General features: G+C 35.5%; 5 protein-coding genes and 1 long non-coding RNA gene across 8 annotated transcripts; 2 read left to right on the top strand and 4 right to left on the bottom strand.

The window, feature by feature from the left end:
* Positions 1-22,022: 22,022 nt before the first annotated feature.
* Positions 22,023-38,801, bottom strand: LOC127863301 (collagen alpha-3(VI) chain-like). Its single transcript, XM_052402722.1, has 9 exons — positions 38,697-38,801; positions 38,240-38,303; positions 36,838-36,993; positions 30,758-30,837; positions 28,435-28,503; positions 28,027-28,213; positions 27,373-27,533; positions 24,678-24,951; positions 22,023-22,179 (listed from the first exon to the last, which is right to left on the bottom strand). Exons 1-9 carry the CDS (start codon positions 38,784-38,786, stop codon positions 22,058-22,060), a joined length of 1,203 nt encoding a protein of 400 aa, XP_052258682.1. The 5' UTR covers positions 38,787-38,801; the 3' UTR covers positions 22,023-22,057.
* Positions 38,802-39,081: 280 nt separating this feature from the next.
* LOC127863296 (uncharacterized) lies at positions 39,082-119,689 on the top strand. Its single transcript, XM_052402715.1, has 60 exons — positions 39,082-39,327; positions 41,835-41,868; positions 43,387-43,468; positions 43,697-43,791; positions 44,575-44,817; positions 45,355-45,450; positions 46,660-46,787; positions 47,011-47,221; positions 47,510-47,770; positions 48,994-49,148; positions 53,939-54,134; positions 55,243-55,415; positions 57,141-57,297; positions 58,766-58,957; positions 59,226-59,399; positions 61,090-61,272; positions 61,600-61,767; positions 62,626-62,754; positions 63,658-63,849; positions 64,243-64,437; positions 65,952-66,134; positions 66,885-67,088; positions 72,675-72,899; positions 75,478-75,711; positions 76,766-77,014; positions 77,901-78,092; positions 78,392-78,618; positions 78,898-79,153; positions 79,977-80,132; positions 81,273-81,428; positions 84,109-84,276; positions 84,544-84,630; positions 85,371-85,484; positions 85,794-85,932; positions 86,863-86,996; positions 88,430-88,648; positions 89,127-89,378; positions 90,671-90,798; positions 91,414-91,613; positions 91,923-92,056; positions 92,485-92,601; positions 95,384-95,524; positions 95,818-95,995; positions 96,426-96,674; positions 99,087-99,243; positions 101,865-101,961; positions 105,057-105,194; positions 105,805-105,903; positions 106,533-106,739; positions 107,200-107,449; positions 108,127-108,217; positions 109,014-109,098; positions 109,381-109,554; positions 110,113-110,274; positions 111,170-111,208; positions 114,167-114,289; positions 115,864-115,930; positions 117,075-117,248; positions 117,495-117,789; positions 118,124-119,689. The coding sequence occupies exons 1-60, from the start codon at positions 39,271-39,273 to the stop codon at positions 118,328-118,330; spliced, it is 9,828 nt and encodes a 3,275-aa protein (XP_052258675.1). The 5' UTR covers positions 39,082-39,270; the 3' UTR covers positions 118,331-119,689.
* A 452-nt stretch (positions 119,690-120,141) lies between these two features.
* Positions 120,142-133,693, bottom strand: LOC127863299 (cilia- and flagella-associated protein 45-like). 2 transcript variants are annotated; one of them, XM_052402721.1, is made up of 11 exons: positions 133,560-133,693; positions 132,542-132,831; positions 131,137-131,281; positions 130,520-130,690; positions 130,004-130,184; positions 128,437-128,603; positions 127,562-127,669; positions 126,279-126,586; positions 125,334-125,558; positions 124,182-124,253; positions 120,142-121,386 (listed from the first exon to the last, which is right to left on the bottom strand). In XM_052402721.1, exons 1-10 carry the CDS (start codon positions 133,560-133,562, stop codon positions 124,190-124,192), a joined length of 1,662 nt encoding a protein of 553 aa, XP_052258681.1. In that variant the 5' UTR covers positions 133,563-133,693; the 3' UTR covers positions 120,142-121,386; positions 124,182-124,189. The 2 variants fall into 2 exon arrangements, with proteins under 2 accessions (XP_052258681.1, XP_052258680.1); XM_052402720.1 differs by lacking the exon at positions 124,182-124,253.
* Positions 133,694-133,698: 5 nt separating this feature from the next.
* On the top strand, positions 133,699-178,455 carry LOC127863305 (39S ribosomal protein L39, mitochondrial-like). The gene is made up of 12 exons (XM_052402726.1): positions 133,699-133,723; positions 157,530-157,648; positions 163,698-163,898; positions 164,266-164,405; positions 166,965-167,064; positions 170,319-170,380; positions 170,741-170,853; positions 173,091-173,235; positions 175,670-175,744; positions 176,841-176,888; positions 177,643-178,121; positions 178,171-178,455. Exons 2-11 carry the CDS (start codon positions 157,579-157,581, stop codon positions 177,733-177,735), a joined length of 1,047 nt encoding a protein of 348 aa, XP_052258686.1. The 5' UTR covers positions 133,699-133,723; positions 157,530-157,578; the 3' UTR covers positions 177,736-178,121; positions 178,171-178,455.
* LOC127863307 (uncharacterized) lies at positions 150,728-157,515 on the bottom strand. Its single transcript, XR_008041021.1, has 2 exons — positions 157,279-157,515; positions 150,728-153,026 (listed from the first exon to the last, which is right to left on the bottom strand). It is a non-coding gene; the product is annotated as an uncharacterized LOC127863307 (long non-coding RNA).
* Positions 178,456-181,045: 2,590 nt separating the features above from the next.
* LOC127863281 (ubiquitin carboxyl-terminal hydrolase 1-like) lies at positions 181,046-207,163 on the bottom strand. 2 transcript variants are annotated; one of them, XM_052402691.1, is made up of 11 exons: positions 207,080-207,163; positions 201,086-201,228; positions 198,690-199,033; positions 197,661-197,794; positions 196,232-196,300; positions 194,073-194,176; positions 189,897-191,583; positions 188,218-188,335; positions 187,311-187,509; positions 185,280-185,384; positions 181,046-182,342 (listed from the first exon to the last, which is right to left on the bottom strand). In XM_052402691.1, the coding sequence occupies exons 2-11, from the start codon at positions 201,214-201,216 to the stop codon at positions 181,859-181,861; spliced, it is 3,375 nt and encodes a 1,124-aa protein (XP_052258651.1). In that variant the 5' UTR covers positions 201,217-201,228; positions 207,080-207,163; the 3' UTR covers positions 181,046-181,858. The 2 variants fall into 2 exon arrangements, with proteins under 2 accessions (XP_052258651.1, XP_052258652.1); XM_052402692.1 differs by having other exon boundaries at positions 207,031-207,138.
* Between the last annotated feature and the right edge of the window lie 5,337 nt (positions 207,164-212,500).

Genomic DNA, 212,500 nt, shown 5'->3' with positions numbered 1-212,500 from the left:
GTACGGCATTCACACCATGTGGAGTGAACGGCAGGTACAACGTGTGGAGTATATGGCATGTACACCATGTGGATATACGGTATATACACCATGTGGAGTGTACGGCATGTACACCACGTGCAGTGTAAGGCATGTACGGCATGTTCGCCAAGTGCAGTGTACGGCATATACACAATGTGCAGTGTACGGTATTTACACCATGTTGAGTGTACGGCATTTGCAACGTGTTCAGTGTACGGCATGTACACCATGTGAAGTGTTCGGCATGTGGACCGTGTAGAGTGTACGGCATATACACCATAAGGATTTTACGGTATGTACATCATGAAGAGTGTACGGCATATACACAATGTGGAGTGAACGGTATGTACACCATGTGGAGTGTTCGGAATGTTTACAAAGTGAAGTGAACATGCCCGGCATGTACACCACGTAGAATGTACAGCATATACACCATGTGCAATGTACGGCATGAACACCATGTGGAGTGTACGGCATGTACACCATGTGCAATGTACGGTATGTACACCATATGGAGTGAACGGTATGTACACCATGTGGAGTGTACGGCATGTCCATTATAAAGAGTGTACAGCATATACACCATATGTAGTGTACGGTTTCTACCCCTTTTGAAGTGTACGGTATGTACACCATGTAATGTGTTCAGAATGTATACCATGTGAAGTGTGCGGCATGTAAACCACGTTGAGGTTACAGCATGTACACCATGTGCAATGTACTGCATGAACACCACGGGGAGTGTACGGCATGTACACCATGTGGACTGTACGGAATGTACACCAATCGGAGTGCACGGCATGTACACCATATGAAGCGTACGCATGTATATCATATGGAGTGTATGGCATGTCCATTATGTGGAGTGTTCGGCATAAACAACATGTGGAATGTACGGCATGTACACCATATGGAGTGTACGGCATATACACCACGATGAGTGTACGGTATGTACACCATGTGGACTGTACGGCATGTACACCATGTGGAGTGCACGGCGTGTACACCATATGAAGTGTACGGCATGTACATCATATGAAGTGTATGGCATGTACATAATGTGGAGTGTTCGGCATAAACAACATGTGGAGTATACGACATGTACACCACGTGGAGTTTACGTCATGTAAATCATGTGGAGTGTATGGCATATACACCACGTTGAGTGTACGGTATGTACACCATGTGGAAGGTACGGCATGTTCACCATATGGAGTATACGGCATATACACCATATGGATTGTACGGCATGTACACCATGTGAAGTGTACGGTATATACACCATATGAAGTGGTCGGCATGTATACCATGTAAAGTGTACGGAATGTACACCACGTGGAGTGTACGGCATGTACACCACGTGCAATGTACGGCGTGAACACCACGTGGAGTGTACGGCATGTGCACCATGTGGATTGTACGGCATATACACTATGTGGAGTGCACGGCATGTACACAATATGAAGTGTACGGCATGTACATCATATGGAGTGTATGGAATGTACATTATGTGGAGTATTCGGCATAAACTACATGTGGATTGTACGGCATGTACACCATGTGGAGTGTACGGAATGTTTATTATGCGTAGTAAACGGCATATATATCGTATGTAGTATTCGACATGTATACCACGTGGAGTGTATGGCATGTCATTATGCGGAGAGTACGGCATGTACACCATGTGGAGTGTTCGGCATGTTAACAGAGTGGAGTGTACGGCATGTTCATTATGCGGAGTGTACGGCATGTATACTGTGTAAAGTGTACGGCATGTACATCATGTGGTGTGTACAGCATGTACACCATGTTGATAGTACGGCTTATAAACCATGTGGAGTGTACGGTATGTACACCATGTGGAGTTTACGGTATGTACAGCATGTGGAGTGTATGGCATGTACACCATGTGGAGTGTACGGCATGTACACCATTTGGAGTGTACGGCATGTTCATTATGCGGAGTGTGCGACATGTACACCATATGGAGTGTACGGCATGTTAATTATGCGGAGTGTACGTCTTATACACCATTTGGAGTGTACGGCATGTGCACCATTTGGAGTTTACGGTATGTACACAATGTGGAGTGTATGGCATTTACGCTATGTGGCGTTTACGGTATGTACATCCTGTGGCGTTTACGGGATGTAGACCATGCGGAGTGTACGGCATGTATCCATGTGGAGTGTACGGAATGTACACCATATACAGTGTACGGTATGTACACCATGTGGACTTAACGGTATGTACATCATGTGGAGTTTACGGCATTTTTTCCATGTGGAGTACACAGTATGTACACCATGTGGAGTGTTCGCATGTATACAGTGTCGAGTGTACGGCATCTTCACTATGCGGAGTGTACGATTTGTACTCCACCTGTCATGCACTTGATGTTCACCGTATGGAGTGTTCGAAATGTACATAATGTGGAGAGTTCGGCATGCACACCATGTCGGTGAACGGCATATACACCATGTGAAGTGTACGGCATGTACAGCATGTTGAGTAAACGACATGTAGACCATGTGTATATACGGTATATACACCATGTGGAGTGAACGGCATGTACACCATGTGCAGTGTACGGCATGTACGCCATGTGCAGTGTACGGTATGTACAATATGTGGAGTATACGGCAGATGCACCATGTGGAGTGTACGGCATGTATACCATGTGCAGTGTACGGTATGTACACCATGTGGAGTATACGGCAGATGCATAATGTGGAGTGTACGGCATGTTCACCATGTGCAATGTACGGCATATACACCATGTGTAGTGTACGGTATGTTCACCATGTGCAATGTACGGCATATACACCATGTGCAGTGTACAGTATGTACACCATGTGGAGTATACGACATGAGCACCGTGTGGAGTGTACGGCATATACACGATGTGGAGTATATGGTATGTACACCAAGCGGAGTGTACGGCATATGCACCGTGTGGAGTGTACGGCATATACACAATGTGGAGTTTACGGTATGTACACCAAGCGAAGTGCACGGCACGTGTACCGTGTGGAATGTACGGCATATACACAATGTGGAGTGTACGGCATATACACCATGTGCAGTGTACGGTATGTACACCATGCGGAGTGTACGACATGTGCACCGTGTGGAGTGTACGGCATATACACCATGTACAGTGTACTGTATGTACACCATGCGGATCGTACGGCATGTGCACCGTGTGGAGTGTACGGCATGTGCGCCGTGTGGAGTGTACGGCATGTACATCATGTGGAGTGTACTGCATGAAAATAATGTATAGTGTACGACATGTACACCGTGTGCAGTGTACGACATATACACCATGTGCAGTATACGGTATTTACATCATGTGCAGTGTACGACATATACACCATGTGCAGTGTTATGCATGTACGCTGCGTGCAATGTACGGCATATACACCATGTGCAGTGTACGGCATATACACCATGTGCAGTGCACGGCATATACACCACGTGCAGTGTACGGCATGTACACCATATGGAGTGCACGCCCTGTACACCATATGGAGTGTACGGCCTGTACACCATGTATAGTGTACGGAATATACACCATGTGCAGTGTTCGTACATATACGAACGTATAAATCTTAACGTACATATGTAAACGTTTACAATCTTTTTTTTCTACTGTGGGTATTCTTGCAAACGTGTTTAATGTAATTTCATTAAAACATATCGGTTCTGCTTTTATCAGAACCCGTTAAAGTGATTTTAAGGCAGTTAAAAAATGCATGTTCTGCAAAACCGGTACGGTACAGTTGTATAATTGTATATATGCTCATTTTTCACTATACATGTACATACATATCAATTTGATACACAATCCAAACACGTGCTTTTTCTATTAGGCAGTTCCATTAATTAGATTCGCTTAGCACGCGCACATTTCATGCGGCTGTTCCATGAATTTAATAAACTACGCCAGCACGCGCACATTCAATTAGGCAGCTCCATGAATATCAAACTATTCACAAGCACGTACATTTTCCATTTAGCGTGTCCATGAATATGCTAGACTTCACCAGCACCCTCATCTTTCATGAGGCATTTCCATCAAATGGATACACCAAGCCAGCATACGCAGTTTTCTGTTATGCATTTCACGCATTTGATAAATACGCCAACACGTACGTTTTCCATTAGGCGTTTACATGAATTTAATACATTTTTTTGTTCTTCATTTTCATAGTTGCCTTCGCGTACGCCTTTGTTCAGCTTTTTGACGCTGCTTTTCATATTGTGTTCGATTGTAATTGTAGAGGGTACGAGTACAAGTCTCATCCATTTTCGCCATATTTATGCAGTTTATTTAAATCAAAATTGTAGCGGGTACGAGTACAAGTCTCTTCCATTTTCGCCATAATTATGTAGTTTATTTATATCAAAATTACTATTATCATCGTATTTGTACGGTGGCATAGAGGTGACATTCACTTCTCTTTTTTTAAATTGCTCTCCTCTTTTTTCTAGAAAAAGAGGAGTGCAAAACTAAATAAAAGCGGCGTACAATTAACAAGAAATATCTTTAAAAAAGATATACGGCGTTGATTGTGGTTGAAGTTTATGGAAGGTAAAGATTTAAATGAATGAGATCAAGTTTAGCTAATATCTTTTTCTGTGCAGTTTTTAGCTGCATCAAACGCAGTACGGGATGTTACGCGGAGTTTTCGCGGCTTATTTTACATTATTACATATTGCTGGTCATAAACCTATAGATACAAAAAAGAAAACCAAAGTCAACCGGCCACACGCGAAGTCTCCGTACATATTTTAAATATGTATACGCGCGTTCTTCGAACAAACCTGTTTGAGTGGTTTATCGGGAATTGCTACGTGTATTTGATTCGATTATTAACAGTATCGAGAATCATCGCGCTCATACTTAATACATTAGTCAATATGCTGCAATAATACATTAGTAAATATGATGGAATAATTCTTGTTAATTAATTAAAAATAATATTTATCATGGTATTGTTGAAAACACATTAAGAATCTATTATTGACATGCCATAAAATAATATCGCTGGATATCTTCATTTCACATCTTTCTAGTGGTAAAGAAAATTCCGGTTCACCTAGTTCACGCTATAACGTCTTTATTATATAACTAATATATAACTGACCGCGAACTCCGAACAGCACAGAAGGTCTGACCTGTATATAAACTCTGACATTCAAACACACTAACCGCGAACTGACCCCTTATACCTCGCGGGTTGAAATGCAACACATTTAAGTGAGGCATCGCTTCCACTGCTCTTTATACTTTTACATATAACATGTTGACAGGAATATGGAAGTCAGTACTAAATATGAGAACATGGCCTTTAAGTACACAACGTTCTCGCGCTTAAAAATCCTCTGAAAATAAAAGATGTACGCACAAACTGTATTGATGTCGAGATTGAGTGTAAAACTGTTCTATCTATAAAGCCTTTTTATTAGAGATAAAACTGTTTTATGCTGAACACGCAGTAAAACAGTGTTACAAAGACGCGGACATGTTTCCAATGTTCTAGTGGTATTATCAAATCAGCCAATGCAGTCAATGAAGTGTATTCATCTGTACTTGGCCGCGGGAAGTTTTATTTGAATTCTACTGGACGCTAACAAAGGTCAGGCTAAGGTGAAAAGCTGGCGTATACAGCTGACGCCGAAAAAAAGAACGATGCAGAAAAAAGGCAGAGTGCATTAAATAAAAGAGGAGAGCATTTTCGTCATCTCGAGATCCCGACTTAGCTCAGCCAATCAAATTGTTTGTTATGTCAATTTATCGTTTGTTCTGGATTACCTGTCCCTTTGTATAGGTTACATTACACTAAATCATTGTGTATCCCTCCGTGGTACGTTCGAAAGTAGTGCCTATTTCTAAAGAGTTCCTTTTCTCTTCTTGAATATAAGCCATTTAACAATGTGAGACATGTCTTTTGTGGTTATTTGTAATATCCTGTATGTGTCTGGAGTACTGTGATGCCTTGCATTGGAAGCTAACTTAAAAGATGGACTTTTGAGGGTGTGTTTTCTATTGTGTGGGGCTTTTGTCGAAATTAGGATTCCGAAACACGTTTTTCTACGGTGGGTTCATTCGACAGCGATTTACTTTCTTAGAAGTTGCGAGACGGTATGTTTTTGATTGCAATTATTGGAAGAGGACAGATCCATCTTTAAAATGATACCAGGTTCGGAAAAATTGATACGTCGAAAGGCAAGAAAAATGCTGTGAAAGTTGTCAGTTTTATAATGGGACCCTATGGGAATCGGAATTAGTGTAATATAACCTATACGAAGAGTCAGCAGGTACAGACGAAGCGGCAATCTCTTGCACGACGGTCACATTACATTCACCTCTGTGTTGGGCTCAAAACGGACTATTGTTATGAAAGCGTCTCATTCATGTCATGATCATACCAGGCGTTCGTCATTGAGGTTACAGTATACTAAACAATCTCTTGCACGACGGTTACATTGCATTCACTGCATTAAAGAAAACCATCGTATACCATGATATCTTATATCAGTCTTAATTCATTATTATAAAATTGATATGGTTTCTTGATGTTAAGAAACCAACATACATACACACGTCGAAGCAATTCCTAACGTCACTCAATAAACATTATGTTCAATTGTTAACATTTGTAAAGTGCGTGAAATGATTCCATCTGCGAAAATGGGCAATAAAATAGTTCCAAAGAGTTGCATTAAAACTCGCAAGTTTTTGCACGATTTATCGTACATTTAAAAGTCATATTTCTTAATTTAATGCATGCGATCTTAAATATCCAATCAAATATACATTGAATGCGTTTGTTCGGTTTTAGCTATTCTATAGACAAAGTGGCGTGCTGAGCCTTTCGCAATCTCCACGCAGAGTTGTCGTTCCTTGCTCTCACATACAACTCTGCATAAGGCTCAGCACACCATTTTGTTTGGATGAGACTTGTACTCGTACCCTCTACAATTACAATCGAACACAATATGAAAAGCAGCGTTGTTAAAAAGGGTTGTTAAATTAACAATTTGAAGGCAATTATGCTGAAAAAAATATGAAAAGTTTCAATGCAAATTTTGTCTGTATATCGACAAGTGTCTGCCGATTATTGTCAAACTAGTAATACAAAACTTACCAACAGTATGTAAAAGCACTAAGTACCAGTGATCATTTTTAGTAAGATAGTGTAATTCTAAACAGTAGCAAATAGCTTGTTTAGTAAATGCATAATGCAATTAATATGATTTCCGTTCTATTGTGTAATTAATAAATTGGTTGTTACTTGCTAATCCATGATAAATGTTTTATGGCTAGTGCAAAACCAGCAATGTTAATTTTGTAAAAGGTAATACAATAACACCACTTTGTAATTTCATATACGTAAATATTCTTGAAATGTAGGTTGATGAGTTTTACTTATTTTGTAACTATTATTTTATGTGCAAATAAATGATGTGAAGTGTTTTGTATATCCACACAATACCACATATCCTTTTATATATGTACTGTATTCTGTGTTATTTGAATGTTTAAATAAAAAAATATGGATGATATAACATGATGCATTCTATTATTTGCATTCAAATTGTAACTGTAGAGCTAAGTGTATGCAGTTTAGACTGTGATTTTAGAATTGCTACAAAATGGCTAGTTTTTTAGTGGCGACACAATTTAAACTATTCAACAATAGTTTGCGAAAGAAAATTAGAAACCTGCAAGATACCTGTATTTATTAAATATTTTAATTGCGAAACAAGTATGTTGTTATGCTGTTACACATAATTATACATTGATAATAAATAAGAAGACAATTAGTTGTGTTAACGTTTCCCAACAGCAGAAATCATTCTTCTGATGAAGTCAATGGAATACAGACGAAAGCTCAAGGTATGGCTTTCAATACGTAGTGTGTGTTATTTGGCAGTCTAAAACTTATTGGATTAAAAAAATTCCTGTCAAATTTGTCAATCAAAATTGATTTGACACATCACATGTACTGTATGCTAAATGCAACTGCTTTAGCAAGCTGTCAAGTTGAATTGAGACATTTGATGAAACAAACTGGTTCCTGGGTAGGACCAGTACTTAGTGTCTATATGACGTACCATGACGTCGAAAGTCTACAAGACCTACTAGGTAGAACGAGAAATGTACTTCGACGTACAGTTTTCACGGACCCTTGAGTGTTAGGCAATCAGAAGACACCTTACATCTGTTGCTTTTAGAGATATTTGACATTGAACATAAGTATTATTATTATTTATACCAAATTATGCGACTATCGACCGCTTACTCATAGATATTGTGCGTATTTATTAAACATTATTATTATTATTATTTATACCAAATTATGCGACTATCGACCGCTAACTCATAGATATTGTGCGTATTTATTGACCTGGCGTGGCGAAATTAACCTCTGACTTATGCAAGTTATGGTTATCACAAAATACGACCAACGGAGAGGTTATAATACATTATTTATCCTGTTAATGCTTGGTTACTGTTTGGTTACCGTTGGGAATTTCCTACACAGTAATGCACTGGACGGTCGTGATACTCCGCCCCGCATGATCAATAAATACTCACAATATGCTGAATAATTTTAATTTTAAAAAGGTAACAATTGAATCTTCTTCAAATTTGTATATAATCTATTTCAATGCATTAAATACTTGAAACTTCTATGTGTTGTTTTTTTGCCATTCTGATATTTTTATTCATTTTGTCCTCAATTAAAAAAGAGATTTTAAACATTTATTATGAATAAATCTGAAGGAAAAGCGGCTCAAGAGACTAGTGTTTTGATTGGCTGTTAAAAAAATGTGTACGTCGAAGTACAAACATGTATGTCGAAGTACAAATTGTACTTTGACGTACAAATATATACTTCGAAGTGTATTTTACATTTATGTCGACGTACAATTATTGTACTTTGACGTACATTTCTCTTTTTAACGTGTAGGTCTTCTTGACTTTCAACCCAAATGGTACGCCATAGTATGTCTTTAGGGTTATCTAAAGAATGCTCCAACTTGAGAGATCAATACAGAGACCTCCCAGTGACTAAGCCAGTTAGCAGACACCCCATCCACTATACCACAGACACCGAACCAGCTATAAATTCCTGTGGCTAGAAAACAAAAAAATATAAGATGCTAGATCTTTAAGCTTGGAACATGTAACTTGTTTTAAGATTGATTTTTTTTTGATGCATTACTTAATTATTGCAACAATTATAATATTGTATACACAATCATGTCAATATATTTATTAAAAATACATAGTTATCAAAAAAACTTAAAAAGCTTTTGCCCGTAAATTAGGTAGCACCTATAATCATATTATAATAATTAATTAAGACTGATATAAGATATAATGGTATGAGATGGTTTTCTTTAATGCAGTTAATGCAATGTAACCGTCGTGCAAGAGATTGTTAAGTATACTGTAACCTCAATGATGAACGCTTGGAATGATCATGACATGAATGAGACGCTTTCATAACAATAGTCCGCTCTGAGCCCAACACAGAGGTGAATGTAATGTGACCGTCGTGCAAGAGATTGAGCCTTTCAGCCTTTCGCAGAGTTGTATGTGAGAGCAAGGAACGACAACTCTGCGTGGAGATTGACGAAGCGGAGGCGATGGCAATAGTAAGTTAACTATCAAATTTTAAAAGGTGGTTCGTTGTGCAAATTATTTATCTCTTGATCAGTATTATAATTAAGTATTTCAATGGTATGATTCATTTTCACGGAACGATTGATTTTGTATGAGATTTTTCATTCTTCATAAGTTGAATAGTTTTCGGATGAATAAATGGAAAATGTAATTTCGGATAACATAAATTATATGGAGTAATAGTACCGTCAAAATCCTTATTTTTACCAATGATATGTACATTTTTGGCTTACATAAAACAATTTATTCTGTTTAAAAATCGATAATGTATTTGTACATCCATTTAATTTGATTGTTTTATCACTGCTCATTTATAACAAACAGCTACATAATAAATTTTACAAGCCACTGCTCATTCTAATTGAACTATTTACATTGTCCTATTGTACTTGCAATTTTTGCTATGATGGCTGAGAGAGCTGAGTTAAAATAATTATTATTGTAAATAATCGGTAATTTTTTTAAAATTTTAAATTCAACTACTAAGCAATTTACATAGTCATAGTACACAAGAGAAAGAGATTATGACACATGCAGGACTAAAACCTGTGATGACCATTATTCTAGCATGCCTACCAAGCGAGCTTAAATCCAGATGCTTGTAATTTTCCTTGGTGGGATGATAATCCTGTGTAACCAAGGTCTAATCATTTAAACAAGCCCTTACACTACACTGGTTTCTTCTTTTTTCAGGTTATCTACAGCCAGTCAGTTACAGATGCATTGCGACAGAGACGTTGTTATCTACGTCTCTGATTGCGAACACAGAATTAAACAACATTGGTCATAATTTAAGCATAATTAAGCTCCAATATTAGATATAAAAGCCAACAAAACTATTTGCAGTTTGAGCAATGAGCACAGAATTGAGCATTGAGCACAAACAAGATAATATATAATGAAGTTTTGATCTGCTGATGCAAACAAACTGACCTGAGCTTATACAACTTTATTTTGTGCTTTAAGTTCTAATCTGTTCTCTCAGCTCAAACATGACACAAATAATCCTTTTTTTCTGGAGCTTTTTATTACCTCTTAACAAAGTTTTCCTAAAACTAAAAACAATTTTCCTAATATTTTTAGCAAAATGTACATCTTTATTTATGTATATATATATATATATATATATATATATATATATATATATATATATATATATATATATATATATATATATATATATATATATATATATATATATATATATATACAGTACACACACATTATATTTGCAGCTTACATACAAGAGATCGGCAGAGCAGGAAGAAGCCATGTTAATGCCCTGGCCATTCTCTTCTTTAACAAATCAGTCATTGCATCTGCACATATGACCAGAGAAATGAAGGACTATTGTGGAACTCAACTATCTCCCAAAGAACTTTAGTTAACCAGTATTTTGGTTTTGAAACAAAGGAAGTCTAACAGTTTTCAATTTGTTGTGATTTGTGTAATAATAAACTGGGGATAGAATATGATTTTAGTAAACAGTCACCTAACTTAAAGCATACATATTATTATTACAAGATTCCTTGATTAATTGAATTTTCACATCTTTTTAGGAAAGTCTATCCTCGAATATTTTAAATATCTTAAATATATTTGATTGGATTGATTTATTTATCATTTATGTTTGACGAAAATGTATATTCTATGTTGAATTAATGCATATGTTAGTGTGAGTGTGTGTGTATGTTTGTGTGTTTCTGAGGATAGTGCATATGGGTGAAAATGTGTGAGAATGGTACGGGAGTTGCGTGATTTATGTTTACAAATTAACATTTGTTTGTAACGATATACCATGTAGTATAAGTTACCTAATAAAGTTCTTTTCTGTTCTGTTCTTAATTGTGCTGCTATGCTTATTTTGGTTGAAAAATGATCAAATCTACCTTAAAAAGAACTTACTTATAAATAATATATTTTTGACATATTTAAAGACAGTGTCAATAAAAATAGATTGGGTGGTAATACAAAAAAGAGGGTCAATCTGGTGACCAGAAACAATATTTTTTTGGCCTTATGGGAAACAGTTTAGTAATAAAAATTCATTGTCTATAACAATGTTTTTTAAAATTCAAACATTCTATGTAATTTGAATAAAAAGTTCAGAACTATTAAGCATAATAATGTAACCCTATTTTTTAACGTCCAATCTCATAATAACACTTAATTTGGTTCTGAGAAATCCATGTGTGCAGTTCTTCTGTGTTAATCTTCTTTACCGGATTTTTAGCTCGACTATTATATATATGAAATATATATAGTGGAGCTATCCTACCCACCCCGGCGTCGGCGTTCCCGTTAGTGTGTAAATGTTAAAAGTTTTGCTTACCACCCAAAATATTTTCAATGTCCATTGACATATTGCTTTCATATTTTGCATACTTCTTTGCCAACATGACCCCAACTTATAAACAAGAGCAGACAACTCTATCAAGCATTTTGTTATAATTATGGCCCTTTTTCCACTTCGAATATGCATATTATTGATAAATCTATGTTAAAGTTTGCGTACCAGCTCAAATATTTTCAATGTTCCTTAACATATTGCTTTCATATTTTGCAAACTTCTTTAACAACATGACCACAATCTATAAACAAGAGCAGACAACTGTATCAAGCATTTTGTAAGAATTATGGCCCTTTTTTATCTTAGTAACTGAGTATTTTGTTAAATTTTGTGTTTAGATCCACTTGACTTCTAAAGTATCAAAGCTATTGCTTTCAAATTTCAAATATTTTCTTACTATCATGAGGGTACTGTACCTGCCAAGTTCAATTTGACCTTGACCTTTGAATGACCTTGACTGAGGGTCAAGAGTAAATTTTAGTTAAATTGCCATTACATCTTTATTTATGATCAGATTTTATTAATACTTTGACAAAAAAACACTTACCTGAATACCACAATGGATTCCACCCAAACAATACCCCATGCCCCAACCCAGAATCCCTGCCCCCCCCCCCTCCATTTTTTATTTTTGAAAGATTATCTAATAAATGACCACACCCCACATTATACCCCCCTCTCAACCTCAGCCCAACCCAAAAAAGAATATTTTTTTCTTTGAAACATGGTTAAAAAAATATATAAATATATTTATTTACTTTATTTTTGAAGGACTGTCCAAACTTCCCACCCAAGCAATTGCAATCAAACTTTAAATAAAATCTTATTAGTTTGTTTTATGTCTTTAAAAATGTCCAATAGATTGTGGAAAATATACTTGAACTATTACCTTGACCTTATTGAATAATTTGAGTATTACCCCATGATGGCTTACGTTATACTGTCAAGCACTCGAATAATCGAGGGCGCTGTCCTCAGACAGCTCTTGTTGGGACAGTGCTTAAACCTAAATGAAAGTTAATGTTGTCCCCAACAATTCTGAATTTCTTTCCACTGGCAATGGAATCAATTAATTCAGTATTAAAATGTCCCGATATCTGATCCATTGTATACAACATGCCTGAATGGCTCAGAGTGACACCCAAAGGTTGAAGTCTGTCATACACCTACAATGATCAAACATTTTTGTCTATAATTCATTTGATTTTTTTTTTAATTATTACCTTAAATAAATCAACTAAATGGGTTTGAAAAGCTACACCAAACACATTTAGGTAATACTTCATATATTTCCATTTACCTGAAAGGCATTTTGTTAAGTGAAATTTTATAAGGATACATTATATACAAATGTATATAGTGAATAATTCATAATTTACAACACCTGTTTCAAGTGGGTGCGCTTAACTTACTATAGGAACAATTACTTTAAAGGTTCATAGAAATATCACATTTCAGAAAGTTGTAGAATGAATTAGCCAATGAAAAATCTTTTACTTGGTTTTGCTTCATTTTAGAAAAATTCCATTGTTTTTTCTCTACAATTTGGTCAAAAGGTGATTGTCATTAAATGTAAGTAATAACTTTCAGCTTTAACTTATTCAGTGTGTTTGGTTTTTGAAGTTCTATAATACTTTAAGGATAAATAACAAATAAACAAAACCGAAGTATAAACAAATAACAACAAACTAACAGTCACGAGGTACATTTTTTTTATTTCTTATTTATGACATCTTCTGTGTAGCAGAGCAATTTATCTTTTATAAGGCTGACCTTAAAGGGGCCTTTTCGTTTTGGTAAATTGAAAAAAAAATCTTTTTTTTTTAATATTCGCAAATTTTCGTTTTAGCAATGATATTTGTGAGGAAGTAGTAATACTGAACATTTACCATGCTCTAAAATATTCATTATATGCATCTTTTGACAATTTGAAAACCTTGGAATTATAAAGCGTTGCAACGCGAAACGATTGAATAATTTGGAAAGTTCTGTTGTTGTCGTTATAGTTTGGGAAACTAAGAGGATTGCTTATTTCATTACAAAAATACATCTGCTCATAGCATGAGCATGGTTGTTCGAGTGGTCTAGGCGGGAGACTTTTTACTCCAGGACATCAGAGGTCAGTGGTTCGAGTCCAGTTGAGGCTTACTTTTTTTCCTTTTTTTAATTGTATTCTTGTTGTTTTTTACTGGAGATTTTTAGGTCCAATGTTTAAATTTATATCCAACAACGCAACAGGAATCAGTTGGCCTACCTAAAAGACTTAGGCAACCTCCAAATAGATATGGAGAATGGGTCACGCCAATAATTTACTATGTGTAACTAAATTATACGTAACAAAACCCATATGGGAATGCATTTTAGATTTGAATTCAACAGATTTCATAATATTTTGAAGTGTTTTTAATTATTTTTGCTTTTCCAGGTTCAATTCTTCCATAGTTCAATGGTTTAATAAAATATAAACCTGGTGAATGTTATTGGTTGAATTTTCATCTTGTGTATATTTTCAATTACTCTTAATCACTAAATGTAGTGTATAAAAGTAATACTGTTTCATACAGAAAATTATGTTAACAGTTGTCACTGTATAAATAGCAGTATATATTGATCAATACCTTGATCAGTAAATTAAGACTGTTTTTAGTAAATGTATTATTTAAATCTATAAATTTTTATTTCAATTATTGTATATACTTAGATTCAACATTCTAAGTTTAATAATTTTGCATATTTTCACTGTGCATAATTATATAGCTTTATTCTGTTTACATTGTAAGGTCAGCCATCAGATGATTGAACAGATGTATTTAAATATAGGTCAGGAATTTTCCTACGCACCTTGTAAACACTGTCTACTCTAGTGGAGAGTGTACTACAGTAATTTTCAATTGCTGGTATAGTCAAGGGGTTTACTATGGTAGGATGTTATTTAAATTTTTGTGTTCTATATTTAAAATGTCAGTAGCCATTTTTTCTAACAGAGGGAGTATGTAACAGGGTATTCACTCTGACACTTATCCTTTTAACAATACTAACCCAATCAAGACGTTCAGTGTGAGAGATACTTTGTGATGTATAAGTGAGTTTAATTACTAACAGTGCATGCTTTTATTGTGAGATGATTTAATAGTCATCTATATAATTTTAAATCATAACTCAACATTTGGTCACTTGTTTGTAAAACCTTGTGATAGGTAGTAGGCTTTTTTCCAATTGCCACTTTCTACAATAAGTCTTGAGGTCACTGGTGAGTGCTGTATTCTATGTTTATATAATTGTATTTTCTTGAATTGTATTGTATTGCATATTATTATGTATTACAATGAATTATTTAAATTGTTATTATAATTGTCATTTGTTAATTATAACATGATTTTTATTCATGTTTCAGGCCATCATTTGCATCATTTATACTTTATAGTATTACAAGCTTGGAACGTAAAACCCAGGTTGCGTTATAAATTCAAACCCCGGCTACAGACAGGACCAATTTTTTTTTGCTTCTATATAAGGCTTAAAATTATTTATTAGTTAAGAATTACAAACCCTGAGAATCCTGCTGGGAAATTGAAAAAAAATTGAAACGAAATGGAAATTCACTTTTGACATCAAATTTAACACATTTTTACGTAATATATATTAATGAAATTTAAATGGTGTTCTAATTACATATTGAACTACAATTATTCAAAAATTGAAACGAAATTGAAAAGAAATAAGAATATTTTTTTTGCAAGATTTGTAAACTTATTCCTGATTGTGTTAAAGTTTAAATTAAAACAAAAGGGCCATAATGGCCCTATATCGCTCACCTTAGTACAGGTAGCCAATATTTGTCAATGGCATAGTGACCTAGTTTTTGACCCCTGATGACCCGTCTTTGAACTTGACCTACAATTCCTCCAAACAATCATCCTGACCAAGTTTCTCGATCTATGAGCAGAAAAACAAAACAAAGGGGAGTTAAAAGAAGAAGGACGGACAACAGACATTCATCGATCCTATGAGCTCATCTGAGCTCAGGTGAGCTAAAACATCAAGGACCTTAAGAGCCTGGGTCAGCGCTATTAAATAGATGTTCCAAAAGATTTATTTAATTTCCAAACAAAACATGTGTCATGAACAATAACATAAACATTCAAATGCCCAATTTCACAAACTTGAGGTTAAGAAAATAGTACACAATTTAATGTTTAATACTGTTTTTTTTATCAAATTGCAAGAAACTATACATGTATATTGCTAATTTCTGGCTAAGAAAGATTTTTTTTTTAATACCTGGTATGTTTTTTACTGTATGTGTATTTAGATATTGTGAAATATTTAAAACATATAAAGATATATTTAAAGAACATACATTGAATATTTTATAAAACAAACATTCATTCACAGCTGAGTTTGGCAACTCTTTAATGAAATTTTCTCTTGAGTTACTCATAAAATGATTAAATATAAATTGCACACTTTACAATATTCCATTCTATAAACAAGGTGTTAAGTCATATTTTGTGTTTTTGGGCTTAAACAAAACATTTGAAGAAAAAAAGAAACACAGTTGAAACTAAATGTAATTTTGGGCATGTTTGTTCTTTAGCTAATGTCATTGCAATTATCTTTTGAACTAACGAGTTGTAACGACAACTCCTGGTATCCTGTATTCATCAACATTCCAAACACAGCAGATATGACCAGTATTAGTCTCTGAACAGATTTAGTATTCCCTATCTTAGAGGTTGGTAGAGACACAGCCAAGAGAACATCAGCTAGCAGTCGCTGTTGCTCTAATAGTTCATCAATGAGTTCATGCCATTTAAATTAAGCCAGGTCACAGAAATCCTTTTGGGCTAAAACACTGTCCTTGTTGTAGCATTCTTTTGCTGCATATTCAATTTCATTTAAAAGTTTTACAACGATACTTCCTCTCAATGCAGAAGACAATATATGCCCTGCAACTTCTCTTGGAGAGCTGGAACCTGATTGAAGCAAAAAAAGTAAAATAAAAAAACAAAACAGAAATAATAATATGTGATAATATTGCTTGATAAATCTTTTTTTTCTTTAAAAGAAATGACAATATAATGTTATTTTAGCAAACATTAATAATCTATGTTTCTATATCATAGACTTCTTAAAAAGTGTTTTATACATTATTAGTAGTCATTTCAAAAAATTATTTGTTTAAATTGACTAAAAATTAGTCATATATTTTACAAAAACAAAATACCTGATTGATAGCCGTTTTAGATTTTTTATTTTATAAAATCACCCACCCCTTTACTACATGTATCCTCTCACACTGTTTCTGTTGTGTACATATGTATAGCTTATGACATATGGTAATGATTGTTTTCTAAATTCAATTTAATAAGCATGGTTCATATGACATTGTATCATACCTGAATATAAAATTGAGTGCTCTGCCAGCAAAATAAGGAAAATATACTAATGTTATTACTGTTTAAGAATCATAATGTACCTGTTCTGTTTTTTCCACCAAACATGTTGTTCATGTACAGTTACAAATTTACTCAAACATCCGAAATTACACTATTTGTGTACTTGTCCGAAACATACTCAGGTTATGGAACATTAATTAACTCTAATATGCGGAAGAACTCGAAAAAAAGGAAGAACGTTTACAGAATTAAATATATGCATTTCGATTGAAAAATGAATGATACCCCGACGAGCCACATTTGTAAATATTTGGTTAACTCACCATTATCATCATGACCTTTTCGACATTATTTTAAGGGAGACAACTCTGAGTGGATTAAGTGAGGTCGGGGGGGTACTCGATCATCTTTGCATAGAGTTCTGTGTTGATGCAATTATAATTTCCCAATAATTTGCAGATATCACTTATATGGTATGATTTTTTTGTAATTTGTTATTAGCGTATTATCTTTGATTTAATTGTAGTTCATGTTTATGCTTTATTTTGATTTTATTGTGTTTAAAGTAGGTAAAAACGAAACATGCCAAAAGCGGGTGGGGTATGGAAAAATATATTATTTGTTAAGTTTGGGCAAATTAGAAGTTTGATTACCTTTGGTAAAATACTTTTCTTTGAAAAGAACAATTATTATAAAACAGATAACTATGCTGTCTTTAAATGTTATTGAATGGTTTATTGTTATAACTTATAGAAACCTTTTTTTTTCAGGAACATCACAGTGTCAACAGAAGTCAGAAACTGGAATACTGTATCTCATTCTGCATGAAGCTCAAGAATTCTACACCTGGAATGTTATTAACTCTTGCAATTAATATTATACATCACCACAGTTACATAACTATCTTCTTTGAAAAAAATAAAATAAAGATACTTCAGATGTGTGTCTACTTCATACCCTTACATTAAAAAATATCCTACACATTCAGAAATATAATAAAATAGATGGTGGTTTAAGTTGCTACACATCCAATGTTGTTATGTAGTCATTTAACATAACATGTGATGTGTTGACATGACCATTAACACTGCTTAGAAAACATTTACTTCGAATTAAATAAAGTGTCCTTGGCCAAATGTCCATTGGCTAAATATCCATATTGGTGAAACTTTCAGCAGTATCACAGTCATTCTTAACTGGTTGTTTGTTGGGCTATCCCCATTAACTACCCGTCATGGCAGATTTGTTCAAAACAAGACAAGTATCAATGTTTCAAGAATTTTTATTGCTTTTACAGTCTTTACGCTAACCCCTAGCCCAACAGCCCGGGGCTAGTGAAATGTATTAAATTTGGGCTATTAGAATTTCCTGGTTCATATAGTCGGGCTAGTGGGTATTTTAATCTGTTCTATTAATGCATAAAGATTCAGGCTAGTTGTTTAAAAATGCTTAAGTGAAGACTGCTTGTATATCCTGGTTAGTCTGAGACATTCCAACAAGCAATAACTGTGACAGTCCAAATACTTGCTCATTAAAGTGTGTATAAAATTTACAGGAGCTTGTGTGTGTGTGTTTGGTACAAGCTCATCTCAAAAACTGATTCACTATTTAGTTTTTAACCTAATAGAAGTAAAACCTGACTGTAAAATGAATACTATCATTATAAAAATTTTGTTGTTGAGATGAAATATTATAAATTGTAATCCCTATGATTAACACAGAAAACATGAACCCAACGCTAATTCCTGTTGATGTAGCAGAGCCAAAAGACCTGGAAGTATAGATGGTTAATGGATGATGTTCCTTATGAAAGTACTAGTAGGTACTAGTTGGTTTGTCTGTTTGATACATCTAATAGTATATTTAATTTTTTTCATTAATAATATGGGGTTAACTTAGTTATCCTGCTCAGTGGTTGAATCTTCAGGAAATGTCAACATAAGCACATACATTGTATTTGATACATGTATGTCGGTGACCCTCGACTGCAATTTGGGTTACAGACAGGGTAGCCTTAGGTGTAATTATTTCTAAGAGATGAACCCGAGTTGAGGCTTAAACTTACCAACCCATGAGCGAGTCAGAGATCAGCACTCTACCGGTTAAGCTGGCCGGGGTAAGCTGTCGGTCAAAAGCTATTCATAGCTTAAGTTATAATGTTTGTATACCATACCGATAATAAATAAATATTGATTTGATTTGATTTGGGGGACTTACTTTTGCTTAATAATGATCTTAAATAATATTATAGTTGTCAACAATATGATTTTTATGTATTTTAAAAACACAACAAGTTAGGCTTGCAACAAAACTAATAAAAATATATGGATTATTATACAATTTACAAATCAAACATATTTAACTTAAATTAGGCTTGCAACAGAACTAATAAAAATATATAGATTATTAATTTATTATACAATTTACAAATCAAACATATTTAACAATAAAGTAGTCTTAGGTTAACTGAAATGTGCAAATACAAATTGTTTTTTATTTCTGAAAATTTAGAAAAATGAGCTAATATAAAAAAGGTTTAATTTTAATAAGTGGGTGTGTTAAAATTAACTTGCACTCAAAAATTATAAGAGTCTGGAGTTGTTTTAATTTCTGACAGGTTTCTGCACACCGTACAGTAAGGTATGACCATGTTATTTTTGTCAGTAGTTAATTACGGCGCCGTTAATTACAATGGTACTGAACTATTATCGAGCAGATGGTCGTTGAACGTTGTAATAAAAATAAACATTGCTTTTATTAGTTACAAATCGGCAATTTATCGCTTTTATTTTATTTATAAAGTCAATATAGCGGATAGGTAAGGTGTGTATACTGTAGAGCGAATACTGGCAGAACCCCCCCCCCCCCCCGAACCCTTAATCTCGCGTTATCTCGGCAGTCTCGTTACGCGTGATTTAACAATGTCGAAATCGTGATATATTTTGGTTAACTCACCATTATCATCGCGTCGACCATGATCCCGCCAGTGCCAGGCTTCTATTTGTTTACAGTGGAAGCTGGGAACCAGAATATATTCGTACAGAATATTTACACATGTTACGCACAATTTGATTGACTGACTAACTCGTGGCCACGAGTTAGCTATGTCGGGATCTCGAGATGACGAAAATGCTCTCCTCTTTTATTTAATGCACTCTGCCTTTTTTTCTGCACCGCTCTTTTTTAATTGAACGCCGCTTTTATTTAGTTTTGCACTCCTCTTTTTTCTATCTCGTGGCCACGACATAGCTAACTCGTGGCCACGAGATAGAAAAAAGAGGAGAGCAATTTTAAACAAGAGAAGCACCGCTCTTTTTTTAATTGCACGCCGATTTTATTTAGTTTTGCACTCCTCTTTTTCTAGAAAAAAGAGGAGAGCAATTTAAAAAAAGAGAAGTGAATGTCACCTCTATGCCTCCGTATATTTGTCATCATTTTTGTCATCTTTGGTTTGGAGACAAATAGCCGATTTATGGTTATCATCGCTAGAATAAAAATCTTGATCGCTTTCTTTTTCAACCATTCCATAGTTCTCTCTTCAATATAGCTTTTCAAACTCGTTTTGTACGAACCTATCAAATAAATCATTTTCAAGAAATTCAAATTCAAAAGGACAAACATTGCAAGACCGTCGATGACTGAGACTCCCATCTTCTTTGTCGAACACAAAAAGGAAATGGGGCACAGCTGTCGATGCCTAAGTCTCACATCTCCTTAGTCCATGCTTCAAATGGAAATGTGCGCATGGCAAAACACGCATCGAACGCAATTAAAAATATTGTTGGAGATGATACAAGGGTCGAAGATGAACCGTTAGTTAGCCAGGTATTTTTTGACGCCCCGTAACGTCATGGCCTGTTTTCAAAGGTTTGAAGTCTCTGATCCATATTTCGATATCGAAAATACAAAGACATGTTTGCAAACAAACGTTGTAAGACTCAGTAACGCATTCATCTGCTATTAATACAAACTTTATGTAATGTTGCTTTTGTACTATATATCCATAAAAAACGCCCGGCAAAATTAGCGGGAGGGGGTTGTCTTTTTAAAAACACAATCCCCTTGCTTCAACCCTATAAACATATTCCGGGCATATAATATAGAGCCGCATCACGCCCCAAAATGGACGAAAGCAAAAAGTGGCTGTGGTATACACTTCACCAACACGCACATTTTTAATAACGCTGTCTCTTGAACTTGAAGCCAGCTGGTTGCAGACCAGGAGTAGAATAGGATGCAAGACATAAACGAACATTAATGTTGAGGTAACAATCTGTAAAATGAGTACTTTATTCATCTTATCATAAACCCTTGAAGCTGTTTCAATCAAATTGAATATTTTCAAAACTGGAAACTTTATTTCTAAAGATAAGTTAAAGGAACGAAAGCATTGATTTGTAATAAAAAATACTGCCTTTAACGAAAGGAGGCATAAAGTAATCGCATCGAACATCCTTCTGTCCTTCCTTTCATGACCACGTGACTAAGAAGAATAGAATTGAGCCTGCATAAAAGAGATTGGTGAAGTGACCAAGTATACTTAAAGTTAGATTGGCAATTTTATTGACGCTGTACATACATTTAAGCGTTACAGATAATCTGCATGAGCTGCGGCAAGATCGACTGAAGGCTGTTGTAGCTGTGAACGTCAAACACGTGGTGGCTATCGGTTGCTAAAGCATTCAGTTCGGCGATGTTGATGCCTGTAAAGTGGAATGTATCATATAGCAGCAAAAAATGACCACTTCTTCGTCTGTACTGAATAAAAAACAATGTATCGACTATCGATCGACTCGCTGATCAAGGTAAAATAGTAACCAGGGTGAAGGATCAACGTGGTTTTCAGGGATTTACATACGGGCTGGAAAGAATGTAAACACATCGTTGAAAATGAGATCGAAACACGATCGGACGATCAACTCACGGTTATCGTCCGGCGATCGCCCGACATCGGATTCGTTGTACGTGTATCATGACGAGCTCCGTCCGGCGTCCGTTAGTCATCGTGTGGAGGCCCTCCGGCAATCAGACGGTCGGCGGCCGATGCATATTTCCCTGAGAAATACCTTGACTTTTGCCGATACACGTACAATAAATCCTATGTCGGCCGATCGCCGGGCGATAACCGTGCGTTGGTCGACCGATCCTTTTTTCGATCTAAACTCGATTCCTTCCCGGGCCCGACGTCGGTCAAAATTTTAAGCAAGAGTAAAACTTTATCCGGACGCCGCCCGATGCTTAGAAATGACCCGGTTTCCGTGCGATCATCGGCCGGGCGCCAGCCCAATGGGCGTAAAAAACGTCGTCCGCTGATCGGACGGTGATCGGTCTCTATTTGTGACTGAGGTATTATAATAACGTATTTTTGATGCATTTCACATTGCCAAAAGCAGCATAATAATGTATTTTATGCACTAGCTGAAATTCTTAGAAAAATTGTTGAAAGCAACTTAGATGAAATAAAACACCACTTACTGTTGTGTTTACATCCGTTGCAATTTAATTGGGAACTCTACAAAGTCACGTGATCCTGCATCCTGGTAATGTTACTGTTTGATTGTTGCCGTTTTTTGTCATTGCGAAGGATCTACTATATTTATGAGAACGACGGAAACGTCCGTTGTGTCTGTGATATGTAGTGAAATGTATTGTTATTTTTGACGATGCTGCGAAGCAGCTCGTCTAAGTTATCATACCATGAAAAAATTCTTCCCAATGGCGACCTATGTAAAAGACCGAGCTAGTCCGATTGAGATAGCTCGATTTTTCTAATCGGCATACCTCGCTGATGATTATTGATAAAGGAAAAGGAAGCTCAGCTATAAATAGGACAGCATTTTCTGGGATTTTTTTTATAATAGTTCGAAAACGTTAATTTTAAATCAGTTTTATTTAATCCATTATATGTTTATAGATCAATGAAACAAATATGCATTTTCTGTATTGTATTTGACATTTATCGTGATTCTGTAAATAAATTGCGAATGGAAACGTGTATAATTAGCGTTTAACGTAATCATGATTGTAAAGAAAACGAATTATTTCGAACCTGCCATTTGTAAACGTTATAACGAGTATGGTATATAAACCGCATAATAGCCGTACGACATCTATGAAACTCGCTCTTATGCGTGCTGTCTCATTTTGCATGTTTAATAAACTTTTCAAACAGAAATTACAGAGCCACATCAGTGCACACACTATGTTTGATCATTCATTCGTTTGTTGGATAGTGTTTGCTGTTTTAAACACATATTAGGTCATATCGCGGAGATTTAGTTAACCTTACCATGTGTTCATAGGCGAACTCACGTATTCAAGTCGTATTTGACTTTAATCAAAAGAGAAAATTATATGTTCATGCACATGGCCATGTGAAATCACGTCCGTACACATAACATCAATAACTTAGGAAAGGAAACAACGAAATATAAAGTTTTGTATGATATACATTTGAACTTAAAGCGCATATGGTGTAATTAAAGAGCATGTCAAGTTTTGAATATATCTACTACGTAACGTTATGTTATAACCCACACACGTTTTTCTGTAACTGACCGTTTTTTAAGATAATTGGTACAGAAAATACACGTCGAATATCTTTTTGAAGATATTTTTTGTTATATTTGATTCAGAATGTAACCCGCCTCCCATTTTCGCGTAATGGGTAAAGTTTCCCACTGGTACTACTTCCTCGTACCCAAACATGTTTCGTACATAAGTTTTTTCGTACCCAATTTTGTGTGTTTCGTACCCAAATATTTGTTCGTACCAATTTTTTTTTCGTTTCCATTTTTTTTTCGTACCCAAATTTTTTTCGTTACCAAATTTTTTTTCGTACCAAATTTTTTTTCGTTACCAAATTTTTTTTCGTATCCAATTTTTTTGGCATAATTTTTGTACCCAATTTTGTGTGTTTCGTATCCAAATATTTGTTCGTACCAATTTTTTTTTCGTTTCTATTTTTTTTCGTACCCAAATTTTTTTTCGTCACCAAATTTTTTTTCGTACCCAATTTTTTTGGGGCATAATTTTTGTACCAACATTTTCGTACCCATTTTTTACGTACCCTAATTTTCGCACCCACATACACAATTGTGGTGATGTAGATAAACTTAAATTGATGCTTTTTTATCCATCCTCTTCAAAAGCATCGTCACACCAGTACTATCAGCACTTTGATTTAACTTAGCACTGTTACCTGATCCGATAACAATGCTGATGACGTCATCGCTAACGGTGCGCAGGTTGTTGGCTTCACTAATTGTGTCTTGTTTATCATTGGAATCTCCGTCAGTAAAAACGATGACGACGTTCTTGTTATTGGGGCGGTCGCCATGTTGTGATGTCAGCATGGTAGTACGAGCCAGTTTCAAAGCCTCGTTTGTTCTCGTGATGCCTCCTTGGTACGGTACGGACGACAGGTTAAGCAGCAGTTGTTGTTTAGTCAAAATTTCGTTCAGGTGCCACATCGGCTGATCAATAATGCAATCAACCGATCAATCAATCAATCAATTATTCAATTAATCAAACAAGTAAAACATGAATGGTCATATACAAGGACCCATATTGATTCTTAAAGAATAATTTAAAGTTAAAAAGTGTTTAAGGTCTTGCTAAGGATTTGATATAAAATAAATAAATATGAAGATCCGCTCACGGATATATATTTTATCTTCGTAATATGTTATCAATACCTGCAAGTGACAAGGAATCGTAACTTATTTCTCACTTGAAAAATAATTTTCCGTAAAACAACAAAAATATGTTAAATGCATATGTAAATATGTAATTACACGTAAGAAATGCTTGTTGTAATGATGTAGAAGCTATAGACATCAGCGTTTTTTGAAAGCATTCAAAGGTCCGTGGCTTGAATATGTCCCGAGTTAACAAGTGTAACAAGATAAAGGGCAGGACTTACTACAGGGCTCATTAAACATAATTTGCCTCACCCTTAAAATCCGGATCAGTGGACGTAACATTTGGCATGTTAAGTTCTCTATTAAATTTTACAAACAGAGTCAAAAATAGATATGAGCATAATATAAATAAAGAGCTTGTGTTGTTGCATATGTAGAACGTTGAATTTTTGTTACAGATATTTGATTTAATTTAGGGTAATATGAGATCCTTAATAGATCACTTCACATAAACTTAACCAACATTGCTTAACTGGACATATGTCCATATGACAAGGACTTTTCCGAAATTTACCTACGATGTTAAAGGGATCTTTTCACGGTTTGGTAAATTGACAAAATTGAAAAAAAGTTGTTTCGGATTCGCAAATTTGCGGTTTAGTTATGATATTTGTGAGGAAACAGTATAACTGAACATTTGCCATGGTCTTATATAGCCATTATATGCATCTTTTGACGATTTAAAAACCTAAAAAATATAAAGCGTTGCAAAGTGAAATGATTGAATAATTTGGAGAGTTCTGTTGTTGTCGCTTAAATTTGTGAAACTACGAAGATTGCTCATACAAGGTATAAAATACGCAGTTTATGTATGCTTGGCAGGATAGCTCATTGGCTAATGCGTTTTTACTTCAGGATTCCGGCGGTCACTGGTTCGAGCTCTGCTTTTGGCTTCTTTTTTTTTCCTTTTTTAAATTTTATTTTTGATATTTTACTGGAGCTTTTAAAATTTAATGTTTACATTTATCAATATAAAGCATTTAATGACAAACTTCAAAACATGTCAAAATCTGTGAAAAGGCCCCTTTAATATCGGTTAGTAAGCCCAATGTCTTAAAAAAGCAGCAGGCGTGCAGCAAGAGACCATTTTTCGTTGCTTTTTCTGCTATGAATTCTTTTGCATTATACCGGTGTATTGGATCATCACAGTATAGTACATTTTTAATCACTGTTGATAACCAACCTGAAAAATTCTATACGCAGAAACTAAAGCTCTTCACAATCGCTTTATATACAGAAAATGCTGAGTTTTTACAGATCAGTTCATTTATAAACGCGATAAAACGTATGTCATTGCGCCTACACATACTTTTTTACCTAATCTTTGTCAATAAACATAGAGAATTACTACGATGGAATTTGTACTAAAGATTATTTTTTTACAAATATGTATTGTATCAAAAATTGAAAGCATGATTAAGTAACGAGAAACATTAGTAAAATAAATTATTTCGTAATTTTAAATACAAATATCATTTATAAGCAATAATTAGTAATTTGTCTATAATAGATCTACATATTCTAGAACATAAATATATAACTTACTTTAATCTTAATACTTGGGCGCTAGGAGTGAAGACTTTTGTATGCGATGTAATGGCATACATAAGCGTGGTTGATGGCGGTCATGACTTACATAAGCGAGGTTGATTGAGTACGACTTACATAAGCGTGGTTGATTGAGGTAACGACTTACATAAGCGAGGTTGATTGAGTACGACTTACATAAGCGTGGTTGATTGAGGTTACGACTTGCATAAGCGTGGTTGATGGAGGTTACGACTTACATAAGCATGGTTGATGTAGGTTACGACTTGTAAAAGCGTGGTTGATTGAGGTTACGACTTACATAAGCGTGGTTGATGTAGGCTACGACTAATATAAGCGAGGTTGATGGAGGGTACGACTTACATAGCTTGATTGATGGAGGGTACGACTAACATAGGCGTGTTTGATGTAGACAACAACTGACATAGACGTGGTATATAAAGGTAAGAAATAAAGCCATCGCATTTGTTTGAGGTAAGATTTAATTAAAATAGGCGTTGTTGATGGAGGTAACAATCGCCATAGGCGTGGTTTATGGATCTTACGACTTGCTTATGCATAGATGATGGAGGTAACGGCTAACACAGGCGTGTTAGATGAAAGCAACGACTTATGTAGGCGTGTTTCATTGATGCAACGACTTACGTATGCGTGCGTACTGTAGGCAACGAGCCCCGTCATTGCGTTTGCGGGACCTATGGTCAGTTGTTGGACAATTTCTTTGATGAAGCCCAACCCCTGCAAAAAGTTTGCTCGGCCAACACTTCCAGAGTCATCCAGAACAAACACAATGTCTCGATCGCATCCTAGCATGTTATATATATATACATATACAATTCTATACGATATTTTGTGTTGGTTATTTAACAGCTGTGTGTTCAACACTATGATCAATCTGTACACAGCTAACATACACTATTTGACGAGCCGATTTATGCGAGTCTAATATGAACATGGCATTTGTGTACTCATGCAAATGAATCACATCATTATACACAACGTTGTTGAATAAATATTGTTATTATTTACCTATAACATTGTTTGATTCATTTGCATTGTTCTAAATCAGTACGCATTTCAACGTCAAGTCTGCGAAAGAGCGCCACATATGTCTACATATTATCATCACCTTATCACAATGTGTGACGATAGCTATTAACTATTAATCGTGAAATAAGTCATGAGAAAATATTTAACTTTATAATAAATGATTACTTCTCATTTTTGTATGAATGAGATGATGTTTTTCACGGCTGTGAAACATAAAATTGGAGATGTATATCGGCCGACAACGCTCACCGTGTGGAAACGGTCCTGATGACGTAGGCGGTAGCCTCGTTGTGGTCGTTGTCTTTGTTGTCAGATAGTTGGGAGAGTTGCAGAAGTCCGTGTCGCAGCAGGCGATAGTTACGTCACGACCGTATCGATCCCGCTCAGACTCGCTACCGTCCCGCTTGCCGAACCCGAAACTCAGTCCCAGGCAAATCTGAATGCGGGAATCGTTGTTCTTGAATGCATGCGTAATTGTTCTCTTAATAGTATTTATACATTTCTTTAATCAAAATGAATGTTTTATCGTTATATATTAGAATAACAAGTGTCCTGTAGTGACTACATATATATATACATGTATTTACTTGTTACCCTCTACTGGTTAAATTAGTCAACGACGATGAATATTACAATAATGATCTATAAGATACTTACTGCTTTTAGTTCACATGCCAAGATATACTCATGGTGGCCAGCTGCTGCCAGATGCTTAGTAACACAGGTCTGCAATGCAGGATGGATAAATATTACGTTAACTTGGGCATAAATAGTTGCCCATACATTTGTTCAATTTATCAACGTATGTAACTTACTTAAAAAGTAGTCATCCAGATTAGCATGGTATCTTATTTTGTAGAAATATATTTAGATGTTTGTTTCCAATTACTCGACTGAATTTCTTTGGTGCCGACACAAAACCTTTTGTGTAATTCCAGCCATTCAATTATCATACATTATAATCGCAAAATTTACTTTTCATCATAAAGAAGATATGTTGCAATCGGATTTAGAAGATTTCATTCATTAAACAACCTCACAAAAAAACGAACCACCTGCCTTTTTGGATATAAAATGCGTAGGAACTTTATCACAAATACGAATCCCGTATGAGTTGATACAACCTATCTTTACCCCATACCGTGCACAACAAATTATGAAAGAAAAACATTATTTCGATTTTAACAGGATGTTGTATTTCTTAATTCATATTGTAAAAGCTAATGCACGAGAATTGTTTTCATGTAACATTACGCAACCGTCGTAAACGTGTGTTAACGACATCATTTAATAATAACAAAACAACACGGCGTCAGTTTCATTAATACATTTGAGCGAAAGAAGTAATTTTAATCGATATCAAAGATGGTTAGCGTGTGGCTATGATATTAATAAGTAAAAGCATCATTTTGAATGAAAAATAATCAAATTATAACGAATTATCGCGTAACCTACTCGTCGACGATCTGACCCGATCCCAAGACTGTAATCTTCACGGAGTAAAGGGCATTTTCCCTGCAAAGTTCACGGACCTCGGAACCATCATTCAATAAAACGTATGAAAAAACATTCTTATCGTTCTTGTCGTTACATTATGCATCACAAATAACTGCCTAGCGCCGTTTGAAACCTTTGTTTACATACATTTTAACTGGCCGACATGTTTAGCACACGAGTGATTTCATTGGTCCAATGCGAAGGTGTGCCTTTACTCCCTGAAGATTTCATACTTGAATCGGTTCAGATCGATGACGAGAAGGTTACGCGAGTTGTGTATCGTATTAGTTTTTAAATTTTGATCCAGCATTTGTAAAAAAAGAACATATTTACATTTCCAGAATGAAAATTAATTTCTGCGTTTAATAACCCCCCCCCCCCCCCCGTTCTCACAAAGCTGCGACTTTACGACGATCATCCCGATCAGGCCACGATCTGAAAAAAAAGGATCGAGGCCGATCGGAGTCTAAATCGAGCAATTAGGAACATTATGGTCTTCATTTCGACCGTTCTACGATGCCCCTACGTCAAACGCTTACTGCGTTTACTGCCGCGACATTCAAGATCATACTACGACGCTATGCTGAGCTTTTACTGCGCTTTTACAACGATCATGAAGATCTCTCCACGATGCTTCCGCGCTGCCTGTGCAATTACGGCGCTTCTACTACGCTCTTTTAACGACTTTACACTGATTCTTGATGGCCACGATCCCGCAACGCTTATTTTGAGCATGTTCAAAATAAGCGTGGCAAGAGCGAAGAGCTCTCCGATCACGAAGACTCTACCGCGATCATACTGCGCTTATGAAGACTCCAATACGTTTCTCCTGCGATTTGTCACGATCGGCCACGTTTTCGGCCAAGCTTTGATCGTAGTAGAAGCGGCGTCTATGTGTGAACGGGGGGTTAGACCGAGTTTATTGAAATCGCTGTTCAAATCGATGCACGCTATTGTCGGGCCTTTTTGAGTTGAATACCTATATATAGATGATAGTGAAAAAAAATCAGAGAAATGATGTTTCGATATAATTTAACTATTTTTAAATCAAAATTATGTTTTTAATAATTAATATCATAGCCACACGCTAACAACATGTGATCGATATGACATTGAATGGACGATTCTTAAAAAAATACAGCTACAATAAAATGTTTAATATCGCTTCCTTTTTTGAAAGTGTACTTAAATTGTTTATCACAAAATATTATAGTTTATATATTAATACTTTGTACTAGCATGGTAGGTTCAAACGATGTAATAAGAGCGCGTCTAATTGCGTGCATACACTCTCCTCGAGTTCTTCAGAGCTATTTCCAAAACATTAGGCTCCATCCATAATTATTGCATATTATCCCACACTTGATGTGCTTTGTTTACAATACAAAAACGAGTGTCGTGTTCATAAGGTACATACATAAACATCAATCGAAAAGGATTTAATTAACATAAATCAAGGTGATTAAACGTGACGTCAACCTACCTGGTTAATGGAGCACGTGGTGGTGGTATTGCAGTCCAAGGGGTTTAGCACGGGGGTCGGGCAGGCGTAACATTCCAGAGCTTAAATGAGAGGTGTTACCATTTTCTGTTATTTGCTAACAATAAACACAATTCCCGGGTTGAACATAATATTTCAGGGGGGGGGGGGGGGGGGGGGGGGGGGGGGGCATGCGTATACGGGAGCTTACCGGGTTGAAGTGAGGTTGGATGGCGTCGTTTTCGTGTTTTTCGTGAGGGAGTAGCGGATATTTTCACCCTGTAAGCAACTTTATATTTCTTTTAAATGAATACGAAATTTCGGCTCTACCATGTTTGTGCCTCCCTCTGTTTTTTTTTTGTTTCAAGATCGTAGACGTCGTGATAAAAAAGTTATTGAAAGAACACCGTCCACAAATCTGTTTTCTTCCAACGTTGCGTTCGAGAAATTGGATATACAAATATCATTTGCTCTTATAATACACAGTATTAACGCCAGTGTACAGTAAAAATATAAATAAATAATGATTATTTCATTTTCCCGACTTCGTTTCATCTCTGATAACTTATTTATTGCCAGAACAATGGTTTAACAACCTTTATGGGAACTGACTTCCTTTTAAGTACATTTTCGGACATGACTTCCAAATGACAAACACCATCAGCCTAATCAGTCATCCTAGCAATTTACATCATACTTAATCAATTGAAAAGTGAGGCCGAAGGACCGCTAGCCGAAGAGCGGGCTGGATTCAGACGTGAGCGAAGTACAGTGGAACAGATCGTCAACTGCAGAATCATCATTGAAAAACACCTGCAACACCAACGTGAGCTCTTCCACAACTTCATTGACTTTAAGAAGCTTCGAACGCGTCCAGCATGATGGCTTATGGTATGTTATGAGGGGATTCAACATTCACAACGAATTGGTGTAAGTAATTCAAAAATTATCCGGAAAGGCCAGCAGCGCAGTACTTCTCAACGGAAAGAAGGGGGACTTCTTCAGGACATATGTGGGTGCCCGTGTAGGTTGTCTGCTCTCGCGCGTCCTGTTTAAACTTTTCATTGAGAAGATAATGCAGGAGACTCCCCATGACCACCACACCTCGATCTCCAACGGTGGAAGACCAATCTCAAACTTAAGATTCGTTGATGACATACACCTCATGGGTGGCACCAGTGAACTTCAAGATCTCACGAACAGACTCAATGAAAGAGCAGGAGCATGCGGGATGGAGGTCAGCACGGAGATGTCGAAGGCCATGGTGAACAGCGCGACCAACACCAGTGCAAACATCACCATGAGGTCCGATTAAGAATTGCCATTGCGACCGCAGCGATGGCCAGTCTGAGCAGGCTGTGAACAAGCAGTTCCGTCTGATTCGCCACCAAGTACAGACTCTACAACTCCCTCGTAATCTCCATCCTACCATACGGTTGCGAGACCTGGACCCATCACGCGCACACATAACTTAGGATACAGGCATTTAAACATAAACATCTCCGTAAACTGCTCCGCATCTCATACAAGGAGCACAAGACTAACGATTACGTCGGGAACATGACTGCAACACTTATTTGTCCACAAGAGCACATACTGGCGACCATCAAGCAAAGTAAGCTTGCTTGGTTTTGACACGTCATGACTCATCAGGCACGACTATCTGTGCAAGACTGTTCTCCAGCACGCTCGAGGGAGGTCGACGTCGATACCGTCTGAAGAAAAGCTTGATGGACAATGTAAAAGAGTGGATATCCCTTCCCATGGATGAATTACTCTCAGCAGCACACAACATACTGGACTGGAGGAGGATTTATGTATCGTCGTCCCTCATTCCCCTCCCCAACGGCAAGTCGGTCAAGGAATTGATGGTGATGATGATGATAATTATGATGATAATAATGATGGTGAAGATGATGATGATGATGACGATATGTTGGAACTAACCTCACATAAACCCGGTCAGCTCTCGTATACGTTTGTCCCCCTTATTGAAGTACTGTTTTATTATTAGCGTACCAAAAATGTTTGCTTTTTTGATAAGGAATTGTAGCCATATTAATTAATGTCCATTTATTACATAAAGTTTAATAATTCTTTTCAATAACATTCGTGTTTGTTGTGTATTATAATTATTATATTTAAATAAAACACAGTAACCATCACAGGTTTTGTTCATATTATAGATGTTGACCTAGCTAGCTACACGCCGAATATCATCACACAATTACTCTTTTTTTAATAGTAATAATAATACTATTATAAATTTTGACGCTTATTATAATTTTAACAATAACTTCTTTCTAAACTATCCCGCTTCCACTCTGTGGGTTGTTACAGCTGTCCACATTGCTCCTTTTCTACCGTAAGTTGTTTTCGGTGTTTGCAACAGCTGGGTCCGGTTCAAATGGTATATGCTCCACTAATCATTAAGTTTTATTTGAGGTATTTGAGGGTTATTTGTTGGTATTTTGTGTCGCATTTTCCTGCGGAAACACTGTCCATCAAGAGCTTTGATGACGTATGATCTTTGTAGATAATCGTATTTCTTTACGTTATGTTTTCTATAGATTGAAGAGGTTTGAATTCTTACATGCATATCATGGATTGTCTTTCTATTTTTTTCTTTATAAGATTTTCCGAGTTGGGAGTGAATGTAGCCCAACCTCTTCCCATGCCTTTGAAAGTATAACCGTATTTAATTTCATTAGAACACTGTTCATGCTCGTGATGTTTTCCAACACATTATTCTCTAAATTTGAAACATCACGACGACTGTCCAGTCAATCGTGTATGAACGTATCGTTTAATAAACTTATTCCTATTCATTTTTCTGTTGCATTCTTTTTTCATCGATGAATTGCTCTCATAACATGTCAATACTATCCTGTACCCCAGCTAATGTGTATTCTTTCAACCAAGCCATATTCCCATCGTCTGTTAGGCAACTGTAAACATCATTTCTACTAGTCAAACTTACCAGCATGAATATCTTTCGGAAATCTTTTGACGTTGTTCATATAAAACGTTGTTCATTAAAACTAGAAATGTGTCTGGCCTTAAACTTGTATTTAAGTTTTTATATGAACGATTCTAATGGTAATATTTATTCCTCTCAATCTTTAAACAACACATGAATATGAAAGAGAACAGTTTTATAAAGTAAAACTATCACTGTTGTGTGTGAAATTCCGCCAGCATGGCGCTTTGTCACATGGGATAGACAGCTCAGTTTTATGAACTCGTTTCGAAACAATACATGCTTCATACATGTGCAGTTTCGAATTGAGACATAATATGATGGTCGAGATAAGCCCTGGACAAAAATTCAGCATGTGGAGGCACACGGAAAATTATTGTGAAATTTCTAGAGCTAGCACTGCGGTTCTTATGCAATGAAATTTCCACCATTGAGATATGTTTATCTACTAAATATCAAGTTGATACCAATGAGATATCGTAACCAAAGCCGTTTCAAGTTTATACCTCTTTTGATAGGGAACGTTCTAGATCAAAATACAATCCTAACTATTTTCTTGAAACATAAAATCGCTAACTTTGAGCAAATAAATGCAAGAGTTTTAGTTCTTGCCGAAATGCATATCTCCTTATTTGGTGATGAGATAAACATACCTTTATGTTCTGGACAAACGTTTTAAGTTTATACCTCTTTTTAAAAATGCTACAGAATCTAAGTAACATTAACAAGGGAAAATAAATATACTTATAGAGAATTAAAGAGTTATGCTTCTTACATGTATACACTGCACACCCAATAAATGAGATCTACATAACTCTTAAGGTTTTATTTGATACCACTTTTAATTTTCGAAACATACCGAGAACTAATAAGTACAAAAATAAAAAAGGGCACAACGTCTATAAATATGAAAGCAATAGCCAATGTTTTGTTCACTGCACGTTCCCTCTTGTATCTATACACATGCGAAGTTTAAAGGTGATACCTCTTATAGTTCTCAACATATGCTGCGGCAAAAAGATCCGACAGCCGGACGACGACAACGGCCAGACGGGCAACCTAGAACCAGTAGACCCCCCCCCCTTAAAACTTATTTGTGCGAAGGTAAGCATAATTTACTTCAAAAGATACCATACATCAAATTCTGATTACATCAATGAAATTCATATCAACCATGTTGTTCCAATGAAAATATCGATACCAACAAGTTTATTGGAACTAACTTGCTGATTCAATTTCTTTAAAAGTACCTCAACCTTCTATTGTATCATTTCATCAACACTTTTGATTCAAAGTGTTCAGTTGCTAATTATATTTTTATTAAGGACGTTCCTGCTACTAACATTAAAATGGTCCCAGAATGTATAACAACATATTTTAGAGCGATTGATTGTACATCCGACCATCAAATCACTGTTCATTGCAATCACAGAGTCGAATAGCTTCTTGAGATCGTCACGTCGATCATAAGCAGCGTATCTTATTGCGCTTTGTGCACTTTAAGCGGTTATAAATACAAATTTTATTTCACAATTTGTTATATATATGCAGGAAAATGTCTCAAATCCTGAGTTTTCTTAAATAACCATACCAAGAGTTTTGATTATGTGACTTGACCCTCCTATGTTTATCTATCTAGTATCTCATTGCATTCACGTGTTCTTCTGGTTATAATACTTCTTGTTATGCTTTTAACGTGCTTCTTGGATTCTACTGATGCGTTATTATTTGTCGCTTGGATAGTAAGTTCTTGTTCTCATAGCAAGCGCAATCGGAGATCAGTTTTATTGACACTAAACAAAATTATGTCACGTATTATTGATATGTTTCAGCTGTCCATACTCACATGTGCTATAAAAAAATCTTAAGCTCTGTGTCTTGCTCAAATATATTACTGCATTGTGTATTGAGTATTGAACAAGTGTCTCTCGAACCCCACATTTCTGTTTGGACTGCCGCATTTTTTTAACTTACTTGGAAGTGCATTGATTTTTTTACCCATCTGCAACGATTTCTTTTAAAGGTATTGTGGACTTCTTCACTTACAATGATTTTCAAAAATTTTGAGAAACCCCCCTAATCTCATTTTCATTTAAGTTGCGTTAGAGTATAATTCAAATTGCGTGTTGAGTTGCCAATACATTCCTGTGAACTTTACATCATCCGAAAGCTTATCTGTCGGTGACAAATTTAATTGTATTGTTCGAACATTACATATACAATTAAATAAGAATAATTGCTGCCCAATAGAAGTAGTTTACTACTGCCACCATTTGTTCTTGAATTATTGCAATCAATAAAAAATGCAAACACAATTATCTTGTTAAAGGGGCCTGTTCACGTTTTGGTAAATTAACAAAATTAAAAAAAAAATGTTTCAGAATCGCAAATTTTTGGTTCAGTTATATTTGTGAAGAAAGAGTAATACTGAAAATTTACCATGCTCTAAAATAGCCATTATATGCATCTTTTGACGATTTAAAAACCTGAAAATTATAAAGCGTTGCAACGCAAAGCGATTGAATAATTTTGAGAGTTCTGTTGATGTCGTTATATTTTGTGAACTATGAAACTACGAGGATTGCTTATATAAAGTATAAAATACATCCAGCATGGTATGAGAACGGATGGTCGAGTGGTCTTAGTGGTAGATTTTTTACTCCAGGACTCCAGGGGTCAGTTGTTCGAGCCCTGTTAATGGTTTCTTTTGTTTCTTTTTTTTCAATTTTATTATTGATTTTTTACTGGAGCTTTTTAGATACAATGTTTACATTTATCAATATAAAGCATTTAATGACAAACTTCAATGCATACCAAAATCTTTGAAAAGGCCCCTTTAATATGTATTATAAGTATAAACATATTCCCATGCTATTCCAATAAAACATATTCATATAATCAATCTACGGATTAAATGTGAATGGTCACCCGATGTATAAACTGATAAGATATACAGTACTAGCCAGCCCTAAATGTTCAGCAAGTCCAGTAATAATTATATAATTCGATTCATCGATGATTGTGAGTGACAAATGATCGAAACTTTAGTTTAAAAGTGCACAAACATTGTCTTGTTTTATTTCGTAAAACGTTTACAACTTACGACAGTTTCCACAGAAGCGTCTACACGTTGTTTGTGAGAATGCTGCGTCGTTGCAAAGGTCTGGCTTGGCCATGGAGAACAGAAGGCATGCCTGTGCGTCAAGGTCACGGCAACTGCTCTGTGGGTACTGGGCAACGCATGCGCAGAAAAGTGCAACTAAAAATTAATAATAGATACGGAAACAATAATTACTAATGGGGTGAGATTTTTACAAATGAAAATGAGAGCCTCATAGATATTTACCTGTAACTTTAATAGATTCTTACTATGATAGTGAAGGCCATTGAAGCAGACGGCATAGGGTGTAAAGAAGTTGTAGCGTGTCTTTTCAGTGAAAATACCAAACATTTGATGTTCATAAAAAAGTCATGTGATGCCTGCAGGGACCGCAATTGGGTTTATATTCGTGAATATTGCATGCGGAAATTAATCCACTCGTTTGGGTGCTGATAAAGATCTGCACTTCCTTAAGCCAGGAGCTATCGGGTGGGCGGTTGATGTTTCTGTGCCACTTTTTTGATACCTTGTGTCATTGTAAGCCTGTAAACCTTTAACCAACTGACGCTCTGTATGATTATAAAGGAACCAGTTTCTGATATATACACAGTGTTGCTGTGTTTTTTAAAGCACAAAATGACGTCATTAGTGTGAAAAAATGATGTCATTATACCAGCGGAATTTCCAGTTAAAACTCTTTTACAATGTAAATAAACGGTGAATTAAAGCAAAAAATAAAAAGAAAATGTGTTGGATTCGGTGGAATGTCGATTTTAATTCACTCGTGATCATAGAAAAAATATATAAAATTATTGATGATAATCTAAAAAAGAAAAGTAGTTCCGAAAATGTGTTATTTTCATCGGTGAAAATAACAATTGCGTTATTTTCACTGCTGTTATTTCACTGCAGAAATGTCATATTTTATCATTAGGTATATAAGAAACTATTAACTGCAGATGTTGATGAAGCATTATTTGATTTGGCGTCTTTGTTCAACAATTAGTGCTGCGATGAAACGAGCAAGATTTCATTGAATTAATTGTTCAACAAATAATGTGACTGATCTACAGAAAAAGATAAATCAATGCAATTGGGCTTGTAGTTCAAAACGTGTGTTGACCTGCTGGCTATCATTAATATTTGGTATTAGTATGCTGTATTATATATGTGGGATGGTAAACATTTGACCTAGTACCAGCACCTTACACATCATGTGCTGAAAACATCGAAATATTGAAAGACAGTCATACTGTATACTAATGCTAGTCTAGTTGATACATAAGAATAAGAAAATCATCATTATTATTTCAGTGCTTAGCAGAGGAAAATTAAAAAAAGATATTCTTCATAAAGTGTTTTAAGTACGCTATTTTTAATTAACTACAAAAAAGGAAGCACTTACGAAACCCAACTAGTCGACAGACCACCATTTTGCCATGTCCTACTTTGAGAAGTAAGAGGTCGAGCTGAGATAAGGCAATTTCATCGTCGTGGTAAGGGAATAGATAAATAAGAATGCACGTTTTGGTGGTTGGGATTGTATGTGTAGCGTTTTGACAATCTAAGTGTCCTTAAATTGCCTTAACAGCGACCGGTGTGTTTGTTATTTAGGCACCATTAAAGAAAGCGTACATACGACTTAGTGATGGTCACTTTACAAACATAAGTAAACAGAAGTCATTATAAGACCAGTTTCATGTTTGAATGCTATTACTGTATCATCTAATAAGTATACAATTATAATTATACACGAGTTTTATCAAATAAAAAAATGAAGTATATATATAGCACAATGCTGTTTCAATCTGATTAATAAATAATAAATAAATAGATCTAATAAGTGAAAAACAAAATGTTACCATATAAACATAAACATCGGACCAATTATAAGGATAGTTGATCGCATTTATGTTCAGTCTCATAGGACAACGCCGATTATCTTCGTTCATTGACTATTTTAAGTTTTTTGTCCGATTATTTGGGTAAGCTTACCATTACAAGTATTTCCAATTGTTCAGTTCTTGTTATTTAAGTTTGAAGAGTAAATACGACTGATTAACACACATTACGGTCCAATACCAGAATAAACAAAGGGAGATATTCGATATCGTATTCAACAATTAAAACGGTACGCACAGTGTATGCACGCAATCTAAACAGTGCTCGCCGGTGTATTAAAATGATTTAAATGCTATTCCCATTAATGAAGACTTCATAACGAATATAGTTTGAAGATCATATATAGATTTGTCATCGTAGCAACTGTGGTTCGATGGATTTTGATGTTTTCTTATCAACGATGTTTTAGGTCTGGCATTGCGAGTAACGTAAAAACGGCCATTCGTTGTTGCCGACCCAATACTTATTTTATACACGTACAAATGATTCTTAAACTACGTAAGAAAGTCTGAGATATAATGTTTGTGTGCAAATATGGATTTACATTTAAAGTCAGTGTTACTTATATTGTGGATCCTTACTCCCATTAGTGTAAGTCATATTTATGAATTGTAATGCGCACGAATAATATAGAAAGCAATATTTGTATAAAGAATAATCGGATAGATTTTTCCATGGTCACACACATTTTTTAAAGATAATATTTTCATTTATCTTGAATATGTTGATGCAATTATTACACGTACGTGATAAGTGTTTGTTTAAATAAATGCTGCTTTTATGCATGTACAAGTATTGCAAAAAATAATTTAGATTAAGAGCATAAAGGTTTTATTGTTTTATTGCATAACAAAACAACATAGCTAGAACATTACATGGAAATATATTTTTCTCGTAAAGTAGCATTTCTTGAAAACACTATAACATCTAGTTACGATGTGCTCATACATTAATCAACATTGTATGGGGCATTCTATATGTATGCATTTGTCATGTGAAATACGACAGGACACTTTTATGTAATTGAGCCGAGTCGCGTTAAAGTCTGTATTTAGTGCCTTTGTTAAAACGCTTGCTAAACGCTTTAATACTATGCACGAATGTGGTATAAGCAACGTTTAACAATGACGATGTCCGGTGATCTTTTTTTAAACAAACTATTAACTTTGAAAAATATTAAAATATAACATACAGCTTTAAATTAGTATTCTGTTGTTGTTTTAAATATAAGTTTTGTCGTTGACCGGTCGATTCTTACATGTAGTATTTTTAATTTAAGTGAGCTTATTATAAGATTATCTAAATGTGATTCCGAAATACGACCCCTGATGCCGGTTCATCTTAAACGAACGCGCTTACACGTATCTTAATGAACGGCTCAGGTTAATCAATACTTTAACATGAGTTAATAGTTCATTGTCTTAAATTTATAAAACGTGTTATACTCACTATAGTGGTATACACATTTGTTTACAAATAATATTTTAAGTCAATAAAATTTCACCGATTACGCAGATATAACCATAGCTGCGGCTTCTTGTATTATTTGCAAATGTTTATAAAATAGTTACCCAAATTTAAACAATTAACAATTTTTACTTTATTGAAGTACAATTTAGGTATTTTGTTTGCTGTTTAAAATTAAACCGACTTAGGTTTATTTTTGAAATAAAAACATGTTTACTTTTTAAGGTAATAATTACATTCCGAGTTCTCAAAAATATTTATTGTACCCGATTTAAATAAATGCAAATAGAAGCACTTAATTACATGAAGATTTCTAGCAATACATTGGGCAAATATTGAGCTGTGCGTTCTATCTGATTTGTTCTAGCTAGTTCTAACGTTCTAGCTCAAAAGTACTGCGGTTAATTTATATTGTTTCTTTATAACTGTCGATTAGCGTTAAAAGTATAACTAACTCAATAAGGATCGGTGTCATTTAATTACTGAAAATCTTAATCCTCTTAGGCTCTGCTAGCAGACTTAACTCGGCTGAGTATATTATTGCATAATACCTTTTCAATTTTGAAAGCCAATATACACAGATTATACAAACACTAAATAAATATTTATTTAGTTGAAATGCGAATATGAACGAGAAATGTATTCAAAATAAAAAAATACAAATGGCGCTTAACTACATATACAGATGATTATACACAACCAACAAATGCACGGTGGTCATGAGTTAAATAAAAACACTGCCCGGGGCTGTCATGTTAATGATATGTAGGAGACTATTTGTGAACAACATTATCACCTTCTTCACCGGAGTCAATTCCAAATTTCACAATTTAATGTGACGAACGGGTTAGAATTGTTCGCAGAAGTGAAAAAAAAATATCTGTATTTTTTAAATCCAACCATGTAAAATATTTGGCATTGTATACACTCATTCTTGATAGTTCCAGACGGTTAGACAGATGAACCGATTCAACCGACTGACAAACACGTTGTAAAAAGAGCTTTAGTCAGCCTATTGTTCTAGTCTTTACTCTTGAATAGACCAAGCATGTGCCAGTGTTTAATAGTTTACTAATTTATGAAAATTTTCAAAACCTATGTGCACCGAGGTTTTGTTGAGTATTTAAACGTTAAACGAACAGTGTCAGGTTTCCGCATTCCACCTATAAGCATTGTTCTGTCACCAGATATCCTTCAGAACAAGTCAGTTTATGTTATTAAAGACGCATGTTGACATATTTTTCGTATTTTGAAAAGATATAATTAACTGTACCTGTAACTGCAAATTTATTAAATAACATGGATTTAATCTATTTGATTTGAAATAATCTAAAAGCGCATATGTATTGCTGATTTGCTTTGCCTTCTTCGGATCTCAAACCCGAAATGTTGGGTTAAAAACGCCAATGGCCTAAGACGCAACATGTAATCCATATTGACTTTTATGTATTCGAAATAATCCTCAAACACATATTTGAATCTTACTGCAAAACATAGATATATACCGTTACATACATGATTTAGAATTTAATTCTTTGGAAAAACTGTATCAACAGGTACTTGAATTTCGTTTTAAAACTATTTTGTTACATTTTGTCGTATTCATACACATGCAATTCTTATCATTTCAGAGCGGTCAAACGCTGGTGCTAACATGTTCAAATGGTAAGCTTTACAATCAGTATCTTTCTCGTTCTGTAGGTTATGCCGCTTAACTGTGCATATTGTGTTAAACGTGCAAGTATGTTAAGAAGTATGTCCATGCGAGTTTTTGGGATCACCTTCCGTCGTTTGTCTTGAATTGTGCGTCGTTCGCCTTACACTGTGAACATTCAAAAGTGCACATGTATTATTCAATCTTAATTAAACTGCAGAACAACTGTCCCAATGATATCTTGGATGAGTTCGAAACTGGGTTACGTGATGTCAAAAACTAGGTCACTGGGTCTTATCAACGAAAAGGCTCGTTAAAACAATAGACGTACCGTTTTGCCCAATCTTCATAAAAATTTGGTCGCAAATTGTTCTAATGATATCTAGGTTGAGTTAGCAAGTTGCTCAGGTCCGATGATAAAAATGGCCACCATGGGCGGGCAGTGTTCTATAAAAGGCTAAAGTGAAACCTTTTTTAACACTTTAGAAGTCACATTTTTAAAGCAATCTTCATGGACCTTGGTCAGAACATTTGTGCTTATGACACCTCGACTGAGTATGAAACAGAGTCATGTCAAGTAAAACAACTAGACCACTAGGTCAAATAAAAGAAAACGCTTCAAACGTCACATTTTGGGGCAAAACTTCTTGAAACTTTGTAAGAACATTTGTTTTATTGATATGTAGGCATATGATATATGAAGTTCGAAAATGTTTCAGTCCGTTGAAAAACGAGGAAAAAGTGATAATCATTACATATATAAAATGCTAGTATCATGTTTAAGTTCTTGATGATGATGATGATGATGATGATGATGATGATGATGATGATGATGATGATGATGATGATGATGATGATGACGATGATGATGATGATAATAACAACGACGACGATGATGATGATGATGACGATGATGATGATGATAATAACAACGACGACGATGATGATGATGACGATGATGATAATAACAACGACGACGATGATGATGATTATGACGATGCTGGTGCGGCTGCTGATGATGATTATGACAAGACGTTGATCCAAGATTTAATTATTGTAGTTGAAGTAATGTTATAAAACTTGTGGATAAGAACAGGGCTTTCTCTGTTTCCATAGTTTGATATATTAATGTGCTTAATATTGACAATGTATGTTAAAATAAGAACTTTCATTTTCTGAACCTTCTTAGAATAGTTTAGTTCATGTTGGGTCTCAGACGAGCGCCTTCATTTTTTAAGTAACATTATAAAATATATACATTGTATATATATATAATGCTCGTTTTTCTAATATATTGTATAACATCTATTTCTTAAAATAAACAAATTATTTATTGAATAAAAGAGAATTTTATTTTGAGTTTGATCGTGATGGTTATGCACTGTAACATTATGTTCGTTGTTGATTTTAGTTATATAATTTGTGATATTGCTCTATTAATAGAATTTGACTTTAAGCATACAGTCAAATTTATTTCCGGTTGTCAACATGTGATGCATAATCATATATTTGATATGTTCGTTTTTCAGGCTGGGAGTTGATCTACGGCAAATGTTACTTAGTGGTTCCCTATAATTTCACATGGGACAGGGCACACCAGTTTTGTCGGAAGTGAGTACCTACTTTAAATTAAGTCTCAACAATATTTCATTAATTCACTTAGGTTTCCTAAAAGAAGATTTATGTGTTAAAACGGACTTTGATAATTTTTCATCAAGTAAAAACCAGGGCCGTCATTGGTTTTATACCTTGCGAAAAGCAAACGCGTGGTTCAATATATCCAACTATGAAATAAAGTGATGGTCATTATGTCAAGTAGTAATTACTTGTCTTTGTAAGGTATGGAGCCGTTCTGGTCGAACCCAAGGGCTATACATTGACCGACGCGATATCTCACCTAGCAACCGTTAGAGGGGTTGGCAACTTCTGGACAGGTACGTTGCCAGCGTGTGATAATGGATGGGACGATCGTGTTTATATGGTAAAATATGTACTCAAACAACGCGGTATGCGATTCTTTCATATTTATATCGTATTGAATATATTTATACAGCTCATTGAAAGCCAGAATTAAGGCGTAGGTCGTCAGGTTACTTATGTTTATACTGATGTATGACTTTTAATATAAGGCATTATGAAATTGATTTTGAAGCATACGTTTCGTGTGTTTGTATTAAAGACGTCTACAATACCGTCCAATCAAGTATGAGAGTTACAAAGTAGCTGTCATAATATTTTCTTTCTAGTCTAAGCGCTTTTGTCAGTAAATCTTTTTTTTTACGTTGATTGATGCATTGCCAAGTATTTTGCAGTTTACGAAAAGTAAAACTCGACATTTGTTTTATTAAATGGAATACAGTTTGCATTGTTACATGCGTTTATAAAATAGGTGAATTCATTTCTTAAACGTTTCACCGAAACATCAAACCGCTTTACAAATTTATTCTTACACAAATCAGCTTATAAAATTAAAATGGCATTATTTTATGTAAAAGAAAAACACAAACCAACAACAACTTACATAAAACAAAACTCAGTAGGTTAGCAACAATTAAGTAAATGTATAAAACCTACGTTTCACCTGTGTTTGTTTTCAATTTAATATATTAATTCTGCAGAAATGTTATTTTCCATCGCCATCTTGACATTTACATTATATTATATACGTCTGAAAAAATATATTTTAAAAAAAGTTCAAGAAGATTTCATATTCATAGGTTACAACCGTAGACTTATGGACTCCGCACCTGAGTACAAAGGTCAGTGGAGCGACGGACGCGATGCGGGTGTCGAGGAAGGGGTTTGGGCCCCTGACGAGCCGAACATCACATCCGGTCAATGCGCGTACGTCGGTGATCCCTGGGATCTCTGGGACTCTACGGATACCCAACGGCGGTGGTACATGGCGTCATGCGAAAACGTGATGATGAGCGTTTGTGAACGGACGCCATGCCCGGCAGGTATGCTTGACGGCAAAATATAGCGATACAGATTAAGCGAGTGTTAAATATGTTCATGCACGTGAAATTCAGTAATTGTTATTTGAGCCGCGTCATGCGAAAATGGATCTTATGCCACATGTGGCGAGCGCAACTCCAGACCAGCGTGCGCCATCGAACAGACTGGTCACGAGCTTTTCGCTATCAAGTCATACAAATTGTCGTGGTCTCAAAACACGGACAGGTGAGCTCTTTACCAGATTTCCGGATGCTACTGAAGCTAAGCTGGCCGTATATTCCGTGACACCCATCTTTGCATGCCGCGTCTCATTTATCGCTCATGTATGATCAGTATATGTATATACATATATAATATGATACTTCGTTAAAAAAGCGTTCATACCCTTAATGCTCGTCGATATTTGGCTTTAAGCATTATAAATATATTCATATATTAACTTAAAAATCTAAAGGGCGATTGATGCATTGGAAAAAGTCATAAAATATAATTCTTGAGTGTTTTAAGATTCAGAAATGACAACCGTTTGTCTGTTTCAGACACGTTCATCTGTGGTAATGGTCGATGTGTGGGTTTTCCGACCCTCTGTAACTCGGCCAACGACTGCGGAGACTATAGCGACGAAATGGACTGTCGTTAGTATCCATGGAAACCTTGATAATTTACAAAATATATTAGTAATTGATTATTATATATTATTAAAATGTAGTCTGGTGCTCTGAACCACAATGGCGTTTCCTTTATTGTAACGGCCGCAACGATGCCGTTAGGGTTACGCAAGCCACACCCAAGATGATCAGACTGAAGACGCTGGTTGATATATATATATATTTATTCTTGCATATTTTGTTTCTTCTCACTTCTACAACGTTTGTAATTTAAACTTGCAACTTTGGTACAATGTCTACCAACAATGTCTATTAACAACTTCTACGAACAACGTCTACGTCGAACTGAAACACCATAATGTAAGTGTATTCAAAATGTATCCTTAATGACTTATGATGTATTTACGATAAAAATTAGATAATTCTACGTTCGCGATAAAGACACATTGAGTAATCATTTAAACTAAAGAATAATAACAATATTATAATATTGTACCTCTTTTTGGGGGTATATCCGCAATTCTAATGTAATTAACGCATCGAATCACAAACACGTAGCGTGATCCTGTCGCAACGCAAAAAAACAAAGGTTCTCTATAGCCGGACAGATTTCCGCGAATGAATTCGGGCATGCGCAAACAATCATAGGCCACGCAAACATGGACATTAATTTCACACGCAGTAACACTTATGTCATGTCAAACTTATTCATGGTAGTAGTAAAGCAAATCCTAATGAAAACGAGAAGGGCCGCCTTTCAAAAACTGGCTTCACTTTAATTCAGAGGTTAATTGAAGTGATAATATTGGTAAAAAATCATTTTATGAAAAATAAATTGATTGAATGAAAAATATCTAACCAAGGTAAATATCGCACCGAACACAAATTATTTTTTATAAAAAAAACCCGTAGAAATCTCAACATAAAGGTCTGATTTACAACTGGTTTTCCATTTATATCAATAAAAGATATGTAGCCATAAGTTTTTAGTGAATTCTCTAAACATAGCCAATGTGGTTTTAAAAATTATTCATACGGGTCAACTGCATGGCGGTAAATTTCTCCAACATTCCATTTGGTACATTGGGAAGTCAAAATCAATGTATAATTGAAAGAGGCGAATATCATGAGGTATACGGCACATTATATCAAAAAGGGAACCTTAATCATGGTAAAATACATAATTATTTACATCTCCTGTGTCTTATATAGATTTCCAGTAATGTTTTCCTTCAGCGTCCCTCTGCGCGCGCAGCTACACATCTGCCATCGGGAACGTTTCTGTGGGATCATCTAACTACACCGTCAACGCCACATGTCTATACAGCATACACGTGGATATGGGCAGGAGAATTCGCCTTAAGGTTGAGTACATGGCGTAACCCGTAGATCACATATATGTGTATATTTCATAACGTTAAACATCTACATACATCTATAATGTAAGTGGAATTAATGTCTATTTCATGGTCTATTTTGTATATTGTTTGTCACGGTCAATAGTACAGTTTCTTAAACATGTACAAATTGGCATATGTGTTACTAGATGTATACTGTTTAATGCAATCTACATGCACCTACTTTCAGTTTAATTCTTTCGACACGGAGAAGAACATAGATTTCGTGGAGATTTGGGATGGCGGTCCTACCCTAGCAACCAGCACCCTAATTACCAGGTTGTCAGGCCACTCCCTTGGCGCCTTCAAGTCGTTCAGCAGCAGCACCAATCATCTCATCATTCAGTTCCTAACAGACGCTACGGTTCAGAAATATGGGTTCTCGTTTTCATGGAGTACAGGTGCACTTTGTTGGTTTATCATTATAAAGATATGCATATATGTGTTTGTTATATGACAAACAGCGAAATATGCACTAAAGAAGAATAACAGCAATATTTATTATTTATAAAAAGTTTCTCAAAGTTTAAACCTATCTTAATAGTTTTAAACAGTTATTGTACCCCATTAGGCCTATACCAGTTTGTGCATTCGTCTCTCCCCTTCGAATACCTTGTGCTTTTTGTAAGTCTGAGACAAAAATGTTTCACTGTTTTTCGTGAACATATTTTAAACTAACACTTTTCTAGATTACATCTGCGAAGTTCTTGAACAAACGGGGTTTAAATTCTCCGAACCTACTGATGGCTACACAAAGTCTCTATCAGGCACCCAGACGGTCTCCAGCTGCGTTACTGAATGTGACAGGAACGCCAATTGTTGGGGATTCCGGTTGACTGAGACCGCCACTCAGCGTGCATGCATCATGGTCGAGGAACCCGCGTCTGTCGTTGCTGACACGCAAGGAACAATCTACGTTAAAACTTGTCCAGGGGTTACACGCTCACAAGGTTAGAACACAATAAAGAGGTTCTTTCTTAATGGCTATATTATAATCAAATATGCATCAATATTTAAATTGATTGTAAGGAAACACTATACCTTGTTCAACGATACAAAGGGAGCAGATCTATACCCTATTAAAGTACGTTTTCCTTCTGTCGGTTTGTCCTGGTCCAGACTGCATTCAATGAATCTTTGTGGATAGGTTCATAACCAAGAGGTGGTGCATATATTACCAAGGATATTTTTTGTGAAAGTTCTGCATTAAGTATATAATGCAAAATTGGTTGACTTGCTTGTCTTGCCAATTCAGTAGCAATTTATAGTTGGGAATGTAATTCAACAAGTAATTGGTGGCATTTTTTTCATTATGAAGAGGAATAGCGCATACAAGCAATACATTCTGCTTCAATCATTATTCCAGAGTAATGGAACTTTTTATGCCCCCGGATCGAAAGATCGGGGGTATATTGTTTTTGGCCTGTCTGTCTGTCTGTCATTGTGTCAGTCAGTCATTGTATGTGTGTGTCACAAAACTTTAACCTTGGTTAAAGTTTTATAACTTTTGCAATATTAAAGATAGCAACTTCATATTTGGCATGCATGTGTATCTCATGGAGATGCACATTTTGAGTGGTGAAAAGTCAAGGTCAAGGTCATCCTTTAAGGTCAAAGGTCAAATATTATTGTATTTTTCGTTCCTAAAACTTTAACCTTCGTTAAAGTTTGGTCATAACTTTTTGAATATTGAGGATAGCAACTTGATATTTGGCATGCATGTGTATCTCATGGAGCTGCACATTTTGAATGGCTAAAGGTCAAGGTCATCGTTCAAGGTCAAATGTATGGCTTCAAAGCGGCGCAATAGGGGGCATTGTGTTTATGACAAACACATCTCTTGTTGAAATTGTTAAAAGCTTTATAAACTATAGAACTTTTAAAGATGTATGATCGAGTTAATATTGCATATTTGTCTGTTCTATTTTTTCAGCAAATAATGGCCATGCTCTAAGTTTAAATTTACATAATAAACATTACAGATTTTCTTTAATCATAGAAGATTAAAAAGTAACATATACATGTTTTCAAAACCATTTCATTTCATTCACAAATTTGGTGCTCCTTTGTTTGTTAATTTGCTATTCATCTTAGTACATGACAGGAAAAATATAATAATAGTGTTTGTAATATTGTATTGTGAAAAAAATGCATTTCGAATGTCATGTTTCAGTGATATTACCTGACATACCCACCGTGAGTGCTGATCTGTTGGCGGCAGACCTTCCACAGTACCTGTACTCTCCACGCTTTCCACTGTTCTATATCGGGAACTACCAGCAGGCATTCCATATCAGATCAACAGCCAACAGGCTAATCACCCTTCAGGTACATGTAATTTAGATCGTTTTATTGATCTTCCTGAGTGTGATGAATCTTTTGAATTACCAGCCCGTGTCAGCAGCGATGTCATTGTTAACGGTTTTGGTAATAAATTACTTCAGTGTTGCAAAGAGAATTCAATCTGTATTGTTAATGGTAGATTAGATAATGGGAATTACACGTATCATAATCCTACTGGCAATGGTTCAAGTGTCGTTGATTATGTAATTACAAATGCGAGACTATTTAGTAAAATCAGCTCATTTGTCGTTCACGATTTAACTGAATTTTCCGATCACTGCCCCATTGAATTTGAACTTAATTTAGATATCCATACTTCGATTGTAAACAATGATAAAAATATTGAAAAGATCATTTGGGGTCCTCATAATCCTGGTGCGTTTACCAACATTTTAGAAAATAACAGATGTGAATTTGATTCCATTCAAAACAATGTACTTTCTGGTCAAATTGATATTAATGCTTGTATTGAATCATTGTCGAAGTTAATTTATGATATTTCATTTACAATCCACGGCAAAGTGTATAAAAGTACTAAACAAGCTAAATCAAAAAAATCTCCATGGTTTAATGATGCATGTAAATCGTACAAAAATTCATTCTTGCATGCGAAACGGATTTTTAAAAACAATCCTCAAGAAAACAATAGAATTTATTTCTTACAACAAAGAAGTGAATATGCTAAACAAAAACGTTCTGCTAAATATAATTATTATAATAAAGAAAAACATAAATTATCTAACATGTGTCAACAAAATTCAAAAAAATTCTGGAAATATATAACAAAATTTACTAAAAATAAGAGTGAGGGTATATCGGATGTGTCTTTACAAGATTTCGTAGACCATTTTAAAAATATTTCTAATTCGATTGACATTTCGAGTCTGAATACAGAAAATGTACATGATTCTGATGTAAATATCGATGAACTGGATATGGATTTTACAGTAGATGAAGTGGAAAAAACAATACTATCACTCAAAACAAATAAAAGTTGCGATCTTGATGGAAATGTTTGCGACTTTATTATAGACGCAAAACATTTTATTGCACCTTATCTTGTGGTCATATTTAACTACATTTTTACTAACGGTACCTATCCTGACGCATGGGCCAAGGGTGTAATTGTCCCTATTCACAAAAAGGGCGATACTAAAAATCCTTCGAATTATCGGGGTATAACTTTAATCAATATTACTGCTAAATTGTTTTCTATGCTGCTCAGAAATCGAATTAATAAATGGTGTGAAAATAACAAAAAACTTAATGACTCACAATTTGGCTTCAGGGACAACCATAGTACAACTGACTGCATTTTTATCTTGCATTTAATTATCCAAAAAGTTTTAGCATCCAGAAACAAATTGTTCTGTGCTTTTATAGATTATGAAAAGGCTTTCGATACTGTAAACCACGATATATTATGGGTAAAACTGGTGCAATCAGGCCTGAGCTGTAAGATTATGAACATGATTAAGTCAATCTATTCAAACATAAAAGCATGTGTCCGTTCAAGCTCGACCATGAACTTTTCAGAGTTTTTTGACATATCAATAGGATTAAAACAAGGTGAGCCACTCTCACCTCTTTTATTTTTACTTTTCATTAATGATATCACTGATTATATTGATATGGTAAATCTATCAGACAAAGATATTGAACAGTTATCATTGTATCTTCTATTATTTGCTGACGACATCGCACTGTTTACCACTAATCCGATAAGTCTTCAAGCACAACTTGATAGTATATCGCAATACTCCACATCATGTGGATTAAAAATTAATGTTAACAAAACTAAAGTATGTATCTTTGAAAAACGTAAGAGCCATCATAATTATCAGTGGACTATAAATGAACAAATCATTGAAATTGTTGACAGTTTTTGCTACTTAGGTGTAAAATTGTATTATACAGGTAATATGCGATATGCTGTCAAAGCTCTCTCTGATCAAGCCCTGAAAGCTTATCATAATCTTTTGTGCTTATTTAATAATGTTAAAATGGATGTTAAGACCAAATTATATCTATTTGATTGTATGATTCTACCTATTCTGCTGTACGGCTCAGAAGTATGGGGAATATATAACTTTAAGGAAATTGATGCCTTACATTTTAAATTTTTGAAAATAATTCTTGGTGTAAAACAATCAACACCAAATATGGCTGTACTAGGTGAAACCGGCAAATATCCATTAGCAGTGTTGTGTAAAGAAAGAGCTCTTAAATTTTATATAAAAATAATGAATAAGACAGATTCCATTATGTATAGAGTGTTCACAAATCAAAGAAATATTAATACCTTTTGCTGGTTTAAAGCATGCAAATCCTACTTTGATTATCTGGGGAATGGTGATCATTTTGAAAATTCTAATATCAGCATTAATTTTGCCTCAGTGAGACAACGGATCCGTGACCAGTTTCAACAAACATGGTTAGAATCCATTTCAAATATGCCTAAGTTATCTTACTACTGTAAATTTAAAAGAACTTTTGAATATGAGGACTATTTAGACTATGTATCACACGAAAAATCAAGAATATCACTTACAAGACTTCGTCTGAGCTCTCATAATCTTGAAATCGAAACGGGAAGATACAGAAATGTAGATCGCAATAATAGAGTGTGTAGATTATGTTCACTAAACACTATTGAATCCGAATACCATTTCTTGCTATGTTGTACAACTTTTACTAACATTAGGAAAAAATACCTAGTAAATACTTCCTGGCCGTCTATGAATATGTTTATTAATTTCATGTCATCTAGATCTAAACGAAAAATCAGAAGCGTTGCTAAATATTGTTATAATGCTTCGATTTTACGTGATGCATTGCTTGCTGTGTGAACTCTGAATATACCTATTTGATGTATATATTTTGATGTTTAAAATAGTCATATAATATGTGGGTTTATGTATTTATGTATGTATGACTGTGTGTATATATATGATATTTTTCTGTGTGTCTTGGCCATAATCTTTATATTTTTTGTAAATGGCCCAAGGCAATGCTTTTGCCGTTTTTGCCAATAAACGAAACGTTACGTGTATTGATTAACATGTTATGCTATGATTAAGAATAGACTTTGAAACTATTCCGTATTGTATGTGAAAATGTAATTTTAAGATTGGATGTCAAAATTAAGCTATAATTACATGTAGATAAAAAATATTTAAAAAAAATGAAAAAAAAAATGTAATTTTACCAGGCTATGAACAGTCCCTTTTAATCATTGATAAATAGCCAGTGACAACATTGAATTGTTCGGCTGTTTTGTGTAGCACCTTGGTTTGTAATAGTTTGCTATGCAGCCTGTTATTTCCGTTCTTCGAGATTTTTGGTTTCTGTCATGGTTACCCAACCCTTAGCTCATGATCAATCCTTTGACCCAAGGAGCGAGTGTTACCAGCAATCCACAATCCTGTCTGTGGAAAATGAGGAGTCATAGAAAATATCAAAGCTAAGAGCGGAAGAAAAACACATGAGCACATGAGTCTGTTTACGGAATGAACACTATCATAAATTGCCTGTTCAGAACTAAACAGCCAGACGACAGGTATCATCACTATACCAGACTAGAACAGGTGAATATCTTCCGACAAAGGGGCACAATAGACATTCACAAGAGATCCACCTTGTGCTGCTTCCTAGGTGTCCCTTTCAAGAAGCCCACCCCCAAATGACCCAGGAATGCAGGGACCATTTACCCCTGAGGGATATTGTATGGCTGGAACTAGTGAGCCATTTTATCCCTGCCCCCAGACTCCAAGTTTAGCAGACATTTAGAGCAAGAAATTATTTAAATTTAAATTGGAAACAAAAACATCTATCTGTTCGCTCTGTTGCTTTAGATTTAATTTTGTTATACATGGTATAAGTTGGTGAAACCGCCTACATGTAGTATAGATAATAACCCATTTCAAGAGACTGTTGATTCAAAATAAAACAAGAAACCGTAGGAGACGGGTGATGCTCCCCAAAGTGTTTTTTTGTCACAATATTGCACTATATATTCAGATAAAAGGAAACGTCTTGAGGGGCATAACTTTGGACAAAATAATACGATGGATGGTTTAGCAACTTAAAATTTCAAAGGGCCATAACTCTCTAAAAAAAATCATCTAACCAGAACCCACAAATAACATGCGCTTCTCCTCAAGGTAGTTAAGCTTCCCATAAAGCTTCATTGAATTCCAGTCATTAGTTGCTGAGAAATAGCCTGGACAAGAATTGCACTATATGTACAGTTAATGGAAAATTTCTAAGGGTCATGACTCTGTGAAAAATCATCTGACTAGAACCCGCTGATAATATGCACATGTCCTCTTGGTAGTGAAGCTTCCCATAAAGTTTCATTGAATTCCGGTCATTAGTTGCTGAGAAATAGCCCGGACAAGAATTGCACTATATGTACCGTTAATGGAAAATTTCAAAGGGCCATAACTCTGTGAAAAATCATCCGACCAGAACCGGCTGATAATATGCACATCTCCTCTTGGTAATGAAGCTTCCCATAAAGTTTAATTGTGCACGGACGGACGGACACACGCACTGACAGACGAAGCGGCAACTATATGCTCCCCCAAAAAAAGTTTGGGGGAGCATAAAAATAAAAAATGTAATATGGGTTTCCAACAGTTGCTTTCTATTTACCTCTGTTGCAGATGCTGAAAGGTCGTGAAGCTGCATTTATAAATGTAGTCAAATATGAACTGATTTCATGAATTTATAAAAAAAAAGTATGTTTATGATAGTTCCCATTGTTGTTGCAGATCCTCTCTATTGACCTGTGCTGTATGGACCATGTTGACATCTTTGACGGCGCCAGCCGCTCTGCAGGGCTGCTGGTAACCCTTGAGAGGCACAGCAAGCCCACCACCCTGGTCTCCAGTGGACAGGACCTCTACATACACATGGACCTTATGCATCACTGGAACTGCTCTGGTGTCCTCATGAAATACACAGAGGGTTAGTCTTATATATTAGGAAGCAGTTTCTTACAAATAATTATGTTCATAGTGAGAAAACATTGAACCTCCTACACTTTTTCTCTTTTTCTACAATATTCAACCTTGTATCTATTGTTCCTTATAATATCAAGCTGTGAATATGCAATTTTAATATGTATATTAATATTGATTAAGTTATGCCCTTGTATGATCACTACTTAAGCATAGAAAAATAATTTTACACATGCTTTCCTAATTTTTTTTTGGTTTGTTAATCTACGTGTTGTACCAGAAATAGATACCAGATGCGCACAATATTTTGTGTTACTTTTTATATGAGGCTAACATACAGTAATAATGCAATAGCAATTAAATTTTAGCCTAGTATTGTCTCTGCTAGAAATGCCTTTCCGACAGTCAGTTTTGCTTCAAACTGATACAAAGGTCACAAATGCAAAACACTGAAGACTATAAAACACTCTCATAAGGCTCTTAATTTACTCGCGTTACTTTATTTTATGAAAATACTGAGCCATGACTATTATTTTAATTCATATACTTATCAGTTCTCATAATGTACTTGTTGTAAAACCATATTGAAAAAAAAAAGCAACTCATCCCAAAACCTTTTGTTTCGAAGAGACTTTCTTTTGATGTTTGCGCTGCACAAGCTAATCAGGGACGATACTTTATGCCCATACATTTAAAACCGTTTTCTAAGACACAGGCTTATTTGTACAATTACAACTTCTTTGATCATTTGAAGAGTTGTTTATGCTTTCATCACTCTTTTATTCATTTATGGTCTGTTTGTAGACTAATATGGCAATCATATTATTAACTATAAATGTTATTATTTCATGATAGTCCAATGGACATTGCAGCCACTGGTCCCTTTTCTGTCAATGTTACACTAAGCCACTAACTTGTACATTTTTTATGTGTACTGGTAGATCTATCTCTTATAATGAACTTAAAATATCAATACAATAACAACAATCAAGTAATCCATCTCATTCTTTTGAAAAGTATATCATCAACTATCATATTTATTCTGTGTCAGGTGAACACATGCCACATTAATGTCTCTATTATGTTTATACACATGTCTCGTATCCGCCATCCAGGCTGTGATGTAGTGTTACGTGATGACTCTGGCACAGTGACTTCCCCTGGCTACCCAGCTGCCATGTACCCAGATATCGCCACCTGCTCGTGGAGTATACAGCCAGCCTCAGGCAGGAGTGTCAAGTTGAAGTTCTCTGCTTTTGACACGGAAAAGAACAAGGATTATCTGAAGGTATCTGTATTACATTTTCTATTTTGCGCTGACTAGCTTAGTTGGTAGCGAGCTGGATAACACATCTGAGGATCGTGGGCTTGATTCCTGACCTGTTGTGTTGAGATTGGTTTTGATTTGTCTACAGCCTTTTCCCCCTACCTCTGATTGCAGCAGGGCAGGTTAAAGTTACTTGAGTAAGAAGGTGTAATAACAAAATTAGAAGGTATATACAGGATTCACTACAGACATTAGTCTGTCTGGCAGTCTGTCTGTCCTTTGACTCCTACATTTTTTCCAACAACATTCATACTTGTGACAACTGTTCCTTATGACATGAAGCTGTGCATATGCAATATTTATTATGTATGTTCAAAATTGATTAAGCGATGCCCATTTTATGCCATACAGGCATGTAATGATTGGCTTGTTTATTTGTTGATCCGTCTGTCCGTCCTTCCCTATGTGTTTAACTAAAAAATTCCAGTTTTGTATACCATCAAAACAACTTCATCTAAAGCTTTTATACTGTCTTGCAATGTATTTTTCAAACAGCAATAACGCAACCTACAACGCTTTGATACTTGCATTGATGATGTCTTTGAAAACTGACAACACAACTACATCACCTTACCTCACTTTGACCTTGACACTGACTTTCTTTTGGACTTATTAAACTGGTCTAAATGCTTGGTTAACCGAAAGCAAGTTTCCTCTAGCATCAATAAAGCTATGATACTTGCATGGATGTTATCTATAAACAGTCTCAACAAACCGGCATCAGCTGACCTCATTTGGACCTTGACATTGACCTACTTTTGACTAATGGGTCAGTGAGTCAAGACTGACAAGGCTTCCACCAGGATTATTATTTATAGGATCATAGATTAATCTTCTTTATGTTATATTTTGTATAACATAAATATTTCTATATCCTAAATATTGCGATAATGCAGTATTGTGATGAGGTTAGGGCCTAATAATAACCAAACAAGCAATAAACTGTTTCAGCAAAAACTGTAATTTCAATAAAAATGAGAATTCGTCATTTATTTCATATTATAAAGTTATAAAGTGATAGTGAAAGTGATTATAAAGTGACATTTTAATGAAATTAAAACAATATATACACATTAGCGTAACAAAATCAAAACAGGGAAAAGCACTATGAATAACAAAATATATTATAGTTAAAGTTCAAAATAAGTAGCACCATAAACTCAACAAAATTAGAGTTTTATACAATGCTAAATAATTTTTGATTGCACAGTAGAAAAAACTTCAATTTACAAAAGCAGGTTCACTTTTGGAAAATTGCCAAAGTTTGTTAAAACAAAATTTGATATATCGTTCCATTATAAGACAAGTAATTAACATTCATTGTTGGGATTCTTGTTTTGGTTTAATATTGAGAAATGCAGTAAAAACTTAAATAGCTGCTTTAAATTTGTATTGTTTATACCTGAAAATAATGGTGAAATTTCTGTGTAACATTAGTATACGGTGAATCCTTGTTATAAGAGGTACTCATGACACTCCCTCATGACATTTGTAATTATTGTCCATGCCTTGGGACGATAGAAGTGTAAGGACTTGTCTTGGACTCAAACTCTCACTTACAGAGCTGTTAAGGGCAATATAGTGTAATACATTAACTAGTGACTATACTAATTCACTGAAATCACAGTATATACTAGTTATTGTTTATGGTTCACTTCTCTTAGCTACACTTTGCCCTTGTTGCAGATCTATCAAGGTTCAAACACCAGTGGTCTATATCTGTTCAATGGCTCAGGACCCTCCATTGACCCGGTCACTTTTTTGTCATCGCAAGGCTTCTTCCTGCAGTTTTCCACCAGCGGAGTGGAAGGGCGGGCAGGATTTCATGCAGAATACACTACAGGCAAGTTTTAAGCAATGGTTTGAAAACACTTTTGAAACAACATTCAGGTGTGTGATTTCTTCTCCTTCAGCTGATTTCTGGCATTCAAGGGGTGTGATTTCTCATTCTTTCAGATGATTTCTTTTTGAAACTGGCATTCATGGTGATTTCTCCTTCGTTCAGCAGATATTCTCTTTGAAACTATTAAGAAGTATTTATTCTCTTTATTTTAGATTATTTCCTCCTTGAAGGGGCATTCAGGAGGTGTGATTTCTCATTTGTTCAGCAGATTTCCTCTTTAAAACTGGCATTCAGGTGTATTATTTCTCATTTTTTCAGATGATTTCCTCCTTGAAAATGGCATTCAGGAGGTGTGATTTCTCCTTTAAGCTGATTTCCTCTTTGAAACTGGCATTCAGGTGTATTATTTCTCATTTTTATGCTCCCCCAAAATTTATTTTGGGGGAGCATATAGTTGCCGCATCGTCTGTCCGTGTGTGTGTCTGTCTGTCCGTCCGTGCACAATTTTTGTCCGGGCTGTTTCTCAGCAACTAATGACCGGAATTCAATGAAACTTTATGGGAAGCTTCACTACCAAGAGGACATGTGCATATTACCAGCGGGTTCTGGTCGGATGATTTTTCACAGAGTTATGGCCCTTTGAAATTTTCTATAAAAAAATTCTTGTCCCCCCAACTACGGTGCCCTCAAGACGTTTCCTTTTATCTGAATATATAGTGCAATATTGTGACAAAAAAAACTTTGGGAGCATCACCCGTCTCCGACGGTTTCTTGTTTCAGATGATTTTCTCCTTAAAACTGGCGTTCAGGGGGTGTGATTTCTCCTTCTTTTACAATATATTCCCTCCTTAAAACTGGCATTCAGTGGGTATGATTTCTCCTTTTTTTAACACATTTCCTCCTTAAAACTGGCATTCAGGAGTGTGATTTCTTCTTCTTGCAACAGATTTCTTCCTTGAAATTGGCATTCAGGGATTTACTTTCTTCTTTTTTTCTGCACATTTCACCCTTGAAACAGGCATTAAGGTGTGTGATTTCTTCTTCTTACAGCAGATTTCCTACTTGAAACTGGCACTGTAGGATGTGATTTCTCCTTCTTTCAGATGATTTCCTTCTTGAACATCTGGCATTTAGGGGTGTGATTTATTCTTATTTCATCCCTTGACTTTATTTGAAAACTGGCATTCAGGAGTGGGATTTCTCCTTCTTTCATTTCCCCTTTCTTTAAGATGATTTACTCCTGTTCAGTTTCAAGATTTACCAAAAGTTCTTTTTTTTAAGGGTCTGTTAAAAAAAGAAGAATTTTGGTGAACCCATTAAGGATACAGGGTATTTTTCTCCCCTAAGTGTAAAAAAAATAAATTTCAGCAATTGTACTGTTCTATATTTGTTTTTATTAAATGCATTTGTTGTAAAATTAGTTGTAAAATCTTGACTGTTTACTGCGGTTTGTTTTCCATGTCTCTAGGCTGCCCAATGTTTGATGCCACCTCAGTGAAGGTTCAACCTCAGACGCTAAGCTACCACTATCCAGACATTGTGATAATAACGTGTGCCAAGGGATACTTCTTCGGGGGAAGATATGCAGGGAAGACAAATGTTACCATGAATTGTCAGAGTGACGGGACTTGGGATGTCCAGAACTTACCATTCTGCGAACGTAAGTAATGATCCATAGATAAATGATAAATTGCTTTGAGTTAAAAATATGAGACATTTAATAAATATTCAGTACACTGATTTTTTTTTATCAAATATTTTGCAACAAAATTAACATTGGAGCAATAATTATTTTGTTTTGTTTAATTTCATAGATGAAATAATCATTTAGAACATATCTGTATATTTCACTTTCATATATATATACACAAGGGTGATTTTACTATGTCTATTATTTTACCAAAAATTAACGTAACCATACCCTTCAGGTGCCTATTGTGGCTTTGCACCCTCTGTTGCAAATGGTTACATAGAGCATGGAGATGGTGTGCAGGGAGGCGACTCTGTAGTGTATGGATGTGATCCTGGGTTCTCATTGGTTGGCAATAGCAACATCACTTGCCTGAGTGAGGGGAAATGGAGTGATACACCGAGTTGTGAGGGTAGGAATTTCTTTGGTTTTGATTTTTACCATTTTTATGCCCCCTTTCGAAGAAGAGGGGGTATATTGTTTTGCACATGTCTGTTGGTCCGTCCACCAGATGGTTTCCGGATGATAACTCAAGATAGCTTAGGCCTCATGACTGGCAGATGATCCCTATTGATTTTCAGGTCACTAGGTCAAAGGTCAAGGTCACAGTGACTCATAATAGTAAAATGGTTTCCGGATGATAACTCAAGAATGCTTAGGCCTAGGATCATGAAACTTCATAGGTACATTGATCATGACTGGCAGATGACCCCTATTGATTTTCAGGTCACTAGGTCAAAGGTCAATGTCACAGTGACTCAAAATAGTAAAATGGTTTCCGGATGATAATTCAAGAATGCTTACGCCTAGGATCATGAAACTACATAGGTACATTGATCATGACTGGCAGATGACCCCTATTGATTTTCAGGTCACTAGGTCAAAGGTCAAGGTCACAGTGACTCGAAACAGTAAAATGGTTTCGGGATGATAACTCAAGAATGCTTACGCCAAGGATCATGAAACTTCATAGGAATATTGATAATGACTGGCAGATGGCCCCTATTGATTTTCAGGTCACTAGGTCAAAGGTCAAGGTCAAAGTGACTCGAAACAGTAAAATGGTTTCAGGATGATAATTCAAGAATGTTTACGCCTAGAATCATGAAACTTCATAGGTACATTGATAATGACTGGCAGATGACCCCTATTGATTTTCAGGTCACTAGGTCAAAGGTCAAGGTCACAGTGACTCGAAACCGTAAAATGGTTTCCGAATGATAACTCAAGAATGCTTACGCCTAGGATCATGAAACTTCATAGGAACATTGATAATGACTGGCAGATGACCCCTATTGATTTTCAGGTCACTAGGTCAAAGGTCAAGGTCACAGTGACTCGAAACAGTAAAATGGTTTCAGGATGATAACTCAAGAATGCTTACGCCTAGAATCATGAAACTTCATAGGTACATTGATAATGACTGGCAGATGACTCCTATTGATTTTCAGGTCACTAGGTCAAAGGTCAAGGTCACAGTGACTCTAAATAGTAAAATGGTTTCCGGATGATAACTCAAGAATGCTTACGCTAGGATCATGAAACTTCATAGGTACATTGATCATGACTGGCAGATGACCCCTATTCATTTTCAGGTCACTAGGTCAAAGGTCAAGGTCACAGTGACAAAAAACGTATTCACACAATGGCTGCCACAACAACTGACAGCCCATCTGGGGGGCATGCATGTTTTACAAACAGCCCTTGTCTAATTTTAATGTCCATCTGTTAACCTGCCTATACTTTTGCTGGGTAATCTGCATGGTTTAACAGTTACTATATTACACTACTTTGGTCGGTAACTGACAACTGCTCTAGCCATGAATCAGTGGTTGGGGAGAATGGATTTAGAAAATATTTCATGTCAATTACTGATTGAATTTACCATAGGAGTGGATAAGGGGCGGTCTTTATTAAACACGGTTAAATGAAAGTCATCCTTATATTCATAATTATTGAAATTTATCATAAACGTATATCTTCATGTCCCGGGAAAAAAAGGGAAAAATATAAAGAATACACTGATTATTTGACAATAAACAAAATATATAAATAAACAGTTAATATTCGTAGTAATGCTTTTCAAATTCTTATTGTTGTAGCAACAACATGTGAACGTCTGTCTACCCTAGTACCAGGGGCCAATATTACTCTTGTAAGAGGAGATGGGTTGAGACATGGGTCAGTTGCTATTGTTAAATGTCCACAGTACCAAGAGATCATTGGTCCAGAGACCATGTTTTGTGACCAGGGAACGTGGAATACCTCTGTGCCCAGTTGTAGACGTAAGATTTCACCTTACAGTTTTCCACTACAAAAAACAATCTTGTTTTATCTTAATATTTAATATTGAACAAAAGTCATTCAAAAATTATTTGAAAGATGCATTCTCATTGATCCATTTTCATAGTTGTGACTTAGTTTGAATTCAAGAATGTTCTTAGTAGCAAGAACAGGAAATAAACCAGTAATGTTCGGAGCATAGTGAGCAAACGTGTTGAACGCTGAAGATAACATTTTTCTAGTCTGAAGACTAACACTTGACAGTAATCACATAGGAGTGTTTGAAGTAAAAATAAAGTAAATTTCCATTGAAAGTGTTCTTACTGCAGCCAAGCCTTGTGCAGTGCCAAGGAATGTGAATGCAGACCTGAACTATACTGGTGTGGTCAACATGAGCATGGCCATCAATGTGCAATGTCATCTAGGATATGGACTGGTCAGTAGCGCTTCCTCGGGGACATTTAGGTGCGGAGTTGACACACCTCTTGTTTGCTCCAGTAAGTGTTTCATTGTAGTATGTAAATTTAATTTAGTGTCTAAACATGTTAGGTGTAAGCTAGTATGAATTGTTTATTTAATAATTTTATTGTATGTTCATTTAAAGTGTAAGCACTTCATCTGTATGTCTGTATGTCCAGAAGCGTAAACTTCCTCTTTATAGTTTAAACCTATTTATTTTAGCTGGATTGCATCATAAGCCTCAGGCTTATAGAAACGCTCTTGAGTCCATTTCATGGGCCTATAACCAGCACTTGGTGACTTTGGGGAAGATCTAGAGAACTCTCCCGGAGTGGGGATCGAACCCATGACCTCCCGATCTCTAGGCAGACACCTTATCCATTACGCCACGGTCAACTTAAAGTCCTCTTTAACTACTGGAGGGATCTTGCTCATACTTTCACTCTTGACTGTGACTAGTTTTGGAAGAATTTACAGCCATTTGTCATTTTTTTATAAACAAGTCCAACTATTTTTTGCTTTCAACTTTTATTTACTATTGGATGTATCTCAGTTAAACTTTCACTGGTTAATGACATTAATGTTTTGTTGATGCCAAAGAGATGAATTTCGACTGGGAAAATTTTAGCAGAATTATGGCCCTTTGTTTTGTCCACTATGAATTGTCCGTGTGGAGTCATCAGTGTCTGTTACAAAGTTCTAATTACCCCCCGTTTAGTTTACCATATAACACATACTTAAATTCTAGCTTTTGAAAAGCATTTTAAGCCTAAGATTAGTTTTATGTACGTCCAACTACTTAACTGGATTGGGTGATTTCTTAAAAAGAACTGATATTTAAGAATATATCGGTCATGTTTTATTTTTTCAAATAACAGTTTCGTCTTAAATTTCAGATATAAATGAATGTACACGAAGAACCCACAACTGTACAAATGCCACATGTTCCGATACAGATGGCAGTTACTCATGTACTTGCTTTGCAGGCTACATTCCAGTCAGTGGTAGCCAAACACACTGTCAAGGTAACACTTTACTAACAAATTGCCAAAAATATTAAGTTGTCTCCGCATCTCTGTTTTGCAGAAGGTGGTTGTCCAAGGATTTTTAGTTAATTAATTTGATTATGCAATAATATGTTCTTGTTTACCACAGAAATGAAAAGCTCTGTCCTCACTTTACAGGTCACATCTTGCCCATTATGCAATGAATGTCATTCTCGTAAACATTCTGAATATCATCTTATATCACCTAGAAACATTCTTAATCACAACCTATATCACCTAAAAACATGTTTATTTACAACCTTTTTCATCCATCAATATTCTTAATCACAAGCTACATCAACTACAAACATTCGTAATCACAGAATAATTCACATAAACATTCTAAATCACAGCCTATTTCTCCTCTTAATATTGTTAATAAAAGACTGTATCATCTATAAATATTAGGAATCTCAGCCTATTTCACCTATAAAAATGCATGATATCAAGTTTTTACCATATAACATTCTTATTTACAACCTTATCAACCAATAAATATTCTGGATAACAACCTTACCTTTAATTTTCTTAATTGAAACCTTTTCCATCTGTTAACATTCTTAACAACATATTTAATATTTCACCTAAATATTTCTCTTTAACCAATCATTTTTCTATGAATAACTTTTTAAGTCCATGTGTCTTTGACCATTTAGTATGAATGTCAGGCCATTTACAAAATCAAATTACAAAAAAACAAATTTTTGGGGTGATTGATTTGTTACTTTTTAGTATATTTTGAATGAAAACCAGGCATATTGAGTAAAATAATATCAACCAAGAGCCTCATATCCTTTCAATTATTCCTTAATTAACACTTAACACATTTAATGTTATAACTATCAAGTGAAACATTACATTTTGTGCTCAATGACATTAAAGATGTTGATGAATGTGCCACCACCAATGGCTTGTGTGACCACAACTGTACAAACCAGCCTGGCTCTTACCAGTGCACGTGCAGCGCAGGCTATCTGTTGTACACGTACAGGAACTTCAATGGTTTCCAGTTGCTACCCACAGAGGACGGGACTAAAGCCTGGCACACGTTCCATATTAACCATTCCTGTGTCCGTAAGTTCCGTAATAGTTTCAGCATGAACTGATGTATTATTTTTAAGTGTCAAATTTGTATGCGAGTTATGACCTGGTTGCTAGTGAAAAACATCCATTATTATTTTCATTAAGTTGATGATAATTTTGAGTGTTTTAATTTGTTAACTGTCGTTTGATTACAAAATCCCATTTCATTTTTTGCCAATAACATTGTCAATTTTAAATGATATCACATAAGTAAAGGACTTTAAGATTTAACATACATGGTTTAAAGGTCTTGCTTTTGAAATGCATTTGATGAAAGATCTGAAAGTTATCATATCATATCAAATACTTGATTAAATTGTCCACTGTCCAGGATAAAAAAAATGTTTTAAATACTTCATGCAGCAAATTGTGCACATTTTCCAGCAAGACAATGCAATGCCAGCCAAGTGCTTGCAGTCAGAGAGGGTAAGGCCATGACCTCCCAGACCTTTTTCTACTACCAAGACAGGGTGGAATACATTTGCAACGTAGGATATTTCGTCCAGGGCACCAATGACAGTCTGGGGAACGTCACCTGTGGCGCTGATGGACAGTGGAGCAAAAGGCCAATATGTGAAGGTGAAAGGAAGTTTCAATTGCATGCTGGGAAATGTGTCGTCTGCAAAAATGTTGTCTGCTGAATTTCTAAAATTAGCATTTTCTTCATTTTTTTTTTAAAGAATACTATCAGAATAGCAAACAGTTTGGATCCTGATGAGATGCCACGTTCTGTGGCGTCTCATCTGGATCCAAATTGTTTGCAAAGGCCTTCAAAATTCGGTTCCAGCACTGAAAGGGTTAAGGATGCTTGCTATATTTTGAGATTGTTCATTTATTGTGTGCTTTTATGTAAGATAAGTTTTTAGAATATGTATTATGAAATGCTGTGCATTAAATAAATGTGTTAATTATACCTTAATTTTCTATAGATTAGGTTTGTTTTTCTTAGCTCAACTTCAAGGCTCGTTTTACTCATAGCAGTACCATCTTGTTTTGAATGTTAGCTGATAAAATATGAATAGAGAAAACTATTTATTGCAAGGAACAAATTGCCAAACACTTAGGCACATACAAAAATGCACTACAAAATAGACAAGACAAACAAGCTCTAAACTAACACATGAAAGTGGGAAAAGGAGTAGTTATAGCATTGGAATGGTCAATGCAAAAGGACTCATTCACAGTTGTAAAAGAACTTATTCACAGATTTTTCTTATTTTTGAAATATTTGGAATACTTTTAAATAGTTATAGTAAGAAGGAAAAAAAGTGCCTGCCTTTTTGGATCAAACTCTGGACCTTTATAAATAAAAACCTGACTGGCTGCCACTACACCAAACAGGCTTTTAAATCTGAAACATGAAGTTAAAATCCCATGTTGGTTATAAACATTTTTGCTAAATAATTGATGGAAAGCATTACAAATGATTTATTATGTTTTTAAAATTTTGATTTATTATTAGTAAACAGGACATATTATACAGGATATATTTTTACCATTATTCTTAGTCAGGAATGTTTTTTCTTGGATAAATTTTCCATTCATTTTTTTTTTTTTTAATCTATGACAATTTTTTATATTGTCCCTTTACGGAGATTGAAACCTTACAATATGTGAAAATTATTAATGAAAATTTTCTGAGTAATTATTTACTTTACTTTATGAAAGAAATAAAATAAAGATAAAAGAGAATAGATTTTAATTTTAATGCAATTATCATTTCACTACATGGTTATTTACAGACCAGAGCACCAGATCCGTTACTGTCTGAGGAATAATGAAATTAAACCAAAACAAGCATCATCTACTTCTCATCAATTTATTCATTTAGCTTTTGAGACATAGCATAATATAGTTTGACATTCAGATGACATTTCCATGCAATTTATGAAGAAGATGCAATAGGGTTATGAAAGAACAAATTACAAAGCTTGGTTGTGTATGTCTATTTTGAGCCTTTGATTATGCTGACTCTGATAATTTCAGAGATTAGATTAATTTTAAATATGAGTACATACTTTTTTAATATATAAAGTATCCTTCACAGCACTTCCTTTAAGTAAAAAAACTTCAAATGCATAACATTGTTTCAGATGCATTTTGTATCGAAACTCATGGCCCAAATGTGACGCCAGTCGGCTCGATCCCATATGGCACGATGTACACATTGAGATGCACCCTGCCAAACAAGGCCATCATCCAACGGCAGCGTATCTGTGGCTATGACAAGCAGACAGGCACCTTTAAGACAACTGGGGATGAGCTGGTTTGTCCAGGTTAGTTTCATTTGCATAATACATGGTTATCAAAATTTTCAATGAAATGTTAACATATATTAAGAATGAATGCTTAATTGTATATTTAAAATTTCTCATATTACCGCATACTGTCAATTCATTATTGAATGTCTGAACATACATTTTAATTGGTACTAATATTATACTGTATAAGAAGTTAAATTACTGATTATGAATTGTTTGACAATTTTTATAACAATATAAAATTCTGTTTTGTTCTGATTATGACAGCAAAATTTCAATTGCATCATCATGACTTAAGCCTGTATTTTTTTCTTTTGCACTCTCCATCAGTCTTCTATGCAAAACATGTTCATACATTTGATTACATTTTGTCACTGCATACAATGTATTCTGATATATAACCTGATAATAAATATACATTAAACCAAATAAATTGACATGCAAGTTTTCCATTTTAAAAAATCAACAAAATTGAGTTGTTTTTGTATTTTTATGCCCCGGATCGAATGATCGGGGGCATATTGTTTTTGGTCTGCCTGCCTGCCTGCCTGCCTGCCTGCATGTCTGTCTGTCTGAACATAGCAACTTGATATTTGGCATGCATGTGTATCTCATGGAGCTGCACATTTTGAGTGGTGAAAGGTCAAGGTCATCCTTCAAGGTCAAAGGTAAAAAAAAATCATCAAAGTGGCGCATTAGGGGGCATTGTGTTTCTGACAAACAAATCTCTTGTTGCTTTTGTGCTTATTGCATTGCTTATTTCAGAGGTCGAATGTGGACCTGTTCCGATACCAACTGGAATGAAGGCAGACTTTGTACCAACCTGTACCAATAAGTACAACTGCACGGTGATATTTGAGTGTGAGCAATATTACGAACGTAAAGGACAAAGCGCTCTCAGTAATGGGAATCCATTTGTAATTTGCAACGCAGACGGCTATTGGGACTTTGGTACTCTATTTTGTCAAGGTAAAATACTTTCAGAGCTTTGAAACATTTTTGTTAAACAATTTCAGCTGGTTGAAACAATTACTAATTGTTTGTGTTCTGTAACATATGGCCTTCTTTATAGATATTATATATATACCAGGCACTTGCATGTTTTATGATTATCTCTCTTTCATTTTCATCACATTAGATGCTTTTTTGTATACATTGTTTTTAATTTTCATATTTGAAATGGAAGAACAACTACATATGTGGCACTGTTATTCAGCGTGAACACATTGTCACCATATTATTTAATGACACTGTGATGATACATTGGTCAATAGATAATATTAAAGAAACATGTTAATTAGGCCAAAACAAAATAATATTGTGGTTCAACTAGGTTACGGGCCAAAAAAAATTAGGGTAGGTAGGTAGGAAAAACATTTTATTTTTTTATTTTATTTTGTTGAACGGCTTTTTTTCAATACATACATAGGCAATCTAGAACAAAAACCATTTTAACTGCTGATTAGGATGAATGGTCAATTCATGGCTTCAACTTGGCTGTAGCCATGCATTGACTTTTTATCAAAACAAACTTCAGAAAACTTTTTATATAGAGGAAAATACTGTTAATGTTGATGGATAACAGCCCGAAAATACTTTGAAGAACATAGCTTAATTACTTAGGCTAACACCTTTTTGATAGTCATACCTAAACTGAAGGCTTTAAAAGCTCTGAATTCCGGAGCATGGTCGCACTTATTTTGTAAAACATTATATAAAATTGATGAAGAAGATAATGATTTATCCGTTGCGTCGCAATGTAGTCATATTACTATTGAAGGGATCAAATGAGATGTGCAATGACCGTATTGTAATTCATCAGTGTATTTAAAGCTGAAATTGCAAGCAAGATTTGTCCTATTGAAGGCTCAAACATATTCTTTTCCTCAAAAGAGGGTGGGCCATGAGAGGCAAACATGAGGTGGGCATTTGATCCCTTCAATAGTAATATGACTACATAGAATTCCAACCAAACATCAACTTACAGGTAAGTATTGTTTGTTTGTGAAAATTCTGTTACGTCATACTATTTCTGGAATCAAATGAGATTTCAACACAAAACCAAACCTTGCTTGCAGGATAACAATTTGAGGCAAAACACCAATTTTTTTGCTAAACAAACCTCAACACTGTAATGTAGCGTCTTGAAAAGAACAGCTGCTTTCTTTTTTCAATGGCTTGTCATAGAATCTAGCAAATGTCGTATCTGTTGACCAACCAGTGATTTTCATAATCTCAGGAATTGGAAGGCCACTTTGTTTCGCTTTGGAAGTTACAGCACACCGCGCACTTTGAGCTTTAAGCTTGTCAACATCAATGTCAGAATTTTTCATCACACATTTAATCCATCTACTCACAGTAGTAGAGACTATAGCCTTATGAGGATAAATGTAACTTATTAACAATTTCTTTTCACTATTGCGCAGTGTACTTGTGCGTTTAATATATTCAGTAAGAGTACTATATACACAAACATCATTGTCTGGCACATATTTACACAATCTAAGGATTGGATTAACTTTTCCTCTCCTTGTTTGTTTTAACAACCCACTATAGAACAATACATAAGAGTCATTGTTTTTAACAATGTTTTCCAATGTCAATAATGAAATTGAATGGCTTCTACTTGCTTGAGTCAAAACAATAAGCATAACAAGTTTGTAAGATAATCGAACTACTAAAGGATGACATCCAACTGAATAACCATCCTGTTTTTCACACAAATTAGACAAAGCACTTATAGCTGTGTTAAGTTTTTCCTATCTCAGTCCAGATTCATATAATTCTGTAAGAAATTCAATACAATATTCTATAGGGCTTTGAAATGGATCAATTTTCCTTTTATTGCAGAAGTAAACCCATCTGTTAATGTACGTGGAATACTGCTTCTGCGTAGTTTTTCTCCATGATGCCATGATGATGTCAATAGACTGGCTAGATAGGTTTCGCTTTTCATAGGATTTCCAGATATGCTACATACCATCAGATGTAGTTTGTTGGTGAATGGATGAATCTTCTGTGTTTGTGATATTTTCAATATATAACCTTCAGAATATAAGGATCGTCAGTCAACATCTCCAGGATGCTGGTATAGAAATTCTGTGTTATCCAAAATGGTGCCACCAGTAAAATATCTGCCTTGTCCTGTCTGGCTTTCTGCAGAACTTGTGCAATGCATCTGAAAGGCGGAAATGCATATATGTATTTGTTATGCCAATCAACAGAAAATGCATCTACTGCTTCAGCATCGGGATCTGGTTTCCACGACACAAACCTGCTGATCTGTTTATTTAAACGCGCAGCAAACATAACTATTTCTAGCAAACCAAAGCATTGCACTGCCTTTAAGAAAACAGATTCATCCAATTTCCATTCAAGATTTTCATTAAAATTTCGAGAACTAAAATCTGCTTCATTCATTATACCTGGGATATGTGTAGCTGAAACCCAAATTTGTCTGTTTTTACACCACAGCCAAATCTCTCTAGCAATGTCATTCAGAAGTACAGTTTTTCCGCCCATATTATTTATATAAGCAACTGTTGATGAATTATCTGAACGTATCAGTACATGAATATTGTTTTTTGTTTTACAGAAAGATTTCAAAGCATGACTTGCAGCAAGGAAATTCCAAGACATTTATATGGTTTTGGATTTCAGTTTCATCCCATCTAGCACAAATTTTATCATTAAGACATATAGCACCCCATCCAAAAGCACTTGCATCTGTTGTTATTATTAACTCAGGGTTTTTATGGGTTATTAAGTTTCTCTGTTGCTGTGGTAGACATTCAATCCACCAGCTAAGTTCCTGCTTCATTTTCTCCGAAATGAACATGATTGCTTCATAATCACCAGCAGGATGCTGAAGGGCATGAATTTTTTCATATTCTAGAGTTCTGTAAAAAAGCGGACCATATTCAACAGCTGAGAAAGATGAAACAAGCAAACCCAAATCCCTTGCAACATCTCAAAGTTTTGCCTTTTTCTGTGTGTACAAATCTGCGCATGATGGTACTATTTTTAGAATTTTTTACTTCTGGTAGAGTGACTGACATCTGTTCAGAATCAATAATATTTCCGAGAAATGTTATTTTTTGAGTTAGTACTAATACCGATTTCTTTTCGTGAATCATAAACCCTAAATCAGTCATAAGATTTACTGTATCTTGTATGTTTAATTGACATTCAACATACGTGTTAGCCACAAGTAACAAATCGTCTATGTAACCAGAATTTTTATGCCCAAGCATACGCAGAGATGCATACACTGGCTTCATGAGTTTTGTAAATAACTTTGGGGCAGATGAAACGCCATTCGGTAGTACTTTAAACTGGTAAATTTTTCCTAAATGATTGAATCTGAGCTTTACTTGCTCTTCCTTGAGCAACTGGTACACTGTAATAGCCATGGCGAATATCAATACTTGCAAAATAAATACCAGACTTTACCAATTTTAAAGCTGCTCCAAAGGTGTCCATCTTAAAATGATGGTACTGAATATGATTATTTAATAATTTTAATTTAAAATCATCCTATATTCACCCACAGTTTGTTTTGGAATAATGAAAATTGGAGAAATATATTCATTAGGGTGATGATCAACTTCCTCAATAACACACATTGCCAATAAATTTTGTATTTCTGTATTTATAATTTCTTCTTCTTTTTCTAAGAATCTATTTCTATAACAGTTTGTTTTGATAGGATTTTTGCCTTCAATAAATTCCAAATGGCAATGCTCAACAATGTCTAGGACATTATTATCATTTGTAATTTTTCTCCAATTTTCAATGTGATTCTTTATATTACCAGCAACAAAAGTACCAACCTAATCTACTTCTTCTGTTGGGGTCTCGAGTTTTTTGGAAAGGCTTCAGTCCGAAAAGGGCTATTTCCTCTGCCTCCGCGAAGACCATATGGGTTGAACCCAGCTCGGCGTCCCCGGCTATAGCCCCTCATAGGACCACCACGCCCCACTTTGCCAATACGATTCATGTTGTTGATTTCTCTAACATTGTTATTAACATCTGTGTCGTTCCCATATAACAGGTCTGTGTAGGGTAATGATGCCGAAGCAAGATAATGATATTTATAGTCTAAATCTTGTTTATGGAGCTCTTTTCGCTTTGTATTCATCATTTTATTAGCATGACCCAACAGAGCAATGGCAGTAGTTCCTAACTCGAATGCTCCGACTCATTTGTCCCAAGCTTTTCAACGAGTTTTACCATATTTATGGATGCTTTTAAAACAACTCCTTGAATGGCACAAAGTCTTGCGTCTTCAGCTTGAGTGTAGCTTTTCAACAGGCGCCAAATGCCTTGGTTAACTCTTGTTTTTACTATTGAGGCACAATTTTATGGGCGATGAATTCGCTTACAAATGTCATCAAGATTGTCTTCAGATAAACCATTTCTGAAAGAGTTGTTTACAAGACTTGCCAGATCAGGATGAATATCAACATCAACTTGTTCATGCTGATAAAATTTGTCGGACAGCTGCTTGATAATGGATTTGTGTTCCGACTCAATAGAGGATTATTCGTGTTCTGTTTCAACATCATAACAATCATCATAATTACTGTCATCCTCCATGGGTTTATTACAAGCGGCCATGAATTCATTGAAACGATGTTCTTGTTTTTTTATGCGCTCATTTTGAGCATTGACATTAGAATTTAGCGCGCGCAAAATTTCTATCACTTCATTCATGTGCGCATTCGTGGCGGGTACCTGACGGGAGTTACCTGACTTCACAGATGGAGTCTTTGATGCGTTTGCATTTTCATTTGGAGGTTTAGGCTCTTTCATGCCTGTAACGCCCGAAACCGTGGACTGTTTAGAGTTTTGAACTTCTTTGTCCACCATAACACACGTGCAACGAAGAGAAAAAGACTACCTTACGACAACTGTCGAAAATAACAAAGTCGTAAATTTATATTTAAATCTGCGTGCAGATATATTTAATGTATTAAGTCCGAAAACAATAAAATACAATTAAGCTACCAAGATAGCTATTTCATAGAGACCAATATTCCGAAGAATATAAAAAAACTAGTAAGTCACTAACTGACGAGAAAAAATCGTCACGGTCTAGTTGTTCTCAGCGTAAAACCAAAAACAGGTGTACACTGTCTGAGATACAACAGCGCACTGACAAATTACGATACGGTCATTGCACATCTCATTTGATTCTGGAAATAGTATGACGTTATAGAATTTGAGTAATACATTGTAGGAATTATTTCATAACTTGGTACACTTGTAAAAGTGTCCAGCAGTGTTGATAAAATTACATAATTCAAACATCAGCATTATTTAAAAAAATAATCAAGTAATACTGTATTTTGTTTTGTTTTTAATAAATGACATTTTTTGCCCCCCCCCCCCCCCCCCCCCCCCCCCCGAAATGTGTGTCTTCTGACAAGATATATTTGTAAAGTATCTTAAGTTACAATTTAACATAATCAATACATAAAGTAAAATCATACATCAATGTCTAAACTCAGATGGCTTTTTTAAAGATTATTTTTTAATTATTCTTAATTACAGGCGGACAGTGCGGTCAACCAGTTACTCCGTACAATGGCTACACACAACTATCATCTTGGAGACACGATGTGACCACCGTCCAAACCACAGAGGTCGGAGCCGTGGCAACATTTCACTGCAAGACCCCAGGTTACGAGCCAATGCCGGTCTACAACACAACCTGCATCAAAAATAGCACCACAGGTCAAGCCATCTGGAGCTATGAGAGCCCAGTCACATGTGTTGGTGCGTGTTTTATTAGTATGTTGGATGAATGTTTAATGTGTATTATTGTTGAAGGAAAATTTCTTCAATATGTTTATTTAAATCTATTTATTTTATTTTATTGTATCATATTGTTTTGTACAGATACTGTACAGATAAGTCCGTTTTCAGGGTAAATCCAGCTCTTAAGTAGTGTCATAGGAGAACACTCCCAAAGTATAGAATTAACCAGGTACCTCACCATAAAAAGGAATAAGTCCTCTGCAATCATTTAAATAGCAACTAAATTACAACACAACTGACCTTACAATTTAATATGATTTGAATTGTATATTAATTTGCCATTCCAAAATATTGGTATAAATTCTTTGACAAACGTGTTTTGTTATTTTTTTTGTTTATTGTGGAAGCTGTTTGTCTGGCTTTCCCAAGGGTAACCTTGTCAGAATTCAATTGGTTATCATCAATAGTTGCAGTTTTGTTTCCACATTGCATGCTGAAAAAATATGCTTATACATTTTGTGACATAATTTGTTAATAATATAGTAAATGTTTCTACTTTGTGGTAAAAGTAATATAATGACAGGTTTGTAAAATCAAAAGGGGAAAAAGATTAACCATTAATATATAAAACCGTTATATTAAAATCTATGGCAATATATCATCTCATTTCATCTTCACCTGTGTTCCTGTCTGAAACATAGGCCACCAACCAGCTTCCTCCAGGAGTTTCTAGGCCATCCTCACTTTCTTTTCACTTTCCAGGGGAGAAATTGCCTTGTCATATTGGATGCAGGCTTGGGAAGGGTGTGGCCTATCCACCGTCAACGTATCTGAAGGATATCTTCTTCAACTGGCTGCTGCTTTGTTCTTCTCCATAATTCTTCTTTGGAGATCTTGTCTGGCCAGCGGACCTTGAAGATCTTTCTGAAGCAGGTGTTCATGAAGACCTGTATTTTCTTTATGGTGGTGACATTGGTTCTCCAGGTGTCTGCTCCATAGAGGAGTATTGGTTTCACATTGGTATTGAAGATCCTTATTTTGGTGGTTATGCCAATTTTGCTAGATACCCCAGATGTTCTTCAGCTGATGGAAGGCTGCTCACCTTGAGCTGTGATGGGTGTGTTGTTGGATGCATTTATATTGAACAACTTGCTCTTCACTTTGTTGATGGTGAGGCCCAGTCTAGCTGAGTTGTCCGTCACTATGTTTGTCTTCCTGCATCTGTTGTTGGGTGTGGGAGAGAAAAGTGAGATCATCGGCAAAGTCGAGGTCTTCTAAGTGTTTCCAGAGTGTCCACTGAATTCCATTCCGCTTCTGATCCGCCAAGGTCTTCATTACTCAGTCTATGGCCAGCAGGAACAGGAAAGATGAGAGTAAGCAGCCTGGCCTCACTATATTTCTCACTTCGAAGCTGTCTGCCCTAAACGATTCTGCAGGTCATCCCTTTATAAGACTTCATGATGATGCTGGGGATCTTCCCTTGCAGTCTGTCATGTCTCAGAAGTCTGCAGAGGGACTCCCGGTCAACGCTGTTGAACGCCTTTACATAGTCGAGGAAGTTGACATAAGGTGCAAATTCCACTCCAGGGATTGTTTCCAGAATGATCACCCAGGGTTGCGATCTGATCCGTGCACAATCTCTACTTTTTAAAGGTCAGAGAGATGCTAGTCTACTGCATCTTTCATTCAGTTCACAGGATGCGATTAAACACCTTTCCTGGGATGGACAACAGCGTGATTGCTTGGTAGTTGGAGCAGGAACTAAGGTTGCCTTTCTTGGGGAGCTTGATGAGGTATCCCTCTTTCCACTCTGTTGGAATTTCTTCTTCTTCCCATACATTGCTGAAGAGCAGGTGTAGTAGCTCCACACTGGTCTTGATGTCAGCCTTAAGTGCTTCTGCAGGCATGCTCTTTGGTGCTGCAGATTTACCGTTCTTGAATTGCTTGATGGTGCTGCTGATCTCTTCCTTTGTTGGAGCGCAGCACTTGATTGGCAGGTCACTTGTAGCTGTCAGAATCTCTGGTGGCTTGCAGGAGTTGGCCTGTTGAGTAGCTCCTGAAAGTGCTCAATCCACCTCTTCTTCTGCCCTTCCGTCATCTGTTATTACTCCTCCATTTTTGTCCCTTACTAGCCTCTCTGGCCTGGCAAACTTTCCTGCTAATCTCTTGGTGATGGAGAATAGATCCTTAGTTCTGTTCTGATAGGCTGCCTCTTCCGCCTCTGTTGCAAGTGTCTCTAGGTAGTTCTGCTTGTCTGCTCTTATACTTCCTTTGACACTCTTATTTGCTTCAGTGTACTATTCTTGTGCTTTCACTTTGGCGGCTCGTGTTCTGCTGATTGACACTTGCCCGTTTTCTTCAACTTTCTAAAACATCTCTTCTGATATCCACTCCTTGTGGGTGTAAGACTTTGAGCCCAGTACTTGTTTGCATGTTTAGGTCACTGCTACTTTTACTTTCTGCCACTTCTGTTCTATTGTCTCTTCAACAAGTAGCTCCTTTCAGCGTAGCAGTGTTATAACGTTGGCATTGGCTGGGCCTATAGGAATATATATATATATATATATTCCAAGAGATTTTGATATTGCTTTTTCAGACAAACAACCACCCGTATTTTCATCTTGTCCGTCTAAAGTGCAAGTCGGTTTGCTGCAGCCAGTGAACTTCGCTCCACCAATTGTTACTGATAACACAGCAGTGAAATCCATCTTTTCTACTCCACTGAATGTTCAAACTGGGACAGTCGCAGGGGAGGCTACCTACATATATTTTCATGCTGAAGACTACAGTGGACTTACTGCAACCTGCATGTTCCCTATCACACTACTTGGTAAGTTTAAAAAAAATTGCCCTGTTTGTTAGATTATGCAATCTCTAATGACTCCAGTCTTGTGAACCGGTGGTAGTGAGGAAATAATTATATCCCGCAAGATACGAAGTAATTGAGTGTATACTGGAATCAACAAGGATGTCAGTATGACTGCATATTGGTCCTTCTGTTAGTAGATTGAAATTTGCTAGGAGAAGAGCTCATACCATTTTCTAATAACAACATTCAAACTTGAAATGAAGTTGTCAATGTGCAATTTTTATCATCCTTACTCCCAAATTATAAAAGTTATGTCACGTTTTCAATGTTAAATTTCTGAACATTGTTATTGTTATTATAGACTTTATTAGGAAAAAACATGCATCTTCGCATCTACATAGTCCAATTTTTGGGTATTTTAAATTGTATATGGTCTCTCTTATAAGTATCATCAGATTGTAACCCAGAGGTCAAAACTGATGATACCCAGTAGTTGAAATGGTTGATATAGACTTTTATAGCAAATTAACTTAAAATATTATTTTCTGAAACCCAAAAGCAAAACGGCTCAAGACTTAATTAGTATTTAAACTTGTTGTCTACAAAATGTTTTCAAAATGAATGCCATACAGGTAAAAACTTTGCACACACCAGGGTAAAAAATTTCATTGTTACAACTTGGTACATATTACTACATGTGATGTGGGGGTGTATTCTTCACGTATGTGACAAGATTTAGTTTAGAGCAGTTTGTAAGCTAGCTCATCATTTATAGATACGCAAGAAGGTATTAGTGATTTTTGTATCTCCTTTGGGGAAGGTATGTTAGCATTTTATTGGTTTAAAAAATTACTTAACGGTATTCTTCTTTATATTTCTCTTTTTGATGCATTAATTAACAAATAAAATGCTGCAAACTAAGATAATGCAACAAGATTAATTGAATGAAAAATTGCTGGGATTGTGTATGAAACTGCCTCCATCTAGTCTATTGTTGTATTTCATATGTACATCTGAAAATACATTATGTTGGAATCAATTGTTATTGTGATTGTAATGATCGATTTTTTTACAGACATCGCACCACCAAAAGTGATTTGCCCAACACCACCAGTTATAACAGCTCAAGTGAATGGCAGCAATATCAATCCAAATATATATTTCACAATCTCTAGAGAGCCAGGACAGATATTTACCAACTTCTCTAATCCTGCAGTGATAGGCACAAACTTCGCGTCCATTGGGACTAACCCTATCCTCAGCTTCACAGCAACTGATGGCAGTGGAAACCATGCATCTTGTCGCACCCAGATGAAGATTGAAGGTACAATACCTTGAACCATTGAGCGAATTGTCTATATGAGACGTGCTCTGGGAAAACTCACAGGAGGGAAGCCCATAGTTTTTTTTTGTTTTTTTTTCATATATGCTATAATAGCATATATATATATAAAAAAAAAAAATTAATACTATGGGCTTCCCTCCTGTGGGAAAACTGGGCTTATTCATTATCCTAAAGTATCCTCTGCACAGGCTAATCAGGGAGGACACTTTCAACATAGCCTGGATTTATGTTGAGAAGGTTCTCTGTTTAAACAAAAAAAAATCCTACAAAAGTGTCATCCCTGATTAATGATTAGCATGTGCAAGCTTTTCTTGGAGCTTGTCGCCTATCAGATTACTTTTGCTGGATTCATATGGAAAGAACGTTATATTGTATTATACTTTGTGTTGACTTAAGTTTTGAGCTTGAAATTTTGTCATATTAGGTATTAGAATAAATGCAAACTTTCAACTTAAAATATTTTTGTACATGTATCAATAACATTTAAGTATGTTTAAAAACAAAATATCATGCTGTAAAATAATAATTTTCGGGACCACATTAGAGCTATCTCCTTCTTTTGTTTTTTCTGATAAAATTTTTCATTAATTCTTGCAATAACTTATTACCAGCAGATCTAATATTTATAATTTAAAATGGAGCATTTTAGCACATTATCTTTAAATGCTCTTTAGAAGATATAATTTAGCTAATGACCTGTTATATTTTATGTTATTTTTTCGATTTAAGGATTAGCTCCTACTAATTGCATGAGAAAAGAAACATTTAAATGAACTAGACTAAAAATTGATAAATTGTTTGTTTCTTAAATGAAAGAAATATCATTTAATTAATATCACATCATTAATTCTCAATATTTTCTAAGCTCCCAAGTGCACAATTGGTACTCTAGAAGTGCGCAATGGTGATGTTTCCTGTGTCTTTACTGGCACTGGTCTGACCTGCACGTCCAGTTGCCATGACGGCTACAGTTTCTATGAAAACCCATCCTTGAGTGAGATCAGAATCACATGCAGTTCTGGTGGGGAGTGGAACAGGGCTGTACCTGTGTGCACAGGTAGGTAACATCAATTATAACTGTATATTTTGATAAACCACTTTAAACAAAAAATATGCTGTAAAATTTCCTTTAAAAATCTTTGAAACAAGCACTATTTTAATGGATCAAAACTTTACTGGTTTACTCCAGAGATGTCACTAGTACTGAAGAAATTACAAGGACAATTTTTTTCCAAAATGCTATAATTGCATACATCTTGATGTAGCTGTTTGTATTTGAGCAGGAACTTGTACACTAGTAAACATTCCTACAAAATGTTTTTTATATTTACTTTCAATCTTGCTGACACGTTTCAGTGATGCATGACTCCTATGCCAGGACAACAATGTCGTTGTTCTTCAGCCTGCGGGGGTTCTTGGTGGACCAGAGTTGCACAGCAACGTACCAAATCCAGGCGAGCAACACGCTTGTTGGACTAGGAGTTGAGTTCAAGAAACTCTGCTCTAATGCCTTGAATGGCCTAGACCTTGATATTGTTTCCCCTGCAGATGCCCCGGTGGTGGCCATTCTTGCTCCTGTACCTGTTAGTATTTGTTTTATTGTGTTTTCTAGCTAGCAAGAGTACTTAATCTGATTCTGTAAATGTTTGGTTTAGTATATTATCTTCTTATGTTACCGCCCAGAGGTTTTCTTAAATTAAGTTTATTTCTATAAAACTATAATAAAATATTTCACTATTAGTCGTCAAAGTAATAAAGCAATAAAATAAACACGGTTAATTCAAATGTGGGATTGTTGAAAAACACGTAAAACATATCAGGAGGTCAACAAATTTTGCAAAGAGTTAAAATGTATGTTTCAGTCTTCATTGGCAGTGAATATGACATTTGACATTAGGACTCCTGGCTTGTCAGACGATATATATCAGTCATGCTTCAATGAGATGCGAAATGCACTCAACAACAAGACCCCAAATACTTCTACAATTCACCAGCTTCAAGGTGGCTCAGAGTGCATGACCTTGACCTTGACCTCTGGAAACACCACTGACAAACGGTCATTTGTTTGCTCAGGTCAAGAAACTGCTGTTCAGTTTAACAGCACAATGCATGTTTGCAGTAAGTGTATTTCTGATATTCTTTTTGAAAGTAAATTCTACAAGCAGATATATTATGTGAATCTTAAACAGATAATGGTTTCATAGAACAGAAGGAAACTGAGTCAGAGTTTTAATTGTATTACCTGTATCTGGCTCCATTGTGTGTCATCTGCTGTCAACTTATAGATCATCACCACTCTAGAAGCCGTACTTTCTAATCTTGCTAAAACTTTGTTTTAATGTTAATATCTTGACTATATCTTGGCCAAGTTCAAATCTAGGTCACATGTATCCAAAAAGTTGGTCATCTGGTCAAATCTTTGTTATTTAAATAGCAGCCACATTTATGACTCAATTTTTATGAAACTTAATATGTTTTTTGACAATATCAATGGCAAGTCTTAATAATCTTGATCAGGTGTGTCCAAAAACTAAACCACCAGGTCAAATCTTAAATAAAAATTGTTACCAATTAAGAGGTCACATGTGTGACTCAATTTGGATGAAACATGGTCAGAATGTTCGTCTTGACAATATCAAGGCCATGTTTGTTTGTGGGTTAAGTGGGTTAAAATAAAAAATCATCAGGTCAAGTCTTCAAAGGTTGATGTCACTGAACTCAGGTGAGCCCATAAAGACTTGCAGGGCCTTCTTGTTAAAGAACTTTCCCTGATCTTCAGTTTTTAAACAACAACTTTCCACATCCTTATTAACAGGTAGTATGTGGTTAAGCTAGGGAGTTATTCTCTGCCTTTTAAAAATTTATATTTATTTTTAAATAATATTTTCAAATACAAATATAGAAGATTGTTTTATGTAATTCTTGATTGTGCACATTGCAGTGGTGTGTCCGCCAGGCACATACAGTTCCAATCAAACCTGTATGCCATGTTCTGAGGGTACATACAACGATCAGTTTTCGAGATCACAATGTGTTGGCTGTCCTCCTGAGGCAAATAGCAAGACCATTGGAGCTTCCAGTGTGAAAGGTTGCTATGGTAAGGATATTTAATAGTACAAACAGCTAGATCATAGGAGCCTTAAAATTTGAGTCAAATGTGAATAGTTCAAATAATATATTGCAAGGTCTAGTCTTCAACATGGATGCTTGGTAGTACCCATGGTACAAACAGCAAGACCATTGGAGCCTCACATGTGAAAGGTTGTTATGGTAAGGATATCTTCTTCTATCCATGGTACAAACAGCAAGACAAAAGTCAATTATAGGTCCAAATGTGAAAGGTTATTATGGTAACTATATCTCCTAGTAACTATGGTTCAAACAGCAAGACCATTTGAGCCTTAAATGTGAAAGGTTGTTATGGTAAGGATATCTTCTTGTATCCATGGTACAAACAGCAAGGCAATTATAGGCTCAAGTGTGAACGGTTGTTATGGTAAGGATACAAGTATCTACTAGTAACCAGGGTACAAACAGCAAGACAAGTATAGGATCAAGTGTAAAAGGTTGTTTTGGTAAGAATATCTACTAGTACCCATGGTACAAACATCAAGACCATCATAGCCTCCAGTGTGAAAGGCTGTTATGGTAAGGATATCCACTAGTATCAATGGTACAAACAGAAAGACCATTGTAGAAGTGTGAAAGGTTGTTATAATGGTAAGGATATCTTCTTGTATCCATGGTACAAACATCAAGACAATTATAGGCCCAAATGTGAAAGATTGTTATGGTAAGGATATCTTCTAGTGCCCATGGTACAAACAGCACGACCATAATAGAGCCTTAAGTGTGAAAGGTTGTTAGGGTAAGGATATCTTCATGTGTCCATGGTACAAACAGCAAGACCATTATAGGCTCAGGTGTGAAAGGTTACCATGGTAAACATATCTACAAGTACCCATGGTACAAACAGTAAGACTTTTGGAGCCTTAAATGTGCAATGTTCAAATAATAGATTGCCAGGTCAATTCTTTATAAGGGATTTCTGCCTGTGTCCATTGTACACCTCGTATACAAAAATTAAATATATCTCTTAATCATGTAATTTGGGACTTAGATTTGTGGGATTGTTTGTTTGCGTCACTTAAACTGCCCTTTATGGAGTGCAAAGTTTTCTTCTATATTGTTTGACAAATGTGCCTTCTAAATATCCTCTGTAACTTCATTTTCACAGAGGATTGTGGGATGCGTCTCTACAGCCTATCAGGGAAGCCGCCCTGCTCGGAGTGCCCTGTAAACACTTACTGGAACAGCAGCACCACCTGTCTACCCTGTCCTGCAGGCACTTACACAGACACCAGTGGGGCATACCTTGTGTCAGAGTGCAGAAGCAAGTGACAAACTTTTACTGCTTGCATTGCATATTGTTTTTCAATGAAAGTATATTAGCATAAGTTGAATGTTTAATGGATTTTTCAAGTTTCTGTGTTTTCCAAAGTATGATGAGATTTAAAGAGGATAAATATGTATTGATAATACTGCTATCATTTTGTGTTTTTAGCTCCACTGGCCAAAGGCCAGCGGGGCTTATGTCATGGTCCTGTGTCTGTCGTGTGTGCGTGCGTTAACTTTTCCTTTAAGGTAGCTGACCACGGTAGACACACACTCTCTCGGAGCCGCGGACGCCTTCTTGATCTCCACCACGCTCAATTCAGAAAAACATTCACTGCACACAAGTAGTCTGAAACTTACATTTAAGATAAAAAAAAGAGCATATGGAACCTGTACAGATGATACTATTGCCAAAGTGAAAGAATGGCAAGGCCGCAAACAGGGGCTTTAAAATCGACCTTTTACCATGTACAAAAGTGGCTGGGGACGAAACAAAGGGAAATGATAGCCTGCTTTTGGAATGATATTTTTACACGCAAAACATAGCACAACCCATCAAACCATGAATAAATACCTCCTTACCAGGTGGGGGTTTTCGCGCAATAATTCACAGCGGGACACTACTAGCGATTCCAGCTTAAAAAGAACCCAAAATACAATATGCCTACCGCAGTTGTCCTTCCTGAGTAACAAAGAACACAACAACAACAAGAGGTCATGACCCCACAGTTTTGCATTTGAAAATGGTCATATTCTTTGGATTTTATGCAATTTGGGGGTACAATAAGACCTATTACCCGCAAATTTGACATTGAAACCTACCCTTTCCCAATATTTCACTTTTTGACCGGGGCAAATTCACATATTTCTGCTTCCTACTGTGTACTGCTACTTTAAACATCTTCTTCTCCTAAACTACTGGTCCAATTCTGATGAAATTTCTCAGGAATGTTCCTGGGATGAACCTCTTTCAAATTTGTTCAAATTATGCCCCCGGGGTCAAATTTGACTCTGCTCCGAGGTCACAAAATTGAAAATTTGCTTATATAAGGCCTATTTTGTAAAAAACTTTCAAAATCTTTTGTCCATAACCATTGGGCCTAGGGCTATCAGATTTGGTATGTAGTGACATCTAATAGTCCTCTACCAAATGTGTTCAAATTTTATCCCTGGGGTCAAATTTGACCCTGCCCCGGGGGTCACAAAATTGAACATATGCTTTTATAATGCCTATTTTGTGAAAACTTTAAAAAAAAATCTTGTCCATAACCATTAGGCCTAGGGCTACACAATTTGGTATGTGGTGACATTGTATAGTCCTCTACTTAGTTTGTTCAAATGATGCCCCAGGGGTCAAATTTGACCCTGCCCTTGGGGCCACAAAATCGATTATATGCTTATATAGTGCCTATTTTGTGAAAACTTAAAAAATCTTTGTGTCCTTAACCATAAGGCATAGGGCTACCAAATTTGGTATGTAGTGACACCTAATAGTTCTCTACCAAGTTTGTTCAAATTATGCCCCTTGGGTCAAATTTGACCCTGCCCGGGGGGGAGGGGGGGGGGGGGTCACAAACTGAACATACGCTTATATGGGGCCTATTTTGTGAAAACTTTAAAAATCTTCTTGTCCATAACCATTGGGCCTAGGGCTACCAAATTTGGTATGTAGTGACATCTAATAAACCTCTACCAAATTTGTTCAAATAATGCCTCTGGGGTCAACTTTGACCCTGCCCCGGGGGTCACAAAATTGAATGAACGCTTATTAAGCACCTATTCTTTGAAATCTTTACAAATCTTCTTGTTGAAAACCATTCAAACTATGGCTACCAAATTTGGTATGCAGTAACATCTTATAGTACTCTACCAAGTTTGTTCAAATTTTGCCCTTTGAGTCAAATTTGACCCTGACCCACGGGTCACAAAATTTAACATTATAATTTATAAGCTTATATCTTGCTTATTTTGTGAAAACTTTAAAAATATTCTTGTCCTTAACTCTAGGACCTAGGGCTACCACATTTTGTATGTAGTGAGATATAGTAGTCCTCTACAAAGTTTGCTCAAATTATGCCCCTGGGGTTAAATTTGACCCAGCCCGGGGGTCATAAAAGTGTACATGTGCTTAAATAGGGCCTATATTTAAGTATTTGCACATGCCGAGAATATTTGTTTCGGCCTTTTTTTCAGCAGTGGAGCGATACAGGGCCATCATGGCCCTCTTGTTTTATATTGATAAATATCTGTAGATACAAATGTTATTACTTTGTAGTTTTTTGTGATAAATATCTATAGATAATGCTGTTATTATTTTGTAGTTTGTATATGATAAATATCTATAGATAATACTGTAATTACTTTTATACATATATAAATATCTATAGATGATAATGTATGGTATTTACTTTTTTTATTCATTTTTATCTTTAGATAGTAATATTATTCCTTTATTGTTTTTTTATTAATAAATATTGATAGATAACAATGTAATTACCTTGTGTTTTTTATTGATTAATATCTATAGATAACAGTGTGATAACTTGTATTTTAATTCATGTATTTATGTTTAACAGCATAATGTCAGGTTCTTTACAGACAATCACTCTTGCTGAAGTTTTAATATTGAAGAACATCATTTCAAAGAAAAACTGACTCACATATTGACTGACTTGCAGAGTTATGTCCCCCTGGTTCCTACTCCCATACTGGGCTGGAACCCTGCACACCATGTCCTCGTAACTTCTACCAGAGTTCCCAAGGCAGTAAGACGTGCACTGAATGTCCCTCCGAATCTGTAACCACCAGGGAAAATGGGACTAGCACAACAGATTGCGTGGACGGAGGTTTGTTATAAAAAAAACGCAACAAAATATTATTTAAATAGGTTGAAAATTGATGAAGGCAAATCATCAATAAACTCACTTTGAAGACAGTATTTTTAAATCCAATTAAAACAAAATATTATTTCAGTGCGCCTATGTTGTAAAAAATCTACAATTATACAGAGTTTACTAGGTGGTAATTATAAAAAAAGAAGTTTACATTCATAATAATATGATAATTTCTTTTAAAATAATATTACTGCCATAAATTTGACTGGTTGTTTTCAGCCTCCACTCTCTGCTCAAACTCACGATGTGCAAATAATGGCCATTGTTCTGTCATTCGACATGACTACTACTGCAACTGCACAGTCGGTAAGTAATATATTTAAGGGTTTGAATATATCAACATCAAATTGTTTAATATAAATTGTGTAATACTACCAGTGTAATTTAAATTATGTGATTTTTATTCTTCAATTATTTTCACAAATTGTGTGTTCATTTAGATTCATGCCGACTTAGTAAATTGTTCTTGTTTTTTCTTAAAAATTGTTGTATACGGCTTAAGGAGGTAATACTTTTAGTGTTTTCTGTTGGTCGGTCAGTTAGCCAGTAAATCTGTCAGTCTGTTCTCATTCACTTAAATATCTCATAAGCGATATAGTTAAACTTACAATACGTCATAACCATAGTGTATAGATGTGTAAGACACTTTTCATGCCCAGCTATATTCATTATTTTGTTGCATGCCCTTGAACATAGTCATGAGCATGTCAGTGGCATATTATTTTTTTTTAGTATTTTGAGAACACTAATTGTAGTTTAAGTATATTTTGGAATCATTTGCAAAAGCTATTGCCCTAGTCGAGACAATTCACATTAAATTATTATGGTTCCTCGAAATATACAAAATAACTGATTTGCAAATTTGGATTGTGTCTATAAACAGTGTAGAAAAAGGGAACAATATATTTTGTGCCATGTCCATGCAGGCTAAACAATCTACAGTAGTAAAATATGCATAAGATATACATTACATTCAGAAAATAAAAAGAATTATTATTGTTAAATCATTTTTTTGTTTTATTAAAATAGTTTTTCTCTCAAAATAGGTTTCACCGGTCGCAATTGTGAAAATGAGTTATCTCCATGTGTCTCCTCACCCTGTCTGAATGGAGCCATGTGTACAAAACTGAATGCAACTGCGTATAATTGCACCTGCAAAGGTAAACTTGAAATAAGATGTTTATGATGTTCGGGAGTATATTTGCTACAGAATTCATTAATAGTTATAATCATTTGTGTAATTTTAGGATTCAAACAAGAGTGTAAAATGGCTCTTATTCTCTATCATTAACTCACTACCGGTACTAAATATAATAAAATTATACTATTTAAATTAAAGTAATAACTCAATATTTATAATAAAACAGAAATGTGACAAAACTTCATTATTCAAAATGAATCGTATTAATCCTCATAGTTACATGTGTTAAAAGTATCAGTATAAAGTATATTTACTAAACCTGATGCAGATGGGTATTCTGGAGCCCACTGTGAGAACAACAGAGTTGACTGTGCAGCCAACTCCTGCGTCAACAACGGGACCTGCATAGATGGGGACAATGACTACATATGTGCCTGTTCTTCACACAATGGCTTCTATGGCCCTGGGTGAGTAATGATTATTGTTTATTTAGCAGTATTTCAAGACAGCTTATGCAGTTTGTAATAAAATAGTTTTATGCTCAATGCTTGGTTGTTTAAATACTGCTGATGTTTAAGTCAGTTAATTTGGTCTGTAAAAATTAAGTTAACTTTTTAAATAAAACTATTTGTTTATTTAAAGTCTTCCTCTTTTAATGTTCCTAAAATTTTATAATTTGTAATAACTATAATAACAAGCATTTCTTGCTATTTTTTTGTCAAATTGTATAAAATTCTTGTCAAATAAGGTGTTGTTAATTTTTTATAAATGGAATTTTTACTCTGCTTTTATTTAATGTATCAATTCATTGTCACATCAGCTTTTATTTAATGTATCAATTCATTGTCACATCAGAATTGTTTTCCTTATACATACAATTGCAAAAACCAAACAATGCAACCTTATTTGTAAGTAACGAGTAAAAGAACCTGTTAATGAAAGTAAAAGGTGTGAATAAATGTATAACTTGATACAGAGCCTCTTTTGGATTCGAGATCTTTTACTGTATACTGTTATGTGATTTATTTTTTTGTTATGTCCCCCACCACTATAGTGGGGGACATATTGTTTTTGACCTGTCTGTTGGTTTGTTTGTGTCAAACTTTAACATTTTGCAATAACTTTTGCAATATTGAAGATAGCAACTTTATATTTGGCATGCATGTGTATCTCATGGAGCTGCACATTTTGAGTGGTGAAAGGTCAAGGTCATCCTTCAAGGTCAAAGGTCCAAAAAAAATATACAAGGGAAGTAATAAGCTTTAAAGGGAGATAATCACCTGAACCTGCCAAATTATTATTATTTTTTTTAATAAATCAAAGCGGTGCAGCAGGGGACATAGTGTTTCTGACAAACACATTTATTGTTGGTATTATATTTTCTTATTTATTCTCAGTTGCAACCTCAACCAGAACCCGTGTCTGAGGTTCCCATGTAACAACAGTGGGGTGTGTAAGGCCATGGGCTCATACCATCGTGTGTGTTATTGTCCGGCGGGCTTCTCGGGTCATGACTGCCAGATCAATCTAAGTGAGTCAATTAGTCTTGATAGTTGAGCTGTGTTGTGAGAATTAGGTCTCATGCCATATGCAGCCAGCACAGCTCCAGACAAGTATGCACAGTCTGGCTAGGAGCTACCTTGTCCTCTATAAAACCATGCAAGTATTCATAGTCTCATTTATGGACAGACTGCATAGCTGATGACCTGGCTGGTTTAGAGCTAAGCTGGCTGCATACGCCATAAGAGCGTTTTAGCATGACACAGGTAAGTTATAATTTGGATCTCCAAATATATGGACAAACCTATGTAATGTAGCAGGTCACAAATAAAGCTGACACATTTTATACACGAATTGTAATCTTGATCAGATAATTATAGTTGATATAGTGCGTGATTTTGACAGGATTTAAAATCTGTTAGCTTTGATGTACTCCAAGATGAGTTTTGTTTTTCAAAATGTATCGCATTCTGGGCCATGTATGTTTTTATTTGAATTGTTGAATAGGTTAAGAAATAAATTATATATATATTTTAATGGTAAATTTAATTCTTTTAAAATTGTTTCATTTGTAGAACACCACTTTAATTTAAATACAATACATATTGATCAGGTTGTTTGCTCTTTTATTTGAGTGTAATAAAGCACACGATAATGGTCAGTTTATGTGAAAAAAAGGTGTTTTTTTCAGTACATGCATCAAAAGATAAGATAAGATAAAGATAAGGTTTATTTTGAATCGGCAAGAGTTAAACAACAAACATAAGCTCAGATAGCTTGTACAACCGACTATAAAGTCAAATTTATGGTCCAATCTATATGAAAATTGGTTAGAACATTTGTTCTAATGATAGCTTGGCTAAGTTGAAAAATGGTTATGGTTTGTCAAAAAATATGGCCAACTGGGGGCCAGAAATTGTTCTGTATATTGCTATAGTAAAACCTTGTTAGCACTCTAGAAGTGATATTTTTAGTCCAATCTTCATGTACTTGGTCACAACATTTGTTCTAATGATATCTGGGCTGAGATAGAAAGTGGTTCCCATCCTATGACAAACATGGCTGTCAGGGGGCAGGGCATTTTTCCTTATATGGCCATAGTAAAACATTGTTAACTCTAGAAGAAGTATAATGTTCCAATCTTTTTGTCAGAATAATTTTTTTTCTAATGATATCTAGGATGAGTTCAAAAATGGTTCCCGACTGTTGAAAAACGTGGCCGCCAGGGGGCTGGGCATTTTTCCTTATATGGCTATAGTAAAACCTTGTTAACTCTCAAGTTAATATTTTGGCCATATTTGACAATGGTTTGAGAAACATATGAAAAGTGGCTGAGAGTAGTTCAGATCCCTGAAGTCTAAGGTGAGCGACCTCTGACCCTCTTGTTTCATTTTTATCTCTAGAGATGGACATTCATACTATTGTGAACCATATCAATTTCTAATGCTGTTTTACTATACACAGATGAGTGTGCAGCAAGCCCATGCATGAATGGAGCCAGGTGCCAGGATGGGGACAATCGTGCCATCTGTGTCTGTACGGCAGGCTTCAAGGGAGACTACTGTGAGCAGCGGGACAGTGCCGACATCTGCACCAGCTCTGTGTGCAACCCAGCAAAGTCCTGTATAGATAACTATGTGGCAGATACCCATTACTGTGTCTGTCCTGATGGGTGGTATTTTGGTAAGAAAGTTTTTGTAGTACGACCATTATTACATTACTTTTGCAATATTGAAGATAGCAACTTGATATTTGGCATGCATGTGTATCTCATAGAGCTGCACATTTTGAGTGGTGAAAGGTCAAGGGCATCCTTCAAGGTCAAATATATGGGAGGGACATAGTGTTTCACAAACACATCTTGTTTATTATTGTTTTCATCATGAAAATGACTCTGGAAACTGTTCATGAAAGTATCATTGGATTTTTGTGAAGTGAAACATGTCAAAAGTCTAAATTGATATCTATTTGAATGACTTATCACAAAATTTTCTTTCAATCAAATTGTGATAGCAACAGCTTATACTACATGCTAGTTTAAACAGTATTTAATATGGCTTCTATCCTTGTTTTAGGCTATACCTAAGGTATAGAACATGGCTTCTATCCTTGTTTTAGGCTATACCTAAGGTATACAAAATGGCTACAATCCTTGTTTTAGACTATACCTCTGGTGTGTGTGGGAGTTTTGACAAAGATATCTACTGCCCACCAAGCCAGTGCACAAACGGGGGAGAGTGCACCACCTACGATGGTGGGTACCACGTGTTGTGTCGGTGTGGCGCAGGCTATGGGGGACCACAGTGCCAGCAGGACGTCAATGAGTGCCTCTACCAGCCTTGTCGTAACAATGGGACGTGCACTAATCTTGTCAACAACTACACTTGTGCCTGTCCACTAGCAGCAGCCAATGGTATACTGGTTTCAGTATTTGAAGTTTAAACCAATTTTGTTTTATCTTGATTGCATCAAAATTCTAAGGCTAATTCAAATGCTGTCCAGTCTGTAATGGATGCTAAGTAGTTATTTTGTTTTCCACTTTGTTACATAATCAGGACCAATTGTGAAGTTAAGGCAATCTTAAACCTGTTAAAAAACCCAGTGCTTTGCATTTACCATTTCGAAGTGGTGATCCAAGTTTTATCCATGTGTGTTTTGTGTTATGTATTTTGGCGATGTCCTGTTTTGATTTTGGCTATTAATCTCTAGCCATGAAGAAATAACCTAGAGCTTGAGTTTTGAAAGGGAGTTTCAGCTTGCGATCTGCTGTGTAATGCTAATATTTTAGTTTAATAAAGTTTGCAGGACAATAAAAGAGCCATTTCATGCAAACATGAGTCTTTTGACATATGGCCCCAGGGTAGTTTCAGACCCATCTTTGTTTTTTCCCAGTCTGACCAGGAGCTACTATGTATGCTAATAAGATTAAGAAACCTTGCCAGACTTTGTTGCTGAAAGGTTACCTCCTGACCAAACTGTGCAAAAGTGCAGGCTGGTCTGTAGCTATGCTTGCCAATAAGACCCATTTGCACAGGCATTGGCTCATTATAAAATATATGGTATGTTGGATATACTTACTCAGGTTGTAAATGTAACAACTTCTTATAAATGTGAATTTGATTGATATAAACATTTTGGTTCCATGTGGCATTTTCAAGAGCCTCCAACATAATTAAGGACTTATTATATTCATGAAGATGTCCATGTCCTTCTTTGTTCAGGTACCAAAAACAATGACAACAGGAATTATTGTATCTGCTTTCTGGAAAAACTGGGCTCAGTCTGCGCAGGCTAATCAGGGACGACACTCTCCACATGTATGGAATTTTTCATTTAACCCTTTCAGTGCTGGAACTGAATTTTGAAGGCGTTTGCAAACAGTTTGGATCCAGATGAGACGCCACAGAACGTGGCGTCTCATCAGGATCCAAACTGTTTGCTATTCTGATAGTTTGTTTTTTTTAAATCGAAGAAAATTCTAATTATAGAAATTCAGCAGACGACATTTTAGCAGACGACAAATTTCCCAGCATGCAAAGGGTTAAATGAAGTATCCTCTTAACAAAAATCCAGTTTAAGTAGAAAATGTCATTCCTGATTAGCCTGTGCAGACTCAAAGACTTATTTGAGATCACACTTTACAAACATGCATTAAGCACAGTTTTCCCAGAACTAGGCTTATACACATGTACGCCTCTTCTATAGGTACCAACTGTATTGACAGTGTAAATGGCTGTCAAAACTGTGTGGTGTCCAACACTAAGAACTGCTCAGACTATCTAGATGGATATGTTTGCTACTGCAAAGATGACTTCAGGGGAAACAACTGTCAGGTACTGTTGAAATGCTGATAAATAATTCTAGTAAAAGTTGCCCTGCAATAGAATGTGTAAGCTTTTAGCCCAAACAATAACCTTGTTATAAGTGAAGAAAATGTGCCTTAAAAACACGTGATAAGCATTTACATGACATTGTTATTAATATTAATGTAGTTGAATTTAGTAGCTTTGGATTGTTAGGTTGTTTTTGAAGTAATATGGGATTATAGTTCTTGAGATTCAAGTTTAAAAAAGTCCATTACAGCATTAAAAAATGAATTTGCCATTGATAATATGGCCAGGTGCCAGCCAGGACACATATTTACAGCTCTATCTTAATCATTAAACTGTTAACATGCAACATATTTTAACATATTTTAGCCACATAATTGGAAATTGAGTGATATGCCATATGCAGCATCATAGCACCATACCAGCCGGTGCAGTCGTGTAGTCTGGTCTTATAAGCAGACAAGGCAGCTCCAGATCAGGCTGCCCAGATGCATATTGCCCATGACGCATTGTTGCATGGAACGGGTCATTTTAATTTAAGACTCATTTAGATTAGATTATATTTTGGGGTCATGGGGCAACATTCTCTAGTCTCATTCTCAACATTCTATTATTCAGGAAGTCATTCCCACATGTGAGCAATTGCCATGCCAACATGGTGGCACCTGCACCAATCCCACGTCCCCTGGTGAACACGTGTGTACATGTGCCATGCCATGGACTGGTAGAAACTGTGAGACAGAGATCGACAACTGTAAGGCGGGAAGCTGTCTCAACGGCGCTACTTGTGAGAGTACCAGCAATGGCTTCATTTGTCTGTGAGTCCATGTCTTTTCTACAACAAAATCACACCTTTCTTTTTTTCTTTTTGGTTTGGAAGGTAGCTGAGGGCAGGATGCATATGCTTTATGCTTGTTTTTACCAGTTTAAATTACTGGTCCTTCAGTGGTTTACATTAAAATGAGTGTATAGAAAGAACTGCAGTTCTGAAATTTCATTTATTATATTGAGAAGAATACACAATATACCATCTATTACAATATTATAAATCTTATTTTTTTTATATAAATAATTATTATATTCATTTAAATGTATTTTTTCATGCCAATACAATTTAAATACTGCAGGTGTCCGTTTGGCTATATTGGTGTACGCTGTGAAATCACATATGACTTGTGTGACCGTGCAAGGCCATGTGTTGGTGCCAATAACACCTGTAAGCAGGTGAACAAAGAAAGTGTGACATGCATCTGTCAGGATGGTAAGCAGTTGTAAAATTGGTAAGAAATGGACTTAAAAGTTCATTGGTCTACTGCTGTAATCGGACACCTTTTAGCAAAATAGTAGTCATGTTTATAAAGAATTTTCTTAAAACGTAACTTTTCTAAAAGTTCAATCAATTGAAGTTTGCTTTTTATATGAGTGAGTAAATAAGTATAGTCAAGGGTTACGACCTTATTTCATTAAAAAAAATCTTTGCATTATTATCAAAGATAAGAAAAACAAATTAAACAGTGTGTCAACAATATGTATTTATTTACTTTACATAATTTGTTTGTTTACAAAAGAAGGCTATTTCAGTAATTCAATAGTCTGTAAGCAATACAAAAAGAGCATTGACATTTCTTATAACTGGAAACATAAGATATTATTTCTTTTGTTGTATATCTTGTCTTAATTTCATGCTAGAATACACTGGAGAAAGCTGTGAGTCTCTACTGTGGTACTGCACAGACACCACGTGTAAGAATGGGGGACAGTGCTCTGTCGTCAATGGTTACGGAGTTGTCTGCTCCTGCCTAGATGGTGAGAATGGTTAGCCTACCTGAGTACAATGTGCTAATGGTCAAGATCTCCCAATTGCATTTTTTTTTTAAAGAAATTAATGCACTTTGTTTAAAATTACATATAAAAGCTTCTATGCACAACACCTCCTACATTTTGCATACAATTTGAGCTGAACTTTTACAGAATAATGATCTCCAACTGCTACACTTAATGCATGTATTTTCAAAGATTCAAGAATGTGTTACTGGCATTTTACCAAAATAGCATGATGACAGGGCCTTTTGTTTGCAGCTTTTGCTTTTTCTGCATAAAAGTTCAACTGCAAATTATTATTTTATTCTTTCAATACAATGCAACCGTGGAATGGGATCAACTATCTGTGACAGATTCTTGTTTATGTAGACTTATACTGCAGATCTATCTGTGACAGATTCTTGTTTCTGTAGACTTACACTGCAGATCTATAGATGACAGATTCTTGTTTCTGTAGACTTATACTGCAGGTATATCTGTGACAGATTCTTGTTTCTGTAGACTTATACTGCAGGTCTATCTGTGACAGATTCTTGTTTATGTAGACTTATACTGCAGGTCTATCTGTGACAGATTCTTGTTTCTGTAGACTTATACTGCAGATCTATCTGTGACAGATTCTTGTTTATGTAGACTTATACTGCAGATCTATCTGTGACAGATTCTTGTTTATGTAGACTTATACTGCAGATCTATCTGTGACAGATTCTTGTTTATGTAGACTTATACTGCAGATCTATCTGTGACAGATTCTTGTTTATGTAGACTTATACTGCAGATCTATCTGTGACAGATTCTTGTTTATGTAGACTTATCAACTATCTGTGACAGATTCTTGTTTATGTAGACTTATCAACCATCTGTGACAGATTCTTGTTTATGTAGACTTATCAACCATCTGTGACAGATTCTTGTTTATGTAGACTTATCAACTATCTGTGACAGATTCTTGTTTATGTAGACTTATCAACTATCTGTGACAGATTCTTGTTTATGTAGACTTATACTGCAGATCTATCTGTGTCAGATTCTTGTTTATGTAGACTTAAACTGCAGATCTATAGATGACAGATTCTTGTTTATGTAGACTTATACTGCCGATACATCTGTGACAGATTCTTGTTTATGTAGACTTAAACTGCATATATATCTGTGACAGATTCTTGTTTATGTAGACTTATACTGCAGATCTATCTGTGACAGTTTGTTGTTTATGTAGACTTAAACTGCAGATCTATAGATGACAGATTTTTGTTTATGTAGACTTATACTGCCGATTTGTCTGTGACAGATTCTTGTTTATGTAGACTTATACTGCAGATCTATCTGTGACAGATTCTTGCTTATGTAGACTTAAACTGCAGATCTATAGATGACAGATTCTTGTTTCTGTAGACTTATACTGCAGGTCTATCTGTGACAGATTCTTGTTTATGTAGACTTATACTGCAGATCTATCTGTGACAGATTCTTGTTTATGTTGACTTATCAACTATTTGTGACAGATTCTTGTTTATGTAGACTTATCAACCATCTGTGACAGATTCTTGTTTATGTAGACTTATCAACCATCTGTGACAGATTCTTGTTTATGTAGACTTATCAACTATCTGTGACAGATTCTTGTTTATGTAGACTTATCAACTATCTGTGACAGATTTGTGTTTATGTAGACTTATACTGCAGATCTATCTGTGACGGATTCTTGTTTGTCTAGACTTATACTGCAGGTCTATCTGTGACAGATTCTTGTTTCTGTAGACTTATACTGCAGGTCTATCTGTGACAGATTCTTGTTTATGTAGACTTATACTGCAGATCTATTTGTGACAGATTCTTGTTTCTGTAGACTTATCAACTATCTGTGACAGATTCTTGTGTATGTAGACTAATCAACCATCTATGACAGATTCTTGTTTATGTAGACTTATCAACCATCTGTGACAGATTCTTGTTTATGTAGACTTATCAACTATCTGTGACAGATTCTTGTTTATGTAGACTTATCAACTGTCTGTGACAGATTCTTGTTTATGTAGACTTATACTGCCGATCTATCTGTGACAGATTCTTGTTTATGTAGACTTATCAACTATCTGTGACAGATTCTTGTTTATGTAGACTTATCAACTATCTGTGACATATTCTTGTTTATGTAGACTTATCAACTATCTGTGACATATTCTTGTTTATGTAGACTTATCAACTATCTGTGACAGATTCTTGTTTATGTAGACAGCCCATTTGATGGGGCATGCATGTTTTACAAACAGCCCTTGTTTTCATTATTGTCATCGTACCCCTAGCCACAAAATAACTCTTTTAATTTAGATCTGTCTACTAGCTGATGTAAAGTCTTTAATTGTTTGTCAAAGACATAGACAATATAGCTCTTCAAAACAAAATGTGATAAGAGAAATATAATCCTTTCTTAGTCGCTGTTGTGATTTTTAAATAATACAGACCTTAGTTCAATAGATATGAGCCGTGCTCTGTGAATAGGGGGTTTAATGCATGTGTGTATAGTGTCATCCCAGATTAGCTTCTTTAGTCCGCACAGGCTAATCAGGGACGACACTTTCCGCCTTAACTGGATTTTTGCTAAGAAGAGACTATGTTCATAGGAAAAAAAAAAAAATTGTAAAGTGTTGTCCCTGATAAGCCTGTGCAGTCTGCTTTATGCACATTCATTTAACCCCCTTTTCACAGAGCACTGCCAAAATATTTTTTCAGCTGTCTGAACTGCATACGTTGATTTCCATTTAAGGTTATTCGGGACCATATTGTGAGACAAACATTGATGAATGTTCCAGTCTACGATGTCCTCCTAACTCTGTGTGTGTTGATGGACTGAATTCTGCTAGTTGTGTTTGCAGAAATGGCAAGATTGGTGAAAATTGTGACAAGGGTATGCAAATTTATTTTTAAATTTATCATAGCATTTATAGCTCAACCTTAAAGTTGACCTCAAGACAACTGACAATTTGTTTTCACTAGATGTAATTTACTGTGAGATGTAGCAAACAAATTGTCATTCAACTGACTGTTTATCTTCCAACAGATGAAGCAGTCAGTAAATCTTTCACCAGTTTTAACTGACAATTTATCTTTCAAGAGATGCAATTGACGATTTATCTGTTCCAAGATGTAACTGACATATTATTTTTAACCTTATGTAATTTACAAGTTATCTTTCCCCAGATGTTACTAGCAGTTTTGATATCATCATCAACCCCAATGTCGGAGCATGTGACGAGGATGTTAAGCTCACCAGTTTCCTATCAAACAGCACTACAGCCTTCACCTTGGCCTTCTGGGTCCGCCTCACCACCCTCAACAGCCCAGGGGCTATTGTGACTGTGTATGGCATGCCAAATAGGTGAAGCTCCATAATTTTAGTTTGTATGCTTCTTTCTCCTTATAGCCAAGGTTGCTTACACAAGTCATCTTTATAATTTTAAATATTAAACTTATTCTTTTTTTGCTCTGCCCCCTAGTGAACTATGTATGAAGATCTTAACTCTAAGGGTTAAAGTGAAGGGATTCAAATGATTGATATACTGTTAGAAGCCTTAGAGAGAACGTGCTAGTACACTAACTTTTTTCTGTCAAAACACATCTTTGACTTGAATTAAGCACTAAAATGACTGTTGGTTATTTTTTCTTAAAGGAAAGATGATAATAATATTAAAGGTATTATAAAGCACATTCAAAGATTCAGTTGTCAATGTAAGCTATATCTAATAACAGCCTTGCAAAGAATGAATAATATTGATAACCAAACAAATGTTGATTTTTTTTTTGTACAGGCTGACTAGAGACACATTAAACTGGCAGCATAAATTGTCTGTAACATCGACACACGTGAACTTCAATATCAGCACAGCAGGGTTTAAAGGTTCAACCTCTGTACCAATCCTCAACAATGTCTTACCCAATGGACTCTGGCATCATGTGACAGTAACTTGGAGCAACGCGCAGGGATTTATTTACCTCTACCTTGATGGCATATACAACAACCGCGGTCTGTTTGCCAAGGGCAAAGCAATATCACTATTGTAAGTAAATTTTGCTGTTTTCTGCTCAGCCTCGTTTATTTATTGCATCTAAAGCCTTAGTATATGGAAACATACTTGAGTTAGTTTCCAGGGAAGAAAAAGTGTGTGATGTTTTTAGCTCATCTATTTTTTGAAAAAAAATTATGAGCTATTGTCATCACCTTGGCGTCGGCTTCGGCGTTGGCGTCCGGTTAAGTTTTGCGTTTAGGTCCACTTTTCTCAGAAAGTATCAATGCTATTGCATTCAAACTTGGTACACTTATTAACTATCATGAGGGGACTGGGCAGGCAAAGTTAGATAACTCTGGCATGCATTTTGACAGAATTATGTGCCCTTTTTATACTTAGAAAAGTGAAAATTTTGGTTAAGTTTTGCGTTTAGGTCCACTTTTCTCAGAAAGTATCAATGCTATTGCATTCAAACTTGGTACACTTACTTACTATCATGAGGGGACTGTGCAGGCAAAGTAAGATAACTCTGGCATGCATTTTGACAGAATTATGTGCCCTTTTTATACTTAGAAAATTGAAAATTTGGTTAAGTTTTGTGTTTAGTTCCACTTTATTCCTACAGTATCAAAGCTATTGCTTTCATACTTGCAACACTTATTAACTATCATAAGGGGACTGTGCAGGCAAAGTAATGTAACTCTGACTGGCATTTTGACAGAATTATGTGTCCTTTTTATACTTAGAAAATTGAAAATTTGGTTAAGTTTTGTGTTTTGGTCCACTTTACCCCTAAAGTATTATAGATATTGCTTTCATACTTGGAACACTCGCAAACTATCATAAGGGTACAGTAAAAGGACAAGTTGCATAACTCTGGTTGTCATTATTAAGGGATTATGGCCCTTTTTTGACTTAGTAACTTTGAATATATGGTTAAATTTTGTGTTTCGATCCACTTTTCTTCTTAAATATCAAGGCTATTGCTTTCAAACTTCAAATACTTTCATGCTATCATGACGTTACTGTACCTGGCAAGTTGAATTTTACCTTGACCTTTGAATGACCTTGACTCTCAAGGTCAAATTATTAAATTTTGCTAAAATTGCCATAACTTCTTTATTTATGATTAGATTTGATTGATACTTTGACAAAACTACTCTTACCTGACATACCACAATAGACTCCACCCAAACCATCCCCTGTACCCTCCCCCCCCCCCTCCCCCCCCTCCCCCCCCCCCCCCTCCCCCCTCCAATTTTTTTTTTTTTTTTTTTTTTTTTTTTTACGATCATCTCACAAATGACCACCACACCCTCACACTATATCCCCCCCACCCCACCCCCCCCATTTTTTTTTTGAAATGGTTAAAAAACAAATATTTATTTTTATTATTTTATGTTTGAAATACCGTCCAACCATCGCACCCAAGAATCCCCACCCCCCCCCCCTCCCCCCATCAGAATCTCCTCCCCCTAAAATTTTTATTATTATTTTTTTTTTTAAGATCATCTCACAAATTACCACCACACCCTCACACTTTACCCCCCCCCCCCCACCCCACCCCCCCCCCAATTTTTTTTTTAAACAGTTAAAAAACACAAATATTTATTTTTATTATTTTATGTTTGAAATACCGTCCAACTATCGCACCCAAAAATCCCCCCCCCCCACTCATCCCCACCCCCCCCCCGCCCGAATTTTTTCCTTTTTTTTCGCATTTTTGGAAGATAATGTAATAAATTCCACACCCCCACACTATACACCCCTCTTCACTCCGCCTCTCCCTTCTTTGTGATTGAAAATGAGAGTCCCTTCACCTTTAAAAAGTTTAAAAAGAAAATTGATGAGCGGTCTGCAACCGCAAGGCGGTGCTCTTGTTTAAAGATCTTATGACCAGTTCTTTATGGTCTGTTACCTCCCAGACTCAAGGCATAGTAACTTAGCACGCCATCATGAGAAGTGTTGTTTTGTAGTGCATTTGTTTCTTGCTTGTGTCCAAATTATGTAATTGATTTTAATAAAAGACAATAAAAAATGACAATTGGCTGATGAAAAGATTATGTGAGTAGTAAACCGGTACTTAAAATCTTACCTTTTGTCTGCAATGTTACAGTTTAGCTGAAATAATGATTTAAAGGTAACTGTGGGTATTAGGCTTTATGTTACTTTTGAACAAAAAATATTGTACATTTTTGCTTAATTATTGTAAAACAGACTTTGACAAATTATTAATCTTTTTTTAAATGAATCCATGAAATAAAATATCAAAACATTATTTCAAAACATGTTATGATTGAACCTATTGAAGAATTTGCTTTTTTTCATGGCATCTTAGAAACTTGCATAGTTATCAAAAATATCTGTTTTTTAAAGCCTGTATTGCTTTACAGCTTTCACTTAATATATCTTCAAATCTTTGACAATTTAAGAAATTGTTCAATGGCAAATGTTGTTATTCAGAGGCCTGCTGTACTTGGGGAGCCATTCATCAGAACTGAACAAGTTTGAGGGCCGTTTGAGCCAGCTTAAGGCATACTACACGCAGCTGGATGATGCAAATGTGCTTGACATTTACCAGGGTTCACAGGCAGCTACTAGCCGCATCAGTCTATCTGAGGTATGGATGATTGCAACCTGTCATGTCATTAGTTCAGACCTTTTCTAACTTAATTGTCAGTATTGATCCTAAATTTGAAAACCTACCCAGCTGAGGCAAGCCCAGGTAGGTTCCCTTTAAGTCCCTGTATATATAGGCCTTATTTGAGCTTCCAAATTGGGTCTCATCTGCCACAAGATTTATTTGGGTCCCAATGGGTGAAAACATTGTTTCAACATGGGCTCATGATTGGTCTATTATTGGCATAGAGGGATGGGATGTCATGAGATGCTGATATGGGTTCCATCACCTTAGGTGCAGGATTTTAAAAGGGTTCCATATGGGATACAAAGTGGGTCCACCATGGGACACACACACATGCTCAATTAGGCACACAGAGAATTGATTATTAAGAGACCCCTATATACGTCCCACATCTGGCAGTGCAACACCATTTTAAATGGGTCTCATGGCAGTAAGTGCAACATAATTTTTTCTGGGTCACATATTTGCTGCATGTGGGACATGTGTGGATCTAATATGGTCTGCATGTGGGTCTTTATACATGTTCCACATTCTTTATTTTCAACAATCCAGCAAATAGCTAATAAATATATTTCAAGATTTCCACCTTTATTAAACAGCAGAATTTGATGCAAATGGTGATTGAGGCTGGTCTTATTATCAGACCGCATTTTGTCGTAATTTTGAAATGTGTCTGCCCTTAGAGTATTTAGGGTTATGGTTCTAGAATGCCAATGGCCTTATTAGTTTGCCAATTTCTTGAGACATAATCTTGAAAAAATGCCTTCAGTATTTACGTATTTCATTAAATGTCTACTTTGTCCCGTACAAAATATTTCAACATAGTATCATAAAGGGACTCAAATGAAAAAGTATAATTGTTTAAATACATAACAAATGTTTCAAAAAAGTGAATGCTATCATAAAAAATATTCTATCAACTGTTCAAAATTACTTACCGTTTGTTTTCTTAATTGTTGGTGCTGATGGAAGTTTCAAATTTCAAATTTAATTTTCCGCACTTGTTTGGGAGTATTGATTAACACAAACTGGGCGCATGCGAGTCCCATGTAAGCTGTACATAAATCCCTTATCACTTAAAAGTTGTCTTTAAATGTTTTATGACAAAATTACAACTGCTTTTAACGGTATTATCACAAACAAGCACAAACATAATATAAAAATACAAAATAAATACCTTTGAATTCTGTTTCTTAACAGTGCTACAATATGGGTTCCATAATGGTGATTTCTGGGCATTCGTAATTGGGCTTGCTGTATAGATCCCAGATGGGTGAACTATTGGCAAGCCCATATTGGCATGCTCATTTAAAGATCTTATGGGACCCATATGCACATTTTTGCTGCTCAAGTTTTTTATGCCCCCGGATCGAATGATCAGGGGTATATTGTTTTGGCCTGTCTGTCTGTCTGTCTGTCATTGTATGTGTGTGTCTGTCTGTCTGTCCCAAAACTTTAACCTTGGTCATTACTTTTGCAATATTGAAGATAGCAACTTGATATTTGGCATGCATGTGTATCTCATGGAGGTGCACATTTTGAGTGGTGAAAGGTCAAGGTCATCCTTCAAGGTCAAAGGTCATTTTTTTCTAAAATAGCTGCTGTGCGGCTTCAAAGCGGCACAGTAGGGGATATTGTGTTTCACAAGCATAGCTCTTGTTCTTTAGTAAAATGAAGTTAAACTCTTTCCTTGAAGGAGCAAGCATGATTTCTGTTTTTTTGCTGCCTCACTATGTGAACTCTCCTGTGTTCATATAATTAAAAACAAGTTTGAATCCAACTGTGTACAGAGTTGGTATTGATTGATTGATTTATTTCGGCATGTAATACACATACATGGACATTTAAAACAACATGTATAATACAGAATCGTAGAACACATGATAATAAATAAACCATGACATGCACACCAACACCAAGGATAACACAAAAAAGAGCAACTCCTATTTCCATTGTGGTCCTTTTGTGAATAGGTTACTGAGTGTCTGGGTGTGTATGAATCAACCCATTCTTAGTCTTCAGAACAAAGACTAGACTGAGAACCAAGAAATATACATTCAACGTTTGAATAAATACAGGCCACTACTTGTGATAGTGTCCTTAACAAAATGTTCTGCATGAAGAATGCTGTAGATAGAGGCCATTTAAATAGCAAATTTGACTTAATATTAAAGCAATTGTTAAATATTCCAATTAAAGGGAATAAATAAACAACGTTTTTGTTGTATACAAACCCAGTAGTGCGTTCAGTTACAGCGATTATTCGCCAATGATCTTTCGTTTCTGATTCAGTCGTATTGAACGATTGGTTTTGCTAGCGTACTACCTCTCGAGAGGGTTCGCTTTGGTTTGCAAACGTTTGCGGCAAACCGAGCGTTCAATATCGAACGTTTGCAAGCGTTTGCAAACTATAGTGAATGTTCGCTGTAACTGAACCCACTAGACATTGGTTTTGCTAACGAGCTACCTCCAGAGAGGGTTGGCCTCAGTTCGCGGCAAATCGAGCTTTCAATAGCGAACATTTGCGAACTAAAGCGAACGTTCGCTGAAACTGAACGTTTTACTGTATTGACAATATCAATGACTTGCTATTTCAGGTATCCATGACAACCATGTACACTGTGTACTATGCTAGCCAGCTGACCAACAATGTTTGCAATACCAGTTCCAAATGTCCAGATAGAGCATTTAATGGTGGGTAATTTTGAAATCTGACATGATAGTTGCTGATTTTTTCCCTGCGTATACACACTATATACATGAAAAGTATGCACAATACTTGTTTTTATTTGATCCATTAAGCAACAAATGTCTATGACTGTCTTTTTTCCAGCACCAACACTGCTTGCTGCATTACATGGATTTTTGCACAGTTACCTGCTTATGACCATTCACTATCCGCCAGTTTTTCCCGATCTTACTTTTATCTTGACATAATTCAAACTTCAATTACTTCAAACCATCACATTGTTACAACTTGTTGATACTTACATAGTGTTGGTATTGATTGTTCTTTTCCACCCTATATAACTCAATCTAATTTTGACCTTCACCTTGACCTGATTTAATAGGCTTTTTGTTAACTATATTTTTACCATTTTTTCCATCATAAACACTTGCTTAATCACATGGGTACTTACAGATCTAGCCTATTACCATCCCAGATTCTTTCATTTCAGCCAACCACCATTTGACCTTGAAACAAAAATAGGAATTAAAAAAAAAAAGCTTTTTCTCAATTAAACAGATTTTACATTTTTACTATCATCACCACATAATACTTTCCCTCTTGGATATATAAATTGACATTACTTATAATCGAAATCTGCCCAATTTACCCTAAATCTGTGGCCTATATCTTATAGAGACTTAAATAAATGTTGAAGCTAGCAACAAGTTGTGTTCATTAAACATTTATAAAAACATCCTGTTTCGTGTTTACTCTGCAGGACAAATATTATAAGAAAAACTACAAACAAAAAATATGCAAAACATTTACAGTAAATTGAATTACTGCAGTAGGGTAACTCGCCCTTGAGCCTAACAGGCTTATCAGGGACATTCATTGAAAAATAGTTGAATAACAATACCCACTGCATTCGCCCATGAGTCGGACATGTTCGCCCTTAACACGGACACAGATTTGTTAAGCATTTTGTTAGGTAATCCATTCCCTATATTTATAAAAATGCAAATTGCACAGTAACAGCAATGTGTTGATTTTATAACTTTATTCCTTTGTCAACATGTTGACGAAAATAAGTTATAAAAAGATGAAAAATGACATGGTCTCTTGTAGTGTCTATCTGACCTTTACAACAGCAGAACCATTTGTTGCAGTGGGGGTGACACAGAAAAGTACAGACTTAAAAAGATAAAACATCGTGTGATTCTTGTTGTTTGTGAGCTATGGGATTCTTTATAGATTGAGTCATGCTAATTGGAATAAATATGTGATTTATTCTCACCCGTATGCCTCTGCCATTAAATAAACTCATGTTCGCCATAAGGGCGAATTGCGTTCGCCTCAAGGGCTAATTGAGTTGTAATTAATTGTTTATAAAGTCAATTGTGAATGCTGTCAAAGGTATCTGACCAAAATGCCTATGGTATAAAGATAATCGATAATAAAAAATTCTGAATTTTCCGTCACCAGAAGTAATTAAAACTTAAACGAATCCAAATATATCGTGAGATAATATTTGATAAAATTTCATTTCAAAATTTTATTTATTTTGAGTATGAAGGGTAAACTGTTCGTTATAACTTCACAAATCATGCTTAACACAACTGATCTTTGAAAACTACAAAAATAAAAATGTCCGACTCAAGGGCAAAATCGACTCAAGGGCGAGTTACCCTAGATGGTTTTATTAACATTTATTTATCTGACTTCCTTTGACTTAAGTATTATTTAAGTATCAGTATAAAGTATTTAGATACAAATGGGTATTTTCAACTTCTCAATGGAAACATTTTTGCGCAAGGAAACAAAAGTTAACTTTTGGAACATTAGAAATAGTTCAAAAGAGGCTGCATTCAAAAGAAAAATTTTAACTTTTAAATTATTATTTAAGCATCATTCTTGGAAAACTGGGGTTAATGCATGTGCTTCAAATGTTGTCCCTGATTAGCCTTTGCAGTTTGAACAGGCTTATCAGGGACACTTTTTTTCCACCTAACAGGCTTATCAGGGACACTTTTTTTCCACCTAACAGGCTTATCAGGGACACTATTTCCACCTAACAGGCTTATCAGGGACACTATTTTCCGCCTAACAGGCTTATCAGGGGCACTATTTCCACCTTACAGGCTTATCAGGGACACTATTTCCGCCTAACAGGCTTATCAGGGACACTATTTCTGCCTAACAGGCTTATCAGGGACACTATTTCTGCCTAACAGGCTTATCAGGGACACTATTTCTGCCTAACAGGCTTATCAGGGGCACTATTTCTGCCTAACAGGCTTATCAGGGACACTATTTCTGCCTAACAGGCTTATCAGGGACACTATTTCCGCCTAACAGGCTTATCAGGGACACTATTTCTGCCTAACAGGCTTATCAGGGACACTATTTCCGCCTAACAGGCTTATCAGGGACACTATTTCCGCCTAACAGGCTTATCAGGGTCACTATTTCCACCTAACAGGCTTATCAGGGACACTTTTCTGCCTAACTGGCTTATCAGGGGCACTATTTCCGCCTAACAGGCTTATCAGGGACACTTTTTTCTGCCTAACAGGCTTATCAGGGACACTATTTTCCACCTAACAGGCTTATCAGGGACACTATTTCCGCCTAACAGGCTTATCAGGGACACTATTTCCGCCTAACAGGCTTATCAGGGGCACTATTTCCGCCTAACAGGCTTATCAGGGACACTTTTTTCCGCCTAACAGCCTTATCAGGGACACTATTTTCCACCTAACAGGCTTATCAGGGACACTATTTTCCGCCTAACAGGCTTATCAGGGACACTATTTTCCACCTAACAGGCTTATCAGGGACACTATTTTCCACCTAACAGGCTTATCAGGGACACTATTTTCCACCTAACAGGCTTATCAGGGACACTTTTTTCCACCTAACAGGCTTATCAGGGACACTATTTTCCACCTAACAGGCTTATCAGGGACACTATTTTCCACCTAAACTAGACTTTTGTTAAGAAGATACATACTTTAAAAAATAGAATCCATAAAAGTGGGAAGTGTCTCTGATTAGCTTTTGCGGACATGGCATAAGGCCAGTTTTCCCAGAGTGCGGCTCATTTTATTTCATGCAGAAACTTCATTCCCAAGGGTGGTATCATGTACAGAGGACACCCTTGTCGTCACCCCGCGGGTCTCCTCCATCCAGTGGACACACGCTACATTCTCAGGGACCAGTGCAGCAACGCGACTGAGCACACATATCTCAGGAAGTAAGTAAATCGTAGGTGAATTAATCCCATTATATACTCAATTATAACTAAATAATTAAACTTCTTGTATTTAATTGTGTTTTACTCTGATTGTTTTGGAAGTAAGGACATAGTATCAGAATTAACCTCTATGATACAATCAATCATAATTTTATAATTCAACTTATTTTACGTCATTGAGTTTGACTTATTATTTTTTTACATGCACCAGAGTACCGTGAAGTGCGTGTTATGATTTTCAAAGTATCTATGTATCCATTTTTAAAGCAGAGAAACACTTGTTTGTGACAATGCTTGAATATAAAGGGAAATACATATCATTGTTTACTGTTGGTGCCAAACTTATTCTGCATCATAAATTTAGATTCATAATATTTTTACAAATAAGTGGCAATTTTGAACAATGGCTGTTTGATTTGAAACCAATTCGCTGATTTTATCCTTCTTGATACTAAGGATTTTCATTTTTATTGTTAAGTATTAAGTAAAGTATGGTTTAGCCAATGGTACAACTGCTTTTGCTTAATTAATAACTGTTCATTGTTAGAATTCTATTATTTCTGTTTTTTGCATTGAAATATATCAGACAGTGATATTCTTACATTCACAGAGAGCCAGTTTGTTTGGGGCCTATACAGTATGGGGACTGTTGAGTATACCTCAGACAAGATGGCAGCAGCTGTATGCACTTTCAGACTCTACAATAGACGTGAGTAAAGCACCAAAGTTCAGTGGAACAAAAATTGTGCTTTCCTTTGGTGGCATTCTATTTAGAAATTTACATGGTTATCATTTACCTTGAACAACAGAGAAGACTAGCAATATTCCTAAGACACTTATAGCAGAAACTGGTATTGAGCATGATGGTATTGTTTAAAATGTATACATCTAAAATTGTCTCTTCATGCAAGTTAATATTTGAATAATTCAAAGTTTTGGGCCAATCATACTTATTGGCATTTTGTTAAAAACACCAGCATCAAAGCATTTGTGAAAGCCTCTTTGGTAAAAAACCAACTTGCCAGACAATAAAATTTTCAGGATAATTATTTTCTTGTGTAATATCATATGCTTTTGATTGATAATGCACCTTTACCCTTTTTAATAACAACTTACCAATCAATAAAATCCTAATGTTAACCCTTTCCTACTAAGTAACAAGCAGGCTGTTCAGGTTTTTTTTGCTGTTTGCTGCTCATCAGTACCTGGTTTGAATTGAAGCCTTTACAACTTGAATCAATTAAAAAAGGTCCTCAACTTTACAATTACAAAATGGGTCAAAATGAGCATTTGTGCAGTAAAGTGTTTATGACAATTTTTTTTACATGCTCCCTATAGGTCGAGGTTGCACTCCACCCCTGTTTTACAACGGCAACGCCCCACAGTGCACAGGGCAATTGGAGGATGGTTATGTGTGCAAGCCTGCATGCACCTTGAGCGCTCAGGTTCCAACCATCGAGACTCCCAAGTACTTCACGTGCGGGAAGTATGCCATGTGGGATGATGCCGACAGAGTTGCGGACTTCATGATTCCAACATGTGGCAGTACGTTTTGTTATTTAACACTTTCCCACTTAGAAGCAAAGTGAAAATGGCTATGTGCAAACAGCATAAAACCAGAACAGCCTGCGAGTAACTCGCAGTCTGTTCAGATTTTATGCTGTTTGCTGCTGATCAGTGTCTAAGGTTTGGAAAGGAAGCCACAAACACTTGAATCTAGTAAGATAGGTCTTTTGATAAATTAAATATAACTTTTTAAAGTGACTACAAATGCGTAAAAATATGTATCTAAGTGGTATTATAAAGGGGTTAAATGTGCCTCGCTCTGGGAAAACAGAGTTTTATGCATGTGTGTAAGATTTTGTTCCAGATTAGCCTAAGGTGGTGATTTTGTTTAATTTTGGACACAGTTATCATGGTCTTTTAGTTGCAAATGATCATCATATGTTAATAATGCATGGTAAAATTTAGTTTAAAATTTTGAAGACTTGTTTTAATTGTACAGCTGCACAGAGCCCCCAACATACGGTGTCAGTGACAATTGAATATGGAACGTCGTCTGAATGTGCTGCCTACAAGCCCACTCTGATAACTTTGGTACAGAAGTCGTTAACAGACCTAAATAATGCGACAAACTACGGCTTATGTAAAGTGTCTAATGGTGGAAGTGATGCATTATGTTCCGGCGCAAGCCTTGCGGTTGACTGCACGCCATACAACATGGCCTCAGTCCAGTTTAGCTTGAAGTACTTGAGGTGGGTATTTTATGCGCCACAGCATGCAAAAAAGGGTCTTATGCCATATGTCCTTTGCCATATGCCGCCTGGGTAGCTCAAAGCCAATCTGCTCATCCCTGCAGTCTGATCAGCAGCTACACAGGCCACTATAAAGTCATGAAAGGTTTTATGGTCTCATAAAAGGACCGGGTAGCTTTTGACCAGCCTGTGAAAAATGTGCAGGCGGTTTGAGCTAAGCATGCCCCATACAGTATAATACCCTTTTTGTATGAAGGGTTTTATTTAATATAGTCGGTGTGACATGCTTTGTTGTGACTATTATAAACTGTATATAGTGCTGATGTGTCTGCTGGTATACCAGACTATTGATCAGCTTAATATTTTAATGGCAGACATGAATTTTATGTTAAACAATATTTTACAGGTAATCTCCAATGAATAACTAAACTTGACATTCTTTAAGTCTGACGTACCTTTTTAGACTCCTCATAGATACATAAAGTATCTGATTTACTCTGAAGACAATTTCTTTTGAAAAATCTATGATAGTAAAATGACTGCATTTTTTGTTGACTTATAGCGAATAGTTGACCAATGTCCAACTTTGCACTAAAAAAAGACAAGATTTGAGTGAAGATACTGATGTTCATATTTTATATATTTCTTTCTATAGAATGCAGTCTATACAATTTCAGTGGTGAAGTGACATATGGAGGGCTCCAAATGAGTCCACAAAATGTTCTTAAAATAGCAATGAGGGATCAAGCAACATTCACATATCTCGGGGTGAGTGAATGTATAAAACCACAGGTGTTAAGCGTGTCGCTATGATATTAATTAATAAAAACATCATTTTCAACGAAAAATAATAAAACTACAATGAAGATTTCAGTCTTGGATCGGGTATGGTCGATGACGAGAAGGTTACACGAGTTGTGTATCGTGTTTTTTCTTACAATTTGAACCAGCATTTGTAAAAGCATTGCAAGATATGTACATTTCCAGAGAGGAAATTCATTTCTGCGTTTAATTAGAGTGAGTTCGTGGAAATCGCTGCACAATTGATGGAAGTAATGGCTATTAAAAGCGATGCACCCGGTTCTCGGGTCATTTTAAGTTAAATACCTTGTCATATATATACATTATAAAGTGATTTTCTTTTTACAGAGAAGTTTGTTTTTCATTATAATTTGATTATTTTTTATTCAAAAAGATTTTTTTACCAATTAATATCATAGCCACACGCTAAAGACCTGTGATTAAAATCACAATACAAATATTTGGAGATGATACGTCATGAGTAATACTTCTTCCATAGCTTAAAGATCAAGGACACATAGACAGGTCCAGTGTCAAAGATTGGCATTAAAAATGATTGGGCAGCTTTAAACAATTTAAAAACGCCGTCTCTTTGTTAAACTTGTAGCACAGCCATTGGAAAGTTAAGAAATATTTTCATTTAAACATTGTGTCTGTGTTAAGCTGCATGCTTGCAAGTTGTAATAAAGAAAATCATATTCACACTTACCGGTACCATAAAATGAAATTTGTTTTGCAGAATTTTTTCAAACCAACATTTCAGAATGCTATTCCCTTCTTCCCAAGTCTGAATATTTCCACATCACTGATGTGTTCGACTGGACATCAGCTTATTGGAGACAAATGTGGTATAGAATATATTTACTATTAATTTTGTAATTTAAGATCTTATAAGAATATTTCTTATTTAATTGATTATTTGTTAATTTATACACCTCAAGTTCAAATGAATATGATGGGTTGTTTCTAATTTGAAAATGATTTTTAATTGTAAATTAAACACTTTCAAATGGAAAATAATTATGGCATGTTTCTTGTAATTGAAAAAAAAACAGTAGTAATTTTTGAATTATTGTGAAATTAATTACTAGTATTTTGTAAAGACTTATCACTGTTATTTATAATGCTAGTTCTATGCGGGGACGGATACTACTACAACTCTGGGACATTGAAGTGTTTGGGGTGTGATGTAGGCCAATATAGGACTGTGCAGGTTTACACAAACCCCCTGTCATCCTGCGAGAACTGCTCTGGAAGTGGAACCACAGATAACACTGGAACACCTGCAAGCACCTACTGCCATAGTAATATATCACATGGAATTTGTGCGCATAAATCTTTTGGAAAAAATATTCTAAGACCTCAGCTTGGATTTATAGATGATTAGAGGCCAGAACTCCTTTTGAATTAACATAAAATTCTATTACATGTACATCAGTTCTTTAAAACTTAACATAGGCTAGGCCATTAATCCTTTGAAATATGACATTCTAGGATGCCTGCTCTTTGGAATATAACATTGGTTGAGATCATCGGCTATTTGGAATATAACAAAGGATTCTATGACATAAGTTTTTTAGAATATTACATAGGGTTGTAGGACATCAATTGTAATAAAAATTTTTAGGACATATGTCCATTGGAATATAAAATAAGATTTCAAAACATCAGCTCTTTGCAATATAACATGGGCTTCCAGTACATAAGCTTGTTAGAATATTAAACATATCAGCATTCATTAATAGTATGTAATTGCAACGAAATTGCAAAATTTAAAAATGCAACTGAAATACGAACGCATTTTTCTATTATCAAACCGAATACTGATACTAGTTTCACTTCAAGCTATTCTCTTCCTACAGACAAATGTTACCTGGGCCAGTTCTACAACTCGACGATCAGTGAGTGTATGTCATGTGACTACGGCGAGTACAGCGATTCTATTGGTGCGTCCATCTGCTCACCCTGTGGCATGGACAAAACCACCAATCAGACTGGGTCCATCTATTCTACCAGTTGTATTGGTAAGGATTGTATTTGTTTGTACTGACTCACAATGCTTGTGAGTTTATAGATATGTTATACTATTCATTGCGCATGAATTTGAGTAAAGATTTTTGGTATGTAAATTTAAGGTTATTTCTAACGTCATTTAAGTTATGATTAATAAATATAAAATAACATTTGTTCACTTTATATGTAATTAAATATGAATTTAAAAAGACCTGAAAATTACTAGGGATTGGTAACAAATATGAAATATTCACATATTAAAAAAAATCAAATATTTTTATGCTATTTAAATACCCACTTCTTATAATGTGGGAATTCAAACATGCTTTTTGGCAATTGTCTTTGATCATTTCCAAAAATTTGAAAATGCGCCACAACTTCAATATAAACAATAATTATACAATGAGGATCTTCAATGAAGTAATTGCACAATTAAAAAAATTATCCCACATATAATTTGCTTTCTATTTATTCTCCACTAAATCTCATTTTGTTGTAATGTCCTGGTATGTTTAAAATAAGTTCTGTATTGTTGTGATATTAAATCATATTAAACATGCCTCCTGCACTGTATTCAATATGTATTTATATAATATAATATACATGTACTGTTAATGCATGTATTTTGAAGAATGTTTTTTCTTACAATATATTGGTAGCAACTATGTTAAAAATAAAACACAAACTTTCAGACCTTAATCATACATATGTATTTAAATCACGGCAATTAAATATTTGAATACTTCAATGAACAAAAATTTGAAAACAAATTTTACTTTTTGTTATTAAACCTTATAACTTTAAGAAGTGCAAAATGAATTTCTTTTATAGATAAATGCATGCTTATTTTTCAGTAAAAAAAACTTACTGTCATTAAGTGAGCATTTTTTGTTTTGTGTATTTCAGCAATAGTCACTCCCACACAAGGACCAATCTTGGAGCCAGGTATTGAAATGGGCAGCATCAGTCCAGCTGTCTGTCTGTCATGTCTGTAACCAGTTTGTCCAGTGGCATTCTCCAACTCATTTCAACATACAGCATTGAGACTTGCATGCATTATTTCTTACAATAAGATAAAGTTTAGCATATGCTATATAAAACACCGTACATTAAAAGTCATGTTATGCTCCTTTTTATACGCCCTTTCAAAATGGGACATATTATAAGATTACCCTTGGCGGGTGGCGGACGGGCGGTTGGCGTCCACATTATCTAGATCAAGATCGAATATGGGTAATGCCAGGTCAAAAACTAGGTCAAGGGGACACTTAGTGCATTTCAAGGATTTAGCATGGTGTCAGCTCTCTAATTCAAAAAGTTTTCATCTGATCTTCATCAAACTTATTCAGAAAGTGTATCTAGACAATATCTAGGTCATGATCGAATATGGGTCATGCCAGGTCAAAAACTAGTGCATTTCAAGCATTGAGCATGGTGCCCGCTCTCAAATTGAAGTGGTTTTCATCTGATCTTCACCAAATTCGGTCAAAAGTTGTGTCTAGATTATGTATGGGTCAAGTTTGAATATGGGTCATGCCGGGTCAAAAATTTTGTGAAGGGGTCATTTAGTGCATTTCAAGGATTTAGCATGGTGTCCGCTCTCTAATTGAAGTAGTTTTCAACCCATCTTCACCAAATTTGGTCAGAAGTTGTGTCTAAATGATATCTAGGTCAAGTTCAAATATGGGTCATGCAGGGTAAAAAACTAGGTCACGAGGTCACTAAGTGAAACCGATCTTCACCAAATTTGGTCAGAAGTCGTGTCTTAATGACATAAAAATATATCATTTTGCCACTCAAAAGGTAAAGTTATCAAGTTGTCCAAAACCTTCAAATGGGTGTATCTTGTGACAGTTTGGCACTCTTGTTCAACTTAGAATATCTGTAACTTTATTATTGTTACTTTAAACCTGATTATCAAAAAAATACCTGTATGAAACAACAACATCCAGATTATTATCTTTGTCAATTTAAATATTTTTATGTCCCCGAAGGATGGCATATAGTGATCGGACTGTCCGTCGGTCCGTCTGTCCGTCACACTTAGCGTTTAGGTTTCGAAAAATGCTCATAACTTCTATGTCCCTTGAGATGTAACCTTCATATTTGGTATGCATGTGTATATGGACATGGCCTTTCCATACGCACAAAAAGTTTGACCCCTGTGACCTTGACGTTGAACTTAGGGTCCGCATTTAGGTTTCAAAATCTGCGTTTAGGTTTCGAAAAAAGCTCATAACCTCTATGTCCCTTGAGATATAACCTTCATATTTGGTATGCATGTGTATATGGACAAGGCCTTTCCATACGCACACAAATTTTGACCCCTGTGACGTTGACCTTGAACTTAGGGTCCGCGTTTAGGTTTCAAAATCTGCGTTTAGGTTCCAATAAATGCTCATAACTTCTATCAAAGCGTTTATAGGGGGCATATGTCATCCTATGCTCCTATCCTATCCTTGTACATTTCCTTACAAACATGGCTGGAATACTATTAGAGAGTACAGTACAAGCAGTCATGTTACTATACATACCAAAGTTATAAAAATATTATACAAAAGCACTAATAATTAAGAATTTAAATTATTATTACAAAAAAAATCCACCAATTCCCACAAACTTTTTATAAATTTTTGATAAATATGTAAATTGTATATTTGCCAGCTCTATCAGGTTTGCTAAATCATGAAGCTGGGGTAATAGATTGCCCTATCCAGGGGTTAAAAATAATTCTATTGTAGATATATACATCAAAATAACTTAAACAAATCCTTTGCTCTGAACTCACAATATGCAAAGGTTCAAATTATAAACTTGTATCAGGTTCTTTGCAAACTTTGTTTTAAAAAAGCTTCAGGGATCAAAACTGGCCAATCAAGAGTCAACTTTGTTATTGTGACAACTTTCTATGTACATGTATTACTTGCAATGACAGGGGATATTCAATATAACATCGACATGTTCTAGGTTTTGACTAGATTCAAATGATTATTAGTATTTACAGAAATAATTCACATTAGATTATACTTCTACTATACTTGGTTTTGAGCTTATTGGGTGGTCAGTAAATGGGCAACTTTTCAAATGTGACAAGATTAGTGATAAGAAAAAGGAATTAATACTAATCAATCTTATCCAAATTCCTGTTGTTTTTGTACTTAAAATTTTTGCCTCAGAAAATATTCTGGTATTCCAGTGGTCAATTAAAATGTATAGTAGCCAATGAATTTTCTGGCTGTATTAAGAGAGGTTTGACATAGGCTTATTGCACAGATATATGGAGGCAACAGAAAAGAGAAGAAAGTTTCATCTGTAGACTGTAATGAGGCTGTTTCAGGACCAGTATTCACAAAACACCTGAGATATACTTTAATGAAGATTTCAGATTCTTTTTCTTTATATGAGTCGCGTTCTGAGAAAACTGGGCATGATGCATTTGCGTAAAGTGTTGTCCCAGATTAGCCTGTGCAGTCTGCACAGGCTAATAAGGGATGACACTTTCCGGTTTTATTACATTGTTCGTTTAAATGAAGTCTCTTCTTAGCAAAAATCCATTTTAGGCGGAAAGTATCGTCCCTGATAAGCCTGAGCGGACTGCACAGGCTAATCTGGGAATACACTTTACGCACATGCATTATTTCCAGTTTTCTCAGAACGCGTCTCATATAATCCAATGTTTACTGCTTAAAAATGATCAACTATTAATAAATTGTATAGCACTATTAACTGGTTTTTAATATTTGAACATATATAAATATCATCAGCAGTAAATAGCCAGAGACTTGAGCAATTTTATAAATTTGTTAGTTTTGCCATTGGAGCTTTGTGGACAGGGGTCCACTTTGTGTACAATAGAGCTGTTTTTTCTATGACACGCCTCATGATAATGTTTTGTCTTTCTAGATCCTGGTGCAAGCACATCAGACTCAAAACTCTCTGGCGGAGCCATTGCTGCCATTGTCATCGGGGTGCTCCTAGCAGTGTTCATCATTGTAGGACTGATCATCCTCTGTGTCACTAAGAGATGTGAGTTCTTGATTAAGTTGTTTGCAATTTTAAACCCATTCCCACCTAGAAGCAGAGTAGGAACGGCTATATGCAACCAGCATAGAATCAGAACAGCTTAGTAAGTCTCAGCTTGTTCAGGTTTTATACTGTTTGCTGCTCATCAGTACCTAAGGGTTTGACATGAAGCCTTTGAAACTTGAATCTAGTCAGAAAGGTCTTTAATTTGATTTGATTTTGTATGTGACTAGACATGACCATTATTGTGCATATCTGAGTGGTAATGGGTATAAGAGGGATTTTGAATGTATTTCCTCTAAAACGCGCAGTCATATTAAGACAATATGTCTCCCCTTTTCTGTCATATAATACAAAAAAAAAATTCAATGACAAAAATATTCAAATGAAATAAATTTATATATTGTTCAAACTTTTTTGCATAAAATCAGTTTGTATTTTATTTATATTCAAATGAAAGTGAAATGTTCTATTAAGAAAGGAAGATAATGCATGACGATTGTGTTCATTATATATATTTTATGCTTTCCGGTGGTTTATAGAGAAATATCAGTGAAATAAAACTGGTATTTCACTGTTTTAACCAGTGAAAAATAACAGTGAAAAATATCGATATTTAACCAGGTTTTCCGAAGGAAAAAACTGGTTATTAGATTGGCGAATGCGGGCGGGCTGGCTGGCTGGCGGGCGGGCGGAACAACCTTGTCCGGGCCATAACTATGTCGTTCATTGTCAGATTTTAAAATCATTTGGCACATTTGTTCACCATCATTGGACGGTGTGTCGCGCGAAATAATTACGTCGATATCTCCAAGGTCAAGGTCACACTTTGAGTTCAAAGGTCAGAAATGGCCATAAATGAGCTTGTCCTGGCCATAACTATGTCATTCATTGTGAGATTTTAAAATCATTTGGCACATTTGTTCACCATCATGGGACGGTGTGTCGCACGAAAGAATCACGTCAATATCTCCAATGTCAAGGTCGCCACGACTAAAAATAGATTTTTTTTAAAAACAAACTTACAAAGGGGGTTAATTTTGTTTGTTCATTTCAAAAGTTCACTTTGAGTTTTCTCCCTTTATCATATTTTTTTTTCACAATAAAAACCTGGTTTTGTGACAATTTTGTCCCTTGTTTTCACTGTTTTACTGTAAAATGATGTCATTTTTTAAAAAGAAATGACATAAATCCAGTGAAATTATCCAGTTAAATTCTTTTACAATGTAAATTAACAGTGAAAAAAGCATAAAATAAAATGAAAATTTGTTGGATTCGATGGAATATCCATTTTAATTCACTCGTGCCTTAAAAAATAATATTTTCACTTGTGGCTGTGCCACTGGTGAAAATATTATTTTATATGAACACTCGTGAAATAAAATCGATATTCCATAGAATCCAACAAATATCTTCTATCTATTTAACAGAGACAGGTTGAGAGTAACAATGACCATTTGTTCCTGAATACATAGGTATCAGGTTACATACTTAAATGACAAACACAACATATTTAATATTTATTATATTATTTAATCTAGTAGTAGTAAAACATTTTATCTGCCTTACACATTCAGTACCATGTATGCGAGAGGACATTCGTGTTGAACCAGAGCAGAAAACACCATGGAAAAAAGTCAACAGGTTTGTTATCCATAATGTAGCTGCATGATTATCTTAGCTGGCCATAGTACCTTAATTAACAGATCAGTAAGAACATGCTCATGGTCTTTCTTTTCGTAAATTAAATCACCACCATTTAAAGTTTAAAGTCACATCAAAATATACATTTTCAAAATGTCAGTGTAAGTCTTAATCATGTTGTGTGTTTGTTGGATATTTGCGTCTTGTGTCTTTTGCTTTTGTTTGCTCTTGCACTGTTTTTATGCCCCCGAAGGAGGTCATATAGTGATCGGACCGTCCGTCCGTCAGTCTGTTTGTCTTTCCGTCACACTTTGCGTTTAGGTTTCGAAAAATGCTTATAACTTCTTTGTCCCTTAACATAGCAAATTGATATTTGGCATGCATGTGTATCTCACGGAGCTGCACATTTTGAGTGGTGAAAAGACAAGGTCATCCTTCAAGGTCAAAGGTAAAAAAAACATGTATCAAAGCAGCGCAGTAGGGGGCATTGTGTTGCTGACAAACACATCTCTTGTTCAATGTGTTCTTAGCCATAAATTAACAAATCTAAAAAGGTTTCCTGCTGGGCAGACAAAGTTCCCCGTTTTTACAGTCGAATGGATTTTGTCCCATATAAGCCATTGCAGTCTCCACAGGCTAATGCATGATGCTACTGTCTGTTTTCATGGAATTTTTAGTTTAAAGAAAGTCTCTTTTAAATGAAAATCCAGTCTAGGCGGAAAGTGCCATTCCTGGTTATCTTTTTAGACTTCACAGCCTAATCTGGCACATTTTATGCATATACATTAAACCAATTGTTCCCAGAATGCGGCTCATTTATTTTTCTATTTATGCTGCCACTACAACGTTCTGAGAAAACTGGGCATAATGCATGTGCGTAAAAAGTCTTTCCAGATAAGGCTGTGCAGTCCGCACAGGCTTATCAGGGACGACACTTTCCGCCTAAACTGGATTTTCGTGAGAAGAGACTTCCTTCAAACGAAAAATACCATAAAAGCGGAAACTGTCGTCCCTGATTAGTCTGTGCGGACTTCACAGGCTAATCTGGGATGACACTTTATGCACATGCATTAAGCCCCGTTTTCTCAGAACGCCTCTCATATTAATGATATTAAGTTTGCAACTCATTAAACATTAAATTCAGGTATGGTGAAATGGACCTTAAGTTTGTCAACTACCGCCTGTCTGACATCCGCGAGTCCAAACAGCTGGATAGGTTACCAATTCATTCCGAGGAAAAGACCCCTGATGACACCATCAGCATGCAGTATGATATCAATGTGCACGTACCAGTGTTCTTGGAGAAGTTGGATGGAATGTAAGCTGTTTATATAATTTCTGTTTTATTTCTGTAGTGATTTCTCTATTTGATTACTTTAGTGACTAATCTCACTGAATAATTATGCATCATATCTAAGGAATCAATTAAATATGTATTTGACCTTTTAATTGCAAAAAAGGCATACAATATTACTATAATTTGTTTTATAAGCAAAATGTGTTTCTTGAGTCTGTAAATATAGATTAAAAATGTCTAAAAATATTTATATTGTTTTTTGTTTAGAATAACCAACAAGCGAACATTCATCTCTTCTGGGAAGGCATCAGACTCTGCCTCAGAACTGGACCGGACATTGGAGAGACCGATATCCCAGGGGGCAATTTCCACAGCGAGTCTCAATGGCTCCGCCCGTTTCTCCATCACTGCCCCTCAGGATCACCGCAGCATGTCTGGGCACTCGCGTAGTGAGAGACTCTCTGCCAAGAATGTCAGGCGTAACAAACAAAGTCGTCCTTCTGCGGATTTGTCGCCTCACTTGCCTCAGCGCACCTTGACCCCAATTTCTAGGCATAGAGAGGTTGGTATGGTGAATAAAAAATTTCCTGTTGCTATTGATTAAAAGTGGGAAAGTTAAACTGAAGTTTTCTTCCCCTCTAATTTCAAATAAATATTATTCATATTTTTAGCAAATAATAACAATTTAAAAAGCTCTCAGGCTGGTATTTTTAACGACAAGTCATATTTATAGACCTGCTTGTAAGATGAAAAAGTGCTTTTGCTTCTCAATTACGTCTTGTAATTAAAATGTTACTAAAAAAACACACAAAAGATTTTGAAACAAACAATCTTTATTATAAAAATTATTTCTGTACAATTCATCATCATCTCAATTTTCGTATTTCCATCATCAGTTACCAGAGATGCACTCATCCCAGTACATCCGACCCCTGCCGTTCTTCAAGCGCCCAGAAGTCACCCCCCAGTATTACCAGGAGTTCCTGGAGCCCAGTCCCCGCCCTGTACGGGCCAGGCCCAGTGAGCAAGGTACAACCACGCCTACCACCTCCCAGGTCGGCTCGGACAAGATTCTGCTGGACTCAGATGAAGATCTGCGTTAAAATGATGGAAATTCAGTCTGTTAATTATTTCCTTTTTTTTCCGGATAAATGATTTTTGGAATATACTTGTTTTTATATTGTCACCGAAAACTTTGTATATTGTGCATATTAGTTAATAGTTTACCTTGTCTGGATATTGCTGTGAAACATGACTCATTAATTCATAAGATAAATTATCTATAATTTGATGATTTTTTCATGCTTAATTTGCTTACATTAACTTGAATTCTTAAATTATTATAGCATGCAATTCTTGGGTGCAAATTGACTATCATATAACGGATATGTTTATTATTACTTAAGCTATAAGACTTATCACTGCTATAAGAACATGATAACGTAATGTATATATTTTATTCCTTGTTATGTCCAAACAATGGTAAATCTTGTTAAATTATTGCCATGCCGTCACCATATTTTTAAAGCAAATGTTTTACTTGTTTAAGATAAATTTCTGTCGTCCACCATTTTTAAGAGCTCTTTTATGGAGACTATTTGTTGCTGCAATGACAGTAAAGATCAAATAAAATGTGAAAATTTCACTGGACAATTGATAATTCTTGAAAATTAATATGCTTTGTATTAATAGTATTTTGAAGTATTTAGTACATACATTTGCAGATCTACATGTATATGAGAGAAACTTTTATTTTCTATTATCTTGAGAAATATTTGAGTAAATCAATCATTTCCTTTAATGTTTTCAGAGAAATTATTGCCAACAATGTTGTTCTGTTGAGATAGAAAATGTTGCAGCGATAAATGTTTTTTGTTTGTTTTTTGTACTGTCATTTTCAAAAACAGTATGATATTAAAATGAAATTATTTTTATTAGCAAGTAATTAATTCATCCAAATTCCATATGCAACTCTTATGTATAAAAAAATGTTCTGAACAGTATGTTGTCACATTATATAGTTTATTGTCATGACTATTTTTCATTTTTAACGCTTTCTTTTTAGATTAAATAATTATATTTTTAAATCCACATTCAATAATACAATGTTACAAAGTATGTGATACATTGCGATGTTTTTAAGTGGCGTGTACACATTTACTATTTGATTTGAAGTGTTTTTGTTTTTTAAATGCAGTGAAGTTTTCAAGATGATAATTGCTAAATTTCAATGTTTATCATTCAAATTACACACATGTTAGGCCTACTCTAAACATTTGCTCAATGCAAGTATAATGTTTAAACATTCTTATGTTTATATGTAATATACATCTCCCATTAGTACAATTTTACTACGCATTGACATGATAATTTCACGAATACTTCTATCTTTGCAGTCTTCTAGTTTAGTGTGTTCTAGACTAGTATTCATCATGGAATATGAACATTTTGTCAAATAAATTTGCAACTCTAATTGCTCTTTTGTTGATGTTGATTTTGTTTTGGATTGAACACTGTTCAAATCACCAACTTACACAATCATTTTATGTTGAGTTGTTAAATACGACTTAAATGTGTTTTAGATTTCTGACGGTTAAGAAAGGGCAGGGACCTATACATGTTTGTATAGGTCCCTTGGTAGGAAAACAACATGCAACATGCAGTTCATGATTGTGTAAGCTTGTGGTAAGATATGATAAAACTCCATGATGACTGACAATTTATAGTCCAAAATTCTCCGACAACAATGCTCATACGCAGACTGCGCACACTCACTCAACGATTGAGACTGCTGTATTAAGCTTTCCGCATGAGGGCTCCACAACAAAAACAGACTATTCTTGAAATTAACCATGACTTTGATTTATGATTTAAATGTGCAGCGTGTGAAAAAGAAAATTAACAAAAGAATACACAAATTTGAAAGTTTATTGTTTGCACATAACACTATTCAAATAGAGTCCATTACTCAATGACGCAATAAATGATACATCATGTACAGTTCCATGTACGCATCAAAACATAAAAATATAAATATTCAAGATAATAACATTGTAAACACATAAAATAAAATCACATTCATACAACATGTACATTAAAACTATGCATTATGTATATAAGAAGTAAAATAGAAACATTGTTATTTTAGCAACCTCTTCATTATTCTAATACTGAAACTAGGTTATACAATCTGTACATTACAATAAAACTGGTTTGATAATCCTCTGGAAAAGCAACATAATAGCAACTTAATACCAAAAACATTGTGCATGACTTAACACTAATGCGAATTTAGAGCGAATTTAGAATGTCTTTTGACAAGTTTAATTGGAACTTTAAGAAAATAATGTGTATAAACCTTAAAAACATAGTTCTGACAACAATACAAAGTTCAGATAATGTACATTTAATAAGTTGTGTCTAACCTAAATATAGTAATGTGAAACAGCCTTCTATATTTGTATAACTGGATTGGACACTTCTATCAAAATATTTATACTTCATGGGCCTAGACAACTTCACTAAAAGCATGAATGAGCTTTCAGTTCTCACAAATACACCATATTATTCTCCACAACCTTAAAGACTGTTTTGCTGATTACTAGTCATTCACAAGAAACTATGATTTGATAATCAAAATGAACGAGAACTGTTGTTCCTCTTCCACATATTACAATAAATCATTAAACACTTGAAATACATGTATATGAAGTGAGTAATATGCAAACGTAATATGCAAACAGCTTAATAATGCAGAATATAAATGATGTTTGCATTATTTGTACAACGAAAAGACCACAAAAAAGTGATACACTTCATTTAAGCTAATACATCATACATGTAAAGACAATATATTTTATGTAAAACTTCTTAATTATAGTTCTGAGATTAAGTAAAAGTAAACATTTAAAATTATGTTCCGTACAGAGGTTATTTTCAACTGAATAATGTAAAAACAAGGCTAAAAAATCTAAAGAAAACTCGTGAGAAAGAAATGAAAAAGAACATGCACATATAGTTTATTTATCACAGACAATGTATGAATGCAGAGTTTGTCTAACATGACCATGATGATGAGGAGTTTCATGCAGAAATGTGTTGAGGGGCAGCCACTTTTCTTTCTACCTGACTCAGGTACTTCTCTGGGATACCAGCATGTCTGAAACATCAAGATAACAGACCTGATTGAAATCTTGAAACTTTAAGAAAACAGTATGCCATTGAAATATCTAGAAAACGGTATACTGCCAAAATCGTGAAGTATCAAGACAACAGTATTCCATAGAACTACTGAAACATCAAGAAAACAGTATGCCATTGAAATACTGTGATGTCAGGATTATTTTATTGAAATTCTGCAATCCTCCTTAAGAGGTAAAAAAACTTCACCGTTCATAACATAATACCATACTTAGACTTTCTTTTATAACATAGATATATATAAGATAGGTATCATGTATACTAATATGCCCTCAAGGGGTGTACAATTCACAGATATGTTACTCACACTACAGGCCTAGTGATTGCAAATGCATACTTGCCCTTATGATTATGAATTCAACATTACATATTTCCTCATGTAATGCCATGTACATATAATCATAATGTGTATAATAAAATAAATGTTACATTATTATGTCTACATTTTCATTAATATCAAGCAGTAAAAGATACACAATACTTGAATATGAAAGTGCACACACTTTTTTGGATAGGATAACAAATTTACTTAAGTCTTAAATTTAACAATAAATAAGAGTGCCTGTTTGCACACATGCATTAGTTAACAATTATCAATCTAAAGAAGTTGCTTTCTTTTGCATCTTCTGGAAATGAGTAATGAAAGTACATAAGCTGTGATTGGTTTGAAAATGTCTGCCACATTGTTGCTTGGTTACATCTTAAATAGTTATACATAGATACTCCTGGATTGGTTGATAACATGCATCTTTTAGCATTTCAGAATGTTAAGTCTAAAATTTCCAAGGTTCAAGTCAGTGTTTATTCAAGAACAAAAACAAATCATGTGGAAATGTTAATTGCTAGTGTTATATTATACCTTCACAAATGCTGAATTCTGTCTATATAATAATTATATAATTGCACAAAATGTTGCCTGCTTAAATGGCTAGCATATGATAAGCAGCAAAACTACATGTAGATTAGCACTTACATTCAATGCCAACAATATTGCTATCATATAGTTTAATGATTATATATCAAACCTTAAATAAATCAGTAAACAGTTCTCTTATCAATATTAAAATGGTAAGACCATAAATAAGCCATAACCATATGTCAACTATTTGTATGTATTACACGGTATTATTATTAATAGTAAGTCATTATCTATACAATAATTAAATTGATTTGTTGGCCATATAATTTAAGGGCACTTGCTTTCTAATCACATTTTCTCAACTTTTTTACAATTCAGTAGTAGGAAGCTCAATACCAATAAGTACATGTATTACAAATACCGGTAAGTGGGCCATGCTCAGTGAACAGGGGGTTTAATGCATGTGCATAAATTTTCGTCCCAGATTAGCCTGTGCAGTCTGCACAGGCTAATCAGGGACAACACTTTCTGATTTTATGGTATTTTTCTTTTACAGAAAGTCTCTTCTTAGCAAAAATCCAGTTTAGGCAGAAAGTGTCGCTCCTGATTCTGGGACGACACTTTACGCACATGCATTTAACCCCCTTTTCACAAGTGTTCAATACTCATTCTATATTAGCAGGATTATTGTGGGGGTTTACAGTTCACCTATCAATGATGTTATTTAATTGGATTTCACCTAACATCATTATTAAGTAAGCTAACAGATATATAAATATTGTTTCTATGGATAATCAATATTTGTAATTGATATTAACACATACATTAGTTAAAGCCACACACCTAGAAATGAAATACATGGCGTAGTAAATGTAAGTATAAATAAGAAACAGATTTTATCTATGCCAATTAGAATAAATCTGGTGGTTACAAGGTAGAATTCCGTCTCTTTTGCGCTTTAAAACTTATAAAATAATCGCTTTTGTCGAAATGGACGTATATGTCTAGAAATCCTACTTTCGGTTTGAAATGCGGTACCGTTTGAAAAAAATTAATTACATGCTAACTAGTCTATAGATTTAATTTTATCTATCTCAATTAGAATATATCTGGTGGTTACAAGGTAGAAGCCCCTCTTTTTGCGCTTTAAAACTTTAAAAAAAATCGCGTTTGTCGAAACGGACGTATAAGTATAGAAATCCTACTTTCGGTTTTAAAATTAAAAAAAAATAATAAATTACTTGCTAACTAGGGCTAAGGCTATAGATTTAATTACAATTTTGCACACTTTCAAATTGCATCTATATGTATTGATTAACATGTACTTCATTTCAAGGTGTGTGGCTTTAATGGACATGGAAATTCATTGATTTCAATGCATGAAACAAAATAAAGCTATTTAAATTATGAAACATGCACATACTTATTATTATTATGTGAATTCTGTGAGCAAAGCAAATGAGAAAACACCTTGTATTATGACCCAGCTGCCATTAACAACACCGCCACAAAACACACTTAAAACACACACATAGGGGCCAAGACAACATGGTCAGTTACTTTATTGAGTGAATATGTGTTGTTGTGCATGAAGGTAAGCACTAACAATATCAACTTTATTTTGTTTTCTTTGTACTCTGTGAAAAACATTTATTCGTAAACCTCTGTGCACAGTCAGCAAAACAACAAAATATTTTTTATCAATTAATGTGCCTATTATTTAAAGGTATCAAAGAAATATAGACAACAATCTTTGATGCAAAATCTACATAAAAAAAACACCTGAGCATTGAATAATAAATCCTGGTGAATAAAATGAGCCACAACGCAATTTAAATGTTATTAAAAGCACACACAAAACCACAGGCAGTTATCAGTGCACACACACATGGCACCTTATAGCTCACGCCTTGACGTTCACTTTGTGAGCAACATGTGTTACATAGCGGTCTGGAATACCGGCCGCCCTGAAATAGTGCCACCAGTATGGGTTATTGTCTTTTGCTGTCAGAAGTTGACGACAGACAGATCACCACTTTAGATCAGATCAGCTTTATAATTAAAGCTTCGCCCCCAAAGAATATCCATTAAAGTTGGTGTTACAGAACTTTGAATCCATCAATATTCTTTTTCTAACTTGTTCAATTTAGGTTTATAGGTTTGTTAGTCATACGTTATTTATTTGTCAAACATTTTTGCATGTATATTCACAATTTTACTTCATCTGAACAGAAGTGTAGGCTTCCACTTTTAGTTTCTGGTTGAAATTGTTGAATTTACAAGTATTTTTCATTAATTAAGATACCATTACCCAGAAGTATTAATAAACTCCTAAAGCATTCACAAATTTCAGCCCAGGATCATAACTTTTTATTTTTGAAACTTAGTACATAACATAAACAAAGACCAAAATTATCCAAGTTAAACAACCTATTTACAACAAGAAACCGTCGCTTTTTTGTCACAATATTACACTATATATTCAGATAAAAGGAAAAGTCTAGTAGTTGGGGGGACAAGAATTGCACTATATATATACAGTTAATGGAAAATTTCAAAGGGCCATAAGTCTGTGAAAAATCATTCGACCAGAACCGGCTGATAATATGCACATCTCTTGGTAGTGAAGCTTCCCATAAAGTTTAATTGAATTCCGGTCATTAATTGCTGAGAAATAGCCCGGACAAAAATTGTGCACGGACGGACAGACACATGGATGGACAGACGTAGCGGCGACAATATTCTCCCCCCCAAAAAAAATTTGGGAGAGCATAAAAAAGTATTTTGATCCTTGCAAAACAGTGAAGAATGGTTACATGTCTTCAGTTGAAAAATTACATATCAAATCATGTTAAAAATGGAAATGATTTGTACATTGTATGTTTTTAATAATTCAATAAACAACTTTTTGTCTTCCTCATGCAATGTCATTAAAACCAACTCAGATAACTTCCTTATAGTTCTTACCTTATTCTTTCTTAATTCTTATATTTGAACATATACTATAAAATTCATACACAATCCCTCACACTGCTGCATATACGCACCTTAGAGTCTCCAGCTTCTTCTTCTTCACTTCCTCCAGCTTGGACCTCCTTAGCCGTGCCTCCTCATCCAGTTTCACGCCTTCCTCGAAGAACGCATTACGCTCTGAGATCCGCACCTGCTCCTTCTCGCGGATCTGGGCACGCACCTCGTCTGCGTGGCCCAGTCGCTTCTTACGCGCCTCCAGTTCCTCACGGCGCTCCTTCTCCACTAGCTCTTTCTGTGCCCTGTGGAAAGAAGAGAGAACACAAAAAGGATAAACATTTGTTAGATTGTAAAGTTTTAAAGTTTAAATCTATTAATTAAGCTCAATTGTATCAAAGCCTAAGGCTTAGTGAAATGTTATTGAGTCCGTTTTGTTATTAGAACCAGTACTTCGTGTCTTTGGGGGAGATCTAAAGAACTCTCCAACAGAGGGTATTCAACCCATGCCCTCATGTCCCAAGGGGACATCATATCCACTATGCACTGAAGATCACTAGAATTTTGTAACAATAGTCTGAGACCAGGAATGAGCCATGATTTATCTTACTGTAAAAAACTGCAAATAATTGAAATTAACAAAACAGGAAACATGGCAATTCCATTATACCAGGTTTTACACATAATAGTTAATTTAACTGAACTTGTTCAATCCCAAGCTAGGTCTGCTACCTAAACAAAACATTGGAGCAAAACACCTCCATCAAAACTCAAATCATTGCATGAACACTCCTTTTAAGTAAAAATGACCTTCACTTTCATCCAGCCTGTCCCTAATACAAACTTGAGCTAGTTCTGCATGTAAGCGGCCAACATACAAAATTTCAGAACAATATCCCCATAAAAACTTAAGCTATTGAGAGGGAATAGTTTTTCTAATTTTGGAAAAAGTGACCATGATCTTGACCCAACTATGTGAATTAACATTTACAGTTAAAGATAGACATACACGCAGAAACGCCTACCTAAGCACGCGCTCGAACTCGTTCCTCTCACGCTGAGCCTGCACTGCAAGGTAGTGCTCCTTCTGGTTCATCTGGTTCTTTCGCGCCTCAATGAGCATTCCCTCAATCTCTGCCTTCTTTCGCGCCTCATCAGCTTCCTTTCTGCGCCATTCGCGCTCCGCTTTCTCTTGTGCTCGCTTGGCGCGAAGCGCATCTCGGTCAGCCTGCTCGTCTCTGGCGCGCTCTTGAAGTGCCCGCAATCTTGCTGTTTCCTTCTCTTTCTGTATCCGAATTCTCTGCTGCTCCTCTTCAAAGGCAGCTTCTCTTTCCTGATTTATACATAAGGTGTAATAATATCCATGAATTCGACTTGTTTGCTGTTATGTATAAGATTCTGTGAATATATTAGTATTTTATTGAAGATGAAACCACAAATACTTGAGCTCAGCAAATTTCATGAACTTTCTCTGAATATCTTATTATCCTGTCACATGCCTTTAAATCAGCATGATAACCAGGTAACCTAATAACCCAAAAGATATCAGGCAAGTTGAACACGTGACCTCGAATATCCGTCAGATGCTCTCTGCGCATTCGCATGCCTTTACTATTTTCTATTAATAAAATATACCCTTTTTCTCTATTAAAAAAAACAAATACATGTTAAATACTGTTTGTTTAAATATTATTATTTAAACAGCATACTTTCGTCTTTGTTTATTGAATTAATAACAATTAACTCAATTTCTGTGTTGTTTAACAAGATGGAAGCTAGCCTAAACGCTTTGCATGACGTGACGTCAAAATGTTTTTGTTCTCGCGTGTTTTTTCCCATATTAAATATTTTAACCACAAATACTCGAAAACTAGATATTTTAGAAACATTTCAATGAATGTTGTAAATATGACAGGGTAAATATAATAATAGGTTGGTGGCATGGATGGAGAATGGTTATCTGGCTCGCCGGAGGATCTTATCGGGTTCGCCTTTGGCTCACCCGATAAATTCCTCCGACTTGCCACCAACCTATTATTCTCTATATAACCAGCAAAATTATGTAGGCCAATTCATACTAATAATCATTTTATAATGCCTTGTTTAAAGAATGTATATACAATTTAAAGGTCAACATATTTTTTCCTTCATGGTACATCAAAACATGAAAAATTATTAACTAAGCAAATTTAAATATCTATTAATTATACCATATACAGAATGTGTTTCACATCAAATGTGTATATGTATTGCATGAACAATTTGCACAGAATATTGGGGATTCCCAACAGTGTACAGATATACTTACAGCCTTTTGTTTCATGTATTCAATGACTTTCAACTCCTCTGCCTTCTCCTGGTGTTTCTTGATCTCTCGTCTCGCCAATATCTCCTCATTGGCCTTGTTCAAGTCAGACTGAAAACACACACCAGCTACAATAAGTGACATAATGGAAATCCCATTGCCTATTGAACAATTAACACAGCTTTCCATTGCTTAAGGAAGATTCAATTTTAATTGGTCCAAATGCAGCCAAGAACATTCTTAGGTTGCACTGATATTTTCTTATTGCACCGATATTAGTAAATCATAGTTGGTAATGCATTGTTAAATGTTTTAAAGAACATTTTCCGCAATACTCTGGCAAATCTGCCATTAAAAATGTATTCTGATTACTGCTTAATATTAAAATATTAAATTAAAGTAAAATTATTTGTTGATTGAATGAACAAATACACAAAACACTTTATTGATGACATAACAATAACAAACTTAATTTTAAAAGGTTTGGAAAGAGGCACTAGTTCATTGACATCTTTCAACATAATTATACTTATAAATCCTGAAAACAAGCAGAAAACAAATACTACTTTCCTAAGTTCCCTTTTCTTAGTGCTCAGTTCCTCCAAAGAGAGTTAAAAGTGCATCGATGAAGTTTTCCTACATAATAACGACATATTGCGCCTGAACAAAATGAAAGCATAAACACTCTCAGGGGTGTGATTTAATAACACCCTCACAATGGAGGAAAATGACCTAACCCCCCCCATTACAAGGTTCAACTAAAATTCATTTCTCTCTATATATATCCAGAGAAGTTAATAACTATTTGTAAAATAAATTTGACAGATGTAGGAGGAAAAAATCAAATCCCTGACTCTACTCTACACCAGGTGTCGTACCCTGAGTGCCTCCTGCTCCCTCTTCCTCTTGTCGAGCATGACACGGTCCTCATCCATCATCTTCTCGACCTGCCGCTGCATGTGGATGTTCTCCTGGTCCTTGCGCTCCAGCTCAAACAGACGCTCCTGCTCGTTCTCTGTGATCTGCTCCAGCAGCTTTGAGGCACCTGTGAGAATAGCGAGACAGGTGGTCAGAAAAGCAATCAAGGTTGCCATGGCAAAGTTGATATAGTGTCCTACTAGCGACCAGGAGGTCACTGGTTGGATTCCCACTGTGGAAGCGTTATTTAGATCTCCCCTTAAAACACCAAGTACTGGTTTTACCCAGAAACAAGAGCTGTCACCATAGGATGACTTATGCCCCCTATAAACGCTTGATAGAAGTTATGAGCATTTGTTGAAACCTAAACGCAGAGTTCGAAACCTTAACACGGACCCTAAGTTCAAGGTTAAGGTAACAGGTGTCAAAATGTGTGTGCATATGGAAAGGCCTTGTCCATATACACATGCATGCCAAATATGAAGGATACATCGGAAGCGACATAAAAGTTATGAGCATTTGTCGAAACCTAAACACAGAGTTCGAAACCTAAACGCGACCCTAAGTTCAAGGTCAAGGTCACAGGGGTCAAAATTTGTTTGCGTATGGAAAGGCCTTGTCCATATACACATGCATACCAAATATGAAGGTTATATCTCAAGGGACATAGAAGTTATGAGCATTTTTCGAAACCTCAACACAGATTTTGAAACCTTAATGCGGACCCTAAGTTCAAGGTCAAGGTCACAGGGGTCAAAATTTGTGTGCGTCTGGAAAGGCCTTGTCCATATACACATGCAAACCAAATATTAAGGTTATAGCTCAAGGGACATAGAAGTTATGAGCTTTTTTCGAAACCTAAATGCAGATTTTGAAACCTAAATGCGGACCCTAAGTTCAAGGTCAAGGTCACGGGGGTCAAAATGTGTGTGCGTATGGAAAGGCCTTGTCCATATACATATGCATGCCAAATATGAAATTGCTATCTGAAGCGACATAGAAGTTATGAGCATTTTTCGAAACCTAATCGCAAAGTGTGACAGACAGACGGACAGTCCGATCACTATATGCCCTCCTTCGAGGGCGTAAAAACTAGAAAGCGTTTTAGCAAGCCATAAGCTTTCAACGCAATCTAGCTAAATAAATTGGTTTAAAGTAAACTTAAACTAAAAGCAATGACCAAAATAAGTAAAAGCCCACAAGTCCAGCATTCGTAAATGTCTGTTTTGGCAACAAGCAGATTTAGATCTCATTAATAAATTCAAGAAAATCAAGGATAAGCTTTGAACCAAGAAAATATATCAAGCGTTTTAATATACCAGGCATCTACTTGTGTTTATATCATTAACAAAAATAATCAACATGAAGAAGTATGTAGAAAGAGATGGTAAATATCAAGTATGGCTTAAAATTAAACAGTTTTCTAATATTCCAATTCAAAGAATATACTTTATTCTTAGACTTAGGTCTAAGAATGTTGGTGAATATGGGCCTAAATTTACATCGGACAACAACAAACTCACAGACCTATGAGTCTCTCCTCCTTGCGCTTTTTCTCAATCTCCTCCTGGATCTGGATTGCATTCTGTCGGTCCACCTCCATCATGATGTCGAGCCGCTTCTCCTCCTCATCCATCTCCCGTCGCACCTGGGACTTCTCGAGGATCTGGGCGTCACGGATAGCGTGGCACTTGGCATTCAGGATCAGCTGGGGATGAATAAGAGAAAGAAATGAGGGAGAGAGCACACTGTATCAAAACACTATTCAGAAGGGGTCCATTAAACATTCTTCAGACTTTTAGCTCATAATATTTCATTTGCACAAACATTAAAAAACACACACACACAACCAACAAATCAGTAATTTAACATTGAACTAAAAGTATGAGTCACTTCTGGTATTATTTCTTTTGAATGTCCATCACAGTTTCTTTCCAGATTCAGCATTATGTCAATCTATTTACATTATATGTGAGATCACAATAATCATGAACACAACTCATACAACACAACAAGAAAATCTTGACTAAGTTGAGCACTAACCTCATTCAAGTGTTTTATCTCATCCTCCTGTTCCTGTCTCATCTCGTTGGCCTTGGACAGCAAATGTTCAGCCATCTCCTTGGCCTCTTCTTCAAGGTCATTGAGCTTTTCGTGCTTCCTTCTGTCTAGGTCCAATGCTTTCATCTGGTTCTTTCGAGAGGCACTCTCTTCCTGTGAAACAGAAATAGGGGTAAAGGGTATGTCAGGATTTATTCCATTTATATCAATTGTTAGAAACTATGTATGCAAAAACAGATATAATATACACAAAATAACCGACCGCACGGCTTTTCCTTACCATTTTGGAAATATGACTAATTACTAAGAGATTAGGAATATTAGCATTAATTAACAATTTTGGAGAAAAGTATTATTGCTTGATTCATAACATTAGAATAACGATTGATAAAATGCACATTAGAAAAAAAGAACATGTATTAAGACATCAGTTAAATGAATAAAACAACTTATAACTCTTTAATTCTTTACTTAACAGCTCCATTTCGTAAAATTGGGAATTTGGGGACATGATTTGGAAAAAACACAAACTTTTTGCCATATGATAAAATGGCTAAAATGATATAAACAGCATTCATATAACAGTAGTCATAACTGACCATAGCTTTCTCCTTTTCCTCCTTGATTCTGGCCTCCAAGGCCTCGCGCTCTTCCTTGCTCATAACTTTAGAATTTTGAACTATTCTGTAGAACTCGTGCCTTGGCATGATCATGGACTGGCCAGAAGGGTCTTCTGTTGGAACACTGAAGAAACATACAAATATAGACATGCTATTAATACTTGTAAATTTCATGTGCATTTATAAAAAGAAAATTAGATCCACAATATTTGTTAATGGATCATTAATGAAATATGTCCTAAGATACCGGTAAAATTTTCAGAGGTATTTTACCATTTGCTTACATATATAAAAATATATATGTGGACTGTCGAAAAAACTCTTTCATTGACTCTGATTATAATTTAAACACGAATCAATTTGGGCAAAACAAAATGAAACATGTACTTCTAACTTTTCTAAATAAAATTATCATGGTCGTTAAATCTTTTTTATAGGGAAATGTAAATAACACCACTATAACAACTGGATGTCAATTGTCATCATTCTTTTCTCAGTTTCTCTTTTGAGTTTTTGACATTAATATTACCATATACATTTCTGTTATACAAGTGAACTGGCATGAACTTAAACTAAATTAATATGATGCTAACATTAGATACTTATTGGCAAAATATTAGAAGTTCAATCGTTTTTCTCAAGTCATTTGCTTTTTACATAAAAGAAATAAAGTTTATAGTCAGGAAAACGTGAAATAAGACAAGTTTAGAGAGCAGATTGGACACTCAATATATTTTGTAAACTCTGAAACAACTCCAGTTAAAATATCTCAGCATTAAAAAGTCATTTATAACATGGCAAGTAATTAGTAACATGAATATAAATCCCAATTACTAAATAATGATATGGAGAATAATATTGACAAAACAGGATTGGTACACCCTGAGTGAGACCAAAGACACAAGCGATATGGCAAATTATCAGTGACAGGAGGTTTGAATTACTTTTGGTGTGTATGAACATACATCTTTTTACTTACCTTTTTCATTAAAATTAGGAAACTATTACAAAATAATGACCTTTCATACATTTAACCCGTCAAGTCTTGGTGTACATACCAAGGCATATAAGAATTGAAATTAATTGATCACCATTTTGACAATTTGGAACTCCAACTTGAAAGCTCAGTAGCTATGGACATGCATATGCTTGAAGTACAGTATTTTTCTTTAAATTAATGTTGATCAACTTGTTAAACCTTTTTTATTAGAACAATATTGTTGTTCAAGAAAATGCATAAAATAAAACAAAAGAGCACATAGACAGGAAATAACTTTAGAGAGTGAACATTCATTCTTGCCAGCCTTCATACCGGGGTATTTAAACTTGTTTACCTCATCATGACATTTACTAGGCAAAGACTTCGAGTAAAGAAGACACTTACATTAAATTTCTGATAAGATCTTTTGTTATAACTTGAACTGTTTCTTTGTTATTCTTCTTGTTCTTTTTATTTCTCTTGGCACTTCTTTCACGAGCTAAGTCTTCAAGTTTGTTGTCACCACCCGACCATTTGTTGTCTAGCATCTCCTTTCTCTGTGAAACATGATTGGGTTCACCAAATAAGGACTCATCCACTTGCGATGTGTTACTGACCACTCTGTAGCTCCTTGTCTTTCCTCGTTTTGAAGATGCTGAGGAGTTGCTCCCTGCAGCTGAAATTGCACTGCCAGGCTGAAAGTAAAATAACCAACAGGGGTATCAATAAAAATATCAATCAATTTACAACTGCAGGGAATAAATATTGAAGAATTATCAACATAAATCATAGTTCTGGCTACCATAACTTTAAATGTCGCTTTTTATGATTTTTGACTAGCGCGACTTCAATACTATATAAACTGTACGCTGAAGTTTCTTTAGCTACATAAATCAATGTTAACAATGTCAGGCTGAAAGAAAGTTATCCCCATTAGACAAGCTAATAAGTTTTTTAATAACTTTGCAAATCTACATTTTAGTTGACTTGGACAACCTGTTAATATTGACTGTTTATAATCAGCTATTGTACTATTTACACCACTGGTTATATATTTGAGGTAGATTAAATGACCATGTCAATGATTCAAAACAAAAATAAATGGAATATTGATACAGCAACTTGATGTCCACAGCAAAATTAATTTGTTCTTGACTTCAGACACAGAGTTTAACGAATATATTTGTTTCAGTGCATGTAAAATATTTAAATTACTGTGCGTTATAAACTAGAAGCCTTTAACTGACTAAATATAACGCAAAATAATTGACTAATACAGTGTCTGTATCACTGCATCATTCATGGCTTCATGCATGAGATTCGTGCAAAGACCGAAGTTTTAAAAGGAACAAGTGTATAGTTTTTAACCATACAAACATATACAATATCACACAGCTTAAAACATTCAAATGAAAAGACTTACCATATTACGGATTGGTATCTGCTTTGATTTAAAATTACTTAAAGTTTGTGTGTTTTCTAATTTTTAATCTGGTGCTTAGCTAAAGTTGTTTTTGGTTGTAACTAAGGCATGTGCGCTTGCGCACAAACGATACAACTTCCGTTTCCGGAAAATGTGTTATTATAGGTCGTGTCTATATTGGATCCTTAATAAATTGCTACAATGGATACCAAATCTATATATTTGCAGCATCGTTTACGACAATGTTTTTTTTTGTTAAATAAATTATTTGAAAAGAAAATCGCTGTTGATAAAGACCAAATTTGGATTAAAGGGTGTCAAAGTATCAATAAAACTGTTGATATGCACAATGGCTACAAGTAAAATCTGTCTTTTCAACCGAAGTACCGCTCATCAAAACAAAATTGTATCCATTATAGACGATTTCAAGAATATAGCCAGCTGTATTGATACAGATTTGGATCCATTCTAGACAAAAAATTCAAGAGTCTAGCCAGCTCTTTTGATAGAGTCTAGCCATCTCTATTGATACCGAAATTGGATCCGTTCTAGACGATTTCAAGAGTCTAGTCAGCTCTCTTGATGCTTACCAAAATTGGATCAATTCTAGATGATTTCAATAGTAAACCAGCTATATTGATACTTACCGAAAGTGTATCCATTCTAGACGATTTCAAGAGTTAGCCAGCTCTATTGATAATTGCCAAAAAGGAATCCATACGGCAATTTCAAGAGTCTAGTTCTATTGATACTTACCGAAATTGGATCCATTCTAGACGATTTTAAGAGTCTAGCCAGCTCTATTGATACTTACTAAAATTGGGATCCATTCTAGACGTTTTCAAGAGTTAGCCAGCTCCATTGATACTTACAAAAATGGGATCCATTCTAGACGATTTCAAGAGTATGGCCAGCTCTATTGATACTTACCGAATTTGGGATCCATTCTAGATGATTTCAAGAGTCGAGCCAGCTCTATTTATACTTACCGAAATTGGATCCATTCTAGACGATTTCAAGAGTCTAGCCAGCTCTATTGATACTTACTAAAATTGGGATCCATTCTAGACGCTTTCAAGAGTTAGCCAGCTCCATTGATACTTAACAAAGTGGGATCCATTCTAGACGTTTTCAAGAGTATAGCCAGCTCTATTGATACTTACCGAATTTGGGATCCATTCTAGATGATTTCAAGAGTCGAGCCAGCTCTTTTTATACTTACCAAAATTGGATCCATTCTAGACGATTTCAAGAGTATAGCCAGCTTTATTGATACTTACCCAAATGGGATCCATTCTAGACAATTTCAAAAGTCTAGCCAGCTCTATTGATACTTACCAAAATTGGATCCATTCTAGACGCTTTCAAGAGTTAGCCAGCTCCATTGATACTTAACAAAGTGGGATCCATTCTAGACGTTTTCAAGAGTATAGCCAGCTCTATTGATACTTACCGAATTTGGGATCCATTCTAGATGATTTCAAGAGTCGAGCCAGCTCTATTTATACTTACCAAACTTGGATCCATTCTAGACGATTTCAAGAGTATAGCCAGCTTTATTGATACTTACCCAAATGGGATCCATTCTAGAAAATTTCAAAAGTCTAGCCAGCTCTATTGATACTTACCAAAATTGAATCCATTCTAGACAATTTCAAGAGTATAGCCAGCTCTATTGATACTTACCAAAATTTGATCCATTCTAGACGATTTCAAGAGTCTAGCCAGCTCTATTGATACTTACTAAAATTGAATCCATTCTAGACGTTTTCAGAGTTAGCCAGCTCCATTGATACTTACCAAAATGGGATCCATTATAGACGATTTCAAGAGTATAGCCAGCTCTATTACCGAATTTGGATCCATTCTAGACGATTGCAAGAGTCTAGCTAGCTCTCTTGATGCTTACCAAAATTTGATCCCGTCTAAACGATTTCAATATGTAACCAGCTCTATTGATACTTACCGAATTTGGATCCATTCTATACGATTTCAAGAGTCTAGCCAGCTCTGTCGATGCTTACCAAAATTTGATTCAGTCTAGACGTTTTCAATAGTTAACCTGCTCTATTGATAATAACCGAAATTGTACATTCAAGACGATTTCAAGAGTTAGCCAGCTCTATTTATACTTACCAAAATTAGATCCATTCTAGACGATTTCAAGAGTCTAGCCAGCTCTATTTATACTTACCAAAACTGGATCCATTCTAGACGATTTCAAGAGTATAGCCAGCTATATTGATACCAAAATGGGATCCATTCAAGACAATTTCAAGAGTCTAGCCAGCTCTATTGATACTTACAAAAATTGGATCCATTCTAGACAATTTCAAGAGTCTAGCCAGCTGTTTTGATACTTACCGAATTTGATTCCATTCTAGATGATTTCAAGAGTCGAGCCAGCTCTATTTATACTTACCAAAATTGGATCCATTCTAGACGATTTCAAGAGTATAGCCAGCTTTATTGATACTTACCCAAATGGGATCCATTCTAGAAAATTTCAAAAGTCTAGCCAGCTCTATTGATACTTACCAAAATTGAATCCATTCTAGACAATTTCAAGAGTATAGCCAGCTCTATTGATACTTACCAAAATTTGATCCATTCTAGACGATTTCAAAAGTCTAGCCAGCTCTATTGATACTTACTAAAATTGAATCCATTCTAGACGTTTTCAGAGTTAGCCAGCTCCATTGATACTTACAAAAATGGGATCCATTATAGACGATTTCAAGAGTATAGCCAGCTCTATTACCGAATTTGGATCCATTCTAGACGATTGCAAGAGTCTAGCTAGCTCTCTTGATGCTTACCAAAATTTGATCCCGTCTAAACGATTTCAATATGTAACCAGCTCTATTGATACTTACCGAATTTGGATCCATTCTATACGATTTCAAGAGTCTAGCCAGCTCTGTCGATGCTTACCAAAATTTGATTCAGTCTAGACGTTTTCAATAGTTAACCTGCTCTATTGATAATAACCGAAATTGTACATTCAAGACGATTTCAAGAGTTAGCCAGCTCTATTTATACTTACCAAAATTAGATCCATTCTAGACGATTTCAAGAGTCTAGCCAGCTCTATTTATACTTACCAAAACTGGATCCATTCTAGACGATTTCAAGAGTATAGCCAGCTATATTGATACCAAAATGGGATCCATTCAAGACAATTTCAAGAGTCTAGCCAGCTCTATTGATACTTACAAAAATTGGATCCATTCTAGACAATTTCAAGAGTCTAGCCAGCTGTTTTGATACTTACCGAATTTGATTCCATTCTAGATGATTTCAAGAGTCGAGCCAGCTCTATTTATACTTACCAAAATTGGATCCATTCTAGACGATTTCAAGAGTATAGCCAGCTTTATTGATACTTACCCAAATGGGATCCATTCTAGAAAATTTCAAAAGTCTAGCCAGCTCTATTGATACTTACCAAAATTGAATCCATTCTAGACAATTTCAAGAGTATAGCCAGCTCTATTGATACTTACCAAAATTTGATCCATTCTAGACGATTTCAAAAGTCTAGCCAGCTCTATTGATACTTACTAAAATTGAATCCATTCTAGACGTTTTCAGAGTTAGCCAGCTCCATTGATACTTACAAAAATGGGATCCATTATAGACGATTTCAAGAGTATAGCCAGCTCTATTACCGAATTTAGATCCATTCTAGACGATTGCAAGAGTCTAGCTAGCTCTCTTGATGCTTACCAAAATTTGATCCCGTCTAAACGATTTCAATATGTAACCAGCTCTATTGATACTTACCGAATTTGGATCCATTCTATACGATTTCAAGAGTCTAGCCAGCTCTGTCGATGCTTACCAAAATTTGATTCAGTCTAGACGTTTTCAATAGTTAACCTGCTCTATTGATAATAACCGAGATTGTACATTCAAGACGATTGCAAGAGTTAGCCAGCTCTATTTATACTTACCAAAATTAGATCCATTCTAGACGATTTCAAGAGTCTAGCCAGCTCTATTTATACTTACCAAAACTGGATCCATTCTAGACGATTTCAAGAGTATAGCCAGCTATATTGATACCAAAATGGGATCCATTCAAGACAATTTCAAGAGTCTAGCCAGCTCTATTGATACTTACAAAAATTGGATCCATTCTAGACAATTTCAAGAGTCTAGCCAGCTGTTTTGATACTTACCGAATTTGATTCCATTCTAGATGATTTCAAGAGTCGAGCCAGCTCTATTTATACTTACCAAAATTGGATCCATTCTAGACGATTTCAAGAGTATAGCCAGCTTTATTGATACTTACCCAAATGGGATCCATTCTAGAAAATTTCAAAAGTCTAGCCAGCTCTATTGATACTTACCAAAATTGAATCCATTCTAGACAATTTCAAGAGTATAGCCAGCTCTATTGATACTTACCAAAATTTGATCCATTCTAGACGATTTCAAAAGTCTAGCCAGCTCTATTGATACTTACTAAAATTGAATCCATTCTAGACGTTTTCAGAGTTAGCCAGCTCCATTGATACTTACAAAAATGGGATCCATTATAGACGATTTCAAGAGTATAGCCAGCTCTATTACCGAATTTGGATCCATTCTAGACGATTGCAAGAGTCTAGCTAGCTCTCTTGATGCTTACCAAAATTTGATCCCGTCTAAACGATTTCAATATGTAACCAGCTCTATTGATACTTACCGAATTTGGATCCATTCTATACGATTTCAAGAGTCTAGCCAGCTCTGTCGATGCTTACCAAAATTTGATTCAGTCTAGACGTTTTCAATAGTTAACCTGCTCTATTGATAATAACCGAAATTGTACATTCAAGACGATTTCAAGAGTTAGCCAGCTCTATTTATACTTACCAAAATTAGATCCATTCTAGACGATTTCAAGAGTCTAGCCAGCTCTATTTATACTTACCAAAACTGGATCCATTCTAGACGATTTCAAGAGTATAGCCAGCTATATTGATACCAAAATGGGATCCATTCAAGACAATTTCAAGAGTCTAGCCAGCTCTATTGATACTTACAAAAATTGAATCCATTCTAGACAATTTCAAGAGTCTAGCCAGCTGTTTTGATACTTACCGAATTTGATTCCATTCTAGATGATTTCAAGAGTCGAGCCAGCTCTATTTATACTTACCAAAATTGGATCCATTCTAGACGACTTCAAGAGTATAGCCAGCTTTATTGATACTTACCCAAATGAGATCCATTCTAGACAATTTCAAAAGTCTAGCCAGCTCTATTGATACTTACCAAAATTGGATCCATTCTAGACAATTTCAAGAGTATAGCCAGCTCTATTGATACTTACCAAAATTTGATCCATTCTAGACGATTTCAAGAGTCTAGCCAGCTCTATTGATACTTACTAAAATTGAATCCATTCTAGACGTTTTCAGAGTTAGCCAGCTCCATTGATACTTACCAAAATGGGATCCATTATAGACGATTTCAAGAGTATAGCCAGCTCTATTACCGAATTTGGATCCATTCTAGACGATTGCAAGAGTCTAGCTAGCTCACTTGATGCTTACCAAAATTTGATCCCGTCTAAACGATTTCAATATGTAACCAGCTCTATTGATACTTACCGAATTTGGATCCATTCTATACGATTTCAAGAGTCTAGCCAGCTCTGTCGATGCTTACCAAAATTTGATTCAGTCTAGACGTTTTCAATAGTTAACCTGCTCTATTGATAATAACCGAAATTGTACATTCAAGACGATTTCAAGAGTTAGCCAGCTCTATTTATATTTACCAAAATTAGATCCATTCTAGACGATTTCAAGAGTCTAGCCAGCTCTATTTATACTTACCAAAATTGGATCCATTCTAGACGATTTCAAGAGTATAGCCAGCTATATTGATACCAAAATGGGATCCATTCTAGACAATTTCAAGTCTAGCCAGCTCTATTGATACTTACAAAAATTGGATCCATTCTAGACAATTTCAAGAGTCTAGCCAGCTGTTTTGATACTTACCGAATTTGATTCCATTCTATACGATTTCAAGAGTCTAGCCAGCTCCATTGATACTTACCAAAATGGGATCCATTCTAGACGATTTCAATAGTATAGCCAGCTCTATTGATACTTACCGAATTTGGGATCCATTCTAGACGATGTCAAGAGTTGAGCCAGCTCTATTTATACTTACCGAAAATGGATCCATTCTAGACGATTTCAAGAGTCTAGCAAGCTCTATTTATACTTACCAAAATTGGATCCATTCTAGACGTTTTCAAGAGTATAGCCAGCTGTATTGATACTTACCAAAATGGAATCCATTCTAGACAATTTCAAGAGTCTAGCCAGCTCTATTGATACTTACCAAAATTGGATCCATTCTAGACAATTTCAAGAGTCTAGCCAGCTCTATTGATACTTACCAAAATTGGATCCATTCTAGACAATTTCAAGAGTCTAGCCAGCTCTATTGCTTCTTACGAAAATTTGATCCATTCTAGACGATTACAAGAGTCTAGCTAGCTCTATTGATACTTACTAAAATTGAATCCATTCTAGACGTTTTCAAGAGTTAGCCAGCTCCATTGATACTTACCAAAATGGGATCCATTCTAGACGATTTCAAACGTATAGCCAGCTCTATTGATACTTACCGAATTTGGATCCATTCTAGACGATTTCAGCAATACACTGCGCTGATAAGCCCATCACAGGGCTTATCATATATATATGTGTATATTTACTCTGCAGCTTTATAGTATTTATAGGATGTAACATCTTTCAACAAAAATATGTGTTTTTGAATAGATATTTTCCTTTTTTGTTTAATTTGGCTGAAATGTGATGATAATGTTTAAAGTAAATAAACTACCTAATTGCTTAACATAATCATAATTAATTTGAATACAATTAAGCATGAACTGGGTTTAGCTTTTGAGCCGTTTTGGCGGAAACGCCCTACTGATTGCTAGGATGACATTCAAATCCTGATTTTACGAAATGATGTTCGATCCATTATTTCCATTTTTGATTAATACGGTCAACAGTAATAGCGTTTCAATCACTATTTGTTCCATGGTCGTGACTGCGATTAATTAAACTAATACTGTTGATAATGGGCGATTTCCGAGCCACTTTATCCAAACTGAAACTTCTTACCAGCCGGTATGAAATTTCAAAATAAATATTATCCAATATCAATGGGCAAGCAATCATACTGGAGCAACATGAGTCTCTATATGTATTGTCGACTGTGTTATCTGTAGCATGTGTCTATTGTTAGATTTTGTTGGGTATCCGTTTTATATTATTTAAATGTATTCAAATGCCATTTCTTTTACTGGTTGTGGGCATTTATTCAAGTTGCGTTTGATGAATCCCAGAGTTTGTGAAGCTTTCTTGGTTGCGTTATCGATACGAGTGTTTAATTTCAGATTATCACAAAGATCGACTCCTAAGTAAGGGTGATGTTAAAGATTTTCGATGGTTTCGTTATTCATAGTATAGTTGTAGTCTTTTCTTAGTGGAGTTGGAGATATTCATGATGGCGCATTTTTTAACATTAAACTCCATCTGCCAAGATTTGCTCCAATATAGCTTTATATTTTCCATATTGACAATGAGTTTCATGTAAACCTGATGAATATTATTTTGTGTATGTTCCTCTTGTATATAATTTTTTACCCTGTTAATCACTAGTATTAAATATTAATACTATCTGATACAGAGAGGTTTGTAAATAACTTTCAAATAATCAGAACCGTATATAGTGATATTTATCTTAATTATTAAATAAAGGCTGTTTTTTTTTCGTTATTTTATTATTTAAATATATAAATTTGTATTGCAATTATGGTGTGTAGTTAATTTTAAACTTCTAAGTTGAATAACTGTGCTAAATTTTCCTGTACATGATTCTAAGATCTGTTTACATCTTAGTAATAGGTCAACCCTCAGCAGATTGAACAGCTGTTTTCAGGCATATATACAGCTGTAGGTCATGATCTTACTAATTTTTCCACTCACTTTAACACTCCAGTCCTTGTAAAAATTATCTACTATGGTGGAAAGTGTACGCAGTAATTTTAAATTGCTGGTATAGGTAAAAGTGAAGTATTCTAGTAAGAATATATTAATTTATTTAAATTGTTGTGTTTAGGGTATACAAAAGAAATTAAATCTCAGGAGCAGTTTTTCTCTACAGAGGGAGTATGTAACAGGGTATTCACAAAGACTCATCCTTAATCAAATCACATCAAAACGAATTTATTGTCAGTAGGAAATAACATGTATATAACAAACACTATGTATAGCTGTTTACCAAACTAACAAGCAGTAGCAAATTGCAACACATCAATAATACATGGCATACATAAGAAATATTTATTCTAATAAAGCACAATAAAAACACAATTAAAGCAGTATTCCTATATGACATTATTCAAATGTAAGCAGAAATATAATATCAGTACTATACATTCAAAATTAAGAGCTGTTTAAAAGATTGTTGATGTTGACACAAGGAAGGGGCCTAAGGTACCATAAAAGAAATGGTGTAAAAATGCTTACAGAGAAAATAGAACACAATAGTGCCACAAAATAAAAAGGGCTTAAAGGAAATTATCACCTCAAACCAGATTTGAAGGAAAATGATCAGCAAATTTCATACAATATAAGCAACACAATACAACACTGATGAATAAAAAAATAAAATATAATTATAAAAGCAAAATAATACAATACTAATGCTGAAATGATTATCCTGCATGTGTAACTAGCACTATTTCAGAGCTTCAAAGGCAAATGATGAGCAAAGAAGCATTGATTAATGCTACATACATACAGAACTACAAGTTCTTCAACAAGATATCAAATGAAATGAACGAAATAAGACAACAACAGCAAACTGTTGTAGTGTCACTAGTATTATATATACATACTGTTAAGCTCAAAGAAAGCAAAAGCAAAAAAAGCATCAGAATGCAAACCCAATTAAGCAAATGAAACAAGAGCACCGCCTTTCGGGTGCAGACCGCTCATCTATTTTCTTTTTAAAGTTGAAGGGACTCTCATTTTCAATCACAAAGGAGGGAGGGGTGGAGTGAAGAGGGGTGCATTGTGTGGGGGTGTGGACATTTATTACATTATCTTCCAAAAATGCGAAAACAAGGAAAAACAAAAATTTGGGGGGTGGGGGGGGATTCTTGGGCAGGCCTCGACACTAACGGTGATCCGGGGACCCGAGGCCCCCAGATTTTGGCGAGGACCACCAGTTCCTTCAAGCTTGGTGGTCCTCCGGGAACCCTAAATTTATAAAACCACTTTGTCTTGATTGACCATTTGAATTTTTAAAAGTGCCTCCAATTTTTTAAGAGCGGCGTATAAAAAAACATCGGTAAAATCTTATCCGAAAATGTACTGCGAATCGAAAGCACGCGACTGAGCATTAGCGGCCAGCGTCTGTAAGTTGTAAATATTGATTTTCGACGATGTAAGCGACCTACAGTGCAGAGAGTTATAGGTTACAATACACTAAATGATCGCTTCATGTAGGGCTGTACTCTCTAAAAAAATATCATAGTTGACAGGAAGGCATGTTTTACACTTTTTACCATTATTCGGGTGTTATCTTGCGGAGATAATGGTAGGGCTTGAATAGGTGTTCACTACTGAATCCCTGAAATATGATACACTTGAAGACTATAGTAAACCATTGCACTAGAAAAGGTTACATTCCACTAAGAAACGGCCGAAAAAAAAAGTTGCAAAAACAGTCGATTTTGATTTGTGTCAAGTTCTTTCTTGCATTGTACATGACATATCTTTTTTATTGCATAAATCGATTCCGCTTAGAATGGCCTTTAAGAAAAGGTATGGTTATGGGGGTGTCTATGTGCAAAATTTTGCATTTATTTTCGCTCAAAGTTGTCGCTTTTACATTGAATTATATAGGAAAACTATTTGGTGTATTATGACCTAAACGCAAAACCAGGCCTAGTCACAAAAGAGCTGTATTTACAGAAAATCATCATTTTTTTAGTGGGATATGACGCGTTTTGGCAAATTTCACGGAATAAATGCGTTTGTTTCACGAATTTAAGGAGCATCGTGAGTTTTTAAGAAAAAAATACGTTTTCAGAGGAAAATAAGGAAAAAAAACGTACAAAAAACTCGTCTTGAGCATCTCAAATCGCAACACATTGTGCTGAAAGAGCTCATGAACACGTTTTAATAGTTGTTTACTTCTTTTTCTACATAGCTTGTAACAATATTCCAGTATTTTGACCGATTGTAATTATTTAGGGTAATCGTTTTACGCCTGAACGCCCGTTATAAATCAAAGCTCCGAACGCGAAAGCCACATGGCTTAACAGGCGTTATAATAAAATGCATTTTCAAGCATTTCTACGTGAAAGATCGGTCTGAAAATTGGCATGCACATAGAAAATAGTTTTATAAGTATCGAGAAGTGCTTATTTTCCGCGATGTTAACAGTAAACGTTGTCTTATAGGTTACAATACACTAAATGATCGCTTCATGTAGGGCTGTACTCTCTAAAAAAATATCATAGTTGACAGGAAGGCATGTTTTACACTTTTTACCATTATTCGGGTGTTATCTTGCGGAGATAATGGTAGGGCTTGAATAGGTGTTCACTACTGAATCCCTGAAATATGATACACTTGAAGACTATAGTAAACCATTGCACTAGAAAAGGTTACATTCCACTAAGAAACGGCCGAAAAAAAAAGTTGCAAAAACAGTCGATTTTGATTTGTGTCAAGTTCTTTCTTGCATTGTACATGACATATCTTTTTTATTGCATAAATCGATTCCGCTTAGAATGGCCTTTAAGAAAAGGTATGGTTATGGGGGTGTCTATGTGCAAAATTTTGCATTTATTTTCGCTCAAAGTTGTCGCTTTTACATTGAATTATATAGGAAAACTATTTGGTGTATTATGACCTATATTGAAATCACTGAAGCGTGTAAGTGTTACAAACGGTGTTTTTACTGCTATTGTCAAGTTTTATGGGGGTTATTATCGGATTATCGGATTATTAATGGCTCCTTTCTGATATTGAGCCCCCCAAAAAGTAACATTGGGACAAACTGTCACGACGATCAGTAATTATAATAATTATTAGGGCCTCTATTTCTTTAATCAAAACCATAGGCGATCGGGCTGGCAAAAGCATTTAACTTCTCCACAAAAACACATGCCGGTATACACTTTTTTCTACAGGTATTTGTGAGCATTTCTGTTTAATAGTTCCATTATTATAATGACCTTGGAAGGATATAATTTGATTAAGATACCAACAATTTCTGAAATAAAAAGTATATCGTTCACTTGGTGTACTATATTTCGGATATGTTAAAATTCGGACATTTAAAGATAGTGACATGTATGTGTTTGTTTGTTGTTGATAGTTTGTAAAAAAAATATGCTTTATGTTATTTCAGGCAACAAGAATAGATGGTGGTAATTATCTGGGCCTTACTGTCAGCAAATAGGCGTGAACAACTATAATTTAATTGATCCTGGAAATCATCCACCACTAACAGAAAACGTTTTAATAACAGAAGCTGATGTATGACATGTCCAAATGACCATATATAACTGTTTAACAAATTAAGTGAGATGATTTATTTTCTGATGTTTTATATTTCTTTTTCCCTTTCAAATGATGTAAATTGGTGTGATTCTATGTTTAAATAATTAATTTTGAAACATTTAGGCAGCATACTGTTTAATACATTGAAGTTAACATTGTTATATTATTTTGGTTATCTGTGTTGTTAATCAAGTTGAAAAAAATGGTATTTATATACAAATAAAGCTTATTAAGACTTATGAAGGTATGACTTATGAAGGTACTTATTGTTTTTTATGTAATAATATACTTTTTAAAGTGATAATATAGGCAATCACATTAATGTAGTAAGGTTTCTTTAAATGATTGTTCTTATTAATAAGGTTGGAATAATCGACAGTTTTCACGGCGCGAAAAAGTTGCAACAAGTTTTGTTGAGCCAGTGAAACCCCTGAATGCGCGTAATTACCTTTTATTTCTTAAAAGTTTATAATAAGAACTTCCGAAACGCTAAGTTCTGGCGGCGAAGGGCAATGCTGAAGATGATAATGCTGAAGATGATTATGACACGGATGACGATGCTGATGATATTGATGAAATACATGAAATCAAAAGTTTACAAGACAAAGTTATGAGCTTTTAATGGGTCTGCTTTAAATGGCAACAGAATTGAATATAGGAAATAAAAATGTGTACTAGTATGCTTCTTGTACTTATTTGCCCTTACGCCGAGAGAAGCTGTGTGTTGAAACAAGAGGACTCCCTAGGTTTTGGTGAGGGCCACCAAAAGTTGAAAGTAGGGTTCCCTCCGGGTACCCTGTCAAAAAAGTTAGTGTCAAGGCCTGTTGGGTGCGATGGTTGGACGGTATTTCAAACATAAAATAATAAAAATAAATATTTGTGTTTTTTTAACCGTTTAAAAAAAAAATAGGGGGGGGTGAGGTGGGGGGGGTATAGTGTGAGGGTGTGGTGGTAATTTGTGAGATGATCTTAAAAAAAAAAAAAAATAAAAAAATTAGGGGGGGGGATTCGGGTGGGGGTGGGGGGAGGGGGGCTGTGGGGGATTCTTGGGTGCTATGGTTGGACGGTATTTCAAACATAAAATAATAAAAATAAATATTTGTGTTTTTTCGTTAAAAAAAAAAATGGGGGGGGGGGGGGGTGAGGTGGGGGGGTATAGTGTGAGGGTGTGGTGGTAATTTGTGAGATGATCTTAAAAAAAAAAAAAAAAAAAAAAAAAAAAAATAGGGGGGGGGATTCTGAGGGGGGGGTGGGGGGAGGGGGGCTGGGGGGGATTCTTGGGTGCGATGGTTGGACGGTATTTCAAACATAAAATAATCAAAATAAATAGTTTTGTTTTTTAACCGTTTAAAAAAAAAAAATTGGGGAGGGGGTGGGGTGGGGGGGGTATAGTGTGAGGGTGTGGTGGTCATTTGTGAGATGATCTTAGTATCAATCAAATCTAATCATAAATAAAGAAGTTATGGCAATTTTAGCAAAATTTAATAATTTGACCTTGAGAGTCAAGGTTATTCAAAGGTCAAGGTAAAATTCAACTTGCCAGGTACAGTAACCTCATGATAGCATGAAAGTATTTGAAGTTTGAAAGCAATAGCCTTGATACTTAAGAAGTAAAGTGGATCGAAACACAAAATTTAACCATATATTCAAAGTTACTAAGTCAAAAAAGGGCCATAATTCCGTAAAAATGACATCCAGAGTTATGCGACTTGTCCTTTTACTGTACCCTTATGATAGTTTGCGAGTGTTCCAAGTATGAAAGCAATAGCTTTGATACTGTAGGAATAAAGTGGACCTAAACACAAAACATAACCAAATTTTCAATTTTCTAAGTATAAAAAGGGCACATAATTCTGTCAAAATGCCAGTCAGAGTTACATTACTTTGCCTGCACAGTCCCCTTATGATAGTTAGTGTTTCAAGTATGAAAGCAATAGCTTTGATACTTAAGGAATAAAATGGACCTAAACACAAAACTTAACCAAAATTTTCAATTTTCTAAGTATAAAAAGGGCACATAATTCAGTCAAAATGCACGCCAGAGTTATCTAACTTTGCCTGCCCAGTCCCCTCATGATAGTAAGTAAGTGTACCAAGTTTGAATGCAATAGCATTGATACTTTCTGAGAAAAGTGGACCTAAACGCAAAACTTAACCTGACGCCGACGCCGACGCCAAGGTGATGACAATAGCTCATAATTTTTTTTTCAAAAAATAGATGAGCTAAAAAATCAAGATGCAAATTTCTCAGAGAAAGCAAAAAGGAAACACAATGAAAACAAAACAAAACACCAGTTATATAAATAATTATAACTACTTATCCAATCAAGAGAGATTCAGTGTGATGAATGAGTGAGCTTCCGTATATTAATAATGGAGAATGCTTTTTAGGTGAGCTGATTTCAGATACAATTTATGGTTTTATATATCTGAAACATTTGATTCATTTCGTTACTAAACCTTGCAAGAGGTACAAGCATTTTTCATTTGCTTAAACCTTCTATCTTTAGTTTCTTTCTTCATATGGTTACTGGTGAGTCATTTTATTATTTTAAGTGTATTTACTTGTATACTTGTTAAAATTGTAATCATATTATTTGAATGATATTGTATTTATCAATTATCTGATTTATAATTTATGATAATACTTATAATACTTTATGTTATTATATTTCATACCATTATCAATTATATAATTAAAACTAGGCGAAAGCATTCTTGAGTTATCATCCGGAAACCATTTTACTGTTTCGAGTCACTGTGACCTTGACCTTTGACCGAGTGACCTGAAAATCGAAAGGGTCATTTGCCAGTCATGATCAATGTACATATGAAGTTTCATGATCCTAGGCGTAAGCATTATTGAGTTATCATCCGAAAACCAATTTACTATTTCGAGTCACTGTGCCCATGACCTTTGACTTAGTGACCTGAAAATCAATATGGGTCATCTGCCAGTCATGATCAATGTTCCTATGAAGTTTCATGATCCTAGGCCTAAGTGTTCTCATCCGGAAACCATCTGGTGGACGAACCGACGGACCGACATGTGCAAAACAATATACCCCCTCTTCTTCAAAGGGGGGCTTAATAAAAGTTGGCAACTATAACCCCTTGTGTCAATACACAAACCCCGCTACATAACCAAACTGAAATACCTGTGTATTTAACTTAACAGTTATAAAACACCATTTTTCAAAAGTGTATATTTTACATGAAAAATAAATAAAAATGCTAAGAATATAACAAGAGGGCCATGATGGCCCTGAATCGCTCACCTGACTCATTAAGATCAGATGAAAACTATGACCTCTATTGTCTACACAATGTTTTTCTATGATTTGACCTAGTGACCTAGTTCCTGACTCTAGATGACCCAAATACAATCCCAATCCAGATTTCATCAAGATAAACATTCTGACCACAGTTCATAAATATTGGATGAAAACTGTGACCTCTATTGTCAACACAAGGTTTTTCTATTTATTTGACCTAGATTTTTACCCCAGATGACCCAAATACAATCCCGACCAGATTTCATCAAGAATTCTGACCAAATTTCATAAAGGTTGGATGAAAACTGTGATCTCTAATGTCTACACAAGGTTTTTCTATTATTTGACCTAGTGACCTAGTTTTTGACCCCAGATGACCCAAATAAAATCCCAACCCAGATTTCATCAAGATAAACATTCTGACCAAATTTCATAAAGATTGGATGAAAACTGTGACCTCTATTGTCTAAAGAAGGTTGTTCTATTTTTTGACCTAGTGACCTTGTTTTTGACCCCAGATGACCCAAATACAATCCCAAACCGGATTTCATCAAGATAAACATTTTGACCAAATTTCATCAAGATTGGATGCAAACTGTGACCTCTACTGTCTACACAAACAAATTGTTGATGGACGGACGCACGGACACACGCAGGCACGCACAACGGACGCCGGACATCACACGATCACATAAGCTCACTGTGTCACTTCATGACAGGTGGCCTAAAAATATGTGTCGGAGATAAACATGAACAGTTGTGGTTAAAATCCCATAGAAACAAGGGCTGTTTGTAAAACATGCATGCCCCCCTATATGGGCTATAAGTTGTAGTAGCAGCCATTGTGTGAATACGATTTTTGTCACTGTGAATGGTGGTGGTGGTGGTGGTGGTGGTGGTGGTGGTGGTGGTGGTGTAGTAGTAGTAGTAGTAGTAGTAGTAGTAGTAGTAGTAGTAGTAGTAGTAATAGTAGTTGTAGTAGTAGTAGTAGTAGTAGTAGTAGTAGTAGTACTAGTAGTAGTAAAAGTAGTAGTAGTAGTAGTAGTAGAAGTAGTAGTAGAAGTAGTAGTAGTAGTAGTAGTAGTAGTAGTAGTGGTAGTAGTAGTAGTAGTAGTAGTGGTAAAAGTAGTAGTAGTAGTGGCAGTAGTAGTAGAAGTAGTAATAGTAGACGTGGTGGTGGTGGTTGTGGTGGTGGTGGTAGTAGTACTAGTAGTAGTAGTACTAGTAGTAGTAGTAGTAGTAGTAGTAGTAGTAGTAGTAGTAGTAGTAGTAGTAGTAGTAGTAGTGGTAGTAGTAGTAGAAGTAGTAGTAGTAGTAGTAGTAGTAGTAGAAGTAGTAGTAGTAGTAGTAGTAGTAGTAGCAGTAGCAGTAGCAGTAGCAGCATTACAAGACCAATACTTAAGAATGATCAAATGGGAAAAGGTAACATAGCACCAGCAGTAAATATGGGGCTTATTTACAGGTCAGATTTGGAATCTCTGCTGTAAAATGAGATTTTGAATGAATTAAAGGGAGGCAAATCTGTAATAAAAAGAACATGCATAAAGCGTAGTTGTTTCCCTTGTTTGAACCATGCTAAATCCTTACAAGTTTGGAAAGAATTGGATGAAAAATTTGGACTTTATTGCATAAACACCATTTTCTCAATTCAAGGGGAGGTAATTCTGTACTTCATGGACCAATAATGCTCATTTTTTGTAGGGTTTGTGTCCTCATTGATATAAAGACACTGTGCAAATTTGGAAAGGATCGGACAAAAAATGTGGAAGATTTTTGAAAGTTTTCACAAAATAGGCAAAAACGAATAAACATGCAAAGTTCAACGAGCTCCTGCGGCCATGTTTTTTGACGAATCAAATTTCTTTGAACAACTTTTTCAGGGGAGCCCTCAAAGGTCATCCCTGTGAAATTTTTTGAAAATCTGATGAGCGGTTTCTGACAAGAAGATTTTTTAAGGTTTTTACCATATATGGTCATGGCGGCAATCTTGGTTATGTGATTAATTTTTTTTTAACAATTCTTTTGTCCCATGACCTAGGGATGCTCCACATGAAATTTAGTTGAAATTGACTCAATGGTTTAGTAGAAGATGTTTACAAATTTGTATACGGACGGACGGACGCCGGACGCTGAGTGATCACAATAGCTCACCTCGAGCTATCGCTCAGGTGAGCTAAAAACACATACTTTCTAAAATTTAAAACAGTAACATTACATCATTGTTTCATCATTTAGTAGTAAGTCTGCACATTGGCCTTTAACCAAAAAACAACAACACATTTCCATGGTAATTATGGCAGTACTTATTATTTTCACTAGTCTGTATGTTTCAAGTCAAACCGGAGTATGTACTGAGAAAAATTATAAAAGTTGTTAAAGATGAAAAATGGATCAAGAATGTTTTTTTAAATAGGTCCCAGAGGGCCTGTGTCGTTCAAACAAATACCATACAATATTCAGATGCAACCTCAATTGCAGGCTCCTTATCTTTGTTGTTTAGGTCTAGGATAATAATAATTTTTATAACATGCATATAAGGAAAACGCCATGGTCCCCAGTGTATAACTAGACACAAATTGAAAATCAAATCTTGGTTGAACCCTCAACAGGGATAGAACCTCTGACAACTGGAGTACTGGAGTAAAAGTCTACTGCTTTGACCACTCGGTCATTTGTGGTCATACAATGTGGACGGTATTTTATACTTTATATAAGCAATTCTCGTAGTTTCACAAAATATAACAACGACAACAGAACTTTCCATATTATTCAATCGTTTTGCATTGCAACGATTTATAATTTTATAAACCACTATAGTGGTGGGGGACATAAAAATCTGAAACAATTTTGACAATTTACCAAAACTTGAAAAGGCCCCTTTAATAAAAAGCAAAAAGGTGTGGCTTATTTTCATCCCAGGGACATTATATGATCAATCAAAAATATTTTGACAATTTACAGAATGACCGAATTCGGTCAGTATCAACAAGGCTGACTAAACGCTTGAAAATGTCCAGATTGGATCCAATTTTGTTAAGTATCAATAGTGCACGCTAGACTCTTGAAATTGTATATAATGGATCCAATTTTGGCAAGTAACAATAGTGCTGGGTACACTCTTGAAAATGTCCAGAATGGATCCAAATTCGGTCAATTTCAACAGGACTGGATACACTCTTGCAAATTTCCAGAATTGATCCAGTTTCGGTCAGTATCAATAGAGCTGGCTAGACTCTTGAAATTGTACAGAATGGATCCAATTTTGGAAAGTATCAATAGAGCTGGCTAGACTCTTGAAATTGTCCAGAATGGATCCAATTTTTGTAAGTATCAATAGATCTGGCTATACTCTTGAAATTGTCCAGAATGGATCCAATTTCGGTCAGTATCAATAGAGCTGGCTATACTCTTGAAATTGTCCAAAACGGATCCAATTTTGGTAAGTATCAATAGAGCTGGCTAGACTCTTGAAATTGTTAAGAATGGATCCAATTTTGGAAATTATCAATAGAGCTGGCTAGACTCTTGAAATTGTCCAGAATGGATCCAATTTGGTAAGTATCAAGAGAGCTGGCTTGACTCTTGAAATTGTCTAGATTGGATCCATTTTCGGTAAGTATCAATAGAGCTTGCTAGACTCTTGAAATTGTCCAGAATGGATCCAATTTTGGTAAGTATCAATAGAGCTGGCTAGACTCTTGAATTTGTATAGAATAGATCAAATTTTGGTAAGTATCAAGAGAGCTAGTTAGAGTCTTGAAGTTGTCAAGAATGGATCCAATTTTGGTGAGTACCAATACAGCTGGCTTGACTCTTAAAATTGTCCCGAATGGATCAAATTTTGGTAAGTATCAATAGAGCTAGCTAGAGTCTTGAAAGTGTCTACAATTGATCCAATTTTAGTAAGTAACAATAGAGCTGGCTTCACTCTTGAAAATGTCCAGAATGGATCAAAACTTGGTCAATTTCAACAGGACTGGATACACTCTTGCAAATGTCCAGAATGGATCGAGTTTTGGTCAATATCAATAGAGCTGGCTACACACTTGAAAGTCTCCAGAATGGATCCAATTTTGGTTAGTATCAATAGAGCTGGCTAGACTTTTACAATTTCCAGAATGGATCCAATTTTTACGTATCAATAGAGCTGGCTAGACTCTTGAAGTTGTTCAGAATGGATCCAATTTTGATAAGTATCAATATAGAATTTTATGGTCATTAGTTATTGTTTCTCTCCTTCACTTGCTAATGCTCGTGTGCTATTAGCTACAAGCATGTGAATTAATATTGCATGTTTGACTTCTTGATCCTGATGTTGTTGAGGCATGGTCAAGGTCCTACTTCTTGTATGTTTAAATTTCTATTTGAAGTTTATTTGCCGTTTATTTTCAACTTTCAATCACAATAGTAGATTTTTCTCTTTATCCGTCCATGGTCTGTTGGCGATATTTTATACGCATGTCCACTCTTTGATTTCTACATTCAAGCCTCTGTGTCCACACAAACTTAAAGAAATTGTTTTAATTACTGTCCTCCTGGGCAATATTGGATGTAAACCTTCTGGCATGAACGCCTTGCTCAACAATCTGCAAATTAAAACCAGAAAATCCATTACTAAGTTGCATCACTTTAAAAAACAAACAAAGGGGCTCTTCAACATACATGGTGTCACATGAATAAAATACAATGGAAAGGTCAAAGCTGTTCAAACCTGTTCAACATACATGAAAGTGTGGAGCAATTTTGAAGGATATTTTAATTAAACATGATACTGCTTATTAATCTACATCTCTTGGCCTTGTGGTTTCATTGAAAATGTTTTCAATTGTCACTGTTTGTTTATTTTGGTTAAAATCAAAACAATTGGCTGCTAATTAAGATTTCTGAGCACCAACGTTGTTTCAGGTCAGATAATACATGTATATGATTAAAATAACATTTACAGACACCACAGTGGATAACAAGATGATGTTTTAAGCTAAATATATTAGCTATAAGTCACATTGTTTCAGAGACGATTTTTTGCTGTTATCACTCTGGTTGACTTGCTAACATAACTAATGAATGATATGCAATGCTTTCGCTTTGAAAAAAGAACAGTTCAACACCTGAGCACGGAACATTCCATGAAAGTTTTATCATGGATCGCTTAGTGTTTCAGAAGAAAATGATATCAGTTATTTCAGTTAAAGATGTTAACACACCACCACAGAAAATAACCATTCACAATATCTCATAATGGATCATTAACAGTATTTCTTAAACTACTCCAGATGATGATTAATCTATTTATCAAGGGTGGTGCGGTGGTCGAGTGGAAACACTCTGGTCTACCATTCCAGAGGTCCCCGGTTCAAATCCCGGCCGGGGCACTGGAAATATCAGAAATGCTTCAAGTGTTTCCCACCCAACTAGAGATGTACTGGTATGAAACCCAGGTAATTCTCGCGTGTATCGGTGCTATACACTGAGCACGTAAAAGAACCAAGGTATCTATTCGCAAAGAGCTAGGGTATCGCACCCGGATTCCTTGTATCCCAATACTGTCTCTTCTGCTTGCTGTCTCTTCAGCAAAAACCAAAGGACCCCATTGGAAATAAGTGCTTGCACTTTCATGGGTTATCCTTGACCGCAAGGTCAAAATAAATACATACATACATACATAATGTACAAGTCATTAATTGCAATTAACTTATCTTTGCAGTCTCTTGTCTTTTTTACTTATTATTATTACAAATTCATAAATTAATGTTAGATTACCAAAAGTTATAATAAATGATATGCACATGCTGACTATCACAACAATTCATATATTTGATTATTTTATTAAATTTCAGTACATCTGAGTTCCACAGGTGGTTTTAATTTAGTATTTGTTTTTATCAGAGTTCATGAATCTGCAGTAACAGTATTATTAACTGAATAGATCAATTCAATACAGGGAAAATACTTGTAGATTTAAGGCTAGTAGACCTACTGCCAATGTATACATTTTGGGCCGAATTAACTATGATACCTTATCTGATAACAGTTCATATTAATCTATTTTTTTAACTCTAAAATTCCAAATTTTTGGTGTTAACAACACATCTTCCACAACGTCACTGGAATATTGACTGAAAGCGGTCACCAAGATACTGTTTTTTTCTTATCACCCTACTGAAGTATGATTTCATTTAAAGCCACACACCTTGAAATTAAGCACATGTTGATCAATACATATAGATGCAATTTAAAAGTGTGCAAAATTGTCCTTCAATCTATAGCCTAGTTAGCAAGTAAATTTTTATTCTGTTTAATTTTAAAACCGAAAGTATAATTTCTTTACGTGTACGTCCGTTTCGTCAAACACGATTATTTTTAAGTTTTAAAGCGCAAAAAAGACGGATTTCTACTTTGTAACCAATAGATATATTCTTATTGAGATAGATAAAATTAAATCTATAGCCTAGTTAACAAGTAATTTATTATTTTTCAACTGGTACCGCTTTTAAAACCGAAAGTAGGATTTCTAGACGTATACGTCCATTTTCGACAAACGCGATTATTGTTAAGTTTCAAAGCGCAAAAGAGACGGATTTCTACCGTGTTACCACCAGATATATTCTTATTGGCATAGATAAAATATGTTTCTTATTTATACTTAAATTTACTATGCCATGTATTTCATTTCAAGATGTGTGGCTTTAAAGCACACCTTGAAATGAAATACATGTTAATCAATACATATAGATGCAATTTCAAAGTGTGCAAAATTGTCATTAAATCTATAGCCTAGTTAGCAAGTAATTTATTAATTTTCAAACGATACTGCTTTTAAAACAGAAAGTAGGATTTCTATAGACCAGTTCACGTGTGACGTCACCCGCACCTGCATGTTTACATCCGGACTACATTGGTAGGCAAAAGAAAGACACAATCAATGGGAAGAAATAGAGCATGATCGTTCATATTTACACGATTTTATTTTTGAACATGCCAACAAGTTGTTCTACTTTACTGAAACACAGATTGAAAACAAGCAATAAATAGATCAATTCCAAATAAACAACATATAAAAATTAACTAAAATGGTATTTGTCTGGGAAAACTAACACATTGACACATTAAATAAACATTTAATTAAATTAAATGCCAAATTTTTCATTTCATTGTTTGCATCAATCTTAAAATCATGTAAGCCTTTGTATTACTGTGTTATAGTTCTGCATAAACCTATTATCGCGTTTTTATCAAATATTGTCCAGACTTCACTAACAACATGGTGTAAACCACACTTGGTGGCAGATGACAGTCTGGGCATTCAACACAATTGAGGATACCACCATGTCTTCTCTTTCTGGTAGTATTAAGCAGTCATTTGGTTAAATTATTTACCGCTGAAATACTTAACAGTTGTTTAAATTAGATATGTTACATATTGTACAAATTAAAAGTCATGTCCAATATGGATTATCAGAAATTAAGTAAAGATATTAGCCCGTTTCATTTATAAAAAATAAAGTATTCAATAAGTATATAATTTACGTAGAAAACATTTAACGTATTTAGCGGGTATCAGTTAATTAAAACCACGTCATTCTGAATGATTCTGTATGATGATTTAATGTTACAGCAATGCACGAACGACATCATAAAAACAAGAAATTACGCTTAACACCAACGGGGGTAAATAATGTTTTCAAAAAATAATAATAAAACAACATGTATATAGATATATGTGTGTTAAAATGTTAAATATGTGTCACGCATACTACTAGTAACAAGTTTTCAATATACGTGAATACACAGTTCAATTCGCATCATGTAAAGTTGTGTTTTTCAGCTGTATGTTAATTTTCCTCAATAGTGTCATTCTCTGTACAAAACCCTTCAAATTTAAAATTACATGTAAATACCGTCATGCACTTCGCTTATAATAGGGCTTTGAAGTACATAATTTTCAAAGCACCCCTTACACTTTCTATCACTCATTTTTATCAAACTAGCGTACTCATGCCATTGATAATTATTATTTTATAATTAGATGTATTATTATTGTAATTTATTGAAGCTTTTATGCAAAAAATAATACCGCTAATACATTATAGAGCTCTTTGTTGTGTCAAATTGCCGGTCTTTCAGTCTTCAGACAATCTTTACTTTGATACTTATGACGCATTGTTTTAAGATGCAAATAAATGTATTAATAAATTCTTTTTGCACTAAATATTATATTTTTGAAATATTATTTAGGTGTTGTTTTTTTAGGACCTTCTTTTCGATTCATTTACTAAACAAGTGTCGTTATCCATATGTTTTGCGCTACTTTAATCCATGCTTTTGCCTACCAGTGCATTGCGCATGTGCAAAAATCAAAACAATAACAATGAACTGCTCTATATGTAAATTGTATACGTCCATTTTGACAAATGCGATTATTTTGAAGTTTTTAACCACAAACAAAATAGATTTCTACCTTGTAACCACCATATATATTCTAATTTGCATAGATAAAATATGTTTCTTTTTTATAATTAAATTTACTATGTCAAATAAGTTGTGTGGCTATAAGTAATTAACTGCAGACTCAGTCACTCTGTTTTAATATATTCACGCCAAAATGGGGGTACGCGTGTGACCGTGCAAAACATAGCTTTACCTTTTACCATACAGGCCTTCAGCAAAGAACTTTGACCACAAGGCATCCCTGTGCCTTAATCTTTAATTTATTACATTTTATAACCAATTTGTGTTGCTTTGATTCATCAATATTATGTATTTAAAATGACATGAAAACATTTATATTATAATAGAAAGATCCATCAGCTTTTAAACGACTTTTTATTTTTAGCCTACCTGAATTTTCGCAACAGTTTTAGTTCAAATTCAATTGACGACAATTCGCTTCACTCTTTTAATTTTATTTAGTCTTTAGCCCATTCTGGACCGTCGAGAAACATTCGTTCCCTTCAGCATTCTTTGACAGACTTGACAGACATCTTGGAAATACGACTACTTTGCGGTGAGGCCGCCTTTTTACGGCCAACTTTAGTGGTATCCTATATAGCAAAATAAAAGGATCCATTCTAGACTCCACGGTTATTATAAACACAAGGTTTTGACCTGAACGACTGCTCGAATTTAGTCCCCAAAAGCATGTCTGTTCGAAAATTTTGCACACTGTGCATGCAAAATGCAAGCCAATCTGCTCTTAAATCAGCCAAAAGTAGGTGATATAATGTCAGCAGAACATGTTTACCACAGTATTGTATTGTTTCGTCCCAGTAACATTTCGAACCAAATTGCAGGTTTTTTTCTAGTCCAACTTGTTGCCGCTCTCAAATATTAAGCTAATTTTTATATTGGTAATATTTGGAGAGTACAACCCGGAAGGCGTTCAATATATGGTTGACATTTTTCCTTCTTTGTCTGTATTGCAAGGATTTTGTGCGCAACATTCAAGCCCCGATATCAGACACTTAATATCAACGGATTGCAATAATATTTACATACCTGTGTAGATAATTCATTTCTCGATAATGTTCCATAAAAATTATGTAATGACACTTTGAGTTATGCACGCCTGAGTTATTTAAATCCAACCACTATTCAATTTTTCAATATCTCTCGATTCGCTCGCTGTGTAGATATAAATCGATAACACGACCTCGATGTAAAGCATCTGGTTTAAATGTGGAAGAATTAACGGCGTAAAATACAGTTTGCGTTCGTCTGTTGTGGTGCAGAGCGTTACATAGTAAACCGATGTTATCATACTTTTCTGGATTATTTAAGCATTATTTTTTTTCTAAAGTGACAATTAAAATGTTCTGAAATAAATAACATCTTTTATTTTTATACCGTACATTAATAATATTGATACAGATCGTACAGTATACCATCCCATGTAACGTAGAATGTAAGTACATAAAACAACACAGACAGAGGTGCGAAAAAGACATGCATAAAAAGTTGCTGAAACTAAGAAGAGTGAATAGAAAATGCGCCATATCTGTTTTGAACATATGCTTATTAAATCGACAAAGATGAGCATACTAGATCTAGTTATGTAAAAGTCAGTGTTAAAAGCTCATGTTAAATAAAATAACGCGTACACGTTACACTGTAATGCCTTCTTCTGATTGGTTGATATTTAAATCTGTTTCATAATATGGCAAGAGGTCAGTGATATTGTTGCGATATAAGCAGAAGTTTAACTGAAGAATTTATGCCATTCTAACCAGAGTTTTTTTTGGCCAGATTTTATAGCCAAAATTCGGCTATGTTCCCAATCCCAAAAAGTATACTTTTTCCCCAAAATGTGGCAAAAAATTCCCAATTTCCAAAAAAAAAAAAAAAGAAGTGTCTTAGGCGTATTTTATCTCAATTTTAATTCAATTACATCTAACAAAGTATTTTATGATTTTGTTCTTTGAATTTTAATGATTATAAAGTGTTATATATAATTTAGTATTTCCCTAATTAGTGGACTTTTCGTGTGGAAAAAAAGGCTAATGAATTAATTTTCCCAATTTCATAAAAATGCCGATAAAATTGCCAATTCCAAAGCCATGGGCTATCTTCCCAAAAAGTGGGAAAAAAACCCTGCTAACATCAATTCGACGATATTTGAGGTAAAAATGGACTTCTGAACTAAAACTGAATGAGTTGGTAATGTTATTTTGCAATTTTACGCACATTTATGAAAACTTAAACTTTCAAGTGTCCAACACATAACGGGTCCTTCACCGATGAGACGTTCCAAAGAATTTAGCCCATATAAAAAGTATCTCTAAATTCTTTGCGAGTCTTATAAATGAGACTAGTTTTTTTCTACTTCTAGCCATTTTGCAGGGCCCTGTCTTGCCGCTAGGGGAAGCCACCCACAGCCCTCATGAGGTGGAATTTCGCATCGTTTTGGGCGAAAAGGGGAATTTTAGATCTATTCACCAACCATTCAACACCTAAAATTGCTATATTTTAATGTGATTTACATAAATATACATTTAATCAAAGGTTTGTAGCAGCATACCAGCTGACAACATAGGTATAAAAGTATAAAAAAAAAAAAAAAAAAAAAATTTTTTTTTTGGAGGGGAAATTTTTAGCTGAAAAAGGGGAAAAAAGTATACTTTTTTCATGGGGGAAGCCGCCGATATTCGGCGGTAAAAACGGCCAAACGAGGGCCCTGTTTTGGGAAAAGGAGTCTGGTCAAATTGGGATTTTTTTTATAGATAAAAAGGGCAAATTTGGAATTTATTTATTGACAAAAAGGACTAAATTAAAGTTATATATTTTATAGAATGTTTAAAAAATAAAATTGAGAAATAGAGTCTAGCAATCATAAGTCATAAGAGACTTCTTTCTTAAATAAAATAAAAATTGTGGGAAATTAGGATTTTTACAAATAATTTCGGTTTGGGATCGGGTCCATTTGCTTTTTGATCGAGTTCGTTGAACGGCCTTTTTTACATAGCAGAAAAAAGAAAGAAGTGAATCTCATTTTCGCATGTGCTCAGGTCTTAGACATAGGCCGCAAACCAGCTTCCTCCAGGCGTCTCGGTTTTGGGCGAGTCTCCAGCTGTCCCCATGTTTGGCCCATCTGCTTAGCATCTGCATTCAGGTCACGGCGCCAGGTGTTTCTAAGCCACCCTCTCTTCCTTTTCGCTTGGGAGTTCCCTGTGAGAGAATGTCTTGTCATATTGGATGCAGGCTTGCGAAGTGTGTGGCCTATCCAATGCCAACATCTCTGAAGGATGTCTTTTTCAACTGGCTGATGCTTTGTTGTCCATAATTCTTTGTTTGAGATCTTAGCCAGTGGATCTTGAGGATCTTCCTGAGGCAGGTGTTGATGATGACCTATATTTGCGTTATGGTGGTGACAGCGCTTCTTCAGGTCTCTGCTCCATAGAGGAGTAGTGGCTTCATTATGGTATTGAAGAGCCTAATCTTAGTGGTGATGCCAATTGCGCTGGATCCCCAGATGTTCTTCAGCTGATGGAAGCCTGCTCGTGCTTTACAGATGCGGGTTCTGACATCTGCATCCGTTCCTCCCTGGTTGTCCAGAATTTGTGTGTTTTTGCATGCGTTAGTCTTGAACACCTTGCTCTTCCCTCTGTTTATGGTGGGGCCCAGTCTAGCTGAGCTGTCCGCTACCATGTTTGTCTTTTTCTGCATCTGTTGTTAGGTTATCATCGGCAAAGTCGTGGTCTTCCAACTGTTTCCAGAGTGTCTACTGAATTTCAGGACCATTCAGCTTCTGCTGTATTGATGTCGAAAAGGTGAAAGTAAGCAGCCGTGCCTCACTCAGGTTCTCACTTCGAAGGCGTCCGTGAGCTGTCTGCCATGAACGATTCTGCAGATCATTCTTTCATAAAACTTCCTGATAATGTTTGTGATCTTTCCTGGCACTCTGTAGTGTCTCAGAAGTCCCCAGTGGGAATCCCGGTCAATGCTGTCAAAGGCCTTTTCAAAGTTGATGAAGTTGACATACAGGGGGGGAATTCCACTCATGGTATTGTTCTAGAATGATGTGCAGTGTTGTGATCTGATCCGTGCATGATCTCTCCTTTCCATAGCCTGCTTGTTGGTCACGGAGATGCGGGTCTACTGCATCTTTCATTTAGTTCAGCTGGATGCGATTAAACACTTTTCCTGAGATGGACAACAGCGTGATTTTTCGGTAGTTGGAGCAGGAATTGAGGTAACCTTTCTTGGGGAGCTTGATGAGGTAACCCTCTTTCCACTCTGTTGGAATTTCTTCTTTCCATATCTTGCTAAAGAGTGTGTGTAGTAGCTCCACACTGGTCTCCATGTCAGCCTTAAGTGCTTCTGCAGGTATGCTGTGAGGTTCTGCAGATATTCCGTTCTTCAATTGCTTGATTGTGCAAGCTAATCTCATCCTTCCTGTGAGTACAGCACTTGATTGGCAGATCGCTTGTAGCTTGTGAAATCTCTGGTGGGTTTGCGAAGCTGGCCTGTTGAGTAGCTCCTGGAAATGCTCAATCCACCTCTTGTTCTACCCTTTGTCATCAGTTATTACTCCTCCATTTTTGTCCCTTACTGGCCACTCTGGCTTGGCAAACTTTCCTGCTAATCTCATGGTGATGGTGTACAGATCTTTAGTTCTGTTCTGATAGGCTGCCTCTTCCGCCTCTGTTGTGGGTGTAAGGCTTGGAGCCCAGTACTTCGTGGCATGTTGAAGTCACTGCTACTTTTACTTTCTGCCACTTTTGCTCGATCGTTATTCTTTAAGCCACATCTGCTCCTCGCATGACACATATATCCTGAAGAAAGCGACACAAACTTCCTTGTGATGCACAAGTGGTCAATCTGGTTCTCTGATTACAGGTCTGGTGACACCCAAGTTGCCTTGCGTATCCTTCTGTAAATGAAAACACCTCTGATGACCAGGTTGCGTGTGGCACACATATCTGCGAATTGTATATGGGATGCCATTTGGTGAAATTCCTTTAAATGGTTCCTTAAAACTCAATAACTTTTTAAACATACTTTCTTTCAAATATAGTTTTACGAAAATGTTTTGTTTCGGTCTTTACAGTAAGTACATGTAGCTCAGTGAGAGGACATTGTCAGTCTGTCAAAATGCCATTCATTAAATTGTAATAAGCAAAGCTCAACTTAAAATAAAAACACGAAATGAAAACAATCAATCTTTAACACTTATGCTAACAGTATTTTTGTATAAGCCAAACAAGTAAAATGTTGTCAAGATCACAGACCATTTTTATTATGCCCCCTTTCAAAGAAAAGGGGGTATATAGTTTTCGCACTGTCCGTCAGTCTGTCACACTTTTCGTGTCCGCTCTCTATTTCAAATAGTTTTCATCGGATCTTTATGAAACTTGGTCAGAAGTTGTATCTAGACAATATCTAAGTCAAGGTTGAATATGGGTTATGCTGGGTCAAAAATTAGGTCACGGGGTCGAAAAAACAAATCCATGGGAAGTAATAAGCTTTAAATGGACATAATTTTTCTTACCTGACAAATTATATATTTTTGTTAAATAAATCAAAGCGACGCAGTAGGCGGCGTTGTGTTTCTGACAAACACATTGTGGTAAAAGGTCAAGGTCATCCTTCATGGTCTAAGGTAAAAAATACAAATCCAAGGGAAGTAATAAGCTTTACAGGGAGATAATTATTCAATATTGAACATAGCAACTTGATATTTGGCATGCATGTGTATCTCATGGAGCTGCACATTTTGAGTGGTGAATCTACAGTCACGGAAGTGGCTTTAAATTATTTGCTACTAAAAATAGAGATTTGTTAGAGACAATTATTTTCAAGGGAAGTAATTTATATAATTATCAATCTCACATTATATATTTCCTTACCAAGAATTTAAGTTCTTTTCACAGTTACTGTACAGATTTTTTATTTTGATTATTTAATACTCAAATGATTGATATCATTTGTCAATTTTTTTATTTAAATGATATAATTATCATTTCTTTCCTGTACTAATTTATGAATGGTAGGGTTCATTACATACCTGTGGACTTATGTCCATAGATACATGATGAACTCTGGCTATGATCTCTTTGATAAACCACAGGCCTTGGTTGTCAGTGATGTCTGACTTGGTCATTTTTGACTGTCTACAGACCCCCCCCCCATCCCCCGGTTGGATTTGACAAAATCCAAGGGAAGTAATAAACTTTAAAGGGAGATGATTTCAAAGCAGCGCAGTAGGGGACATTGTGTTTCTGACGAACACATCTCTTGTTTCATATTTTTTCATGATATCTCTGACTGTGTTGAATATAGATGGGTAGGTATTCAATCCAGAGTGAAAAGTGTGTATTTGAACACAAATGTATGCTTTGGACAAAAAATTATAATAGAAAATATATTATTAAAATTCTTACCCGATCTTATATATATCTTAATCTGCATATTGATGTTAAAGCATGAGAACTATATTATTTATACACTGCTCATCTCTTCACTCCATTCACCAGGTCATATACCGGGGCAGATCAGTCATATCCTCTTAACATAACACAACAATATCGTATCAGTTTCAGTCAGACAAATTGAGCAATTGACATAAGGTTCATTGATAAAAATCGAAGATCCAATATGAAGTCATATTGATCAAATTTGTAGTGAATGTGACTTGCTAACGAATATAGATACATCAAATTAATGGGATGAGTAAAATAGTTTAAGTTACTGGTGAGCGTGTGTTCTGCAAATTCCAGTTCAAGTGATCTAAATCTTTCACAAATAATGTGCGTATTTTACAGAGTTTTACAGTTCAAGCACGAAACTGACCAATACTGAGGTACGCAAGAAGAGGAATGCTTTATTTGAAGAAGAAAAGCAAAGACAGAGAGCTGCATATGTGAAACGTGTAGAAAAGATTCTAGTCAACTACAAAGGCCAACCTAAAGATGTAAAACTGTTGATGAACAAGGGAATCTCAACCCCATACAACTGTGCCATGCGTATGTTTGATAGATTGTGTCATTTTCTCATGTTTACCTGTCTCTTACAACACAATATGAAAATATGAGATTTTTGTATTTCTGAATTTAAAATGACCAGTACAACAATACTTTACCAGTAAAGTTAATTATTTACCTTTTGCCTTTATTATTTGAAATAATAGGCATGTACTGGTTTCACTTGATTTATTCTTGCTGTTAGAATATAAGAGTATCTTAAGTGAATCCAATACAAGTTGCATCCCAAATTCTGTATTTAATACTCGCAACTGCCAGAGTTGCAAGCTAGGCATAAGTGTCCAATGTGATAATATTTTGTGCAAATAATACTTATTTATTGTCCTGTAATGACCACTTTCAATTGCAGACATTAATGAGTTCTTGATGAAGCGTTCTATTGTTGCCTTGGTGAATGGAGAACTCTGGGATATACATCGACCCCTGGAAGAACCTTGCGACATTGAATTCAGACACATGCTAGATCAAGATCCTAAACTGCCTAATCAGGTGATGCAATTTGCACATTTCAGTCCAGGGGCCTGTCTTATCAATGATCTACGGTAATGACATGTATGTAAATGTGTATATGAAATCATGAATTAACCCAAGAAAATGAAAAAAAGTAGTAGTACAAAATAATGATTCAAGTACTGAAAATGAATAATCATAGATTTTGATGATTAGCATTATGTATTTATTCTTATTCTGAAACGTCACCATATAAGCCCATGTTTGCAAAACTCAGTATTTTGTCTCAATTGCCTTAACAAAAATCAGACGGTACTAATTCTTCGTTGTTTTTTAGCTCGGCTGTTTTCAGAGAAACTCAAGGTATTGTCATAGCAAGCTCGTCTGTCGTCCGCTTCGTGCTAAAACCTTAACATTGGCTCTAAAATTAAAGTGCTTCAACCTACAATTTTGAAACTTAATATGTAGCTGCACAGTGATGAGTTCTACACGCTATACCCATTTTTGGTTCACTGGGTCAAAGCTCAAGGTCACTGTGACCGCTAAAAAAAACAAACAAAAAAAACACAAACAACACTAACCTTTCTTCCTTTTCTTCTGACAAGCTTTCATTTATTCAAAACTGCACCCAAAGCCGAGCGTTGGCACCCCACTATGCGGTGCTCTTGTTTAAATTTGTTGCAATGCTTACACTCATACTGTAAAAGTTTCTTCAAACTACCAGTGTCCGATTTAACTGTCTTGGTCATTTTTAATTAAATAATGAGAGAATTCATCAAAACATTTCCTTATAAAATATAAATAGAGTAAACTGAAAAATAGTTTAATTTGTCACAATACGGCCAAGAGTTTTAAGAGTAAATGTACTATGTGTGAAATATGAAACTGCATGTCATTGAATATTCCAACTTAGGCCAAAAAAAAAAGGTCCGTTTCGGGTCTCCCGACCGTTTCTCCTGAATTGGCGCTGACCCTCAACTTTTTATTGGGGTCGCCCCCCCCCCCCCCCAAAAAAAACACAAAAAAAACAAACATTTTTGTTCATATAAGATGTAATATCAAGCAAACAAAGCATATATATATATATACATGTATTTCTTATAATAAGCTTTAATAGCCTTCCATTCTAGTACACGAAAGACAAAAAAAACTAGAAATGGCGCGGCAGAGGCCGACGCGTATCCCCACGCCGAATGTTTGACCTAGGTGTGCCCCAGGGTTGGTAATGGGGCCATGCATAGCTGAGATTGACCGTATTGTCATAAGAGAATTTCATCATCAATTAGAAGTGAATTGGTGTAGAAATGAAGAAGTTATAGTAAAAGGCAATTTTGGGTGGGTGTGACAGGGCGCCCCAGGGTTGGTAATTGTGCCATGCATAGTTGAGATTGACCGTATTGTCATAAGAGAAGTTCAGTATCAATTTGAAGTGAATCGGTGTAGAAATGAAGAAATTATAGTAAAAGGCAATTTTGGGCGGGTGTGGTCTATGTGGGCGGGGCCCCAGGGTTGGTAATGGGGCCATGCATATTTGAGATTGACCGTATTGTCATAAGAGAGGTTCAGTATCAATTTGAAGTGAATCGGTGTAGAAATGAAGAAATTATAGTAAAAGGCAATTTTGGGTGGGTGTGGTCTATGTGGGCGGGGCGCCCCAGGGTTGGCAATGGGGCCATGCATAGTTGAGATTGACTGTATTGTCATAAGAGAAGTTCAATATCAATTTGAAGTGAATCGGTGTAGAAATGAAGAAATTATAGTAAAGGCAATTTTGGGTGGGTGTGTTCTATGTAGGCGGGGCCCCAGGGTTGGTTATGGGGCCATGCATAGTTGAGATTGACCCTAATGTCATAAGAGAAGTTCAGTATCAATTTGAAGTGAATCCGTGTAGAAATGAAAAAATTATAGTAAATGGAATTTTTTGGTGGGTGTGGCCTATGTGGGCGGGCGCCCCAGGGTTGCGATTGGGGCCATGCATAGTTGAGATTGACCCTAATGTCATAACAAAAGTTCAGTATCAATTTGAAGTGAATCCGTGTAGAAATGAAAAAATTATAGTAAATGGAAATTTTTGGTGGGTGTGGCCTATGTGGGCGGGGCGCCCCAGGGTTGGGAATGGGGCCATGCATGGTTGAGATTGACCGTATTGTCATAAGAGAGGTCCAGTATCAATTTGAAGTGAATCGGTGTAGAAATAAAGAAGTAAATGTAAAATAACCTAAAAAAATGAGTGATAATTTCTGACGCGGCCCCACCCCAACCGCTATAACTTTTGACCCAGGGGTCAGATCAAAATTCCAAATAGTGCAGGGTCGCACATATGCTCATAGCTACCATGTGTGTAAGTTTCAAGGTTCTAGTGCTTTTAGTGTAGGAGGAGATAGTGGCCAGGACGGACGGACAGACAGACAGACAGACGGACGGACGGACGGACGGCGGAGATAACCACAATATCCCCACCTTTTTTTCAAAAAGCGTGGGGATAATAAAAATAATAAATCCCTACCTACCGACCCAGTTTTTTTTTCAAAGGAGACCCCAAACAGACCTAAAAAATTTTTTGCCTTACAGGATACTCATACCAGATATTTATTGCAGGTATTTTGGAGAACTGGTGCCTTTATCTTGGGTCATGTAATGGAAACAGCTTTCAAAGATAATGTTTATGTGGAATTATGCTCATTCCCTCCAATACCAGGTAATTATAGGACATGGTGATTACAGTTAAAAGATGATAGAACTTGATTTGTTATTCTTCTTCTGAGCTTTCTTTACTTCTCTAAGTTTTAATTTCAAAACCGGTGCAGCAGTTACCTGTCAATGTTGCTTGAAGGACTGAATAATACTTGTAATCACATTTTTATACGCCCGTATAAAATACGGGACGTATTATGTGAAACCCCTTGGCGGCGGGCGGGCGGGCGGGCGGCGGGCGGAAGGCATCACTTTGTCCGGACTCTAATTCAAATTGTATTCATCCGATCTTCACCAAACTTGGTCAGCAGTTGCATCTAGTTGATATCTAGGCCAAGTTCGAATATGGGTCATGCCGGGTCAAAAACTAGGTCATAGGGTCAATAAGTGCATTTTCAAAGGGGCCACTTTGTCCGGACTCTATTTCAAATTGTATTCATCCGATCTTCACCAAACTTGGTCAGCAGTTGTATCTAGTTGATATCTAGGCCAAGTTCGAATATGGGTCATGCCGGGTCAAAAACTAGGTCATAGGGTCAATAAGTGCATTTTCAAAGGGGCCACTTTGTCCGGACTCTATTTCAAATTGTATTCATCCGATCTTCACCAAACTTGGTCAGCAGTTGCATCTAGTTGATATATAGGCCAAGTTCGAATATGGGTCATGCCGGGTCAAAAACTAGGTCATAGGGTCAATTAGTGCATTTTCAACGGCGCCACTTTGTCCGGACTCTAATTCAAATTGTATTCATCCGATCTTCACCAAATTTGGTCAGAAGTTGTGTCTAGATGATATGTAGGTCAAGTTCAAATATGGGTCATGCCGGGTCAAAAACTAGGTCACGAGGTTACTTAGTGCATTTCAAGCATTTAGCATGGTGTCCGCTCTCTAATTGAAGTAGTTTTCATCTGATCTTCACCTAATTTGGTCAGAAGTTGTGTCTAGATGATATGTAGGTCAAGTTCGAACATGGGTCATGCCGGGTCAAAAACGAGGTCACATAGTGCATTTCAAGCATTAAGCATGTTGTCCGCTCTTTAATTGAAGTAGTTTTCATCTGATCTTCACCAAATTTAGTCAGATGTTACATCTAAGTGATATCTAGGTCAAGTTCAAATATGGGTCATGCCGGGTCAATAACTAGGTCTTGAGGACACTTTCAAGCATTGAGCATGGTGTCCAAAACCTTCGAACGGGCGTATCTTGTGACAGTTTGGCACTCTTGTTCTGAAATGTATTATGTTAGGGTCTTGTAAATGTTTTACAAGTGTGATGTGTTTTTTATGTGTTGATATATTCACTTCATTGAAGCCCTAGACTACCCCCCCCCCCCCCCCCCCCCCCCCCCCGAAAAAAATAAAAAATTTGGATCCTAGATTGTCTGTGGTGCGTTTTGGGCCTATTGCCAACCAGTTTTCGTTTGTTTCAAATAACAATATATACAGTATACTATAGATTGTTCATATTTCTTCTTTTCATGGCAACAAGCACATGTCACATATCATAATATACATCACATCACAATATTCATAGTAATAGAGATATTTTCATACAACACATTTTTTAACAACATGATGAATGGCATGTAAAATATAAGCATACATTTCATTCACAAAATGCATTGCAAACAAATCCTGCTATATACAGAGAACAAAGTCATGACATGTCTCATTATTATTTCATTATTATTCTGCGCTGTTTTTTACCAGCCCACAGTTTGTAGATCACTTTAAAGTCAACATCTTTGCAGTCTTTTCCTTCAATTGAGATTTTCATGAGATGTTCCAAATTTTTTACAGTCAAACAATTTCTTAGATCAGTTTTGATTACATTCTGCCTACTGAACCCTCGTTCACAATCAACTGTAGACACTGGGGATACTAACAACCTTTAATTAAACTTTAATTGCAATTAAACCGCGTGTGTTTTTCACGGTTTCAGGTCCTGAGCACAACGTTCTCATGGTAAGCTTTTGTGATTGCCTTTTGTCTGTCGTCCGTTGTCGGTTGTGCCGCATCAACATTTGCCTTGTGAATTCTCTAGAGGCCACATTTATAGCCCAATCTTCATGAAATTTGGTCAGAAGATTGGTCTCAATGATATCTTTGGATGAGTTCGAAAATGGTAGCGTTTGCTTGAATTACATGGCTGCCAAGGGGCGGGGCATTTTTCCTTAAATGGCTATAGTACAATATTGTAAACTCTCTAGAGGCCACATTTATTGTCCAATCTTCATTAAACTTGGTCAGAAGATTCATACCAATAATATCTCAGACGAGTTCGAAAATAATGCCGGTTGGATGAAAAACATGGCCGCCAGGAGGCGGGGCATTTTTCCTTATATGGCTATAGTAAAACCTTGTTAACACTCTAGAGGAAACAATTATTGTCCAATCTTCATGAAATTTGGTCAGAAGATTGGTTTCAATGATATCTTGGATGAGTTCGAAAATGGTAACATTTGCTTGAAAAACATGGCTACCAAGGGACGGGGCATTTTTCCTTATATGGCTATACATTGTACCGGTATATGGCTATAGTAAAATCTTGTTAACTCTCTAGAAGCCACATTTATTGTCCGATCTTCATGAAACTTGGTCAGAAGATTCATCCCAATAATATCTTGGACAACTTCCAAAATGATGCTGGTTGGTTGAAAAACATGACCGCCAGGGGGCGAGGCATTTTTCCTTATATGGCTATAGTAAAACCTTGTTAACACTAGAGGCCACATTTATTTTCCGATATTCATGAAATTTGCTCAGAAGATTTGTCTCAATGATATCTTGATGATTTAAAAAATGGTAACCTTTGCTTGAACAACATGGCTGCCATGGGGCGGGGCATTTTTCCTTATATGGCTTTAGTAAAATCTTGTTAACACTCTAGAGGCCACATTTATTGTCCAATCTTCATGAAACTTGGTCAGAAGATTCATCTCAATAATATCTTGGACGATTTCGAAAATGATGCCAGTTGGTTGAAAAACATGGCCTTAAAATGGGTATGAATCCTTTCTTCTGCCATTTTCTTAATACCTCTGAATATAAAGTAGCCCAGTTGTCAGTTACATGTATGAGCATGTACACATTGTTTTTGTACATTTTTAAATCACATAATCCAGTAAAAGTGTGAACTTGTTAACTGACTTCCATGATTGCTTTTTAAAGTAGTTAAATTGAAACAAAACAGAATCAAATGATACTTTAAATATTCATAATTCATCTGAAAACATTTTAATTGTGAATTTTTTGCAGTGGAGAAGGGCTGCTTTGTGTATGATGTTGACCTGAAGCTTCCAGACTGGAAACCTTCACAGGTAGTATCCTCTAGCCTTTACCTGCCATTATGTACATCATGTATAGAGATATATTGTGGTAATGCTTAATAAATACAGGAGTGAGGACGCTTTTGTCTGACATTTTAATTTACCTTTTGAGCCTCTGACATTTATGTTAAAAAAATGTAATACAAAATTTTGTCTAATTGTTTAATATGCTTGACACCATTATGCCACATGGACTGTATGGACGGCGGTTTAGTTAGTTTTAAATTTTCTGATGATGTGACATAAAAATACAAGTAGGAAATTTGTTCAAGCCAAATACAGAGATACTGGGATGGTACCAGTGTGCATGAGATTGTGGGATTTTATGACGTAACTATGGTTACTTTGCAGAGAGAGCTTACCAGTTTAAGCATGGTGGGTGGGGAACTGTGGGATAAAAACTGGGACTTTGAGAGGCTGGAGGTGGATGCCAGCTTGGCACTGAAGATGTTTGAAGATAACAGGTACTTGGCTTGGTATATGTAGTTCGTTCCATATGCTCCCATGACTTTCTTGACCAATTCATTAAATTTAGTTAAATTTTTATTTTAAAAGGCTGTAATGTGAAAACTGGAAAAAGTTTGATACATATATATTTTTTTCAAGAGCAATATTTTCAAAGTTTAATGAAAGTGTATGATGTTACTATACTTTGATTCAATACATGTTAACAGTTGCAGGGCGATCTGTGACTTGACAGTCTTACCAGAGAACTGTTATGTGTTATAAAATCTAGTCGTACATTTATTTTCATTTTATGAAAAATATTAATCTTTGGAATGTGCTGCTTTATTAAAATTTAAATTGACACATGGCATCATTTTAATGATTAAATCACCTGTTAGATACCACTTAGATGATATAATTCAAATACAGCATTGAAGAGTCTGAATGGAAGATCTGATGTTAGCCTTGGTCTCTTAAAAGAAGTGATGATGAGGGTTAACAACTTGCCACACACCAAACTTAGTCATATGGCAATTAACTAGTCCATCATTATGATGTTATTAGTCACATGGCAATAAACAAGCCCATGGTTATGGCGTTATTAGTCTTATGGCAATAAACAAGTCCATCGTTATGACGTTATTAGTCTTATGGCAATAAACAAGTCCATCGTTATGACGTCATTAGTCTTATGGCAATAAACAAGCCCATGGTTATGGCGTTATTAGTCTTATGGCAATAAACAAGTCCATGGTTATGGCGTTATTAGTCTTATGGCAATAAACAAATCCATCGTTATGACGTTATTAGTCTTATGGCAATAAACAAGCCCATGGTTATGGCGTTATTAGTCGTATGGCAATAAACAAGTCCATCGTTATGATGTTATTAGTCTTATGGCAATAAACAAGCCCATGGTTATGGCGTTATTAGTCTTATGGCAATAAACAAGTCCATCATTATGACGTTATTAGTCTTATGGCAATTAACAAGCCCATGGTTATGGCGTTATTAGTCTTATGGCAATTAAGTTGTCCATTGTTATGACATCATTAGTCTCATGGCAATTAACTATTTCATCGTTATGACATCATTAGTCTCATGGCAATTAACTAGTCCATCGTTATGACATCATTAGTCTCATGGCAATTAACCATCCATCGTTATGACATCATTAGTCTCATGGCAATTAACTAGTCCATTGTTATGACGTTATTAGTCACATGGCAATTAACTAGCCCATAGTTATGACGTTATTAGTCTCATGGCAATTAACTAGTCCATCGTTATGATGTTATTAGTCACATGGCAATAACTAGTCCATCGTTATGACGTTATTAGTCACATGGCAATTAACTAGTCCATCATTATGATGTTATTAGTCACATGGCAATTAACCATTCATCGTTATGACGTTTTAGTAACAGATCCTTTTTATTTCATGCAAATGAACTTTTCCATTTTTATGAAGCAATAGTAAGCAGATAAGTTGGTCTAAATGAATGTTATCGAGTGTTTGAAGTGATGAAGCCTATTTTCAAGAAGTCTTATTCATTGACCATTATTGCCCGTATCTGACTCTAGTTTATGTTTATTATTTATACGCAAGAATTAGGTTTGTTTGGTTGATGTTTGCATTAACAGCTCTGCAGCAATTTTAAAATGTATCAGATACAAACGTGTCAACAAATAACACATTTTAATTAATAGTTTATCTAATTAAACACAAACAAACTAATGCAAATGAATAGGTGTTTTTCTCCTGTAATGAAAGATCAGAAACTACATCTATAAGGTGTTGATCACACAACCTCATATTTTAAATATATTGCATGTATCAGCCATTCGTTGGCTGCATAAAATACATCTCTGAAAAATATCCTTGGCATCTTGGTGTTTAACATCTATGGTTAATACTTAGTATTTCATCTAACCCAAGTTTACACAATGTTTAGTGCCAGCCAAGTACACCATTTATGTACTCCGCTTTGTGAATTATCAGGATTGTGAGTGTATTACATCCGATATCAATGTTGTTCATGCCAACTGTAATTCGGTCTTAAAGAATTTGAACATTGATCATAATTATTTGTAAGTTTTCTTAATTTTGTGGATATGTATACACAACAAAAATAAATGTGACTTGTCCCACAAATAATACTGATATTGATTTTCATTGTATAAACTTGTTTGCTGTTGCAGTAACCGCTCCAATTAGACAGTGCATTTATTAAATATTATCATGTTTCTATAGGTTTAAGCGAGAGCAGATACCTGATATAGCCCAGAAGCACAAGCAGAAGCGAGTAGTACTGTACAGAATGGGGGAGCACATTGACATCACGTCTGGGCCCCTGATAGCAAACACCTCCCAGTTATACAGGTTTCAAGTTGCCCAGGTACGCACATAGTAATGCACGTAGAACTTCATGTGAAGTATGCACACAAAAAGTCTACACAATAATATTATGTATTATGTCATTGACACGTCATTGACAGATTAAGTGGATTTTATTAACCAGGTTTTCCGAAGGAAAAAACTGGTTATTAGATTGGCGAATGCGGGCGGGCTGGATGGCGGGCTTGCTGGCGGGCTGGCGGAACAAGCTTGTCCGGGCCATAACTATGTCGTTCATTGTCAGATTTTAAAATCATTTCGCACATTTGTTCACCATCATTGGACGGTGTGTCGCGCGAAATAATTACGTCGATATCTCCAAGTTCAATGTCACACTTTGAGTTCAAAGGTCAAAAATGGCCATAAATTAGCTTGTCCTGGCCATAACTATGTCATTCATTGTGAGATTTTAAAATCATTTGACCCATTTGTTCACCATCATGGGACGGTGTGTCACACGAAAGAATCACGTCAATATCTCCAATGTCAAGGTCGCCACGACTAAAAATAGATTTAAAAAAAAAAAAAATTACAAAGGGGGTTAATTTTGTTTGTTCATTTCAAAAGTTCAGTTTGAGTTTTCTCCCTTTATCAGATTTTTTTTTCACAATGAAAACCTGGTTTTGTGACAATTTTGTCCCTTGTTGATATATATGTTTACAATTTAATTGTATTTATCCTACCGCAACCCAAATTCGATGACACCTAAATTTGTCGATGTTCTATTTGTATTGATTAAATGGATGATTATTGTCATGGAAGTGGGCTTTAACTGTGTAACTAAATGGTTGGCATGTTGTTGCTGTTGTTTTTAAATAAAATACAGGTACTTGTATTGAGAACAGTGAGAAATTACTTGTTTTTGCATACCAGAAATCAAAAGACCCTCGAAATGTGTATGTCTTCAGTGATTTTTTTTTACCCAAAATTACCGCCGATATCTTGCTGCTTCCCAATTGCAAAAAATGATGTTTTTTCCCAAAAATCTGATTAAAATTTCCCCAAAAATGACAAAATTTGCCCAATAAAGCCAATAAGATAACAATGTCATTTTGCGTTAATTTCGTACCACGAGTGCCGATCGAGCTTGACTAGTCGTCGCTGAACGACAACTTACTTACGTATTGTTCGCGAATGTAGCCGAATACGATTTTACGTTGCTATCCACACATCTCTCTCTATATTGCGAAGGAAACCGATGATAGTCGATTTCTCCGATTGTTAACGCCTGTTTCTGCACACGTTTAAGATGGCGGCAAGCAGACGAGAAATTTGCAATGAGAAGCGAAAATGATAAATAACATTCAAATTAACTACGGATATCATATGGTTATTGGGGAATAATTTCATGCGTGTGTCATTTAACGCAACATACGACGTTTGAGACAAAACACAACAAATATTTATTAGAATTTAAGAAATCTTCACAGTGAATGTGCGGAAATCAGTGTTGGGAAATCGGAGTTAGTCTACTCACAAAGTTAAAGCATTTAAGATTAGTAGCGTTTGAAAAGGAAAAGAGACAAACATGATTTGATTGATATGTTATTGGATCTGTGTATAATCAGATTCATATGCATACTCTGCATATTATGTTTGTCAAGCTGTACAATTTGCTAAAATAGCATGGAACTGAGGATATCAAGTGCAAGATATCGAAAGGTAAACAAATGAAATATATTATTTAACTCTATTTAATACATCATTTTCACAGCAAGAACACTAAAGCGTGTTTGTTAATATTTGCAAATGTTTTCACCATTATATGATATATCAACAAAGTCGACCTTTGCTTGGGCGACGAATAGCCTCTCCAAAGTTAGAGAATCAGAATGGGAACGTCAATATTTTTTTTTTTAAATGCTGAATTAAATTCATACTCTTAAAGAGGTTATGATTAAATGGTATATTTAAGAATTTATAGATTATTGCAAGTTTAATATGCATGTGGAAGCATATTAACTAACTTGTATTCATTGTAAGAAAACATTAAAGCAACTTTTTATAATATAATAATGCTGTCAAACATGAACTTTGCAACTTTAATTCTGTTCTTATAATCATATTTATAATGTTTCCCAATTTCATGGTTTATCGCGCTATTTTTCCCATTTTCATGGTTTATCGCGCTAATTTTCCCAATCCAAATGACACAGGCTGTAAAAAAAAAAAAGCAAAAAAATCACTGGTCTTATTTACATGTATTAAATACGTTCACCAGTTTGTATTGCCTCTTTGTACTTAGAAACATAGTTTATCTCATTTGAATATATCTGTTAGTTTGAGCTGCACAATTACTGTATACTTTATTTATTTTCTTGCAAACACAAAATGCATACAGTCAAACGAAAACAAGAACAATACAAATATATGAACATTTATACACTTAATGATAGTAAAATAGGTGATATTTAGTGTTCCTCATCTGCTTTCAGATTCACCACATAAAAAGTCGAAGGTTTGGCCCCTTGCAGCGTGTTCAGGGGATTGCAATGCCCTCAGCCCTTCATGTAAGTGACTAGGGGCAATCAGCCCTTCATGTAAGTGACTAGGGGCAAAAAAAAAATTGGACAGAAAGTCAGTAAATATATTATATCATATAGTGGTCCTCTACTTAATTTATTCAAATCGTGCTCCTGGGTTCGAATTTTGCTACACTATTTGTATGTTTATAGAAAAGCTTATATTGTTCTGATACTGTTGCAGACCAGATTATATCTGTTCCATACAGGGTAAAAAACCTATATAAAAACCACAGTTATTTCACAAACGTCCAAAACTCAACACATAGCAGATTAATATCCACAGTAGTCTCTGAGCGACCTAGCTTCTTTAGGACCTCTTGTTTTTAACTATTCCAAAATTTTGAAATTGGAAGGTTTATTTTGGTGCGATCATATAAAGAATATTAGATTAGTTTCGTTGTGTCCTTGAATTTATCTGCTGAGTTGAAGAATTTTTTTTAAATGGGGTGGCTTGCAGTGTCATTCTTTCGGAGAAAAACTCCTCTGAAAAAACTTCAGCTGTAATTTATAGATACATTTTCACAAGACAAGAATACACTTTGGGCTGCAATTTTTTAAGGTTTAATTATGGCCTTTTGGGTGTTTTTTTACTTAAAACATTTAGTGGCCTGAAACTTGTGTGTCCTCTACAACCATCAACTAACCTCTTCCTGTTATTGGAGGACATGTATTTTAGAAAATTGAAATGCTATATCACTGGATTCGTTTGTCAGATTTTCCAAGCAGTTTTCCTCAAACACAAATACTTCATATTTTAATTTGATTGCTTTTCAAAATACTGGCATCTTGAACTGAATGATGCAATTACCTTTGCAGGTAGTAAGAACATAATCAGCCGTGCAGTTTGGCAATTTATTTTGCAGTCAGTAACATTATTATTGTCTTTCTTCAATCAAAGATTGACTCAGCTGGGAAAAGTTGTCAATCAAAAGAAAGTACATAATAGGGTCATACAAACTTAACTGTTATGTTAAGTACAAGTTTGCATGACACCCAGAGTTTCCCTTGTGTACAATCAGTTAGTGATAGGATAAAATCTATTACCGGTAACTGTTGAACTAACAGCTTTTCAATCTTTCAGATGCACTGGTGGAGCTGGGACTTGCTATGTAAACGAGCCTCAAAACCTGTAAGTTATTCAGATTACAGAATTCATAGGCCATTTTCATGTGCATTGAATAAACCTTCTGGTAATACATGTATCATAATTTCCTCCTTTTTATGATCTTTTCCCCTCACTTAACCTTGAAACAAAGTAGAAGGAAGCATATTGGATTCACCATGAAGTTATGAACACAACCAAACTTTTGTTATTTCTTTATCTTATATGTATATTATATTTTGGATTATTTCATACCATTATTTCATTTTGTACATAACAAAGTATATCCACATATCAATTTAGGAAGTGTTTGACTTTGCAAAATTGCACATATTCTTTACATCAAGTTATACATATATTGCAATAAATTCTTGTATAACTTAACACATTTGATGCATCTCAACAAATTTATCACAAATTTTGCACAACCATGCAAAGTTTTAGTGTATGAGAAAGTGAAAAACCATCCATCAAAGACATGACTACTATTCATAGATGTCTTATCAGCCATGTCAGAAATCAACAGTTTACAGAAGTTTATTACTGAAGCTAGCTAGGTTACAAGTTTATCAAATTTATAGTCTTACTGACACAAGATATTTTCTTTTTGGCTCACTTGCAAATAATAAACCTAATTAGCCCAAGAAAATTTGAAAACTAAAATAGCAAATTAAATTAAAGTTGTCACAGTATGTTTTAATGTCAGTGAATGCCTTTTGGAACAAGCCACTCATTTAAACATGGGCACTATTGTCTGTTAATTTATTTGTTGTTGTTGCAGATGGACTACTTACTGCCTGACTATTTCATAAGCCCCAGTAAAGAGCCAACTCAACAGAAAGAAGACAATGTGAGAGCAGCAGTTGAAAACTAACACTGGTTTCACACAGAAGCTAAATAAATATTAAATCCTACCGGTATGTTAAATATTTGCAATGCCTTGAACAATTTACAACTGACATCAAACTTTGCTTGTCAACTAACAATGTGGTTGTCTGACATTTTGCTAGTTTGTCTTCATTTTCAAGAAATAAATGATGCAGCATTTAGCTGTACTTATCAAGGATTACTTGACATGTTTATATTTTAAATATTGTGTATAGTGTTACAGCATCAGGTTAGTATTCATGTGTACAATACTATTGGAAATGTCTAAATGGTATTTGTGTGAAATGTTTTCATAATTTCTTTTAAAAAAAGAGAACATCTGGGTTTTAAACTGTTTATTATCTATAAATTTGTTTATTATCTATAAATTAGGTTTTAAACTGTTTATTATCTATAAATTTGTTTATTATCTATAAATTAGTGCATACATGTATATTATTTTGGAGTATTGCATCAGGTTTGATTTGTTTTTCTTTCAGATAGACTATTTTAACAATTTTGAACATAGCATGCATATATATGATAAATAGCTATAAAATGACCAGTTAATGAACATGGACTTGTTTTGATTGTACATGTTTTTGCAATCATATCAAATGCCGTTTTGAATTGCAAGTTTTAAATTTGTGAAATATATGAAAATTGCAAATGGAAGTGTATGCTTAAATACAGCAATATATATTACAGAATAAAATTAGTAAATATTGTACGGCATTTATTATAAATGTTTAACCAATGGGCCATAGATCTGCAAATTTTATGGCACAAGGCAAATAAAGCAAAGTTTATTGATTAAATTGCCAGTATATATCCACAGGCAGCAGTATCATGAATTAGCCCCCCCCCCCTCCAGTATTGTGTCTGGTTTGACTTTTCAACTTAGAATATTGACACAAATACACAGTTTGAAAAAATACCCCTCCTATAGGTATTAAATATGTGCAGCTCCATAACATTAAAACATTAATAACATATCTAGGCGACCTGCAATACAATTGTTAACATTTAACAATAAATATAAACATTCTGGTTTTATGAAAAAGTATTTGTAAGACTGAAATGCAAAATATTAAGGGAAAAATCAGGCTGTAAACAAAGCAACACATCAGTTACAATTACCATCACAAAATAAAACAAAATAGAATCAGCTTTTGTGCGATTTTGTTCCAGTTTGAAATATAGACATATTGTTAAGTCAATTCAATTTCAGCTTAGGAAATTATAATTTATATAATAAAGTTTATAGAGAATAGTTTTATATGAATAAACCTTGAAATTAAATCTCTTCCAAAGAACTTGCAGTTAAACATCTAAATATCTGCATTAAAGACAATGATAGGATTTACCGGTAGATAGATGTTCAGTGTACAACACTCCATATAGGTCTTGTTTAAAGGCATGACTGGCCCTTTGAAGGAGTCTTCCATTCAGTGTAAGATGTCTTAGCTTGATTATTCTATACGCCTGTCTCTTGACTGCAAGTATTATTTCCACGCTTGATGTGGGCGGAACTCTTCTATCAGACTCATAGTTTTCTATGAATCTTCACCTAATTTTGCAATTGTTTGTTGACATATATTGGAGCTCAAGTGAGATAATCAGCCAATTTGCCTCCTTGGGCATTTCTGAGTTATTGCATTTATACAAAAAGTTTAAGATTTCTACCTTACACAGTTATCCTTGAAAGTATTTGTAAGCATCAAATGTAAGCAATTTTTGTAATCCAGCATATTGGACCAGACATTTTAAGTTTTAATGCCCTTTGTTGACACAAATATATTCAAATCTCTGTTTTCGTTCTCCTACTGATGCACTTACCGGTAATCAATTCTTCACCAAATTGTTTGGAAGTAAAATGTAGGCCTACTTCAATTTTGCACTAGGCACTTATGACTTATAGCACTTGGTTTATTCAACAAGAGGGCCATGGCCCTTAAATGTTCACCTGAGTTCACAAACAGCAATTACTGAAGACTTGACCAGTTATTAGTTTTTGACCCCACTTGACCCAGTTCAAAACATGGCCTTCATATTGTCAAGATAAACATTCTGACCAAAGTTCATCAAGAATGAGTCATAAATGAGGATTCGGTTTTTCAAAAATTTGACCAGGTGACCTGGCTTTAGATGCACATGCATCAGCCTTAAACTCGTCATAGATATTTTCAAGGTAAGCATTTCAACCAATTTTCATACAAATTGTTGCCTATGGAGTGGTAACAAAGTTTTTCATTCTAGTGAGCTTGATTTGGAAAAACATGACCCACATCGGAACAGGGCTAACACATTGTCAAAATAAACATTCTGATCAAAATTGAATAACAATAATTGTAGCCCCTGGAGTAATGACATAATTTTTTGGTGACCTACCGGTAGTTTTGTTAATGCCTGTTATCCAGATTCAAAATCAGGCTTGATGTTGTGCAGATGAACATTCTAAGGATTAACAAGATAGAGCCATAAATCTGGCCTCTTGAATGGTTACAAGGTTTTTCTAAGATTTTACCTGGTGACCTAGTTTTTAGACAAACATGAGCTGGATTAGAACTTGTCTTAGGTATTGTTAAGATAAAGATTCTGATCAAGTTTCATCAAGATAGTCATAACGGTCCTCTTTGTAAGCAGGCTTTTTATGCCCCCAGATCGAATGATCGCGGGCAAATTGTTTTTGGCCTGTTTATCTGTCATTCTGTCTTAATTTTTTTACTTTTTTCATAACTTTTGCAATATTGAAGATAGCAACTTGATATTTGACATGCATGTGTGTCTCAAGGAGCTGCACATTTTTAGTGGTGAAAGGTCAAGGTCATCCTTCAAGGTCACATATATCACTTCAAAGCGCAGTTGGGTGCATTGTTTTTCACAAAGGCAGCTCGTTTTTTTAAAGATTTGAGCTGGAAGCATGTGATCCGCATTGAAACTTGGGTTAGATATTGTCTACATAAACATTCTATGTTTGATCAAGATAGGCTGAAAACCAACAGCCTATAGAATGCTTACAGCAGAAGTTGGTGCAGCAGACCTCGTGCCAGACAAATGGTGATCATAATATGTCACCTTGAGCACTTATCCATCACCACAGCGGGATACCATTCCCATTTCAAAGGGGTAAATTAATTTGGGGAGTGGGCAGGAGAGACTGAAGGATTAAACTAGGCTTTTTAACAGATAGATTTAGGTTTTTGTTTTGTATTAATATTTTGTGAGTGCATTCTCATAAATTTTTTTTAGCAAATTTTATTTAAACTATTTGCACTACTTTATTGGCATTTTATGGTAATCAACAAAAAGCAAAGTATACAGTTATTTTTTATTGTGTTAGTAACATAGATGAACAAACAACAAATAAAAAGAATTTCAAAATAAGCCATCTTGCTACATTTTCAGTATAAAGAGACATCGAGACACATATAATAGTTTCATAAACAAATATATGCACCAACAATTACCATCACTAATGTGCTTCATTGAAAATTGTCTTTAATTGACCAAAGTAGTGGCCACGGCCAATATTTGAACACCTTCAGTTTTGATTAATAGGCCCATTTGAACATTGTCTTTATTGATTCTTTGACAAATTTGAACAAGTTTGTTTCAATAAAACAAATTTACTAGGTACCACATACAAACAAAACATACAATTTGCAATAATTAACCTTTGATAGTCAATTAAAATATAATTGAATTTCTTTTATTCCATTTTCGAAACTATTTCAAACCATATTAATAATTGGAATACAATGTATATAAATTTATACTTCACATGTATACATGGTTAAGTAAGAAATCATTTTGAACACAATTAATAAACAAATTTTTAATCAAGACTAGAAATGTATCGATTTTTTACATAAAAGTAAAATTTGTATACATTCATGAGTAAGTTACAAAAATCCATAACATATGTATTTGTTAAATTTTATGAAAACTCAGCTCTTCAGTATATTGTATCTATATATCTAAACATCAGAGTCCCAATCAGTGAAACCTGTAGGAGACTTAAATCTCCTAGACAGCAATGACTTCGTTTATACAAGAGTCTAACTGAAATGTGTGCATACTAACCCTCGATTATGTATATAATGTTAAGAAAAACAAAAAAACTATGATCAACATAGGGTTGCCTTGTGGTAGAACAAAATATAAGGCGTCCCAAGAAGGGCGCCTGAGTTTCCAGACAGCAATTCCTCAAACTCCTGACTATCAAACACTCGTATCGTCTCATCATCACATTCAAACCACTCTGAACTGAATGCTGGCGTTGGAACAAGAGTTTCTTCTACATTTATTTTTGTCTTTTTGGGTACTATGTTTTCAAATGCCTTCACTTTAGTATTTGTGACAACATTATCAGTAAATCTTGCGGGCAGTTTGGTAGTTACACCAGCCTTCTTTCTTGTCATAGCTCCTTTCAAACAAACACTGGTATCAGGCTTGTCCATCACGGTAATGATATTGCCATGTATCACTTTCACCGACTCGCAATTGTTCTTAGATGTTTTCGTTTTTGATGGAAGGGCTCGAACGTACGACAGGTAATGGCCGGATGTTAAGCTGGCTCCTGAATGTGTCACAATTCCATAGAGTTTGTATCTAAAATGAAACAACGGATAACATGTAACATCATTGAAAACTTCAAAGCAAAATAGAAGACTCAGTGAAAGAAGATAATCTCCTCAAAACATGGCCCGACCAACAGCTATATCCAGTAAATTTGGTAAGGTCCGGCCAATCATTCTACTTTATAGGATTGTCAGGTTACTTTTTTTGAAGAGAACAAATTTGTTGGTTTGTCAATATTTGTTAATGGCTCTGCAAGTTTAGAGTTTTGTAAAAAATAGTGATAGTGTCCTTATACACGTGCATTTCCTTTCCAAACCTCTTTCTCCGGATACAATTTTAAGAGGGTACCTGATTATACTATTTACGGTGCGTTTCCCTGTCACAAATGTGAATTCAATATGGCGGAAAATAAACAAGATATGACGTTGCTCAGCGAAAATTATAAATAACAATCGAATAAATTACGAAAATCATGTAATAGGGATAGATTAATGAAAACTGGTGTCATTCAACAATTGAGAAAATGTTTTGGATACAAATAACACATTTTTCTTTGAAAGTTATTAATTGAATGTGATACAACTATAGGGGTCATTTACTGTCAAACGCCAATGAAAGAGAGGAGTATCAAGCCAACTGGTCCCTAGGTTCAAAAGTTATTGATCAGAAACAATTTTCACTCTTAGTGTGACAGTGACCTTGACCTAGTGACCCCAATTTCAATAAAGGTAATCTACTGGCAAAGGCCAATCCACATGGGAAGTAACCAAGCCAATTCGTCAATCCATTCACAAGTTATCAGAAACAAACTGGTCTACAGACAGACAGTCTAACCAACAACCAGCAAAACAATAATTATATACCCCCTCTTCTTCAAAGGGGGGCATAATTACAGTTTATTCTGTAGCCGGTAGATCCTTAAAGAAGCAGAGGTCTTGTATATTTCCCAGTTTACAGGACCTACTGTTTAACAAGTTGTATTTGACTGGAAAGATTTTTAACTTAAGGTATCTTTAAGTTTATGCTATTTATCTCCAATAAAGTACACTATATAAATTAATAACGACAATATTTGAACAGTTGCAAACATTATGTTGAACTGTTTTGCACATAGTATTGAAATTGTTTAGTACATAGAATACCATTTATATATTCAACTTATTAACTGTACAACCGTTAAATAATGTTGATTACCAGTATTAACTTCATTAAAACTCTTAACTTTTCACTGCAGCAGCTTCAACTTTCAAAAGTTAATTTTTGTTTTTAACATTTAATCATTAAGCTGCATTATGCAAAAATGGGTTCTATACCATATGTGGTCAGCTGTGCATTTGCATAGTCTGGTCAAGAGGTAACATGACCAATAATGAGACCACCACACTTTCAGTCTTTGTGTGACTTCATAGTGGACAGGGTAGCTCCAGCCCAGATTGGGTAAATGTGCAGGCTGGTCTGGAGCTACATTAGCTGCAAACTAGAGCTTTATCACAGACGTGACGTATACCCCCACATACCGCATTGACACAGACTATTTTGCATGGTGTCTTCACAAAACAAGAGAATCTAATTTATGGCGATTTTTAAGAATTATTATGCCATTATCATTTATAGCCATTTTGACCTTTGAACTCTTGAATTCTCTCACATGACACCGTCACACGCCATCCAATGACTGTGAACAAAATTAATGTACAGAGTCATTTTAAAATCTCGCAATGAATGACATAGTTATGGCCCAGACAAGATCATTTATTGCCATTTTTGAACTTTGAACTAAAAGTGTGACCTTGACCTTAGAGATATTGACGTAATTCTTTCGCGTGACACACCGTCCTGTGATAGATATCAAAAGAGCCAAATGATTTTTAAATCTCACAATATATGACATAGTAATAGCCCTGACAAGCTGATTAATGGCCATTTTTGACCTTTGAGCTCAGTGTGACCTTGACCTTGGAGATATCAACGTAATTCTTTTGCACGACACACCGTCTAATGATGGTGAACAAATCTGCCAAATGATTTTAAAATCTCACAATGAACTATATAGTTATAGCCTGGACAAGCTTATTTATGGCCATTTTTGACCTTTGAAGTCAAAGTGTAACCTTTACCTTGAAGATATAAACGTAATTCTTTTGCACGACATACCGTCCAATGATGGTGAACATATGTGCCAAATGATTTTAAAATCTCACAATGAACGACATAGTTATGGCCCGGACATGCTCATTTATGGCCATTTTTGACCTTTGAACTTTAAGTGTGACCTGGACCTTGGAGACATCAACATAATTCTTTTGAGCAACATACCGTCCAATGATGGTGAACAGATGTGCCAAATGATATTAAAATCTTACAATCAATGACATAGTTATGGCCTGGACAAGCTCATTTATGATCGTTGAACTCAAAGTGTGACCGTGACGATATCGACGTAATTCTTTCGCGCGACACAGCGTCCAATAATGGTGAACAAATTTACCAAATGATTTTAAAATCTCACAATAAATGACAAAGTAATGGCCTGGAAAAGCATTTGACCTTTGAACTCCAAGTGTGACCTTGACCTTTGAGATATCGACGTACTTTTTTCACACGACACACCAGCCCATGATGGTGAACAAATGTACCAAGTCATTTTAGAATCTAACGATAAATGACATAGTTATGGCCCGTACAAACTTTCAGTTTAAAACACACTAAGTGACCCCATGACCTAGTCTTTGACCTGGCACGACCCATATTCAAACTATATCTAAACATCATCTAGATACAACTTCTGACCAAGTTTGGTGAAGATCAGATGAAATTTCAGGACAGACCGACAGACTGACCGACCGACGGACCGGCAAAGTGACTCCTATATAGCCCCCATTACCAATGGTAATGGGGGTATAACAATTACCAATGGTAATGGGGGTATAACAAATAAGACCTCACAAGGCTCAATTGATAACTTACGTGTGATCTGGTCGAAGACAGGCAGTTGAGCACTTATAGCGAAGACAGGGTAGAACCAATGGTATGTTGATACTGTCATTGATCTTGAACAGGGAACCAGGCCTTCTGGAATGTGAGAACCAAATGTAGGTCAATTATGGTATTGATGTTTAACAGGGAACAGGGTTTTTTATTAGGCTTTTTCCCACTGCTGTGCTTTAGCTTCAAAATCAGTGTTGTCGCAATGCTTGATTTTTTGATTATAGTTATTCAGCACTTGAAATTTTCACAAGCGCTTGCAAAGCTCTAAACCAATTGTAATTGGTATTCTGCTAACAACCATCAAGTCTCTAACACACTATGCAGCTTTTTGCATATAGGAGCTTATGCACGACAGGAGTGAGATTAATGGGTAGCTTCAAAATCAGGGTTGGCACCAATCGACCGCCCCCGGTTTTTACCGGTTAAAACCGCCCCGGTCAATACTCCCGAAGTGGTCATTACTGGTCAATACTGGTCGATTGAACTTAACCCCTAATTTTGAATAATATTCCATGCCTAATTAAACAATATTGATAATATAAATTAAACAGACATGTTGCCAATAATGTCTTAAGCTATTAATACCCACTATTTTATACCTGTTCATGCAATTTGTAGGCAAATCTCTAAAAAAAAATTCAAATTAGTCAAAGGTGGTCAATTGGATTTTTCTGGTCGATTGACCTTTTTTTTCAATTCTAATGAATTATGAATGCTCAGATAATTCTGTGCTTGATTCAACAAGAACCTGTCAATTAGTCAATTACTGTGTATGAATTATTCCTTATGCCCCACTGTCCCCACAGTCTTCTCACCTATACAGGTTGGGGCACCCAAAACTGATAATAGGGCCTAAAATGGAACCTTTTTTACATGACCCTTACTTGTCATGTATTCTTGCATAGATTTCTTTAAATACTTTTTAAAGAAAATAGTCAAAAACCTTTTATTTTCCATTGATATAAAAATGAAAAACATAATAAGAAATAATAATTAATAGAAAAAAATAATTGAAGAGTTGTCAAAATCAAGAACTTTGATTGCGTATTCATTTGAATACCAATAGAACTTTTAAATATGAAAGGAAAAAAACCCTCTTGATACAGAAAGGAGACAAGTTAGAAGTAACTATTTAATAATAGCAAGTAATCTCCTTTTGTGTGAGTGATATAAAATAGCCTAAGGGCAGATTTTTCCTTATTGTCAATATCAGAGACATAACACTGCATGCATTTTATTACCAATTAAGGCTTAGGGGCCAGAATTATGGCCCTAGAAAACACAAGAGTTCTGTTTGTCCATCTGCTTATCAAATAGATATATCAATAGATAAGTGAAATGCTATGGTACCTACAATAGTAATAATACTTTAGTAACAGATGTGATACACTGAGATAAAGATATTGCCTTAGTCCTTATGTATTTGAGGCTGTTTCCATAAATAATAAAGAAGTAACTTTTTACAGCTTTCAAGATTTTTTTTACAATAAATAACTTAAAAAAAAAGTTTATCAATTACAGAATAATTATTGATTTTATATAAAATAGCTCCTTTGTGATGTTTAAATGCTACAATTTTCAATCGACCAGTATTGACCAGTAATGACCAATAATGACCAGTATTTTTACCGGTTTTAACCAGGTATTGACCATCGGCCCGGTCAATACTCAATTGACCGGTCAAATATGCCAACCCTGTTCAAAATTAAATAAAAGATTGGTGGGGCTTTTTGCACCTTTATTGTACATCAAAATCAGGCTTTTGTAGTGCTTAAAACAATAACCAGAGTTCCCCATCATCTAAGTGACAAATTGATATAATAATGTCACCCTTGACAACGTCTTCTGCTCTATAATCTTATCAGCCAATCATGGCTCAAGCAGCCAAACACACACTTTTCATATTGAGGTGTTTAAATAAATAAAGGTTTTCAAGAATTTTTATTTTTTTTATTTTAAAGTCATCTTTTAGAAAATTGAAAAAGGTAAATCCTCCTTTATGAGACTTACTTTGCCTCTGATGAGAACCTCTTCAAATGGAGAGACAGAATGTTGGGCAGCACATCATAGTGAATGGAGCGCTCAGCCTCTGTGTACGTGTTGCACTTCTCACAGCGGTATTTGTTGTCCTGCTGTAACTTCTCCACCTCCGTCGACGCCTCTATAAGGTCAAGAAGGCTGTGGGTGGGCGGCATAGCTTCCTGACCACCTTCAATTGGGTGAATTTAAATTGTTTTACTAAATGTCTATCATGAAATTAAGCAATAATGTAATGTCAATCAGAGTTCAAGAGCTTTTTTGTGGCATGCAAGTCACAAACAATATACAAAGCATACCAACCGACTAATTTTCACAAAATGGGTTAACATATTTTCACAAAAGGGGTTATTCTGCACTTTTTTAGGCTCAACTTAGTCCTTTATGCAACTTTTCCATTTTTAAGTCTGTCTAAATCCCTAATCGTCACAATAATAAAAATATACGTACTTTTTAACGCAAGCAATTTACTAAATGACACAGGTCTTGAAACACACACATATTATAATGGGTCTTTTGAAAAGTGTAACAAATAAATAAATAAAAATTTCAATCATCGACAAAATTAGATAATAGATATAAGATATAAGTGAGAAATGTTCTAATTCAAGACAATTATTTGCGTATGCGTTTCCGTCCGTGTCTAGACTATATCAATAATTGACACGCTGGTGCTAACTGGAGTGCATTTATTATTCAAATAAGGCATTCCTAGTCTGAGAATACCAGCCATTGGCAAGGGAAAATGTTTGTGTCCATGAACAATACCCAGAATTTTATTGCATCTTTTCGTAAAAGCATTTGTTAAAAAACACCTTATTACACATTACAGAGAATTCTAAAACATTTGAATTTTCAAACAAATTACAACTCTACTTACCATCAGAGTCTGTATCCAAGGTTTCAATACGGACAGGCACACTGATATCATGGAAATCTTCATTTCTCTCCCAAGATGTCTCACACACAAGACACTGTGTGCGCAGCATCATTGTTCCCTGAAAAACACAATTACTGACCAACTTATTAGCATGTAACAAACATGCCATAAACATGACAGAAAATGTGCTGCTAAAAACAGGGACTGAGGGGTTGGCATACATTTTGCTATTCTAATGAAATTTGCAGTATATTACCAGAACTTTCAAACAGTTATTGCAATCCATTAGTATGATCAGATGGCAATTTGCTGATGAATTAATTCTGATCTGAATTTGCTCAGATATTCTGCTATGTGCAGCCATTTAAATCTCTAAAGCAAAAGTAAAATGGCTACCGGTACCATGGTGAATTTATGTAACGAGAGTTGTAATTATAGCGTTTTTATGTAATACTGTAAAAACAAGTTATAAAGCCCACAAATTGTGACTATACATGTATTACACATGCAGTTATCATCCCAACAAAAAAAGTAAGATAAAATAATATCAAATATAAATAATGAAGCTTTCTAATCCTTTGTTCAGAAAAAAAAGAAAACCATAGTGAAGTCATATGCAAGCACTATTTTCTGTCCATCAGTTACCGGTTAGTAATTAAACAAGCATAGGCAGAACAATTGAAACATGCTACATGTACATGTACTTATGAATTTGTGAATTGTACCAAAAAAAAAGAACAATAAAAGGCAAAACTAAAACATTTACAAACAAGAAACCGTCGGAGACGGGTGATGCTCCCCAAAGTTTTTTTTGTAACAATATTGCACTATATATTCAGATAAAAGGAAACGTCTTCAGGGGCATAACTTTAGACAAAATAATACGATGGATGGTTTAGCAACTTAAAAATTTCAAAGGGTCATAACTCTCTAATTACATCATCTAACGAGAACCCACTTATAACATGCACATCTCCTCAAGGTAGTTAAGCTTCCCATAAAGCTTTATTTAAGTCCAGTCATTAGTTGGGGAGAAAAAACCCTGACAAAAATTGCACTATATGTAGTTTATAGAAAATTTCAAAGGGCCATAACTCTGTGAAAAATCATCCGACCATATCCTGCTGATAATATGCACATTTCCCGTTGCTAGTGAAGCTTCCCATAAAGTTTCATTGAATTCCCATGATAAGTTGCTGAGAAATAGCTCGGACAAAAATTGCACCATATGAACAATGGAAAATTTCAAAGGGCCATATCTTTGTGAAAAATCATCCGACCAGAACTGGCTGATAATATGCACATCTCCTTTTGTTAGTGAAGCTCCCATAAAGTTTCATAGAATTCCGGTTATTAGTTGCTGAGCAATGGCTCTGACAAGAATTGCACTCTATGTACAGTTAATGAAAAATTTCAAAGGGCCAAAACTCTGTGAAAAATCATCCGTCCAGAACCCGCTGATAATATGCACATCTCCTTTTGGTGATGAAGCTTTCCATAAAGTTTCATTGAATTCCGGTGATTAGTTGCTGAGAAATAGCCCGGACAAAAATTGTGCACGGACGGACGGACACATGAACGGACAGACAAAGCGGCGACTATATGCTCCCCCCAAAATAAATTTTGGGGGTGCATAAAAAGTTTTTGATTAAACTGCTCATTCAAATGACTTGATATACCTGAAAATTCCTCTCCACCATGTCAAATTTTGACCTGCTTTTCACTGGAGAGTTGAGCATTTCAGTGATGGCTCTTTTCAAATCCTCATCATTGTTAATATTCTCCATCATGGAATCGGATCGAAGCTTTAAATAGTTATTGGAATCCTTACGATTGCCACTTTTCATGGGACTCATTTGGCTGTCTGCATATGCAGCACTGACTGACTTGCCACTGCCAGTCAAAACATGATCACAATTTTCAAGTTTCACAATGGGATTAAGTGTAATATGAGGAACAAAATGGTCAGGTTTAGGGTCAGATTTAAGGATACAATCCTTCACTTCTGTAGGATATGTTTTCTCTGTGTCCTTAGAGTTCACATACTCTGTTTCAGTTTCTTGTTTAATGTGAACATCCTTTTCTGTAGTTCTGTTGTCATCATTTAAATCACCGTGGCAATAACCTTCAGCACATGATGCATTGTGACTAACATTTACCGAATTTTCATGTTTATTACCAAGTTTACAGGTGGAATTTATGGAAAAGTCCAATTTAAACTTTGCTGACTGAACCATGGCATGAGACTTGGATGAAAGGGCAAGTTTTGACAAAGGGAGCTTATCACAGCCTCTGACAAAGTCTGACTTTGTTTTTCTCGGTGACCGTCTTGGCGAACTACGTATAAGTTTCTCTTTCTTTTTCTGCATAACAATATCTTCATCATCCGAGTCAGACTGCGAGTTATCTTTGGGAGCTAAAGTATTTAGAAACACAGAAAAGGCATCTTGGAATGACCTTTGATCACCATTTTCAGTTTTAAAAGTATCTTTATTAGAATCAAAAGAATTTTCAACAGCTTCTTTTACACGTTTCTCAGATTCAAGTGCAATCTTTGCACACTTTTTTTCTTCACTGATAACTGCTTGTTCCAATTCCTTCATTTCTTCAAAGAGATCATCTGAGGTCTTCTTGACAACAGCTCCCCTCATTCCTAATCGCCTTTTTGCGTAGGTCCTGACTGAAAAATCTTCTGCAGGGTGACTCAATTTATCCACATCTGCTGTACATCTATCTTCTTTTTTTGTCACACCATTTTGTGACTTTTCTCTATCTCTCTTATTGCTTGCTGTTATATCATATGGTTTTGCTCTTCTGCTTTTTCTTGCTTCCTTGGTTTTTTGCTTATTAGCTACAGGACCAAGATTATTTTCTTGACTATCTTTGTCAGTATTACCAATCTCAATGCCTTGTTTCATATCTACACCATTCTGGGCATGTGGTTCTAAGCTTGCACTTGGAAGGCTCATTTCACCTACCACTTCATCAATTATCCCAGCAGTGTCTGCCTCATGTGGCATCTGTATGGCCTTGGTCGGAGATTTCACAGCTTTGATTTCTTTCTCAGGCTTAACAAACAAATTCACTTTCACTTTGTCCACTTCAAGGCCATTACTTAAGCAGTCTTTGTGATCAACACTTGTATCTTCTGGCTTTGTTAAAGCCTTTCTTCTGTCTATGTCTCTTGCTAGATCTAAAAACCTTTGCATCACAGGGTTTGCATGTATATTTGGAGAAAACTTGCTGGGCAGCAGCGAATAAAACTTTTGGACTTCTTTCTCAGCATCTTGAAGATAGCACTGAATACATCTCAGGAATTCCTGTGCATCATGCTGCATGTATCCCTCATACATCGGATTCAGTTCTCTAAGAACAAACATAAGAACCAAATGTTTTGTATGCACTTACACTTTTGGCATGATATTTATATATATAAACATCATCTAAGTTAAATAATTTAACATATTTCTTTCTTGATTTGGGGAATGGTCATGACGTTCCATTGCAAGGAAAAACTATCGACAGAACTGAAAAAGGGGAATAAATTTCCCCAAAGATTGAAAGTTTGGAATTTTTCTTATCATTTTAAAGAAATTCTCTTAGGGGAACAGGCTTTTCTCTAGGGGGAAGATGTTATATAAAGCCCTTTCTCAAGAAGGAAAAAATCTCTGCCTGGTATAACCAATCACAAAAGGATTTTTTTTTCAATTTTATTAAGCGTTTTTCCTCTATATAAAGTTAGTACCGTAAATCGGCACCATTCCCAATGCAACAATTTTTCCCAATTTAAAAATGAAAATTCCCAATTCAAATAAAAAATTCCCAATTGGCAGAAAAAAAATCGTTGATGTTTACTTTTTTGTTTTACCGCGAAAATTGAGTAAAACTAAGATCAGTGCTTGTTAACCAACAGGGGAAGTAACCGCAGAAAGTGCATTTTATACATAGATGGTGACATCACTACGTTATTGTCACTATGACTGGTGTGACACAATGCAAAAAGTGTTGATGACAATTTATCGATTAGTTCCCGTTGTCTCAATACTCCTGCACTCGATAAGGGGAATCTTAATAAAACGCAACACATTTTTGCGAATTACCAGCGTCGCATAATTTGAAGTAATTAGTATTATCGCAAGAAAATAAACAAAAAAGCGGTCGAACAAGGTAGGGCTTCACTGGTGCAGATTCATATCCATGTACGTCAACACCACAAGTACTAGATATTACATTAAATGCTATTCCCGAGGTTGCAAGCAGCGTACCCTTGTCAGAGTCAGGCAGATGTTGTTGATGCTTCGATGATCAATTTTTATATCGTTGATTTTTTCATAAGTTTGTTAATTGCATTGTGAGTTTAATTTGCAAAAAAGGACAAGCTTTTAATTTAAATGTACCTCTGACTAAATTGTTCTACTGGGTTTTATGATTTAATTGTATGCAGTTATAGTAATGTATTCTGTTGCACCTGTTTTGCAGAAAGAAAACGTATGTTTTGATGAAGTTGAAGATTGTGATATTTCAAGTATTTTACTTTATGATAAATTGAGCAAGCAGACCATGTTTGAACAATTGAATTCATGTGTTCTCTGCAGTTAAAAGTTGAATTATTCTGAAATCTGGTAATTCCTTTTGTAAGGTCTGTGCTGCTGAACTTTTGTAAGACACATGTTTGTGAAGTGGAATAGCTGTTGCTCCAAATAGAGATTATAATCAAGCTTAGTTTGGTAGATACCGGGAAGTTGAAATTAAAAATTTGATTTTAATTTCATTTGTTGCAGACTTCACTTGGATAAATACTTTTGCTGTTTATAACACATCTTGATTATTCAATATATTACATGTATGCAATTGATGTCACATAACATGCACAATCCCTGATTGCTCAGATGTTTTTAAATATCTATTAAACATATATAGATATTACATACAATTCTGATATTAAAGATTTAAGATCTTAATCAATGTTACATAGCAGTGTTTACTTTTGATTTCTAAATTTGAAGTATGAATTCAAAAACAGGAATGTCATATAATTTGACTGGGTGGCAAATGCAAGTATGTTATTCTGTCCATATATTATTATTCAATGATAAATATAAAATAAACCAGAAATCATACGTTTTTTAAAGGTTAAGCATATCCTTTTTGAAGATATGAGCATAATTAATAAATTTTCCAATTTTGATGAAAACGACGCTTATTTTCCCAATTTGACCGTTGCCGGCACCATTCCCAAAGCAAAGTGGTGAGGAAAAACGCTGTCATTCCAATAGTGCATAATCTGCAAGTGAACAAATTACATGAGCACTGAAACTGAACATTTCAAGCAAAAATGCATGTAGATGAATATTTTAATTTGTTTGTGCAGTACCGGTAAATACCAATTATTTGAGACCCATAATTCCAAATCAGAAGATTTCAATAAGCAAATTTTCCCAATTTCAGTTTTTTTCGCGCTAATTTTTCCAAATTGGTATGGAACTGGTAGTGGTACTTTGCCCAATTGGGGAACAAAATCCCTGACTTGTAAGTTTTTGATAAAAGCAACTTATTTTACTAACCTGAAAACCAACACACCACTCCTGATTAAATGCTTCAGAAAACCTCCTGTACCTGACTACTATAAAATGAGCTTGTTCTGAGAAAACTGGCTCAGGCTTGTCAGAAACTACACTTTCTGCTTTTTTTATATTTTTTTGTTAAAAGAAAGTTTCTCCTTGGAAAAAAAAAACAGTTAACAGCATACTGCACAGTTAACAGCATACTGCACAAGGTAATCTGGGAAAACACTTTACGCACATGCATTTAGCCCAGTTTTCAAGAAACCATGCTTAATTAAACAACCCCCGTACCTGATAATTGACAGCACCTTGACTGGCCTCACTGCCATGGACATGACATCGTCGGAAGCCACCTCCTCATACTTGTCCTCCAAGGCAGACTGGTCACGGTACATCTGGCAACACAGTTAGTACTTTAAACCTATTTTTTAAAGCTTGATTTCATTGAAAACCTACAGCTCATTAAAACATTCTTGAGCATGCTTCCTGGGTAGAATCATTACCTAATGTCTTTAAAGGATATCTAAAGAACGCTCAGAGCCTCTTACATTGAGGATCAAACCCATGACCTCCAGGTTGCTAGGTGGACACCATATCCACTACACCATGACAACATGGCCAGAGAGATAACACCCTCAGTGCTTTATAACAATACAAGCGATATCAGAAGACCCATACTCATTTGAAAACTCATAAATTATGAAAAATGTGTGCATTTTCCCCAACAAATAAAACAAGGAACAAAATTGTCACAAAACAAGGTTTTCATTGTGAAAAAAGTCTGATAAAGGGAGACAACTCAAACTGAACTTTTGAAATGAACAAACAAAATTAACCCCCTTTGTAAGTTTGTTTCAAAATAAATCTTTTTTTAGTCATGGCGACCTTGACATTGGAGATATTGACGTGATTCTTTCGTGCGACACACCGTCTTATGATGGTGAACAAATGAATATAAAATCTCACAATGAATGACATAGTAATGACCCAGACAAGCTGATTTATGGCCATTTTTGACCTTTTAACTCAAAGTGTGACCTTGACCTTGGAGATATCGACGTAATTCTTTCGCGTGACACACCGTCTAATGAAGGCGAACAAATGTGCCAAAATGATTTTAAAATCTCACAATTAACGACAAAGTTATGGCCTGGACAAGCTTGTTCCGCCCGCCCGCCAGCTGACATTAGCCAATCTTTTCCTGCTGAAAACCTGGTTAAAAATCAAGTAAATTTTACAGTGTTTATTAAATAAAGAAACTGTTCTGGAGAAAATAACCGATAAGCTGCAATAGTCAAACCCCAGTCCCAAACACACATAAACTATGTTAAATTTAAGATACTTATAAACTTTGTCAGAATATGCAACAAAGCCATATTCTATAAATACATCTTGATATCTTACCAATGTATATAGAACAATGTAACAAAAACAACCATTTTTTATAATTAACAAGGGCTGTTTGTAAAACATGCATGCCCCCCATAATGGGCTGTCCGTTGTAGTGGCAGCATGACCTCAAAATCAATAGGGGTCATCTGCGAGTCATGATCAATGTACCTATGAAGTGTCATGATCCTAGGCAAAAGCGTTCTTGAGTTATCATCCAGAAACAATTTTACTGTTTCAGGTCACCGTGACCTTTGACCTAGTGACCTGAAAATCAATTTGGGTCATCTGCGAGTCATGATCAATGTACCTATGAAGTGTCATGATCCTAGGCAAAAGCGTTCTTGAGTTATCATCCGGAAACAATTTTACTGTTTCGGGTCACCGTTCCCTTGACCTTTGACCTAGTGACCTGAAAATCAATATGGGTCAACTGCGAGTCATGATCAATGTACCTATAAAGTTTCATGATCCTAGGCGTAAGCGTTCTTGAGTTATCATCCGGAAACAATTTAACTATTTCGGGTCACCGTGACCTCGACCTTTGACCTAGTGACCTGAAAATCAATATGGGTCATCTGCGAGTCATGATCAATCTACCCATAAAGTTTCATAATCCTAGGCGTAAGCGTTCTTGCGTTATCATCCGGAAACCATTTAATTATTTCGGGTCACCGTGACCTTGACCTTTGACCTCAAACTAAATAGGGGTCATCTGGGAGTCATGATCTATCTACCTATGAAGTTTCATGATCCTAGGCCTAAGCTTCTTGAGTTATCATCCGGAAACCATCTGGTGGACGGATATACAGACAGACTGACAGGTGCAAAACAATAAACCCCCTCTTCTTCGAAGGGGGGAATAATAAAGTGTTAAGTTACACGGTAATAAATCATAGCAACTTATTTCATAATCACAAAAGAATGATTAAACTTGTGGTGTAGATCTTTATATAACAAGTGTAAGCTCTCAGTTTTACAATATTCTTTACACTGGAGTTGTACTTATAAGAAACTAATTATTTTGTTGAATATGTTCAAGCTATTTCAATTGCACTTACCCTGTAAATATTTTTCACAAGTGTCCAGCAGAGCTTTGTGGTTTTATCATCAACACATGCATCTTCATTCTAACAACAGAAATATCAAATTCATCAAATTAAATTGATTACAAGAGATGTTTTCACCCCAACACTACATGCATCCAAGGATCAACAAAGGGAATTGTCAAGAGATGTTTAAATATTGCATGATCCTGTGACCTTTTACTTTGACCAGTTGACCTACACATTGATAGGAGTCTATCATCCTTCATGACTAAGAAGTATAATAATTAATATGGTCCTAGATTTTTTCTTTAGTTTTTTAGATATTCTGTGTTAAGATTCTATTTCGAACAACAGGGCCTTAAAGGCCCAAAGTCGCTCACCTGAAATACAAAGCAACTGACCTGTTCTGTGCAGCACAAGATATGATTAGAACAAATGTAACTTTTAGAGTGCTTACAATGTTTAATTATATAATAGCCATATAAGGATAGATTCCCCGACCCTGGCAGCCATGTTTTTCATGCAACCGGAATAATTCGAACTCGTCCAAGCCTTCATTGGGGCAAATCTTCTGACCTTATTTCATGATGATTGGACAATAAATTAGGCCTCTAAGAGTGTTAACAAGGTTTTACTAAAGCCATATACATGTATAGCCATATAAGAAAGAATGCCTCGCCCCCTAGTGGCCATGTTTTCCAACAGACCAGCACGGTTTTCAAACTCGTCCAAGATATCAAGATATCATTACAACATAATTATGTTCTGCCCAAGTTTCATGAAGATTGGGACTATAAATGTGACTTAAAGAGTGTTAACAAATTTTTTATATAGCCATATAAGGAAAAATGCCCCGCCCCTGATGGCCATGTTTTTCAACCAAAAGGAACCATTTTTCAAACTCATTTAATATATTATTGGGACAAATCTGCTGATCAAGTTTCATGAAGATTGGACAATAAATGTGGTCTCTAGAGTGTTAACAAGGTTTTACTGAACCCATACATAGCCATATCAGAAAAAACGCACTGCCCCCTGGCGGCCATGTTTTTCATCCGACCGGAACCATTTTCAAACTTGTCCAAGATATCATTGTGACAAATCTTCTGACCAACTTTCATGATGATCAGACAATAAATGTGGCCTCTAGAGTGTTAACAAGATTTTTATATAGCCATGTTTTTCAACCAACCGGAACCATTTTTGAAATCATCCAATATATCATTGGCACAAATCTTCTTACTATGAAGATCGGACAATAAATGTGGTCTCTAGAGTGTTAACAAGGCAAATGTTGACACAGCACGCCACACAACGCACGACAGACAAAAAGCTGTCACAAAAGCTCTCAATCAGCACATTGTGCTCTGTTGGGCCAATAAAAATACAATGTTAACTATAATTCTAAGTAAAATATAAATCAATTTTGAAAATAGCAAACCTCCTCATTGCCTCTATTTTTCTTGATGATTTTTTCAGAGGCTACAACGTCCTGGTATAGAACAGCCAGGTTGTCAAGGAAACCAGGGGTGAACCGGAGCACCTGCATCACACTGTTCATGAAACAGGTGTTACCTGAAAAAAATCAAGGGCAAAATGACCTTCATTCGCACCAAAGTTGAATACAATTACAGAAGAAATTTGAGGCTTACATTCATTCTATATGTGTTAAAATTCCAACAAATAACAGGCTTGTAATTATAAATTGAGCAGCAATCGAAAAAGCTTTTTCTATCATAAAATAACAAGCCAGACTTAGTGTTAACAAGCAAATTCATTGAATTGATATCCGATATCCGATGGCATACGATGCTATTTGGCGTGCATCATCCTCTCATCCATATATATACTCATACCAAAGTTTCAATGAAATCCCCCAAAGCACTTCCAAGATATGGCTCCGGACACAAAAAAGCATTTTTTCAAGATACAAAGGGCCACAACTCCGTTATTGACAGATGGTTTACAATGCCATTTGGCGTGCATCATCCTCTTATCCATATTTATACTCAAACCAAGTTTCAATGAAATCCGCCAAAGCAATTACAAGATATGGCTCCGGACACAAAATTGCCGGACTGAAAGATGGACGGACGGACAACGCCAAAACAATATCCCTCCGCCTATGGCGAGGGATAATAAAAACACTTGTGAATGTTTGAAACATGAAAACACACAGAAAAACGGGTCTTTTACACCTCTTTTATAAAAAAGGTGCACAACAACAAGTAATTCAAAAATGCATGATGAGAAATTTATTGTTTTACATTTTCCATTTTATTTTAATGGACAGTGGAACAATACCTTTCATTTCAACAGAACTTTCCTAAGTTCCCTATTCCATTCGACTGACTTAATTTCTCATTTCCTACCATTCATTTAAAGTTAAAAACTTACCAAAGTTCTCATTTCCTTTCACTTCAAAAGAACTTACATAGGTCTCTTTTCATTTCCCTACAAATAAACTTACCTAAGTTCTCCAATGACGCCACAGCTGGTACCCTGTTCTCACTTGCACCTGAGGAGGAACCAGTCACGTCAGAGGTGGAAGTCTCTGATGCAGAGCTGCTCGACCCAACTGCACTTGAACTTGCTGCTGAATGACAGGTCGCTAAAGAGCTACTCTCATGACAGGATGTCCCTGACTGACTTGAGGAACCAGTCTCATTTACTGAAGTATTGGATCCTGTGAAGCCAGAACTGGTGGTGGAGCCAGACTCAGCGCAAGTGGTAGACAGAGAACCAGAGCAGGAACTGGTATTGGTTTCAGTTGCGCAGCTGCTTATACTTGTGTCAGTAGACGAGGAACTGGCACTAAAATAAGTAGGCAAACATAGGTATATACCAAAATTTACTTTTTTAAAATCAGGTACAGGGCTCACCATTAAAGGTAGTCCGACTGTCCAGGACAACCAAATTGTTAGTCCGGACAAGTAAATAAAGAATTTGCTGGTCCGATGGGACAAGTGGTCATTATAATTGCATAACTTTGAAAAAATGCCTTTAAAGCAATTATTTCTGTGGAGATATCACTCAACTTTTCCGAGTATATTTTGTATACGTTTAATCGTCGAAGCCCGAGATATTCTGATAGTTCAATGTGATACATGTACTACACAGTACTGTTCACAAGGGAAGCAACCCTTAACATTTTTTCTTTGCCAAGATAACAAGAATAATCTCCCTTGTAAAGAATATGCATTTTACGACACCGGTACACACCGATCTTACAGACAATTAACGTAGTGACGTCCCAGGTTTTTTTTGGGGTTGTGGGGGATGGGGCCTTTAGCCCTTTTGTGGGGTAAATTTTACGCACCATTTTCTACTTTGGGGGGAAATACTTACTCTCTCATTATAACATTTGTACATGTTTGCACTATATTCATTGCTTTTTTTCATAATTTAGTACGTTTAACAAGATTAAATTAAAATAGAATTGAGATATTATAATCATGAGACACCTCTTTCTATTAAAAAAAAAAAAAAAAAATTTTTTAGGGGAATTTTTTGGACCGGAAAGGGGAAAAAAACAGCCTAGTTTGGTAGGGGAGGACGCCGATATTCGGCGTCGGTTATATAAGGTAAAAAAAACCTGCATCCTCTCTATGTATAGAATGATTTTGTTTTTTTTAAATATTAGTTAATTCAGGGGACAAAAATATTTATAAATTGCACTCGTCCTGCAGGACAAGTGCATTAAAATTTTCACTCGTCCTGCAAACACATGCACTTGTCCTTCAAATATGTGTGAAAGAAAGATTGCAAAGGACTGATATGACTAACAATGTTTCCTATATCACTGCTAAAATGCTGCTTACTTAGTTATTCATGCCAGCTGATCACAGAAGAAATGTTAACTTACTTTATTTATGAGGAACACAAAATAAATAAATGAAGACAAATTTGTTTTTTCCTTTTTCTAATGCTTGCGTGCTTTCCATTTCGGATGGTTGAACATTGCTCCTGCCCCCTTTAAAGAACGCTTGTACGTCAGACATTTTTCAGATGAAATTCAGACTGGTTGAAAACGGTACTTCGCAGTAAAATAATTCTTTAAAAAAATCAATACTTACAGTGAATGAAGTCAGATTCAAATGATTTTATTTTATGAAAAAGAGTCTTACTGGTCAGAAAATATATATTTTAACATCAGCTTTTTTTCACTCGTCCTGTAGGACGAGAGCTTTAGGGAAATTAACTCGTCCTTTCAAGATTTCACTCGTCAATACGAGCGGACGAGTGGAATTTTTGTCCCCTGTAATTACTGTACATATACATCACTTTTAACATTTTCTGTTTGATGTTAGCAACGCACAAGTTTTTGTCAGGTACATGGTATTATGGCTTTGTATAACGTTTACAAATCAATAATCTTGAGATTTCCTGTTATTCTAGTCACTTTTTTGTATTGAAATTGCCTACAATTATGTTTACATGTATTTTGAATGATTCAAGTCTTTATGATTTGAGCATTTTGTACTATTATTTCATTATTTTGCAAAGTACTGAGCAGAATAAGATATAATGGTCAGGACAAGTTGCTTTTTGGTCAGGACAAGTGAAATTATTGTCTTCTTGTCCGACTGGACAAGTGCTTTCAAAAGTTAATGTCGAGCCCTGAGGTAAGACATTTATTCCTCACTGTTTGGATCAATCAAGTGTATTTGTAATGTCCAATCCTCAAAACTTGGAAGCCCTAAGGAAAGCCCTAAGGGTTGTAAGTTAATTAAACAGAACAAAGTAAACAGCATGTTTTCTATTAAAATTTAAGTACATTGTAATGTGCTTGTTTCACCATATAACAGTGCCGATCAATTTACAAAACACCATCATGTGAGTATGTAAATTTGCACTATTGGATACCTATTCTTAGGAAATTGGTTGGCATTGTTGTTGGCATCTTGATTGCTATCTTTGATTGCTGTTTTATTTCTGCTGGATTTCAACGAGAGTCTCTGGCGTTTCTTTGAGGGTTCATCAGTGGCTACCCCCATCTTTGATGAGATCTGAAATTATACATTTGTTAAAATTTTGAGATGTTTAAAGTAGCGATGAGTTTACAGAAGACATAATGTCATAATTTCCAACTGTTATCTTTAGTAAGTGCCCTAGTGGCCAAACATGATATTAATTCTGCAGGTGTTTATAAAATAAGTCAGAACAAAGTCAAAATTTGAGAACAATTATGACCGTAATTATGTATACCGGTAAATAAATACATAAGACTTTAACTCAATTTGAAAATATGTTATTTTCCTCATGATTAAGCATGTTAATTAATAGCCAAGTATGCGTATACTAGGATTAGTAATTTGGTATCCGAATATTCAATAATGAACAATGGCATGTGTCCATTGGTCACAGATGCCCACACTTTCTGCTTTTATTTAAAAGCTAAACAAGTGTCACAAACAAAATGTTTATGACCAAATGTGACCTTGACCACTGCAAAAATGAGACAGATGACACATACTAGTCTATTATGGTTGTCATTAATGGTGCAATATTTTCAAATTGCATGATTAGGACTTTTTTTCTTTATATAAGCGAATGGCTGTGGACAACCAATTTACAATTTCATCATCCATTTTTAAATGTTAAAAATATGACTATTTTGGCTAAAAACTGTCAAAAACCTTTAAGCAGCCATTTAAATAATCCTGTAAGCAACAGTAACAGTTCACAAATCAAAATATGCAAAAAATTATCACTGTGTTTAAAAACTATATGAGCACAAGATTTTGCAATTTTGAAAGTTCAATTTACATTCTATGATCCTTGTTTAGGCCAAAAAAAAAAATAGTCTTGGTTCAGGGAACCCGACCGACCCTATTTTTTGCCCCCGACCCTAACGATTTTTTTGGTCCATGGAATAAAATCTGATGGCGAAAATGCTAAAATCTCGTAAAATTTCATTGAAAACAGCCACCAATTAAACCTGGATTGGTTTTCTATATTTTTCTCTTTGTTTCAATGAAAGTGTTCGCAATTTGAACAGTGAACAATAACCGGTCTGCACGTGTATACGAGACATCGCTTGACCTTATTGTTATTGAAGTGCGCATGCTAGCTGGCCAATCAACATTGAGCTCGCTTACACATGAAATGACGTTGTTAAATGAAATGTAAAAATGGGTGGAGCTATGGAGTAATATTCGGTCATTCATGCGCAGACACTGTGCACTTTGAATACACAGTTAATATTGTCGTCTGCAAACAAAATAGCGGCCGGTCGCAAATGTCGTATTATTAAAGATTAAAAATGAAAAGAAGCGTGACAATATTTTCATTATTTCCAAGCTGTCTATTGATCTGAATTTAAAAGTGATAATTAAATAATTAGTTCTATGTCAATGATGTTACAACTTTCTGCCAATTTCCGATCGAAATGAAAAGATGATAATTAATTAATTTGTTTGTTTTACTCGCACACTATGCTAACTGACAGCAGCGTATTTTAATCAAATAAAAATGTGAAAAACACGCGCGGTTTAATTTTAATTAACATTTCAAATTTTTTACACATAGGAAGAGTCATTCATCTACACTACTATAAAAATGGAAGTAACCACTTTGTCTCTAAAGTCGCTAACATGGCGTCTTTAACCTTAAAGCGTTGTTGGACGAAAAAGAGTCATAACAAAAAAAATAATTAAAACACAAAACACTAGAACATTCAAAGAGTCATGGAAACTTGACAACAATTGGCTTCGCTTTGATAATGAATCAAAATCAATGTACTGTGACGCCCTTAGCCTGTACAAACCAATAGCAACATTCAAATTTATGTACACTGCTCACTTCCTGTGCGATGCGCTCAAACCCATTGCCATTTTATCAAAAAATGTACCAGAAGAAAGACTTGTGCTATTCTGAGGTTACCCTCCTTTTGACAGCCACTATTCAGACTCTTGAGCCCCTGTCGGAGACTAGGTCAGGTCTCATGATGAAAAAAATTCTGAAGGTCACACCCCAAACACCAGAGACTGATAAAGATGGCTTGTTCACTTTTGAATATGAAGGTCACACTATCACAGACAGACAAAGAAAAAATGGTTGGCTAAAAGAAATTTTGGGCCAGCGCTAGCCCTGAAGAAGTGCATAAAGAGCTAGGAATATTGAATAATATACAACGACTAAATACCACATGTGCAATATTAATCATTTGGTCAGTGTTTAAACAATCATGGGTGCATTAACTGACCCTTTTTCACCCTGAAATCAGTCGACTGGTAAAAAAAATAAATAAATAAATAAAAAACCTACCTACCTTCCTACATTTTTCTGGCCATGTTCCCTGAACCAAGACTATTTTTTTTTTTGGCCTTATTCTTACTTCAAAACATGGCTTAACAAGGGTACGAAACTTTGTGTACGAATGTGAATAGTTGTGTTGATTTATTCATAAACAATTTTTCCCTGTTGTCCTAAACTTAATCATGATCAAGTTTGGATAAACAGTTGTTATATACAAAATACTGGTTATAATTGAAAGGAGAAACCAGCAGTATGCAAGTAAAAAAGTAACTTTTAAATAATGTAATATATTTGCAATTAAATTCTGTCAACGATGTTGCCAGCAAGTTGTATATTTCCTACTATTAACAATGGATATGCTTGGTTTTAATCAGGAAAATGCAGTTTATGCGATATAATGGTGACATATGTCTTTTAATAATAACACTCTGAATTTTGTCCTCCGGATTACAGTCCAGCAAAATTTAGTGGTGACTACCTTTTTAAGCCAGCAAATCTCCATGAGCTTAGTTTCTTGTTAAGCTTATGGACTTGATCCAGAAATAGTCACTATGAAGCGTTTTGTTTTTTTTAATCGGGTTCCGGTATTTGGCCCCACTGGGAAACAGCATATATTTTTCCCAAATAGAACCTAAAAAATCCCAATGAATGTTTCATTATTTTTTTTAATCTCAACATTTTGTTCATCTCCCATCCAGCTATATAAGTTCAACCTTAGTAAATATAATACTACAAACACTTGTATTCTCTATCTTGAATTTGTTTTTTTCCAAAACAGTAACAACACTAATTTTCCAATTTCAAACGCGGCAAATTATACCAATCCAAAAAGGACCCGGCCCAATTCCATAATCATGTAAAAATACTGCTATGATCATTATCCCCACGCTTTTTGAAAAAAAGGTGGGGATATTGTGGTGATCTCCGCCGTCCGTCCGTCCGTCTGTCTGTCCTGGCCACTATCTCCTCCTACACTAAAAGCACTAGAACCTTGAAATTTACACACATGGTAGCTATGAGCATATGTGCGACCCTGCACTATTTGGAATTTTGATCTGACGTCACCCCTGGGTCAAAAGTTATAGGGGTTGGGGTGGGGCCGCGTCAGAAATTATCACTCATTTTTTTAGGTTATTTTACATTTACTTCTTTATTTCTACACCGATTCACTTCAAATTGATACTGGACCTCACCTATGACAATACGGTCAATCTCAACCATGCATGGCCCCATTCCCAACCCTGGGGCGCCCCGCCCACATAGGCCACACCCACCAAAAATTTCCATTTACTATAATTTTTTCATTTCTACACGGATTCACTTCAAATTGATACTGAACTTTTGTTATGACATTAGGGTCAATCTCAACTATGCATGGCCCCAATCCCAACCCTGGGGCGCCCGCCCACATAGGCCACACCCACCAAAAAATTCCATTTACTATAATTTTTTCATTTCTACACGGATTCACTTCAAATTGATACTGAACTTCTCTTATGACATTAGGGTCAATCTCAACTATGCATGGCCCCATAACCAACCCTGGGGCCCCGCCCACATAGACCACACCCACCCAAAATTGCCTTTACTATAATTTCTTCATTTCTACACCGATTCACTTCAAATTGATATTGAACTTCTCTTATGACAATACAGTCAATCTCAACTATGCATGGCCCCATTACCAACCCTGGGGCGCCCCGCCCACATAGACCACACCCACCCAAAATTGCCTTTTACTATAATTTCTTCATTTCTACACCGATTCACTTCAAATTGATACTGAACCTCTCTTATGACAATACGGTCAATCTCAACTATGCATGGCACAATTACCAACCCTGGGGCGCCCTGCCCACATATGTCACACCCACCCAAAATTGCCTTTTACTATAACTTCTTCATTTCTACACCAATTCACTTCAAATTGATACTGAACTTTTGTTATGACATTAGGGTCAATCTCAACTATGCATGGCCCCAATCCCAACCCTGGGGCGCCCGCCCACATAGGCCACACCCACCAAAAAATTCCATTTACTATAATTTTTTCATTTCTACACGGATTCACTTCAAATTGATACTGAACTTCTCTTATGACATTAGGGTCAATCTCAACTATGCATGGCCCCATAACCAACCCTGGGGCCCCGCCCACATAGACCACACCCACCCAAAATTGCCTTTACTATAATTTCTTCATTTCTACACCGATTCACTTCAAATTGATATTGAACTTCTCTTATGACAATACAGTCAATCTCAACTATGCATGGCCCCATTACCAACCCTGGGGCGCCCCGCCCACATAGACCACACCCACCCAAAATTGCCTTTTACTATAATTTCTTCATTTCTACACCGATTCACTTCAAATTGATACTGAACCTCTCTTATGACAATACGGTCAATCTCAACTATGCATGGCACAATTACCAACCCTGGGGCGCCCTGCCCACATATGTCACACCCACCCAAAATTGCCTTTTACTATAACTTCTTCATTTCTACACCAATTCACTTCTAATTGATGATGAACTTCTCTTATGACAATACGGTCAATCTCAGCTATGCATGGCCCCATTACCAACCCTGGGGCACACCTAGGTCAAACATTCGGCGTGGGGATACGCGTCGGCCTCTGCCGCGCCATTTCTAGTTTCAGGCTTGTCAACCATTCTGTAAATGTTTGAGGGAGATACTCTGCAAAGTTAATCTAACAAATGTCATTATTTTGTTTTTAATTGCTACAAAATGTATTGAAAGTGGTTAGATAATATAGTCTTATGATTTTAGTTACAGTTTACCCATTGGAGTGTTGTTGATTGAAGACAGCGATTTTTTTGTCCTATTGGGAAAAGTACCCATACCGGTACTATTGGGAAAAAATGAGCAGTGAAAACCTAAAAAATGGGAAAAATCGAGTGGTGAAAACCTTGAAATTGGGAAAAATCACGTCATGAAATCTTCAAATCGGAAAATCTGTATTTGATTTTTTGCTAATAGAAATAAATACCTTAAAATTGAGAATAACTAATGTGTTTTTGAAGTTTATTTATGGCTTTCCTTAATTGGTAAAGAATGACGTCTGTTAAGTTATGCACACTAAATCTTTGCGCACAACAGTGATTGTGTTTATGAAGGGGTGCATTTGTACTCCCAGCGCCCCCATAGCAAAAATTATCGAAGTTTCTAGGGGTGCGTTTATATGGACTAGATTCCCGGCGTAGCGTTTCTTTGGAAAATCTGGTTTCCATTTGCAACACCAAGCCACCAGGAGGGTCAATAACTTGGAGTTGGATTTGCAACTAAATTAATACGACATAAAATTATCACCATTCACCACTACTCCTATAAATATGAGGTCGATTTACATCGACGGTAAGCGGGGTAGCTTACGTCTAATTATTTGGACTACATTCACCACCGAATGTCAAATTGTGTCAGTTTTAGTAAAACTCGTTTACGAATGCAAGATCACATGTAGAGCTATGCATATATAGTAGCTCAATGATACTCGCCACTATATAACACCTAGATATTCATATCACCTTTCATAAATTTAAGAAATCTTTTCTACAATTGAATTTGAAAACTCACACGCTGGGCTTTAATTTTCAGAACATTTTAACTTCCCGCCGGTAACAGTTACTTCCCCTTCAACCAACGAAGTGTAGAATGCGGATCAAAAATATCTACATCGGTATCACGCTTTTCAACCCCAAGATTTATCGGCCTAGTCCGAAAATTTAGGTCGGTTCAGCCCACAGGTGGTTAGCGTTTTTGCTAATAGTAATAAATACCTTAAAATTGAGAATAACTAATGTGTTTTTAAAGTTTATTTATCGCTTTCCTTTATTGGTAAAGAACAACGTCTGTTAAGTAATGCACACTAAATCTTTGCGCACAACAGTGATTGGCGTGTGGCTATAATAATAATTAGTGAAAACATCATTTTGAATGATAAATAATCATATTATAACGAAAAATTAACTTTTCAGAAAAAAATCACTATAAAATATATATATATATAAACGGGGTGCATCGTTTTAAACAGCCATTACTTCATCAATTGTGCAGCGATTTTCACGATCTTGGTCTTATTAAACGCAGAAATAAATTTCCTTTCTGGAAATGTACATGTTTTGCAATATTTTTACAAATACTGGGTCAACTTTTAAGAAATAACACGATACACAACTCTTGATCAAGTTGGTGGATTTTCTATCATTGTGTTTTGTAATGTTGTGTATTGAAACATATTTAAGTCTGCAAATATCAGTATTCATTTCAAATCCAGTAATTCACACCATTTTCTGTTATAATTTTTAAAATTTTATTACACAATTTCTTCATGATTTATTAAATCCACTATAATACCGCTAGAATGGTCCTATTTAAAATAAAAATGTTTTGAAATGTTATGTTTTTTTTTTGTTTTGTTTTTTTACAAAAATTGTACTCAATTCAAGTCCACATCAATCATACAGTATGTTCTACGAACAGAGCCGTACGGGTAGCCTCTTGTCTACCCGTACGGGGCCGTACGGGTAGCCTCTTGTCTAGCCGTACGGGACAGCCTTATCTCTAAGCAACCCCTATCAGTAATATCCTTATCACTAGATAATCAGTATACCCTCATCAGCTCTGAATGCCTAACAGATTATCTGTTTATTGTAACCTTTAGTGGTGTGAAAAGGGTTGTTTTTAGGTGACAAAAATATTATTATTATATTTCCCATTTAAAAATAACTATAGTAATATTATCAAAATTTCGAAATCTTGCATATTAATTATCAAATAAAAACATCGGATTATTTCCAAATAGTCTATCCAATTCCATTATTATTTATTTCAGAGACGTAGATAACACAGATGTTATCTACGTCTCTGATATCTACGTCTCTGTTTATTTATACACTTTTTACCAATATAAACTGTTTTAATTAATAAAACAGTCTTAAATAAAACAAACACACATAGTTAATTATTTAATGAAATTAAAAAATCCTATAATATCGTTAATAATAAAAACAAACAAACAATAGATAAAAAGCACACTTATGTTTCATTTGCAAGTAATTTTATGTAAAAAAGAAAGAACTTTTGAGAACATCCTAATTTGCTTTTAATAAAACTTATAAAATAATGACTAGAATTCAAATAACTATCCTTTGAAAACAGATATTAGTAATAACTAAATCCTAAACAAACAGCAAAAGAAAAAATATATGGGGGGGGGGTGTGAATTGCCCAGGGAGCAGGGGTGAATTGTCTAGGTGTGAATTGTCTTCTGGGGTTGAATTGTATTGGGGGTGAATTGTCTTGCTTCCGTTGTGATCGATCAGACGTATTCATGACTGAAATCTTCACGGAGTAAAGGGCATTTTCCCTGCAAAGTTCGCGAACCTCGAAACCATAATTCAATAAAACGTATGAAAAAACATTCTTACCGTGCTTGCCGTTGAATTATGCATCAAAACTAACTGGCCAGCGCATTTTTAAACCTTTGTTTACATACATTTCAACTGACATTTTAAACACACGAGTGATTTCATTGGTCAAATGCGGAGGTGAGTCTTTACAACTGGAGATTTCATTCATAAATACGGTCTGATCGATCACAACTGGGTCAAGCGAATTGTGTATCGCGTTATTTCTTAAAATATAACCCAACACGTGTAGAAATAGAACAAAATATATAATTTTCTGAAAGGAAATCCATTTCTGCGTTGAATAAGACCGGGTTCATGAAAATCGCTGCAAAATTGAGTTAGTAATGGCTGTTCAAAACGATGCACCCCGTATTCGGATGATTTCGAGTTGGATACCTTGTTATATATACGATGGAAACTCCACATCAGCTAGTTCTTTTATGTATACAATAATTCCACCATTATTTCTACGAGCTTTTATATTCTGAAATGTTCGAAGAAATTAAAATGCAAATAGCCATTTAAATCATTATTGCTGGAGCTATTTGACCAATATTCGTACATAAGGCATATAGCATGAGCTCAAAAAGTATTTACAACATTACTACATGGCTTCTTACTATAATTAAGACCGTAAATAGTTCACAACAAGACTTTAACTTCACCACCGGCGTGGCCCTACGCTCGTAACGGATTTCTATCAATGTAGAGCGTATCGTAGGCTAGGTACGCCCATCTCCTTCATCTTCTGCACCAGTTGCCGTCTTTTCGGCAAAAAGTCGTGGGGATATTTATAAAAGACGCGTTACACGGTGCAGACCAATGCTTTTCATTTTTCTCAGACGATTTCCCTGTCTTGGAAGTACGTTAACTTCGCACAATGTTCGTTATTTTGCCATGCATCCGCGACCCAGGGGACCTGTGCACTGGTTCAAACTTAATCGAGGTTTCTTCTTCCTGCGAAAGCTTGAACGCGCTTAAAAAAGTGGTGGCGCGGTTTCCCGTCTGTCATCTCCGGCGTCTCGTTCCCATTTCCAGCGGCCTCTTGCAATATATTTAAATATATCGCACATATGTCAATTATTTATGCGTGCGAAAGGTCAACACACGTAGGAAAGTTACGTCGACGTAACATCTAGAAGTTTAACCTGCAATCAGGTTTTGTATAGAAGACTGAAAAAAACTCCAAGGCAAACATTTGAAATTAAACATGTACATCTAAGAAGCAAATAACTGATGTCGATAATTAGTTTTTATACGGCAAAAGATAATTGAAGATGGATAAGATAATGTGGGGCGACAATTCGTATGGAGACAAGAACGTCGATTGGGAGTTCGTAGAATGAAGATTACAGATTTACAGTGAGGCAGGTTGCTGAATAGTCTTGAACGGGATATGGAGCAGTTATAATTGAATATTAAGAGATAATCTAAAATTACAAAAGTTATAAATATAATTACTTTAACAATTAAAAGAATTGTTGATATCATGGTAATATAATAATCATCTATCGGTCAACAATTCAATTATTGATAATAAACGTGTTTTTTTTTAACGTATATGCTTTAGCAGTATCCAATATTATGTCTGTTGTTGCAAAAACATGGCGTTTGTAAAAAAACCGGTATAATTAATTGCGGATTTAAAGAAAAATAAAACTTCAGCTTCACCAGCAGAGAGAACCCTTTTTGCAGCGCGCCGTCCTTTATTGTATGGATTAAGAGAGATTCCCATCTCACTTGTTTCAAATCATTTCGATACGTCTCCATAAATCTCTCCATACCGTAATTTTATTACGGAATCCGGATAGGGCCAAGTTGAGTGTCGCGTGTCGACCTTCGAGGTCGACACACGACATTCAAGCGACATTCTCTTGACGCTCAATACGACGCGCGACAATCATGCGACAATCAATATTTGAGTGTCGCATATTGCGCTGGGTTTTAGAAAAAAAATCGCGACACTCGACATTCTCTCGACGCACGATACGACGCGCGACATTCAATATGATATATCGCGAAAATGTCGCCTGTCGACCTTAAAATCATTAGGTCGACACACGACATTCTCTCGACGCACGATATGACACTCGCGCAATATATCGAGCAAATATCAGGCAAGTGTCGTTTGTCGACCGGTGTTATAAAAGGTCGACGCACGACATTCAAGCGGCATTCTCTCGACGCACGATACGACGCGCGACAATCATGCGACAATCAATATTTGAGTGTCGCATATCGCGCTGGGTTTTAGAAAAAAAAATCGCAAAAAATCTTGACTGTCGACTGAATTGTCGCGCGTCGTATTGAGCGTCGAGAGAATGTCGCTTGAATGTCGCTTGAATGTCGTGTGTCGACCTTCGAGCGTGACACTCGATATTCTCTCGACATTCTCTCGACGCACGATACGACGCGCGACATTCAATATGATATATCGCGAAAATGTCGCCTGTCGACATCACTAGGTCGACGCACGACATTCTCTCGACGCACGACATTCTCTCGACGCACGATATGACACTCGCGCGATATATCGAGCCAATATCGCGCAAGTGTCGTATTTTTTCATATGCAAGCAAGGTGTTATAGTAAATTTGTAGCAGCAATAACAACAACAACAGTAGCAGCAGCAGCAGTAGCAGCAGCAGTATCAAGAGCAAAGTAGCAGCAGGAGCAGCAGTACCAGCAGCTGCAGCAGTAGTAGCAGTAGCAGCAGTAGCAGTAGTAACAGTATTAGAAGCTGTAGTAGTCGTAGTAGTAGCTGCAGTGGAAGCAGAAGCAGCAGCATCAGTAGCAGCAGCAGTAGCAGAGGTAGCAGCAGTAGCAGCAACAGCAGTAGCAGTAGTAGTAGCAGTAGCAGCAGTAGCAGGAGTAACAACAGTAGCAGCAGTAGAAGGAGTAGCAGCAGTAGCAGTAGTAGCAGAAGTAGCTGCAGTAGTAGTAGCAGTAGTAGCATTAGTAGTAGTAGCAGTAATAGTAGAAGAAGAAGTAGTAGTAGTAGTAGTAGTAGTAGTAGTAGTAGTAGTAGTAGTAGTAGTAGTAGTAGTAGTAGTAGTAGTAGTAGTAGTAGTAGTAGTAGTAGTAGCATCAGTAGCAGCAGTAGCAAATAACTGCATAAACATTGCATGCTATGCATTTTCCAGATTTTTCATCAAGAGTCAATAACATGAACTTGAATTGTTATCTCTTTTAGGTATTATCTGCCTATGAGTGCGAGATGCACATCATAGTAGGAGCAGATGCAGGAGTAGCAGCAGTAGCAGTAGTAGCAGAAGTAGCTGCAGTAGTAGTAGCAGTAATAGTAGTAGTAGTAGTAGTAGTAGTAGTAGTAGTAGTAGTAGTAGTAGTAGTAGTAGTAGTAGTAGTAGTAGTAGTAGTTGTTGTTGTTGTTGTAGTAGTTGTAGTAGTAGTAGTAGTAGTAGTAGAAGTAGTAGTAGTAGTAGTAGTAGTAGTAGTAGTAGTAGTAGTAGTAGACGTAGTGGTAGTGAGTCTGGTACTAGTGGTAGAGGTAGTGAGTCTGGTAGTAGTGGTAGTGGTAGTGAGTCTGGTAGTAGTGGTAGTGGTAGTGAGACTGGTGGTAGTGGTA

Source organism: Dreissena polymorpha, unplaced genomic scaffold, assembly GCF_020536995.1.
Source record: "Dreissena polymorpha isolate Duluth1 unplaced genomic scaffold, UMN_Dpol_1.0 chrUn004, whole genome shotgun sequence".
Classification (NCBI taxonomy): Eukaryota; Metazoa; Mollusca; class Bivalvia; order Myida; family Dreissenidae; genus Dreissena; species Dreissena polymorpha.
This window is presented reverse-complemented; position numbering and strand designations above follow the sequence as displayed.

Bases quoted from the DNA above. Each gene is read 5' to 3' on its own strand.
- LOC127863299 (XM_052402720.1), bottom strand. The intron at 130,691-131,136 runs GTCAGTTATGAC...TCTGTTTCACAG, and splicing joins AGGAAAAGGAGAAAGCTATG to GAAGAGAGTGCCTCTCGAAA. The intron at 130,185-130,519 runs GTTAGTGCTCAA...ATTCATCCCCAG, and splicing joins AGATAAAACACTTGAATGAG to CTGATCCTGAATGCCAAGTG.
- LOC127863281 (XM_052402691.1), bottom strand. From the start codon at position 201,216: ATGGGGGTAGCCACTGATGAACCCTCAAAGAAACGCCAGAGACTCTCG. The intron at 196,301-197,660 runs GTTTGCTATTTT...TTCTGTTGTTAG, and splicing joins AAAATAGAGGCAATGAGGAG to AATGAAGATGCATGTGTTGA. The intron at 185,385-187,310 runs GTAAGTCTCATA...CTCACATTCCAG, and splicing joins AGGTTCTCATCAGAGGCAAA to AAGGCCTGGTTCCCTGTTCA.
- LOC127863296 (XM_052402715.1), top strand. From the start codon at position 39,271: ATGGATTTACATTTAAAGTCAGTGTTACTTATATTGTGGATCCTTACT. The intron at 64,438-65,951 runs GTGAAAGGAAGT...ACATTGTTTCAG, and splicing joins CAAAAGGCCAATATGTGAAG to ATGCATTTTGTATCGAAACT. The intron at 92,057-92,484 runs GTAAGCAGTTGT...ATTTCATGCTAG, and splicing joins GACATGCATCTGTCAGGATG to AATACACTGGAGAAAGCTGT.
- LOC127863305 (XM_052402726.1), top strand. From the start codon at position 157,579: ATGTCTGTTCGAAAATTTTGCACACTGTGCATGCAAAATGCAAGCCAA. The intron at 157,649-163,697 runs GTAGGTGATATA...CGTATTTTACAG, and splicing joins TGCTCTTAAATCAGCCAAAA to AGTTTTACAGTTCAAGCACG. The intron at 164,406-166,964 runs GTGATGCAATTT...TATTTATTGCAG, and splicing joins ATCCTAAACTGCCTAATCAG to GTATTTTGGAGAACTGGTGC.
- LOC127863301 (XM_052402722.1), bottom strand. From the start codon at position 38,786: ATGAACGAAGATAATCGGCGTTGTCCTATGAGACTGAACATAAATGCG. The intron at 38,304-38,696 runs GTAACATTTTGT...GCCTTATCTCAG, and splicing joins CCGATGTTTATGTTTATATG to CTCGACCTCTTACTTCTCAA. The intron at 24,952-27,372 runs GTAAGTCGTTGC...ATTATTGATCAG, and splicing joins CCTACAGTACGCACGCATAC to CCGATGTGGCACCTGAACGA.